The 276823-nt window shown below is 62.7% G+C and overlaps 4 protein-coding genes and 1 long non-coding RNA gene across 9 annotated transcripts; 2 read left to right on the top strand and 3 right to left on the bottom strand.

Moving 5' to 3' along the window:
• Positions 1-19328: 19328 nt before the first annotated feature.
• COXFA4L2 (cytochrome c oxidase hypoxia associated subunit FA4L2) lies at positions 19329-32166 on the top strand. 2 transcript variants are annotated; one of them, XM_075901810.2, is made up of 4 exons: positions 19329-19487; positions 27668-27756; positions 31533-31593; positions 31980-32166. In XM_075901810.2, exons 1-4 carry the CDS (start codon positions 19431-19433, stop codon positions 32034-32036), a joined length of 264 nt encoding a protein of 87 aa, XP_075757925.1. In that variant the 5' UTR covers positions 19329-19430; the 3' UTR covers positions 32037-32166. The 2 variants fall into 2 exon arrangements, with proteins under 2 accessions (XP_075757925.1, XP_075757926.1); XM_075901811.2 differs by lacking the exon at positions 19329-19487 and adding an exon at positions 20924-21054.
• A 1834-nt stretch (positions 32167-34000) lies between these two features.
• On the bottom strand, positions 34001-42195 carry SHMT2 (serine hydroxymethyltransferase 2). The gene is made up of 12 exons (XM_075901809.2): positions 42048-42195; positions 39055-39249; positions 38714-38793; positions 38011-38211; positions 37705-37786; positions 37182-37304; positions 36877-37016; positions 35842-36007; positions 35647-35746; positions 35121-35276; positions 34489-34596; positions 34001-34354 (listed from the first exon to the last, which is right to left on the bottom strand). The coding sequence occupies exons 1-12, from the start codon at positions 42075-42077 to the stop codon at positions 34227-34229; spliced, it is 1509 nt and encodes a 502-aa protein (XP_075757924.2). The 5' UTR covers positions 42078-42195; the 3' UTR covers positions 34001-34226.
• A 7108-nt stretch (positions 42196-49303) lies between these two features.
• Positions 49304-71007, bottom strand: NXPH4 (neurexophilin 4). The gene is made up of 2 exons (XM_075901812.2): positions 70795-71007; positions 49304-50197 (listed from the first exon to the last, which is right to left on the bottom strand). Exons 1-2 carry the CDS (start codon positions 70846-70848, stop codon positions 49445-49447), a joined length of 807 nt encoding a protein of 268 aa, XP_075757927.2. The 5' UTR covers positions 70849-71007; the 3' UTR covers positions 49304-49444.
• An 8059-nt stretch (positions 71008-79066) lies between these two features.
• On the bottom strand, positions 79067-250750 carry LRP1 (LDL receptor related protein 1). Of its 4 annotated transcripts, none has more exons than XM_089774574.1 (90): positions 250171-250750; positions 208318-208440; positions 194453-194590; positions 185877-185996; positions 184985-185113; positions 183868-184131; positions 159532-159694; positions 154893-155115; positions 153729-153918; positions 152195-152338; positions 150324-150560; positions 149389-149569; positions 147279-147501; positions 146496-146685; positions 144813-144938; positions 144325-144465; positions 143364-143489; positions 142932-143048; positions 141752-141832; positions 140432-140482; positions 138478-138645; positions 137733-137915; positions 135947-136147; positions 135593-135838; positions 134718-134915; positions 133725-133929; positions 133315-133479; positions 132859-133103; positions 131840-131971; positions 129971-130198; positions 129676-129850; positions 128148-128242; positions 127774-127923; positions 127241-127381; positions 126653-126778; positions 125719-125850; positions 125146-125280; positions 124931-125060; positions 124456-124582; positions 123888-124039; positions 122102-122226; positions 121014-121385; positions 116792-116981; positions 116098-116302; positions 115786-115978; positions 114980-115105; positions 114429-114554; positions 113441-113560; positions 112422-112535; positions 110890-111039; positions 110407-110529; positions 109795-109911; positions 108710-108838; positions 107642-107764; positions 106964-107104; positions 106688-106875; positions 106175-106358; positions 105891-105976; positions 105132-105251; positions 101195-101385; positions 100009-100214; positions 99511-99699; positions 98905-99053; positions 98569-98662; positions 97511-97627; positions 97283-97402; positions 95835-95957; positions 95556-95681; positions 95170-95286; positions 93512-93618; positions 93269-93401; positions 92793-92912; positions 92056-92178; positions 91577-91723; positions 90542-90676; positions 89846-89965; positions 89293-89564; positions 89036-89214; positions 87467-87573; positions 87055-87171; positions 86604-86780; positions 86135-86275; positions 84815-84988; positions 82734-82895; positions 82063-82237; positions 81634-81738; positions 81108-81172; positions 80803-80893; positions 79936-80083; positions 79067-79819 (listed from the first exon to the last, which is right to left on the bottom strand). In XM_089774574.1, the coding sequence occupies exons 1-90, from the start codon at positions 250268-250270 to the stop codon at positions 79679-79681; spliced, it is 13704 nt and encodes a 4567-aa protein (XP_089630700.1). In that variant the 5' UTR covers positions 250271-250750; the 3' UTR covers positions 79067-79678. The 4 variants fall into 4 exon arrangements, with proteins under 4 accessions (XP_089630700.1, XP_089630702.1, XP_089630703.1 ...); XM_089774576.1 differs by having other exon boundaries at positions 101195-101382; XM_089774577.1 differs by lacking the exon at positions 140432-140482 and having other exon boundaries at positions 250171-250749.
• Positions 250751-257180: 6430 nt separating this feature from the next.
• Positions 257181-258936, top strand: LOC142819064 (uncharacterized). The gene is made up of 3 exons (XR_012896763.2): positions 257181-257440; positions 257738-257861; positions 258811-258936. It is a non-coding gene; the product is annotated as an uncharacterized LOC142819064 (long non-coding RNA).
• The last annotated feature ends 17887 nt before the right edge of the window (positions 258937-276823 follow it).

Genomic DNA, 276823 nt, shown 5'->3' with positions numbered 1-276823 from the left:
GCTTGGCCACTGATTCCCTGTTATGAGGTTCAGCAAGGAAACTGACACGTTCTGGTTACGGGGTCGCGGCCCTGATCGGGCTGCATTCCCGTTGTCTCCCGGCTGGGATGGGAATTGGTTTTGCAACCGCTGGTCCCCGCATTAGTCTCCGGGAAGGGGGGGGCTCACTGGGGCGGGGGCAGAGGGCAGCGGGCCCTGCTGGCGGCTCCTTAATGGAGACCCGGCGTGACCCCTGGTGAAGCGAAGCTGCGTGCCAGGGGCTGTCCGGGGTTGGGGGAGCGGGGAGCGGCGGCAGGCTGGGAGCTGATGGCAGATCAGACAGGCAGCCGGCTTGGAGGGGGCGGGGGGACCCCGGAGGCGGACGCTGGCTGGGCTATAAATACCTGCGCTGCCCACACTGGGGCGGGCTGACGTGGCTTCACGCTAATGACAGCCCAGCCAGCGGCAGGGGAGATGTGAGGGGCTCCCTGGGCAGGGAGGACCCAGGGTGTGGGCGGAGCAGCCCTGACGGAGGAACCGTGGCCTGGATTTTGAGCCTCTCTTGGGGACGAGGGCCAGGTGGCGCTTGTGCCAAATCAGGGAACGTTATTGACTTATTCCCACCATAGAAGAACTAGGGGTCGCCCAATGAGATGAAGAGGCAGCTGGTTTAAAACAAACAGAAGGAAGTTTTCCTTCGCTCAGGGCAACCTGTGGAACTCCTCGCCAGAGGAGGTGGCGAAGGCTAGGACTTGAACAGGGTTCTAAAGAGAGCTGGAGAGAATCATAGAGGTTAGATCCATCCGTGGCTATTAGCCAGGCTGGGTAGGAATGGTGCCCTAGCCTGTGTGTGTCTGGAAATGGGCGACAGGGGAGGAATCTTGTGAGGATTCCCTGGTGTGTTCCTTCCCTCTGGGCCCCTCACATTGGCCGGTGTCGGCAGACTGGACACCGGGCAGGATGGACGGTTGGTCTGACCCAGTCTGGCCACTCTGATGACAGCTTGGAAGCAGCCTAGGGGCATAATTACTGACTGGGGGCTGTGGAAGGAGTTAACGAACATCCAGCTGCCCACACAGAGCCAGCCCCTTTCATCTCATGTCTGAGCCCCCTAACTTCTAATGTGGCTTTCCCCTACTAGGTAGGGGACCGGCTAAGTGACTTGCCAGAGGTCAAACAAGCAGCCTGGGGCAGAGCAAGGAGTTGAAGCCAGGTTTCTTAACCCCTAGGCTAGCATGCTGACCACTAGGCCAGCCTTCCCTTTTGCTGGAGGAGGGGCAGAGTTGTTGGGGGGGGGGCTTGATTGATTTCCTACCAAAGTTCCCATCCCCAGACCGCCCCCCCAGCACAGCCCATCCTGCGCACCAACACAGGGATGTCCAAAGGGTCCTATTTCTTGGCCCGGACCTGCGCGGGGGGGGGGGGGGGGCTAACTGCTACTCCCCAGGTCAGCAGAGAACAGCCCTTCTCGGGGCCGGCTCCGCACGGCTGAAGAGGGGGAGCCCGGGGAAGGCTGAACAAAAGGCAGAGCCGCCAAGAAATTCATAAACTTTTTCCCGCAAGGGGTGTCACACGGACTTCTAGTTCTGCTGGTTTTTTGTTTGTTCCCTCGCCTTTTGTTGCGTGACATATACAGCCTGTCAAAATAAGTAATTAACAGGCGGGAGAGGCTGAGATTTCCTTGCATGGCTGTAATTGCAGAGGCAAACGGCTCGGCTGTCAGCGCCGGGTCCCCGGGCCAGCGAAGAGGAGTTTCTTGTTTCGCCATAAGCATCTCTGGAAAATGCTTAATTGGCGGGGCCGCGGAAGGTCAGCTGAAGGGCGAGCTGTCATCCGCCCCCCCGGGGCCTTGGGCGAGGCCAGGAAGCGGTTTGTGACAAGTCCGGGTTTCGTGCGCACTCACCTGGAGAGCGATCCGGGTTTGTTGCGCCTGCCACCCGGCGCGCAAGGGTTCTTTGGGCTGCCTCGGGCCCCCGTGGCTCTCGGCTTTGTCCTGAGATGGGGAAACGGAGGCTTCAGAGACTGCACTCCCATGCAGGCGCCCAGCGAGGTGGCTGGCTGCTGTCGGAGGGCTTGTTTGCAAACCAGTCCTGGACACTCCCTGGGCCTCAGTTTCCCCAGCTGTGAAATGTGGCTAATTTGAGCCTACAGCAGTGCCCTGGAGGTAGCCGCCAGGAATGTGGGGGGCCAGTTGTTCTAGAGGACGCCTCAGCTCCATCCTTGCACCAGCTAGAGCTGGCTGACTTCCAAGCTGAGCTGGGCCTCTCCTTTACCAGGAATTTGGCTACCTCTATCTCTAGGCCGTTGTTTGGGGTCCTGGCTGCTAGGCCTGGTACTCAGCAACAGCCAGTGCTCTGCCACCAGCTCGTGAAACATGCAGCACATGGGGAAACTGAGGCACGTGTGCAGTATTCGTGCAAAGCACCGAGGAAATCGCCAACTTGGCACAGGGCAGGGCAGGGCAGGGTATGGTGCTGAATGTAACTGGATCCACCAGGGCTTTACACATGAATTGTATGCAGCCCTGCCGAGATGCAGCCCTCTCTGGGGTGGAGCGCAGCGGCTATGTATCTAGGAACCCTTCAGCACGCTGAGATGCCCCCGCTGCCAGCTGGGGGGAGAGACAGACAGATGCCAGCTGGGGGGACAGACAGACAGATGCCCGCTGGGGTACAGGGCTGTGTAATTTAATGCCAGCCGTGCTGCGAGGCCCATGCGATGTCAAGCAGAGCTGGGGCTTACAGCAGCCCCCTGCACCCCGCCCGGCGGGGGGAGGGGCTCTGGGGTAGGGACCCTCCCCCGCACTTTCCCGCCCGGCCGCTGTTCCCCCCTCCGGCTCGTGTCTGAGCCCGCCTGGCTCGCCACGCGCTCGCCACTAGAGGGCGCCGCGCACCTCCTGAAGCCAACTCGCAGCCCTGGCCGAGCCCAGCTGTGTGTGTGTGTGTGGGGGGGGAGCTCCTGGCACTGCCCCCCCCCCCCGGGCAGGGGCTGCAGGGGGAGCTCTGCTGACTGCTGCCCCAGTTGCCTTGTGGGTCGGGCTATTTCCCCATGGTCCCCGGGGCAGCAAGGGGCCCCGTAAGGAGACCCCCTCCGGGGGTCCCCCCCCACAAAGCCTTTCCCCTTGCCTGGCAAATCAGACCAGAGGGAACCCCCCCTGCCCTGGACCCCTCCGGCCCGGACACCCCCCCAAGCATGTGAGACTCCCCCTGCCCTGGACCCCCCTGGTGGGTGAGTCCCCCCCTGCACTGGACCCCCCCGATGTGTGAGTCCCCCCCCTGCCCTGGACCATCCCCTCCCGATAGATGAGACCCCTCCTGTCCTGCCCCCCGGCCTGGACACCCCCCCCAAGCGTGTGAGACTCCCCCTGCCCTGGATCCCCCTGGTGGGTGAGACCCCCCCGGACCCCCCGGGTCCCCCCGCCCTGGACCACCCCCCCGATGGATGAGACTCCCCCTGCCCTGGACCCTTCCCCCAGGCGTGTGAGACTGCCCTGCCCTGGACCCCCCCGTGGGTGAGACCCCCCTGCACTGGACCCCCCCGGTGTGTGAGGCCCCCCCTGCCCTGGACCACCCCCCCCGATGGATGTTACCCCCCCCTGGCCTGGACACACCCCCCCCAGGCGTGTGAGACTCCCCTTGCCCTGGACACCCTGCGGTGGGTGAGACCTCCCCCTGCAGAGTCTCCCCTCTTTGAGCGTGTGTGCACGTGTGGGTGTATGTTCACGAGGGCGTGCATGCACCCGCGCTGGCTGTGAATGCACAGGCACGCCCACAGAAGGGGGCACACGCTTGTGGCTGCACGTCGGGGAGCGCACCCCTGCAAATCTGAGTGTGAACAGCGAGGTCGAGACCCGGACGCCCCGGGACAAAGGCAGGAGCCTGCAAGCGAACGCGGCGCGTTGGGGACGGGGAGACGCTGCTGCTCTGCCGAGGGAAAGTAGCTGGGGCCTCTGCTCACGGCCCGTCCGAGGCCACACGCCATCCGAGGGCCATACTCACCCTCTCCAGCAAGAGTCGCCGCCCAGCGCACGCCAAGCTTCGGTAACAGATTTAATTAACACGGGATTAGGCCAGGAACCACAATCAATGCATGGAACTAAAGGCCGTGTCTGGTAATTGACTCCAAGGTACTAATTATTAATAATGGATTTCCAGTGGTAATAGAATTAACATTAGAATGTGACTTATTACCCAGGGATTGCCCCCGAACACGAGCGTGGGGCAGACGTGTGCGAAGATCTGCACCCGCCCGGTCTGCGCGCCTGGCCAGAGGTGGCCGAGCGGGCAGGGGGAATTTGCCTTCTGGTCATTTCGTCCCCGATCCAGCAAATGGCTTGAGCGTGTGCTTAGATCTCAGCACTGGCCTCACCCCCCATCTCCCCTGCACCCCAAAAGCCGGCGGTTTGTGGAGGGCCCTGGAGCAGGATTCTGCTGCTGCTAGTGCTAGTGCTGTGTGTGTGTGTGTCAGGGTTTGTCTACGTGTGTGTGTCTCTACCAGAGTGCATCTGTGTGTGTGTGCAAGTAAAGATGTCTCTATGTATATAGGTGTGTGCATGTGTGTTTGTGTGCTCATGGTGGGGATATCTGTGGCTGACGGGGTATCTGGCAGGGTGTCTGTGTGCGTGACAGGGGGTATCTGTGCATGTCAGGAGGTATCTGTGGGTGGGGGGGTATTTGTGCGTGACAGGAGGTATCTGTGGGTGGCAGGGGTATTTGTGCATGACGGGGGTATCTGTGGGTGGCAGGGGTTATCTGTGCGTGACAGGGGGTATCTGTGCGTGGCAGGGGGTATCTGTGGGTGGCAGAGCGTATCTGTGTGTGGCAGAGGGTATCTGTGCATGACAGGAGGTATCTGTGGGTGGCAGGGGGTATTTGTGCGTGACAGGGGGTATCTGTGGGTGGCAAGGGGTATTTGTGCATGACAGGGGGTATCTGTGCGTAACAGGAGGTATCTGTGGGTGGCAGGGGGTATCTGTGCGTAACAGGAGGTATCTGTGGGTGGCAGGGGGTATTTGTGCGTGACAGGGGGTATCTGTGGGTGGCAGGGGGTATCTGTGCGTGACAGGGGGTATCTGTGTGTGGCAGAGGGTATCTGTGGGTGGCAGGGGGTATCTGTGCGTGGCAGAGGGTATCTGTGGGTGGCAGGGGGTATCTGTGTGTGGCAGAGGGTATCTGTGGGTGGCAGGGGGTATCTGTGTGTGGCAGAGGGTATCTGTGGGTGGCAGGGGGTATCTGTGCGTGGCACGGCCTAGCAGCCGTCGGGCCTGCTCCCCTCCGCTCCGCGGCTCCCGGCCGCGTCTGTCGCAATGAGGGACGAGGCTGCTCCGCGTGGTTGGTCGGACAGCGGCTGCATTAAAGCAATTGGCAGCTGCTGACCCGGGTTATTTATAAAAGCGCTTTTCAAACCGCAGCTTCCAGGGCGGGGTTTGACTCCGGCGAAGACGCGGAGGGGGATCGATAGCACGGGACAGGGGCCAAGCCGGTGTTAATTGTACATTCAGTTACAGACAACACCTCCTCCCACGTCAGCCCGCTCGCAACAACCACCACGGGAAAAAGGAGCCAGCCCCTTCTCACCCAGCCTGCCCCCCACCCGCCTACCGAACAATCCCCCTGCTCTGCCGATGCCCCCGGCTCTCCCCGACTCCCAGTCCCTGCCAGCCCAGCCCTGCCCCCCTGCTCTGCCGGTGCCCCCAGCTCTCCCCGACCTGCAGCCCCTGCCAGCTCTGGGCTCCCCCTGCCCTGCCGGTGCCCCTCACTCCGGTCCTGCAGCTCCTGCCGGCTCTGGGCTCCCCCTGCCCTGCCGGTGCCCCTCACTCCGGTCCTGCAGCTCCTGCCGGCCCAGCCCTATTTTCCACCCCTGCTCCAGGCCCTCCAGGACTGGCAGGGTGAGAGGCACTGAGCAAGTTTGCAGAGCGTCAGGTGACACGATGCCCCCCCTCCGCCCTTGTGATCCTGGGGCGCAGCAGCTGGTGCTGGGGGGCCGGAGCCCTGGCTGTGCCCGGCCTCCCCTCCCCACGTTGCCCCCTCCGGTAGCAATTCCCAGGGTCCTGGGGCCGGAGGGGGGGACTCCCGGCTCTAGCCCTGCTGAGCCCCGTTGATGAATGGGCGGAATTACGTTGATAATAGGCTGTAAATGAAGGTGCTAGTTATAATTGATGTCTGCGCGCCCGGGGGGGATGATGGATGGGGCTGGGCACGTCCCCTTGGCGCCAGTGGCCGGGCGTGCTCGCCTGCGTATTTGCAGGGGGAGCACGCCACCCGGCGTGGGGGGACTCCAGGCCCCTGGCTCCTCTTTGGGCCCCGGGAGGGATGGGGTGGCTTGCAGGGATATGTAATTGACTGAGCTGTGACCTCACAGGGGTGTATTGTGACATCACTGCCTGTGGGGGTGATGTCAGCGGTGGGCGTGAGATAACCCCGGTGCGACCTCACGTGCGAGGCCCATGTGCTCCTCTGGGACACCGCTGACGCACGCGTGACGTCACGTGCGGGTGTGTGACGCAGCGGGGACCGCTCAGCCAGCCGGCCCCAGTGGAGTCCAGGGGACTCGTGAAACATGGACACGCCCGGTGGAGACGCTGTGGCCCTGATGCGGGGAGGGGACATTCCCCCTGCCTGTGACCCCCCCCTGTCAGTCCACAGACCCCCAAAAGCCAGATCCAGCTCTTGGGGGGGCCCATCTGCCCTCTCCCTCTGACACAGCAAAGGGCTCTGAGATACAGCCCCCCGTTTGCCCAGATGCGGGACCCACTGAAGGCAGGAGGGGGTGCAGTTGAACTGGCTTCCAGACCCACCCGGCAATTGATCCCAGCCCCCCGCTCTCAGACCCGGGGCCCCGTGTGCCCAGCCGAGCAGCAGGGGCGCAGCTCGCTGGGTTTGGAACCCTGCCCCCCTCCCCGCACGCCAGGGGAGAGCCGCGGCGAATCCAATTTGATGCGGTATCTCTCCTTCCACCCGACGTGTCACCGGCGATTGGAATAAAGAATCCATTAAAATAACAAAGCGGAGCGAGGGGGAAAAAAAACCCAGTGCAGCACAAACAAGAGGGAAATTGGATTTGAGATAGTGGCAGCCCCCGCGCGAACCCCGGTGCTGCCGCGCATGGGCACCAGGGCCGGGGGGGGGGGCAAGCTGCCCTGGGCGAGCGGCTTGGAAAGGAGACAAAGGCATCTTAGGGAGAGCAGTGTGGTGCAGTGGATAGAGCACAGGCAGAGGCTCGCCAAACCAGGGTTCCAGCCCCATCTCTGCCACATGCCCTCAGGCAAAGCCCCTCGCTGTGCCTCAGTTTCCCCTTCCACCCTCAGGCTGTTTAATGGGTGAGGTTCCTAGGGAGGAGAGGGACTGTGTGTAGTGCAATGGGGCTTTGCTCTCAAGCTGCTGCAACACAAATGGGGGGCGGAGAGACAGAGGGCCGTTAAATGAAAGCCTTGGCCATCTGGTGCGCCATTGTGCAAAGACTTGCTTGGCCTTTAGGCTGTGTAGAAATGGCTTCCTCTGGGCAGGCGGCCATTGTAGGCGGTGGCAGGGCTCTGGGTGGGAACTAGCGTGAGAGAAGGAGGCTCTGGTGTGAAAGAGAAGAGAGACCTGGATTTCCCGCCGGCTAGAGAAGGGCTTTCTGGTTCGCTGGCCTGGCGGAGAACGCGGGCAAGGAACAGGCTGGCCTGGGAGTAGAAGGTAGGCTGGCGCCTGGCGATTTTGCAGTGGAACTCCTTGCCAGCCGCAGAATCGAAACCTTTTTCCTTCCCTTTCCTCAGGTTCCTCCAGCAAACAGATTGTGCAAAACCAACCCCGCTTCACCATGACTCTGGGGGTCATCACCTCCGCTCCAAGGCCCCCAAAATTGTCCCCAGGCGCCTTCCACTTGCCCCGCTCCTAGTGCTGCCTGCAGAGGGCAGGACGAGAGGGGTTGTGAAGGGAAAGGAGGGGTGCAGGAGCCAGCGATGCTTGCACCCCACCGTGACCCAGGGAGATGGGCCGAGGGCGCTGGTGAGGTTTGCAGACGGACAGAGGTTTGCAGGAAATAAGCGAGTTTGCACCTCTCCCAAGCTCATTTTTCTCCCTAGGAGCTGGTGGCAGCTTGGGAATGAGGCACAATTGCTTGACGAGGCCGGGCTCATCAAACCGACTGGAGTACCGGGGGCGGGGGAATGGAAAAATATTATCCCCGTATAATAGCCAATACCTAACGTGAAATAGGAGCCGGGGAGGGCAGCTTTACGAGCTGCCGACTGCAGAAAAACAACTGGAGGCAGGTGCTCAGAGAGACGCTGCAACTCCATCTTCTGGATGAGACAGAAAACAGAGGCCTCATTATTGGAATTCATCAGAGATGCTGTAGTGCTGATTGCAAGTCAGTGCTGTTAACCCCGGCCTCCCAGCCGCCTCCCAGCCTCCCTGTGTCTCTGCGTTTCCCTGCATTTACAGTTAGTCGGGTGCTGTTGTGGAGGGCTGTTAACCACGGGCTGGGTGCGGCCCCAGAAGTGGCCGCCTTTTTGTATCAAGGAAAGATCCCAATGCATGGTTGTCACCCCGTTGTTCACCCGCTGCTCTGCCCCACCCCAGAAGCAGCTGCATTCCAGCCCTGGCTGAGGGATCTCTGAGCAGCCATCCTATGTCGCTGCTAAGCAGCTGTTCTGCTCCAGAAGTGGCTGCATTTTCAGCTTCAGGTGAAGCTCCCACCTCATGCATCCCGCTCCATCCTGTGTAGTGACAAACCACTGCTCTCTGCGCTCTCGTCTCGGAGCAGAACTCTGCAGAGAAATGAAATATCCCCCGTTAATTCCCCCATTTAATTATGGGCTGTTTGTTTATTGTTTGTTTGCTTTGGTTGGAATGAATTTTTTATGATTGCTAGATCCACACACACACACACAGAGGCTGGAAGATTTGTGGCACCGGGCTCCGATCCGGTACGAGACGACCCATATAACACCAAGAGACAATCGGAGATTCATTAAGCAGGAAAAGTATAAATAACAATGGAGCGAAATGTCCTGACAGCCCCAAATAAAACACAACGGTGGAGACGCGAAGATGCTGGGGCAGGGAGGCGGGGTTCGGCTTGGCTTCGCTCAGGTCAGTCCAGCGGCCCGTGGGTGTGGCCGGACGCTGGTATCCTTAGCTCAGGAGTAGAAATGGCAGCGCTTTGCTCCCCAGTGGTTAGGGGTGTGAGTGGCTGTCCTGTCACCCAGCTCCTTCCTGACCCTGAGAGCCCTGGGGCATGAGAATTGACAAACCAGGTCGTGCGGACGAGATGCTTGTTCTGGATTCAGTTACTAAGTTGGGGTGTGAGTGTGAGAGAGAGAGAAGGGCCCAGGGCTGGGCTGGCAGGGGGCTGCAGGTCAGGAGTGAGGGGCACCGGCAGGGCTGGGGGGAGACTCCATGGCTGGGCTGGCAGGGGGCTGCAGGTCGGGAGTGAGGGGCACCGGCAGGGCTGGGGGGAGACTCCATGGCTGGACTGTCAGGGGCTGCAGGTCGGGAGTGAGGGGCACCGGCAGAGCAGATAGTGGTCCAAAGGCTGTGTATTGGGACGTCCTTCATTCCTGGCCCTGCTCCCTCCGTTCTACAGAGAGAGAAACTGAGGCAGTGAGGTGACCCCTGGGGTGGGGGCAACATCAAGGCCCTATTCGGGGTTAGGTCTCAGGAGCTGCGCTGGGCCAGGCTGCCACGGCAGAAAGAGCCAAAGCTCCAGGCAGATGTCCCTGTGAAACATCTGCTGTGGCAGACTTGGGCCTTAAACACTGGGAGCCTAGAAAGCAAGGAGAGGAGCAGGGGTAGGAGGGCAGGAGCCGCGATGCCTGGGTTCTATTCTGGCACTCGGAGGGGAGTGGGGTCTAGTGGTTAGAGTGGGGAAGGGGCTGAGAGCCTGGACGCCTGGGCTGCGCAGTGAGGGATGGACTGTCCAGCTGTGATGGCGCGTTGGGGGTCCCCCACCTCCTGCACCCCCTGAAATGGCACGAACAGACTCCACCAGCCAGTAGAATAGAGGTGGTTTATTGCTTCTCCAAGATACAGCACAGCACAGATGTCATCAGGTTACAGGGCAGGCCTAGGATGCCTCAGCCCCCCTTGATATGGGGCAGGGGTCTCGGCTTCTAAATCCGCCAGCCTGTTGCTGAGGCTGCTTCCTCCATGCTCCCAGACAGAAACTAACTCACTCTCCTCCAGCCCTGCCCCCCAGCCAGGGTAGCATCCACCTCCCTTTGTTTCTCCCCATGGGGGGTGGCTGGTCAGACAGGATGAGACACCCTTTGCATAATGACTCATCCTGTTTTGCTGGGCCATGGTACCAACTGCAGCCAGTGGGGTTACCCCAGAACCAGCAGCATAGAAACCAGCCAGGTACCCCCACTACATCACACCATCCGTCTGGACCGTGAGGCAAGGGATGTCTGTGAGGTGAGGCAGGGGCTCTCTGTGGCAGGGACAGTCTGTATGTCTGTCTGTACGCTGAAGAAGGGGCTGTCTGGGCATCACCTTGCGCAGTGGCTCCTTACTGGGGCTGGCTGGTCCAGCGGATAGAGCATTTGCCTGGCACAGGGTAGCCCGGGATTCTGCTCCTTGCTCAGACACATCCCTGCTCTGTGCCTCAGTTTCCCCATATGGAAGCAAGGGCGGGCAATGCTGCTCGTGGCCTCCTGCGGGGAGCAAGAAGTGCGATGGTCGGTAGCAATTACCCGGGTCCAGCCTTGGGGGCGGCAGGGACCGGCGAGCATGGCCTATCTGGCTCTCCTCGGCTGGGCAGCTGAGCCGCCGCATCTCCCGTTAATGAAGCACTTCATCACCAGGAGGGGGAGAGGGAAAAAACCCACTTCGGGATGATCAATCCGCAGCGCCGACCCCTCGTGCCTCGGAGCTCGGCTCCTCCCTCCTCTTGACAAATATTTTTGGCGTGGTTGTAAAACACCCGGCGCGGCAGCTGGTACCTGAGGAGCGGTAATATACCAGGTGGTCTGGAGGCATCATCTAGACCAATGGTTCCCAAACTTTTCGGCATCACGCCCCCTTCTTGATTTTTGAGAAACCCTCCCGCCCTCCCTCCTCATAGCAGCAAAACATGTTGAGCCAAAAAAAAAGGAACTTACTGAGGCCGAAAACCAAAAATAGCAGCAAAACTTAGGGAGGAGGGGGCTGGGTCATCTCGTGGCCCCCCCCCCAGAATTTCTTCATGCCCCCCCAGAGGGGTACACCCCCCAGTTTGGGAACCCACGATCTAGAGGGCTACTTACTGGAGTCCTCCCCTCTAAGGCACCAAACCAGCCAGGCAGAGCTCAGCTGCCTCCCGCGCTGTACTCAGGGGAGAGGCTACACACCCCTCTCACCCACTCCAAACAGGCTCTCCCAGTCCCAAAGGACCAGCCGCGGTCCCCGGTCAATGTACACCTAGAATCATAGAACCATAGAGCTGGAAGAGATCTCAGAAGGTCAGCAAGTCCAGCCCTCTGCTCTAGGCAGGACCAATCCCAACTAAATCAACCCGGCCAGGGCTTTGTCAAGCCGAGACTTAGGGATGGAGACTCCACTACTTCCCTAGGGAACCCAGCCCAGCGCTTCACCACCCTCCTAGTGAAATAGTGTTTCCTAATATCCAACCTGGACCTCTCCCACCACAACTTGAGACCATTGCTCCTTATTCTGCATCTGTCACTACTGAGAACAGCCTCTCTCCAGCCTCTTTGGAACCTCCCTTCAGGAAGTTGAAGGCTGCTCTCAAATCCCCCCTCACTCTTCTCTGCTGCAGACTAAACAAACCCAAGTCCCTCAGCCTCTCCTCATAAGTCATATGCTCCAGCCCCCTAATCATTTTGGTCGCCCTCCACTGGACCCTCTCCAGTGCGTCCACATCCTTTTTGTAGTGGGGGGCCCAGAACTGGACACAATACTCCAGATGTGGCCTCACCAAAGCTGAATACAGGGGAGTTATGACATCTCTGGATCTGCTGGCCATGCTCCTCTTAATGCATCCTAATATGCCATTAGCCTTCTTGGCTACAAGGGCGCCCTGTTGACTCATATCCAGCTTCTCATCCACTGTAACCCCCAGGGCCTTTTCTGCAGAACTACTACTTAACTGGTTGGTCCCCAGCCTGTCACAATACTTGGGATCCTTCCGTCCCAAGGGCAGGACTCTGCACTTGTCCTTGTGCAACCTCATCAGAGCTTCCCCAAAAGCCTCAGCTGGGCCCGTCCTTTAGAAGCTAAACTCCAAAGGTTTAGTCGTACGCAGCAAGCCACGGCGGAGAGCGGGACGGTTCCCGAGAGCACCGTGCGCACGTCAGGCGGCGCATTCCTGGTGCAGGCCCTTAGCAGAGATGTAGCAAACCGTCAGCTGCCAAGTCTCTGCAGCACGACCTGGGGCAGGCCGGTGCAGCAAACCCTTCCCGGCTTTCTGGAGCAGAGAGCAGGAGTGACGGCCAAGAGGGAGGCACCCACAGGAGCCTTTTATAGCAGGGGTGAGGAAGGTCAGGGGGGGCCGGATGCGGCCCTCGGCTTGCCTGGATCCGGCCCCCGAGGCTCATGGTCCTCCCCCGCAGCACTGGGAAGCCCGCGCTGCATGCCAGCCTCCCTCGCTGCTCCATTGCGGGCCTGGATCACACAAAAACTATGAGGCTGGGTTCCCCTTCGCTCTGCTGTGTCAGGAGACTGGGGGGGTCTCTCTCTTCAGTGAGGGTTTGGGGTTGGGTATTTTTACTTTTTGGTTTTTTTTCTTCTCACCTGTGTGTGGCCCTCATCTGATCTTTCTGTGGGTCAGTGTCCCCCGACCCCAAAAAGATTCCCCACCTCTGGTTTATACCCTTGCCCATGTGAAGAGAAATCCATTGTTCCCTGGAGCAGTTTTCTATAAGCCGAGTGCTTGAGATTCGGGTGCGGCCTGGCCGATTGGCAGAGCACCTACCACCAGCCACCGCTGGCTGCCTGTTTCTATTGGTGGTGCACATCTGCACATGCTTTGGCGCACGTAACAAAATTGATTCCACACGTGGGCGGCAAAACTCAGCAGGAACATGGCGCCGCCCGAAACAGAGCTGCTGCCGTGATGGAGTGGCCTGTCCGTGTCCCCTCCGGCAAGGAGCCCTGGGGTTCCTGCTGGTCTGCAGGGCCGCAGGCCGAAAGCATTGACAATACAAGCACAAGCCCAGATCCAAATTCCCCACGCACAAACCACCCAGCACAGACACACTCAGCAAAGCCTCTGCTTTCCTTAGACCCCTCTGGAACCAACACGCCAGGATGGCTGGGGGGGAGGATGACACAGATCCCGCCCTGCCCGCTCAGAAGGCTCCATTAGGACTGCCAGCTTGCTTTCCTCTCCCCTCCCCGCGGCAGCAAGGGGGGGGGCCCAGCCAGTGCCCATCCCCAGAGCCCAGGGGCGCAGGGATGAAAAGTTAATTGTTGCACGGAGGCTGGGGGGAGGCTGGTGCTGCTGGGGGGTGACAAGGCCCCCCCAAAAAATTGCTGGGGGTTTCTCTTCTCCCTGCCCCGGGGCTGTTTGTTTAGAGCAGCTTCCCAACTCATTTGCAGGCGCTGTCGCCATGTGACTTGCTCTCTTCCCAGCTCAGATTTCTCGGCTGTCCAGAGTCGACTGGGGTGATTAATAACCCCCCCCTCCCCCAAGGGGCGCAACGAGCCGCAGGGCAGGCGGAGCTGCTCTCACCGTTCCACCGATGGGGAAACTGAGGTGCTGAAGGGACACGGGGGTGGGTGGGATGTGAGCTGGCTGCAAACAGAGCCCAGGGGTCCTGGCTGTTAGGCCCAGCCACTCCCCTCCCAGGAATAGGGAGCAAACCCGGGTGCCCTTTGCCGCCGCTGTCCTGGGTCCCCCAAAGCCTCACGCACATGTCACATCGCAGCCGCGCCGCAGCCAGAAATCCCCAGGGTGGGAGAGAGACTGCGGAATGTGGCGCATATGGGGGAGGTTGCCTGGGGCAGGGAGGGCTCCCCGGAGCCTGATTGTCTGGGAGCTGGCGGAGGGGGCAGCTTGTGTCCCTGTGGTGGCTCCGGGCCCCCACCCCCCGCACCCTCCGCTGGGGCCACATTCATGTCACGCCTGCACCTTCGCCCCACAGAGCCCCCGTTCTCCTAGCACCCACGTGTCCCCGTTGGGCTTCATGAGCCTGCCCCAAATTCCTGCTACACATCCTGGTCCCCGCCGCCCTACGGCTAGGAAGTATAGCCTAGTGGGTAGGGCCCTGAGCGGGCTCCTGGGTTCTATTCCTGGGTTTCCCTCCTGTGTGAGCATGAGCAAAGTGTCGCTCCCCCCGCCCCGCGGCTCCGTGCCTCAGTTTCCCCTCCTGCCCCCTGGCTTATCAATTTAGCCACACCGGCCTGTGGGTGCTTAGGCCAGCTGTGACGTCACAGCACCGCTCTGGCCATCGTCCGAGCAAAGCGAGCCCGGGAGGCTGGTCTGGGTCGCGGCTGGGTGAGCGGACACAGAGCTGGGAGCCGGCAACAGGCCACCTGCCTTCTCGGCTCCTCGGGTGGCTGTGAAAATCAGCCCAGGGTGGGTGTTTTTTCCTCTGAGTGTGCGCGTGTGGCTGGCGTGAGCGTGTGCGTCTGTATGCATAGTATGTGGGGGAGGGGCTGGTGTGTGCATCTGTGTGTTTGTGTGGCTGATGTGCGTGAGTGTGGATGGTGTGAGTATATGTGTGTGGCGGCTAGTGTGTGCATCTTTGTGTGTGTGTGGCTGGTGTGAGTGTGTGTTTCTGTGTGTGGATGGTGTGTGCATCTGTATGTATGTGTGGCTGACGTCTCTATGATGTGAGTGTGTGCACCTGTGGCTGGTGTGTGCATCTGTTGTGTGAATGGTGTGAGTGTGTGTGTCTGTGTGTGGCTGGTGTGTGCATCTGTGTGTGTGGATGGTGTATGTGTGTTTGTGTGTGGTTGGTGTGTGCATCTCTCTCTGTGTGTGGCTGGCATGTGTGTGTGTGTGTGTCTAGTGCGTGTGTGTGTTTTTGAGGTCAGGCGCTGAATTTCTTTTCGTCTCTAGGGAGAAGGAGTCTCAAGTTGCCTTGTTCTTCCCTGAAACCGCTGAGCCGTCAAACCTGCCAGGGAGTTCGGGGCCAGGCAGGGGGGTAGAAAGGAGCTGCAATTCATGCACCTCCCAGCCTGCTGGTGTTTCCTGCCATTCCCCTTCCCGGGCCAGTCTCCTTCCCTGCCGGGCTCACAGGCCAGCGGATGGGCGTTCGCGGAACAGAAGCAGCGCGCCAATCATCACCTTTAATTAACAAAGAGGAGGCAATGGCAAAGCGAAATTAAAACATATCTTCATTATAATAATTAACAGCCGAGGAGGCAGCTGGCAGAGGAGGCCGGCGGGTGTGCGGGAAATCAGGCTGAGGGGCTGGATGGAGGAAACGCAGGAGCAGACTGGTGCCCAGTGATGCGAAATGCCAGGGAGTAGGAAGCAGTCGATGGGGCCGCGCTCTGCCTGGCAAGGCCAATGCAGCCGAGCTGCCAGATGGACAAAGGTGGGAGGGGAAACTGAGGCATGGAGCAGGGCAGAGACTGGCCTGTGGCCACTGGCCAAGCCAAGAGAACCCAGGCCGGCTCAGCGCTCTTTCCACTAGGCCACACTGCCTCCAGCCTGCCTGCTGGATCTGGCAAGGGATTTCATCCTCTCCGAGCTGGCTGCAAGCTTTTTGGATGGGAAGCGGCGTTTTCTGACTCCATGAAATTGTTCCAGAGCCAGTGAGCTTCTACTACTCCAGTGCCTCCCTCCTGCAGAAAAATGAGGCTTTTAAAGGGGAAAAATGCCCAATTCCTGAAGCCCAGAATAACTTAGTTTGGAAATGCCACCATGGGGCGAGCTGGGAGTTGTATTTTCTAATGTCTCATAGACCTCATTTTCCTCTACAGGCTAGGCTCCCCAAGTGGACTACACCTCCCATGATGCACCAAAGAGCAGGCCTCCCAGGAGCCCTGCCTCCTGTTGAAAAGGAGGCAAGACCATGGTGCATCATGGGAGATGTAGTCGCGCCAGGAAGACCGGCCCATAGAGCAAAATGGGTATAAGATGAACCTGAACTACAGCTCCCAGGGAACACCACAATACATTGCCAAACTGCCAGGACAGGAGCTGGGTCACAAAAGCTGGTTCAGGCTGCTGGGCTCAGATTAATGACTTGGCCCCAATGGCACAGAGATCCCCCCCGAGTCCTGCTGGGTTATTTGGGGCCCATGGCACAGGGGCAAGTTTCCCTGGAGGTGGGAGCGGAGAGGATGGGGGGGGGTCCTAGAGAGATGCAGGGTGCAGGGTGCTCCCTGGTCACATGCAGCCCTTCCCTCTCCCTGCGAAGGGGACCTGTGCAGATAAGGGGGAAGCATGTGAAGAATTGGGGGAAGGAAGGGGTGTAGCTACAGGGCAGGGGCATGCCGAAGGAGGGGGGTGGGTGGGAGGAGATTCTGGGGGGTTGCCATGTCTGGGGGGGGCCAGAGGCTCCATCAGGCCAAACACTCCTTTCCCTAGAGGGGAAAGGCCCCGTGCCCCCTCCCCCCAAGTCAAAGACTCCCCCCAGCACCCCCTTCCCCACCCTGCTGACCCAAAGACTCTCCCCAGCGCCCCCTAGAGGGGAAAGGCCCCGTGCCCCATTTCATGCCCCCCAGCCCCCAGCGGTGTAATTCTCAGTGCTTTAGACACCGCACTGTTTATCCTCCTCCCCCCAATAAAAGGCAGTTCTCCCCCCCCCCCATCAGTTAAGAGGCTGGGCAGCCCGCGGGGAGGCGAGGCGGGCCGGCTGGGGCGCTCAGGAGACGCAATTTGTCTCGGGAGCGGCGCCTCGTCTCTTCCCTTTCGCCCCCTAATTCCTCCTGCCGAGGTCTCCCCTTTTCCTTCCGGGCTTCGCGGGAGGAACCGGCCGATCCGGGGCTCTGCGAGGGTGGGGGCTGCGGGGGTTGGGGACCGGGGGGCACCGGAGGGGCTTTGGGGCGCAGGGCGGCCAGGGCTCCGGGTGATGGCTGGGGAGTGGGGGTCGGGGGGGGGTGTCAGGGTGAAGAGCTGGTAGCGGGGAACCCAGGTCTGGATTAGTGGGGGGCAGTGGGGAGCAGGGAGGGGGCGCCTGCCCGGCCTGTGTTTGCCCGCCCCTCTGGCGCCCAGTTGTTAATAACCACTAGGCGCTATTGTCCGCCCGCTCGGCCGCGTATTAAAAAACTAATTAGCGCCAACTTCCAAGCGCGCCGCGGTCTGTGGCCGGCTCGTTCGCCCGGCTCCTGCGAGGGAGCCGCCGTGTCAATCTACCAGGCTTTTGTTCGGGGGGAATGGATACAAATGGCTCTTTTCCATAATGCGCGGCAGCATCTGCTCCTGCCGGGGACATTTGCATGGCGAAATGTAAATGGGGCACGATGCCATTCATCAAAGAAAGGGGGGCGGGGGGGGGGGGGGGCCCAGGCAGCCTGCCCCTGGCTAAGGGAGGGCGGGGTGGCGGGGAAACTGAGGCACGGGGGAGGCTGTTGGCTGGGAAGAGCGTCCCGGCGGCATGAGGCAAGGTGTGCTGCCCTAACCACTAGTCCGCACCGCCCTGGCGATGAAACCAGGAGTCCTGGCTCCCAGCTCACCCCCCCCCCCCCAGTCACCAATCTTGCTGCAGCTGGGTGAGCTGCAGGGAAGGGTCCCTCTCACCCGCGCGAGGCAGAACTGCCCCCCCCCCCCCCGCCGATTGCCCCGTTGGAGACTCCGGCCCGGCCGCCAGGTGGGAGCCCCCAGGTGAAGGTGCCAGCGCTTGTCCTTCAGGGGCTCTGTGCTGGGGGGTGAGGAGGGGGGGTCCCTGCGCCCAGGCCGAGAGCGAACCGCACGAGAACCCCTCCCCCCCAGCCAAAGGCCGGATTCTGTACGGCCCGGCCCCCCCCCCCCCGCACTCAGAGCCCGGGGCTGCCCTTCCTTGGCACAGGCTGCCTGGCCTGGGCAAAGCCCCCGGGAGGGGGCCGAGGGGGTCTCGCCTGCCCGGGTGGGATGGCCCGGGGGGGCCTTCAGCTCCAGCCTGGGATGGGGGGACTTACCCTTCCCCAGATGCTGCTGACGGGGGCCTGGGAGAGGAGAGGGAACAGCTGCCCCCCCCGGAAATCGGAGAGACCCCCCCTTCAATGCATCCTCCTGACCCCCCCAGGTCTGGTCCCCCCCTTCCCCAGTCACTCCTGCCCCTCCTCCCACCGCTCTCATTCCCCTGCTCCTCCCTCAGCCCCCTCTCCCTCCCCGCCTCTCACTCAGCCCCCCTCTCCTTCCCCCAGCCCCTGCCCCTCCCTCAGCCCCTCTCCTTCCTCCCAGCCCCCTGTCTCTCCCCTGCCCCTCCCTCAGCCCCTCTCCTTCCTCCCAGCCCCCTGTCTCTCCCCTGCCCCTCCCTCAGCCCCTCTCCTTCCTCCCAGCCCCTCCTCCCCTGCCCCTCCCTCAGCCCCTCTCCCCTCCCAGCCCCCTGTCTCTCCCCTGCCCCTCCCTCAGCCCCTCTCCTTCCTCCCAGCCCCTCCTCTCCCCTGCCCCTCCCTCAGCCCCTCCTCCTCCCTCCCCCTGTCTCTCCCCTGCCCCTCCCTCAGCCCCTCTCCTTCCTCCCAGCCCCTGCCCCTCCCCTGCCCCTCCCTCAGCCCCTCTCCTTCCTCCCAGCCCCCTGTCTCTCCCCTGCCCCTCCCTCAGCCCCTCTCCTTCCTCCCAGCCCCCTGTCTCTCCCCTGCCCCTCCCTCAGCCCCTCTCCTTCCTCCCAGCCCCGCCCTCCCCTGCCCCTCCCTCAGCCCCTCTCCTTCCCCCCAGCCCCTGCCCCCCCCTGCCCCTCCCTCAGCCCCTCTCCTTCCCCTTACCCCCCAGCCCCTGCCCCTCCCTTGCCCCTCCCTCAGCCCCCTCTCCCTCCCCGCCTCTCACTCAACCCCCCTCTCCTTCCCCCAGCCCCTCCCTGCCCCTCCCTTGCCCCTCCCTCAGCCCCCTCTCCCTCCCCCCTCTCAGCCCCCTCACCTTCCCCAGCCCCTGCCCCTCCCTCAGCCCCTCTCCTTCCTCCCACCCCCTGTCCTCCCCTGCCCCTCCCTCAGCCCCTCTCCTTCAGCCCCTGCTCCTGCCCCTCCCTCAGCCCCTCTCCCTTCCCCCCCCCCAACCCCTGCCCCTCCCTTGCCCCTCCCTCAGCCCCCTCTCCCTCCCCGCCTCTCACTCAACCCCCCTCTCCTTCCCCCAGCCCCTGCCCCTCCCCGTCCCTCCCTCAGCCCCCCTCTCCTCCCCCCCAGCCCCTCCCCTGCCCCTCCCTCAACCCCCTCTCGCTCCCCCCAGCCCCTCCCCTGCCCCTCCCTCAGCCCCTCTCCTTCTCCCCAGCCCCCTGTCCCGGGAAGCCGATCCCCGCCCTGGCCAGCTCCGCGGGAGGCGGGGGGGGAAGGAGCCGCCTCCCGCCCCAGTGACCCTCCGGCCCGGGCTGGGGGCGGAGGCAGCGGGACTCGGGAACCTGCCGCTGCTGCCGGCGGAGCGAGTCAGCCCCCGGCCGCAGCATGGAAGGGACCCGGCCCGGGTTCGCCTTCGCCCGCCAGCTCAGAAAGCATCCCGGAGTGAGTGACGGCCCGGCCCGGCCCCTTCTTGCCCTCCTGGTCCCTGCCTGCCCCTCCATCCCCTCCCCCTCCTCCCCCACCATCCCCTCCTGCCCCCTTCCTGCCCCTCCACCTCCTCCCCCACCCCTCCTCCTGCCCCCTCTCTGCCCCTCCACCTCCTCCCCCACCACCCCCTCCTTGCCCCTGCCTGCCCCCTCCATCCCTACCTGCCCCTCCAACCCTCCCCCTCCATCCCCTGCCCCCACCTGCCCCTCCATCCCCTGCCCCCACCATCCCTTCCTTCCCCCTCCATCCCCAGTCCCCATTATCCCCTCCATCCTCTGCCCTCTCAGTTCCCTTCTCTGCCCCCTCCACTTCTTCCCCTCTGCCCCTCCTCCATCTCCTGCCCCCCCCGTGCCTCCTCCTCTGTCCCTGGCCCCCATCTGCCCCCTCCTCCTCCCAGCCCAGCTCTGTGCCCCTTTCATCTCATCCCCCCAATTTTCTTCTATCCCCTTCCACCCTCTCTTCAAATTCTCCGCTGTCCCCCCACCAGTTTCCCTCCCACCCCCTCCCTCTCCTCCTTCCATCCTTCCTACCCCGTCTCCACAGCCCCCCCATCACGGTCCCCTCCCCAGAACTGCCCCCAGTCTCCTGCTGCCCTCTTCTGTCAACGAACCCCCCAGCTCCCCCCTGCTCCCCCACTGAGCCGTGCCTCCTGTCCCTGTCCCCAGCTTGCTCTCTGCTCCCACCCCATTTGTGTGGGGGGGGCTGCTCTGTAAAAAGGACCAAGGCCCCGTGGCTCACAGCTCCCCCCTTGCTGCTTATTTCACACGCTGGCGTTTGGCCCCTACCTGGGGGGGGTCACGCCCCTCCCTGCAGCTCCTTGCCTCGGTGGAGTTTGCTGCACGAGGGACTTACACCGAGATGCATCGGGGTTCCAGCCCCCCCACTCCTGGTTTGATCCTCTGCCACCCGCAACCCCCCCCATTCAGACCCCTTCCCTCGCCTGGCCCAAGGAGCCCCCCCCCGGGTCCCACCCCTCAGCTCCTCCCGCCATGAACAATTCAGGAGGAGGATTTTGTTGATAAATACGCAAAAACCCTGATGAGGTCAAGAAGCTGGGAGTCTGCCTGGAAACACAGGTTCCCCCCCAGCCGGCTAGGGGGGGGGCTGGAGGGAGGGGGGCTGCCCCCCCCCACTTGCCGCTGTACTAATTGTTCCCACGCCCCAGACACAAAGGAAGGGGGCTTTGGCCCCGGATCCAGCCCTTTCCATGAGGCGGCTGGTTGGGCCCATCGCTGGCTGCCCGCCAGCTGGCCAGGGCTAGCCAGGAGCGTTTCCCCAGGGAGCTGGCTTGCCTCTGGGGGTCTGGCCCTTTGCCCAGGTGACGCCAGGCGAGCCGCCGGCCCTGCGAGGACGGGGCTGGGGGCAGGGGAGGTGAAGCCCGGCGGTTTGGTTTTCGGGAAGGCTGGGCGAGGCGTTCAAGCAGGCACGTCCCCGCGCTGCTGCCTGGCGCTGGCTGGGCGCGGGGCCAGCGGGGGAGAGGCAGGCCCTGGGCAAAGCAGCGATGTTGGAAAGGCTGGAAATGGTGAGACACTGTGGTCTAGGGCTGGGCCCCGGGAGCCTGGGAAGGGAGTGAGGCCTAGGGGTTGGAGCAGGAGCGTGCCCACAGGCCTGCGGGCGGTGAGTCCCAGCTGAAAGGGGGATTAGTGGCTCCGGCAGGTGGGGGTTGGGAGCCAGGATTCCGGAGTTCTAGCCCTAACTCTAGGAGGGGATGGGGTGTCTAGTGGTTAGAGCAAAGGAGGCTGGGAGCCAGGACTCCTGCATTCCCTGGCTGTGGGCGAGGCAGGTGGGGAGATGGAATCCGGTTCCTTCCTGTGGGTGGTCCAGGGGCTACTGAAAGGTAGAACCGCCAGGCCCAGCTCCAGGCTATGGGGGATGAGGCTGCAAAACTTTCCCCTGCGTCCTTCACTCCTGTAAAGCACTGGGGGGGGGGAGGCCCCCCGGAGGCCCTGCAGCAAGCGGCACTGTGAGCCAGTCACGCCGCGGCCGGGCTCCCGCCGCGCCGTCCGCTCGCCGGGCATAGCGGGCACATCAGCAGTTTCACCTTGGCCCGGCGTCTCGCTTCCTGCAGGGCCCAGCTGCCGACTTGGCTGGGATTCATGCAGACTCGACAGCCAAGGCAAGGGGAACAGAACGGCTGGGTGGGGCAGGAACGGGGCCGCAGCATTGCCGCCTGCCGGCAGCCCCTGCAAGGCAGCGGAGGGGGCCAGCCCCTCCTAACCAACGCGCCCTAGAAGTTTTCCCGTCCCTGTGTGGAATACATGTTGTGCTGTGCGCCGAGGCACACGCAGGTGTGCACCACCCATACAAACGTACTGCTGCCGGCGGTGGGCGCTGTGCTGAGCCTTTGGGCAGCACCTGAATCTTTCCTGGGCAGCTGCCCAAGCGCTCAGCTTCCAGCCAACACGGCTCCCAACCCCCTGGCCAGGGATCACAGACCCCTTAGTGTTCAGAGGAACCTCCACCCGGCAGCCAGACACCGCCCCGCTCCGACCGCCGCACCCAGCGGAATTCCCGGCCCGCCTCGCTGTTTCCCTAGATCCCAGGGGAGTTAGGCACCCTAAATAGCCCTGCCATGCCTCCGACTCACCTCCTTCTCATTAGCCACTTGCTACCCAGCAACCCGCTGCCCGCCCTCTCCCGCTGGCCTCCCGCATCCCCTCCCCCTCCGCTCCCACCACCCCTGGTCCCGTGAGCTTGGGAGACCCACGGCACAGAAATCAAGCTGCCACCCCAGAAGCTTGGCTCTGACCCCAGACTGCGGGGTCCGGCGGAGCAGGCGCGCCCCGAACCCTGCTTTGCCCCCGCCGCCGAGCCCAGCTATGAAACGGGGTGACAGCGTCCCACCCCGAGCAGAATTCCAGCCGCCCCCCAGCCCCCGGAAATCTCGGCCGAGCTGCCGTTCGCCTCCAAGCCCCAGCGCCCGGATTCCTGGGAGGGCGAGCGAATCTCTCCTTCGGGAAGAACATTTCTAGCCAGTGGCAAAAGTAACTTCCAGTTTCCTGCAGGTCCTGGCCTATGGCAACCCGGGTCCTTGCCAGCTCTTTAAATAGCTCCCCGCTGGCTTGCCCCTGTGTCTAGCTCACAGGGCAGAGGCTAGATGGTGCAAACCGAGGCCTGCGAAGGCTCAGAACCGCAATGTGCCTCCCACAGTCGTTTACATCTCTTGCTTCTTGGGAAGGGGGGGACCAGGTGTTTTGAACCTTTGCGGCCAGTCACGCCGGCCCCCTCGCACCCGCTCCCCTGCCCTGCCTCAGCTCATGACGCGGCCCTGCGGGGCCCCCGAGCTGCGCGCGGCAGATGGCGAGGGGAAGGGCCGCTCTCCTGGCTCCTGGGGCGTCTTAGCGACCCGGCGTGGCCAGGCCACGGCGGCTGCCAGTGCTGAGTGGCACGCGGCATGAAAGAGCCTTCGCTGCTGATGCCTCCGACCTCAGGGATCAGGAGCAGCGTCTGCGGGGGGTTCGAGACTCCAAGCGAGGCGCGGGGAGGCGAGGAGGGAGGGGGCCTTGCGAGTCAGCTGTCACCGGGGAGGGGGAAGGAAAGCGGAGCTGATGGACGCTCGGTGGCGCCGGGGTCGGAGCAGTGCCGATACGCCTGCCAAACCCCGCGGCTCGGGGCAGCACAGCGGGGCCTGGAGCTATTGAGCCGGCAGGGGGAGGGGCTTTGGGCTGCTCCTCCGGACGCCTGGGTTCTCTGCCTGACTCGGTCATTCTGCCTCCGTTTTCTCGCCCATCCTGCCTCTGCTTAGATTGTCGGCTTTCCTGGGCGAGGACTGGCTCTCCCTTGGGGTAACAGGAGGGGGAGGGCCTAGGCCCTGGAATATAAGGTACCCTAGTGAGGCCACTTCGCGCCTCCAGAGCAGCCTTCATGTCTGGCTCTCCAAACGGGCTCCATGCACGAGCCCTCGGGAGAGAGGTCAGAATTCTTGTCCCACTGGGGAAACTGAGGCACAGGGCGATTGGCACATGGCAATTGGCACATGGCCCAGGAGCCAGACCCCCACCGGGGGAAACGGCTGCAGCGCCAGTGGAGTCGATAAGGATGGACTCCGTGTTGCAGCCCCAGTGTTGGCTGCACCAGCCCACAGACCGTCCCCTCTCCCCCTTCCCCAGCCGGCTGGGGGCCTACAAAGAGCTAGTTTGCTGCAGGGCCGGGGCTGGTGTCTTAGGCTCAGAGAGCTCTCCTGGGTGTGCGGGTTGTGGCAGTCGGGCAAAGCCAAGCATCCGCGGCTCGACGGGGAGAGAGGCCCTGGCCAAGTCTGCAGAGCAGGCGGCTCCGCAGGCAGGAAGGCAGAGGGGGAGGGGGACACCCCAGAGGGGCATTAACGGAGCCAGCATCTGGTCATTCCCTGTAGAATCCTGGAATCCCAGGGCGGGCAGAGACCTCAGGAGGTAGCACGTCCAGCCCCCTGCCCGAAGCCGGACCAACCCAACTCAATCACCCAGCCAGGGCTTTGTCCAGCCGGGACTTAAACACCCCTAGGGATAGAGACTCCACCCCCTCCCTAGGGAACCCAGCCCAGCGCTTCCCCACCCGCCTAGGGAAATCGTTTTTCCTGATCTCCAACCTAGACCTCCCCCACTGCAACTTGAGACCATGGCTCCTCGTTCTGCCCCCTGCCACCCCTGAGAACAGCCCCTCTCCGGAACCCCCCTTTCACATAGCTGAAGGCTGCTCTCAAATCCCCCCTCACGCTTCTCTTCTGCAGACCAAATGAGCCCAAATCCCTCAGCCTCCCCTACGAAAGGCTCCAGCCCCCAAATCATTTTGGACCCTCTTCAATGTGTCCACATCCTTTCTATAGTGGGGGGCCCAGAACTGGACCCAATACTCCAGATGTGGCCTCGCCAGAGCTGAATAAAGGGGAATAATCACTTCTCTGGATCTGCTGGCGATGCTCCTCCTAATGCACCTAATATGCCATTAGCCTTCTTGGCTACAAGGGCGCCCTGTTGGCTCCTATCCAGCTTCTCATCACTGGAATCCCCAGGGCCTTTTCTGCAGAACTGCTGCTTAGCTAGTTGGTCCCCAGCCTGTACCAATGTTTGGGATTCTTCCGTCCGAAGTGCAGGACTCTACACTTGTCCTTGTGCAACCTCAACAGATTTCTTTTGGCCCAACCCTCCACCTTGTCTAGGTCACTCGGGACCCTCTCCCTGCCCTCCCACATATCTACCTCTCCCCCGAGATTAGTGTCAGCCCTAGACTTGGGGCACTCTGCTAGAAACCGAGCGCCAACCTGACATGGAGCCGTTGCTCACTGCCCGCTGGGCCCGGCAGTCTAGCCAGCTTTCTATCCACCGTACAGTCCATTTCTCCAATCCATATTTCCTTAACTTGCTGGCAAGAATATTGTGGGAGACCGTATCAGAAATTTTGCTAAAGCCAAGGTATATCACATCCGCCGACTTCCCCATGTCCACAGAGCCAGTTACCTCGTCGCAGAAGCTAATCACATTGGTCAGGCACGACTTGCCCTTGGTGAAGCCATGCTGACTGTTCCTGATCACTTTCCCCTCTTCCAAGTGCCTCAAAAGGGATTCTTTGGGGATCCCCTCTTTGATTTTTCTGGGGACGGAGGTGAGGCTGTCTGGCCTGTAGTTCCCTGGATCGTCCTTCTTCCCTTTTTTAAAGATGGACCCTACGTTTGCCTTTTTCCAATCAGCCGGGATCTCTCCCGAGCTCCACGAGTTTTCAAAGGCTCCTCAATGACATTTGCCAACTCCCTCAGCACCCTCGGATGCACTAAGTCCGGCCCCATGGATGTGTGTGTGTCCAGCTGTTCTAAACAGTTCTTCCCCTGTTCCTTCTCCACCGAGGGCTGCCCCCCTCCTCCCCACACCGTGCTGCCTAGTGCAGGAGTCTGGGAGCTGCCCTGGTGCGTGAAGACAGAGGCAAAGAAAGAATTGAGTCCTTCAGCTTTTCCCACAACGTCTGCCACTGGGTTACCTGCCCCTCCAGGAAGCCCCCCCCCGCCCCATCCCCCTCTTATTGCTACAGGCCTGTAGATCCTTCCTTGTTCCCCTTCCCACGCCCTGACTAGCTGCAGTTCCAATTGCGTTTTGGCCTCTCTGAGTACAACCCGGCCTTCTCAGTCCAAGCCCCTCTTCTTGTGAGCCAGTTGTACCCCAGGGGAGTCCCAGGGACCTACACACCGAGCCCCCCCATTGCCGCAGGCAGGGCTTGGCCATGTAGCACCTTACAACTGGCTCAGCCCCTTGCCCCCAGCCCCACGCCCCAGCTCATCCCCACACCCCCAGCCCCACTCCCCTACTCAGCTCCATAGCGCCAGCCCCAGCCTAGCCCCACACTCCCAGCCCCACATCTCCAGACCTGCCCCACTCCCCAGCTCAGCCCCACAATGCCAGCCCCAGCCTAGCCCCACACCCCCAGCCCCACATCTCCAGACCTGCCCCACTCCCCAGTTCAGCCCCACAATGCCAGCCCCAGCCTAGCCCCACACTCCAAGCCCCACATCTCCAGCCCTGCCCCACTCGCCAGCTCAACCCCCGGCTCCATGCTCCAGCTCAGGCCCCCCCCCCCCAGTCAGGAGTGGGGGTGGGGGGATAGTGCAAAATGGGCCATGTGTTGCCTAAAACAGCCAAGGTCTCTAACTATCAGTGGCTGGTGTCCGAGTCACTCCGAGTCCCCGAGGTCTGCTGCCTCCTGCCACCTGCCTCCTGCTCCAGGGCTCCAGGGCCCTAGGGCACTTTTGAAAATGTTACTCGTTATGTTACAGGCAGTGAGGCTGCAGCCGCGCTGGTCCCATGGTGCGCCATGGTCTAACGCTTCGTGCTAGACACACGCAGAGAGACAGAGGGGTGTAGGGCTAGGTAGGTAGCTAGATAGCGGGGGTGTATGGGGACAGATAGACAGACAGACACAGAGGCACACAGATTAGATAGATAGATAGATAGATAGATAGATAGATAGATAGATAGATAGATAGATGGGGTGTTTGGGGATAGATAGATAGATAGATAGATAGATAGATAGATAGATAGATAGATAGAGGGGGTGTGTGGGGATAGATAGACAGACAGACGGGGTGCACGGGGCTGACTAGGTGTGTGGCATGAGGTCAAAAAGACGGTAGACGGCCCCATGTGTCGGGGTGTGTGGATGGATCGCAGGGTGGCAGTCAGGGTGGTGCGCATGGGGTAGATGAGCAGGAAGGTGGAAGGTTATGTACGTGGGTGGCTGGCTGGAGAGAATCGATAGACGTGTTCCTATGGCGCTGGCAGGATGCTGGTGGGCTGTGCATGGGGCCGGTGGCTGGGGGATCGGGAGGTAGATGGGGTGGCTGGGGGGATCGAGAGGTTGGCTGGAGGGATTGGGAGGTATGTGGGGGCGACTGGGGGATCAGGAGGTAGACAGGGCGACTGGGGGATCGGGGTGCCTAGGGACAGCTGGGGGGATTGGGAGATAGATGAGGTGGCTGGGGGGGATTGAGAGGTAGATAGGAATGGCTAGGAGGATAAGGAGGTAGATGGGGTGTCTGGGGGGATTGGGAGATTGGCTGGGGGATCAGGAGGTAGACGGGGGTGGCTGGGGGGATCAGGGTGGCTGGGGCAGCTGGGGGGATCAGGAGGTAAACGGGGCGGCTGGGGGCATGGGGAGGTAGACGGGGGGCAGCCGGGGGCAGCAATGCATGGAAAGGCGGGGTGGCCGGTTGCAAAGGGGGCGTACAGGATGGGTTGGCAGGAATAGCTGTAGGCAGCGGTGGGGGGGGGGAGTTTAACAGATGTTCAGTAACTGATGCTGGTCCCGTGAGCCCCCATTCCCGAGTGGACGGTTGCCGGTAACGTCCCTCTCCCCCCATAACGGCGCTAACGAGCGCCCCGGTGCTGTTCCCCCCCGCCTCTCCCAGCCCCGCTACCGCGGGTGGGGGAGGGGAGGGGGAGCCTGCGATTTCTCATTCCGCATCCAATTCCTCTCCAGCACGCGCCGATTTCTCTCCCCGCTCTGAGTTCAGTCACTCAAGCTGACAGCTACACTGTGTACGGGGGCCCGGGTACAGGATTGCTGCGCCGGTAAATCTCCCGGCGTGTCAGGCTCCCCTTCACTCTCCTGGCGGCCTGATAAATATTCATTTCATTGGGGCATTTTTCATCTCCGCTCTCTCCCTCTCTCCGCAGCTCATTCCCCTCGTCAGCTTCATCGGCCTCGGCCTCGGCAGCGCCGCGCTCTACCTGCTCCGCCTGGCCCTCTGTAGCCCCGACGTCAGGTATGAGGCTGGGGCCACGGGCAGCCGAGCGCACTGGCTCTGCGGTTGGACAGCGCCGTGCGCCGGGGTCCATGGCCCCCTCGGTGCTCCTGCGACACGCCGACTCCACAACCCCGCAGTCCCAGCTCAGTCACCACCTTGCCCCGTGCCTCAGTTTCCCCTCCCGTTCCCACCTCATGCAGCTCCCAGCCCAGTGGTGTGGCCCTAACCCAAATCAGGCCAGGCCGGGCAGCGCCCTCCCCCCTGATTTGTAGGGAAGGGCATGCACCGGGAGCCCCCCTGGCACAGAGAGGGCTGGAGACTCTGGCGATCGGAGACCTGGTCATACCCCTCTGCCCGAGGTCTCCTCCATCCCCCTGAGCAACCCCCACACTCCTGTCAGGATAGATGATAGATGGATAGCTAGATAGCTGGGTGGAAGGGGGTGGATAGATGGGTGGATGGATGTGCTTGAGCTAGATAGAGGGGTGTGGCCGAGACGGATGCATAGCTAGCCAGGTTTGTCTGAGATGGACAGACAGACGGATGGGTAGAGGATAGTTGGAGGGATGGATAGATGAGTGTGTCTGGGAGAGATCGATGGCTAGCGAGCTGGAGGGATGTGGCTGAGGTGGACGGATGGATAAAGGGGTGTGTCTGGGATGGGGTGAGTGATGGATAGAGGCGTGTGGGGGACGGATGCATGGGCCGCTAGAGGGGGTGTTGGAGTGGATAGGCAGCTGGGCAGCTAGCTGAGAATGTTGGGGTCAGACAGACGGACGGGCAGATTAAAGAGGGTGTCAGGGTGCACAGATGGACGGTCGGCTAGAAGAGGCTGTCAGGGCAGACAGATGGATGGGAAGCTAGAAGAGGGTGTCAAGGCGGACGGGCAGCTAGAAGAGGATGTTGGGGCAGACAGATGGATGGACCGCTAGAAGAGGGGTGTTGGGGTGGACAGATGGCCAGCGAGCTAGACAAGGGTGTTGGGGTGGCCAGACAGCCGGGCAGCTAGAAGAGGGGTGTTGGGACGGACAGACAGCTGGGCAGCTAGAAGAGGGGTGTTGGGACGGACAGACAGACGGGGAGCTAGAAGAGGGGTGTTGGGACGGACAGACAGCCGGGGAGCTAGAAGAGGGGTGTTGGGATGGACAGACAGACGGGCAGCTAGAAGGGGGTGTTGGGACGGACAGACAGCCGGGCAGCTAGAAGGGGGTGTTGGGACGGACAGACAGCCGGGCAGCTAGAAGAGGGGTGTTGGGACGGACAGACAGACGGGCAGCTAGCCGAGGGTGTCGGGGGCGGACAGGGGCTGTAGCTCTGTCTCGTGACAGATCCACCATGCTGCCCTGCCGCACACCCGCTGCCAAGATCTGAGACTGTCACTGATTTAATTTGCTCAGCTCGGCAATTAGCAGAGCTCAGGCCTGGTGCTTTGATCCAGGGGCAGGCGGGGAGGTGGCAGACACAGCAGCCCTGGGGACATTAGCCGGCTCCTGGAGCCCTGTGAGGCCAGTGCTGACTCCGTCCTTCCCGCCAGGCGGAGCCCAGGGTAGAGCCCACCGCTCTGATGGGGAGGGAGGGAAGGAAGGAAGTGAATGGGAATGTGTGGAAGGAGGGGTGTGAATGGGCAGGGATGGGGGGGGACATGTCAGTAGCTGGCTGGAGGGTGTGTTGGGGGTGGGTATGGGAGGCAAGGCATGTGGGGAGCTGGAGAGAAGGTGGCTGTCCATGGGGATTGGGGGTGTGTTGTGGGGGTGGGTATGGGAGGCAAGGCATGTGGGGAGCTGGAGGGAAGGCGGCTGGCCGTGGGGATGGGGGGGCTTGGGGGGGTTTGGGGGGGCAGGTATGGGCGGGTAGGGCGTGTGGGGAGCTGGAGGGAAGGCGGCTGTCCGTGGGGATGGGGGTTTTTGGGGTGTGTTGGAGGGGTGGGTATAGGAGGCAGGGCGTGTGGGGAGCTGGAGAGAAGGCGGCTGTCCGTGGGGATGGGGGTGTGTTGTGGGGGTGGGTATGGGAGGCAAGGCATGTGGGGAGCTGGAGGGAAGGTGGCTGTCCGTGGGGATGGGGGGTTTGGGGGGGCAGGTATGGGCGGGTAGGGCGTGTGGGGAGCTGGAGGGAAGGCGGCTGTCCGTAGGGATGGGAGGGGGGCGAGCCGGTAGCTGGAGGCGAGGCGCACAGACAGCCGGAGGGCCAGGCAGTAACTCCATTGCTTGGAACAGCAGCCTGGCGGTGACGACCAGCCAGCCTGCTCTGTATCTGGTGGCTGACCCAGTTTCCGTGGCCTGGAGCTGGCTAAGCTGGCGAGGGAGTGAGGCTGCAGAGCCAGAGGCCAGCCCGCGTCCATCCCGCTGTCACCGCCGGGGCTGACAGCAAACCAGGGTGCTGGGAAGCGAGACCGAGGGGCGGGAAAGGAATAGCAGGCATTGTGCCCTCTCGGCTTTTCCATCCATGTGCAGAATCAGTTTTGTCCTGTGCACCGAGGCAGGTGTGGAAGTGCACCACCTACAGACACATGCTGCAAAAGGGGGCAGCTGACACTGACCCGCTTTCCTCCAGCTGCCCGGGGTGGGTAGATTGGGGGCTCTGCGGGGCAGGGCCCAGCTCTGACCTGCTCTGTGCCGTGCTGGCCAAGGGACCCGGATCTCTGCGGGGCTGGCTGGCTGCTCTGTGCGGTGCAGGACCAGGGGTGTCGGCGCTGGCAGGTTCCTGGCCCCAACATCCCATCAGCGAGACAGATGCAGGGGCTCCTGGCAGCAGCCTCCGGGGAGACACGTTTCCCTTCCAGTTACATGGGAGGTTGCAGGTTATTCCCCCCCCCCCCCACCCCTGGAGCCTGAGCTGGTGTGAACTTAGCACCACGGCCGGCCGGGACCAGCTTCAGATTCGGCTGCCAAGCCGGCCTCGGCCTCAGCGCCTGCCCAGTAACTCAGCCAGCGGTGGGCAGAGCCCCGGCCAGAGGCCCAATAGCACCTCGCTGGCTCTGGAGGAGACGGGCCCCCGAGCCCCAGTTGTGCATCGGCCCTCGGCGCGGTGGGATGGTGCCCACGTGCAAGCCGACGAGCCAGGGAGCTGGTTGCACGGCCGAACACGGCTCTTCACACTCACATCGAGGAGTCCACCGCCCCCCCCCCCCTCCATCTCTCCTGCTGGCACGGCCACTTGGCACTGGTGTGGGGGACGGGCCCATGCAATTTCCCCTCCCCTCAGGTTTGGGGCTGAAATTGACCATCCTAGCTAAGGGGGTCGCCCAGACGCCTTCCTCAGGCCCTGGATCTTTCTGGCTTGGATTGGTAGCACCACTCACAGGGGGCCAGTCATGAGCCTGGGGCGTGTACGGCTTCCACGCTCTGTGCACATGGGCCGGCTGCTGCCCTTCACACACTGCCTGGGCCCACGGGTTAGAGCCGGCGAGTCCCTGCCTAGCCCCTGCCCCGTACCCGGCAGCAACCCCCATGGCACTGTGCGGGCAGTGCACAGGGGGCAGGACAGCGCTGCATGGGGGTGACAGGTGCTGGCCATTTGGGGAGGGAAATGGGACCTCCCCTGTGTCCCCCCCCCCCGGCGATCAACACAAACCCAAGCTCTGTAGCACCAGGGTGAACAGCCCACTTTGCACGGTGCTTTTTATCAAGGGAGCAGGTACCGAGCGCCGTAGGGAGGGGCCTGGCCACCGCTTGGAACTGCAGGGCGGGGTGTGTGTGTGGGGGGGGGACAGTCACACCTCTGTGCGGCAACCCCTTTGTCCTGCTAACTCCCCCCCCCCAGCACCTCCCCACCAACCCCTGCTTGGTTCCTTGCAGCTGGGACAAGAAAAACAACCCGGAGCCATGGAATAAACTGAGTCCAAACGACCAGTACAAGGTGAGCTGGGCGGGCGGCTTGGCATATGGGGCCCTCTAGGAGGCACCAGCTCCCAGACATGTGGGGGGGCAGGTGTCAGGGAATGGGGCACAGGGCCCTTCCCCTCTAGGGGGCACCCATTCCCAGAGAGGTGGGTGTCAGGGAATGGGGCGCAAAGCCTTTCCCGACTCACTCGGACTCCAGGCTGTTTGTGCCCCCACACTGAATGCAGTTTGAGGGTCCCTGTGGAATGAGTTTGGGGACTGGGGCGGGGCTCTCGGCTCAGCCCCCCGTGGCCCATCCCTGGTGCTAGGGATGGGGGGAGGGAGAGCAGCGTCCCGGAGCTGGGGGTGCTCCAAGAGGATGGCCCCTCTATCGCTCACGCCGGCTTCCTCCCCTTCCTGCAGTTCCTGGCAGTTTCCACCGACTACAAGAGCTTGAAGAAGGATCGCCCCGACTTCTGAGGGCCCATGGCAGAGCTGGGAGCCCCTCGCCAGGCGTCCCCTGCGGCTCCGTCGCCCTGCCCTGATGTCCCGGCACCTTTCCCCACCCCGCAATAAACGTCCCAGCACGCCCTGCTGCGGGAGCCGTCTTCATAGCCCAGGGTCCCACCGCAACACAGGGCTGGCGGCGTCCCCTTGGGGATGGAACAAACCAGTGGTTCCCAGCCTCCCCCCCATGGAAAATCCCTGCCCTCCCGACCCCCCCGTGCGGCGTTTCCTGTCTCCCATGCTGTGCGGGGCCAGGGGGAGCCGCCGCCTCACACCCCAGCACGGAGGCGATCGGACATCCTGTTCCCATGGCCCACAGCTGGGCTAGCGTGCGTGGGAGAGTGGTGTGTCCGTGCCCGAGCACACGCATGTGCATGGTTTGGGGTGTGCACGTGTGACAGGCCCTGGCTGGTACCCCCCCAGCCACAGGGTCTGCCCCCCCCAAAGATGGGGGGCTGAGCAGGAGGGAGGCTAGGGTGATGGGCTCGTGTGACTCCTGGCCAGTCACAATCCCCACCCCCGGGATAGACCCCGGTCAGGAAAGGGCCCCCGCCCACACGCACCCCCCTCGGCGTGGCTGCCACCACCACGGCCCTGCTGGCTGTTTGGTTTGGCGCTGGCAGCACACACACGGCAGCCGTTGTGCCAGGGGACGTGCCGCTGCGCAGGCAGCCGGCCCCTGCTGCCAAGGGACCTGGTGTCGCCTGTTGGCCCCAGGCAGAGCTTGGCCCCCGCTAGCCCCACAGCCTGGATCCATGGCGGGTGGGGAGCACATGGCCCTTCCAGCCAGGGAGGCGAGTGGCCAGAGGACTGAGCTACCCCCAGGGAGAGGGGCTTCGGGACAGTCCTACCCCCCCCTCTGCTGTGGGCACCCTGGCACACCAGCCCCTGGTCATACTGGGAACCCCCCTCCACACCCCAAAGCTCAGGGCCCCTCCAGCACATGGGGCTCTGCCCAGCCCCACAGAAGAGGCAAGGGTGGGATTAGGGTAAAGTGCTGCTGCTCACCCCCACGCCTGTGCCCGGCTCAGCTGAGCCCCCTCCCATCATCCAGGCTGGACTGCCTGCCTGAATTGGGGCGGGGGCATTCACACAAGGCCAAGGAAACAGATGTAACCTGTAGCTGACCCCCCCCCCCACCTCCCCCCGCACCCCCAGGCAAAATCCAATTGCACTTAACAAATCCAATTTGCTGCTGCTGCTAACAGCGTTTGGTGGGTTTAAGGGATGGAGCGAAGCGGCGGGGGGGGGGGGGGGGGGGGGGCTTTGCAGAAGTGCCCGCCGTGGGCATGGAGGGGAGGGGGGGGGTTAAATGATCCAGAGCTGCCCCCTGTGCCAGGCCCCACAGTGAGGGCTAGACCCATGGGGAGGGGGGGGGGGGGCCTGCGTGGGCTGGCTGGCAAACAGCTGAAGAAACAGCTGAAGCTGCTCGTTGACAAATAGGCTGGGGGGGGGGGAGTTGGACTCTCCGGGGGTGCTGGGCCCCCAGGGGCAGATGCTGCCCCCCAGGAGCCAGGTGAGAACCAGCCAGCCCTCAGCCACTGTGGCTTCCTAAGTCCACTGCCACCCCCCCCCCCACCCAACTCTGGTGCCTTGAAGGATGGCGGGGGGATGGGGGCAGGCGGGAGGGGCTAGCGGGCACAGGGAGGGGGCTAAGAGCCCCCTAGACACTCCCTCCCCACCAGACGCACAAACACCAGACCTCACACACGTTTCCAATGGTCCAGATTTCTTGGTTCAGCTAAAACTGGCAATGGGCTGATGGGCTGACAAGGTTCCCCCCCCCCCCCCCGCCCTGCTTGACCCTGACCCAGCCCCTCCGGCTCCCGCAGGCCCTGGGATCCAAAACTTGGCCCATGGGGTGTTTGCACAGGCTGGACGGGGCGGGGGGAGCCGGGCACTCACTATGGGAGACGGCTGCTGGTGACGGGCAAGGAGGGGAGGGGCTGGTGCCGCTGCGGTGTGGGAGCTGCAGCGTAGGAGACCCTACAATAACAAACAGGTCAGCCCTGGAGGCCAGATGCCGGCAGACGGGGGAGGGGAGGCCAACGCTCTCGCCGGGGCACAGCAGGATTGAAGGGGCCGTGCCATGGGGGAGCCTGGGGGTCCGAACGCCCCCCCCCCCCAGCATGGAGGTCAGTCTCTGCCCGGCGCCGCCCCCGCTCAGTGATCCTGGAAGCCGGGCATGGGGAAGGAGCGGGCAAAGGCCTCCACCCGCTGGCGCAGCTCGGCCAGCCGGCTCCGGGTCCCCGGGTCGCTCAGCAAGAAGGACTTGAACTCTTGCAGCTTGGCTGGGGAGAGAGGGGAGGGGGTGAGCGGGGAGGCTGCGGGAGGGGGGCAGCCAGGCATAGCCGGACTAACCCCCCCCCCCCGCCACACCCCCCTGCAGCACCGAGAGCAGCAAGGCCCCCGCCCCCGTCCTCACCGGTCTTGCTCTTGGCCTCCAGGCCGATGCGGATGCCCTCGTCGATGAAGGCCACAACCTCCTGGAAATCCGCCTCCCGGAAGCGGCGGGACGTCAGCGCCGGGGCCCCTGGGGAGAGCCGGTCCCCTGTCACCTCACGGGCCACGGCTCTCCCACGCCCCTCGCCACGGGGTCACCTCCAGCCCCACGGCTCCCTCATGGGCCCTCCACCAGTCACCCCCCGCCCCGTGGCCCCCTGCCACAGAGTCACCTCCTGCCCCACGGCTCCCTCGTGAGCCCTCCGCCAGTCACCCCCCGCCCCGTGCCCCCCCCGCCACAGAGTCACCTCCTGCCCCATGGCCCCCTCATGGGCCCTCCACCAGTCACCCCCCGCCCTGTGGCCCCCTGCCACAGAGTCACCTCCTGCCCCACGGCCCCCTCATGGGCCCTCCACCAGTCACCTCCCGCCCCGTGGCTCCCCCGCCACAGGGTCACCTCCTGCCCCACAGCTCTCTCGCCCCCCCCGACACAGGGTCACCTCTTGCCCCATGGCTCCCTCATGGCCCCCCCACCACAGAGTCATCTCACAGCCCACGGCCCCCCCCTCCCCACCACGGGGTCACCCCACGTGTCCATCCCTCGGTGCCCCATACCCAGCCGCAGGCCCCCTGGCGTCAGGGCGCTCTTGTCCCCAGGGCAGGTGTTCTTGTTGGCCGTGATGGACACCAGCTCCAGTACCCGCTCGGCCCGGGCCCCGTCAATTCCCTTCGGCCTCAGGTCCACCAGCACCAGGTGGGTATCGGTGCCACCTGGCTCCAGAGAGAGAGTCAGCGCCCCTCATCCGCAGCCCCGCACTACTCCCTACCCGGTGCCCCTCGCTCCCGCCCCCCAACCCTGCGCTCCTCCCCCCAGCCCTGCCGGTGCCCCTCACCCCCACCCCCCAGCCCCACGCTCCTCCCCCCAGCCCTGCCGGTGCCCCTCACCCCCAGCCCCTCACTCCTGCCCCCAAGCCCCGCGCTCCCCCCGCAGCCCTGCTGGTGCCCTTCACTCCTGCCCCGCAGCCCCTGACAGCCCAGCCCCCATCTGCCCCCCACTGGTGCCAACCTTGCACTGCTCCCTCCCCCCACGCTACCCACTATGCCATGCTGCTCCCCCCCATCCCCCCAGTGCCCGGCCTACCTGACACCAGGGTGTACCCCTTCTGCAGCAGCGCCTCCGCCATGGCTCTGGCGTTCTTCAGCACCTGCCGGCAGTACTCCCGGAAGGCGGGCTCGTTGGCCTGCAGGGGCGGGAGGGGAGGGGGAGGCTCAGCAGGGCCTGGACCCTCCCCCAGCCCTGAGTCACCCCGCCCCCCCCGCCCCCGCGGGCCCCCACCTGCTTGAGGGCCACGGCCACGGCGGCGATGGCGTGGTTGTGGGGCCCGCCCTGCAGCGAGGGGAACACGGCGAAGTTGATCGGCTCCTCCAGGCTGTAGTGGGTCTCCTGGCCGGTCTTCTTGTCCACCGAGCGCAGCCCCTTGCGGTAGAAGATCAGCCCGGACCTGCCGGGCCGGGGCCGGGTCAGGCGTGGCCAGAGCCCCCCGGGCCACGGGGCCACGCGCTGCAGCAGGTCGCCAGGGCAGCAGCTCGAAACAGGTGCCTACAGCCCCCCACTCCGGGCCTCTCTCTGGGGGGCAGGCCCATTGCGGTGTCTGGGGGGACGGTTCCCTTGTGTCTTCTCCCTCGCTGGGGAACAGGGCTCAGTTGGGAGAACATTAAAGCAGTGTAAAGTCACTCCCCCCCCCCCCATTTCACTCCTAGGCCCCCCAGCCCTGTCGGTGCCCCTCACTCCAGCCCTGCCCCCCACCCAGTCCCTCCAGCCCTGCCGGTGCCCCTCACTCCCGCTCTGCCCCCCACCCTGTCCCCCCAGCCCTGCCGGTGCCCCTCACTCCAGCCCTGCCCCCCACCCAGTCCCCCCAGCCCTGCCGGTGCCCCTCACTCCAGCCCTGCCAGTGCCCCTCACTCCTGCCCTACCCCCCCGCCCTGTCCCCACCCCTCACTCCAGCCCTGCCCCCCCCGCCCTGCCGGTGCCCCTCACTCCTGCCCTACCCCCCCCGCCCTGTCCTCGCCCCTCACTCCAGCCCTGCCCCACTGCCCTGTTCCCCCAGCCCTGCCGCTGCCCCTCACTCCTGCCCTGCCCCCCCTCGCCCTGTCCCCCCAGCCCTGCTGGTGCCCCTCACTCCCGACCCGCAGCCCTTTGCATTCTGGACCCACAATCACCAGGGTCTGTTCCCCTTTGGGGAGGGGGGGGCATGCTGGGGGAGGACGGTGGTCTGAGAGGCAACACGCAGAGGGTGGGGGATTTGACGGGGGCAGACAGCATGTGTGGGGGGGGGGGCAGAGGGGGAGAACCGAGCCCAACCACACTCACCTGGCCCCGCGCAGGGTCTTGTGCGTGGTGCTGGTCACCAGGTCGGCATAGTCGAAGGGGGAGGGCACCACCTTGGCAGCCACCAGCCCGCTGATGTGCGCCATGTCGGCCAGCAGGTAGGCCCTGACCTCCTTGCACACCTGGGCCGGAGGCGGGCACCGCGTCAGAGCAGCCCAGGCAGCACCAAGCTCCCCCCCCCCCCATCACCAGCTCATGCCCCAAGGAAGGGGTGGGGTCAGCATGGGAGGCTGCCAGGGATCCCTCCCCAGGCTCCTCCCCCTTTGCCGCAGGCCCCACCCCCGCACCTGCTTCATGCGGGCGTAGTCGATGAGGCGGGCGTAGGCGCTGGTGCCGGCGATGATGAGCCGCGGGCGGAAGAGCCGCGCCGTCACCTCCAGCTGGTCGTAGTCGATCAGCCCCGTGGCCGGCTGCAGGGGGAAGGGGGGGGGGGGGTCACAGCTGGAGAGTTATTCCCCGGGGTGGGGCACGCTGCTGGGGGGAGGTGAAGGCCAGACAGGATCAGGTGGAAGCTGGGGGGGGCTGTGTCCACCCTGCCCTAGGGCACAGGGATGGCAGGGAGCAGACCCTGGCTTGGCCCAGGCTAAGTGCGAGAGCTGGGGGGCTCCGAGAGGCCAGGGCAGGATGGGGGCAAGGGAGGGGAGACATGGGTGCTCCGGGCTCCCCACAAACACACCCCTGAGCCAAAGGCCCCGCCCCCGCCCACTTCACCCCTCCCCCAACCACGGCCGGACCCCTCGTGAGCGCACGTGACCCCTCCCCCGACGCCCCGTGCGAGCCGGCGCCGCCCCCCTCGGCCCCCCCACTCACGTTGAGTTTATAGGGCATGGACTCGAAGAAGATGGAGGTGGCCGAGATGCGCTTCACGTCCGACATGTACCCGTGCGTCAGGCTGCGGGACAGACAGACAGACAGACGGCGTCAGCCCGACCCACGGCCGGAGCCGAACTGCCCCCCCACCCCAGCAGGGCTCTGCCCAGGCTGTTCTACCCCCTGTGCACGAAGCCCCCTCCCCCGGCACGGCTCCCAACCCCCCCAGCCCCAGCGGTGCCCTCTCCCTCAGCCGGGCCCTGCCCCCCCATCCAACCTCTCCCCGCCCCCGCCGCGGGTACCTACTGGCCGCCATCGGGCAGGTCCAACCCCATGATGCGGTCGTGGGGCTTCAGCAGGGCCGTGTAGGCGGCGAAGTTGGCGGGCGACCCCGAGTAGGGCTGCACGTTCACCCCCCAGCGGGCGGGGTCCAGGTCGAAGGCCTCCAGCGCCCGCTGCTCACACAGCAGCTCGATCTGATCCACCACCTCAGCCCCCCCGTAGTACCTGGGGGAGGGTACCAGGGTTCAGCCCCCTGCAGGGAACCCAGGACCCATCGCCCCCTTAGGGCCTGCCTGCCCCCCCGCACCTGCAATGGGGGGGACCCCGAGCCCATCACCCCCTTTGGGGCCTGCCTGCCCCCCATATCTGTGATGGGGGAACCTGGAACCCATTCCCCCCCATACCTGCAATGGTGGGGGATCGCAAGGCCCATCACCCCCTTGGGGCCCCCCTGTTCCCAGGACCTGCGAGTGGGGGGACCCATGGCCCATCACCCCCACACTCCGGACTGCCAGAGGCGCTGGAGGGGGCTGAGAGTATCACTCCAGAAACAGCCCTCACCCCATGCCAGAAACCCTGCAAAGCTATTCCTGGGGGGCCACAATCCCCCCCCCAATGTTGCCAAGGAGATCTAGGATCCCCGGGGTTCGCGTGGGGCTTCCCCACATTCTGGTCTGGCCAGGCCCACCCAGAACGGCCCCCCCCCAGGTGCTGCCCCCCCCCATACCTCTTGCCAGGGTAGCCCTCCGAGTACTTGTTGTTCAAGCAGGAGCCCAGGGCCTCCAGCGCTGCTCGGCTGCAGAAATTCTGGGGGGCAGAGAGCAGGCAAGGGAGGGGTGAAAGGGCCTGGCAGGGGACGAGCGCTGGCTCCCCCCCAAGTTAAAGAGAAGCTGGGGAGCAGGACTCCAGCAGGTTGGGGGGGGGGATGATCAGCGGCTAGGGGGAGAGTCCTTGAGGCAACACCGTGCCACCTCCAGGCTCACTCCTAGCCCCCACAGCCCCCACTCTCCCCTTGAGCCCCCCCAACTCCCTGCTGCTCCCCCCGGCCGCCCCCGGCCCCGCACCCACCTCCGAAGCAATGAGCTCCAGCCCCCGGCACTGCCGATCCTTCTCCTTCTGCACCAGCGCCCACATCTCGGGGTCGCTCTCCGCCAGGCTCTCCTGCCCCGTCCAGCCGGGCACCTCCCCAGCAGAAGCCGCAGCCGCACGGCCGTGCTGGGCCCGCAGGCCGGGCGCACCCACCTGCCAGCCTCTCTGCAGGGGCTGGGGAGGGGAAAAGAGACAGTCACCCACCCCCGGGAGTAGGGGCAACGCCAGAGAGGGGTGCCCCCCCAACACCCGCCCCACACCATGCAGGGCATCCCAGAGGAGAACCCTCTTTTCTCTGGCCCAGAGCACCCAGATATCCTCATGGCACACATGGGGAGTCAGGAATAGAACCCAGGAGTCCTGGCTCGCTCCTCCCCCCCCCCCCCAAGCTGGGGAGAAAAGCCAGAGACCTGGGGTCCAGTCTGCCTGCGCTAATCACTGACCAGACGGGCTGTCCAGAGGGAATCCCACAATGAGCTGTAACTAGAGGGGTGGGGAAGGGAGGAAAAGGACCCCAACACCCAACCCCTGGGGGGTGCAGTCCTCCCCCTCCGACATGGTCTCGGTGTGGCCATGGGCACCTCTGGCCAGGGAGGGAAGACCGGGGGCTGGGAAGGCGGGAACAGCCCTGGGCCTGACCAACATGGCTGGGGGCAGGGGGGCGGAAACTAGGGAGCCACATGAGTCACATGACCGGGTGCGTGTGCGTTTCGTGTCCTTGCCACATCTGGAAAGTCAGTTTAAAGTGACGGAACCAGCCCTGAAATCCACAGGAGCTTTCTGCGGGAGGCGGAGAGTCTGCTGGCGTGCGAAAGAGTGCACACGAGCGTGCAAATCGTGGGGTGGAGTGGAGTGAGCTGCGTGTGCACGGGCTCAGGCATGGCAGGATGGGGAGCACGCCAGCGTGCACAGGATGCGGAGGAAGGGGGTGGGGCTAGAATCCATCCTCCCTCACACACCCACTTCCTGCCATGTTTCACACACGTGTCAGGGATCACTAAGTGCCAGGAGACAGACTTCTACCCCCCCAGCTTCCATCCAGGGTCCTCTCCCCACCACACACTGCCCCCCTGAGCACCCCTCCACAGTGCAGCCGTCTCCTCATTGACACACCAGGCTGGTTTGCACCCTGGGCTTGCTCCCCCGCCCCCCTTTTCCCCTGGGCACGTGTCTAAACTCCCCCTGAAACGGTGCTGGGAGACAGCACCCCTCGCTGCTGGTGCACACCCCAGCAGCGGATCCTCAGACTCCTACTGCAAGGGGCCAGCCAGGAGCTCTCTGGGGACAGAAGAGGCCTGTGCTGGGGCGTTGATCCCCATGGAACTGGGGTGGGGTGGGGAGGTGTGTAGACAGAGGTGCCCTGGAGAGCACACCGAGCCGTGCATGGCCGTGGCATGCAGAGACATGTCCGTGCCACTCTGCCACTCACCCGGCACTGTGCAAACCCTACCCTCTCCGCTCCCTTGTTTGGGGGACTCTACCTCACTCCCTCCTTGTGTGTATCTCCGCTACGGCCAAGTGGATCAGCTCTGCCAGAGTTTCCACTCTGTGTTTGTACGGGGTCCTGGGGCTGGAACCCAGACGCCCGCACAACAAAGCCCACGGCCGTGGCAGACCACGCAGCCAAGGAAAAGAGGACGTCTCTCTGAGCCCCAACGGGACAGACCCCACCAGGGAGCGGTTTGCTGCCGGGGTAGTCCCCATGCTGGAAAGACAAGCTCTGGTTTCCAAAATCTCCAGTTTGCTGCCTGGGCCCAGCGTGGCAGGAGACCAGAGTTTGGGGAAAGCCACGTTTGGGGCCCAGATTCGAAAGCAGTGGCGTGTCAGAGTTCCCAGCTCTCGGGTACCGGCCTGCGAGTGAACACTGACGTAAGCCAGCTTCCAAACTTCACTAGGCTAAAGAAAAATATTCCGTTTAGTCCCCTGCGTTCACATGAGCCAAGCCGGCTCCTTACCCTGCCCAATCTTAAAAACAAGCCACCTCTCTTTACTTTGTAGTAGTTTACATTCCACGCAATACGCCCTGCGTGGCGCCCTTCCCCTGTCGCTGTCTGATTGCTCCTGGTTCCCACACAGGTGTGGGGCTGCCCGGCCCGCTCTGAACGCAGCTGCATCCCTTGTGCCACAAAAGCCAGGCCTCCCGGCCAGGCTACCCATGATGCAAGGAGGACCCATCCTTGCATCAGCAGCAGTGAAAGTCCAGCCATGTGCCAAGTTTCTCCAAACAATAAGCCACAGTGAAAGAAACTTCTGAAAGTTTTAAGCCGGGAAAGGGGGGGGGGGCAGCTTCTGCCTCTGCGGGACCAGGGAGCTGGTACCAACTCCGTAGAACTAAGCTTCTGGCAAGGGTCGGGGGAGGGGGGAACCCATCACTTTCCCCCCTAGTCTCTCTCGTTCTCCTCCCCCCATCCTAGGCGGGGGAGGCCAGAGGTCCCTGGGCTGTTGACTCAGATCGAAGGGTGAGGGATGGGACAGAGACCAGCGGGACTCGTGCCAAGCACACACTGGTGCGGCGCCCAGGAGGGATAACGGGCCGCAGGGGGCATAGGTCTGAGAGCCAGGCAAGCCAGCAGGGCAGTCCGGGGGAGCAGGGTCCTGCCGGGCAGAGCGCTGCCCCCCATGCACACAGCTGGCAGTGCCGGGTGCACGCACACACCGTGCAGGAGAGCCAAGTAGGGGACCCACTTATCAGTGAGCTCCCCCCGACCCCCTCCAGGAACCAGCGATTCCCACAGAGCATCGGGACGCACAAGGCCATGAACCCCAAGGCCAGGACTCTGCGGGCAGAGGGAGTGGGGAGCACCCCCTTATTTGCAGGGGGCTTTGTATGGGACCCGACCAGGGCACGTGGTTTGAAATGGGGGGGCGCATGTGGGCCTGGGGGGGCAGTAAAGCTACTTTGCAAAACAAAAGTCACCCCCCCCCAAGCAGGATCCCCCCCCCACTTCCCCAGCACGAGCCCCCCCGCTCACCCCGGCCAGGCGGCCCCATCGCGGGAACATGCTGCAGGTGGCAGGTACAGCTGATCCCCGGCGCCGCTCGCCTGGAGAAGGGGCCCGCGCGCGCTGGGAAAGAAACACGTGACGCCGACGCCACTCCCGGTGCACGCTGGGGGATGTAGTTCCCTAGGCCCGGCGGCTGAGCTCCGCCCCCCTGATAGTTTATGCAAAGTGGTTAATAAGATGATATGCATGTTTGCAAACAACGGGAAACCCGCCGCAGCGTGACTGACGGGAACAGGGCGCAGGCCGGGGCTTTGCCTTCCAGCCTGACTTGCTCACCAGTGAGGCTTCCAGCCACCTCTGGGGATGAGCACAGCAGCAGATTAACAGCCTGGGGGGGGTCACTCACCAAGGGCTGAAATGCAGCCACCTCTGGGGATGAGCACAGCAGCAGATTAACAGCCTGGGCGGGGGGTCACTCACCAAGGGCTGAAATGCAGCCACCTCTGGGGTGGATTAACACTCACGCCTGCACCCAGTTGTTTTGATGATTGGTTATGAAGGGAGTGCACACAGGGAGGACAGGGGCTGCTGTGCACAGAGACACAGTGAGAGACAGGCCCTACCCTTAGAAGGGAGGTCTGAACCAGGACCAGAGGTTGGCAAGCCCAGGGATTCTGGGCCCAGATATCGCCGCAGCCTGGCCTCCAGTGATGCAGCATCCAAGGGACTGCCCCCCTCCATGCAGACTCCGACACACACCGCTCTTCCACTTGGATACCTGGCAGCTCATAGGGAGCTGGTGGGATCCACTAGCCACGGCAGCAGGGCTCTGGCAGCAAAGGGGGTGCAGAACCTGCAGCGGTGCTGCTGGGTGTTGGCAGAGGTTGGGCAGAGATGCTGCGGGCAGCCCATGGCACCCCTAGTCCACAGGGCTCAGTGAGGCAGCGTGCCCTAGTGAGCAGACAATGCCACCCTGACTGCTTGCAGCTATGACAGAGCTGAGAACACGTTCAGCAAGGAGGCTGCTTTCTGTTGCTCCGTGTTGTCCGCTCGGCGTGCTGTTCCTCTGCCTCAAAATCTTCCTAGAGCATTGCTGTGTGGCGTTAAACCGCTGCTGGGCTCCACCCCAGAGGGAGCTGCATTCTCCAACTGGGTGACCCATCCCACTGCGGTGAGACTGCTAACCAGCTACAGCGCCCATCCCCAGAGGTGGCTGCCTTTCAGGGCTGGGTGAAGGATCTCTGTGCAGCTCTGCTGGGTGGTTATTAACCAGCTGTCACAGCCCACTCCAGAGGTGGGCGGGGGGCGGGCTGATCACAGGATGTTGTCATATGTACAAAGCACGTCGAGGTGCAAAGGTGGGTAGGCCGGGGAAAGGCCGGTCTCTGTTAAAGGGTGTGTAGCTTATTTAGACACAAGAGACAGAGAATGCTGCCCTCCACCCCCACCAAATCCAGCACCCTAGTGCCCAAGGTCCAAGCCAAGACGATTCCCCCTTAAAAAATGCACCCGGCCCTCCAGAGCAGATCGGGGACTAGAACCCAGGAAATCTGTTGGCTGGTTCGCTGCTCTAACCACTGGACTCCACTCCCCCACTGTGCCAAGTGGGACACTTGCTGGGTTTTTCAAGGGTCGCACGCAGAGGGGCAGGACTCGGTGCCCCTGGGTAGTGAGTTGAGCTGGGACCCCGGCCAGTGGCTGCAGCATGGAGACTGTGGCTGGGAAACCCAGCTTGGAGGGCAGGGCTGGGTCTGGCCCGTGGAAGGCCAACGGGCCACAGGGAGAGGACGTTGGTGGGCTGCCCAGCTGGCTCCAGCTGGGGGGGGGGAAGCACAGGGTGGGGGAGGGAGGAGGCGGAGGAGAGAGGGGACCAGGAGACCCTATTACCTGGCCAGAAGACACAGGCTGGGGGAGGGGCTTCTGGGGAGGGATCTGGGGGCCGGGTGGGGAGGAGGGGGCTGCGGGATGGAGCAGGGGGAGCCCACCCGGCCGCAGGGGAGACTCAGACGTGCTAGGCTGGAGACCGGGGCTGCGCCATCCCCTCTGGGAGTGAGGGCCCCGGAGGCCCAAGAGGCGGAGGGGCTTCACCCCCAAGAAAGAGCGTCCCCCCCCAAAGGCTGTCACCCTGAAAGGAGCTCCCCCCGGGGAGCGTGTGGTACAGGCCAAGTGTGTCCTGGCTCCCAGGCCCCATGTGGAGACCATCCAACCCCCACTCCCTTCCCAGAGTCGTCCTCCCTCCCCCCCACCGGTCCCCGTCATCTGGCTCTGCTTTGCCTGGCACTCTGCAGAAAGGGCGCTTGGGAAGTGCTAATGGAATTAAATCTAATTAAAGCAGCAACCACCTTCGACATCTGGGCCTGGGAAATAAATGAGCGAAAGGCGGGGGGGGGGGGGGGTGTTGAATTTTGCCTGGCACCTCGGCGTCTGGTGTAGCTGGGGGTGGAAGTGCCTGGTGAATGGGGACACGTGTGTGTCTGTGTGTTGTGTGTGTCTGCCAGGGCTGCTGTCTGCGGCCCCCCCCCCCATTTTCCGTGTCTCACGAGGGGATTGAGTGGATCTAGTGCAGCCCCTAGGCTGCTCCAGCGAACGGTAGGGACTGGGCAGCGTGTGCAGCTGGAACACGGGGACACAAAGGTTACACAGGCGTGCACACACACACACGTGCACACACACACACACACACACACACACGTGCACACACACACTTGTGTACCCCCTGAGCCAAGCACAGACCCTGCCTGTCCGAGCCTGGGCCCCCAGCACCCCCGTCTGAGCCCCTCCCCCATGGACGGAGCCTGCCGAATGCTTTGCCGCCCCATTTTCCAGCAGCGCTCTCGAGGAAGGCTCCGGGAGGCAGACCGAGGCTGGACGCTGGGCCACACACCTGCAGAACGGCCTCTCTAGTCTAGCGCCGCCCAAAGCTGCCACCCCAGGCAACCGGAGCCGGATCCTACCTGGCACCTGAGTCCCAGCCAGCTGCTGCACAAAGGTGCTCAGAGACATTTAGGCACCTAACTCCCATTGGCTGAGCGAGGCGCTAGGAGCATCCGACACCAGGACAGGTAGGGTCCTCATGCTGTGTGCAGTGGGCTGAGGCGGGGGGAGGAGCCTCACCCCAGCCCTACCACTCGCTGGCTGTGTGACATTACACAAAGCCCAGCCTGACTCTGTGCCTCAGTTTCCCCTTTGTATTCACTGGGCAAACCAGCTAGATAAGGACTCACAACAGCCCCCCTAAATTCACCCAGAGACCCCAGGCAGCTTCATCGAGGCTCCCATGGAAGGGGAGGGGATCACCTCCCTTCTTAATCACTGTACCTCCCCTCAAATCCTAAGGCAGACTCAGCATCCCCTTCACAGCCCAGCCGGAGTTGAGCGGACTGCAGGGACACCCCCCCCAGCTGGGTCTTCCCAGGCACTAGTTGCAGCCGTTCAATGCTGAGTAGAAGACAGAAGCCACACGCCTCCCCCCCCCCCCCCCAGCTGCCGTTCTGCGCTGGGGAGCCAGGCGATGGAGCAGAGGACGGCTGAGCTAAGGAGAATCAATCACACTGGGATTTTGGGGGCGGGGAGATCCTGGGGCCCAGCGCGCCCATCAATCAGGCGCCGTACTGGCACGGTGCAGCCGGTTTGCTTGTCACAGCCTGCTCCCGACACCCCCTCCCTGCTCCGCAGCCCGGGCGGCAATTCATCAAACCTGGCACCCGGGAGGGGCGGCAGCGCCCCACGCTGGCACGGACGGGCGCCTCTTGGCAGCGGGGCTGGGCGCTGACTTTGCAAATCCAGCCGATCTGCCCTCAGGCTTCAGGGCCATGGGGCCCCAATTCTTCCCACAGCACCCCCTAAGTCTCCAGAAACACCCCCCCCCATATCCCCAAACACTGGCCCAGCCCTTTCCCCCTTCCTGTTGACCAGAAGCTGCCCAATGGGAGGGCTGGGGTTGTCAGTCACCTCTGATAAGGGGAGCTGTCAATCATACCCAATAGGCAGGACAAGGGTGTCAATCATACTCAACAGGTGGGGTAGAGCTGTCAATCAAATGGAACAGGCGGAGCTAAGATGTCAATCATACTCACTAGGCGGGGCTGGGGCTGCCAATCACTTTCAACAGGTGGCTGTCAATCTTACTGGGAGGGGCTGGGTCTGCCAATCACACTCCATTAGGGAAGGCCAGAAGTTGTCAATCAAATTTGATCGGGGAGCTGTCAATCATACTGAGAGGGGCTCGGATGCCAGTCATGCGGGAGGGGGGCTGGGATCTGCCAATCACATGGGGGGGGTCTGGGATCTACCAATTACATTCCCGGCCGGGAGGGGCGGGGCGGCTGAGACCACATCACTCGCCACAGCAGGAGTTTTTATTTCATTCATTTTTTAATCACATTTTTTCCTTCGAAGTCGTTTTGTTACAAAAATATGAGGAAGTCTCAGCCCAGAGTCTGGGGGGGGGGCGGGAGTTTGAGCTGGGGGGGGCTGACTGGGGCTACAGGGCCCTGCCCCTACCCAGTGTATGGCTCAGCCCGGGAGGGGGTGATCCGGGGGGCCGTGTGTGACCCCCCCCAGCTCGTTCTGTTTCCGTCCCGTCTCTCCCCAGCCCCGTGGCACCTACTTCTTCCCTCCAATGCACATTCTATAGGTCCAGGCAATGCAGCAAGGAGCCAGCGGCAGCCGGGGGAGGGGGGGGGCACCGCGCCAGTCGTGGGGCTGGGCAGGGTGGCACTGCCGGATTGCAGTGGGGCCACGCTCTAGCTGAGACTTGGGGGGTAACCAGGCATTGCCTGGAGATGTCTATCCACGCCCAGGCCTCAGAGCAAGCTGGACGGGGAGGACCAAGGACACCAGGGTGCGAGTCGTGGCTGGGCCCCTCACTCAGCATCCGGACTGCGTAACCAAGTCCCAGCAGCTTGTTCTGCACAGAGACATGCTGAGTGCGCGCGCACACACACACACACACACACACACACACACACACACACACACACCTGCAGCCCCTCAAGTGCACACATGTGCACAACTGCACCCCACACAACCCCCCCCAAGTGCACATGTGTACCCACCCACCCATGGAAACGCAAAGCCCCCAACCCGCCCGGACAGCCACACCTCCACGCACCAATGCGGGCAACCCACAACTGCACACTCAAAGGATGACAACACACACACATGTGCACAGCTGCAGCCCCTCACATGCACACACAAGCACACAGCTGCAGCCCTTCATGTGCACATACACACACGTGCACAGCTGCAGCCCCTCACATGCACACACACACACACGCGCGCACAGCTGCAGCCCTTCATGTGCACATACACACACGTGCACAGCTGCAGCCCCTCACATGCACACACACACACACGCGCGCACAGCTGCAGCCCTTCATGTGCACACACACGTGCACAGCTGCACCACCCTCACATGCACACGTGCACAACTGCACCTGCCCCACCCCCCCAAGTGCACAGCTGCACCCCCACATGTGCACCCACCCACCCATGGAAACACAAAGCCCCCAACCCGCCCGGACAGCCACACCTCCAAGCACCAATGCGGGCAACCCACAGCTGCACACTCACAAAGGACGCCAACACACAGTGCACCCCCCACGCAGTCCCATGCATGCCCATAAAGCAGCCTGGCAACACACCCAGCCATGGGGAGCCCCCTGCCTGCCTACACGCCCAACCCCCCCCCCCCGCCCTGCTCTCATTTCACACCCTCGCTGCCCGCCGGGCTCTCTGGCGTCCTCTGCGGGAGGCACCAATTTCAGGCCTGGGTCCGTTCCTTCCCAGGGGCAGAGGTAGATCCGGGGGGTCCCTGAGCAAGGAGGGGAGCCTGGGGCTGGGAAAGGGGAGCAGGTGGGATTCCCCTCCCCATGGCTTCCGATGGCCCAGGGCGGGGGGCCGGCAGCAGGCAGCTCCTGAGCTCCCCCCGCGACGAGGAGCCAGCAGGGCGGGGGGGCTTGGCCCTTGCGATGGCTGATAACGGTAACAGCACTGGACTCGGACCCATCAATCCATGTGTAGGCACATCCCTGCGCACGCCAATCACACCCTGCTCACACCCATCACGGATACATTTACACACGCACGCCAATCACACCCTGCTCACACCCATCACGGATACATTTACACACGCACGCCAATCACACCCTGCTCACACCCATCACGGATACATTTACACACGCACGCCAATCACACCCTGCTCACACCCATCACGGATACATTTACACACGCACGCCAGTCACACCCTGCTCACACCCCCTCACGGATACATTTACACACGCACGCCAATCACACCCTGCTCACACCCATCACGGATACATTTACACACGCACGCCAATCACACCCTGCTCACACCCATCACGGATACATTTACACACGCACGCCAGTCACACCCTGCTCACACCCCCTCACGGATACATTTACACACGCACGCCAATCACACCCTGCTCACACCCCTCACTGATATATTTACACACGCACGCCATTCACACCCTGCTCACACCCCCTCACCGATACATTTACACACGCATGCCATTCACACCCTGCTCACACCCCCTCACCAAAACATTTACACACGCACGCCAATCACACCCTGCTCACACCCCCTCACGGATACATTTACACACGCACGCCATTCACACCCTGCTCACACCCCCCACACCGATACATTTACACCCGCATGCCATTCACACCCTGCTCACACCCCCACACCGATACATTTACACACGCACGCCATTCACACCCTGCTCACACCCCTCACCGATACATTTACACCCACATGCCATTCACACCCTGCTCGCACCCCCTCACCGATACATTTACACCCACATGCCATTCACACCCTGCTCGCACCCCCTCACCGATACATTTACACACGCACACCAATCACACTCTGCCACACCCCCTCACCGATACATTTACACAGGCGCACCATTCACCATTCACACCCTGCCCACACGCACGCCATTCACACCCTGCTCACACCCCCTCACCGATACATTTACAGACGCACGCCATTCATGCTCTGCCCACATCCGTTACTGACACATTTACACACACCCACCATTCACACCCTGCCCACACCACCCACTGTCACGGATACATTTACACCCCCCCAACCATCGTTCAACCGGCATCTACAAATGCACACAGCCTGCGTGCACATACTCCCTGCTCCCCCTCGCTTTGCACCCCCCCGACACCCGTCGCTCGATGGCCCTGCGTGGCCCCTACCCCCATTTCCCGGTGGGGGTGGGGGCCATTGGCGCCAGCGTCCCAGCTCGCGCAACCTCCCGGGTGTGGCTGTGTCAGTCTCGGGCTGTTCCGCAGGCCCAGCGTCCGGCCCACCCGTCACCCAAGGAGCTGGCCGCTGGCGGGGGGGCCCCACAGCAGCCTCCTGCCCGCGGCGCCCGGGGGCCACGTCAGCCGAAGTAGGGGCGCTCCTGCTGGAAGTTGTAGTCGGGGCAGACCTTCTGCACCAGCTTGTAGTCGAAGCTGCAGAAGGAGACGAAGATGCAGATGACCTTGAAGGGCTTGGCGCACAGCCAGGCGGCCTGGCTCTGCGTGTGCTCCGTGAAGCACACCTTGGCCGGGTCGTAGAGGCAGGGCTTGTTCTTCCGGGCCCGGTCCGTCTTCTCGTACTCCACGTGGCAGTTGAAGGCCTTGGGGGCCTTGCCCTCGGCCAGCGTGGCCTGCCGGGGCTCGGGCGGCTGGGGGGCCGGCGGGGGCCCCAGCACGTCGAACTCCACCACCTTGCCGGGCGGGACGATGCTGACGGAGACGTTGCCCAGGCTGGAGGAGTTGTGCCGGAAGTAGACGCTGAAGGTGCCGTTGACGTGGTCCACGATCTTGCCCGTCACCAGCAGGCTGAACTTGAGGGTCTTGATGTTGAAGTAGAAGTCGCCCCAGCCGAAGATCTTCCGGGACCGGCCCGTCTTGAGCGAGGGCTTGCGCTGGGCCCGCTGCTCCGCCCCCGTCTGGTTCCCCGGCCAGACCCAGGGGCTCAGGGCGCCGGCCGAGCCCGCCTTGGCCTTGGAGGGCTCCCCGGAGAACAGCCGGGCTGGGGGCAGGGCCGCAGGCTTCAAGCCCCCGGAGGGGAGCGGCTTCAGGATGCCCGAGGTGCCCAGTTCCAGATAGCCCAGGGTTTTGGTCATGTGGCCCTCCACGCAGACCACCTGTGGGGCAGAGAGCAGGGCAGGGAGTCAGCACGGCCCTGGCCCCCAAAACCTGTGCTCCCAGCCTTGCCCTCCCGACCTCCTGCTCCCCAAATCCCTGCCCCCCCCCCGGCTCCCAGCCCTGCATTCCTAGCCCTGCCTCCCAGCTCCCTGACCCCCAGCTCTGCCCCCCTGGCCTCCTGCCTCCCCAAATCCCTGCCCCCCCCGGCTCCCAGCCCTGCATTCCCAGCCCTGCCCCCCAGCTCCCTGACCCCCAGCCCTGCCCCCCTGGCCTCCTGCCCCCCAATTCCCTGCCCCTCCGGCTCCCAGCCCTGCATTCCCAGCCCTGCCCCCCCGGCCTCCTGCCCCCCAAATCCCTGCCCCCCCGGCTCCCAGCCCTGCATTCCCAGCCCTGCCCCCCAGCCCTGTGCTCCCAGCCTCCTGCCCCATAATCCCTGCCCCCCAGATCCCTGGCTGCCGGCTCTGCTCCCCCCAGCCTCCGTGCTCCCCAAATCCCTGGCTCCACTCCTCAGCCCAGCCCTGCCGTATTTCCAGCCCCTGCCCCTCACATCCTGCCCTGCCTGGGGGCCAGGCCAGGCTGTGGGAAGCCGCAAGCCGCACGTTGCTTTGAAAACCAGACCCAGATCATCGGGAAACTCCAGCCCCCTGATCCCCAAGGGACCCCAGCCCAGCCTTGCTAAAGCACCGCCCGATGCCCCTGCAGGGTGTCTAGCCCCGGAAGCTTGTAACCCCTCCCCCTTTGGCACAGGGAGAAGGGCAGGGTGCTGGGGGAGCCTGGGGCAGGGAGGGGCCATGGGGCAGCACAGCAGAGCCACGCCTCTTCCCTGCTCCTGCCACGCCCACTTCATTGCCACGCCCCTTTCTGGCCACACCCTCCCATGCTCCTCCCCTTCGTGTCCCTCCCAAGGGATTACGTCAGGGAACTGCTGGAGAGAGGGGGCTGAGCTGTTTCCCAGGGCGTCTCTGCCCACAGCCCCAACGCCTGTAGGGTCACATGCAGCTGCCAGGCTCCCTGCCTCAGCCAGTCTCTGCGCCATCGGGGGACAGCCCCACAGCCATGTCCGCGGCACCCGAGCCCCGGGAAGGGGGCTTGGGCTGCACAGAGGCGCTGTTCTTTCGGGTTTGTGCTAGCACCTAAGCGTGGGCACCCCACCGCCCATAACGCTCACCTGAGCACATGCACACGCAGTCGTGTGAACACGCACATGTGAACATGCACATACACTCATGTGAACCCACACGTGAACATGCACTCGTGTGAACATGCATATGAGCATGCACACACAGCCACGTGTGAACATGCACACACACACACACACGAATGTGCAGACACGCATGCACATGTGGACACACATGCACACTCACTCACACGTGACCATGCGTGCACACTCGCAAACATAGGCATTCACCTTTGAGCACTCCCTTCTCTTGCATGGCAGCATGTTTCAGCCTCCCCCCAGCTGTGAACACGCACACACATGTACACGTGCACACACATGTGCACACACTCGCACACAAGGCTGAGCAGCAGGTGGGGCCGCGCTGGGGATAGGCATTTGCAGGTGTAATTCACAGGTACAAGGAGCAGGCGGGGAGCCTCATTAAACCGGGCCTGGCTCCGCCAAGGTGTTGACTGAAAGCCACAGGCAATTTTCCAGCCTGGGCCAACGTCTCGCCAGAGACTTCCAGGCCAAGCCTATCCCTGGGGCAAGGCCGTGGAGCCCTGCGCTGGCTCCACAACACGGACATTCTGCCCTGCTGGGCCCTGCCTCCCTGTGCCCGTCCTGCCCCGCCCTGCGCAGGGCACGGCCTCCGGCCAGCACCGGAGCCCCTCTGGGTTTGCACCACCAGAGGCAGAACTTACCCCACCGCGCTGGCGGCTGAGGCCTTGCCGCTGGGAAGCCAGGAGGCTCCAGGGTGGAAAATGCCCCCAGTGATCCAGAGCCTGTTGGCACCGGAGTGGGTAGTGGCCTGGGCAGCCGGGCCGGGGGCCGCCGAACACACCCCAGCCAGGGCAGCGTGGCTGCCGGACACCGCAGGCACTCGGTGACGCAGACACGGGCGTACCAGGGCTCCGGGTAGCGCGGACACGGGGCCCGTGCCCAGCTCAGGCCGACGCGGGGCCCGTCTCCGCAGGGACGTGGTCAGGGAGCGGGCAGCCAGCGTGGCGCGGGGGGAGGGGCAGACGAGCATCCTACGGAGCCTCTGATCTGCAGGGCCAAGCGCGGCGGCATCTTTCCCAGCCGCAGGGGGCCCGGGGAGCAGGCGGGGCTGGCGCGTGTTGGGAGACGTCTGGCCGCACCCCCAGCTTCTGCTGAGCTGGCAGAGTCTGGGCTGCAGCCTCCCCCCTCTGCTTAAGCTGGGGCCGTCGGGACAGTCTGGAGGGCACCCAGCAATGCGCCCCCCTTCCCTGGGCGGTGGCTCTTGTCCTCGGGTGTCCTGACACCCTGCAAACATTCACCCGCCTCCCCCCCGTCCCACTCCCTTGCATCGTCCCAGGGAAACTGAGGCACGCAGCCAGGGCGGGATTCCATCCAGGCACGGCATTGCTAGAGAACCCGGGAGTCCTGACACCCCGCGGCGGTCCTGAAATGGGGGTGGGTGAATAGGAGGGGGGCGACTGGAAGTCAGGACCCCTGGGTTCTGTTCCCCGGTGGCTCCCTCCACAGGATTCGCAGGCAGCTGTGACGTAGTGGCGGGGGCTGTTACATTCAGTCCTTGCTGTATTGTGTGGGGGGGTGCGTGTACCTCAGTCCCTCCCCCCCTTGCAGCACTCTGCATGAGGGAGGAGAGGCTGAGGATGGCTCACTCCAGATGTGTATTGGGCCAGACACAGGAGATTAGGGACAAAAGAAAAGGGGGGGGGGGGCTGTCATCCAGCTGGGAACTAGGCCTGGGAGTTGAGTCAGTCTAGGAGGAGTGAGGAGGCTGAGAGCAGGAAAGGGGGGTTCAGGGCCCAGGAGCAGAAGAAGGCGTCTGCTTTGGGTACCTGCGGTAACATCGCTCCTCCGCTACCCAGCGTCCCTGGGAACCAATAAACCTTCCACTCTCCTGGCCGGCGGAGAGTCACGTCTGGCTGCGGACGGGGTGCAGGGTCGGGGACCCCCCGCTGCACCGTCACGGCGGCACACCCCAAGCCAGCTCCCTGCCCGGATGTAGCCAGCCCTGAGGGGGAACCCAGCTGCCAGCTGAACCGCGGCTTGGGAGAGGCGCGAAGGGACTGTCAGCGCCCACGTTGCAGGACGGGGCCGTGCCCGGCCCAGACACGTCGCCCTGCCCCGAAAAACCGAAAGCGCAGCCCCCTCCCCAGAGCCCGGCTCCTCTCCCTTCGCACGGTCAGCTGGATTTACCCAGCCCCGTTCCCGCTCCCCCCCGTCCCATCCTGCGCGGGCTCCCGCATCCTGGCGCTGTCTCTCCCGTTTGTCACGCGGTGCCCGCTCCAAAGCCCTCCCCGGCAGCTGGTCTCCACCGGTCGGCGCTCAGCTGCGCTCCGATGGCTTTTGATCACGGCGCGGCCCGGCCTCGTCAATCACTGTCGCTCCCCGGCGCTGCCGCGGTGGCAGGTTTTTGTGCTTGGCTCCGGACGACCTGGTTTCCCAGGCAAACAATGTCGGGGGGGGGGAAAGGGGGTGTGTGAGGAGCAGGTGTGGTAAGATGGGGGGGCATGGGGGCGGGGGGGCCAGCCATACGGGGAAGCTAACGCACCCCCGAGCTGAGTAGAATCTGTCCGGGGGGGGATTAAGCGACGTCCGTGGGATGAATTTATCAGGTCTGGAGCCAGCCCCCAGGATCCGGGGCCGACCGCCCCCCCCCCCCCCCCGCGTCGGAAGCCCGGTAGCAGGGGCCAAGCAGCCCAGTTCTTGGACGCCCTATTCCTGCACCTGCTGTGGCTGGCGGGCGGGTGTGTTTCAAGCCACCTTTCCAGTCCCTGTGATCTAGGCCCTGACCGGCCCCCAGCGCCCATTGCAGCAGCCTCTGGGCTGCTCTAGCTTATGACAGCTCCCCCAGGCGCCCTGCAAGGCCGGGAGCAGGGAGGTGCAGGCCCTGCCAACAGCTGGCTGGGGGGCTTGGGGGTTGCCAGGGGAAGGTGGGGTGTTGCATGTTGGGCACCTTGCCTATGACCCCGGCTACGCAGCGCCCCAGACCCTCGCCCAGCAAGCCGGGGGCTGGGTGGGGATGCCCGGGATCGGCTCCAGTGGCCACAGCTCGGAGCTGCTGCGAAATCCCAGCCCCCCGCTGCGGGGTTCGCGGGCGGAGACGCCGGCTGGGTCGGGATTTGTCGCTTCATCCCCTCGTACGCCCTGTGCCGGGCCAGAGAGCTCGGCTCAACCATCCCCCCGCGTCTCGGCCGCACGGGCAGGGGGCAGGTGGAGACGGGCTCTGGTGCCAAGGGAGATGGAGAGTGCAACGCCAGCCTGCTGATGACACCTGGCAGCACAGGCGGGGTGTGTGTGTGTGTGTGTGTGTGACACCGGGCAGCACAGGCGGTGTGTGTGTGTGTGTGTGTGTGTGTGTGACACCGGGCAGCACAGGCGGTGTGTGTGTGTGTGTGTGTGTGTGTGTGACACCGGGTAGCACAGGCGGTGTGTGTGTGTGTGTGTGTGTGTGTGTGTGTGTGTGTGTGTGTGTGTGTGAGAGACACCGGGCAGCACAGGCAGCATGTGTGTGTATGTGTGTGTGTGAGAGAGAAACCAGGCAGTATGTGTGTGTGCATGTGTGTGTATGACACATCTGGTAGCACAGGCGGCGTGTGTGTGTGTGTGTGTGTGTGTGTGTGAGAGAGAGAGAGATACCTGGCAGCACAGGTGGTGTGTGTGTGTGTGTGTGTGTGTGTGTGTGTGTGTGTCTGAGAGAGAGAGACACCAGGCAGTATGTGTGTGTGCATGTGTGTGTATGACACACCTGGCAGCACAGGCGGCGTGTGTGTGTGGTACCCAGAACAGCCAGTAGCACAGCAGGGGCATCTTGCCTGGGGTTGTGGGTGCTGCCCGGCTGGTGTGGTATTGGGGGGCATGGACACAGGGCATGATGGGTCCACCCAGCCTGACGCACTCCCGGCCTAGCTAGCAGCCCCTGGCCCTGGCCCCGGGGAAGTGCCACACGGTGCCCAGCCCGGAGCTGCCCCTGCTTCCCGGCCTCGCCAGGAACCTCTCGCCCAGCCCTGCTGGCAGCCCCTCGATTTGCGGCTCTTCCCTCGCCTGGCTCCTGCCGGAATGAGCTGCACAGCGGGCGTGGGATCCAGGCCCCCTGACCCCCACCTGGGCCGGCCCTTCCACCCCCCAGCCGCCTGCCCCCACCTGGGCCGGCCCTTCCACCCCCCAGCCGCCTGCCCCCCACCTGGGCCGGCCCTTCCACCCCCCAGCCGCCTGCCCCCACCTGGGCCGGCCCTTCCACCCCCAGCCGCCTGCCCCCCACCTGGGCCGGCCCTTCCACCCCCAGCCGCCTGCCCCCACCTGGGCCGGCCCTTCCACCCCCAGCCGCCTGCCCCCACCTGGGCCGGCCCTTCCACCCCCAGCCGCCTGCCCCCACCTGGGCCGGCCCTTCCACCCCCCAGCCGCCTGCCCCCACCTGGGCCGGCCCTTCCACCCCCAGCCGCCTGCCCCCACCTGGGCCGGCCCTTCCACCCCCAGCCGCCTGCCCCCACCTGGGCCGGCCCTTCCACCCCCAGCCGCCTGCCCCCACCTGGGCCGGCCCTTCCACCCCCCAGCCGCCTGCCCCCACCTGGGCCGGCCCTTCCACCCCCAGCCGCCTGCCCCCACCTGGGCCGGCCCTTCCACCCCCAGCCGCCTGCCCCCACCTGGGCCGGCCCTTCCACCCCCAGCCGCCTGCCCCCACCTGGGCCGGCCCTTCCACCCCCAGCCGCCTGCCCCCCACCCCCCAGCCGCCTGCCCCCACCTGGGCCGGCCCTTCCACCCCCCAGCCGCCTGCCCCCACCTGGGCCGGCCCTTCCACCCCCAGCCGCCTGCCCCCACCTGGGCCGGCCCTTCCACCCCCCAGCCGCCTGCCCCCACCTGGGCCGGCCCTTCCACCCCCCAGCCGCCTGCCCCCCCTGGGCCGGCCCTTCCACCCCCAGCCGCCTGCCCCCACCTGGGCCGGCCCTTCCACCCCCCAGCTGCCTGTTCCCACCTGGGCCGGCCCTTCCACCCCCCAGCCGCCTGCCCCCCACCTGGGCCGGCCCTTCCACCCCCTAGCCGCCTGCCCCACACCTGGGCCGGCCCTTCCACCCCCAGCCGCCTGCCCCCATCTCCCTCGTGCTCCCTGAACAGAATCAGCCTTATCTATATTTCAAGGCAGCTTCAAAGCCGGGTGTCGGAGCCCCAGTGTGGGCGGGGGGTGGGGAGACAAGGGGCCCCCAGGAGAGAGGAGTCCTCGGGGGTGAGACCCAGACAGAGGGGGATGGGGGGAATCGCAGCAGCCACGTCAGCCCCCCCCCCCTTATCTCCCATCTGCTGCCCGGCCCCGCGCCTGCCCACGGTTATTAATCCTGCCGCTCATCCATATTTATTGGACCCCCCCGCCCCCCATTGAACCCTGCCGGGGGGAGGGGCAGCCTCCCGAGCGGCACAGGAAATTACCAGGAAATGAGCAGAGCCCAGACGCTGCCTGTGACCCCCCCCGGGGGCTGCGCCTTCGCGGGGCTGGATGGCCCCCCCCCACGCACTGCTGGGATTCACCACTGGGGGCGATGCACCTCGGGGGCGATTGACTGAGGGGTGGGAGGTGAGGGGCAAGGGAAAGACCTTCCCCCTCCCCTGCCCCAGGGGCTGTGGGGCGGGAGTGAGGAGCAGCGGCAGGGCTGGGGGGCAGGGCTGGGCTGGCAAGGGCTGTGGGGGAGGTGGGGCGCAGGGCTGGCAGGGGCTGTGGGGCAGGAGTGAGGGGCACCGGCAGGGCTGGGGGGGCTGGGGCTGCGGGGAGGGGGCTGGGCTGGTAAAGCTGTGGGGGGGGGCGCAGGGCTGGCAGGGGCTGTGGGGCGGGAGTGAGGGGCACCAGCAGGGCCCTGTCTGAGGCCTGCTGCCCCCTTTCCAGATATCTGCAGCCCCCTCAGCCCCTCTGAGCTGCCCCCCAGGGGTCTCTCCCTGCAGCTCCCACCGTTACCCGCCTCCCCCGTCCCTTCTCTGCCGGGGGTGCCGGGAGCCCCAAAACCGGGCAGGTTTGGCCGCTCGCCAGACAATCCATCGGGGCAGTGCGGGGGTGGGGGTCCCACTCTGCAAATACCTGGGGGAGGGGGGTTCCCTGGGGCTGCATCATGCCAAGGCCCGACGGGGGCTGGGGAGCTGCGTGGGGGCTCCGACCCGCCCCTTCCGAGGGGGATTTCAGGGCAGGCCCAGCCAGGCCAATGGGGCCCCATGGCGGGGGCTGGGCCCACTGGGCCCCCACCTCGCTGGCCCTGCCTTCGTTAGCAGGCAGAGATTAATTGGCACTTGTGAGCGATGCTCCCCAATGCCCCCCCCCCCCGCGGCGCAGCCCCGGCCAGTGCGGGGTTTCCAGAGGTTAGCAGCAAACAAAGGGGCCGCTGACAGCTCCCATTTATCTCGGCTGGGGGAGCGCAGCCCGTTCCGGCGCCATCGCTCCAAGGAGCCCAGGAGAAAGCGCCGAGCCAGGTGCATCTGTCAGGCCTGACAAGCCCAGGGATGAGATTGGGGAGGGAACGGGGGGGGGGGACACGGGTGAGTGACAGGCTGAGAGTGACAGGGCTGGAGGAGTCTGCTGGCAGGGGCTGCGGATCGGGGTTGGGGGGCACCGGCAGGGCTGGGCTGGCAGGGGCTATGGGGCAGGAGTGAGGGGCGCCGGGGGGGGCAGGGCTGGCAGGGGCTGTGGGTTGGGAGTGAGGGGCGCCGGCGGGGGGGGGCTGGGCTGGCAGGGGCTGTGGGTTGGGAGTGAGGGGCGCCGGCAGGGGGGGGCAGGGCTGGCAGGGGCTGTGGGTTGGGAGTGAGGGGCGCCGGCGGGGGGGCAGGGCTGGCAGGGGCTGTGGGTTGGGAGTGAGGGGCGCCGGCGGGGGGGGGCTGGGCTGGCAGGGGCTGTGGGTTGGGAGTGAGGGGCGCCGGCGGGGGGGGGCTGGGCTGGCAGGGGCTGTGGGTTGGGAGTGAGGGGCGCCGGCGGGGGGGGGCAGGGCTGGCAGGGGCTGTGGGTTGGGGGTGAGGGGTGCCGGCGGGGGGGGGGGGGGCTGGGCTGGCAGGGGCTGTGGGTTGGGAGTGAGGGGGGGGGGCGGGGGGGGGGGCAGGGCTGGCAGGGGCTGTGGGTTGGGAGTGAGGGGCGCTGGCAGGGGGGGGTCGGGGGGGGCGCTGGGCTGGCAGGGGCTGTGTGTCGGGAGTGAGGGGCGCCGGCGGGGGGGGGGGCTGGGCTGGCAGGGGCTGTGGGTGGCCGGGCAGGGGCCTGCTCTCTCTAGGGGGCTGGCGCAGGCGAGGGGGGGGCAGGGGCCTGGGGGGGGGGGAGACAGCGTCACCGGTCAGTCCAGGCCCCTACCCCTTTACCAAGCTGCCGTGGGTGGGGTCCAGGTGGCAGCCCCCCCCAGCCAGTGCCCCCTGCTCCGTGAGGAGCTGTCCCCGCTATGGAATGACACCCAAGTGATGCCCAGCTTCCCCCCCCCCCCCCACGGCCCCTGCTGCGCCGTCCTCCTCCGCTTGGCTGGAGGGGCGACTCCCTTGGCTGGCGGCAGTAGTAGAACTGTACTCTCCACCCCCCGACCCCAGCAGACCGCACGCTCCCAAGCACGGGGGTGGCCGGCGGAGTTTCTTACACTGCTGCCCCGTTCTCCTGCCCACCCTGTTTGTGCCCAGCTGAGGCAACGTCAGCGCCACCCCCGCCCTCAGCTCCCCGGGCACCGCCCAGCTCCCCCTCCCTGCCCAGCCGGGCCCCCCTGGCCACGCGGCCCGAGCAAACACCCACACGCAGCTGGTTTATTAACGCGCCCGGCACGCGCCCCGGCTAATAAATATTTCATTGCCTGGGGTTTCGTCTTCTCCTCTGGGTTCTTTCTCCCTGACATTCGTCTCCTGCCTTCACGTGGCTCGCGCTCGTCTGCGGGGCGACGCGCTTCGTGGCTCGGCGGGGGGCGGGGGGGGCAAAGCTCCGGGCCCGGGTGACTCATCGAGCCCCCGAACGAAGGCGAGGACGACGGCGCGGAGCCAAGCGGCGGCGGCGCCGGGGGGAGGTGGGGAAATAGCCCGACAAGGCCAGGGAGGAAATTGAGTCTGGCTTTCCGAGGCGACGCATTAAAACATCCCCTCCAGCAGCACGGGGGGGTGGGGGGGAAGGTGGGAGGCAGGTGGACAGCCCAGATCCGGGCCTAAACCAGCTGCTCGGCTTTTATTTCAAGGGAATTCAACAAATTGCCTAGGCCAGGCGGGGAGACCTGAGCACCCAGCCCCTTTAACAGGCAAAGGACAGGAGGGGAAACTGAGGCATGGGGGGGGGGGGGAGCTGGCAAAGGGCCGTGGCAGAGACAGGGAAAGACCCCAGGAGTCCTCACTCCCAGTCTAGCACCTGCCCTCTAGGCCCGGGGCCCAGATCTGGATTGCGAGTGGGAACCCGGAGGTAAAAGGACCCCCCAGACCCGGGACAGCAAACACTTCCCTGGGGCGGGGGGTGCTACCCAAATGGCTACTTGGTGCCACCTGGAAGAGGACTTGCCCAAGGGTCTATGGCTCCGCCCCTTCCTACTATGAGCTCACAGCCCCTCCCCTATGACATCACGGCCAGCAGGTATGATGTCACAGGTTCAGACGGCAGGAGAAGGGCGGGGACGCCCATGACAGCACAGCGCTGCCCTCCGCTGGCTGGATTCGACCTCTGGCAGGCCCGTGTCATGGCCCCGCCACTGCTAACGGTGGAGGGAGAGTCTCCTTTCGCTCAGGGTTGGCGCGGCTGGAGCAGCAGTGCTGAGTTCTAGCCAGAGCCCAGGGCTGGGCTGGCAGGGGTTGTGGGGCGGGAGTGAGGGGTGAGGGGCGCCGGCAGAGAATCCCCGGGTGCCAGGTTTCGGAGGAGCTGTAATTGCCCCTTTCCCTGGGACGGCCAGCAGCCTGGCAGGACACTAAGTCTTGTGATTGTCTCGCGCTCGAGGGCGGCTGAGTCTGGGCTGTGTCAGTCCCTCCCCAAGCCCCCGGCTGCCTCGCTGGGTGGGGGCTGAGAAGCCAGGACGCCTGGGGTCTCATTCCTGCTCCGGTTGGGGAGCGGAGTCTGTTCCTTCCCCTGTGACCTTGGGCCAGTGAATCCGCTGCCTCACCCCCATCCAGCCCCGCCTCAGTTTCCCCCATCTCCAAAGCAGGGAGAACACAATTTCTCAGGGTTGGACTCAAAGGGAGCAAGGGGTTTAACTGGGTGGGGGGCTGCCCCGCTCCCCTCCCCCCATGCCTGGGCACACACGAACGCTCCAGTCCGGCTTGTCCTGTGCATGTAAAGTTTCCCCCACAGCCAGAAACTGGGGAACAACCCAACCATTCCCCCCCCGCCCCCCATCCCTTCCCCTGTCAAAACCCCTTCTCTTCAGCTCCCCTCCCTCGCCCTCCTCTCCCACCCTGCCCCTTCTAAGGCCCCCTCCCCCGCCGGGCCCCCTTCTCCCACTGGGACCCCCTTCTCCAAGGCCCCCTCCCCCACCGGGACCCCCTTCTCCACGGCCTCCCTTCCCTGCCCTCCTAGCCGCCAGGCCCCCCTTCTCCAAAGCCTCCCTCCCCCTCCAGACCCCCCCCTTCAAGGTCCCATCCCCCACCGGACCCCTCTTCTCCAAGGCCCCCTCTCCCACTGAGACCCCTCCTCCACAGTCTCCCACCCCCAACAGGCCCCCCTTCTCCAAGGCCTCCCTCCCCCTCCGGGACCCCTCCTCAAGGCCCCCTCCCCCGCCAGGTCCCCCCCCACTCCCCTCCCCCGCCAGGCCCCCCTTCTCCACGGCCCACCATCTCACTTTATTATTGCAATAAATGTAGCCATAAAAGTGGCAAGTATCATACCGTGGCGCGGAGCAGTGCGGCTGAGCTATGGAAATGTAATTTTGAGTGTGGCCGGGAAATTTTATAAGATCTTATCAGGCAGGATCATAAATTGCATTTCAAAGTTCCCGTCCCTCCGCGCTCTGCACGGCCTGAGTGGTATTAAAAGGGATTCGGCGCAGCCCTTAAGGTCAGATGGCAGCATGAAAAATGGGGCGGAGGGGGTCACAGGGGAACTTCATCACCCCCCCCCGTCTCCCTTGGGAGGGGGCCGGTGGATAACCGCCCCCCATGCAAATCCAGTTCTCCCCTTTCCAAACGGAAGGTAAATCTGCCCTGGGCTCCCTGCAGCCCCTGCCAGCCCAGCCCTGCCCCCCATCCTGCCGGTGCCCCTCACTCCCGCCCTGAGCCCCTGCCAGCCCAGCCCTGCCCTGCCCCCCATCCTGCCGGTGCCCCTCACTCCTGCCCCGAGCCCCTGCCAGCCCAGCCCTGCCCCCCCATCCTGCCGGTGCCCCTCACTCCCGCCCTGAGCCCCTACCAGCCCAGCCCTGCCCCCCCATCCTGCCGGTGCCCCTCACTCCCACCCCGAGCCCCTGCCAGCCCAGCCCTGCCCCCCATCCTGCCGGTGCCCCTCACTCCTGCCCTGAGCCCCTGCCAGCCCAGCCCTGCCCCCCATCCTGCCGGTGCCCCTCACTCCTGCCCTGAGCCCCTACCAGCCCTGCCCTGCCCCCCATCCTGCCGGTGCCCCTCACTCCTGCCCCGAGCCCCTGCCAGCCCAGCCCTGCCCCCCATCCTGCCGGTGCCCCTCACTCCCGCCCCGCAGCCCCTGCCAGCCCAGCCCTGCCCCCCATCCTGCCGGTGCCCCTCACTCCCGCCCCGCAGCCCCTGCCAGCCCAGCCCTGCCCCCAGCCCTGCCAGTGCCCCTCACTCCTGCCCTGAGCCCCTACCAGCCCAGCCCTGCCCCTCCATCCTGCCAGTGGCCCTCACTCCTGCCCTGAGCCCCTGCCAGCCCAGCCCAGCCCCCCCATCCTGCCGGTGCCCCTCACTCCCACCCCGAACCCCTACCAGCCCAGCCCTGCCCCCCATCCTGCCAATGCCCCTCACTCCTGCCCTGAGCCCCTGCCAGCCCAGCCCTGCCCCCCATCCTGCCGGTGCCCCTCACTCCCGCCCCGCAGCCCCTGCCAGCCCGGCCCCCCATAGCCCTGCCCTGCCCCTCACTCCCACCCCGCAGTCCCTGCCAGCCCGGCCCTGTCCCCCCCCCCAGCCCTGTCGGTGCCCCTCACTCCCGACCAGCAGCCCCCTACCCTGCATTAAAACCACAGGCAAGCCCCTTTTCAACGCCCTCTGGGCAGGGAGGGCTTATTCACCCGGGGTGGGGCGGGGGCTGCGTGCCCCGGCCCCCCCGCTCTCCCCGGGGGAGGCCTAGGACAGAGGCTGGGATTAAAAGCCCAGCGTGAGGGATCGGCGCTGGCAGAGACAATCACGGCGCCGCGTCGGGGGGATAATTTGTTTCATGTGCAAGTGTCACCGGGTGAGGATTACCTGCCCCGCGCCGCGCGATTGATGGGCCACCAGCCCCGCGCCGCTCTCAGGGGAGCCCTCCCCCCACGCGGGCCAGGGGGCTGGGTGTCCCCTGGGGCGGGGGCACAGAGGAAGGGGCAGGGTCTCCATGCCCGCTGTGTTTCGGGGTGCAGAAGGCGGGGCAGGGATGGGGGGTAGGGCTCCTCTTGGCAGCCCCCAGGACAGGGGTGGAAGGGGCAGGGGTCAGCTAACGGCTCAAGCAGCAGTGGTAATAGGGGTGTCTCGCCTCCCTAGTGCCCCCCAAACCCCAGAGGGCCTGGCATATGGGAGGCGCAAAGGGAACGCCCAGGAGGGAAAACCCCCACCACCACCCGAACACGCGTGACGTTGACGTGTGCCCCGTGCCCAGTGGCACCAGGGTCAGGCCGGCCCGATCCTGCTCCGGCTGGAGGAGCAGGATGGTGCCGAGCGGTGCACATAAATCTCCCCCACCCTCCCGACAACCCGGCCCTGTGGCTCCTGGGACGCAGTGGGGGGGGGTGGACCCCCAGGGAGGGGCTGTCGCACTGCACCCACTCGACCCCACCGGGTGCACGGGGCTGCACAAAGCACGGCCAGCCCTGCTCAGACGTGTGGGGGTGGGGGACGGTGCACAAGGGCTTCCCCTGCTGGACTGAGCAGGGAGTACACAGGCCCTGAGCATGGGGGCAGGGGGGTGCTTGTGACGAGCCCCCCCCCCATGACTAATGCCGTTGGCTGTGGCTCGGGGCAGTGAACAATCAGAAATCCCCGAGGCCCCAGACAGAAGAGCCAGGCCGGAGGCCACTGTGCAAACTGGAGACGTGCCGAGGGCGAGGGAGGGTTCCATAAGGGGAGCGGGGGGCAGGCCTAGTGGCTACAGCAGGGAGCCTTCCCCTTCCCCGCAGAAGGGCAGCCGGGTGACTCCGGGCGTGAGTGGCAGAGCCGGGCGGGGAGAACCCAGGAGTCCTGGCTCCCCGCCCCCCTCTGCTCTGACCACTACACCCCGCTCCCCTCCAAGTCAGTCACCACAGCGGGCGCCAAGAGATTGAATCAGACCATCCCCCGCCCCGACAGAGTGACTCACCCGGGGGCGCCAGGGGCGGGGGGGGGGAGACATGGGGGCAGGAGCCAGTTGACCCCTTGGGCCTGTTCCCCCAGGCTGCCTGCCCACCCCCACTCTGGGGTGGATTAGTCCTGGCCCTTACGCTCCCGGCAGAGCTGGGGGGGGGAGGTTAAGCCAGGCCCAGCCGAGGTGGGGGGGCTCCCAAAGGCCAGCAGCATCTCTGAGAGGAAAGGCCTCCTGGAGGTCCCTCACAGGGTGACCCCAAGGGGGCAAATTAGGAAAGGGACCTGAGGGGGCATTTCCCGGCCAGCGCATCTCCTGGGCCCCAGCTGGGCGACCCGGAGCCTCCAGCTGCATTGCAGCCGGGGGCCTGGGAGGGGGCCCTGTGGGGGTCGCGGCACAGGCAGGCCGAGAAAAGGGGGTCACCGGGGCTCATGGACCCTGTCTTGGCCCCTGTCCCAGCCGGAGGCATCATGCCTGTGACCGGGCGAGGATGCCTGTCCTTCCCTCCATGCTGCCGGCTTTCACCCAGCACACGTCACAGGAGCCATTGTCTAGACCACAGCCGAGCCCCGAGCTACACCCGCGTTTACCCCAGCCCCGCAGACAGACAGACTACCGCCGGGTCCTCAGCTACACCCGCGTTTACCCCAGCCCCTCAGACAGACAGACTACCGCCAGGTCCTCAGCTACACCCGCGTTTACCCCAGCCCCTCAGACAGACTACCGCCGAGCCCCGAGCTACACCCGCGTTTACCCCAGCCCCGCAGACAGACAGACTACCGCCGGGTCCTCAGCTACACCCGCGTTTACCCCAGCCCCTCAGACAGACAGACTACCGCCAGGTCCTCAGCTACACCCGCGTTTACCCCAGCCCCTCAGACAGACAGACTACCGCCGGGTCCTCAGCTACACCCGCGTTTACCCCAGCCCCTCAGACAGACAGACTACCGCCGGGTCCTCAGCTACACCAGTGTTTACCCCAGCCCCTCAGACAGACAGACTACCGCCGGGTCCTCAGCTACACCCGCGTTTACCCCAGCCCCTCAGACAGACAGACTACCGCCGGGTCCTCAGCTACACCCACGTTTACCCCAGCCCCTCAGACAGACAGACTACCGCCGGGTCCTCAGCTACACCCGCGTTTACCCCAGCCCCTCAGACAGACTACCGCCGGGTCCTCAGCTACACCCGCGTTTACCCCAGCCCCTCAGACAGACAGACTACCGCCGGGTCCTCAGCTACACCCGCGTTTACCCCAGCCCCTCAGACAGACAGACTACCGCCGGGTCCTCAGCTACACCCGCGTTTACCCCAGCCCTTCAGACAGACAGACTACCGCCAGGTCCTCAGCTACACCCGCGTTTACCCCAGCCCCTCAGACAGACTACCGCCGAGCCCCGAGCTACACCCGCGTTTACCCCAGCCCCGCAGACAGACAGACTACCGCCGGGTCCTCAGCTACACCCGCGTTTACCCCAGCCCCTCAGACAGACAGACTACCGCCAGGTCCTCAGCTACACCCGCGTTTACCCCAGCCCCTCAGACAGACAGACTACCGCCGGGTCCTCAGCTACACCCGCGTTTACCCCAGCCCCTCAGACAGACAGACTACCGCCGGGTCCTCAGCTACACCCGTGTTTACCCCAGCCCCTCAGACAGACAGACTACCGCCGGGTCCTCAGCTACACCCGCGTTTACCCCAGCCCCTCAGACAGACAGACTACCGCCGGGTCCTCAGCTACACCCACGTTTACCCCAGCCCCTCAGACAGACAGACTACCGCCGGGTCCTCAGCTACACCCGCGTTTACCCCAGCCCCTCAGACAGACTACCGCCGGGTCCTCAGCTACACCCGCGTTTACCCCAGCCCCTCAGACAGACAGACTACCGCTGGGTCCTCAGCTACACCCGCGTTTACCCCAGCCCCTCAGACAGACAGACTACCGCCGGGTCCTCAGCTACACCCGCGTTTACCCCAGCCCCTCAGACAGGCAGACTACAGCCGGGTCCTAAGCTACACCCACGTTTACCCCAGCCCCTCAGACAGACAAACTGCAGCCGGGTCCTCAGCTACACCCGCATTTACCCCAGCCCCTCAGACAGAGACAGACTACAGCCGGGTCTTAAGCTACACCTGCGTTTACCCCAGCCTCTCACATAGACAAACTACAGCCAAGCCATGAGCTACACCCGCATTTACCCCAGCCCCTCAGTCAGAGACAAACTACAGCTGAGACGTGAGTTACACCCGCGTTTATCCAACCCTTCACACAAACTGCATCCGAGCTGTGAGCTACACCCGCATTTGTCGCAGCCCCTCGGAAAGAGACAAACTACAGGCCAGCCCTGAGCGACACCCATGTTTGCCCCGTCCCTCAGACAGAGACAATCTACAGCGAAGCCTTGAGCTACACCCGCATTTACCCCAGACCCTCACACAGACAAACTACAGCTGGGTCCTAAGCTACACTGTGGCCCCCAGGGCTTCCAAAGTGGATCTAGACGGGGCTTGATCCTGCCATGAAGGCAGGGGACTGGACTCCATGACCTTGCGAGGTCCCTTCCAGTCCTAGTGTTCTATGAGTCTATGAGTCTACACACGCCTTTACCCCAGCCCCTCACACAGAGACAAATTACAGACGAGCTCTGGGCTACACCTGCATTTACCCCAGCCCCTCACACATAGACAAACTACAGCCGGCCCCTAAGCTACACCCGCATTTATCCCAGCTCCTCACACAAACTGCATCCAAGCTGTGAGCTACACCCGCATTTGTCGCAGCCCCTCAGAAAGAGACAAACGACAGCCGGGCCCTGAGCGACACCCATGATTGCCCCAGCCCCTCAGACAGAGACAAATACTGACGGGGTGTCTCTCAAGTGCTCCTAGAACTACAACACCCACGGGGGAAGGGTCGAATCCGACTGACAGGGCCAGGAGGGGACCTAGGCCAGGCCCAAGGAAAACACCAGAACGCCCCTGGCCATCTCCTACAGCCCCAGCCAGATCCTCAAGGAGCAACAGCCCCAGGCAGACAGCCCCTCAGCCCGAGAGAGACTCCCCAGAACTACGCGCCCCACCCCAGAAACACTCATCCCGGCAACACCCCGCTCTGCCCGCACCTCTACCCTCGGGACGCCAGCCCGGGCCCCACCCGCGTCAGCCAGCCTGCCAGGCAGGGCCAGGTGGGAGCCAGGGGGCAAAGGGGGCACCTCCCCGGGGCCCGACAATTCCAAAGAGCCCCAGGCTCCAGCAGGGGCAGCGCCCGGAGCCCTGGGCCCATTTTACATCACTGCTGGCTCAGCACACGGCGCGCTCCGGGCGGATCTAAGGGCTGGGGGGCTCACGCTGCAGTGTGGGTGACATGGCCCCATAGCAACACAGAGCCAGGGCAAGGCCTGGTGAGCCCGGCGGGGCTTGTTCCCTGCCCATCTACGAATGCGGCATCTGCCAGCCCTGTGCCTCTGCCCCCCCCCCTCCCGCCACGGGCCAAACCGGGCGCAAAGGAAGAACGGGCACAAATCAGACTCCGAGACCCCCCCACAAGCCATAGGGGAGCCCTTCACCCCCTGGGACATGCAGGAGCCAGTTTGAAAGGCTGGGAAAGACAGACTGCGGCGTGGGACTGCCCGGCCGGGTTTCCCGTGCAAACCGGGCCCCATCCAAGCCGGGGAGCAGCCGGCTCCCGGCACAGAGTCGTTTCCCCCCTTCTCCGGCTCTCCCCTTCGTGGGCCACGTCCAGCCACACGGGTGCAGCCTCGTTAGCCTTGCCCCTCGGCGGGAGCTGCTCCCCTTCTGGCACGGGGCCACGCTGGCCCCCCACGGCACGGGGCCACGCTGGCCCCCCCACGGCACGGGGCCACGCTGGCCCCCCCACGGCACGGGGCCACGCTGGCCCCCCACGGCACGGGGCCACGCTGGCCCCCCACGGCACGGGGCCGACCACGAGGCTCCAGCCCACAAAAGCTGCTGCCCAAATACATTTGTTCATGCTGGAGAACAGCGCGCAGGGGCAAACAGCCCGGAGGCCAGGCAGTGGCTCATAACCCTCTGGGGTACCCGCCGGCTGCCAGTCCCTGCCAGCTGCAGGCTGGGCAAGGCCTGGAGGTGCCAGGGGGCCTCCCCTTTGCGTTGCCCCCTCTCTGGGCACCAGTGGCACCCCTGGGACCAGCTGCTCCCAGCCAGAACTGGACCCCTCACCCCGCCAGGGACTCTCTCTGCAGTGTAGGGGAACCCACCCAGAGACCAGGGGGTGAACGCAGACACGGGCAGCACCGAGGCCCAGCCCTGGTGAGAGGTGCCCTGAGGGGAGACACTGCCCAGAGTCCCAGCTGAGAGTGACAACCCCCCTTTTGTAGAGGGGAAACTGAGGCACAGATGGGGGCAGGGTTAGGGTCACCAGACCGCAGCAGAGACTAGGATACAGCCAGACTGCCTGGCTGCCAAACCACCCTCTGCTCTCACCCCCCCAGTACTCCCACTCCCCGGCCAGGAATAGAACCTCCCGGTGCCCCCTCCTCTGCCCTAGACACCCTGCCCCCCGCTCCATCTCTGGCCAGCTGCAGCGCAGGGCAGCGCGGACGAGGAGGGCGGGTGTGGGGTGCCCCGCTGGCTGGCGCGTCTGCCCAGTGGCAGCATGACCTAGCAAGGCCCCCCCACCCTGCCAATCCCTCCTTTATTTCAGGCCTAGCCCCAGGCCCGTTCGTTCCGGGGACCCAGACGACCGGGCGAGGTGGGGGGGGGGGATCTGCAGCCTGAAGCCGAGCAGGCATCTCACGTCTGTTCTACCCCCGCCCCCCACGAGCCTCCGCTTTGTGCTGCCCCCTCTCTGGGCACCAGGACCCTGGGGCCTCGGGCTTCCAGCCAAAACCGGCCCCTCTGCCTGCCAGACCAGCTCCAAGGGCCTGGGCTGGGGCAGGGTGGGGGCAGCAGGCAGCCCCCCCAATCCCACCGCCCCGCTCACATGCCAGCTGCGGCTTGGGGAGCCAGAAGCGCCCCATCGGCCCGGCACGGGGGAGCTGCCCAAACGGCCAGTGGGCCAGGAGCCGGGGCTATAGCCCCCCCAGGCCTGGTAGCCCCCTCCCCCCAATTCAGGCAGGCGGGGGCAGCGAGGACCCGGTCCCCAGCCCTGGACTTAGGGTTCAGCGGAGGCGGGGGCTGGTCCTGGGGGCGAAGCCCTGTCAGGCCGGTTCCAGGGCAGGGCGCGGGGAGGGGGACGTGGGGGGGGGGGTGCAGCGCTAGGAACCCCCCATCCTCCGCCGTGGGTCTCCCAGCAGAGGGGCTGGGGCAGAGCGTGGGGGGCAAACCCACTCGCCAGCCCGCCCATTGCGCACCCGGGAACCCGCCGCCGCACACGCCTGCTCCGGGGCGACTCTGCGCTCCGGAATCCGGCCGGCGGTTCACACGGAGCCGGGGCGCCAGGAGTCAAACCGGATCGCCAGGGCACCGGGCTCTCCCCGCCCTGCGGGGCCGAGAGCCGAGCGGGGCCGGCGGGGCTCAGCCTTTGGCGGACTCGCCGCTCGTGTGAACGCGCCGCGGGGCTTCGTGGGCACCAGGGCTCAGGGCGGCTGAGCGCGGGGTGAATTGGGCCCGACGCCTTCCCGCAACGGGCCTTTGCTTCCCGGGGTGGCGTCAATCCGGAGCGACAGGCTGGCATTGCGGAGTCGCTCCGGATTGAGCCCGGCCGCAGAACGGGCCCCGCAGCGCCCGGGCTTCTCCGGGGCCCCGCTCCGCTCCGCACCGCACTCCCGCCAGCCCCCCGCGTCACCCCGGGGCCCCGCTCGGCCCCAAAGGAACCGCGCCGGGAAGTCGGTCGGGCTCGGCAGGTCCGCGGGCAAACTCGGCACAGTCACGCCGAATTGGACAGTCCCGGGTCTGTCTACACGGCGAAACGCCCCGCCCCGGACTCCGGCCCCGCTCCTCACCGCAGACCCCCAGCCCGGTGGGGAGAGGGGGAGACGCCAGGGCCGGGCCAGGCAGCCGGGGCGGGGGGGGGGAGGCGGTGCCACCCGGCTCGTCTCTCAAGTCCTGTCCCCTTTGGCAGCTGCCAGACGGCGGCTTTGGCGGCTTCTCAGCCCCCGCCCCGGAGCCCGGTCGCGATTTCGTGCAAACATTTGCCAAGCTGAGAAGCGCCCCCCCCCCGCCGGAAACTCCCCACTTGCAGGTACCTTTCTCCACCCCCAACATCTGCAATTGCCAGCCCCCCTTTTTCCTCGCACCCAGCCCACGCCCCCTTAACTCTGCCCCACTGCCTGACCCCACCCTGACCCCCATTCTGCCAGCCCCCCTTTTCCCTCGCACCCAGCCCACGCCCCCTTAACTCTGCCCCACTGCCTGACCCCACCCTGACCCCCACCCAGCCCACGCCCCCTTAACTCTGCCCCACTGCCTGCCCCACTGCCTGCCCCCACCCTGCCCCCACGCCCCCTTAACTCTGCCCCACTGCCTGCCCCCACCCCGGCCCCCATTCTGCCAGCCCCCATCCCCTCTCCAACCAGCCCACACCCCCTTAACTCTGCCCCACTGCCTGCCCCCACCCTGGCCCCCATTCTGCCAGCCCCCATCCCCTCTCCAACCAGCCCACACCCCCTTAACTCTGCCCCACTGCCTGCCCCCACCCCGGCCCCCATTCTGCCAGTCCCCATCCCCTCTCCAACCAGCCCACACCCCCTTAACTCTGCCCCACTGCCTGCCCCCACCCCGGCCCCCATTCTGCCAGTCCCCATCCCCTCTCCAACCAGCCCACACCCCCTTAACTCTGCCCCACTGCCTGCCCCCACCCTGGCCCCCATTCCGCCGGTCCCCTCCCAGCCCGCACCTGCCTTCTGCACAGCACGATCTCAAAGTGTGTAGGGGGAGCCAGAGCGATCACCCCCCGCCCCCCAGCAGCAGCCCCCCACTTTTTAAAGCCCCCTGCAGGGGCAAATCCCCCTCCCCCAGCTCCACGAACTGGGCTGATCCATGAGAGTCCAGGCACCAACTTCACTCTCCCCGAGGGCATTTCCGCAGCTGCCCCCCCCAAAACCAGCCCCCCAACTAGCCCCCCAACTAGCCCCCTCGCCGGTACCTTCAGCAGCAGCCAGTGGCTGAAGATCGCGGACAGGCAGCTCAGCAGCTTCATCTCGGCGGGGAAAAACCCTCCCGCAGCATCGGGAGCGGGGCCGGGCGAGCGGGGCAGGGGGGCGGCCGGGGGGCGCGGGGCGCCGAGCCGGGAGCGGCGGGGAAAGTTGGCCGGCTCCGGACTTGCAGCGCAGGCTGGCGCGGGGCTCAGCGCCGCTTCCCCGCCGGGGGGGGAGGGCGTGCGGGGGGGGGGGAGACGTGGGGCCAGCCCCTTAATTCCCCAGCCCACCAATCCCAGCCTGCCTGCCCCCCCCCCTCCGCCGGGCTCTCTCGCGCTTGGAGATGCGGCTGGGAGGGGCCAGGAGAAAGTGACCCCCCAAAATACCTAGCTTCCCGGGATGGGGGAGGGGCCAGGAGAAAGTGACCCCCCAAAACACTTAGCTTCCCGGGATGGGGGAGGGGCCAGGAGAAAGTGACCCCAAAAAATATCCCAGACCTTCCAGGCAGGGTCAAGGGGAAACCGAGTCCCCAAAATACCCCAGTGCCACTGACATGGGGGAGGGGTAAGGTAACCCCCCAAATACCTCCGTGCCCCCCCTGAGTTGTGGGGAGAATCTTCCAAGAGGCAGGATTTTCTGTGCCCCTCCCTGAGAGCTGAAGGGGGGGGAGTTGAGAAGAGTTTCGGGGGGGGGGTCAGGAATTGGGTGAGGAGTGTGACCTAGAAATTGGGCAGCCACCCCTCTCCATATCCCCCCCTCCAGGCTTCTCCCCCCCCCCCCCCCAGTGCTGGGTAGCTGAGTCTAAGGCCCCACTGCACATAACAAAGGAGCAGTAGCCAAGGCCACCCCCTTAGCGCCCCTCCCCCGGGGCAAGGGACCGGGCGGTGGGAGGGGGGGGGGCGGCGGGAAGCAGTAACTCGGGTCAGACAGGAACCAACCCAGCCTGGGAAACCAGGGTGGGGGCAAATGCCCCCCCCCAGGATGTGGGCACAAAAGGGTTAAAAGAGCCAGAAAGCAGAGGGGGGGGGGTCAGTCACCCTGGCTCTACGCACCAGGGGCAAGTGGGGAGGAAGGGGCACCCCCCCGCTGCGCGTGCATGCCCCAGCCCCCCTCCCCGCTGCGTGTGCATGCCCCAGCCCCCCTCGGCGCAACCCCGCTCCGGCCTCCATTGCCCAGGGGAGAATACACGTGGGGCTGGGCTTGTCCGTCTGCCCAGGGGCTGGGGGGCGCGCAGGGCGCCAGCGGGGGAAGGGACACGCAGAGGACGGGAAGGAGGCTCCGGCAAGGAGAGGGAAGGGTAGGAAAAGGAGGGGACAGGAGGGGCACAGAAGGAGGAGGAGGGTGTCGGGGTGACCCCAACCCAGCCAGGAACCAGCTGCCCTGTGACGTGGTGGGGCGGGTGCTGGCCCTTAGCTGTGTTTGGGAGGGGAGGGGGGCCGCCAGGCCAGACTCTGCCCCAGAGCAAAGCAGCCCCGGCACTGGGCCGTGGGACATGCCACCCCCAAGCCGGGCACCCGGGGAGGCTGGCGAGTGACGGGCTGAAGGCAGCTGGTGTCAGCCCCCTCCCTGCTCCAGCGTCAGTGCTTCCCCCCCCCAGCCCTGTCAGGCCCTGCACAGCCATGTGGACACGCAGCAGCACCCGGCCTTGGGTTCAGGACTCCACCCCCGTGTGCAGGCACTGCCCTGCCCCCCCTCACATTGCACACCTCCCCCCCACCCGCCGAAGAGTTCTCCTGCTTTTCCAGAGGGGAAACTGAGGCACAAAGGGGTGGCGTGCTGGTCACACACTGAGTTAGGGGGAAGTAGAAGGCAGGAGTCCTGAGTCCAACCTCCATGGCCTTAACCATTAGCCTCCCCACCCTTCCCAGAGCTGGGGAGAGAACCCAGGAGTCCCGGCTCCCAGCCCCCCCTGCCAGTCCCACTCCCTCCCCAGGCTGTACCAGTGTCTAGTCCTGCAGGGTGTGTGTGTGGGGGGGGGCATTGCGTGAGTGGGGCAGGTCCCAGGGCAGCCGGTGGGTGGATCTTGGGGTACCGTTGTACTCAGCTCTGCACCCCCAACACTGCACAGCCAGCCCCACTGCAGGAGGCAAGCCTGGGTGAGGAGAGCTGGCTGGGGGGGGGGGGCAGGACTCCTGGGTTCCAGCCCCCCTCGCCCTGTCCTGTTCTGTTTGCAGACAGGAGCAAAGGCCACGGCTGGGCCGGCTGCTCCCTGAAACGCCTGCCCCAGGGTCCTGCCTGGGAGATGTGTGTGTGTGTGTGGTGGGGGGGGGGGGCTGGTGGGGCACGCAGGGGGGTTGGCGGGGCAGGGGAGCAAAACCCCTGGAGAACCAGCCCCTCCAGGTGCCACCTATGGCTGAACCCCACAGGGACTGGCTGGGTGGGAGCATGAAGGTGCAGCACAGGGGGTGGGGGGTAGGTGTGCAATGTGGAGGGGGGGGCAGGGCAGTGCCAATGGCTCGCAACGCCAAGGAGGCAGGGCATGGGGGGAGGGCCCCTTGGTACCCCCCACCCCTAACCCGGGGCCCATCTTGGCCGCTGCGCAGGGAGGAGACCACTCCCATCATGCACCTGGCTAGCAGCACATTACTTCCCATGAGGGGGTCACGCCTGTGCCCCTTCACACCAGCTGATCCCTCCCCCACCCACCTGCCGGGGGCTGGGCCAGGGGTGCGTGAAGGCCGCTGGGTCTCCGGCACAGCACCAGATGGGGGGGGGGCACCTCAAGGGTGCCACTGAGAGCCGAGCCTGATGCCCCCCCATCACTGCATCTCTCCTGCAGCTGCTGCAGACCCCACCCCCCTGCTGCCGTGGTTGCCGGAGCGGGTGGGTGGGGGGTCCTGGTCCCAGCTGTCCTGGGGGATCAGAAGGGGGGGGTGACATGAAGGGGCTGGGAATGGGCTGGGGAAATGGCTTGAAACGGGGGGCATGGGGAGGGGGCTGCACATGGCTGGGGGGGTTGCACATTGCATAGGGACTTGGGGGGGAATTAGGTCAGCTTGGCCCATCTAGGCAATAGGGACAGTGGGGGGGGGGCTAAGAGGAAACTCCCCAGTTATCAGATCTGGGGGGTGAGGACCCCTACTCCCCAGCCCTGGGCAGGAGCGGAGGGGACACCAGCTGGGCAGCATCAGGCATCTGGATCCAGGTTGCCCCCCCGCCCCCCCGAGCCTTGGTCATCACCAGGACACCTGGGTCCCTTTCCCATCAGTTACCCTCCGTGCCCCCTGCGCTCCCGGGCGCTCCCCTAGTCCCAGCTCCCCCACCCCAGGGCCGGTCCCAGCACGCGCTCAGATGCCAAGGTGCTGGGCACATGGGGGAGGAGCCGTGGGGAGGGATCGGAAGATGGGGACGTTCCCAAAGCTGCTGCCTGGACCCCCAGTGAGAAACAAGCCCTGCCCCAAAGAGCGCGCAGCCTGAATGGGCAGGGAGTGGGAGGGGAAACTGAGGCACACCCCGGCGCTGCGAAGGTCAGGAACAGACCCCTGGCTCTCCCCACGAGCGGCCGCGCCCTTCAGAAAGCCAGGCACCGAGCCCAGGCATCCTGGCGCCCCTTGCGGATGCCGTACCGACTAGGCCTCGCTGCGGCCTGCTTGCAGGGCGTTGCCAAGGGGCACGGGGCCGGCCGTCCTGCTCCGCGGCTCAGCCTGGGTGAGCCACGCGCCCGAGGGGCTGGGCTACTGGCGGCGCCGGCGAAGAAGGGTCCGAGAAACGAGTGACGCGTAAAAAAAAAAAATCTGGAAAGGGAAGAAAAGAAAAAACCCCTCAGCGGAGGAGATCTCGGTCCGATAAGTGAACAAAGCGCGGGGCTGGAAATAGATCTGAGGCGGGCGCGTCGCGCCGGCCGTTACGGAGCCTTTCATGTGCCTATTTGTTTCTTTTCAAAGACAACAGCAAAGTGGGCGCTGGGTATTGACGGGCTGGGGTGGGGGGTGGGCCCGGCGCGGGGACACCGGCGTCTCTGTAGACGGCTCAGAGCTGAGGGGCGTCTGGCAAGGAGCGAGGTGGCGGGGGTTGGGAGCCAGGATTCCCGGGGTCTCTCCCAGCTCCGGGAGGGGAGTGAGGTCTAGTGGGTAGAGTGGGGCCACCAGGACGTCTGGGTTCTGTGCCTGGCTTGCTGGCTGCCCTGCCCAAACGGCCCCTGCTCTGCCCCCCCGGCCCTGCTGCTGGGGGGTGGGGGAGCTGCCTGGTGCCAGCAGCCCCCCCCAGCGGGGTTGGGTGTGTTTGCGTGCACTTCTGGGGGGGGCTAAACCCAGCAACGCCCCCCCTTCCCAGGCCCAGCTGTGTGGCATTTCTGAGAGCGCTGGCGCCATCTGGTGGCCGATGGAGGGGCTCCCCCTCCTGCGCAGCCAGGCTCCCCCTCCAGACCCCCAGCAAGGTCATGGGCAGGGCGGGGCACAGGGGTGTCTCCGGGGAGGGAGCCGGGGTCCGCAGGGCCCAGCACAAAGGGAGAGGGGATGAGCCGGTGCACTTCAGCACCCCCCACAATGCGGGGAGAGTACGGGGCGGGGGAACCGTGTGGGGCTGCAAGGACCTGGCGAGCCCAGCCCCCCGTCACTGCAGAGCCGGCCTGGCCGGGGGGTTGTGCTCGCCTGGGCTAGCCGCCTTGGTGGGTGCGATTTTCTCTTCGTAGTTCGGATGTGAGCCTCACGACTTTGCAGGAATACGGTGCGTGCCTCAGTTTCCCTGGGGGTGGCACCAATGCCTCGGCGGAGGGAGCCGCGGTGTGTTTTGCAAGGGCTGCCCAGGACGGCCCTTCAGAAAACCAGCTGAGTCTTGGCCAGGGAAGCGAGCTAAAGGCCGGAGAAGCAACGGGGCACCGGGGGGCAGGCGGCTGGAAGTGAGACAGTGTCTTGCTGGGGGACTTGATTGAAGACTTCTGGTTTCCGGGCTCGCTGAGTCCGTTGGCCAGTAGCCCTTCTGTGTGCAGGCTGGCTGAGGCCCGGCTGGTGCGGATGTAACACAAGAACAGCCAGACGGGGTCAGACACAAGGTCCATTCAGCCGAGGGTCCTGTCTGCCCACAGTGGCCAGAGCCAGATGCCGCAGAGGGAGTGAACCGAACAGGGAATCTTCAAGCAACCCCACTCCCATCACCCCTTCCCGGCCTCTGATAGAGGCTAGGGACACCATGCCTGCCCAGCCTGGCTCACAGCCATTGACGGACCTAACCTCCATGAATGTACCTAGTTACATAAGAACATAAGTTCAGTGGTTCCCAAACTTTTAGGCCTCACGCCCCCCCCAAAGTAGCAGCAAAACTTGTTGAACAAAAAAAAGAAAAAAAGGAACTGAGCGGGGCAGCAAAACTTGATGGGGGGGGGCCTTGCACCCCCCCGGAATTTCTTCATGCCCTCCCAGTTTGGGATCCCATGATCTAGTTCTTCCTTGAACCCTGTGAAAATCCTGGTCTGCAAAACATCCTCCGGCAAGGAGTTCCACAGGTCGACTGTGCACTGTGTGAAAAAGAAGTCTTTTGGTTTGCTTTAAATCTTCTCCCTATTCATTTCATTCGGTGACCCCCTAGTTCTTGTGTTACAGCAACAAATAACGTTTCCGTAGTCACTTTTTCCACACCAGTCATGATTTTATAGACCTCTAGCCTATCCCCTTAGTCTCCTCCCAGAGAACTCTCCACAAAAGAGCTCTCTCTCTCTCTCTCTCTCTCGAGTAGTTATAGCTAAATTAGTCCCCATCGTTTTGGACTTAGGGTGCAGGGCCTGCCGGCCCCCCCAGGAGCCCCGCTCGGGGGTACTGGCTGCAGGGAGCGCCCAGAGCTGACGGCTCTCAGGTCAGACCCAGGAAGGCGGAGCCTCCCCCAGACTCCTGCTTAGCTTTTTACAGAGTAGTTCCAACAAGCTCCCCCCCCCCCGCCCGCACCCAGGACAACCTCCTGCCCCTGCGGGCTGCACCGCAACATCCTGCGACTCCAAGGTGGGAGCTGGAGCTCTGGGGTCTTTTTTAAGTGGGAATTTTTTTGAGCTCTTTTGTATGATAGCGGCCCGTGCCTCAGTTTCCCCTGTGCGCTGCATAGATAACGGGGGGAGGGGGAATGAGGTCTGTGTGACAGTCGCCTGGGTGGGCTCAGACAGAGGCCACCCCGGGCAGGAAGGCAGCAGGTCTGAGCAGTTAGAGGAGGGCTGCTGGATGCAGACTAGCTCCGGGTTCTCCACTGCTCCGGAAGGACCAGGCGGTAACATCTCTGCTAACCCAGGATGCCCTGCGTGGTCCCCATTGCTGTCACAGCGCTGGCTGGGTCGCTCCGGAGACTCCCCCGGGCACTCAATCACCAGAGACTGGCTGTGGGGGGCTGCTGGGGAGGCATGGGGGGCTGACAGCTCTCAGGTTCACCCCCAGGAGACAGGGAAGCTGAGGGGCTCCCCCGAGTCAGCGTGACCCTCCGGGGCTGCAGGAGTCCCCCTTCTTCTCTCATCTTCCACAAGCTCAGGAATTGCTGCAAAAAGCAGCTAGACTCCCCCCGTCCCCTGCAACAGTGGGGATCCCCACGTGGTACTAATAACAGTGACACTAATGCCTGGTGGAGGGGAGCTAGGGAAACAGCCCCTTCGTTTGGAAATGCCACGCTGGCCGGGCAGCCCTTCCCAGTGTGGCAGGAACGTACCCACCAGCATGGGGAGAACGCGGCTTCAGATCAAAGACTCAGGCTGTGCCACGCTCTGCCCTGTTTCACCAGGGCCCCGTGCGAGGCACGAGGGGCACACACCGACTACTAGCCAGGAGCAGGGGTGGGAAGAGCCAGTGGGTGGGAAGGCACCAGCCTGGGAGAGGGACAGACATGCGCACGGCAGACCTGGTGCACTGGTGGGGATGGTGGGCGTGCCCATTCAGAGAGCAGGCGGCTGGCACAGAGGGCAGAGTTAAGGTGACCAGAATGGGCCAAGAGGGTTGACACATAACCCAGCCCCTCTCTCCTTGGCACTAATTTCTTCTGGCTCAGGAGCTTGGCCCTGGGATGGGGGTGCAGTGCTGATGCCCTCTGAGAGGAGCTGGATGGGGGGGGATACAGCTGCCTCCTTGCAGTAGTATCACGAGGGCAGGCTGGTGTCTCAGAGCCCAGCTGCACCTAGACTGAATTGAGGGGCAGAGGGTGTCCCTCACCCTAGTCTGGCACGGCCGGGCTCCAGCCTGAGGGCACGGGGGCGCTCCCTGTGTCTACAGCCCCCGGCACCCCGTGGCCCAGTCCCAGCCGGGCCCGCTGGGCCGCAATCCGGCCACGCCGGCGGCTCCCGGCTGCCCACCCCCCGAAGCAGCAAGAGCCGGGCCCCTCAGTTTTTAAAAATTTTATTTATAACAATCTCTGTGTTTAGTTGTAAAGTAATCCAGCAAAAGTTATGAAAAGGCGCCCCCGGGCCGGAGGGCCCGCCCACAGGCGGCTCGCCCGTCCCCACTAGAAAAGCTAGGTCACTGACGGTTTAAAAAAAGGCCGGTGGCAGCCCGGAGCGGAGGCGAAGCTGCCCGTGGGGAAGGCGGGCGGCCCTAGGCTAGCGCGGGGCCCGGCCCCCTCGGCCGCAGGGGCATGCACGAAGCATGGCAATAGGCACCAAGGGGCCGGGCCCTGGCAGGGAGACCCGGGACGCCCCAGCTCCAGCTGCCGGCCAGGGACGCAGCCCCCCCACTCTGGAGTCACCCCTGGGACTCAGTGTGTGTGTGGGGGGGGGACCTGGAGAATGCTCTGGGGAAGCTGATTGGCGGGATGGGAGAAGGGGCTAGAGGGAAGCTGATTGGCGGGATGGGAGAAGGGGCTGGAGGGAAGCTGATTGGCGGGATGGGAGAAGTGGGGAGGGAAGCTGATTGGCAGGATGGGAGAAGGGGCTGGAGGGAAGCTGATTGGCGGGATGGGAGAAGTGGGGAGGGAAGCTGATTGGCAGGATGGGAGAAGGGGCGGGAGGGAAGCTGATTGGTGGGATGGGAGAAGGGGCAGGAGGGAAGCTGATTGGCAGGATGGGAGCCAGGGTGGGAAGGAAACTGATTGGCAGATGGGAAAAGGGGCGGGAGAGAAGCTGATTGGCAGGATGGAAGAAGGGGGGAGGGAAGATGATTGGCGGGAGGGAACCTGATTGGTAGATTGGCAGAAGGAGCGGCATGGGAGAAGGGGCGGGAGGGAAGCTGATTGGTAAGAGGGAAGCTGATTGGCAGATGGGAGAAGGGGCGGGAGGGAAGCTGATTGGTGGGATGGGAGCCAGGGTGGGAAGGGTGGGAAGGAAACTGATTGGCAGATGGGAAAAGGGGCGGGAGAGAAGCTGATTGGCAGGATGGAAGAAGGGGGGAGGGAAGATGATTGGCGGGAGGGAACCTGATTGGTAGATTGGCAGAAGGAGCGGCATGGGAGAAGGGGCGGGAGGGAAGCTGATTGGTAAGAGGGAAGCTGATTGGCAGATGGGAGAAGGGGCGGGAGGGAAGCTGATTGGCAGATGGGAGAAGGGGCGGGAGGGAAGCTGATTGGCAGATGGGAGAAGGGGCGGGAGGGAAGCTGATTGGTGGGATGGGAGCGGGGCGGGAGGACGACCGCAGGTGAACACTGCCACACATGCTCCCCCCAGCCTGGGACCCGGCTCCCAGCCCCATGGAGCCCAGCTGGGCTTGGCTCCTCCCCTTTGGCCCCTCGCTCTCTGCTCCGGCGCCCCCTGCTGCAGCCCTCGCTGTGCCCGCTCGGCGATGCCGGCTCGTCCCGCGGGGGCGCCGGAGGAGGAAGCGGCCAGTAATACTGCTCACATATAAAAGTAATAATCCTTCATTTGTACATTTATACAGTGTCGGTCGCCCCGGCCCCCGGCTTGTCTCTATTGGCTTCTTTCCCAAAGCGACGGCGCTGCAGCCCTCTCCCCCCGGCCCTGCCCCCCGTGCCAGGGGGTCGCCCAACCCCCTGTGCCTGCCCCTATGCCAGAGGGTCAGCCAGGTCGTCGTCCGCGCCCCGCGCCAGCAGCTCCCGCTTCTCGTCCGTGCTGGCCAGCGAGTTCCGGCTGTTGTGGGCTCCCATGTAGAGGGTGGCGTAGACGGGGTTGGTGAAATTGGTGGGCTGGGGGGAGAGAGCCAGGGGTGAGGAAGGGAAACGGAGGCGACAGAGGGTCCCCGCAGCCTCTGCCCCACTCCCCAGCCTCGCCCCCTGCCGCAGGCTCCGTGCCCCGCCCTCACCTTGTCCGGGTCCAGGGCGAAGTCGGCGTCTAGCAGCTCCCCCACGTCGTCCTCCGGCTCCGCCTCGTACATCTTGTAGGTGGGGTTCCCGATCTCCACGTTCATGGCACCGTTCGACGTCATCCGCTGGTGCTGGAAGCCCTTGGCCCTGCGGAGCACAGGGGCAGGCAGGCGTGAGCGGGGGGAGGAGGGGCAGGATGCATTATGTGGGGCAAAGGGCTTCGGGAGGCCCATACTGCAGGGGCAGGGCCCCACAGCCAAGTGACCCTAAGACTAGATCTCTGCCCCTGCCCAGTGCCAGGCCCGTCCCCCACAACCACCCCCTGGCCCGGTAACCCCTCCCCCGCCCAGTGTCAGACCCATACCCGCCCCCCCCCGGGAACCCCTCCCCCGCCCAGTGTCAGACCCATACCCGCCCCCCCCGGGAACCCCTCCCCCGCCCAGTGTCAGGCCCATACCCATACCCCCCCCCCCGGGAACCCCTCCCCCGCCCAGTGTCAGGCCCATACCCCCCCCCGGGAACCCCTCCCCCGCCCAGTGTCAGGCCCATACCTACCCCCCCCCCCCCCCGGGAACCCCTCCCCCGCCCAGTGTCAGGCCCATACCTACCCCCCCGGTAACCCCTCCCCCGCCCAGTGTCAGGCCCATCCCCCCTGGTAACCCCTCCCCCGCCCAGTGTCAGGCCCATACCCGCCCCCCCCAGGTAACCCCTCCCCCGCCCAGTGTCAGGCCCATACCCGCCCCCCCGGTAACCCCTCCCCCGCCCAGTGTCAGGCCCATCCCCCCCCCCGTAACCCCTCCCCCGCCCAGTGTCAGGCCCATCGCCTCGCCCCCCCCCCCCAGTGCCAGGTCTGCCCTGCGACTCACCCTTTAACCCGGCGCTTGTACCACAGGACGGCCAGGCCCAGCAGCAGGAGAAGCAGGAGCAGCAGGATGGGGATGAGGATGGAGGCAGTTCCTGGGGGGGGCAGGGACAGGCAGCACGTCAGGGGCCCCCCGGGACTAGCCGAGGTGCCAGAGGGCTCAGCCCCTCCCCCGCCAAAAAGAACTTGGGAGTTTCTGGGTGGGGGGCAGTGGGACAAGGCTGCTCTCCCCTAACCCGCTCTCTGCCTCCCGCCCTCCCCACTCCCTTCTGGGGAGTCCCAGGGGCAGGGACCCCCCCATATACATACGGCTGCTCTGCTGCTCGCTGACAACAAAGTCCTCGCACCGCAGCCCCGTCAGGTCCGTCGTGCACCTGGGGGCGGGAGGCAGCGAGTGGGCGAGGGGCCGCGGGGCTCAGAGGGGTGCAGGGCCGAGGGGGGCACGAGGCTGAGGGGGGCACAGGACTGAGGGGGGCACGGGACTGAGGGGGGTGCAGGGCTCAGAGGAGTGTGGGGCTGAGGGGGCAGCAGGGGGCATGGGGCTGACGGGCGTGGGGATGAGGGGGTGCAGGGCTGAAGGGAGCAGAGCTGAGGGGGACACGGGGGCACAGGGCTGAAGGGGCATGGGGCTGCAAGTGTCAGAGGGATGTGGGGCTCAGAGGGGTGCAGGGCTGAGGGGGGTGGCTGCAAGGCTGAGGAGGGCATGGGGCTGAGGGGGGTGTAGGGCTCAGAGGGGCGCGAGGCTGCGGGGGGCTCTGCGGGGCCTTCTGTGCAGCTGCCTTTGCCGTGGGCACGTGTCTCCCCCCTACCCATCCCGGGGCCGCGTGCTGCTTACTGGCACTCTGGCATCTGTGTCTTGCTGTTAAGGGTGCAGGTACCGCCGTGCATGCAGTAGCCAGCGCAGGTCAGGCAGCTCGGGGCCACCTTGCCATCTAGGCAGCTGCAGGGCAGAGATGGGGGAGGGGTCAGGGCATGCCTCCCCACTCCTCCCTCTTTCCCCCCTCACACTGCCACGTCCCCCAGTACAAGGCAGAGATGGGGGAGGGTCATCACATGCCCCCGATCCTTCCTCCTGCCCCCAGCACAGCTGCAGCCAGCACGCCGGGTACCAGGGCCCAGAGCCAGCACCCCCAGGAGGACCGTGGTGTCCTAGTGCTGCCCCATCCCAAGGCCTCCTGGAGCAGGCTCAGTGTCGGGCAGCTGCCCCCGGCACGGCTGACACCTCCCCCGCAGGCGGCAGTGCCCGGGGCCCACAGACACCTACGTGCAGGTGACCTCGCCGCTCTGCTTGTTGAGGTGGCACTGGCCCTCCTGGCAGCGGGCGCACTTTCTGACCTGGCAGCGGGGGCCCTCGTACTGCGGTAGGCAGCGGCACTGCTTGGCACCGCCGGCCGCCGCCTGGCACACGCCCCCGTTCTCGCAGTAGTCGAAGCACTGGCCTGCGGGGAGAGGGGAGGGCGGAGTGGAGGGAGCAGCAGGGCCCGTGCCAGCATCCCCGCTCTGACCACTGGGCCCCACTGCCCTCCAGCTGTGGGGAAAGATCCCAGGAGTCCTGCCTCCGAACCTCACCCTGCTCTGACCACTGGGCCCCACTGCCCTCCAGCTCTGGGGAAAGAACCCAGGAGTCCTGCCTCCGAAGCTCACCCTGCTCTGACCACTGGGCCCCACTGCCCTCCAGCTCTGGGGAAAGAACCCAGGAGTCCTGCCTCCGAAGCTCACCCTGCTCTGACCACTGGGCCCCACTGCCCCCCAGCTCTGGGAGAGAACCCAGGAGTCCAGGCTCCAAACCTCCCCTGCTCTACCCACTGGGCCCCACTGCCCCCCAACCCTGGGAGAGAACCCAGGCGTCCTGGATCCAACCGCCCCGTGCTCTGCCCACTGGACCCCACTGCCCCCCAGCTCTGGGGAGAGCAGCCCTGGCCCAGCCCCACTCACGGTACTGGCAGCGGTCGCCGAGGAAGCCGGCCGGGCAGCGGCAGTTGGGCTGGTTGCCCAGGTTGACGGTGCAGCTGCCATTGTTCAGGCAGTACTGGGCGCACACCCTCTGCTGGCACTGCGGGCCCGTGAAGCCGGTGGGGCAGCGGCACGTTGGCATCCCTGGCAGGGTGCAGGCGTCACATGGACCAGCCCAGCCCTGATCCCCCACCCCCCGCAGCCCCTAGTCACATGGACCGGCCCAGCCGTGATCCCCCACCCCCCGCAGCCCCTAGTCACACGGACCAGCCCAGCCCTGATCCCCCACCCCTCGCAGCCCCTAGTCACATGGACCGGCCCAGCCCTGATCCCCCACCCCTCGCAGCCCCTAGTCACATGGACCGGCCCAGCCCTGATCCCCCACCCCCCGCAGCCCCTAGTCACATGGACCAGCCCAGCCCCGATCCCCCCATCACATGGACTGGCCCAGCCCTGAACCCCCCCCACCTCGCAGCCCCTAGTCACATGGACCGGCCCAGCCCTGAACCCCCCCCCCTGCAGCCCCTAGTCACATGGACCAGCCCAGCCCCGATCCCCCCATCACATGGACCGGCCCAGCCCCGATCCCCCCCCCCCCCGCAGCCCCTAGTCACATGGACCGGCCCAGCTCTGATCCCCCATCTCCTGCAGCTCCTAGTCACATGGACCTGCCCAGCCCCAAATCCACAACCCCCAGTCACATGCACAGGCCCCGAACCCTCCTGCACCCGCAGTCCCCAGCCACATGGACCGGCCCAGCCCCGATCCCCCCATCACATGGACCGGCCCAGCTCTGAACCCCCCATGCACCCACACCCCACTCACATGGAGCGGCCCAGCTCTGAACCCCCCATGCACCCACACCCCACTCACATGGAGCGGCCCAGCTCTGAACCCCCCATGCACCCACACCCCACTCACATGGAGCGGCCCAGCTCTGAACCCCCCATGCACCCACACCCCACTCACATGGAGCGGCCCAGCTCTGAACCCCCCATGCACCCACACCCCACTCACATGGAGCGGCCCAGCTCTGAACCCCCCATGCACCCACACCCCACTCACATGGAGCGGCCCAGCTCTGAACCCCCCATGCACCCACACCCCACTCACATGGAGCGGCCCAGCTCTGAACCCCCCATGCACCCACACCCCACTCCCATGGACCGGCCCAGCTCTGAACCCCCCATGCACCCACACCCCACTCACATGGACCGGCCCAGCCCTGAACCCCCCATGCACCCACACCCCACTCACATGGACCGGCCCAGCTCTGAACCCCCCATGCACCCACACCCCACTCACATGGACCGGCCCAGCCCTGAACCCCCCATGCACCCACACCCCACTCACATGGACCGGCCCAGCTCTGAACCCCCCATGCACCCACACCCCACTCCCATGGAGCGGCCCAGCCCTGAACCCCCCATGCACCCACACCCCACTCACATGGACCGGCCCAGCCCTGAACCCCCCATGCACCCACACCCCACTCCCATGGAGCGGCCCAGCCCTGAACCCCCCATGCACCCACACCCCACTCACATGGAGCGGCCCAGCCCTGAACCCCCCATGCACCCACACCCCACTCACATGGACCGGCCCAGCCCTGAACCCCCCATGCACCCACACCCCACTCCCATGGAGCGGCCCAGCCCTGAACCCCCCATGCACCCACACCCCACTCACATGGAGCGGCCCAGCTCTGAACCCCCCATGCACCCACACCCCACTCACATGGACCGGCCCAGCTCTGAACCCCCCATGCACCCACACCCCACTCCCATGGAGCGGCCCAGCCCTGAACCCCCCATGCACCCACACCCCACTCACATGGAGCGGCCCAGCTCTGAACCCCCCATGCACCCACACCCCACTCACATGGACCGGCCCAGCCCTGAACCCCCCATGCACCCACACCCCACTCACATGGAGCGGCTTAGCCCTGATCTGAGCCACGGGGGTCAGAGCCTGGCACCCTCCCCCATTGCCCCCCGGCATTCCCCCACGGCTCCTGCTACCCCGGTGCCCCCGTCCTGGCCCCCCGCGGGCAGAGCCCTCACCGGAGGGGGAGGCGGCGCAGGTGCCCCCGTTCTGGCAGTAATCCCAGCACTGGTCCAGCTGGCACTTGTCGCCGTTGTAGCGCGGCTGGCAGCGGCACTTGGCCTGCTTGCGGGCGTTCAGGAAGCAGCTGCCCCCGTTGAGGCAGACGAGGTCACAGGTGTCGCCGGTGGGCACTGGGGAGGGCAGGAGACCTGTGAGCGGGGCAGGCACGGCGCCAGCGGGCGGCACACGGCTCTGCGGGCCCCCCGGTACCCAGCCTGGGCCTTACCCCTCACGGCGCCAGCGGGCGGCACACGGCTCTGCGGGGTCTGTCAGGAAGGGGGGAGTTTTGGGGGGTCATGGGGGGGCTGCAGGGGGGCACTCAGCGCCTGGGATGTTACTGGTTTAAGGGGCAAGGGGGGGGGAGTTTGTTGGTGCAGAGAACAGCCCAGACCTAGGCTCAGGGACTGGTGCCCTGGGGCCTGGCCGACCGGCTCAGGAGCAGGGCCGGGTCTGGCCAGACACTGGGCTGCAGGGGGGAGACCTCGGTGCCCTGCCCAGCTGGCCCCAGCCAGGAGAGAACAATGGACAGAGGAGGGGGGAGGGGAGAAGAGGGGCCCAGTTGACCCTGTTATCTGCAGAGAGACAATGGCCGGGGTGGGGCTGTTGCGGGAGGGGGGGGTAGTGGAGGCTCTGCTGGAAGATGGGGGGGGCTTCTGAGCTGGACAGGGAGCAGAGCAGGCCCACGGGCCGCAGGGGAGACTGACGCGTGGGCTGGGGGGACCAGGCCGACAGGCAGGAGGGATCCGTTGCTGTTCAAAGCTCCACAGACCCTGCTCTGCCTGGTGGCCGGGAGAGGCTCTGGGCTGGGGAGCAGAGCTGCCCTGTTCCCTCTGGAAGGGGACCCCCAGGGGCTCACGGCGCAGGCAGGCGGCTGGAGGCCCTGAGAGGCGCCGTCCAGAGGTGGAGAGCAGCCCCCCAGGTGAGAGGGGTCCCCCAAGAGAGGGTCGCCGCACTGGGGTGACCCCCCGAGGTGGCTGTCTCACTGCCGCTGGACTGGGGGGGGCTCCCCGACAAGGGGCTGCCGCACTGGAGGGGGGGGTCCTGCCTGGGGACTGACAGGCCAAGTGAGCACCCCCTGAGAGTCGTGACCGGGTCCCCCTATGCCCACCCAGGGCCGTAACCCTCACAGCGCCAGCGGGGATGGGAACGTGGTGACAACAGCCGTCCGTCCTCCAGCACCTGCTTGGGTAGCCTTGCCTGTTGGAGGGGGCGTGGCCTGCCGGAGAGGGCGTGGCCTGCCGAAGGGGGCGTGGCCTTGCTGTAGCTTCTCCACCTACCGGCGGGCGAGACGGTGGGCGAGACGATCACCACGCACGTGCCGTTGTCCAGCCGCCTCCCGTTGGGGCAGGTGCAGACGGGGCCGCTGGGGCTGAGCAGGCAGAGCCACTCGCATTTCTTCCTGTCGCAGGGGTTGGTCACTAACAGAGGAAGGAGGGGGGCTGGGTTTAAAGCAGCACGGGGGGTGGGGAGACATGGCTGGGGACCGCCACCCCTGGAGTTGGGGCAACCCCCTCCCTATCCCCAGGCTGCCCCGAGGGACAGAGTGGGGGCAGCCCGGCCTCCTGCCCTCGCTCAGCCGCCCATCTGTGGCACTGGATCAGAGCAGCGAGCCCGCATGACGTCGTGTCCCCATCTCGGACAGGACGGGCAGACCCCGTGGCTTTAGGGCTAGGCCAAAGGGGCGGCCAGAGCCGCTGCCCTAGAGGCAGAGCAGCCCGGGGGGGTGGGGCCGGCCCCAGGGCTCACCGTCCGGCTGCTTGTACTGGTGGTAGAGCACCACGTCGGTGGCGTGGTTCAGCCCGGACGTCAGGTTGGTGACGGGCCCGTGCCCGAACTTGTGGATCTTGAAGATGCGGTTGTTGATGTAGGTGACGCCGTAGATGTAATCCTCAAAGATGTCGATGTTGAAGGGATGGCTCAGCCCTGGGCAGGGGGGACAAGGAGTCAGAGGCCTAGCCCCGCAGGACGACAGGCCCCTCTACCCCGGTATCAGGCCTCCTGCTGGAACCAGGAGGGACACGCAGGCCGCAGCCAACTGGCTAAGGGAAGGGGGCGCTCCCACAGCTGCTCACTGGTGCCCCCTTGTGGGCAGGGAGAGAACAGCGCTGCGCTCTGGGGCAGTGTGTACGGCAGGCCGGGGAGCTAGGGGCTGCCCGCCCTAGACCTGCCCTGCCCGGGGTCTGCAGCAGCCTCTCACCCTTCTTGTTGTCGATCGCCACGACGGGGTCGGTGCCGTTCAGGCGGATGCTGCCGATGACGGAGAGCTTGGCGTCGGCCCAGTACAGCCGCTCGTTGTGGTAGTCGACGGCCAGGCCTGCGGGCAGATGCGTGCTGAGCTCACCAGGCTGCGGCTGTGCTCAGGCCTCCCACACCCCGGCCAGGCGGCTCCCACGCCAGCAGACCCCCCCTGGCACCGTCTCTCCAGATCCCCAAGCGCTTCCAGGGGGCGTTGGTTACCCATGAGGGAAACCGAGTCACGAGCGACCTGCCTGAGGACAGCGGCAGAGCAGGAAGAGAAGCCAGGAGTCCTGGCCAGGTGCCCTCCCTGGGCGGCAGGGCGTTCTGCTCGGCCCCCCGTGCTGGGCTGCCCCGCGCCCGGCCCCACTCACCCGTCGGCCACTGGATGTTGTCCTGCACCAGCGTCTCCCTCAGGGTCCCGTCCATCGCGGCCGTCTCGATCTTGGGGTGGTTGCCCCAGTCGGACCAGTACATGGTCCTGCGAAGCGAGGAAAGGCCGTGGGGAGTGGGTCCGGGGGGAGGGCTGGAGTGGCACGGCCCCTGGGGCACAGGCCGCTGGGGGGGGGGGTGCACTGTGCCCAGAGCCTGGGCCCACACACCTGCCGACCTCAATGGCCTGTTAATGCTGCAGACCCATAGAGCTGGGAGCCCGACAGGGGTTAGCTGTGCCAGCCCCGAGGGGGGGCCTTGGCACCTCCCCATGGCCGTTAAACCATCGCCCCAGGTGCCAGGGCCATGGGCACTCAGACTCTGCAGGGATACCCTGCCCACACAAACAGCCAGACACCGCCTGGGGCAGGACGGCTATGGGGGGCACATGCTGGGGGGCTGGATAGGAGACCAATGTGCGGGCGCCAAGTGGAGGGAAAGGGGTGGGAGAGGGGAGCTGGGTACAAGACTGGGGGTGACAAATGCGGGGGGACCCCTGCCCTGGGACAGGGCAGAACATGGGGGGGGGGTTACAGGGCAGGACACAGGTGGGATGCCGGATATGGGGGGTGATGGGCAGGGCACCAGAGGGAGTAGGGGGAGCGGGGGTGCCAGATACAGGGGATGATGGCAGGGCACAGGTGCCAGATATGGGGGTGATGGGGCAGGACATGGGGGGGGGGGGGGGGCGGGCATGGGTGCCGGAGACAGGGCGTGACAGTGCAGGACAGGATGTGGTGCAGATGCCGGATATGGCGGTGATGGGGCAGAACATGAGGGGCGCGGGTGGCTGATACGGAGGGGTGATGGGCAGGACACGGAGGGCGTGGGGGGCTGATACAGGAGTGACGTGGCAGGATACGAGGGGCGCGGGTGCCGGAGACAGGGGGTGACGGTGCAGGACGGTGCAGGGGGCCGTATACGGGGGTGACGGGCAGGACACGGGGGGCACGGGGGACTCATACGGGGGTGACGGGCAAGGCACGGGGGGCTGATACGGGGGTGATGGGCAGGACACGGGGTGTGGGGGGGCAGATACGGGGGTGATGGGCAGGACACGGGGCCATGGGGGGCAGATACGGGGGTGATGGGCAGGACACGGGGGACTCATATGGGGGTGACGGGCAGGACACGGGGGCATGGGGGGCAGATACGGGGGTGATGGGCAGGGTGCGGGGGGCTGACACGGAGGTGACGGGCAGGACACGGGGGTATGGAGGGCAGATACGGGGGTGATGGGCAGGACACGGGGGACTCATATGGGGGTGACGGGCAGGGCACGGGGGGCTGACACGGGGGTGACGGGCAAGGCACGGGGGGCAGATACGGGGGTGACAGGCAGGACACGGGGCCATAGGGGGCAGATACGGGGGTGACGGGCAGGGTGCGGGGGGCTGACACGGACGTGACGGGCAGGACACGGGGGGCACGGGGGACTCATACGGGGCTGATGAGCAGGGTGCGGGGGGCTGACACGGAGGTGACGGGCAGGACCGAGACGGGGCTCGTACCCACGCAGCGGGTCGACCACGATGGCGTGTGGCTCGTCGATCATGCCCGAGATCAGCGTCTTGCGGTTCTCGCCCTTCATCTGCGCCACCTCGATGACGTCGCGCCCGGAGTCCGTCCAGTAGATGTTCCCGGCCACCCAGTCCACGGCGATGCCCCGTGGCATCTTCAGCCCCGAGATCTGGAAGGCAGCAGGAGGCGGGATCAGCGCCCGGGCCCGGCTCCCCGGCCCTGCCCCCCGGCCCGGCCGCCCGCTCACATTGAGGTGGGTGACGCCGCCGTCCAGCTGCCGGCGGTTGCGGTTGGCGGCGGTGGAGGCGGCGGAGGAGGCGGGCAGCTCGCGGTAGGAGATGCGGCCCGTGTGCCAGTTGGTCCAGTAGATGGTGTTACCCTTGACGTGGACGTCCATGGCGTCGATGCGGACGCTCTCGTCGCCCTGGAAGGCCGGCTCGTAGGCCGAGTTGGGGTTGAAGGGGTACATGCTGCGGATCTTGTTGTCGTCGGCGATGTACAGGATCTGCTGCTCCGAGCCTGCGGGGCGGGGAGACCGGTCGGCTGGCACCCCAGCTGGGCACAGTGTGGTCGGGGCGCTGCCAGGAGGGTCTGGCCTGGCGTGGGCAGTGGGACCGAGCTGCGGCTCCGGTTCGGCCCGTGGGGAGCCCAGTGGCCTCCCACCATGGGGCACACGCCATGCGGGGCAGAAGCAGAGGGCGCCGGGTCAGGAGGGGTCCGCACGGCTGGGGAGAGGGGAGCCGGGGTCCCCGGGAGAGGCCCCCGCGGCCGCTCGCCCGCCCACGCGGCCCCCTCGGTACCTTCTGCTTTGCAGGTGTGATGGGTTTTCATGAAGTTCCGGGCGCAGCTGCAGACGTGGGAACCCTTGGTGTTGTTGCAGAGCTGGGAGCAAGTCCCGAAGGTCAAGCACTCGTTGATGTCTGGGTGGGGAGTGGAGGTCAGAGGCCGGGGGAGCTGCGACGGGCCCGGCCGTACAGCCCTCACCCCACCCCTGCTAAAGGACCAGCCCTGGCCGAGCAGTTGAGCTGTCGTGCCCTGCTGGTCTCCCTGGCGCTACCCGGGGCTTTCTCGGTGCCAGGGATCCTGCCTCTGCACCTGGGCCATGCCCCCAGCGGCTCAGCGGCGCAGCTGCCCCAAGGGGGGGATCTGGGCTCTGCAGAGGGCTCTGGGCAGGGGGCCGTATAACACATCGGAGGGCTCTGTGCGGTGCCCGTCAGCTGCTCCCCGCTGGGGGCTGGCACAGCGTATGTCTCCGAGGCAGCGCGGTCCAAGGGGCAGAGTCCTTGACTGGGACTCGGGAGGGCGGGATCCAATTCCTGGCACCCACCCTCTGGGAACCAGGCCCCTGTTCCTGAGTCCCTGGGCAGCCCAGGAAATCGTGGCTTTGTCTCCTTCCGGAGGACGTCCCCGGCAGCCTGTTACCCCCCGGCCCCCCCCTTGGCTGCTGACCCCCAGCAAGCAGACTCCGGGCCGGGCTCTGTCCCTGGCTGCGGTACCTTGACAGGTGTTTTTGTCGGGTGCTTTCTGGAAGCCGCTGCGGCAGGTGCAGTACACGGCCGTCTGGGACTGCACGCACTTGGCCTCGTCCCCGCACATGGTCACGTTGGTGTGGCAGCCGTACATCTTGGAGTCTGCAAGGGGGCAGAGCAGCCCGTCAGGGAGCGACCACCCGCTCTGAGGCCCGGGAGCCTGCACACCCACCGTGGGCAACGGTGGAACCGCAAGAGGAGAGCAGATTTCAGGCCTCCCCAGAACACGGTCCCAGCCCTGACAGAGAAAACTTTGGAGAGACAAAACTGCTAGGACAAACCTGACCCCCTGCTAGCCCAGTCCTGGGCTCCCCAAATGCAGCTCTGCCGGTGCCCCCCCCGACTCCAACCTGTTCCCCACTTCTCCAGGCCGGCCCTCTGTGATGGTCAGTGCTACAACGGCCGCCACGTTTACAAGATCGATCATTTTGGTACAAAATTTGCCTTGGTAGAGATCATTTGAAAACTCATAATCTGCTGAACATTATTGTCCCGGTACACTCCAAGCACCAATACCGTCTGAAATTACGCAGTTCTATTCTGGTCGGTTATTGTAACCCATTCCAAGGTTCAGACAAGCAGGTGCAAAGGCACCCCAGCGCCCCAGCCAAGGGTTAAGAGCTATCAGCGTTCGTCAGTGGATGCAAGAAATGAACACTGCCTCCCAGAGAAGGTCCAACTGTACGGTTGTATCTGCACCAGCATGTTTGGGTGAGCGCGGGTGGGAAACCCCGCCAGGGATAACAAGGCTAATACAGAGCTCGGCCTCCTTCCTCGATAAGCAAGTTTCTGAGGCCCAGGCTGCGACAGGGCAGGAGGGTGCTGCTCTGTGTGACTTCGAGGAGGGTTGCTCGTCGGGCTGGCTACTCCGTAGCCAAGAGCCCACTGGAGGCCGTGTGCGAACAGAACTCGGCAAGGCGGCTGGTCATCAGCAGCGCAGCCTCATGGGCAGCCCAGCCCAGCGCCCCCGGGGAAGGTCGCGCCCCCCGCCCGCCCACTCACCGCCCTGGGAACACTGCTCCTCGTCCGACCCGTCCCCGCAGTCGTCGAAGAAGTTGCAACGCAGCAGGGAGTTGATGCACTTCTTGTTCTTGCAGAGGAATTCGTTCTTCTCGTGGCTGCAGCTCGGGGGCCTGGCGGTGGGCGATTCTGGGGGAGGCCGGCAGGGCGGAGGGGTGAGACCAGAGCGGGGGGCACAGCGACACCCCCCAGCTCTCCCTCGCCCCGCAGACGGAGACCCACGCCCAGGGAAGGGGATCCGAGCAGGGGCCCCCGAGCCAGGACGCGGGGGTCTTACCCAGTGGGGGGAGTGGGGTCTAGTGGGAGAGACAGGGGGTTGGGGGGCAGGGCTCCGGGGGTCGCTGGCGGTTAGAGCAGAGGGCTGGGAGCTTGGCTCGAGGGAGGACTTGGCTAGGGCGGGGACCTGCCTCTGCCCACCCCGGCAGCGCCCCCCTCCCCCGCCCGGGGCGCCGGGTCCTCACCGCAGTCCCGCTCGTCCGTGCCGTCCCCGCAGTTGTCGATGCCGTCGCACTGGCGCCCGAGCCAGAGGCACACGCGGTCGTTCTTGCAACGGAAAGGCCGGCCGGGCGGGCACTGGAACCGCACTGCGCCGGCGGCAGGCAAGCGGAGACGTGAACGGAGAGGCCCTCCCTCAGCCCCCCCCGTCCCCTCCCCCTCCCTCAGCCCCCCCGTCCCCTCCCCCTCCCCCAGCATTCCCCCGCCCCTTCCTAGGCACTAGGCTCCGCCCCCTCCAGACTGTGCCCCTCTCGGGCGGGCCCCCGAAACCTCGGCTCCCTCAAGCTCAGCCCCCCCCCCGTTGAAATTCTGCCCCTTCCCCGGCTCGTCGGCTGGCCCCTTGGGGCTCTGGGAACGGCCACGAGCCCCGGGGTTCAGCCCATGGAGCCTGCCCCGCTGCAGCCCAGGTGTTACTGCCTCCCCGCCCGGGCCTGAGCCAAACAGCGCAGCCCGCCGGAGGGAACCTGCTGTCAGCGGAGGAGTCTGGGCCCCCGGGGGGGGCAACATGTGATCCACGCCTCGTGTGGCAGGGGAAGGCAAAAGGCTCCAGCCCCTGACTCAATTTGCTCCCCCCCCCGAACTGGGGTCATTCCTGGCTCCCCCTCCCCCCCCCCCCCCCGCCAATCAGACCAGGGCTCAAATTCCCATCTGGGCCCAGGCGGGACACTGGGCGGGGGGGTTCTCCGCGGGGGGGGCCACTCACAGCACTCCTCGGGGTTCTCGTCCGAGTTGTCCCCGCAGTCGTCCTCGCCGTCGCACTTCCAGGCCAGCGGCTTGCACAGCGTGTTGTTGCACTGGAAGTCGTCCAGCGGGCAGGTGCGCACTGCGGGGAGGGGGCGAGTCAGGGCTGGCGCTTGTGGGCAGGGGGCAGCGCTCCAGGCAGGCACCCAAAGCCCCCTGATCTGCACACCGGAAGGGAGCTCTGGAAACCGATCCCAGGCCAGGATCAGCGCCCGCCCCCCGGCCAGCCACAGCAAAGCTGGCCCTGACGTCACCCCCAGAGGGCACAGCGAGGGGGAACCCAGCTGCAGGAGCTAACCGCTCAGCATCCCTGCCTTTTATGTATTGGCAGCCATGACCCTGCAATTTAAGAGCCCCACTGCATGGGCAGGCTGGGTGCGGGGCCACCCCTCAGTAGGCTCCAGGGTGAACGGGGGCCCTTGGCAGTGCCGCGGTTACCGCCGGTGCCGCAGTTCTCCTCATCGCTGCCGTCCATGCAGTCGGCGTCGGCGTCACAGCGCCAGCGCATGGGGACGCAGTGCCCGTTCTTGCACTGGAACTGGTCGAAGTCGCAGCGCAGCGAGCAGTCCTTCTGCAGGGGGAGCGAGAGGGCGGGTGAGCCCGGCAGGCAAGGGGGGGCCCGAGCCCGCTTGCCCAGGCCGCCGGCTTAGCCCTCGCCCAGCCCCCCCCAGCGGCGCGTACCTCGTCGGAGCCGTCGGCGCAGTCGTGGTCCCCGTCGCACTTCCAGCGGCCGGCGATGCAGCGCCCGTTGGCGCAGGAGAACTCGCTCTCCGAGCAGGGCCGGGGTGCTGCAGGCAGACGGGAGAGGGGGGGGGCGCCCAGTGAGCGGCGCGAGCTTCCTGGCTCACTGGGAGGGTGGGAGCCGGCTCGGAAGCACATTCAGGGTGCCGGGGAGGGGGAGCACGCGGAGCTGGGTAAACGGCCAGAGGTGCATGGCTCACGTCGACTACAAATGCCCCCCCCAGCCTCCCTACCGGGACCAGGAGGGGGGGGAAGGAGGGACAGTCGCTCGTCGAGCTGCCCCATCTGGCTGCAGTCCCCCCCCATGGAAAGAGGGGGCCCTGGTGTGGGAGGGACCCACATGGAGCAGGAGGGCGACGGGCGCTGGCTGGGCGCGTCTGCGCCCCCTGGTGGCAGCGAGACCGGCTCGCCTTTCACCTGCACCTCGGACACCTGACTGCAGGCGGCTGGCTCCCCCAGCAGAACTCGGCTGGGCCGGCAGGTGTGAACGTGGCAGCCACCCCTGCCCGGAAAGGGGAGCTGCCCCTCCCCTCCCCCCAAGCCCAGGGACCTGCCGGACTCTCTCGCCCCATCTCCTGCTCCACCCGGGGCAGGTCATGCGCCACGTCCCCTCGGGAGGCGTCCAGACGGGGCCCAAGGCTGGGTCGATTGGCAGGAGCAGATGGGGTTGGGGGGCAGAACTTGGAGCTACATATGAGCCATGCACGGAGGAGCTGAGCGTCAGCCCTTTCTGCCTGCGCCTCGGGTCTGGGAGAGGCGGCCGATTGCCTGGGTTGGCCTCTCCTCCGCCCCCCCCCCCTCCCCGTGCTCCGGGGCGGCTGTTGGTTTCCTGAATGCTGGAAATGGAACGGAGACGGTTGCGGCAGGAACCTACCTCTGAGCACCCCGAAACGACAGTGTGAAAATGGAGAAAAACGGAAGATGAGGTGAAATGGCACAAACTCAACCACACGATGTGAGCGCGACAAAAAGGAAACCAAAGATGTGCGCCCTGCGGATTGGAAGGGGGGCGGCGGGGCCGGGCCCGAGGTGTGCGCCGCGCCGGGGGCCCCTTGGTGCAGGGGGCGAGGCCTCGTCTCGACGCCCGTTGGCACGGGAACCGTGAAATGGGGTTGGTTCGGCGGGCCACGCGGCTTCTACTGAACCACAAGCCACGGGGCTCCTCCTCCGCACGCCAGCCACGCGGGGCATCTGCACGGGCACTGGGTGGCTCCCAGCTCGGCCCCGGGCCCCCCGTGCCGGCTACAGACAGACCTTCCCTGATTTCGTGCCGAGTGGTGCCACCTTGCCACACAGACCCTCTCCCGCCGCGCTCGGGTTGGGGGCGGATGTAAGAGCTGCCTCCCCTCCGAAGTGGGCACAGCTCAGGGTGGGCATCACCCCCCTCCGCTTCCCTCCCCCAACAAACCGCGCCTGGCCGCCGCGCCGGGGAGCCGAGACGCCTGGAGACACGTTCCCAGGGCAGCCCCCTGCAGCTGGCAGGGAAACAGACCGGTGAGCGTGCCTTGCCTCTGCCCCAGCACAGCCCCTCCGGCCCTGGTCTTGCTCCCCCCGCAGCCACCCGCCGGCCCCTTCCCGCCCCGCCCGGCGGCACGTACTGCAGCTCTCCTCGTCCGAGTTGTCGCCGCAGTCGTTGTCGTAGTCGCACTGCCAGCGGCCCGGCACGCAGCGGTTGTTCTTGCAGCGGAACTGGTACGGCTCGCAGGTGCGCTCGTCTGCCAGGGAAAGCGCGGCCGGGGGGAAGGTCAGGGACAGGGGGTGCGAAGTGGGGAAAAAGACCAACGTCGATTTCACCTGACCACCCCCGGGACGGTGGGAGGGCCGAGTGCTGATTCCCGGCCCATGGGGCGTTGTGGGACGCGCCCGGGGCAGATCTAGCCCCCCTCAAAGCCCCCCACCCCCTGACGTGCAGACCCCATCCCCTGGAATAGAACTGGGCAGGCTCCCAGCCAGCCTGGCCCTGCCAACCACGCCGCCAGCTCACCGCACTCCTCCTTGGGCTCGTCCGAGCCATCGCCGCAGTCGTCCTCCCCGTCGCACTTCCAGCGAGCCGGGATGCAGCGGCCCGAGTCCTTGCACCGGAACTCGTCCACGCCGCACGTCATCTGAGCTGGGGGCAGGAGAAGAGCCAGAGAGGGGTTAGCGTCGGCCCCTCCTTCCCCCCAGCGCATCCCGGACGGGGGGTCCTCGGCCCACGTCCCAGCGGGCCCACCCAGCCGCCGGCCCTGCCAACCCCTTCGCCGCGGGGGGGGCGGCTCCTTACTGCAGTTGGCGGGCTCGTCCGATCCGTCCACGCAGTCGTTGTCCCGGTCGCACACCCAGACGCGGGGGATGCAGCGCTTGGTGACGGCGCACTGGAACTGGTTGGGGGCACAGGTCACCTCCGCTGTGCAGGGCGACAAGGGAAACGGGGAAAGTCGGGGGGGGGGGAGCCCGGCAGCAGAAACCCGGCGGGAGGGGTCGACGGCCGAGCCGCGGGGAGATCCGCACGGGGTGAGCTGCTGAGCACAGGCCCCGATGTGAAGAGACCCCGACGGCGCAGGGTCATGGCTGTTGCCCGAGGACACGAGTGAGACAGTCTCTGCTCGGGTGCATTCCGAATTCAGGCCCGCTCCGTGGCAGACCGAGCTGTGTGAGGCTCTTTGGTCATTTCTCTAGTCCCCGCGGCGCCCGTTCTGCCACGCAGTCCTGCCCGGAATTCTCTGTGGAACGGTTCCTGGGCGGGGGTGGCGGATGGGGGCAGAGTTAAGGGTAAGTTTGGAAGCCAGCGCAGTGTGGAGGGCCAGGGAGGAGTGAGGGAGCTGGAGACACCCAGAACCCCCTTTGTGCTCGACGCTCACCAAGCAAACAGCCTGCCCACCCCAATGCCTGGGGCCCCCCCTCGCAGGGAAGGGGAGCGATAAGGCCAAGCACGATGGCGGAAAATCCCCGGAATAAAACGCCACTTGAGACGGACGCTCACAGACTCTGCCAAATCCTCAGACTCACACGGGAACTATACAAACGGGGGGTGTGTGGAGGGGAGGGGGCTGCCATGGTACTTGGGGTTCGGCCCTGCAAAGCCTCTGAGCATCGAATCGCGATCACAGAGCCCAGCTCTTCACGCTGGTTCAATCGAACCGGCCGTGGGAGCGTCTGCAGGGCGCCTGCAGCTTTGCACGGTGAGGGGTCAACGGACGCGGCCTGTCGCCTGTTCCCTGAAAACCATCCCGTGTGCATCTCCTCACCCCCAGCTCAGACCGGCGTGGAGGCCTGGGGCGAGGGACCTAGCAACGCCCCTGGAAGTCATGGGCGGGAGAACCGCGGGCCGCTTTCCCCACAGCGACGAGGCAGGGAGCACAGGCACCCCGAGAACATGTTCCCTCTGGCCTCAAAAGCAGGGACCACCTCTTTCCAAGTAACACCGAGGCTAACAGAGCCCCTCAGTCAGGCCTGGGGGCGAGGGGAGGGGTAAGAGGCAGTGGCTTTCAAACGGGTGTTAGGGAACGCTGTTTGGCTACTTTGTAACCTGCGGAACTCCTTGCCACTAGATAGTAGGAGTAAGCCATTCTTGGAAGACCAGCTGCGGCTCCAGCCAGGATCCAGTGAGCAGGGTGCCCGTGCAGTGGACAGCAGAGCATGGGAGGAAGCAAGCAACTGATTCCGCACTCCCGCTGGCAGGAGAATGCCCCAGGGCCAGCGTCCCCCCCCGCATCGGGGAGGTTAACTTACGACAATCCTTCTCGTCCTCGCCATCGCCGCAGTTGTCCTGCCCGTTGCAGCGGAAGATGCCAGGGATGCAGCGGTTGGTGTTGGTGCATTTGAACTGGCTGGGCAAGCAGACGTGGATATCTGGGGGGCAGAGAAGGGGGCACGGTGAGGGGGGGATTTCGTGCCTCACTTGGACGTGCGCTGCTGCTACAGGGGCCCTGGGGGGACCCAGGCGTCCGGGGGCCGTACCGCAGTTGGCCTCGTCCGAGTTATCCTGGCAGTCGTTGTCTCCGTCGCAGATGAAGGCCGGGTTGGTGCAGATGCCGGTGGAGCATTGGAACTGGCCTGGGCGGCACTTGAACTCAGCTGGGGGAGAGAGAGGGGAGGTGTCACCTCGTGCCAGGCCACCCCTGGGATTTCCTGCCCCCAGGGGCCTCAGCAGGGACTAGACCCTGGACTGCCAGCACCACTATCCTAGGCCCTTCATTGCAGGAGGCAAAGGAGTAGCCCCCTCTGCGGAGAGCTGCAGTAGGTTGTTATCCCTCCCCACGGAGAAGTGTCACACTGGCCTCCTCCGCACGCTGGATTCAAGGGGGCCGCAGGGGTGGCTGGATGCTCGCCCCTAACACACCTACAACACTCACAAAGGGATCGTTTGCCTCATGGAAATGCAGCCACCTCTGGGGTGGAACCTAGCTGCAGTGTGACAGCGCACAGCAACGCTGCACAACCGAGGCGGAGAGGGAGCAGAGGTGCAAGGGGAGAGCCCCCCCGTGGAGTCACTTTGCACCCCCCAATGCTCAGCCCTGCTGGAGCCTGGGAACAGCAGAGTCAGTGAGGAGCGCCCTTACTGGATCACCAGCACCCTCCCCCCTGGCGCTCTGCACGGCTTCGGGACCCGCCCCCGGCCGGAGGGGCAGCGCTGCTCTCCCTGCTGTCGCAGGGCTGGTTTGGCTGCGGCTTCTGAAGCGCTGGCCCCGGTGGCCCACGGGAGGCCGTGAGGGGAGTGAGCTGGGACGGACTCCGCAGACACACAGGCCTCCGGGCCTCCCGTTGGCACCTCTGTCCCCACAAAGACCCGCGCTCAGCAGCCCTGCTACTGCCCCAAAGGACGCGCTGGGCGGGGTCCCGTCCCCAGCAAAGGATCCACCCTCCCAGCCCCGCAATTCTCCCCTGGCTGCTGTCGGGTCAGGGCACCCCGCCCGAGGTGCCAGTGTCCCGGGGGCAGGGCCTGGAGGGCTGTGCCACGCCACGCCACGCCACGGGAGGGCCCCCCCACGCCACGGGAGGGCCCCCCCGCCACTCACGGCAATCCTCCGGCTCGTCCGAGCGGTCCCCGCAGTCGTCCTCCGTGTCGCATTTCCACCAGAAGGGGATACACTTGTCGTTCTTGCAGACGAACTGCGGCAGAGAGACCCGGCGGTGAGGCTGGGGGCGGCCCATGGACCAGCTGGGCCCGGGAAGCTTTTCCCTCTGGGTCTGTCCCTGCTCTGCCCGAGCGCTGGGAGACCAGGCACCCCCAGGTGACACGGGGCTGAGGCTGACCCCCCCCGCCCCTCCCTACCGGAGCCACAGCTCCGGCATCTCCGGGGGCCGGGGAGCCGTGGCTGGGTCCGGTGGGGGCCCTGGCCGGGGCGGCTCACCTGGCTGGCCGTGCAGTTGGAGACGCAGGTTTTGCCGTCGCCGCCCAGGTAGAAGTTGGTGGGGCAGGCGCACTTGTGGCTGCCCCCCGGGGACAGGAGACACAGGTTGCTGCAGCCGCCGTTGTTGGTTTTGCAGGGATGGCCGGGGACTGGGGAGGAGGAGCGGCGGGGTAAGAGCCGCTGCCGGGAGCCCGTCTGGGGGCGCAGCTGGCTCCTCCCCCTAAGTCTGCAGGGACCCCCTGCTTGTGCGTCTCCCCTCAGCCCCTCCCACGCCCCTTCCTCCACCATCTCTTGCCTGGCTGGCGAGCCCCGCCCCACGGAACCCGGGGCGCCCCACAGAGCTCTGCCGATCCCAGCCAGCAGCGATGCTCTGCCCAGCCCCACGGACCCTGCTCCACTAGCTGGGTCCCCACTGGACACCAGGGGTGAGGGCGGGAGAGGGCCCGGCCAGCAAGTCGGACGCCGGGGGGCCAGGGTGGGGCTGGGGCGCAGCCCCGCTGACCACAGGGAGACCTGGCGACGGCGCACCAGGACGCTTCTCCGCCTCGAGCCGCTGGCAGGATCCCGCCCCCCCCCCTCCCCGCGCCAGCTGGCCCCCACCCTCACCGTCCGGCTGGCGGAAGGCGTGGTAGATGTGGATGTCCATGGGCCGGTGCAGCGTGCTGATCAGCATGGTCTTGTTGGCCCCGGTGGTCTTGTGGGCGCGGTTGATGGACTTGGTCTCCCAGTCGGTCCAGTAGATGTAGTCCTCGAAGAGGGTGAGCGCGAAGATGTGCGGGATGTCCTGGCTCAGCACTGCGGGGAGAGGGGGCGGCTCAGGCAGGGCAGCCGGGGTGGACCTGCCTGGCTGCAGCTGCCTGGCTCTCTGGGGGTCCCACGGTGGGGACAGTGCAGCCCCAGGGAAACCGAGGCAAGAAAGGGGGAGGGTCACTTGTACAAAGGCCCAGAGGGAGCGGGGGAGGAGCTGGGATTAGCCTATGCTCTACCCACTAGGCAGCACGCCCTCCTCCCCGCACCAGGAATAGAGCCCAGGAGCACGGGCTCCCGGTGCCAGGCTCAGACATCGGCGCCGGAGCGACCGCTGCAGCTCCCAGCCGGCCTCACCCACGTGCCGGTTGGAGCCGTCCAGGCTGGCGAACTCGATGTAGTCCTCCCGGGCGTCGGCCCAGTAGATGCGGCTGTTGACGTAGTCCAGCGTCAGGCCGTTGGGCCAGGTGATCTTGGTGTCCACGACCACGCTGCGGTTGGTGCCGTCCATGCCGATCTTGCCGATCAGGGAGTGGTCGCCCCAGTCCGTCCAGTACAGGTACCTGGGGCGCAAAGGGAGCGGTGCAGGGGAGGGTGAGTCGGCACCGGCCGCCTGGCTGGATTCACCTCGCTCCTGCCCCGACCCCTCCCCTGAGCGCTAGCTCCCACCCCCTCCCCGAGTGCTAGCTCCCTCCCCCTCCCCGAGCCGGGAACAGCCCCCTGGAGTCCTGCCCCTTCCCCTCCCCTGAGCGCTAGCTCCCTCCCCCTCCCCGAGCCGGGAACAGCCCCCTGGAGTCCTGCCCCTTCCCCTCCCCCGAGTGATAGCTCCCACCCCCTCCCCGAGCCGGGAACAGCCCCCTGGAGTCCTGCCCCTTCCCCTCCCCCGAGTGCTAGCTCCCACCCGCTCCCCGAGCCGGGAACAGGCCCCTGGAGTCCTGCCCCGACCCCTCCCCTGAGCGCTAGCTCCCACCCCCTCCCCTAGCCAGGAACAGCCCCCTGGAGTCCTGCCCCTTCCCCTCCCCCGAGTGCTAGCTCCCACCCCCTCCCCGAGCCGGGAACAGCCCCCTGGAGTCCTGCCCCGACCCCTCCCCTGAGCGCTAGCTCCCACCCCCTCCCCGAGCCGGGAACAGCCCCCTGGAGTCCTGCCCCTTCCCCTCCCCCGAGCGCTAGCTCCCACCCCCTCCCCGAGCCGGGAACAGGCCCCTGGAGTCCTGCCCCGACCCCTCCCCCGAGCGCTAGCTCCCACCCCCTCCCCGAGCCGGGAACAGCCCCCTGGAGTCCTGCCCCGACCCCTCCCCCGAGCGCTAGCTCCCCCCCCCCCCCCGAGCCGGGAACAGCCCCCTGGAGTCCTGCCCCTCCCCCTCCCCCGAGCGCTAGCTCCCCCCCCCCCTCCCCGAGCCGGGAACAACCCCCCGGAGTCCTGCCCCAGGCCCCCAGCTCAGAGCAGGAATTCTGGGGGTGCTGCAGGTGGGAGCAGACACGCCAGCCCCCGGACAGGAGCCCGGGAGGAAGGGAAAGGGGGGACCCGGCCGCGCCCCCTCACCCGTTCTGCACGTCCACCACCAGGGCCCGCGGCTCCCGCAGCCCCGAGTTGACCAGCACCGTGCGGTAGGCCCCGTTCAGCTTCGACACCTCGATGGTGTCCCGGCCCTTGTCGCACCAGTAGAGGTTCCCGCCCACCCAGTCCACGGCCAGCCCATCGGGATTACTCAGACCCGTGCGGTGAAGGACCTGCTGGGAGTAAACACCAGTCAGGGCCCGTGTGCCGAGCGGCCCGGCCCACCCAGAGCCCCTGTCCCGGGACCCCGTCCTGCTCCCCGGGGCCCCTGCCCGGAGGTTACTCACCGCTCTTCGCGGAGCGCCCCGTCCCGCCGCTCACTCGGAGTTTGCAGCAGCAGTACCCGGGTAGCGGTGCCCACGCGGTGCCACTGAGGGGTTACCCGGCACACGCCGCCCCCGCCCCCGCCTCCTCTGCCGGGGAGACCCAGTGAGTGACGCCAAACAAGGGAAGGAGGGACTGGTGGACAACGTTCCTTCCAATGTTTCCATCCCGGTGTGGAATAAATTTTGGTGTGAGCACAGCGGCCCCATGGGATGTGCACCACCCGCCGAAACAAATGCCAGGTGCTGAGACGGCGAAGAGCCGTGTCTGGCCACGGAGTCCGTCCTGCGCCCAGGGCGAAGAATGTGAGCACGGCGAAGGGGAGACCTGCCGCCATTCGAGCGAGGTACGTGGGGATCCGCCTCCCGGGCGGTGCAGGAAAAGCGTCTGCTCGGAGGGCCTGCGATCAGATCCTGCCGGCCTGGGAGGTAAGCTGCCGAAACGCCGACAGGATGCACTCCGGCCGCGGTCGGATGGCTGCCGGGTGATGTAGAACAGGCACGCCGGCATGTCGTCAGCACCTGGCTGTGTTGCAAAGCGCCTGCCAGCACGTCTGACTGCTCGGCCCTGGAGCGCGCTGACGGGGGCAGAGCCCCCCCACGGGGACCGGCGTGACGTTACTGGATTGTGAGATGAACCCCCCAATCACTAGTGTGTTTTCGCCCAAACCTTGCACAGCGTGGGCCAAGCGAGGGGCCTGCGAGGAGCGGACGCTTTGCTGATTCCGTCTGGGCCTGCATCCTAGCTGGATGTGGGGGCTCGGGACTTGTATCTGAAACGGTTGCTTCGGGGAGACACCAACAGCATGGCCAGCAGGTGGCAAAAGGGTGCCTAGTCAAGCGAACAGCAGCACTTGACTGACAATGCACATTTTTGGGGGGGGCACATCTGAGGGACTTGTTTAGAGCACTGAGTCCTGCCTGGACAGGAGACTTGCTCATGTGACAAACCCCACAGCCTGGACAATGGGATTCCCTCCACATGGGCCAGGGGATCAACAAGGCCCTGAGGGCTCCTCCATTTGGTCTTCAGTCCCGTGAATCCCCGCGGAAGGATCTCTGCTAGCAACTGACGCCTGGAAGAGCCGAGTCCCCTGCAAGCTGCGTGCTTGGGCAGCGCCCCCAGGAGAGATTCAAATGCTGCCCGGCTGGCCAGCAGCGCACACGCCGCTGCCTACAGCCAGCAGGGGTGTGTTTCCATGGGTGGTGCACATCTGCACATGAATTGGTGCGTCCAACAAAAGTTATTCCGCATACAAATGGAACACGGTAGAAGGAACTTTGCTGTTCCTGACTTCCTAACAGAGGATGTATTCCACAGACGTGTTTGAAGACGGCTGTTTATTCCAGCTCTGCTACAAGCCTTGACCAACCTTCCTCCCTCCCACCCTGACTGTATGCTCTTTTGGGGAAAAGCTGAGATATAAATTGATCTGGGACGTGGCCGGTCCTTTGGGCTTGGAAGAACCTGTTCAGATTCGGTGCTATTGGTTTTCAGGGGTCGTACGAGCAGTGCCGCAGGAGAACTGGAGTGCTGAAGGGGGCTGTGTGTGCCTTTCGGTTGTCAATCTGGATGCCCAGGGGGTGCTGCGAGGTGGGCACAAGGTAACACCTTTTGAAAGGATGGGACAGCTAGGAGGCCAGCATCTGGAGAGGGGAATAGCGCCCCCGATTCACAGAGGGCCAGAACATTTGGCTAGGTCCGCACGGGAGGTGAGGGGCTGCCGGATCGGTGCCGTGGCTGGCACGGGGGCAGTCTCGTCGGCGCCAGGCACACACAAGGCTGCACCCGTGGAACGGCCGGTACCGCTGCGGAGGTCGGCGCTGAGCTGACGGTTTAGCCTCAGCTCGTCAGGCGGAGGTCGGGCCCGGCCATGCGGGTGCCTGAGCGACCTGAGGCGGGTTTTGTCCCCGCAGACTGGTCCCCCGAGGGCCAGTCTCTGGGAGGGGAGCCCTGCCGCTTGTCTTCAGGCGCCTTGTGTGGGGCCAGGCCCTTCGGGCAGGCAGACGGGACCCTGGCTGTGAGGCCGTGGCCGGGGATCGCCGGCGAGCGAGACTCCGGAGCGGAGGGTGGGCGGAGCGATTTCTCCACGAGCCGCGCGCCCCTGGCCTCCAGGGGGGCCGCGTCTGCCCCAGATAAAGGAAGCGCTGGGCACGGCTGTTGGAGCCGGCAGGGAAGGCACCTTTGAAATGCAGGGAATCGGAGGGATGCGGAGAGAGGCCGGGTTGAAAGCAGCGGGAGGGGAGAGACAGGAACGCGAAGGGGCTGGGCTTTAGCCGAGGGGCGATCGGTGGAAGAGGCGAGGGGAGCAGCTGCTGCGGTCCGACCGGAGCCTAGGGCAGAGAAGGACCGGGGCGGGCGGGGCGAGGCTGGGTAACCGCTCGCAGGAGCACAGGCTGCATGTAGTGTCAGCACCTTGCTGGTCGTGCTTGGGCTGTGGGTGACCCCAACTGGCCGGTGGCCGGAGCACGGCCCAGCAGGGGGGCTGCCTAAGACCCAACCGGTCTGAGGGCAGCGAGGGAACCAGGAAGGGAGTGTTGGGGGAAGGGGCAGTGTGGGGCTGGAATCATGAAGGAACCGGACTAAGGAGGGGCTGGAATCGAGGGGCCCAGGGACCCATCTCAAGGGGGCTGAGGCTGCCTGGCCCTGACTCCGCTAGACACGTCCCGTCTGTGCCGGGCTGTATCCGGGAGAAGCACCAGGCCCCCTGTGCGACTGGCTGGCGGAGTCCGATCTCGCTGCTCCGGGGCTGCAGGATCGGAGGAACCCGACGCGCCGTCTCAGGGCAATACAGCGCGTGCGGTGCCACCTGGGCGCTGCGGCTGCAAATCTCCGGCTACAAGCGCAGGCCACCGAAGCGCCCACAGGGACTCGCCTCCAAGGACCCCCGGACTGTGGGTCTGCCCCACCCCACCTCCTGCCCCAGGGACCTTGGGGCCTACTCCATCCCGCTCCGCCCAGCTCAACCAGGAACGCAAGGCCCCGCACTGCTGTCCCGCCCTATTCCCAGGGAATGTGAGCCCCTCCCGCCTCGCCCTGCCCCACTGGGACTTTGATCCTGCCCCCTGGCTCCGCCCCACTGAGAATGTGAGCTCCCCAGCCACCCTGCCCCACTAGGAACGTGATCCTGACCCCTGGCTCCGCCCCACTGAGAATGTGAGCTCCCCAGCCACCCTGCCCCACTGGGAACGTGATCCCGCCCCCTGGCTCCGCCCCACTGAGAATGTGAGCTCCCCAGCCACCCTGCCCCACTGGGACTTTGATCCCGCCCCCTGGCTCCGCCCCACTGAGAATGTGAGCTCCCCAGCCACCCTGCCCCACTAGGAACGTGATCCCGCCCCCTGGCTCCGCCCCACTGAGAATGTGAGCTCCCCAGCCACTCTGCCCCACTAGGAACGTGATCCCAACCCCTGGCTCCGCCCCACTGAGAATGTGAGCTCCCCAGCCACCCTGTCCCACTGGGAACGTGATCCTGCCCCTGGTGGCCCAGCCCTGCTCCCCTGGGAACAAGACTGCTCCAGTGGCCTTGCTCCACTGGGAACGTGAGCCCCGTGACCCCACCCTGCTGGGAGCCCAGGAATAGGGAGCCAGCCTCCACCTGGACGTTGCTGCCGTTGATGTGCATGCGGCGGATCATGCTGCCCTGCGTGGTGACGTCCGTCCAGTAGATCATCTGCTCCCGGTAGTCGAAGTCCAGCGCCACGGCGTTGTTCAGCCCCTGCAGCAAGGCAGCCCGGAGGGAGAGACTCAGGCCTGGCGCTTGGGCCGCCGCGCCTGCTGGATGGGAGACCGGGGGGGCACCGCCGCGGGCACCGAATCCCTTCAATGCCCAGCGACCGCCTGCCCCTCCCCGCCTGCGATCCCCAGCCCCCATGCCCAAGGGGTTACAACAGACCTGCCCAACGCGCAGCCAGCTTCCGAGGAGCCGCCGTTTGCGTAGGACCTACCCAGCTACCAAGGAGCCCCTCTAGAAGCTGGCGGGCGCGAGTGCCCCGGGCAGGAGGCGAGACGGAGCCTTTCGCCCTCCTGGGAGGAGACGTCGCGGGCACTTCTGGGCACGGAGAGACATGGAGGCATCCGGAGGCTTCCAAGTGCCTGATCAGGGACACCCCCGTGGCTTCCAGAGAGCGGCGCTGATTGACGCTAGCCCAGCCCACTCCCCTTAAAGGAAGGGAGCCTTTTCCCCGAGCCCCTACCCCTGGGGGGGTCCGGTTGTCCCCAGTGACACCAGTACCACCCCAGCAGTCACCCTCCCCCCAGCCGGAACAGCCCAGCTCACGGCCAGGCCTGTGCCGCTGCCCGGGGGAGGGGCCCGCCCCCCCCCGCCCCCCCCCCCCCCGCCCCCCGCCCGCATCACCTGTTTGAGCAGCGTGTAGTTGGAGCCGTCCAGGTTGAGTTTCCGCAGGTAGTAGCGGTTGGCGAAGATGAGGAAGGGCTCTTCGTCTGCAGGGGGGAGCCAGGAGACGCGTCAGCACCGCCCTGCTCGGCGGGGGGCCCCTGCCCCCGCTGGCCCTGCCGCTCACGGGGCCAGCCCCTAGCAGAGCCGGCTTGCGGCACTGGAGAGCCCCCCCGTGCCAAAGACTCTCCCTACCAACCCGAGGCCCGAGATGCAGGCCGGGCGTGCCAGGCGGCTGCGCTCACCCGTGACGGCTTTGCAGCTGGTCGGGTGGTCGGGTTTCAGCCGGTAGCCCTCGGTGCACAGGCACTTGAAGCTGCCCAGGGTGTTGATGCATTTCTGGCTGCAAGGGTAGGTGGTGGTGCACTCGTCAATGTCGGTGCACGTTTTCCCGTCGTCCTTCAGGCGGTAGCCGGGGCGGCATCGACACTGCAGGAGGCAGCGGGAAAGAGTCAGGGGCGTCCCCAGAGCCCGGCGCGACGCAGGCGTCACGTACACGGGCCCCCCAGCGCCCCAGCACGAGCTCGCACGGGGTGAGCGTGCATCATTGCTGCGCACGTGCACTAGTACTCCCCGGTAAACAAAACCGGCAGGCACGCTCGCACGGGGACCACAAGCTGTGCACGTGCACGCTTCTGCCCAGTGAGCACACACCCTTCCGCAGATCACAAGCGGTGCACAATGCACACCCGGAGCAGGTGCCCAACCCCCCCCAGGGATGCGCAAAGCGGGGCGCCCCCCCCCGTCGGCGGCCCGACCTTGTAGCCGATCTTCAGGTCCTCGCACTCCTGGGAGCAGCCGCTCAGCTGCCGGTTGAGACACTCGTTGATGAAGCAGTTGAGTTCGTCGGAGCCGTCGCCGCAGTCGTCGTTGCGGTCGCACAGCAGGGCCTCGGGGACGCAGCGCCCGCTGGCGCACAGGAAGAACGAGGCGTTGCACTTGCTCTCTGCAACGGCGGGGCAGGGGGGTCACCGTGGGCCCTGCGGGCGGGGGGCGGGGTCAGGGGCGGGGCCAGGGGCGGGGGCGGGGCCTACCGGAGCTGGTGCAGCGCGGGTTCTTGGGCGCCTCGTCCGAGTGGTCGTGGCAGTCAAACTCCCCGTCGCACTGCCACTGGCTGTTGCTGAGGCACCGCCCGTTGGCGCAGCGGAACTCGTGGGGGCCGCAGGTCGGATACTCTGCGGGGAGAGGGGGCGCCAGGCCCGTGGGCGGGGTTAGGGGACCCGGCGCGGCGTGGGCAGGGCCCTTCTGCAGGCGCCGGCAGCTCACGCAGCCCCGAGAAACTCCCCAGCCCCCGCGTGCCCCGCGCCCCTCGCTCATCGTCAGGAGCCACGGCGCCGGGGCGATGGTGGGCGCGGCTCCCCCTTCCCCCCGCAGCTCCCCCCCACCGGGTCTCATGTAGCTCCCCCTCCCCCCGCCTCTCGTGGCTCCCCCTCCCCCCACCTCCCCCCCCCTTCCCCCCGCGGCTCCCCCCCCCCCCCCTCGCGGCTCCCCCCCCCCCGCAGCTCCCCCCCACCGTGCCTCTCACAATTCCCCTCCTCCCACACCTTTCACAGCTCCCGCCACCACGCCTCTTGTAGCCCCCCCACCGCGCCTCTCGCAGCTCCCCCTTCCCCCCGCCTCTCGCAGCTCCCCCCTCTCCCCATGCTTCTCGCAGCTCCCCCCTCCCCCTGCGCCTCTTGAAGCTCCTCCCCCCACGCCGCCCCGGCACCCACCGCACTCGGGGGACTCGTCGGAGCCGTCGCTGCAGTCGCGGTCGTGGTCGCAGACGAAGTGCTTGGGGATGCACTGACGGTTGGCGCACATGAACTCCCGCTCGTCGCACGTGTTGTTGTACACTGCAACCAGGAGCCGTGTCAGCGCCCCGAGCCAGGCCCTGCCGCCCAGAACCCTGCTCTAACCACCACAGCTCTAGGCACTGCCCAGGCGCCCTGGCTCCGGCTCTTTGCTAGACCTCACCCCCTTCTCCGGGACGGCACTGGAGCCCATGGGCCCTGACGGCTGGTGTGTGATGGCCACGAGGCCGGGCCCCCTTTTGCAGGGCCTGGGGAGACAGGGGCCTCCACCCCGAGGTGCCCCGTCTGCTACGGAGCGTTCGACAGACGGGTTATCGATAGGGGCATGCTGGAGTCACAGCCCCGCTGCAGGCAGGGCAGCCCCCGGCTGATAACCCCCGAATCTACTGATCCCCGGGGCCCAGGGGCTGCTGGCTCCCCCGGCCCAGGGGATCCCCTGTCTCACAGGCTCCTTGGCTTGCTGGCTCCCCCGGCCCAGGGGCTACTGTCCGGGCTTCCCAGTTTGCTGGCTCCCTGGCCCAGAGGCTGCCGGCTCCCCAGTGTCCTGGCTCCCTGGCCCAAGGGCTACTGGCCCGACTCCCCGGCTTGCTGGCTCCCTGGCCCAGGGGCTGCCGGCTCCCCAGTGTCCTGGCTCCCTGGCCCAGGGGCTACTGGCCTGACTCCCCGGCTTGCTGGCTCCCTGGCCCAGGGGCTGCCGGCTCCCCAGTGTCCTGGCTCCCTGGCCCGGGGGCTACTGGCCCGACTCCCCAGCTTGCTGGCTCCCTAGCCCAGGGGCTGCCGGCTCCCCAGTGTCCTGGCTCCCTGGCCTGGGGTCTACTGGCCCAACTCCCCAGCTTGCTGGCTCCCTGGCCCAGGGGCTGCCGGCTCCCCAGTGTCCTGGCTCCCTGGCCCGGGGTCTACTGGCCCGACTCCCCAGCTTGCTGGCTCCCTGGCCCAGGGGCTGTCCCCTTCCCCACCCCCACCCCGCGCAGCCGAAGGGCGACTCACAGCAGCCGGCGGCTAAGGACTCGTCAGCCCCGTCGGCGCAGTCCTTGTCTCCGTCGCAGAGCCAGCGCTCGGGCACACACGCGTACGTGCCGGGGCACTGGAAGGATCCCGAGCTGCAGGTGGTCATCCCTGGGGGGCAGAGGAGAGCTCAGAGGCCGGTGTGGAGGGGGAGGCAGCGAGCCCAGCGAGGGGCCTGGCGGGCGGATCGGGCCCCAGACGGTGTTTGGTTCCGGGGGGCTGAGTCACATGATCCCCAAAGAAGGTCAGAAGAGCTCCCCCGCCCCGCCATAGAGACACGCAGCCCGTCCACAGCCTCCACCCAATTCACCCCCTCACAGACAGGCGGCGCCACCGTCCCTCGCTGTCCAAATGGAGAAACTGAGGCACCACACGGTCACCTGGCAAATCAGTGTTAGAACCCAACCCCCGCACTCTGCAGCTCTCGCCATTAGACTCCCCTCCCAGGGAATCCTGACTCCCAGCCCCCCTCTAACCACTCAACCGTTTTTATCAAGTACCCCCCTTACAACCAAATTGTAAGTACCCTCAGTGCCTACAGTTTCCGGACTCACAATATTTTTTCTACCACTGCAACGCATTTGCTAAACAACTTAATCGTGGCCAGGCGGGCGACAGAACTTTCGGGTGTAAAAAGTACAGAAATAATAAAGTGCAGTAAAACAAAAACTCGGTTTTCTTCAAATTTCAGCCGTGTTGACGTCCCCCAGACGTCTCTTGAGTACCCCCCTAAGGGCACTGAGAAACACTGCACTAGACCGTCCTCCCTCCCCCAAACGTGGGGGCAGAATGCAGACCCATAAGCCCCCTTGCTCTAACCACTAGGCCTCCCTCCCTTTCCAAATGTGGGGGCAGAATGCAGAGCAATAGGCCCCCCCTTGCTCTAACCACTAGGCCTCCCTCTCCTACTTGAGCTGGGAACGCCACCCTCCTGCCCTAACCATTACTCCCCACTTCCCCGAGGGGAAGGTCTGGCTTCCTTGCTTTGCACTTCAGAGAGACAGTCTGCACCCGTCAGGCTCCCCCCGGGTACCCCCCCCACCGGCAGGGGTGGGCAGACGGCTTACGGCAGCGGCTGTCTTCGTCGGAGCCGTCCCCACAGTCGTCCGCCCCGTCGCACACCCAGAGCTTGGAGATGCAGCGGTGGTTGTTGCACTCGAACTGCACGGGGTAGCAGAATTTGTCTGGGCAGACAGAGAGGGGTGGTCAGGTCGGCAGGAGCCCGGGAATGGGGGGGGGACGATGCTCAGACGTGCCCTGGCTGCTGTTGCCGCATGTGCCCAGCGGGCAGCAGATGTGGGAGCTCAGAGCTGAGTGGATCCATGGGGCTAGAGCCAAGGGGATGGGCACAGTGGGGGCTCCGACAACCCCCCCTCCGAGCTGAAGGCCAGCCGGACCAGTCTGCCGCCACCCGGGTACGTCTGTCAGGGTGACTTCCCGAACTCGCACCGGCTGCCCAACGCGCGCAAAGCTCTCGCACGACCCGGTGTGCAAACGTGCAAGGGGCTGGCCACGGGACTGGGGCTCTGTTCTCCCGAGAAGGGAGGAGCTGGGGGGCTGGGCAGAGCGGGGATCCCTGCCCCCGCCCCAGAGGGGGACGCTCGCCTCCTAGGAACCGGGAAACCCGCCAGGTGCTGCAGCCTTCCCACAATGCTCTGCTCCCCGCCCCGGGCGCTTACTGCAGTGGCTCTCGTCTTCGCCGTTCTCGCAGTCGTCCTCCTTGTCGCACGTCCAGCTCATGGGGATGCACCTCCCGCTCGGACAGGCGAAGTAATTGGCCGGGCACTTGGGCTTTCGCACTCCTGGGGGGACAGGGGGGGTCACACGCACGTGCACAGGGGCCATGGCAGGCTCGGTGAGCCATGCAGCCAGGCCCGGCTCTGCAGCGGGACCCGGGCACAGCGCTGTCGGTCCCAGCGGAGGGGGCCCAGGGAAACTCCCCTCTCTGGGGGGCTGCCCCACCCCCCGCCGAGATGGGGGCCCCGGGCCCTGAAGAGCAAGTCTGAACTGAGGAGCCGGGAGGAGAGTTTTACAGAGGGGGAAACTGAGGCCCAGGGACACTGAGCCCCCGGTCAGCTGATTCCTGTCCCGTGCGCCCCCGCAGCCCTGGGGAGAGACGGTCACTAACTCCCCGCCCATCGGCCCCCTGCCCCTGCTCTCACCCGGGCAGTTCTGCTCATCCGAGTAGTCCCCGCAGTCGTTGGCGCCGTCGCACACCCAGGCGGGGGCGTAGCACAGCGACGTGTGCTCACACTTCTCGAACGTCAGGCCTTTCACCCCCAGCTTGAAGTAGCTGCTGCAGTTGGTGGCGCCTGCGGGAGCCAGGCCCAGGTCAAGGCTGCCCTGGGCATGCGGGCCAGGGCACCGCGCCAGCCGTGCACACAGCCTGGCCGCCGGGCAGGGCACACTCGCACGCACACCTATACACCGTGCACACGCACACGGCGCAGCCACGCACATGCTGGGTATACACACATACCTTGCACACGTACAGTCCACGCACACACACGCTGGGTATACACACATACACTGCACATGCACAGTGCACCCTCGCACACACTGTGTGTACACACATACACTGCACATGCACAGTGCACCCTTGCACACACTGTGTACACACATACACTGCACATGCACAGTGCACCCTTGCACACACTGTGCACACACACAGCGCCTGCATGCACAGTATTACTGACACCGCACACACGTGGTACGTCCACACACACACTGTGCACACGCACACACTGTGCACACACACAGCACCTGCATGCACAGTATTACTGACATTGCACACACGCGGTATGTCCACACACACACTGTGCACACGCACACACTGTGCACACACACAGCACCTGCATGCACAGTATTACTGACATTGCACACACGCGGTATGTCCACACACACACTGTGCACACGCACACACTGTGCACACACACAGGGCCTGCATGCACAGTATTACTGACCCCGCACACACGCAGTATGTCCACACACACACTATGCACACACACAGCACCTGCATGCACAGTATTACTGACCCCGCACACACGCGGTAGGTCCACACACACACTGTGCATACACACAGGGCCTGCATGCACAGTATTACTGACCCCGCACACACGCGGTAGGTCCACACACACACTGTGCACACGCACACACTGTGCACACACACAGCACCTGCATGCACAGTATTACTGACCCCGCACACACGCGGTATGTCCACACACACACTGTGCACACGCACACACGTGTCCTCGCCCTGGGCAGTGACAGAGCAGGACTCTGACGGGGGGAGGGCCCCTCGCTGCCCCGAAAGAGGCCAAGGCCCAGGCCTAGCAGTGCCCCTGCGGCAGCCTGCTGCTCCTCCCCCGCGCCGGCCGCGTGCGGCACCTCGCGAAGCGATTCCGGCGAGCTGCCGGCCAGCGGTACGGCCGGGCTGGAAGGGACCGGGCGGCCGGGCCTGCTCCCAGGACACGATCACCTGGCTCGGCCGGGATCAGTGTGTGTGTGTGTGGGGGGGGCAGAGCCCCCCGTTCCTCCATCCAACTCACGGCAGGACACAGGCAGGCAGAGGGGCCTGGCTCCCCTCCTTGCATGCAGGGGTGGTCCCTGGCCAATGGGGGGCCAGCGGGCCTGGGAAGAGCAGAGGCCCGGGGGGACCTCGGCGGGCTGGGGGGGCGGGGGGGGGGGCACTCACTGCAGTTCATCTCGTCTGAGGCGTCTTCGCAGTCGACGATCTGGTTACAGCGGCTCGAGTTCCCGATGCAGCTCCCGTCCCGGCAGCGGAACTCCGTCGCCGCGCAGCTGGTCTCTGCAAGACGGCACGGGCCGGAGCTGGGGGGTGCGGCGGGCAGCCGCCGGGCCATGGGGCAGCCCCTCGGGGTGCACTGCAATGGGACCCCCCCCCCTCGGCGCGCACTGAGATGGGACCCCCCCCCCTCGGCGCGCACTGCGATGGGACACCCCCCCCTCGGCGCGCACTGCGATGGGACCCCCCCCCTCGGGGCGCACTGCGATGGGACCCCCCCCCTCGGGGTGCACTGCGATAGGACCCCCCCCTCGGGGTGCACAGCGACTGGGACCCCCCCCCCCCCCTCGGCGCGCACTGCGATGGGACCCCCCCCCTCGGGGTGCACTGCGATGGGACCCCCCCCCTCGGGGCGCACTGCGATGGGACCCCCCCCCCCCCTCGGCGCGCACTGCGATGGGACCCCCCCCCCCGGGCGCACAGCACCCCCCCCTCGGCGCGCACTGCGATGGGACCCCCCCCTCGGGGCGCACTGCGATGGGACCCCCCCCTCGGGGCGCACTGCGATGGGACCCCCCCCCCTCGGGGCGCACTGCGATGGGACCCCCCCCCTCGGGGCGCACTGCGATGGGACCCCCCCCCCGGCGCGCACTGCGATGGGACCCCCCCCTCACCCCCCCCCCTCGGCGCGCACTGCGATGGGACCCCCCCCCCCCCTCGGCGCGCACTGCGATGGGACCCCCCCCCTCGGGCGCGCACTGCGATGGGACCCCCCCCCTCCGGCGCGCACTGTGATGGGACCCCCCCCTCGGCGCGCACTGCGATGGGACCCCCCCTCGGGGTGCACTGCGATAGGACCCCCCCCCTCCGGCCCGCACTGCGATGGGACATGTGCCCCAGATGGTGCCCTGTGTCTGGCCAACAGGCCTGGGGGGTCCCTGCCCGCAGAGGCCGGGGGCCTGACTTACTGTTGCAGGGCACTTCGTCCGAGTGGTCCCCGCAGTCGTCCCGCCCGTTGCACCAGAAGGCCTTGGCCACGCAGCGCCCGTTCATGCAGCGCCGGAAGCCCTGCTTGCACTTGCGGCTGCCTGCGGAGCAGAGCGAGAGGGGAGCTCAGCCGGCCCCCCCAGGGCCCTTCCTGGCTGGTGGCTGGGCAGAGAGCGGCACTGGCCTCGCGACGGGGGGGGCCGTCTGGGGAGGAAAGTGGGGCGCCAGATGGGGGCAGGAGGGAGGGGAAGGAAGGGGGGCGCCGGACGGGGGCAGGAGGGGGACGTGGGACAGGGGCGGAAGGGAGGGTGCCGGGAGGGGAAGGAAGGGGGGTGGGAGGGTGGAGGGAGGGGAAGGAAGGGGGGTGCCGGACGGGGGCAGGAGGGAGGGGAAGGAAGGGGGGCGCCGGACAGGGGCAGAAGGGAGGGGAAGGAAGGGGGGTGCCGGACGGGGGCAGGAGGGGGACGTGGGACAGGGGCGGAAGGGAGGGTGCCGGGAGGGGAAGGAAGGGGGGTGCCGGACGGAGGTAGGAGGGGGGTGCGGGACGGGGAGGCAGGAGGGAGGGGAAGGAAGGGGGGTGCCGGACGGGGGCAGGAGGGAGGGGAAGGAAGGGGGGCGCCGGACAGGGGCAGAAGGGAGGGGAAGGAAGGGGGGCACCGGACGGGGGCAGGAGGGGGACGTGGGACAGGGGCGGAAGGGAGGGTGCCGGGAGGGGAAGGAAGGGGGGTGCCGGACGGGGGGGGGGGGTGCCGGACGGGGGCAGGAGGGAGGGGAAGGAAGGGGGGTGCCGGACGGGGGCAGGAGGGAGGGGAAGGAAGGGGGGCGCCGGACAGGGGCAGAAGGGAGGGGAAGGAAGGGGGGTGCCGGACGGGGGCAGGAGGGGGACGTGGGACAGGGGCGGAAGGGAGGGTGCCGGGAGGGGAAGGAAGGGGGCCCCCAGACAGGGCGGGGGGGGCGCAGGGCCCTCACTGCAGTACGACGGCTTCTCATCCGACTTGTCCTTGCAGTGGGCGGTGCCGTCGCAGGTGCGGGTGTAATCCACGCACTCGCCGTTCCCGCACTCGAACTCGTGCACGTTGCAGGTGGAGTTGAGAGCTGGGGTAGGACAAAGCGCAGGGAAGAGCGTCCACGGGCAGCCTGTCCACGGCCCCCGCCCCATCCCCTCCTCTCCCCTCCCTCCCCGTCCACGGCCCCCGCCCCATCCCCTCCTCTCCCCTCCCTCCCCGTCCACGGCCCCCGCCCCATCCCCTCCTCTCCCCTCCCTCCCCGTCCACGGCCCCCGCCCCATCCCCTCCTCTCCCCTCCCTCCCTGTCCATGGCCCCCGCCCCCACCCCATCCCCCCTCCCCTCCCTCCCCGTCCACGGCCCCCGCCCCCATCCCCTCCTCTTCCCTCCCTCCCCATCCACGGCCCCTGCCCCCAGCCCCCCTCCCCAGCTCTCCCCTCCCTCCCCGTCCACAGGGCCCCCACTTCCTTAAGCACCTGCCCTCCCCGTTCCCCTGCGTCCCGCCTGGGACTCACCTGTGCAGGTGAAATCATCCTGCAGCACCCGCTCGCCCCGGCAGGAGCAGTTGACGTGGCCCCTGGGGGAGAGCAGGCACAGGTCCTGGCAGCCCCCGTTGTTCACCCTGCAGGGGGACAGCTCGCCTGGGGGCCAGGGAAGAGCAGAGTCACATGCAGGCCAGGGGAGACCTGGACAAGGGCCCCAAGGCAGGGCCAGGGCCGCCTCCCTCCCGCCTGGGACCCGCTCGCAGGCTCCCAGAGCCAAGGGAGGCAGGGCCAGGGCGCTGGCTCAGCAGCCAGCTGGGGATGAGCCAGGACAAGTGAGGGAAGGGGTATCCATGGGGCAAATGTCTCCCCCAGCCTGCCCGGGGAGGGGGCAGCACAGGGGGTGGGGGCGGAGTTCCGGGGATCCCCCCAGCCTGCCCGGGGAGGGGGGAGCACAAGGGGTGGGGGCGGAGTTCTGGGGATCCCCCTCAGCCTGCCCAGGGAGGGGGGAGCACAGGGGGTGGGGGCGGAGTTCCAGGGATCCCCCCAGCCTGCCCAGGGAGGGGGCAGCGCCCGGGGGGGAGGGGATTCCCGGGGTGGGGGCGGAGTTCTGGGGATCCCCCCAGCCTGCCCAGGGAGGGGGCAGCGCCCGGGGGGGAGGGGATTCCCGGGGTGGGGGTGGAGTTCCGGGGATCCCCCCAGCCTGCCCAGGGAGGGGGCAGCGCCCGGGGGGGAGGGGATTCCGGGGGTGGGGGTGGAGTTCCGGGGATCCCCCCAGCCTGCCCAGGGAGGGGGCAGCGCCCGGGGGGGAGGGGATTCTGGGGGCGGGGTTCCCTCACAGCTGTTGGTGTCGTTGGCGACGGCGATGATGCCCATGGGCTGCTGGGGGATGTCGACGCGCAGCAGCTTCATGTCGCTGCCCATGTGCTTGTTGGCGCGCTGCACGGCCCGGCGCACCCAGTCCGTCCAGAAGATGTAGTCGCCGTAGACGGCCAGGCCGAAGGGGTGCACGGGATCCGACTTCAGGATCACCTGCCGGGCGCCCTCGCACCGTCAGCAGGGGGGCCTGGCCCCACGGCGGCCGCCGCCCCTGCCCCCTCCCGCCCCGCCGCCCCTCGCTGGGGATCCCGCCAGGCAGCCCCCGCACTCACGTGGCGGTGGGAGCCGTCGTACTCGCAGCGCTCGATCTTGTCCAGCGTGGCGTCGGAGAAGTAGATCTTCTCGGCCTGGTGGTCGATGGCCAGCCCGTTGGGCGTCCGGATGTCCTGGTCGATGATGATGAGGACGTTGGCCCCGGCCAGGGTGGCTCGCATGATGCTGGGGTGCTGCTCGTTCCAGTTGGTCCAGAACATCAGGCTGAGGGGGGGGAGGCGGGAAGGGCCAGGCTGAGCCGGGAGACCCCCCCTGCGTGGCCGGCCCGAGCCCCCTGGGCCTCCCCAGCCAACTCCCCCTTGCTGTGCCCTGCTTGCAGGGGAACCCTGGCTCCAGGCGGCTGCTGGAAGGGGCAGTAACAGGGGCTAGCGAGTCCCCCAGTGAACCCACCAACCCAGCTCCGCTCGTGCAGCGCGTAACACTGAACCCCCGGTCAGAGCAGGGGGCCGGGGAGTGGGGCACCGGGTCTGATCCAGCACCAGGGCAGGGGACTGGGACAGGCCCTTCTCCTCCGGGGTCCCTGGGCTCTATGCAGCCCAGAATGCGTGTGAAACGAGCCCTGTGAGCCCAGCCCTTCCCAGGCCCCGTCACCAAGGACCTCGCCACCCCTGGGAGCAGGCAGAGCCGCAGCAGGCCCAGGGCGACCCCCCGGCCCCGGCAACGGCGCAGCGAGGCCCCGGCAACGGCGCTTACTTCTGACACTCGTCCAGCACGAAGGCCCGGGGGTGGTCGTCTCCTGACATGGTGATCACCGTCTCCCGCACGAAGGCCCCCAGGCGGCTCTGGTCCACCGTGTGCCGCATGATGGTGGACGTGGTGTAGCTGGTCCAGTAGAGCGTGTCCCAGCCCCGGTGGTACGCCAGCCCCTCCACCGAGCCCACGTCTGGGGGGCACACAGAGCGGGGCACCCATCACTAGCCAGGCCGTTCGGAATGGGACCGCTGCTCTCAGAAGCCCCTGCCCGAAGTGCGGGGGCCGGGAGGGCGGGGTGCACGGGGAGGGTGTATCCGTGTGGACGTGCGCTGGATTCACGCCGGTGCGAGGGCAGAAACTGGCCCCAACGGGGCCCGTTTCCTGGGGTGCTTTGGGGCCAGCGGCTCAGACCGCCACTCCCCGGAATTACACCAGCACTTTGCGGGACATCGTGCTTCGCTTGCACTAGTGCGAAACACCCCGCTGAGCAGGAGCGGCTCGCACGCCCCTGCACCGGTCTCCCCGGGGGACCAGGCTGGACAGCCGGGCTGAGCTTTGACACGGTCCCTGCTCCGCTGGCCGAGGACCGAGCCCGCCGACCCAGGCGGCTGAGTGACATGGCCGGGAGCCAATCGGATTCCTTCGGGAGCGTTCGGCGGGTGGCTCCTTTGCATTGACCGACTCCCGGGACGTGCCCCCGGGAACGGCTCTGCCCGGCCCCGGCGCCCTCAGTGCCACCGGGAGAGCTGGGCAGAGCTGGGCAGAGCCTCGCTCAGAGCTGGGGGCTCCCCGGGTCCCCGTCTGCATTCGGGTCACAGACACTCCCTCCTTCCCAGGAAGGCTGGAGTCCGGGCCCCTCTCCCCAGCACACAGGCCGTGCGGTGAGCAGGGATCGCCCGAGCCGGCCGCGCCAGCCTCCCCCCCGGGCACCCGGCGCGTTGAATTGACCAGCCAGGCTCGGCCGGGGTCGCGGATGCGAGCGTCTCCGAAGGGAGCCAGGCCCCCGGCAGCGTGTGAAGAGCGAACGGGGCACCCGGGACGCGGCCGGCTCTGCGGGGAGCGAAACGTCACCCGCTCGGCCCCGCGGTTTAATCATGTAAACGAGACGCACGCGGCAATTAGCACGATCCCAGCGCCGCTGGGCCTTTCCGTCCCATTGCGGCAGCTGCGGTAATTATTCCGGGCTGGCGAGGAACCAGGAAGGGGGGGAGGAGGCGTTTCATGTTCCTGCGGGGCTGGGGATTTGCAGGCAGCGTCTGCCCTTGGCTGCACCCCGCTGGCTGGCGCCTGGCCCGGCTCGGCTCAGCAGTCGGAAGGGCCGGCCGGCTGAAGCGGGCCTGGCAGGTGGGGGCAGGAGGGGCTTGCGTGGGACAAAGGAGCCGGGGGCGGAGTCCTGTGCACGGGGGCCGGGGGCGGAGTCCTGCGCACGGGGGCCGGGGGTGGAGTCCTGCGCACGGGGGCCGGGGGTGGAGTCCTGCGCACGGGGGCTGGGGGTGGAGTCCTGTGCACGGGGGCCGGGGGTGGAGTCCTGTGCACGGGGGCCGGGGGCAGAGTCCCACGCACGGGGGCCAGGGGCGGAGTCCCACGCACGGGGGCCGGGGGCGGAGTCCCGCGCACGGGGGCCGGGGCCGGAGTCCCACGCATGGGGGGCCAGGGGCGGAGTCCCACGCAGGGGGGCCAGGGGCAGAGTCCCACGCACGGGGGCCGGGGGCGGAGTCCCACGCATGGGGGGCCAGGGGCGGAGTCCCACGCACGGGGGCCGGGGGGGGAGTCCTGCGCACGGGGGCCGGGGGCGGAGTCCTGCGCACGGGGGCCGGGGCCGGAGTCCCACGCACGGGGGCCGGGGCCGGAGTCCCACGCACGGGGGCCGGGGGCGGAGTCCCACGCACGGGGGCCGGGGGCGGAGTCCCACGCACGGGGGCCAGGGGCGGAGTCCCACGCACGGGGGCAGAGTCCTGTGCATGGGGGCAGAGTCCTGTGCACGGGGGTCGGGGCCGGAGTCCCACGCACGGGGGCCGGGGGCGGAGTCCCACGCACGGGGGCCGGGGCCGGAGTCCCACGCACGGGGGCCAGGGGCGGAGTCCCACGCACGGTGGCCGGGGGCGGAGTCCCGCGCACGGGGGCCGGGGGCGGAGTCCCACGCATGGGGGGCCGGGGGTGGAGTCCCACGCACGGGGGCCGGGGGCGGAGTCCCACGCACGGGGGCCGGGGGTGGAGTCCCACGCATGGGGGCCAGGGGCGGAGTCCCACGCACGGGGGCCGGGGGCGCGTGCGCACACAGATCAGCAGACAGACGCTCACACAGCTCCTCAGCAGCTGCAAGGGCTCCCTTCCCGCCAAGGTGCCAGGCCAGCGACTCTGCCCCGGGCCAGCCCTGTCCCTGAATCTTACCGCCTGCCTCGCCCTCGCCCTACCTGCCGAGGCAGCCCGGGCAGTAGCTGCTCTGAGGGCTCTGCCCAGAGCGGGGGACAGGCCCGCTGCCAGGACACAGGGGCCCGGCCTCAGATCCCTCGGGGACCGACTGAGGCAGCACAAGGCCAGGCTGGGGAAGCCGGAGCTGGCAGGACGGGCTCTGTCTCCACGACCCGGTGCCCCCCCCGGCCGGATCCAGCCTGGGAGGCCCTGAGGCCGCAGGATGGAAAGGGAGGGAGGAGGCCTGCCCACTGGCAGGACAGACTAGGCAGGGGGTTTGCTGGGGCCACCCCCACCGGCTCCCATGGCACCTCCCACCCCGGCTTTGGGCTGCGCTGCAGGGACTGGGGAGCCGGGGCGCCCCTCCGAGGGATGTCACACGGCTAACTGGGAAGCCCGGTGAAGTCTGTGGGGCAGCCGGGCGGCAGGCCCTGAGTTCATATGGTTAACGGGCGAACTGGTTTCACCTCCCACATCCTTCCCCGCAGCCTGGAGCCACCTGCCGTCTCCACGTTCTAGAGCCCCCGGACGTGGGGGCCCCACCGCCGCCCCCTGCCGGCGCCTCCCCCCTCCCCTGCAGCTGCACGGTCCAGAGCCCCGTCATGCAGCCACCCCGCTCGAGAGCAAAGCCGCAGGGACACATCTGAGGGTCCACCCTCCCCCAGGGGGTTCTAGAGCCGCAGGCAGAAAACTTCTCGCCAAGTCCTGCCCCTGGACAAAATGCACTGGGATCATTCCATGGTGATAAGGGGATGGGGGACATGGGCGAGGAGGAGAAAGAAAAAAGGCAGAGGAAGGGGGCGAGGAGAAGGAGAGGCAGAGGGACGAAGAGGAGGAGGAAGAGGAGGAGGAAGGGGAGAGACAGAGGGAGGAGGAGGAGGAGGAGGATGAGGAAGAGGAGAGGCAGAGGGAGAAGGGGGACAAAGAGGAGGAAGAGGAGGAGGAAGGGGAAAGGCAGAGGGAGGAGGGAGACGAGGAAGAGGAGGAGGAAGGAAGGGGACGAGGAGGAGGATGAGGATGAGGAGGAGGAGGAAGGGGAGAGGCAGAGGGAGGAGGGGGACGAGGAGGATGATGAGGAGGAGGAAGGGGAGAGGCAGAGGGAGGAGGGAGATGAGGAGGAGGAGGAAGAGGAGGAGGAAGGGGAGAGGCAGAGGGTATGTCTACACTACCCCGCTAGTTCGAACTAGCGGGGTAATGTATGCATACCGCACTTGCTAATGAAGCCCGGGATTTGAATTTCCCGGGCTTCATTAGCATAAGCGGGGAGCCGCCATTTTTAAATCCCCGCTGCTTCGAACCCCGTGTAGCGCGGCTACATGGGGCTCAAACTAGGTAGTTCGGACTAGGGTGCCTATTCCGAACTACCGGTACACCTCGTTCACGAGGAGTAACGGTAGTTCGGAATAGGCACCTAGTCCGAACTACCTAGTTCGAGCCCCGTGTAGCCGCGCTACACGGGGTTCGAAGCAGCGGGGATTTAAAAATGGCGGCTCCCCGCTTATGCTAATGAAGCCCGGGAAATTCAAATCCCGGGCTTCATTAGCAAGTGCGGTATGCATACATTACCCTCCTAGTTCGACCTAGGAGGGTAGTGTAGACATACCCGGAGGGAGGAGGGGGACAAGGAGGATGAGGAAGAGGAGGAAGGGGAGAGGCAGAGGGAGGAGGGAGATGAGGAGGAGGGGGACGAGGAGGAGGAAGGGGAGGAAGGGGAGAGGCAGAGGGAGGAGGGAGATGAGGAGGAGGGGAACGAGGAGGAGGAAGGGGAGGGCCAGGAGAGGCAGAGGCCGAGGCGGCCCCGTGGACTCACTCTCCACGATGGTCCTGCGCCCGGAGCCGTCGTCGCTGATCTGCTGGATGTTGCCGAAGTGGATGTCGCTGTAGAAGATGCGGTTGCTGCCGGCGGGGCCGGGGCGGTAGTCGAAGGCCAGGGCGATGACGTTCTTCATGTGCTCGGCGTCCTCGAAGGGCTTGATGGGCGCGTTGAGGTTGCTCTCGTCCGACAGGTGGATGCTCTTGAGGATGGTGCGCTCGGAGTACAGCAGGTAGCCGTCGTAGTCCCGGCAGCTGGCCCCGTCCTCGGCCAGCATGCCGTGGGCACAGGCGCACGTCCGCCGCCCGCTGCCGCGGAACAGGCACAGCTGCTGGCAGCCGCCGTTGTTCTGGGCACAGACGTTGGTGCCTGGGGGAGGAGAACCCCGACTCACACCCAGCACTGAGGGGCAGCGGGGGGGGGGGCCCGGAGGGCTGGGCGAGGCCCTGCACGGAGGGCTGGGTGAGGCCCTGCATAGCAACACACGGCGGCCGAGACGGCGGCTCCGGCATCCCACCGGCGCCTCGTTCCCAGGGAGGGAAGGCGGCCCAGCCCCAGGGCCGGACTGGCGGGGCCAGGCTGCCGTGCTGGGCGGTCGCCGAGGGAAAGCCAGCGGAGTTGCAGCGCACGCGGGAGGGAGGCTGCCGTCTGTGCCGCGAGGGAGGCCGGGGCAGCGGCTCCGCCACGGGCAGGTGGTGCCGGAGCCGTGCCGGCATCACCATGCGGGTTCGGGGTCCGGAGCGCGGCCGCGGCCTGGGGCTACTCGTGGATGCGGGGCGAGTATGCGGCTCCCGGGGTGGTTCCGGGTTCCGTGGGACTCTGGGGAGCGCCTCTGGGCGCCTGATGCCCCAGGGGGGCCTTTGGCCCATTTTTCCAGCCATCCCTCCAGAAGTTTCCCCAGCCTGGGCCGAGTGAGGGAAAAAAATCCCTCTACGACTGGGTCCACCTCTCCCGGCGCCCTGGCCCGCAGGCACCTCCCGCCAGGAGCATTTAACTCCCTGCCTGCCCCAGAGCAAAGCCAGGGAAAGGCTGTTCAGCCCCAGGCTGGAGGGGGGGGGGCTGGACACACCCGCCTCCGGACGCACCCTTTTGCCTGGCTTGGTTGAACACTTTGATGTCCTTTAGCTGCACCCCGATCCCTGTCCGCAGAGACACCGACTCCGTGGCGTTGTCCTTGCTGCCTCTCTTGATGGAGCCGTTTGCGTGGGTCCTAGCCGGGAGAGAGGCCGTGAGCCGGAGCCGTCGCTGCGTCGGCGGGACCCCCACCGGCCCACTGTGCCCTGCCCTGATGCGCCAGCAGGCGGGCCCACCGACAGCTGGGATCGCACACGCCACAGCCGTGTTACACGCCCCCCCTCCGGGTGACACACTCCCTCCCCCTCCAGCCCGGCTCGCTCTGCCTCCCGCCCCCACACGGAGCCCAGGTCAGCGCCTCACAAGGGTCGCTTGCTCATGGGCAGCCCCGTGTCAGGCCTGGGCACCAGGGCGGAGCCTCCGTGGGGCTCAGCCCCCCACCCCCGAGCCGTGAAGTGCGCCGTGGGGCGGGCTTGGGGCCGTACAGTGGAGGGCCCCAGGCTCGGGCTGTAAGAAGCCCTGACTCTAAGCAATTCGCCCTGGTCTGACCCTCTCGGAGGTGCCCCCAGAACCCGTTCATAGCCCCCCCGGCCTGCAAATCACAGAGACCCCAGTTGCCCCCCCAGCCCCCAACCATAGAGCCTGGTGTCTAGAGCGTACACCCAGCCCTCCCGCAGCCACAGAGCCGCAGCAAGGGGCGGCCGCATGGCTAGAGGGGTCAACCTCGGCAGCCACTTTAGCCAGCTCTCTGGCTGCTGAGCCACGGGGACCAAGCTCCCAGTGAGTCCTCCAGGCCATCGAGCCCCTGCCTAGAGTGTAGCTCCCCCCACCATGCCCTGCCACCATAGAGCTCCAGCGCAGCGCAGGTAGAGAGGCACTGGACACTCTAGCCACGGCCCTGCCCAGCTCTATGTCTGTGGGTGGGTTGGGGGTACACTCTAGACAGTCTCTATGGTCCAGAGCGATGGAGGGGAGTCGACTCTAGACAGTCTCTATGGTCTAGAGCAATGGAGGGGGTTGGGGGTACACTCTAGACAGTCTCTATGGTCTAGAGCAATGGAGGGGGTTGGGGGTACACTCTAGACAGTCTCTATGGTCTAGAGCAATGGAGGGGGTTGGGGGTACACTCTAGACAGTCTCTATGGTCCAGAGCGATGGAGGGGGTTGGGGGTCGACTCTAGACAGTCTCTATGGTCCAGAGCGATGCAGGGGGTTGGGGGTCGACTCTAGACAGTCTCTATGGTCCAGAGCGATGCAGGGGGTTGGGGGTCGACTCTAGACAGTCTTTATGGTCCAGAGCGATGCAGGGGGTTGGGGGTCGACTCTAGACAGTCTCTATGGTCCAGAGCGATGCAGGGGGTTGGGGGTACACTCTAGACAGTCTCTATGGTCCAGAGCGATGCAGGGGGTTGGGGGTCGACTCTAGACAGTCTCTCTGGTCCAGAGCGATGCAGGGGGTTGGGGGTACACTCTAGACAGTCTTTATGGTCCAGAGCGATGGAGGGGGTTGGGGGTACACTCTAGACAGTCTCTATGGTCCAGAGCGATGGAGGGGGTCAGAAGCACACTCTAGACAGCAGGCTCTATGGTCCAGAGTGCTGGAGGACTGCCACAGGGCTCTTTGGTTTACAGCCAGAGCCGTCATCTCTTTGGCCACAAGGGCGAGAAGCAGCGTGTTGGGACTGATGGTCCTTTTGGCAAATGACATGCAAATGTAAAGAGGAGTCATTTGCATAACACCTCTAGCTCCCTGGCCCTGCAGCTCCCAGGCCCCGCTGCCCCGCACCCTGGCCTCACCTGTCGCTCCAGTAAATGTAATCCTCAAAGACCGACACCGAGAACATGTCCATGTTGTTGCTGGACAGGACGACCTCCCTGTTCTCGCCCGTCTCCAGGTCGATGCGCTCGATCTTGTCTGTCCGAGCGTCGCACCAGTAGAGCTTCCCGTCCTGGAGGGGGGGAGACGCCCGGCTGGTCAGAGCTCGGCAGGGAGGGGCAGGGGAAAGAAGCGGAGGGAGCAGGCGAGTCTCCCTGGGGGCTCAGTGCGGGGGACACGCAGCTGGAAGGGCAAAGCCCCAACGACGCTGTTTATGGCCGACCGTGGCACCAGGAGCCCAGATCACGGCCCAGGGCCCGGCTGCGGTAGGCACCTGCCCCCCAGAGCTTACAGCTGAGACCTGGGGGCTGACGGGGCAGCACCGGCGAATGATGGGACAGTGCCGGCCGCAGCAGGGCCTCCCACCGGCGTCTGCCCCCCGCCTTGCATCCCGCCCCTCCTGGGATGCGCCATCGTGGCTCCGGGCCGCCAGACCCAAGAGCAGCCCCTGCCTGCACCCGTTCCTGCGCCGCGCCGCGGCCGCCGTACCTGGTAGTCGACCGATATCCCGTTGGGCCAGCTGATGCTCATGTTGACGAGGACCATCCGTTCTGTCCCGTCCAGGCGGGAGCGTTCAATGCGGGGGTATTGGCCCCACTCCGTCCAGAACAGGTACCTGCAGGGCACCCAGCACGGCTCACATGGGACCCGGCAGGGCACCCCCAGCCCTCGGATCGGCCCCCCTCACAACCCTTGGGGCCCCAGAGGCAAAGCTGTTGCAGTCGAGGCGTGGGGGTGTCTGGCAGTCCGGGGGCTCCCCCCCATGTCTGACACTGGATCCCTCCCCCGCCCCGGGGAGTACAAGGGACCCCCAAGACCAGACCCAGGAGCCCCGATTTCTAATCCCCACCCCTGGCTCTCCCTGGCAAACCCCGCACTCCAGCCCCAGAGCTGAGAGCTGAGCCCAGGCTCCCAGCTCCAACCCGGGCTCCCCAGGGCGGCCAGCCCGCCGAGGGCGCCTCACCCTTTCTCCGGGTGCACGGTGATGGCCCGAGGCTTGTCCAGCCCCTGCGAGATGACCACGTAGCGGAACGACCCGTTCAGCCTGGCCACCTCGATGACGTCGAAGCCTTGGTCCGTCCAGTAGATGTTTCCTGGGGCGGGGGAGAGCGACGCCACGTTAGCCGGGCCGGCCCGTGGCTCCCCCGCCCAGAGCCCGGCCGGGCGGACGCGGCTCACCTGCTATCCAGTCCACGGCGATCCCTTCCACGCGCCCGATGCCGTTGGTGACCACGTCCTCCCGCCACGTCTGGTCGCGCTTGGCCCGGCTGATGGTGCTGAGCCCCATGTCCACCCAGTAGATGGTGTCGTTCTCTGGGGAGCAGCGTGGGCGTGAGGGCCGGGGAGCCGCCAGCAGGGAGGGGAGGGGACGGAGGGTGTTCTGCACAACTCTCACCAGCTGGGGGCGCTCTCGCAATGGGGATGAGCTACCAGTGGGAGGAGGGGAGGAGGGGGGGGGAGGCTTTGGATGGCAAAGGGGTGGGGGCTGGCTAAGGCCTCCCAGAGCTGAAAAACTGCTCCCTATCTCCAGCCCCTCCCTGCCTTTCCCCGGCCAGCTCAGCCACCCACAGCAGGTCCCGGGGGAAACCGAGGCACAGGGCAGCAAAGGGGCACCCGGCAGCGGGGAGGGGGAGTCGTCTCCCCTCCGATCTCCGGCAGGGGGCTGGCCCCACTCGGGGCGGGCGGCCGAAGCCGGGTCTACAAGGGGGCCGCGTCCCTGGCAGCCGAAGAGGCGCAGGCGGCGGCTCTCACCCGCGTGGAAGTCGATGCCCACGGCCAGCGAGGTCCCGGACACGGGCACCAGGGCGTCCGACTTGTCGCTGGGGTCCAGGGGGATGCCGCGGATTCCCTCGTGGACGGAGTAGAGCAGGAAGGAGCCCACCCCTGCAAGGACAAGGGGACGCGGGCGTCGGCCGGAGCAGAGCCAGGCAGAAGGGGCTCCTGGCAGCACGGAGGCTGGTCTGCGCTGCCTGGGGCACGTGGGCGTGTTTGGCCCCAGTGCGCTCCCAGAGCGGACGTGCTGCACTCGTGCGACAAGCACTTTGCACGAGAGCAGGGCCTCTCGGCTCGGGCGAGGCCCGCCCAGGGGTGACAGGTTCACGGGGCCGAGCGCCGCACGACCCGCCTGGCAAGTGAGAGGCAGCAGGAGGCACTGGGCTGGGGAAGGGAGGGGTGGGTGCTGTTGGCGGGCGAGGCCAGCGAGGGACAAGCCCAGGAAGCCGGGGGGGGGCGCTGCCTGCGAAGGTACCTACCAATGTTCCTGCTAATTTTTTAAATACATGTGCAGAATAAAGTTTGTTCTGTGCACCGAGGCACGGGTGGCTGTGCACCACCAGCAGAAACACGGCTAATCAGCTGGGCGGCCGCCCAAGCGCTCAGCACCTGCGCCCGCTCACCCCCCTCCTCCCGCTAAGGGGCAAGCCCCCGGCCTGCCCGCTCCAGACCTCGCGTGAAAGGGAAGGAGGCCCTCCCCCCCACCAGGCAGACGCCGCCGTCTCTCCTCCGCCCCCCGGCCATCGGCTGGGGCTGGCAGCAAGCGAGTGGGCACCAAGAGGAGGAGCCTCGCAGCATGCCCCCCCACTCCGGAGAGGTCGGAGGGCAAGACACGAGGCGCCCGAGGAGGGGTTGGGGGGCCAGCCCTAGAGCCCCGTGCCAGGGTCGGGGCCCCGGGGGCAGGCGGACTCACCTTCGCAGGACTGCTGCCCGCTCTTGAGGCTGTAGCCGGCCGTGCACATGCAGGAGCGGGTGGTGGGCGAGGTGGGCAGGCAGAGCTGGGAGCAGTCGCCGTTGTTGACGCTGCAGGGGTTGGTACCTGAGCAGGGAGCAGGGGAGGGTCAGGGGCAGCCGGGGAGGTGGGTTTGCTCCGCGGGCGCCCCCCTGCTGGGACCTGCGCGACCACCCGCCGCCAGCAGGGGGCGGGCACAGAGGGGCCACGCCGGAGCCGCAGGCCTGCAGCTGCTCAAGGGGCCAGGGCCGTGGCGCTGCCCTTCCAGAGCTCAGGCCGGCCGGAGAACCCCCAGATCCTGCCCTGCTGGGTGCTTCCGGGCAGCAACGGGGCTCAGGGACCCCGGCAGTGCCAGGCCCCGAACATCAACCCAAAGTGGGGCCGCCCCGGCATCGCCCACCCCTTCCTGGCGAGAAATCCTGAGCCAGCCCCCAGAATCGCCCGGGGCTCCCCCTCCAGGGGTGCTCCTGGGCCTGCTAGTTCCCCCCTTGGGCTCCCCCCCCGGTGTCCCTCCCCTCCCCGGGGGGCTGCTGCCCCGCCGGCTCTCACCGTGCTGCACGCTCTCGTCATAGACCTTCATGTGCATGACCAGCGTGGTGCTGTTGCGCAGAACGACCGCCCCCGTCCCGTCCTTCTTGGCGCAGGTCCCCATCTTCTCCGAGGCCTGGTCCGCCCACCACAGCTTGTCGCCTGCCGGGCAGGGGGCCGGGATGCAGCAGCCAACCCCAAACAGGGCCCAGGCATGCAGCACCCCGCCCACTGCCCCCCGGACACCCCGGGGCGCGCCTGTGGGGCCCAGCCTGGCAGCAGTGCCGGCCACCAGCGGGCAGCCAGGCTCCACGCCACGGCCTGCAACCCTCGGGGGGGCCTCCCCTGGCCCCCACATATCCCGATATCCCCCAAAATCTCCCCCTCATATCCCTATCCCCCCCCCAACCTCTGCCCCCTCATGCCCCAATAACCCCCGGGCCCCCCAGCTCCATTCTGCCCCATGGCTCCCCCCTTCAGCACGGCGTGGAGGTGCAGGGGGGCGAGGCCCTGGCTGACAGGGCCCCACGTCCCGCCCTGCCCCCAGCCCTCACCCATGATGGCCAGCGCGGTGGCCTTGCTCAGCTGGCTCTTCATGGCCTCCATGACCTCCAGGCTGGTGCCGTCCAAGTTGCAGCGGTTGATGGTGCCGTTGCCGGAGCTGATCCAGTAGAGCTTGCTCTCCGGGTAGTCGATGGCCAGGCCTGGGGGGACAGGGGGGGTCAGGGCGCAGCCCTGCCACAGGGGGAGCACGGCAGCATCCCCCCCCGACAGCCTGCGCCGGCCCGGCACAAAACGGGCGCCGGTGAAGGGCCACTGCAGGGGCCCAGGGAGGGCTGACAGGAAACTGGGTGTCAAGGGGGGCTGGGGGGGTGGTTCTGGCCCGAGCCCCTCCCTACAGGTAGCCATGGGCGGGGGGAGTCCGTACCCACAGGCCCTTTCTGGTTGGTGAAGAGGAAGCTGCGGTTGCTGCCGTCCATGTTGGCGACGCTGATGTTGTCCCCGTCTGTCCAGTAGAGCTTCCTGCGCAGGACGGACAGACAGACAGAGGGGGGGTCAGGGCCGCGTGCACCGCGAGGGGGGGTTGCTATGGCGCCGTTCGGCTGCGTCTGGTCCGAGAGGGGCCCAGCGCGGTGCCGGCGAGCTCGTCTCGCTGGGGGACCCAAAGGCAGCGCTGCTGGGCGGGGACACGCCGGGGGGGGGGGGGGGGACACCCCCAGCCAGCCGCCCGGCACAGCCACGGAGAAGCCAGGCGGGCCCCGCGGCAGAGACACGGAACCGGGTGGCCATGACCTGGCAAGGGCAGGTGACCAGGCCTCGGGATGTGACCAGCCCTCGTGCGGAAGCCAGGGGGGCCAGAGGCCTGGCAAAGGGGGGGTGCACCGATCCCGGCTGGGTGGGGAGCAGGGCAGGCCGGAGCTGGGGGATTCGCATGCAGGGGCTGGGTGAGAGCCTGTGCGGAAGCGGGTGCCCCTGCTGAGGGGACAAAAGGGGAGTGCGAGAGGGCGCCCAGGCTGGGGGGAGGGGGAGCTCAGCGGTACCCCAGTTCCAGGGGATACCCCTGGGGACCCCGTCACATGGCTCAGATCAACCCCCATATCCCATGCACAACCAGGATCCACAGCGCCTGCCGGCCCAGCCCTGCCCCCCAGCCCTGCCGGTGCCCCCAACTCCTGCCCCGCCGGTGCCCCCAACTCCCGCCCCGCAGCCCTGCCCCGCCGGTGCCCCTCACTCCCGCCCCGCAGCTCCTGCCCCCCAGTCCTGGGCTTCCCCAGCCCTGCTGGGCCCCTCACTCCCGCCCCACAGCCCCTGCCGGCCCAGCCCTGAGCTCCCCCAGCCCTTCCGGTGCCCCTCACTCCCGTCCCACAACCCCTGCCGGCCCAGCCCTGGGCTCCCCCAGCCCTGAGCTCCCCCAGCCCTGCCAGTGCCCCTCACTCCCGTCCCGCAGCCCCTGCCGGCCCAGCCCTGGGCTCCCCCAGCCCTGCCAGTGCCCCTCACTCCCGTCCCGCAGCCCCTGCCGGCCCAGCCCTGGGCTCCCCCAGCCCTGCCAGTGCCCCTCACTCCCGTCCCGCAGCCCCTGCCGGCCCAGCCCTGGGCTCCCCCAGCCCTGCCAGTGCCCCTCACTCCCGTCCCGCAGCCCCTGCCGGCCCAGCCCTGAGCTCCCCCTGCCCTGCCAGTGCCCCTCACTCCCGTCCCGCAGCCCCTGCCGGCCCAGCCCTGGGCTTGCTTCCGCCCGTTGCAGCTCCGGCCCCCACAGAGAAGCGCAAGCCAGCGTCTCAGGTCTCCTCCTTGTGGCTGAGACACGGGGGTCTAGCTGAGGGCCCCCTCGATTTACACCCCCCTGGGACCCACCATCCGAAAGAGCCAGTGTCCAGGCTACATCCACGCCCACCTCCCCTCCCCCCCCGGGGTGCAGTCGTGCCCTCTGCCCCGTGACACGGGCGCCGGCGGCTCACCCCTGCAGCGGGTGAACCACCAGGCAGTGCGGCTTGTCCAGCCCCTGGATGACGGCGTTCTTGAAGGAGCCGTCCAGCCGGGCCACGTTGATCTGCTTGCGGTTGGCGTCGTAGCTGGTCCAGAAGAGGTTTCTGGACACCCAGTCCACGGAGAGGCCGTGGGCGTTGGGCAGGTCTGCAAGGCAAGAGGCGCGGGGGAGCTGTTAGGGGCAGGACAGGGGCCCCGCGGCCTGGCACCGCCAAGACCCCCAGCTCAGCGCCACGGGGGCCCCGTGGCAGGTCCCACCCGGCCCACCTGCCGAGACCACGGTCTCCACGCCGGTGCCGTTGATGAAGGCTCGCTTGATGGTCTGGGTGCGGACGTCGGACCAGTAGATGCGCTGCTCCGGGGCGTCGTAGTCCACGGCCGTGACGTTGTCGATGTCGGGCACGGTGAAGGAGATGATGTAGTTGTAATAGGGGTTGTCGATGTCCACGCCCCGGATCTCCATCTGCCGCGCGTACAGCAAGAACTTCTTCAGCTCTGGGGGCGAGAGACGGGGTGAGGGGCGACCGGGGCAGCCTGTCAGAGCGGTGCCCCTGCCCTGCCCGCCCCAGCCACGCCCCCCCCCCACCGCAGCTGTCTCCCCCTGCCCCGCCCCAGCCGTCTGTGAGGTAGTGGGAGTGCTGTCTACTTCGTAACCTTGTGTTTCTGCCTGTGTTGTGTGGTGATAGAAATGGAGCCGTGTTAATCTGGTGCAGCTGGAACAAAAAGCAGGACTGTGTAGCACTTTAAAGACTAACAAGATGGTTTAATAGGTGATGAGCTTTCGTGGGCCAGACCCACTTCCTCAGATCAAATAGTGGAAGAAAATTGTCACAACCATATATACCGAAGGATACAATTAAAAAAATGAACACATATGAAAAGGACAAATCACATTTCAGAACAGGAGGAGGATGCGGGGGGGGCTAAAGTAAATGTTTGTGAGCTAACGATATTAGAGTAGTGATAGAGATGTAGCCGGGTTAGTCTGGTGTACCTGAAACAAAAGACAAGACTGTGTAGCACTTTAAAGACTAACAAGATGGTTTAGAGGTGCCAGTTGTGTGATGGGAGATGCCCAATGGCTCACTCCCAGGGTGTATTGGCCGTAGATGCCTAAGGGCCAGCCTGAGAAGATGATAACTGTGTTCCCGGAGGGAGAGACAGAGGGGTGTTGGCGGGGCTGCCTAGGGGCTGGAAGTGTGGGTTAGTTTTGGCGGGGGGAGAGGAGAGGGGGCCGAGAGCAGGAGAGGGGGGTTCAGGGCCCGTGCGCCCTTCCCCCGAGAGGAGGAAGGTGTCTGCTCTGGGTACCAGCGCTAACATCGGCCTACGCTACGCTGGAACCAATACGCCTTCCCCTCTGCCGGCCGGCGGAGAGTCCCGTCTGGCTGCGGACGGGGGCGCAGGGTCGGGGGCTCCCCGACGCGCCGTCACGCCCTCTGCCCTGCCCTCCCGCTCCCCCACCCCCAGCCGTCTCCCCCCGCCCCGCCACCAGCCCTCTGTCCCATCCCGCCTGCGGCGCAGGTCATACTCTGCTCCTCTCACAGCCACTCCACCAGCACCAATCCCTCGGCCACTCACCCCCCAGGGCCGACCCCCTGCCCATAACCTCCTGCCCCCGGCTGTTCCCCCGCCCAACTCCCACCACCCGGACATTTCCTCCTCCCACCCCATGGTCACGCCCTGGCTCCCCCCCACACCCCTTCACTGGAACTGAACCCCACAAGTTCAGTGGGGTTCAATTCTTAGAGCAGCGGCCTGGCTCTGGAAGGAGAGTGGGTGGGGCCTAGTGGTTAGGAGGGGGGGCGGAGAGAGACAGAGCCAGGACTCCTGTGTTCTCCCCTAGCTCTTCGGGGCTGGGGGGGGTCTAGTGGTTACAGCGGGGGGGGGGGGGAGACAGGATTCTTAGGTTCTACCCCAGCTCTGGGAAGGGAGTGGTTGGGGGGTCTAGTGGTCAGAGCAGGGGGTTGGGAGCCAGGGAGGGGAGTGGGGCCTAGTGGGTAGAACGGGGAGGAGGCCGGGAGCCAGGACTCCTGGGTTCTAGCCTGACTTGGCGCCGCGATGCAGGCCCAGCGGGGTCTCGCTCCCTGCACAGGCCCCCCCTGCCCCCCCCGTAGGGCCTCGGGGACCCCCGCCTACCGTAGCACGTGGTGTTGTCCTTGCCCAGCTTCATGAGGTGGGGGCAGGCGCAGGCGAAGGAGTTGTTGTAGTTGATCAAGCAGAGGTGGGAGCAGGGCCCTTTGCCGCCGTTGGCCTCGCAGGGGTTGGGAGCTGGGCGAGGGGAGAGGGGAGGCGGTCAGCGCCGGGCCGGGACAGGGATGCTGGCTCCAATGGGGACTCCAGCCCGCCTGGGCTGCAGCATCTTCTCCTGGCCCCCAATGCGAGCCCAGGGCCCCGTTCTCTAGGGTCACTCGCATCAACGCGCCGGCCACCAGGGCCCATAGGAGGCGCTCCCTCTGCATCAGCAGCATGACGGGCCAGAGCAATGGAGAGAGGAGCCGTGGGAGGAGACTACAGCTCCCAGCAGGCAATGCTTTCCCCGCCCCCCCCCCCCGGATGCAAGCCATGGAACTACAGCTCCCAGCATGCAATGCTTCCCAGGGATTAAAGCCACAGGACTACAGCTCCCAGCATGCAATGCTTCCCAGCCTGCACGTTGCAGGACTACTGCTCCCAGCATACACCTTGCAGGACTACTGCTCCCAGCATGCAATGCTTCCCAGGGATAAAGCCACAGAACTACAGCTCCCAGCATGCAATGATTCCCAGCCTGCACATTGCAGGACTACACCTCTCCCCATGCAATGCTTCCCCCTCCCTGGATGCAAGCCACGGGACTACCTCTCCCAGCATGCAATGCTTCCCAGCCTGCACATTGCAGGACTACAGCTCTTGCCATGCAATGCTTCCCCCTCCCCGGATGCAAGCCACGGGACTACTGCTCCCAGTATGCAATGCTTCCCAGCATGCACCTTGCAGGACTACTGCTCCCAGCATGCAATGCTTCCCAGCATATATGTTGCAGGACTGCAGCTCCCAGCATGCAATGCTCCCCAGGATGCAAGCCGGACACAGTCCTGCACCCCCCCCATTCCCTCTGGGCAGCCCCCCGCCCAGCCGTGAGGCCCCAGGGCTCCCAGGCCGCGGTGGCGTCTCACCCAGCGGCTGCCGAGACGGGTGATAGACCTGCAGGTCGAAGGGCTGCGTGTTGGTTCGCTGCACCACGGTGACGTTGTGACCCGTCCACTTGTTGGCCTTGGCCAGGGTGTTGGTGCGCCAGTCGGTCCAGTAGACCTCGCCCCCGTACAGGGTGACGGCGAAGGGGTGGGACAGGTACTCGTGGCCCCGCAGCACCTCCATGTGCCCCGAGCCGTCGTACAGAGCCGAGTAGATGGCGTCCGACCTGAGCAGCCGCAGGGCAAGGGCACAGCCCAAGGCCGGGGTCAGAGCCGGGCGGAACGAGGGGCGGAAGAGCGAGAGGCACAACCCACGGATCCCCCTTCCTGGGCACAGTGCACCCCAGAATCTCCCTCCCCCCAGAAACCCCCTCCCCCGTGACCTCTCCCTCCAGGATCCCCCTCCCCAGGTACTCCTCTCCCCCCCCACCGGGATACCTGGCATCAATCCAGAGGATGCGTTTCTCCAGGTAGTCCACGGTGAGGCCGTTGGGCCACCCCCCCGAGCCGGTCTCCTTGTGGATGGTTCGCCGGCCCTGGCCGCTCATGGAGGCCGCTTCGATGCGGGGCAGGCTGGCGTCCCAGTCGGTCCAGAACAGGATGCTGCGGGGAGGAGGAGTCAGAGGGCCCATCGCTGGGCGGGGGGAGAGGTTCTGGGGGGGAGCCCCTCACCCCTGCGTCTGGGCCAGAGGGGGGCGGGCAGATCCCTGTTCTCAGGGCAGCCAGGAGCCGCCCCACAGCGGCAGCACCAGCGGGGCGAGTCGTCTCCGTATTGTCACGGTCCCCGACCTCTCCAGGAGAGGCACAGGCCCCGCCCAAGGCCCCGCCCAGCCCCACGCCCCACCCACCCGTAGCGGGGGTCGAGGGCGATGGCGCGAGGGTGCTCGATGTCCCCGGCCAGCAGCGTGGTGCGCATGGTGCCGTCCAGCTTGGCCACCTCGATCTGGTCCAGGTTGCTCTCCACCCAGTAGATGTTGCCGGCGATCCAGTCCACGGCCAGGCCCTCCGGCGTGGCCAGCCCGTACTGGATCACCACCTCGAAGCTGGTGAGGGCTGCAGGACAGGGCAGGGAGCACGGCACTGTCAGGGGGACACCCGGCCCCTGCCCTCCCCCTGCCGGCACCCTCCAAAAGCAACGTCAATCCTCCTCTACGAAATCCCATCCTCGCCCCAGCCCCTGCCAGCCCAGGCTGGGTTCCCCACCTCCAGCTCTGCCGGTGCCCCTCTCTCCTGACCCACAGCCCCTGGCACCCTGGCCCTGGGCTCCCCCCAGCTCTGCCGGTGCCCCTCACTCCTGGCCCCAGGTTTCTTGCCCATGGAATCTCAGGCTTCCGAAAGCGCTAATCGGGTTAGGAAGAGCTTTCAGCGCTCAGCTGCCGGGCTGTAATTACCATTAGGGAATTGCTAGGAATGCTAATTAACTCCCACATAACGATCGGCACTTAAAGGCAGAAAGGTATCATTATCCGGAGCTGAATGCTCCAGCCATGGCACGGCCCCCGGGGCTAGGGGAGGGTGAGGACCCGGTCCAAGGGAGGAATCTCCCTCTGCACCTTCGCCTCCATTCACAGGCAGCGCCTCAGTCCCGCTGCTTTGGCTTGGCTTGGCTCCCAGAGGCTTCCACCGCCCAGGGACCAGAACCATCTGATGGAGGGCTGGAAGGGGGGCGGTGTGACAGAATGGTGGCAGCGGTGGGATACTCGCTCCCGGCTCAGGGAAGCGACAGATTTGGAATCAGAGTGGGAGCGTCCGTTCCATGCGTCCCTGCTCTACCCCAAACGCGTCTCTGCCCCGCGGCCGTCACGGGGTTTACGGCAGCGGCGTCCCCTCCCACCACTCACCCCCGTTCTCCAGCAGCTTGCCCCGGTAGATCTTGTCCTCCACCACGTCCGTCCAGTAGAGGGAGCTCTGGTTGAGGTGGAAGTCCAGGGCGATGGTGTTGCGCAGGCCGGGCACTAGGACGCTGTAGTCGCCCTTGTGCAGGTCGATGCGCCGGATCTCGTGGCGGTTCGAGAAGATGATGAAGGGCTTGAAGGGGTCTGCAAGTAAGAGGGAGTCAAGGGGCGCTCGGGGCCAAGAGGCTGCAGGCCGATGGCACTGCTGAGCAGGGGCCAGCTCTAGCAAAGGAACACACAGAGCTGGATCCCCACCTCCCCAGAGCAGCCGGCATCTGCATGCACGCACACGCACCCGCTGGCAAACATACCTGCATGCACATGTGTGCACACCCCCTTCCATGTCCACACAGGCATCCAAAGCACTCACATCTACACTCACGCACACGGGCACCCCCATGAGAATGCATGAACATGTGCATGCACCCACATGTGCATACGCACCGACACCCATGCACATATGCAGCCACAGTACACCCACACGTGCATGCACCCACATGTGAACACATACATGCACCCACGCTGCACCCCACATGCATGCACGCAGATGTGCATGCATGCACATGTACACGCGCACACACATGCACATACATGTACCCACGCACGTGTGCATCCAGTGCACCCCCACGTGCATGCACGCACATATGCACGTACCCACATGTGCACGTGCACCCACGCACACAATGCACCCACACATCCACGTGCAGGTCCCCACGCACAGGCAAGCGCCCTCTTGCTGGAGTGTGATGTCAGCTGCCGGAGAAGCAGGCTTGGCCCCAGCCCCACCAGTGCCCAGGGCCCAGCACCCAGCGCCGGCTCACCCAGGCTGCGGCAGCTCTCGCCGTCGGGCTCCAGCATCCAGCCCTCATAGCAGGAGCACTTGACGTTGTACTTGTCCTGCTCACACTTCTGGCTGCACTTGAGGTGCTTGGCGCAGTAGCTCTGGATCTGGCAGGTCCGGTTGTCGGCGCCCAGCTCCATGCCCAGCGGGCAGGAGCACACGATGCCTTCGCCCGGGGCCACCGTGCAGTTGTGGCTGCAGCCGCCGTTGTTCAGCGAGCACTGGTCTGCGGGCAGAGCGGCCGTGGTCACCCCCGGGCCTCTCGGGCAGCGAACCCAGGAGTCCTGGCCCTGCCCCCCCGCCCGCTCCGCCCCCGTCCCCCCCCTTGGCTCACCACAGAGCTCGCCCTCGTCGGAGCCGTCCCCGCAGTCGTCGGTGCCGTCGCACAGCTTCTCGGGCGGCAGGCACACGGAGGTGGTGTTGGCGCAGGTGTGCGAGGGCGGTTTGCACGCCAGCGCCTCGCAGTTCTCCTCGTCCGAGTTGTCCTCGCAGTCGCTGTCCCCGTCGCACACCCAGGCCTTGCTGATGCAGCGGGCTGGGGGCGGGAGGGGAGGGGGGGACGTGAGACATCGCGGGGTACCCCAGACCCACTGGCGCTGATGTCTTGTCTTCCGTGGGGGCGCTCCACCCCCTGGTCTGCTCAAGGTCCCGCCCTTGCTGTGTACCCTCTGAGGCCCCGCCTCTTCCAGTCCTTGCTCCACCCCCTCCCGAGGCCCCGCCTCTTCCTGCCCTTGCTCCACCCCCTCCCGAAGGCCTCTCCCCAATGCCCCGCCTCTTCCTGCCTTTGCCCCACATCTTCCTGCCCTTGCTCCACCCCCCTCCCAAGGCCCTGCCTCTTCCTGCCCTTGCTCCACCCCCCTCCCAAGGCCCTGCCTCTTCCTGCCCTTGCTCCACCCCCTCCCAGAGGCCCCTCTCCGATGCCTCGCCTCTTCCTGCCTTTGCCCCGCCTCTTCCTGACCTTGCTCAGTCCCTCCCTGAGGCCCCCGCTTTTTCCTGCCCTTGCTCCACCCTCTCCCTGAGGCCCCACCTCTTCCTGCCCTTGCTCCTCCCCCTTCCTGAGTCCCCGCCTTTTCCTGCCCTTGCTCCACCCCCTCCCTGAGGCCCCACCTCTTCCTGCCCTTGCTCCGCCCTCTTCCTGAGACCCCTCCCCACCCACTTTGTCCCAGCCTTGGACCTGCCGGCCCAAGGAGTTGTTATCCGACATGGGGGCTTCTTGCATCTAGCGTGTCTGTCCCCACATCCCAGTCAGAGCAGCGCGGTTCTCCCCAGGACTCAGTCCAGGCATGAAATAACCGTCAAGAATTGTTCTTTGCTAACGACTACTCGTGTCAATTACTGCTCAGTGCAGCCTTGTCGACTTTTGGACCCCACCCTACACTTCCCCTCCGATCAGTTTCTCTGGGCGCTGCTCCCGGGTTTATCACTAGGCTGCTAACAGGTCCCCTCCCACCCGCCTTTCTTTCTCTTTTCCAGACGTGATACTTGTCTTGGGGGGAGGGATTGCTCAGTGGTTTGAGGCTTGGCCTAACAAACCCCGGGTTGTGAGTTCAATCCCTGAGAAGGCCATTTGGAGCAAAAATCTGTCAGGGATGGTACTTGGCCCTGCTGTGAGAGCAGGGGATTGGACTCAATGACCTTTCAAGGTCCCTTCCAGTCCTAGGAGATAGGCATCTCCATTCATATCATATCTTGACTTGGCCTTTTTGGCCCCAACGGAGCCATCTGAATGTTTTCAAGCAAGAGAAAAGCTCCGTTTCCAGGGAGTTTATTTTTTGAAAACTGGGGGAAGGAAAAGAGTCAACGTTTGAGCTGCTGTGAGGGCGAGGAGAAGGGAAAAAAACGTTTTTGTTCGGCAAGCTTTTGGGGAGAAAAAGGAGAAACTGGAAACACGAATGAATGGCTTGAGAGTAAAGGAAAGAGTTTAAGTTTGGGATGGGGGAGGAGGTCAATGCAAAAAGGGCCACCAGTGCCACCTTGTGTCCCCCAGCTCTGTTCTTGGGGGCGCACGCCCCACGTGCCGTGGGGAACCCCAAGCAGCCAGCCACAGGCCCCCGCCCCCGCACGTGGGGTCCCTTCCCCCTCCCCCGGTCTGAAGCCTGGCTCCCCCGCCCGGCCGTTACCTGAGTCCTTGCAGCCAAACTTGACGTTGGGGTCGCAGACGTGGGTGACGCCCTCGCAGCTCTTCTCGTCGCTGGAGTCCATGCAGTCGGTGTCGCCGTCGCAGCGCCAGCGCATGGGGATGCACAGCCCGTCCAGCCGGCACTGGAACTCGTCCGTGTGGCAGCCCCCGGGCGGGCGCGTGGCTGGGAACGGAGCCCAGGCCACCGAGCGTCACCAGCCGGGCCCCAGGGCAGGGCGCGGGCGACTGGGGGTGGCAGGGGCCCGGGGCACTGGCTGGGAACTGAGGCCTGGGGGGCAGGCAGGATCCGATGCCCGGGGTGGGGGGGGTTCGCACCCAGGGCAGTACCGGGGGGGGGGGGGGGTCAGTGCCTGGGAGGGGGATCTGATACCCAAAAGAGGCTCTGTTGCCGGGGGGCAGGGAGAAGGGCGTGAGGGAGGGATCCTACAGGGGGGTTTCCAGGATCCAGTGAGCAGGGCCTCTGGGGTGCGATGCTCCAGGAGGGGAGGCAGGGTTAGGGGAGCAGATGCCCAAGGGGGTGGGGCACTCAGGAGGCGCTGGCGGGGGCGGGGTGCTCATGGGGTGCAGCTGGGGGCAGAGCACTCAGGGGGCACCAGCGGGGGCAGGGCGCATAGGGGGCGCTGGCAGGGGCGGGGTGCTCAGGGGGCAGAGGCGGGGCACTCAGGAGGCGTGGCCGGGGGCAGGGCGCGTCAGGGGTCCGGGGGGGCGGGGCCGCCCCAGCTCACCCTGGTTGGTGCAGTTGGCGTGGGTCTCGTCGCTGTAGTCGCCGCAGTCGTTGTCGCCGTCGCAGGTCCAGTGCACGGGGATGCAGCGGCCGCTGTTGCACTTGAACTGGTTGCTGGAGCAGGAGTGGCTGCAGCCGGCCTCGTCGCTGTTGTCCCCGCAGTCGTTGTCTGGGCGGGGGGGGGGGGCGTGAGCCGGGAGCCGGTGGCTGCGAGCCGGGCGGCAGGCCCGGCACCCCCTGCCCAGCAGGGCTGGGGGCTCCCGGGAGACACCTGAGCCAGCTCCACCCCCCCCGACCCGGCCCCTGCCGCAGCGCCCCCCCGCCCCACATGCTCCCCCCGCCAGGGCCGCGCCGCCAGCAGTGCAAACAGAAAGGGAAGCGCAGAAATTGCATAGATCACCTCATGTACCATGGGGGGAGGGCGGGGGCGGGGCGCATCCGCGGACCCCGTGCCAATGAGCGTCCCGGGGAAATTTGCATGGACCCAGCCAATTCCTGAGCGCTGCCACTTTGCGGAGGGGGCTCGGCCGGTTCCGTCCCTCGGGGGGTCCCCAATGCCATGGGCGTGGACCCCGGTCTGGAGATGAAAACGGCCCTTCCCAGAGCCTGGCTGGGGGCCACCTTCCCGCTGCCGAACTGGTACCTCTGCGGCCCTGCTCCGTGCCTCAGTTTCCCCTCTTTCGCTGCCGAGATGCTCGCCCTCTGTGTCTATGCATGAACACACTTGCCAGGACGTGTCCTGTCCCCCCTGCCATCGCACGCCGGCTCACCTATCGGCAGCTCTTGCACACGTCAGTCACGGGGACAGGCTGACGCCCGTGCGGGAAGGGGAGTGTGGCGGGAGCAAGGCCCAGTCGGAACAAAACGGGTCTATAAACCATCCAGCACCACCTCATGAGCACATCCCCGGAGTCACGCTAGGCGAGGGTTAGGGTGCTGGTTCCCGAAATGGGAGTTCAAATCCTCGCTCCACTTTGGGCTCCCTGCGTGACTGGGGGCCAGTCACTGAGCTGCCCTGTGCCTCAGTTTCCCCACTGTTAAGGGGGATAACTGAATGGTCCTGCCTTGCAGGGGGCAGATGCGGAGGGACTGGGCCCAGCATGGGCTGGTCTAATCTAGAACGTTAAATCAAGCCCGCTTTGGCGCACCGAGGTGGGACAGATTCCCCCTCGAGCTGCACAGTAAGGCCGGCCCGAGTCCCCACATGGCCAGCACTAGGCCCGTCTCTTGGGGACGGGGGGCTGCCTGCGCTCACAAGAGAACCTCTCCCGCCAGTTAGCTGGGGTCTGCGCCATCGCAGCTCCTGTGCAGACAAGCCCTCCGCTTGGCTGCGAGCATTCGATCTCATTCCCGCAGCTGAACGGGGATTGAACAGGGGTTTAAAAAACTCCTTTGCCTCTCACGAGGGAACTGGCCCCCTCTCCCCTCAAATCCATTTTTAGCCACATTCCCTTCTCCCTCCTGCAAAGCCAGCGACTCTGTTTCGCCACGAAAGCTCCTGCCTCCGCCTTCGCTAGTTCCAAGGGGACGGGGAGGAAACCCCACCCCACCGGGCTCCAAGGGGGCTGGTTTTCCACGCCCCCCCCCAGCCTCTTGGGCCATCATTTATAACTGTGCAAAACAGGCCTGGAACACCACCCAGCTGAGGTCTTGTTCGTGTCTGGACAGCCCCTAGCACGATGGGGCTCCGGTAACGCAGTGCAGTGTTGTACAGCAGCTGGCACTACAGGTCCTTAAAATCAGGACACCGGATTTGCACGGGTGTAAACGCCAGCACACGGGGTAGGCGGACGGCGCCACCACTTGGTCTGTCTGATCCCTGGAGTGGCCCCGTGCTGCTAGGAAGCTAAGGACCAGGGACTTTTCGGCCGGGACGGGCCCCCTTCCCCCGAGAAGTGGCAGGCTTCGGGGGTGCCGTGGCAGGGGTGCTGGTACATGTTGATCTATGCACTAACCGGTAGGTTTTGGACAGTTCTTTTCGTCAGAGCCATCCCCACAATCCTTCTCTGAAACACAGAAACCAACCAACAAAAAGACAGGAAAATGGGCACAGGGAAGGCACAGAACCAAACCACACAGCAACAGAAAACCACCGCTGCCAGGCAGACCAACAGACACTGAGCTGGACAGACGGACGCCGACGCCAGAGGAGTGTTGTGCGGGCACGGCGGAGAGAGATCAGAAGCAGGGGAGGGCGCCCGGACCCCTCCCCACGCGGCTCCCTACTGGGGATCCTCGGGCGGGGATAGGACACGAGTTGCTGGCTGGATGGGGAGAAATGCCAAGCCAGGCCCTAGTGCCCAGAGCCAGCCCCAGCCCCCTGGGTCGGTGCCCACGGGGAACACCTGAGAGGGCTGAGTGGGCACCGCGGAAGGGAGATGGGTGGTTAATTCTGGCCGTGGGGAAAGAGTCTGCCACACATCAGGGCCCCCCCAGCACACACAGCCCCATCTCCCCTGCCATCAGCTCCGGCCGCCGGCGCTGGCGCCGTGAATTAAAACGAACGCTGCTGAGTCGTTCCGGTGACCGACATAAACCGGGGGAGCCTGGCGCCTGCTGCAGATGCAGAACCCGCCCCACGCTGTGCCCAGGGGAACGGCTGCCCCCCGATCCCTGCGGCCACACGCTGTGTCGAGCCAGGCCCACGCCGGAGTCCCCTGGACCTGCTCCAGGCAGGGCTCGGCCCCCCACCTGCCTGCGCCTCGCAGCACGGCACAGCAGCGGTCCCTCTACTGCAGGGCGGGGTGGGGAGCAGACACCCCTCCCCCGATACGCCCACGCACACACTCGCCCGCATGCTCACCTACATGTGCACGCAGGCACGCCCCCACCCCGCTCTCTACAAGCCCATGCCTCGCTCATCCTGCACGCCCTCGGTCCAGCCCTGCTCACTGCGCCCCAGGACAGCACCCAGGGCTCCCAGGGGAGTAGGGGACATGCCCAGGGCTTGCCAGCAAGACAGTGGCAGGGACTGGCAGGAGGGCAGAATTCCAACCTTGCCATCCCGGATGCCCGCCCCAGCTTCAGCTCCCTGAGCCCAGCACGGGCAGCCTGGGTACCCGGCACGTCCACTTCCAGCCCTAGCTCAGCGCCTCCAGGGGGGCGCCCCGCTGGTGGATCAACGTGCCGGGGGACAGGGGGGTACCTGGGGCAGAAACAGCGCCTGCAAAAAGGCCTCCCCAAAGCCGCCGCCCACAGCCTCCCCGGGGCCGGGGCCTCCTGCTTCTGATCTCCGCGCCCAGCGCCGCCCGCGCCCAGCCGGGGAACCCACTCACCATTGTCGCAGCGCCAGTTGATGTTGATGCAGCGCCCGTTGTTGCAGGTGAACTGGGTCAAGGGGAAGCAGGTGGGGTAAGCTGGGGGGGAAGAAGGGAACAGGCCCCGTCAGCGCCACGAACACCGCCGGCCTTCCCCGTGGCAGGACATGGGGAGAGCCAGGCTGGGTCAGCCCAGGCTGCCGGGCGGGCCGGTCTCCGAGGCGGGTCAGCCCAGGCTGCCGGGCGGGCCGGTCTCCGAGGCGGGTCAGCCCAGGCTGCCGGGCGGGCCGGTCTCCGAGGCGGGTCAGCCCAGGCTGCCGGGCGGGCCGGTCTCCGAGGCGGGTCAGCCCAGGCTGCCGGGCGGGCCGGTCTCCGAGGCGGGTCAGCCCAGGCTGCCGGGCGGGCCGGTCTCCGAGGCGGGTCAGCCCAGGCTGCCGGGCGGGCCGGTCTCCGAGGCGGGTCAGCCCAGGCTGCCGGGCGGGCCGGTCTCCGAGGCGGGTCAGCCCAGGCTGCCGGGCGGGCCGGTCTCCGAGGCGGGTTAGCCCAGGCTGCCGGGCGGGCCGGTCTCCGAGGCGGGTCAGCCCAGGCTGCCGGGCGGGCCGGTCTCCGAGGCGGGTCAGCCCAGGCTGCCGGGCGGGCCGGTCTCCGAGGCGGGTCAGCCCAGGCTGCCGGGCGGGCCGGTCTCCGAGGCGGGTCAGCCCAGGCTGCCGGGCGGGCCGGTCTCCGAGGCGGGTGCCCAGGCTGCCGGGCGGGCCGGTCTCCGAGGCGGGTCAGCCCAGGCTGCCGGGCGGGCCGGCCCGCGGGCGCCGACCCTGCTCCACGGGAAAGCAGGTGACAGTGGGGAGATAACTGTGCAGTGTGGGGGGCTCCCTTGGCTCGGGGCGGCTTACCAGGCCCTGGGTCCCCTCGCAACCCACCCCGTGTCAGCCTGCCCACTCCCATCCCTAGCACTGCAGCTACAGCAGCCAGGTTTCTTGCTGCCTCACTGCAGCTGCTGGGCGCCTGCTGAAACTGACGGTGAGGACCCGGCAGGCAGGTTAACCCTAACCCCGCCCCCCGCCGGGATCAGAAAGGGCACCCCCTTGAGGGGACAGGCCCCACGTCCTACATCCTGCCCCGCTGAGGCAGCTGGTTCCCTGCCCTGGGATGGGACGGGAGGCAAAGGCCCCTGCCCCTGCGGCCCCCCACCCCCGCTCACCGCAGGAGGCTGACTCGTCGGAGCGGTCCCCACAGTCGTCATCCAGGTCGCAGGTCCAGGAGATGGGGATGCAGCGGCCGCTGGCGCAGGAGAACTGGTTGGGGGGGCAGGTCCGAGCTGGGCACGGGGCGAGAGAGACACGGGGCGTCAGTGACCCTGGCGGCAGCCCAGTAAAAGCCCAGGGGGGCAAATCAGCAGGGTGCGGGGAGAAGCTGAGGCTGCAGCAGGGGGCAACTAATTACCAGGGAGCCTGCTAACGAGATCAGGTCCTGCCCTAAGGCCTGCGGCACGGCCGAACACACCCAGAGCACTCAGCCCCTGGGCAGGCTCCCCGCTCAGCAGCACGGTGCCTTGCAGGGCTGTGTGCGCACCGTGCTCGCGTTCCAGCTGGGGCTCGCGCGGCGCCAGGGACCAGGCCAGCGGGCTCCTCACCCGAGCAGGTGGAGTTGGACTCGTCCTCATTGTTGCCGCAGTCGTTGTCGCCGTCGCAGAGCCAGCGGTTGGGGATGCAGCGGTTGTTCTCGCACTTGAAGCGGTCCGAGGGGCAGGTGTGCTCGTCTGCGCGGGGCCGGGGGAGAGGAAGGGGATTCAGGACCCCGGGGTGTGAACCTCCCTCCCTCCCCAGCCAACGCCATCTGAGCACTAGAGAGCCCGGCCGCATGCCCTCCCGGGAACCAGCTTGGCCCCCTTTGGGGAAACTGAGGCACGGGGGAGGGACTTGCCCAAGGTTACTCAGGGAGACAGTGGCAGAGCTGTAAACAGACTCCAAGAATCTTGACCCTCCCCCCCCACCAGCCTCCCCACTGTTGTAACCACTAGACCCCCCCACTCCTGGAGCTGGGGACAGAACCCAGGAGTCGAGCTCCTCCTGCTATAACCACTAGACCTCCCCCCTGCCCAGGAACCCAGGAGTCCTGCCCCCCAGCTCCCCCTGCTGTAACCACTAGACCTCCCCCCCAGGAACCCAGGAGTCCTGCCCCCCAGCTGCCCCTGCTGTAACCACTAGACCTCCCCCCCCAGGAACCCAGGAGTCCTGCCCCCCCAGCTCCCCCTGCTGTAACCACTAGACCTCCCCCCCAGGAACCCAGGAGTCCTGCCCCCCAGCTCCCCCTGCTGTAACCACTAGACCTCCCCCCCAGGAACCCAGGAGTCCTGCCCCCCCAGCTCCCCCTGCTGTAACCACTAGACCTCCCCCCCCAGGAACCCAGGAGTCCTGCCCCCCCAGCTCCCCCTGCTGTAACCACTAGACCTCCCCCCTGCCCTGGAACCCAGGAGTCCTGCCCCCCGGCTGTCTCTCCTCCCTCTGGCAGGCTATGACCCGGCGTGGTCTCTCTTGGGGCTGGGGCAGGGGGCGCGCAGGGAAGGTCTGACCCAGCCGGCCGCCCCTACGCACGGCAAAGCTCCGGCGCCTCATCGCTGTTGTCCAGGCAGTCGTTGTCCCCGTCGCATTTCCAGCGCTCCTGGATGCAGCGGCTGTTCTTGCAGGCGAACTCCCCAGGCTGGCACTGCGGAGGGGGGACGTAGGACGGGTTGGCTGCCGAGGAGAAAGCAGGAGGGGGGGAGGGGTTGATTGGCGTGTTCCTTCGCGGCCGGCAGCGCACGGGGGGGCGCTCCTGGTTTTCCCTCCGCTGCCCTGGGCCTCCCCGGCTCTGCACGGCCAAGACCGGCCCTCCAGTGTGCAAATGGGGAAACTGAGGCACCGCGTGAGACCGGGACTCCCCCAAGGTCACCCGGACCCCCGCTCCCCTGAGCGCTGGTGCACCCAGCTCCAGGTGAGAGGGGCGTGGGCGTGGCCAGGAGACGGGCTCCCTAGGGTGGGTGGGGGAGGCTCAGCCCATAGACCCTGCAGCATGGCCCGGAAGGGGAGCCGCGGCGACGTACCTCGGCAGGTGACGGAGTCGTTCCCCAGGATCTGGTCCTCGGCACAGGCGCAATGCCGGCCCCGGGGGATGGCCAGGCACAGGCTGCTGCAGCCCCCGTTGTTCACCCGGCAGTTGTTGGTGCCCACTGCGGGGGCAAGGCGGGCGTGAGGACAGCCGGGCAGGGGGGGTGAGTTCATGCAGCCCTGGGGTGCCGGGGGAAGGGCCTACCCAGGGCGGATGGGGCCAGACCCATGGCCGGGCCTGATACAGCAAGGCACCAAAGCCCTAGCAGGGCAACGTTAAGCGCCTGGCTGAGCCAAGTCCCTGGGTACGTGGGAGGGGGGCGGATGGATAGATGGGCAAACACAGGGCGGAGGGGGAGACAGGTGGACAGCTACACAGACAGAGGCGTATGGGGACAGACAGACACAGGGCGGAGGGGGAGACGGGTGGACAGCTAGACAGACAGAGGTGTATGGGGACAGACAGACACAGGGCGGAGGGGGAGACGGGTGGACAGCTAGACAGACAGAGGCGTATGGGGACAGACAGACACAGGGCGGAGAGGGAGACGGGGGGACAGCTAGACAGACAGAGGCGTATGGGGACAGACAGACGCGGGGCGGAGGGGGAGACGGGTGGACAGCTAGACAGACAGAGGCATATGGGGACAGACAGACACAGGGCGGAGGGGGAGACGGGTGGACAGCTAGACAGACAGAGGCGTATGGGGACAGACAGACACAGGGCGGAGGGGGAGACGGGGGGACAGCTAGACAGACAGAGGTGTATGGGGACAGACAGACACAGGGCGGAGGGGGAGACGGGTGGACAGCTAGACAGACAGAGGTGTATGGGGACAGACAGACGCGGGGCGGAGGGGGAGACGGGTGGACAGCTAGACAGACAGAGGCGTATGGGGACAGACAGACACAGGGCGGAGGGGGAGACGGGGGGACAGCTAGACAGACAGAGGCGTATGGGGACAGACAGACACAGGGCGGAGGGGGAGACGGGTGGACAGCTACACAGACAGAGGCGTATGGGGACAGACAGACACGGGGCGGAGGGGGAGACGGGTGGACAGCTAGACAGACAGAGGCGTATGGGGACAGACAGACGCGGGGCGGAGGGGGAGACGGGGGGACAGCTAGACAGACAGAGGCGTATGGGGACAGACAGACACAGGGCGGAGAGGGAGACGGGTGGACAGCTACACAGACAGAGGCGTATGGGGACAGACAGACACGGGGCGGAGGGGGAGACGGGTGGACAGCTAGACAGACAGAGGCGTATGGGGACAGACAGACGCGGGGCGGAGGGTCGCCAGGCAGGGGTGCCAGGGACGGGGGGAGGTGCCTGGGGACCGAGGGGGGCAGGAGGACTCCGCAGGGGCAGATGGATCAAGAGGGATGGGGAGATAAAGGGGGGGGGGCTATCCTGGCTGGGGACGGGCCCGTCTCTCTGCAGAGCTGGGTGCCCCTCCCCAGTCCTGGGTGTGGCCTGGACCAACAGGCGGAAAGGCCCGGAGGGCAGGGGCCGGCGGGCAGAACAGCCAGGGCTGAGCGCCGTGGGGCAGAGGGAGGGATCCAGGGGTCCCCAGCCCCCAGAGCGAGGCGCCCGAGGGATCCCGGCTCGCCCCGGCCCAGCGCCCGCTCCCGGGGCTCCGCGGGGCTGCCCGAGGGCCGGGCGCCGGCCGTACCTTGCTGCTGCTGGGCGTCGTACATGCGGATCTCGAAGATGGGCGGGCGCTCGTTGCGCAGCAGGGTGACGGCCTTGGACGACTGCTCCAGCCGGTAGATGCTGCCGCTCCGGTACTCGGTCCAGAAGAGGAAGCTGCTATAGTGGCAGAGCCCGAAGGCGTGGTTCAGCTCCGGGCCCTCGTAGACAATCTGCGGGGGGGCGGCAGAGAGACGGTGGCTCGTGCTGGTCCGGGGGTGGCGGGGGGAGCCGGCCTGGCCCCGCTGCCGGGGAGGAGCGGAGGAGCCGGACTCGGAGCCCCGGGAGGACGCGGGCATCCAGGCTCGGCGCCGGGGAGGGGCGATGGAGCGCGCGCCCCCTCTGAGCCGGGGGACGAAGCCCTGGGGGGGGGGGATCCCCTCCCAATGGGAGGCAGGCGAAAATCCCCCCACCCCAGCCCTTCTCGGCATCTTTGCCCCGAGGCTCAGCGACGGCCCCCCGGGGTGGGCAACCGAGCCAGGAACTCCAGCCTTTGCGCCGTCTGGGCCAGCTCCCCAGCCCTGGCAAGGGGCCCGGGGACCTGGGGGCCCGGGGGCCTGGACAGTGCCCAGCCCAAGGACTGGGGGTAGAATCAACCCTCCATGGCAAGGCTGCTGGGCTCCCTCCCGGCAAATGTGGTCTCCACCGGCAGCCCTATGAGCCCGGCCTGCGGGGACCCGACTCCGGAGGCAGCGGCTGGGCAGAGCCGGCAGGAGCCAGGGGATCCGCCGGCCCAGGGGGAGGCGGGGAGGGGGCGTCGGCTCGCCTTGCGCTCGGTGCCGTTGAGAAAGATCATCTCGATGCGGTCGTAGAAGGCGTCCACCCAGTAGAGGAGCTTGGCCGGGATGTCCAGGCTCAGCCCGTTGGGCCACAGCACCGTCTTGGAGGTGATGAAGACGTTGCGGTTGGAGCCGTCCATCCAGGCCCGCTCGATCTTGCCCCTCTTGCTGTCCTTGGGGTCCTCCTCCCAGTCAGTCCAGTACATCCAGCTGAGACAGCGGGAAGTGGGGGTCAGGCAGCGGGGCCTAGTGGGAGGCGCGCTGGCCCGAGACGCAGCAGCCCTGGATCCTATCCCAGCTCTGCCACTGGCTTGGCCCACGTCACGGCCTCGCTCCGTGCCTCAGTTTCCCCTCCTACTCTCAGTCTATTGAGGGCCGCGCCTGTTGCTCTCTGTGCAGCGCACTGGGGCCCTGCGGGTGCTGTGCCAGGTAAGCAGGGATTCTTACAGCCCGGCACCCAGTACCGCCCCGGTGGGTCCCCGGGAGCGGAGCCGCGTTTCCACCCAGCTAGGGGCTGGCCATGCCGGGCAGATATCACCCCGCCGCGCGCGAACAAGCGCAGACAGCCTCTGGCCCCCCCGGCCGGGTGCAGAACTGTGCTGGGCACGGCCCAGGCACGGGGAGCCGGACGGGTCGTTTCGCGCCCCTGGCCAGGCCCGGCTCACCCAGCGAGGGCTGGGACCCCGCGCCGGGGCTCTGGCTGGGTCTGCCCGGAGCGAGAGCAGGGTTACATGGGGAGACTCCTGCTGAGAGGACGGCAGCCGCAGGGGAGGGGAGGGGAGGGGCCGCCTTTGACGGGAGGAAGCGCGACAGCCATCCAGGCTGCTGGGGGTGACTGTGGGAGCCCCCCCCATTCCCCATGACAAGTGTGTGCACATGGCAATCCCCCGCCCCTCCCTCCCGGCTGAACCCCTCAGTAGGGTGAGCCAGGAGGCCTCCTCGCCGCAGCACGCGGGGGGGGGGGAGCGGCTGGCAAGGCCCCTCCCCTCTCCCTGCAGGAACTGCCGGGGGGACGTTTTTAGTCTGGGTCACGCGGGAGTTGCACTAGACAGTTGCAAGGACCCGGCTGGGATCCAGCCCCCCCGTGTGCCAGGCGCAGCACAGACCCCGGCTGGGATCCGGCCCCCCCATGTGCCAGGCACGGCACAGACCCCGGCTGGGATCCAGCCCCCCCCGTGTGCCAGGCACGGCACAGACCCCGGCTGGGATCCGGCCCCCCCGTGTGCCAGGCACGGCACAGACCCCGGCTGGGATCCGGCCCCCCCGTGTGCCAGGCACGGCACAGACCCCGGCTGGGATCCAGCCCCCCCCGTGTGCCAGGCACGGCACAGACCCCGGCTGGGATCCGGCCCCCCCGTGTGCCAGGCACGGCACAGACCCCGGCTGGGATCCGGCCCCCCCGTGTGCCAGGCACGGCACAGACCCCGGCTGGGATCCAGCCCCCCCGTGTGCCAGGCACGGCACAGACCCCGGCTGGGATCCAGCCCCCCCCGTGTGCCAGGCGCAGCACAGACCCCGGCTGGGATCCAGCCCCCCCGTGTGCCAGGCACGGCACAGACCCCGGCTGGGATCCAGCCCCCCCGTGTGCCAGGCACGGCAGAGACCCCGGCTGGGATCCAGCCCCCCCGTGTGCCAGGCACGGCACAGACCCCGGCTGGGATCCGGCCCCCCCGTGTGCCAGGCACGGCACAGACCCCGGCTGGGATCCGGCCCCCCCCGTGTGCCAGGCACGGCACAGACCCCGGCTGGGATCCAGCCCCCCCGTGTGCCAGGCGCGGCACAGACCCTGGCTGGGATCCAGCCCCCCGTGTGCCAGGCGCAGCACAGACCCCGGCTGGGATCCAGCCCCCCCGTGTGCCAGGCGCAGCACAGACCCCGGCTGGGATCCAGCCCCCCCCGTGTGCCAGGCACGGCACAGACCCCGGCTGGGATCCAGCCCCCCGTGTGCCAGGCGCAGCACAGACCCCGGCTGGGATCCAGCCCCCCGTGTGCCAGGCACGGCACAGACCCCGGCTGGGATCCAGCCCCCCGTGTGCCAGGCACGGCACAGACCCCGGCTGGGATCCACTCTGCCCGAAGCCATTAGTGGCCACCCACCCGTTCAGAGGATCCACCACGATGGCTCTGGGGTGCGTCATCTTCCCCTCGATTAACGTCTTCCTGGTCTGGGCAGCCTTCTCCAGCCGGGCCACGCTGATGGTCTTCTTGGGCCCGTCGTCGGTCCAGTACAGGTTGTTCCCCATCCAGTCCACGGCGATGCCCTCCACGTTGTGGATGGCTGCGCGGGAGAGAGGCCACGGCTCAGAACCACCCCCCGTCCGCCCGCCGGCCGAACGCAGAGGGGCCACGTGGACACCACCGGCATCCTGGCCCTCGGGATCGCCATGGAAACACCGGGGCAGGCCACGGCGGCCGGAGGAAGCAGCCGGGGGCCCAGGCCACGGACGGAGCGGGCAGGGCAGCAGCGGGTTCGCCACCAGACGCAGCACAAGGGAAAGAGCGCAGATCCAGGCCCCGCCGACAGCGCCCGGGCAGGCAGCCCGGCCTGGGGGGATCCTGGTGTCAGGCCGCCGGGGGGGGAGAGAGCCGGCACGCCAGCGTCCACAGCGACACCCTCCAGCGAGCTGGGCAGGAGCTGCAAGACCTACGTGGTGGCAGCCACTCGAAATCCGCTGCTTAGCAGGAGCCCGTTCACCAAGGAGGGGGGGGGGCAGGATTCCCTAATGGTCATGCTCCATGCCCAGCTAAATGCGGGGTCAGGAAGAAATGGCAGGTTGGGCCGTAAGCTGCAGGGTTGCAGCTCCCTCCCTCTGCGGCAGCAGGCGCTGGCCCTTGCAGGGTGGCAGGACGTACAAGACGGACCCCGGTCCGATCCGGTCCGGCACGTCCTGAGCTACTGGCGCACGCCCGGGGATGGAACAGCAGCCGCTCTCGGGCTCAGATCTGCCAGGGTCACCTCCCGGCGCGGTGCGGCACCATCCTCCTGGCCCCCCCGCCCGGCAGAGTCCTAGCCAGCCCCCCACCTCACCCACCGTCTTTCAGGATGGTCTCGCGCTCCGTCCCGTCGATCTTCTGGCGCCCGATCAGGTAGCTGGTGGTGTCGGCGAAGTAGATGAAGCCCGTCTCGGCGTGGAAATCCAGGGCCCGGGGATTCATGAGGTTCTCGATGGGGATCATGTGCTCGTCCGGCACCTTGGCCCCCATGTCCATGCCCCGGATGATGCCAGGGCGGCCCTTCCCGTACACCAGAAACAGCTCGTGCTCCGGTTCTGCAAGGCAAAGGGGGCGGGGGGTCAGTCCCTTGTGGCTCCCGCCTGCCGGCTCCGAGACGCGCCGAGCTCCCAGCGCTGGGCTTCCGGCGGCTTTGCCCTGCAAGGCTCCGGCTGGCCCACTCACCACCCGGACACACCAGGAGCCTGCGGCCGAGTGAGGCCAGCAATCCCAGGCCCTGATCACCTGCAGCCCCTGCCCGCCCGGCAGGCTCCGGCCCTCGGGGAAGGGGCAGACGGCTCGTGACCCCCGGCTCAGAGGGGGAAGGCGATCGGCGGCTACAGCTTTCTTACTTCAGTTGGCAGGGCGGCAAAGGAACCTCCGGGCCTGCCCCGGGAGACGCCATCTTGGGCAGGTTGAGGGCCTGCGCTCTGGCTGGCCGGCCCGGCGCTTTGGGGTGCGGGGGAAGGTGCGTGAAGGGGGGACGTTTCTGCCCGGTAACTGCTCGACCTCTGAACTGACACGAGGCTGGGCAGTCGCAGGCCCAAACGTTGGCCAGTGCTCGGCGCGGAACTGGCCGCGGCCACGGCGACGGGCTCCATTTACGAACACGCTGACCGATGGGGGCGAGGCAGCTGGACTGGCCGGGGCAGGCTGGGCACGGCAGCCCCCAGACCTCGGCGCGGTGGGGTCTTTGCCACCCGGCCCACCAAAATGGCTGAAAGCGGCCCCTGCTCTCAGCGCGAGGCCCTGGCTTGCGGCCGGAACCAGCCCTCGGTCGCCTGGCCCAGAGCCCTGCATCGCCCCGCTCGTTAGCTCCCAATTAACGGGGAACCGGTTAGACACAACCGCCACCACAGGCTGGGGCCAGCGCTCCGAGGGAGGATCCCAGGGAGAGGAGGGGCGTGGGGGAAGGTGTCGGAAGAGCTCTGTAACAGCCACGCTCCAGGGAAGGGAAGGGGTCTGGATTTCCCAGCAGGCGCAAGCTGGGAAAATTCCCACACAGCGGAGGCCTCCGCACGGACCCCGCTGGGTCACCGGGCGGCCGTTTGATCTGGAGCCGCTGACGTCACCGCGACGTGGCTCTGACCTGCCCCCGGAGCGACTCTTGGCCCCGTGACTCGCACGGCGCCCTCGCGACGAACGACCCGCAGGGAAACAAACCCAGCCCCCGCACGCCCCTCCGGCCCGTCAAGCGAGACCGCCCCGCCGCTCAGGGCGGGGAAAGGGGGAAATTCAGCAACACCCAGTGACTAATATAATCGTGTTTTTCGCTCGGCGGCTTCGCACAGCGGATCTCCGTGGCTGCCCCAGGGAAATTCGAGGTTGGACGCAGCGAGGCCGCCCAGAGTCCTGATTGAAAACGAACAGAAACCCGCCCCCCCCCGGAGGGATTAGCCTGCGTTTGCAGCGTCCCCGAGCAAAGGCCGAGCTCTGTCACTATTCTGTCGCACGACAGGGCTCCACGTGCACACGTGCCCCATTGCGCACGTAATGCCTGATTCGCACATACAAGCGCATGGGCTACAGGCAATTACTCCTGAATGCGCAAGTCCCCGATGGACCCTGCAACTGCCTGATTTGCACGTGCAAACGGGGCCTGAGTGCGTGCCGCTGTACCTGCCCCGGCTCCTCCCCAGAGCAGCTGCAGCTTGTTCACCCCCCGCCAACACCCTGCCTGGACTCGACTCACTTTTGCACGACTTCCCGTCGCTGCCCAGGCTGAATCCAGAGCGGCACCGGCAGGTCCGGGTCTTGTGGCTGTTCCCGAGCAGGCAGATGTCGGAGCAGCTGCCGGGTTTGCCGAACTGGTCCGGCTCACAGGCGTGGCTCCGCACTGGAACAGCAAGGGCCAAGCACGCTGCCTGAGTGTCAGGGCAACACCATCCACCCAGCCCCGCCAGGCACTTCTAGGGAACAGCTGCATGCCCCCAGCAACACCACACCCCAGGGAGGCAGCCCAGGGTGAGGCAGAACAGCCTTGTGGTTACAGAGCTGGACTGGGATTCAGGGGATCTGCCTCCAATTCTTGCCTCTGCCACCGACTCCCTGTGTAACCCTGGGACACTCCCATCACCACTGTGGTCTCAGGTCCCAAGGGGAAACACTGCTATGGTGCTGCCCAGCCAGATCACTCCCAGCATGCTGGGGCATGCTCCTTATGCTACAGAGAGGGAAACTGAGGCACAGCAAGAGACTGGGACTTGACCAAGGTTACCCAGGAATTCAGTGGCAGAGCTCTGGCCACCAGAGCCCCATCCACCAGGCAGCCCTCTCTCTTTCCTCTCCCCAGCCTGTCAGTTGGGATGGAGAGCCCTTTGGGGCAGGCTCGGTACCCGCAGGGACTGGGCCTCTTTTGCGACACTAACAAGCCGGCTTTTGCCAGTCCAGCTCCCCGACCTGCCCAGGCGTCACCCGCATTGCAGGGGAACTGGCTCTGGCCACGCCGCGCTCCCAGCGCCCGGATCCACGGCTCAGTTTTGTGTTTTGGAAACCGCCGAGCGGGCTGGAGAGGCTAAGAGGATTTTAAACTTGCAAATTGATTCACTACAAGGAGGGAGGAGGGAAAAATCCACCCGGCGCTGGAGCCTTCAACGGCTCTCAAGGCTCTCGCGCCGGCCGAGCGTCAGGCATGGCGAGGGGCGCGCCACAGAGGGGAGGGCGCCATTCATATTTCACGAAGCCTCATCTGGCTCCATCTGCCTCCTCTCCTTTCCGCGAGACGGTAATTAATCACACCGGCCCAGGCCCCATTCGGGAGAGCCACTAGGGACAGCTGTCACTTCTCGCTCCCGGAGGCAGGCAGCAGAGCACGGAGCTGCGCCGGATGGGCAGGACCGATTAAACCAGCCGCCCCCGGGAATGAGACACGCAGGAGTTGCTGCCGGGGGCGGGCAATGGGGGAGCCCACGGGAACCCGGGGTGCCTGAGCCCCTTCCCCAGACATCGGCTGGGAACCCAGGACAGCACAAGCTGCACGGGTGGAACACAGGGATGGACGGACCAGCGGGGCTGATCCCGTACGGGACACAGGATTGGATGGAACAGCAGGGCTGACCCCACATGTGACATGGGGTTGGACGAACACCGGGGTAATGGACGAGTCCTGCCCCATCCCCAGGCGCCTTGATTTCTTCCAAGCTCCTGTGCCCCGACGGAGAGGACAGGGTCTGTGCCCGCACGCCAGCCTCCCCTGTGCGCCCCCAGGCCACGACCTGGCCCCCTACCCGTGGGCTGCCGCCGCTGGTGGTAGATATGCAGGGCTCCGCCCTTGTCCACTCTGGTGACCACCTGGTACTCGGTGCTGTTGAAGCGGTTGACCCGGATGACACTGGTTTTCTGCTGGGCGTTGGCGTTGTCCGAGTTGGTGGCGTACAGGTAGTTCTCGAAGACGGTCAGCCCGTAGAGATGCTCGATCTGAAAAGCACCGTGCCAGGGTGAGCGTGAGCAACCCCCGGGAACAGAGCCCGGGTCCCTGCCTCTCCCAGTGCCCGGGGTGCTGCTTCACGGGGCAGCCTCCAGGGGGCGATGGGAAACCACACACACACCCCTGACCCGACTAGGGGGCAGAGGCTGGCGGAGCTGGCGCATGGTTGCACACACTGCTGGGCAGGGACACGCTTTTCCCGCCCCGCACGAGTATCCCAGATTTCAACAACACATTTCCCACCCGGAATCCGGATGAAAAAAAAATCCAAATCTCAGAACTTTTCCCAAACTAGCCATCTCCGCTGCTCCCCTTCCCCGACCGGGTCAATTTCAACCTTTAAACCAACCTCCCCTTGCTTCGCTGTAGGAAATCGCTCCGCTCTCGAAGCCTTTGTGTTGAAAATCTTTGGCCAATTTTGAATTCCTCCTCTTCCAACTGGGAGACTCCCTGAACCTGCCCCTTTCCACCAGCTCTTCTGGGCAGCGAACACAGACAAGGGCAGCCGCCGGGGGCTCCCAGAAAGAGCTGGGTAACGTCCACTAACCCAGCCAGCCCAGCGTGGCTCTAATGCTCCTTCGCCACGGCTAGCCTAGCGCGAGAGCAGGCCGATGTCGCCTCACACTGACCGACCTACCGACCTCAGCCACGTCGGACTTCAACCAGTCTCCCCCACCCGCTGTTTGCCCCAGGGGTTAAAAAGTGCCTTGTCCAATGAGGCCACAGTGCCGGCACACGACCCCTTGCGGCCGCAGCCAAGGGGCTTAGGAACCGGCGTGGCCCCGGCAGGAGCGCTGGCTCGCGGGTTGGTTCGGGAGATTCTAGCACCTGGCCCAGGCCTGCGGGGAAGAGCCAGGATGAGGCGTCTGGCCGGCCCCACAGTACCGCCCCTCGCAGCTGTACCGGGCTGGGCTCTGCTCCCCGGGGGCGCTGGCTCGGGGGCCGCGGGCGGGGCGGCGCTCACCAGGATGCCCTGGATGATGGTCTGCCGGTTCTTGCCTTCGTAGTCCACCACCTCGATGTAGTCCAGGTAGGCGTCGGCCCAGTACACCAGCCGGCTGACCAAGTCCAAGGTGATGCCGTGCGGGAAGACGATCTTGCTGTCCACCAGCTTGGTGCGGTTCTGCCCGTCCATGTCGCAGCGCTCCACCTTGGGGATCTGCCCGTAGTCAGTGAAGAAGACTTTTCTGGGGGAGGAGGGGGTCACGTGAGTGCTCGGAGGCTGGGGGTGGGGGAGGTCTTGCAAAGAGCTGGGGGGAGTGAGAATCTGGGTGTGCACACGCTTCAGGGCACACAGGTCCACTCCCACACCCTGGCCACCAATGCACGCATGCCCATGCACACCTGCCTGCCAACACAGGCACGCCCATGCACGCTCCCCCAGCGCATGCAGGCCCATGCACTCCTGCACACCCACGCACACAAGCCCATGCACACCTGCACACCAACACAGACACGCCCACGCATGCCCCCAAGGCACGCACGCCCATGCACACCTGCCTGCCAACACAGGCACGCCCATGCACACCTGCCTGTCAACAGAGGCACGCCCATGAATGCCCCCGATGCATACACGCCCACGCACACACACACACAAGCCCATGCACACCTGCACACCAACAGAGACGCCCATGCACACCTGCCTGCCAACACAGGCACACCCATGCATGCCCCCGACGCATACACGCCCACACACACCTACGTCCATGCATACCTGCATGCTAGCACAGGCACACCCATGCATGTGCCTCCATGTATGCACACTCACACATGCCTGCACAACCACATATGCACACCCATGCGCACCTGCCTGTCAGCACTGGCTCCCCCAGCACATGCAGGCCCATGCACGCCTGCATACCTGCGCATGCACGCCCACACACGCCTACACACCCACCCACATTCACCCATGCACGCCTGTGTGACGTAGCGTGGGTACCTTGCTGGTTGCTAGGCTTGGGTTGTGAGTGACCTCCCCTGGCTGCTGCCTGCAGCACAGCCCAGCAGGGCAGGGGATGAGTCATTATGCAAGGGGGCTTCGAACCCGTCTGACCAGTATCTCCCAGGGAGCAGAACGATGAGAAGAAGGGGAGTGGAGCCCTGGCTGGGGGCAGGGCTGGAAGTGAGGGAGTGAGGTTTCTGGCTGGTATCATGGAGGAAGCAGCCTAGGCAACGGGCTGGGATTTAGGGGCCCAGGCTCCCCCATCTCAAGGGGGGCTGAGGCATCCTAGGTCTGCCCTGTAACCAGATTCCATCTGTGCTGGGCTGCATCCTGGAGAAGCAATAAACCCCCTCTGTTCTACTGGCCGGTGGAGTCTGTCTGTGCCATTACGGGGGAACCCCAACGCGCCGTCACAGCCTGCCTATGCACGCCCGCACACACCTGCACACCCACACACATACACCCATGCACGCCTGCCTATGCACGCCCGCACACGCCTGCACACCCACACACATACACCCATGCACGCCTGCCTATGCACGCCCGCACACGCCTGCACACCCACACACATACACCCATGCACGCCTGCCTATGCACGCCCACACACGCCTGCACACCCACACACATACACCCATGCACGCCTGCCTATGCACGCCCGCACACGCCTGCACACCCACACATACACCCATGCACGCCTGCCTATGCACGCCCGCACACGCCTGCACACCCACACATACACCCATGCACGCCTGCCTATGCACGCCCGCACACCGACACGCATACGTCCCCTCATTCTCACGCCCATGCCGCAAATGCACGTGTTTATTTGCCTGCTCGCAGGAGGAAGGAAAACTCAGGACCTAGACACAGCTAAAGAGCCTCCGCACTGGGTTCCCTGTACCTGGACACGGCCGCGTGCACCCAGGAGCGCCGAGACACTAGCCTGCAGAGGCCGGCCAGCCCAGCCCCAAGCTGCTCCGTCACGGGGCAGCCACAGCCCTGGGGCCCGGTGGGACTCGGCGCCCCACGTGTGCTCCCTGCAGCACTGGCCAGCCCGGCCCAGCAGCAGAGGGCACCACCCATCACCCGCGTGTGCGAGGGCCCGATCCAAAGCCCACGGGCTCGCTCTCTGGGTTCAGAGACGTGGCGGGAGAGGGAATGTCTTTTACTGGGCCAACTTCTGCCACGAGAGAGACCAGCGTCCGTGCGACACGGAGCTCGTCAGCCACGTTCCCTGGAAGGGGCGCGGCCGCCGTCTGCCAAGGGAACCCAGCCCAACGGCCGTGGGGAGAAGCCCTAAGCCAGCCCCGGCCTGGATCTGCCACAGCCGGGGGAGGGAGGCGCGGATTAGGCCTCAGTTGGAGTGCTGTGTCCATTTCAGGTAAGAGGTGGAGAAATTGGAGACTGTCCAGAGAAGAGCAACAAGAATGATGCCAGGTCTGGAGTTCTGCCTGCTGGATTTTCCCTTTGATATTTTCATACCCTCTGCTCCTCGTTTCCCGTCTCCTTCCATTTTTTTCCCTTCCCCCCACGTCCTAAACTCCAAACTCCGGTCATCTGAAGAAGTGTTTTGTTAGTCTATAAAAAGCGACCAGACCATTTGTTGTTGAAGTTTATCTGTACAGACTCACTCGGCTACCCCCTGAAGGGTCTAGAGAACACGAGCCGCGAGGGGAGACTGAAAGAACTGGGCTGGTTTCGTTTAGAAAAGAGAAGACCGAGAGGGGACATGACACCAGCATTCAAGTCTCTAAAAGGGAGTCACAAAGAGGAGGGAGAAAAATTGTTCTCCTTGGCCGCTGAGGATAGAACAAGAAGCAATGGGCTTAAACTGCAGCAAGGGAGGTTGAGGCTGGACGTTAGGAAAAACTTCCTGCCTGGCAGGGTGGCCAAACACTGGGAGAAATTGCCTGGGGAGTTGGTGGAATCTCCCTCCCTGGATATTGAAGAGCAGGTTGGACAGACGCCTGTCAGCGATGGTCTCGATGGTGCCGGGAGGGCCGGGGACTGGACTCGAGGCCTCTTGGGGCCTGTTCCAGTGCTAGGATGCTGTGAGTCTCTTCTGGAAGGGCGGGCACCGGAGGGGCAGGATGCCGGCGGGGGTGCCGAAGAGAGGAGCACAAACCTCGGTATTCCTTCCTCGCACCCCCTGCTTGTGCGTCGCACGGTGGGGTTCCATCGTGGGGGGGCGCTTCTCTTCGGCTGATTGTCCCCCACCCCCGCCTCTTCCCCAGACTCACCGCGGCCCGCAGGCAAGGTCTGTCTGGGTTCCTAGCGCCCGGCCTTTGCCCGTCAAACGGAGGGTGACCTGCACCTCCGTGAGGACAAGTCTCCTGCCGCAGGCCAGGCTCGCTGCTTCGCATTCGCTGAGCCCTGCCGCGGCAGCTGCTCAGCGCAAGGCCGGACTGCGCGGGGCTGGAAAGGACGGCTCTCCTGGGCAGCCGGTATGCGCGTTGGTCGGGGAGACAAGATGCCCCTGGCGGGAGTTCCCACACCTGTGCGGCACGTGGTGGGCTCACACTCACGCTCGCTCGCATGCCACCCGGCCGGATTTCACGCCCCATTTCGTGGCCACCCACGGCAACGCCTTCCCCACCCCCGTTCTCTTGGCAGCTCCCAAACCAGCCGCCAGCCAGCTGATGACTCAGCGTCACCAGACTTGCCGCCCGGCAGCCGCGCGGAGAGCCGCGACCGCCCTTCCAACGGGACGGATGGCGGAGCAGCGGGAGAGGCGCTGGTCCCGCACGGGGGACATGACACATCTGAGCTCCTGAACACGGAGGGAGCCCGTGGCCAGCCGCAGCACCGCGCGGCTCACCTGGATGCCGTGGGGGAGACGGGGGGGGCAGACACTGAGATGCCAGCAGCGCAGGTGGGGCAGCCTCATGGATGGTGCATTTAACCCTTGCCAGGGGCAAAATCCACGCTCAGCCCCAAGCTGCCCCCCCAGGGCAGAGACTGGCGAAGGCCCATCCCCTCTGGTCATTCCCGTTTCGGAGCCCCCCCCCCCGGAGTCCCCACCCTTGCCAGTTACGGTTAACCAGCAGCCCCCGGTTCACTGATTAAAGGGGATTTTGCATCCAGCTGGGCCGCAGCAGGATGGTTTTCTGCAAACCTGGTGGGAGGCGGTTGCAAGCAGGGTGAATGCCTGGGGCCCCACGTCACCGGGGGGCCCACGAAGCCAAGTTGCCCGGGTGGTGGGACTCAGGGTTGGGCTGCAGTCTGGCGCTGCGGGACTCTGGCTTTCTGCCCCGGGCCCCAGCGAGTCTAACACTCACCAGGCACGGCAGCCCCCGTCTGTGCCCCGTCGCTGAGAGCCTGGGTACAGACACACTTTGGGGTTTGCTGCTATTCCCCAGCCTCGGGGGTGACCGCCCGTGTCTGAGACCAGGTCTGGATTCCCGGCTTCGCCGCAGACTCGCCAGCACCCTGGGGCCGGTCGCTTGTTCCCCCCAAGCCGGTTCCCCCCCGGCCTGTGACACGAGACCAAGCCCTCGCCTGCCGGGGCTCACACTTGGGGACGACTCACTCGGCTCGTCCGCAGGCCACTGGACCGGCCAAGTCAACGATGCCTGGGGCTCCTGCTCTGATGGGAAGGGGCAGACACGCAGGGGACTGGCGACTGAGCAAGGGGTTTCCTGCCCGGCCCCCTCCCCCTTACCCCATGGCTGGGTCCAGCGCGATGCCCTTGGGGTTGTACAGCTCCAGGTCGAGCAGCGTGACGCAGGTGTCCCCATTCCGGTTGCAGACAAAGATCCGGTCGTCGATGTCGTCCACGAAGTAGAAGTTGCCGGTGAGCCAGTCGATGGCCATTTGCTCCACGTCTGGAGGGGGACAGAGGCGGGTTAGGGGGGCCGGCGAGCGATGGGAGGTGGGCGTCAGAAAACCACCCTCACCGGGAGCCGTTCTGCAGAACCAGCTCTGACCTCACAGCCCCGGCGGGCCCCGACTGTGGGCACGGGGCCCTCGGAGGTCGGCGTCTGCGTGGAACATCACGGCCCAACGGGCCGCTTCGCAACCCACCCCCAGCCCCCGGCCGGCACTGCCTGGCCCCCTTCTGGACGAGCCCCGCAGAGGCCGGTGACGGACTGGCGCACGGAGGCCATCCCGCCCTCACCCCCCGCCCCGAGAGACAAACACCAGAGCCCTGCGCGGACACACACTGGGTAGCTGCCGCTGGAGCTGCAAAAATGAGCGGTGGAGACCCGCAGCCGGGGATGTGACGCGGACACCGGTGGATCTGCCGGGCTCTAACAAACCGCCCCGCAACCGGAGAGGGCTGGCAGGCGCGGCGGGAAAAGGGGGCAGGGGACAAGGCAGAGGAGGGGAAGCGGCCGAGAGAAGGAAGGTGCCCAGGGAAGCCCAGAGAGGAGTGAGGGTCGCCCCCGTTCCCATGGCTCCCACCCCACGAGACAGTCCAGCTGGGAATTTCTACGCCACTTCCATGGTTCCTAACCCCCCTAGGCCCCTCTGGAAACACCACCCTGCCCCCAGCGCTGTTTGAGCCTAGCCCCTCTGGGGGGATCGAGTCCGACAGCTGCCACGGCAAGGTTACGGGAGCCGGGTGTCCAACCGTGGCCCAGCGATGGGCGACACCTGCGCTTCCTGCTGGCGACACCCCCCCCCCCGCCGGCGAGAGGGGAGGGGGAGCAAAGAGCAGCTGCTCTGACCCCCGCCGTACGTCAGGAGGGACGCGGCTCCATGGCAGAGCCCAGCGCCCCAAAGGCGCCCCAAGGCCCAGAGCCCCGTAGCTGCGAGGGAAGGGTGGTGAAGTCACGCTGGGCTGGGCGAGGCTGACTGGGCCCAGCCTGCGCACGGGGGGGGGGGGGGGGGGGGGCGGGGGCTGGGCTGGTCCTTGCAGCCCTGTGGTTCAGGGGCGCTGGGCCTGCAAATGGGGTCCAGGGACAGGCAGGGCTGGCGAGGCAGAAGGTGGCAGGAGAGCCAAGGGGAGGCGGGAGCAATGGCCCTGTGCCGCTGTGGGCCAGGAGCCGCGGGGAGCGAAGGGCGAGGAAGGGGCGGCGGAGCTTGCGGAAGGCAGAGGGGTATCTCAGGGGAGCACCCTCCCGGCGAGGGCCGTGGTGGCCACAGCACCGCGAGGGAGCCTAGCGCAGCCGGCAGCCAGCCCAGGGGGAAGCAGGCGGCGTTAATCCGCCCGGGCAGCCGACACGCAGGTGAGAGGCAGAACCTGGCACGCGGGGCTTAAGGAGCGGATTAAAACCCACCAAAGTCCCTTAAATCGGATAAACCCAACGGGCCCACATTCCTGCCCTCTCAGCCGGTCGGCCGTCCCGGCACAGACACCGCCCCGGCGCCCTTTGTTTTCAGGAGGCAAATGTGATCCAGGGCCTAGGATACAGTCCCAGCTCTGAAGGGCCGATTCCCAGCCCCTCGCTGATCTAACCGCTAGACCCCGCTCCCATCCCAAAGCTGGGAACACAAACCAAGGCCAGGCGGCCCGGCTCCTCCGGGCTCCAACCACTAGACTCCGCTCCCCTCTGGGAGGGTGATAGAAAACCCAAGTGTCCTGAGCAAGGGAAGGGAATGAATGTGGCAACTTCGGGGAGGAGGGGGGTTGAGCCTTTCTCCGGGAGGGGGGAGAGCAGAAAGACCCCAGGAGTCCTGGATACCAGCCCCTTCCTCCCTCTCGTCCCTTGAGACTGCAAGGGGACTCCCCGCGGCTCTCTGCCCCTTCGACCTTCGGGACCCTGGTTTTGTTCTCTCGGCACTAGCCCCGTCCGAGGTGAGGAGTCGCTTAGCTCGACTCCCAGCAGCACGGAGGGAAGCCTGCGAGCCTCGCTCGACACCCCAGACGGATGCACAAGCCACATGTAGACACGGAAGCCAGAGATGGGCCCAGCGCGGGCCGAATCCATCAGTCCTCCCGGGGCTCTGCAACCCAAACCGAATCCCGCCCGGGGCGGTTAGCACAGCCCGCCGCGAGGAAGGAGGGGGAGGCCCTGGGAATACGTCTGGTGGCCGGTAGCAAGGTTTGCATGCCAGGCTCAAAGGCAGCACCAAGGCGGACACAAATCAGTCTGCCGGCGTCAGACCACTTCCTCTCCAGCCCCAGGCGCGGCGGCTGAGCGGACGCTCTCGCGAGTCTCCCAGATAAGGCCAGGCAGGCCGGCGGAGGAGAAAGCCGGCCCGGCCTGCAAAGGGCAAACTCTGCCAGTGAAACAGCTGCCTTGGGCAGCAATCCGGTCCCACCGCGCTCACACTGAGACAGAGCAGTCTCTCTCACCCTGGCCTCTGGGTAGGTCTGGACCCCAGCCAGCCGGAGGGCCACGCAGGAGCCGGCCTTCACCAGAGAGGCTGGGGCGCCCATAGAAACAAAGAGGGGAACATGCCAGATCGAAACAGCCGTGGCTGAAACCCAGGGACAAACGGGGTGATGCTTAGATTGACAGATAAGAGAGGGTGCCGAGAGAGAGAAGAAGAGAGGGACGGCGGGAGGGTGTTAGATAGATAGATAGATGGGGTGGATGGGGATAGATAGATAGATAGATAGATAGATAGATAGATAGATAGATAGATAGATAGATAGATAGATAGATAGATAGATAGATAGATGGGGTATGTGGGGATAGATAGATAGATAGATAGATAGATAGATAGATAGATAGATAGATAGATAGATAGATAGATGGGGTGTGTGGGGATAGATAGATAGATAGATAGATAGATAGATAGATAGATAGATAGATAGATAGATAGATAGATAGATAGAGGGGGTGGATGGGGATAGATAGATAGATAGATAGATAGATAGATAGATAGATAGATAGATAGATAGATAGATAGATAGAGGGGGTGGATGGGGATAGATAGATAGATAGATAGATAGATAGATAGATAGATAGATAGATAGATAGATAGATAGATAGATAGATAGATAGATAGATGGGGTATGTGGGGATGGATAGATAGATAGAGTGGGTATATTGGGGTATATATAGATAGAAGGTATGTATATGGATAGATGGATGGATAGACACACAGACAGACGGACAGGTATATGGATGGACAGACAGATTGACAGAAGAATATGGACAGGCGGACAGACAGGTCACAACCAATGGTCAGGTGTTGACCAGACAACACGCAATGGCACCGTCATCGGTTTTTCCCCCTTTGCAGCCTGCAGCGTATTCACAGAAGGGCTCTCGGCCCCACCGGGCTGCCACCCGCCCCCACTCACAGCAGGCGCCCGGGGCCAAGTGGACAGCGCTCCCGGCGACGCGGGCTGGGCCGGACAGGGGGCTCGGCAGTTATCCGTGGGTGCCACTGGTGTCGAGCGGGTAGAGACTGAGAAAAGCCCCAAGCTGCGGGTGGCTGGACAAGGGAGAGGGGTGTCAGCAGGGGTCTGTCTCCCGGGGGAGGGCTGTCTCACCCGGCGTGTCTGTGCAGCGCCCAGCCCATCGGGGCCCTGATCCCAGCCAGATGCCGGCCACCGCGCCGCAGGGCCCCAGGACGCTGCCCTTGCACCCAAGAAACCTCTCTGTGGCCGCGGGGCTGGCAGGAAACACAACCTGGCGCATCAGGCCAGACCCCGGCCGCCGTCACGCCACTGGCTTCAGCAGCCTCCTGCCCCGGCCAACAAAATGCCACATGGCTAAAGCCGGGCGCGGCCCCGTACTGCCGTGCCAGGAGGGGATGCCCGGGGGGGGGGGGCACACTTAGCCACCCCGGGGCACTCCTCTGCTAACAGCTGGCGTGGCTGGCTCTCGTGGTACAGGGAGGCAGACATACTGGGCTTTTACAATCTCTGCTCTGCTGAGTCATCTCATTTGACCCTGGCCTGCTCCTCTCCCTCGTCAGCTGCGACCCCGCCGGCCCCTCGCCGCATTCCTCCCGCATCTGCTGCTGCCTGACCCAGGCGGTCAGTTCTCCCGCCCGCCCGGCCCCCAAAGGAAGGGAGGAGAGACCCACCCGCCCAGCTGGGGGGGCACGCGCAGAGATGTAGGATGGAACCTGTGCTCCCCTCTGTGTTCCCCTCTGATGATCTCCCAGCCCTTGTCTAGTTAGACCAGTGACGAGTGGCCCGGGGGCTGTATGCGGCGCTGCGTGCGCAGCCTGAGATATTTTGTCCACCGCTGCCCATATACGGGGCCGCCAGACTCTGCTGCTTTCCCTCCAGGTAGGGTTTTTCCCACCGGTGCAACGTGCCGCAAAGCCAGGGCACGGGAGGTGAGGTGAGGTGCGGGTAGGCTGCCCGCACTGACCGGGAGCCGGGCGCTCCCTCTGCCTGCAATCCCAGCACTGCTACGGTTCCGTCAGCACCTCCCGCGAATTCCAGCGCCGCCAGCACAACCGCCCTGCCCCGGGAGACCGTCTTGCTTACGGCAATCTCACCGCCCACTGAGGCTACCTCTAGACTGCAGGCTTCTTTCGGAAGAACCGTTTTGCGGAAGAGATCTTCCGAAAAAACGTTTTCCGAAAGAGAGCATCCACACTGCAAAAGCTGAACGGACGCTCTCGCGCACGTAAGCTGCGATTGCTATGGACGGAGCGGCCACCAGGGCACCTGTGCTTTTTCCTCTTTCCTCTTCTTCCAAAAGAATTCTCTTCCCCGTCCACGCACGCCTTTTCCCAAAAGAGCTTTCGGAAAAAGGCTTCTTCCTCGTAGAAGGAGGATTACCAACCAACGCAGGAAAAACCCCTCTGCCCTTCCCATTTACTCTTGGAAGAACGCGATTGCACTGTGGACGTCAGTGACATTTTGTTGGAAAAACGGCTGGTTTTCCAAACAAACTCTGTCGTGTAGACAGACCCTGAGACAGAGGCCGCTTCTGTGGCCCACTTGCTAGCCCAGGCTGCCCATCACTGAGTAAGGCTGCCAGCAAATCTCTCTCGCTCTGGGCATATACAGCTCCTGGCGCCGTCACGGGGCTAGCTGGGGCATCTCTAGCCCCTCCAGGAATCTCTAAAAGCAACGGGGACTCGCACCCTGCAAAGGCCAGTGAGTCTGATCTCAAATGCAACTCGGGACAGAAGCGGCAGCCGCTGCCCCGGTCTCTCTGGGGCCGTGCCTCCGGTAGGAATTCCTGCGCGTTCTCAGCCTTCGCGGCTGGGAGAAGCTGAGGCGACGCAGCTCATCCAGCAGCTCTCGGGCTGTATTTTTGCAGCTGGAAAGCATTACACGTCCTCTACGGCTTTTGTTTTTCAAACGGCTCCTTTGCTGCCCTCCCCCCCACATTGCAGGAATCCGGATTTGGTGCCTTCTTATTTTTACTTCCCGCTCTTTCTTGTCGCCTCAGCTAAATCGAGATTTCCCAGGAGGGGCTTTCCTGGGGAGCTAATTTAGCCAGGTCTATTTTTAACCCCTAATGTTAGTGTAGAGGGAGCCCCCCTTCCTCCCCCCGCCCCGCAACCGCATTCACCCCTCGCGCCTTTGGGGAAAAAGACACAAAATGCTGGTTTTCCAACCCTTCTCTTCAGCTCCGCCAGGTCTGTCAGCAGCAGCGAGGCCCCAGTGTGGAGAATTTGGAAACCCTGAGGCCAGCGCCAACCCCTCCAGCCCAGTGGCCTCCCCTGGCCGTACGTGGAGTGGATGTCAGGGTTCAGCCGGAGCACACTGCTCTGGGGGGGTTTCTGGGACCCTCTGCTCCCTATGGCTCCTGGGAAAGCAAGAGCAGCCCTGGGGGAAGCAGGATCTGAATGGCCCAAGAATACAGGGAGCGCAGAGTTTGCTTAACACACCCTCCTCTCTCCCACGTATGCGCTAGGCCGCAAGGCGCCCCCCCCCCCATCCTGCCATGACAGGCCCAAAGCGCCATGTCTCCAGCCACCCCTGGACGCAGGAGCCTTCCTGACACGGTGCTGGCGGGGAGTGCTCTGTGGCCTAGAGGACACCGCTCTTATAGCTAGAAGGGTTCTGGGAAGCCAGGCTCTCTTCCCAGCTCTGCCGGTGACCCGAAGCATGATCCTGGGCACACCACTCCACCCCTTTGGGCCTCAGTTTCCCTCGGTGTAAACCAGGATCATGGAAGCATCTCAATCCGCCACCCCATACCGTGCTTTGAGACCTGCTGCTTAGAAAGCACCACTACCGAGCGAGGGAGCACTCGTTATTACTAATAGGCTTCCTTTTTTTTTTTAAAGCATCGGTGCCCTCGAAACCTGCCTTGAGGGCAGGGGGCTGGACTCGATGACCTCTTGAGGTCCCTTCCAGTCCTATTATTCTATGTTTCTATGATTCTATGAAACTGTGGAAACTGGGCTAGTTAATAACTTGCCGCCCTAAATAAACAAACGTAATCAACGCAGAGGCCCTACAAATAAACACAACCTTGGCTGGATAGATGTAGCAGACAAAGTCCAGGTTCTTTTCTTTTTTAATGCTACCTGGAAAATCAATAGACCTTTCCAAATCAAGCCATGTCCATACAGTCCTGCCCCCCACCCCCTTCCCGGGACTTTTCAACCTGCTAATTCTTCCACAAGTCACCGAGACCCCAGTGGCTTGAGGCTGGGGTAACCGCAGAGCAGCCGGACTGGTACAGAATTTGCCAAGTAGCTGGAGCCATTGCCCCGCATGAATCGGCCCCCACTCGTCCCTGAGCTAACCTGGCATGCTGCCCTCCACTGTCTCCTGATCCCTGCACACAGAATCCTAGGGTCACCCTCCCTTCGCATCTGCAAGGCAAGGAAGGAACAGGCCAGAAAGCCAGTCCCCTGGGCGCTCAAAGGAACAGGCTTGTCTCAGGCATCTTTCGTTTGATGGAGAAGGGCGGTGCCCATGGTACATCTGGCTGGGGGGAGCATACAAAAGGCTCCCCCCGAACGCCTCAGGATGAGGGCCTGGGTTCAAGAACACCAAATGTATGATGCTCCCACTCAGCATTCCCTCGTGCAGTCTCTCAGGAGAGATCCAAAGGCCACCCAGCTGCTTAGCAGAGCACTCACAGATAGGTTTTCTACGAGTGGTGCACATTCACCCATGTCTCGGCGCACATACAAAATTATTCCACACGTGGATGGAGAAGATTAGAGGGAACATTGGTCACCGTAGCTAGAACCCAGAACCTCACTCAGTTCTCCCAGGTGTTGCAGGCAGGCCTCGCTCCGAAGAGCTTGCAATTGAACCAGGAGGGGGACTGCCTGTTTGCCGGAGGGGAGCAAAGGTTTTTCGCCTTCCTCTGTAGCATGGGGCACGGATCACTTGCTGGAGAATTCTCTGCATCTTGGGTTCTTCAAACCCATCATTTGAGGACTTCAATATCTGAGATATAGGTGAGAGGATTATTCCAGGACTGGGTGGGTGAGATTCTGTGGCCTGCACTGTGCAGGGGGTCAGACTAGATGATCATAATGGTCCCTTCTGACCTTAAAGTCTATGAGTCTATGAGCATCTCGCAGAAACAGGAAGCGAATCCCATTTTCCAAGCCCACCCTTTGCTCTCAGGTTCTACCACAAGATGGGGGCTAATTACCAACTGGTAAATTTCCCCAGCTTTGGCCAAAAGACGCAGATTCAACTCCCTCACCTGGCTCGGTTATTTTGGGTCACACCAAACACATTTCAACACGCACATCCCAGTTCCAAAGAATGCTTCGTCAGAGCGCCGGCGGTTCGGTTTCTTGTTTTTTTAAACTAACTCATGGCACGGAAGGAAAGGGAGCTGGCAAAATTCAAGGCTATTCCTAGAAGCAAATGCAGCTGATCTCTGAACTCACCAAAGTTGTGTTGAAAGAGCTGCTTACAATGCACAAACGCGTGTCCATGACTAGCACTTTCCATAACTCAGATGTACCATGGGGATGTTGCAATTTTTTTTTTGTTTTTTTGGAGGGGGAAGGGGGGGAAACAGAAAAAAACAACAAACCCATCATATTGTGCAAGAGAACAAATTGCTCAATGCAAGCAGCCTGGCAGCTGATTTCCAAGTTTGGAGTCTGTTAAAATAATGCTGCCCAAACAATGGTTTCAAAAGTCTCTTCCTCAGAAGAGCTGCAGTCTCTTGAGTGCATTGCCCTGCGATCCAGGAAACCTTGGTAACTTCAGCTTGCGGCTCCCATTCAGCCGCACGCTGGGGGACGTGAACCTTTGCAGGATCGCGCTGAGCCCTGACCTAGCACTTTGCAGCCACCGATCTCAAAGCTCTTCCCTTCCACCCGCTTTTTCAGGGCTTCCCCAAAAGTGCCAGCAGGCTAGGAACAGAATGCAAGTTCCCGGAGTCCCAGACCACTAGGCCGTACTGCCTCTCCTTCAATACATCCCTGATGAGAGCAAACCCCTGCCGTTAGCCAGATATTTTTCAGCGCCACAGATTTCAGAGTAGAGAGAAAGAAACAGTAATCTCCATTACATCAACCAGCCTCTCTTCTTCTCAACAGACCACAAAGCGTTTTATAGTCAGCCTCTGCCAAGCTCCCGTCGTAACTCCCTCTGAAATGCAGCCCCCTCTGGGGTGGGCCAGGGCAGCTGTTTCACAGTGTACAACAGTTTGGGGGTAAGAATGCGAAGTCTCCGAGAGAGGGCATCTTGCAAGCAAGCACCCAAGTGTCAGAACTTTTTAGTCCCAACCAGGTCACCTTGGGTAACCCTAGGCTGATCACTTCATGTCTTTCTGCTTCCGTTTTTCCTCCTGTAAAATGGGGACCAGTAGCACTTCCTTCCTCCACCCTTCGTGTGTCTTGGTCTAAACTCTCTGGAGCAGAGGCTGCCTTTCTGTTCTGCATTGGAAAGCGCCTAAGGCACCAGGACCCCGATCTCCAGGAACACGAACTTGGGGGGGGAACGTCAGGGAAAAGAAACTCCTCTAGCTCCCGGCAGGGGCCGGCCAGCGGTTTAAGAGAACACGACAGCCAGATGCGCCGCAGCCTTGGATTAATCACGGTCTGGACTAGAAAGGAAGTGAGTCTCCTCTCCTAACAGGCAAGCAACGGATTTCCACATCGCTCTGGAACGGCTGTAGCAGGGTCTGTGGGATTCACAGCCCTGAGGCAGGGGACACGCCCCAGGGTGCCCGCCGGGGAGGGAAGTCCGTTCGCAGAGGCTAGCATGCCTAGAGGCCGGGGGCACACCCCGATATTCAGTCAGCGGGAAGGCGAGCTTGAGGGCAGGGGGGCAGGAAGGGCGTTGAGCGAGATGGGCATCGGGACTCAGGCAGGGGGTTTCAAACGACGGGGCGCCACCCGGGACTGGGTGGGGAGATGTCAGGTGCTGGGGCTCGGTGCTGCAGGGGGATCAGGTGAGCAGTGAGCTCCCTGCCCATCCAGGCACCGCAGGCTGCGCCCCAGAAGTGGCCAGCAGCAGGACCGGCTCCTAGGTGTTGCCGGAAGGGCACAGGGCTCCATACACGGCTCCTGCCCTGAGCACTAACTCCGCACTCCCACCGGTGAGGAACCTGCTTCTGGATGGGCAGGAAGCTGCCTTAGTCCTGCCCAGGGTCCGCTGGAGGGGAGCCCTTCCTGCCCCACTCCCACAGCCAGAGCCCCCTCCCACAGCTCTCCTCCTCAGCCTCACCCCACATTCTAGCCACATTCTGGCGGGTCGCGGCATCCTCCATTTTCTTCAGCGGGGCGCCGAGGGAAAAAAGTTGGAAGCGCCTGCTCCGGAGCACCTCTGCGGCTGTTCAGAGCCGGGCCTGGCTCGGGGAAGGAGCTGCTGTCAGAGCCCTGGCCCCGGGGAGGCGGGATGGAGCCGGGGGGCAGGGGCCAGTGGCGAGATGGAGCTGGAGGCTGGGTGGACGCTATGGTAGTTGGGTTGTGGGCTGTTCTATGTTAGCCATTCTCTGCCGCCGACAGCCCACCCAAGCGCCTTGTCTGAGGGCCCAACGCTGCCGGCTTCTCCGCAGCAGAAAGGGTGACTCTAGCTCCGGGCCCCGAAACCGGAGCCGTTCTGAAACTGGTCTGGCTTCTCGACCGAGCTCAACTAGTCCCTGTGCCGGCTGAACCGGAGTCACTGGCTCCCAGACGAAACCCAGGAGAAAGCCTCTAGCCTGGATTATACAGGGGTGGGGAAGAGAGGATGGGACGGTCTCTTTGGGCCTGACCTGAACTGGATTAGTTACACCTCGGGTGCACACCAGCCCTTCCCCGGGGAGAGACTTTGGGGTTCTAAGCCCACTGCTGGGGCACTTCTCACACGAGGGAGTCCCCCTTCCATGCAAAAAAGAGGGATTTTTTTAATGGAAAATGGGCGTTTTTCACCCAGGTGAACCTCTCCGGCATGGGCTGAAATGAGTTTGGCTTCTCCCCCGCCCCGCTCCAGCACCATGGCAGGAGGAGGCCCTCGCGCCGGGGTGAGACCCCAGCTCCGTCCATCCAGGCAGGCGGCTGCTGAGCAGAGGCCAGCAAGGAGGAGAAAAGCACCCAACTGCCCCGGCCTGCCAAGAGCGAGCAGAGGGGAGCTGACAATCCGCACCGGTCCTTCGACCCCCCCACAACCCCATCAGAAACTAACGGAGCTGGGTGAGGGGGTGGAAGGAGACGCCCAGAGCTGCTTTGTAGCAGCCACACGCCGCAGGGTCAAACGCAGCCATCGCAAACCTAAGCCCTCGCCAAGCGGTTTCTAGGGAATGAAAACTTGGAAGCCAGACCCGAGCGCAAATGTTTCGGTTCAAAAACGCCCCCGAAAGGGGAGCGAAAGCGGCTCAGGAATGCAGTCCCCGGGCGCTCTCAAATACATCGGCTTCCTATTTTTTTGATTTTTTAAGGAATGGTTCCTTGGATACACGCACCTAATACCATAATCTGAAGGAATTTCTCTCTCTCCCGCCCCCTGCGCCCTCCCCACGGAGAACAAGACATGCTCTGTCGCGGCAAAACACGCGATGGATAAACACGGCCCCCAGGGGACACATTTCCTTAATTAAAAAGAATGCTAACGGGGCGTGCGGGAGACAAACTGCAGGCGGGCTGCCCCTCAGAGGCTCACAGAAACGCGAGGCTAGAAGGGTCCTTCAGAGGGCAGCCAGGCCGGCCCCCGAGCCGGACTAAACGAACCGTGCTCTAGCTGCCGCAGCGTACGGGCCTCGCCGTCAGCCAGCTCCATCCCGTTCAGAGCGCCACGGCCGGATTAGGGCTGCTCACAAAGACGGGGGGAAGGGGGAAGATTCGGGGCAAGGCGCTGGCGTGCCGACCACGGAGAGAAATGCAGGTTTCTTCTCAGGCCGCTGCGGTGGGATTTGGGTGTCGAGCCACGAATGGCCGGCCACGGGAGACCTGCGATTTCTGCCTCCCGAACCCCGGGCCACGAGGGACAGGGAGGGGGGAGCCGTTTTAAAAATCCCGATGGCTGCCAATAGGAGTCACGGGGAACAGCTTTCCGAGTGCTCTGTAATCGAGCAGACAAGGCCCAGCGAGGCGGAAAGAGACGCCAGGAACATTCCACACGGGCACTAAAGGCACAAACGTTAAGGCGGGAAAGGTAATTAACCCCCGGGGCGTCCTCCAGACGCTTTCCGCCTCGAGCGGAGGGGTTTTCCCCCCCAAAAGAAACGCTCGCCTCTCGTCCAGCTCCTTGCACTGGTGGAAATGCCGGCCGGAAAGGGCCTACCTGCCACGCGCACAGTGTCACGATTCTCGTGGCGTTCACAATTCGGTCTCTTTTCACGGCCGGCTTGGGGGCCGCTCCCCCCCTGCGCGCCGCGAGAAAACTGGGCAGAGGCACTGCCCGCCCTGGGAGATGGGAGCGCATCCAAGCCTTGTTTCTCTCCTCTATGAGGAGGGAATTCAAAACAGGGCCCTGCAGAGAGAGAGGCGGCTTCCGCGTTCGATCGGGGCCTCGCAGGCAGGCCAGAAAGCCCGTGGCGGCGCACCCGTTTCCATCGCAGACTCACGCGGCGCTCTTTCGAGGAGCGTAGCACCCCGGACGCTGCGGGCGAGTGCAGGCACGCAACGGCCGGGCCGTGGGCCGGCATCGGTTCCCCGGATCACCCTGACGCAGCGCAGGAAGGCTACAAGTCAGGGCCTGGCACTAGAAAAGTTGAGGGCCTAGGCCTCCAATGACAGCTTATGAGAGGACACTAGGCTGCCGGCCACAGAGAGACAGCCTGGGAGCCCAGCAGGGCTGTGCCAGGCACTGGTTTGCAGCCAGAAGCCAGGTTAACTTCGCTGGGTCTGTGAGAAAGAAAAAGGACAGATGGACACGGACAGACATAGGGATGGATAGAGCGAGTGGTGCGGACAGACAGAGCCACAGGCAGGGGGATGGACAGACGGACGGAGATGGGGAAGAGACAGACTGAGGCGGGGGGGCAGGGATAAAAGATGGCCAAACGGACGCGTTATTTCCATTTCAAATACAAGAGGCAGAGCGCGCAGTCCCAGCCGGGAGAGGAATCCAATTACCAAGATAATTAGTTTCCCTCGTTTATTTCCATCACCTGTCAAGGCAGCCTGCCCCACCTGGCACACGCCCCCCCCCCACCCCCCACCCCTTCCCGCCCAGAGGGAGAGGATGTGTGGGAAATCGCGGCCAGCCACTGTGGAAGGGACGGTGCTGGAGAGATACACGCAGGCTCCCTCCTCCTGCCCTGCCGGGCGGCCGTCTCTCTCCAGGGCGAATGATCGCCGCGGCGAGGAAAGATGCGCCCGGGCTGCCGCAAAGGCCGTTTCGGACAGCTGTCTAACAAGCCCGCGGCCCCCGTGTGAAGCCAGCGCTCGGATGTAACCTGAAGCGCTGCTGCTCCCCCGCCCCCCCCCCGGTATGATAAAATCTTAATACGGCCCATTTAACCAGGCCTTGGCAGCTGGCGCCCTGCCAGGCTGCAGCGCCCGGAGGAGCTGCGCCTACGGCGGTGGAGCCTGAGGTGCACGGAACGGGGAAAAGGCACCGAAATCTCCCCCCCACACACTTTGGCGATGGCTGCTCCCCCCGCGCCGTGCTCGGGAAGCCGCGGCTCTGCAGGGCAGGGAATTCGGATATTACCTTGCAGAGGAAATCCAGATAAACCCTGCAAAGGGCTTTGCCTTAATAGAAAAATCTCTCCCGCATGGAAAATGTCCTGCCGCAGGTACAACGTGCCCCACCGCAGCCCGCCCGCGCGCCAGGCCAGGTTAGGCCGGCCACGCCGCGCAGGCGAATCGGACGCTCCGTTCCCACCGGTGTCTGGGGGCTTCCAACCCCCCCGAAAAAATCCCAGGGAGCCAGCTGGGAGAGCCGCCCCGTCACAGCACAGAACGCCAGGCAGGGTCTGTGTCCCCAGGCGTGGCATGGTTAGGTTCAGTCCACGGGCTGTGGAGCTTGTCGGCGACCCTCTCCACCCACAGGGGGTCACGATGGGACAACAGCCCCCGCCTCCGACTGCAGCGGGAAAGCGTGCGCCCCTAACAGGCGGGAGATAAGGGGGTCCTGCTTCTGGGATGAGCCCCGGGGGCTGAGCCGGTCGCTTCCCTGCCCTGAATCCCAGCCACCCCCGCGCTCTGCCGGCAGAGGTATTCCCTGAGGACGATGACTTAGGTGCTTCTGGGCAGTCGGGGCAATGGCACCGTATCACTGCAGGGCCTGCCTCAGGCTGGACGGCCCTGTCCGAAGGGGCAGCTCTTGGAGATTTCTTCTGAGCTCCTTCTTTAGGGGGTGGCCCCCAGCAGCAGCTGCTCCCAGAGGGAGAGTTTTCATCCCCGGTTCACACCCAGGCTACGGGTATGTCTACACTACCCTCCTAGTTTGAACTAGCGGGGTAGTGTAGACATACCCTCCGTCTACATTGGCATGACTTTGCGCAAATACTCTTTAACGCAAGAGTTCTTGAGTTAAAGTATTCGTCCAAGAGAGCGTCTACGCTGGCATGTGCCTTTGCGCAAGAGCATCCGTGCCAGTGTAGACTCTCTCTTGCACAAGAAAGCTCCCATGGCCATTTTAGCCATCGGGCTTGCTTGTGTAAGAAATTCATGTTGCCTGTCTACACTGGCCTCTTGTGCAAGAACAGGAGTCAGAGTAAAAAGTCCTCCAGCTCGATAGTATTTCGACATTATGTCGAAATAACTGCTTGCAGTGTAGACGCGGACTCTGTTATTTCAGAATCACACCAGTTATTCTGAAATTACACTGCTGGATAGACATACCCTTACAGCCCTGGCCTGCAGAACATCCTTTAGCAAGGAGTTCCACAGGTTGACTGCACGCTACACGAAGAGAACACTTCCTTTGCTTTGTTTTAAACCTGCTGCCTCTTCATCGCACTGGGAGACTCCTCGTCTTTGTGCTATGGGAAGCAGTAACACGTCTTTCTTTATTGTCTCCACCTGATTTTTTAGATCCCTTTCATCCCCCTTCCCTGTAGTTGTCTCTTTTCCAAGCTGAAAAGCCCCCGCCTTGTGAATCGGCAGTTCCTGGTACGAGAACAGTTCTTAAGCAGTTAAAGAGAAGAGTCATCAGATAAAGTTACCAATCGCTCCGCTCTCCTGCCAAGTATGCTCACATCCCTGCCTCTTTCTTGGCAGGGGGCAGGCCACGCAGCCAGCTTTCCACGTGAAGGGGGATGAGAGAAACACGTCTGGATTTCTACAGAGAACCCAAGTCTCCAGCCCTACGGCTTTCCCACTGATTGGCACCCCGACGGGTTACAGATTGTCATAGGGAGAACCGGAGTCTCCGAGACAGGCTTGTTGAAGTAGATGCTGTGCCCAGGAAAATATTTTAATAGCAGTCGGATGCCAGCGTTTTCGGAAGGATGTTTCACCCCCTTCCTCAGGCTTCGGGGGTCGGCGGGTTGGTTTTCATTGCAAAAAGAACGGAGGGAGGAAAAAAAAAGAAGACGACCTCTCAGCCATCTTTTAGTTGGAAATTTTGGAACGGTCCTATCAAAAGGCCGAGGGTCCCACGGACACAGCTGGTCCCCAGCCTATGGCCCCACCAACACAAATCCTCTATGAAACCATTTGTGTTTCTGTCCAACCTCAGTGGAACGTCTCCCGAAGCCCCTTTGAAATCAATCTCCTGAAAAGCAAAACTACACCCCCACGCCGGGCGGGGACGGTCTCTCTAGCAGGAACATCCACCGGGCTCCACGTACCCTGCTCCCAACGGGGCTTTGGCGCAGGCCAGAGCCCTCGCACGGCTGATCCCGAGAGTAAACCGTCACGCGTCAGGCTGGAAAATAATCACGAGACTGGCACAAAAAACCAGGAGATTAATTAAAACAACTTAAAAGCCATCCCGGGGACTGTGCAGTTCCCCTCTGGCGGCGGAGCTTCTCGGAGGCGTGTTTTCAACTCTTTCTGCAGAGTTGCGGAGGCAAGAAACGTGCCACCCCCTGGGAGCTTTGAACCCCACGTATCAGGGTGGCACTGCCTAGGTGCCAGTCTAGCTAGCCCCACTGAACCCAGCTGTGTTGCAAACAGCTGTTTACGGGTCTTACTGTGGAAGCACCTGCCTGCATGGATCTTTATCCACACCCCCCAGTGGGAAGTTCTACCCATTTTACAGTCGGAGAACTGAGGCCCGAGGCAGATTGAAGAAACCAAAGTGCTGAGCCGAGCCGACCTCAAGTCTCTCGAATCCCACATCCGCGCCCTACCCGCGCAAGCTCATACTTCCAGCCCCATGAGAAACCGGGGCCTAGCTGTGCTAGGTGCTGAACAGACACACAGCAAAAAGCCGGCCCGGTGTCCTATCCCTGTTAAGATGGGAGAGAACCGGTGACCGAAAGGGTATGTCTACACTGCCACCCTAGTTCAAACTAGGGTGGCTAATGTAGGCATTCTAACTTGCAAATGAAGCCCGGGATTTAAATTTCCCGGGCTTCATTTGAATGTTCCCAGGCACTGCCGTTTTCAAATGCTCCGTAGTTTGAACTACCTGCCCGCAGCTACACGCAGCATGGACTAGGTAGTTCGAATTAAAGCTCCTAATTCGAACTACCGTGACTTCTCCTTGTAGGTGCCAGTCTAGCTAGCCCCACTGAACCTTGCAGGAGGAGTCACGGTAGTTCGAATTAGGAGCTTTAATTCAAACTACCTAGTCTGTGCCGCGTGTAGCCACGGGCAGGGAGTTCGAACTACAGGGCATTTAAAAATGGCGGCGCATGGGAACATGCAAATGATATTTAAATCCCGGGCTTCATTTGCAAGTTCGAATGCCTACATTAGCCACCCTAGTTCGAATTAGGGTGGCAGTGTAAACATACCCTTTCGGTCACCGGTTCTCTCCCGTCTTAACAGGGATAGGACACCGGGCCGGCTTTTTGCTGTGTGTCTGTTCAGCACCTAGCACAGCGAGGGTGGCAGTGTAGACAGACCCTAGGAGAAGCACAAGGTAGCAATGTGGCACTGACAATCTGACAGCAGCTGAAACAGCCCCCAGCTGCCTAACGGCCACTGAACACTTTGCAGGGCGTCCCAGCGGTTTCGCGCATGGGCTACTCTGTCGCATAAGGGGCCAGAACCCCCCACGCGAACCAACATTAGATGCCGACACTCCCATCTCCGACTGGCCGGGGGAGGGAAGGCCACAAGGCTTCCGGGTTCGAACACCCACGTTCCTGAGAACAGTACCCGGGTCTCAGCGGACCAGGACGGCTTGTACCTGAGGTTCGAGGCCAGGGCAACGTGTGAATGGGAGCTGGCGGCACAGAGAGGGCATTAATTATTAAGTTTCCAAAGCCGGCCTGCTACTAAGCCGAGAGAATTCAGCAGCATCCAAACCTGAAAGCTTTTTTTTTTTTTTTTTTGGCTCTGAAATTCTCTGAAAAGTCCGTGGGGAATAAATGAGAGCATTGTCCCAGGAGCGGACGGCCCCGGCCTGCCCGCCAGCGCAATCTCTCCCCCGGTTCAGGGCCCAGCTTCCACCCGGGGCCCCGCTGAACGGTCCAGCCGCACAGTCCCCTGAGGTGGGGCTGACACCATCCTGCACAGAGAGCTCTAGGGTGCCCCAGGCCAGGTAACCGCCTCTGCTCGGCTCCCGGCTGGAAGGAGGTCGGCCCGGTGCAGAGCCTCGATGGGGCAGGGGCAGGGAAGGAACCACACGGGGGAGTTTGTGGGGGGAGTTTGCGGGGGCAGGCGCAGGCTGAAGGTCAGAGCTGAACGTCCTTCCTCCCCTGGGTCGTGCGCCTGCCGGTGCCACCAGCCAGTCCTAACACTGGTGCCAAAGCGTGCACCCTCGTCTGGGGCCACCTGGCTTATTTTCCCATTGGGTCGTGGAGCCAAACACGGGCTTTAAGCCAACATGCGCACGGGGCCTTTGCACAGGCGCCCAAGGGAGTTAGGCACCCACGCCCAGTTTGTTTCGATCGGGTCGGCACCTAAATCCTCTAGGCTGCTCAGCCGCAAGGTGAGACTTTTCAACAGCTCTGCTCCCCGCAAGGTCCCGGAGCATCTTTCACCCCCTCCAGCGTCCCCCTCGCTTCCTCGCCGGGTCAGAATCTTGCTGTTGTTCTGTGTAACAGAGGGGAGACCCCCCCCATCCTGATCCCCAAACTCCACTAGCCCCCACGTCAGTTACCGCAACCTCCCTCCCAGAGCCATTTCAATAGCAGCAGGCCCCCCGACTCCCACAGGTTCCCATAGGACCATCCCCACCCCAAAGATGGGCTTTGAGGCTGAATTACTGAGCTGATGCAGATTAAACAAATTTCATTCCCGGCTCTGCTGCGGGACTCTAAATGAAGCGTTTAAGGGCAGGTTTTTAAAGGGTGTTTAGGCTCCTAACTCCCATTGGTTTCCATCGGCTCGAAGTGACTGAATACCATGAAAATGTGGCTCCTGCCACAGTCGTGGGCATGCAGCCGTCGCTGTGTCCCCATAAGGATGCCGGAGGTGGACCACACGTGGGCTGGCCCCAGAGTTTTAACTCCGAAGGCCCTTTGCTGGCCTCCTGCCTGAATGTGGGTTTGCCCCAGGCCAGAGCTGCACGTCCCCCATCTGTAAAATGGGGGGAAGGCACCGAGGGACTTTGCAGTCACCGGCCTGTGAATTTGGTCAACAGCCCCCGGAAGGGGCCATTCCTAAGCCAAGGGGCGGCCGGGGCGGAGCAGAGGCGCTTAATCCCAGCTCGCTCCATTTTAGCGGCAACACTGGGTCGACTGTTCAGGGGAGGAAAACCGTTCCAAGCTGCCGAAAAACGACTCCTCCCCCCCCCCCCCCCGCCTTTTGTCCTTGAATGCGAGCAGACATTCAGCGCCTGCCAGGGATTGTACTGATTAGAAACAGAGCTGGAACTTTCGCACACCCTGCAAAGAGAGCGAGCAAAGGAAAAGGGACGAGAGAGGAAACTAAAGTTCCCCGCTTTGGAAATCCAAGTCCCCGAGGAAAACTGAGGGTCTCTTCTGCTCCGCAGCAGGCCAGGACTTACACCCCGGCCCGCTCTCTCCAGCCGGCCCATTCCCTGTGACAGCCCATCCGGAGCTTTAAGCAGAACCTGGTGGTCAGGATGCAAACTGCCCCGGGGTGGTGAGAGGCACCGAGCCGCAGCCCTGCACTCAGGTCACAGAAAACAGAGCCCCCGCCAGCTCTGGCCAACGCGGCCCCGGCTTGGAGAGGCTGGAACCCTGCTCAACAGCAGCGTGGAAATGAAAGCAGAGCCGACGCAGGGCGAGGGCTGAAAAAGCCCCTCTTCTGTAACTGCCCTGGTGCATCGGGGAGGGGGAGGAGAGACGCTGTCCCACGTGACCTGCCGTTTTTCCCAGAGGCGCCATCTCTCCAGCTCAAGCGTTCGCAAATCGAGGCAAGCCCTGCCCTGCCCTCCTCCCCCAGATGACACGCTCTCCTTTTTCAATCCTCTCCTTCGCTCGCAGCCTTTTTGCCCGAAGCCGGAGCTAATCTGCTTTCAGGAGGTCGGGTGCCTAACTCCCTTGGGCGCTTGTTAAACGTCTCCGTGCGAATGTGGGTTTAAAGCCCACGTGTGGCTACCCAGTTCAGTAGGAAAAAAAGGCCCGGGGCCCAAGGTGAGCGTGCAAGCTTTCGCACTAGTGCCAGGACTGGCTGTTGGCACTGGGGGAGGAAGGGAGCTCAGAACCGGCCACGTGCAAAGCCCTCGACCAGGAAGTGCCAGCCAGCCCAGCGCAACCAGCCCAGGAAGAGAACCGAGAGGCAAAGAGCGAAGGCTTCCAGGAACGGTGGCTGTGACGCTGGCAGGGGGCGGCAGCCCAGCTGGGACGGCCGCCTGGCTTCCAACCACCTGCCTGAAAGCTCCTGAAAGCAGGCTGGCTCCGGCTTTGGGCACAAACGCTGCAGCTGCAGGAGAGCGGTGAGAAACGAGAGCGCAGCTCGCCGAGACGTCGCCGAGCTGCGCATCAGCCGGGAGGAGCGCTGGGGAGAAGCACTCCCGTGGCAGGGAACCGAGGCTGCAGCTCTTGCAAACGGCAGGGTGGTCTCGCGGGGGCTTAGGAGATTGTGGCTCCTGTTTCCAGCGGTGCTGCTGGCTCCTCCGGTGACGTCACACAAGGACCAGTGCTCCCGGTTGCTGCACAACGTCTCTAGCCAAGACAGGCCCTCCAATGTACCCTTGGCGTGCTGGATTCCGAACTCAAGCACCAGGAATACTGGCCAGGCGATAGCGCTGCCCCCTCTTGCCATACGAGGAAGGTTGGGGGCTCTTTTTCAAACAAAACCCCAGCCTCAGCATCTCCTTGTTGCCATAGAAGCTCAGCCCTCTATCAGCATTAGGGAATAACACGTACGTTTCCAGCCCTAGAGATGAGGGCGAAAAACTCAACCCCCAAAGGGCACAGAGAAATAACTCCATGTACCAAATATACTTGTGATTTGGGGGAGTGGGGCAGGGCAGGGCCTGCCTGGATTAGAATCACAGACTCATAGCACACTAGAACTGGAAGAGTTATTAAGTCCAGTCCCCTGTCCAGACCCAGAACCGTCTACACCCTCCCTGACAGCTGTCTGTCCAACCTGCTCTGAAATATCTCCAGAGATGGCCATTCCACAACCTCCCTGGGCAATGTATTCCACTGTTTAACTACCCAGACAGGTAGAAAGTTTTTCCTAATGTCCAACCTAAACCTCCCTTGCTGCAGTTTAAGCCCCTTGCTTCCTGTCCTGTCCTCAGAGCTAAAGGAGAACAATTTTTCTCCCTCCTCCTTGACACACCCATTTTGGTACTTGAAAACTGCTCTCATGTCCCCTCTCGGTCTTCTCCTTTCCAAACTAAACAAGCCCAATTCTTTCAGCCTTCCCTCATAGCTCATGTTCTCTAGACTTTTCATCATTCTTGTTGCTCTTCTCTGGATCTTCTCCAATTTCTCCACACCTTTCCTGAAATGTGGTGCCCAGAACTGGACACAATACTCCAGTCGAGGCCCAATCAGCGCAGAGTAGAGCAGAAGTATGACTTCTCGTGTCTTGCTCACAACACTCCTGTTAATGCAGCCCATAGTCACGTTTGCTTTTTTTGCAACAGCATCACACTGTTGGCTCGTATTTAACTTGTGGTCCACTATGACCCCCGGATCCCTTTCTGCCGTACTCCTTCCTAGACAGCTTCCCGTTCTGTGTGAGTGAAACCGATTGTTCCTTCCTAAGTGGAGCACTTTACATAAGAACATAAGAACGGCTGTACTGGGTCAGACCAAAGGTCCATCTAGCCCAGTTGCCTGTCTGCCGACAGTGGCTAGTACCAGGTGCCCCAGAGAGGGTGGACAGAAGACAATGATCAAGCAATTTGTCTCCTGCCATCCCTCTCCAGCCTCTGACAAACAGAGGCCAGAGACACCATTTCTACCCCCTGGCTAATAGCCTTTTATGGACCTAACTTCCATGAAATTATCTAGCTTCTCTTTAAACTCTGTTATAGTCCTAGCCTTCACAGCCTCCTCTGGCAAGGAGTTCCACAGGTTGACTACACGCTGTGTGAAGAAGAACTTTCTTTTATTAGTTTTAAACCTGCTACCCATTAACTTCATTTGGTGTCCTCTAGTTCTTCTATTATGGAAACTAATGAATAACTTTTATAAATAACTAATAAATAACTTTGCATTTGTCCTTATTAAACTTCATCCTGTTTACCTCAGACCAGTGTGTCCAGATGAGTTTGAATTATGACCCATCCTCCAAAGCACTTGCCACCCCTCCCAGCTTGGTATCATCTGCAAACTTGATAAGCATCCTCTCTATGCCAACATTGAAATCGTTGATGGAGATATTGAACAGAACCGGTCCCAAAACAGACCTCTGCGGATCCCCACTTCTTATGCCTTTCCAACAGGATTGTAAACCGTTAATAACTACTCTCTGGGTGTGTCTAGGCTACAGGGTTTTGTTGACAAAAGTGGACTTTTGCCGACAAAACTCTACCTGCGTCTACGCTACCGCCGAGCTCTGTCGACAGTAAGTCAATAGAACGCGGCAGTTTTGTCGATGGCGGTAAACTTCATTCTACGAGGAATAACGCCTTTTGTCCACAGAGTCCTGTGGACATCCACACTCTGCTTTTTCAAAAGAGAACGTCTAGACTGTCTGTCGACAACGCGGCTTGCTTTGTCGACAGAACTGGCTGTAGTCTAGACGCTCTTTGTCGACAAAGCCTCTGTCAACAAAAGCCTGTAGTCTAGACATACCCTCTGAGAACGGTTCTCCAGCCAGTTATGCACCCACTTTACAGTCGCCCCATCTATGTTGTATTTGCCTAGCTCATGCGAAACCGTGTCAACTGCCTTACTGAAGTCTAGGCATACCCCATCCACTGCTTCTCCCTTAGCCACAAGACTCGTTAGCCTATCAAAAAAAGCTATCCGATTGGTTCGGCATGATCTGTTCTTTACAAACCCATGCTGGCTGCTACCTATCTCCCTATTATCGTCCAGGTGTTCGCAGATGAATTCCGTAGTTACCTTCTCCATTATCTTCCCTGGCACAGACGTTACACAGACTGGTTTGCGGTTTCCTGGGTTGTTCTTATTTGAGAACACTTGGGCTGCGCGGAGGACGCCCCTGGAAAAACCAGGGCCTAGAAGGGGACAGCTGATCGACAAGGGGCTTGCGTCTCATTCAGCCAGGATCATTCTGAATTTTTTGCAGCGCAGGGAGCAGGTTCCAGGAGCCATCCAAACCCAGAGGGACAATCTGCCAGGAACCCAGTGGTCAGGGAGTTTATTTTTCAAGGCAGATCGACACGGGGACAGGCTGAGACTTAACCGGTGTGAACCGTGTGCGGCTGGGGCCGCCACCCAGCAGATCCACAGACCAGCACACCTCCAAAGAGGCCGGTCCCAGCGGCGAACCCAAGCCCCAGATATTCCAGCCAGCTGTTCTTCCAGCCTACCACACAACTTTCACTTCCCTGCTACCGCGCGGCCAGTTCCTCCTTCGCGCTGCCTCGCCCCCGTATCCCAAGGAGCTGACAGGGCGAGACGTGTGTGACCCTCAACGGGAAAATGAGCCCCCTGGTCGTGCAGCGGCTGTAAAGAGGAAGGATTTGCAGGGAGTCCTTTGGGATGGCTGAGACCTGACGAAGCAGGTTCCTTTCAGAGGCGCCAGCAGCGTCGTTGTGCAGAAATGCATCAGGGCGCTTCGCAGAAGAAAAAGTGAGCAGCAAGAGGAAACCAGACAGACCCACGTGCATGGGACCCTGCCAGCCGCGGCTGCCAGCCCTAACTTACCCTATCTCCCGCCATGCCGGGCACGCTAATCTTCCTGCAGAAAAACCACGGATGCGCAGCGGCTATCAGCCCCAGACAGATGCCGCCCCTCCTGCCAGCACAGCACTGCCAGCTGGGGGACTAGTCCTTTTCAGCACGTTAGCATTGGCACGTCCCCCTTGGATGTTAAGGCCGCAGGCACCAGGGAACCCTGACTCCTGCTGTCAGTAGATAAGTGCCCCAAAGAAGCCGGTAAATAAAAGAGCCCCTAAGTGGATTTACAGCTCAGCGGCACGCTCCCGTGGGTAAGGACGGATCTCTCACACGTGTCCCCGCCTCGGCCCGCAAAGGAGCAGGAACACCAACAAAGCTTGGCATTAGATTTCAGCTTTGCATTTTTACAGGACCCAGGAGTCCTAGCATCCCAGGGCTGGAAGAGACCCCAGGAGTCACGGAGTCCAGCCCCCTGCCCAAAGCCGGACCCACCCCGACTCAATCCGCCCAGCCAGGGCTTGGTCAAGCGGGGACTTAAACACCTCTAGGGATGGAGATTCCACCCCGTCCCTAGGGAACCCAGCCCAGCGCTTCCCCGCCCGCCTAGGGAAATCCTTCGTCCTGATTTCCAACCTTGACTTCCCCCACAAGGTTGGAAACGGGGAGGACGAGGGGCAAAGAGCTCTCCTGGCCCATTCGGAAACTTTCGGCCTCCGGTTGAGTGCTGCTGCAGCCGCAGCCGCAAGACCTGCCCCCACCCCGCCTGACCCCAGCGCCCCCCAGCGTGGGTGTTCTCCCCACACTCCTTGATCCCTCTCCTCACCCCCAGACTGTCAGCCCCTAAACGCCGCTGCGGCCCCCCTCGGCACACCCCAGTCCACCCAAATAGCCGCGCCCAGTGGGGAAAGCAGCAGGAAACACACAGCAAGATTTGAGGCTGCAGCTGGCCCCCCGCCCCTTTCCCCGCTTGAGACCCCCCCCCCCCACGACGCCCCCAGCAACGACTCTCGTTACAGCTCGGGAGACGCAGTTTTAAATCCCAGCCTACCATCGGAGGCAGGTGAGGCAACCGACACCCGGGCCTCACGGACACCCCAACAGCGAGACCAGAGCCCGCTGCGTCAGGGACAGACCCCTCCCGGGCCGCAGCATTTGACCTATTCACTGGACACGGTAAACAGGCGGCAGGAGGGGATCAAAGCAAAGAGGAGGCGGACGGAGCTGCAGGCCCTCGGGAAAAGCCGTTTGAAATCAACAACGTATTTTTCTACCCCCCCCCCCCAAAAAGGTGGGGGCCAGTGTGAACTCGGGCCTCCGCTCCTGAGCATGAGTCCTTAAAGATCCTGCGACCCCCCCTCCCCCCCCAGCTGGCCTGCACCAGCCTTTAAAGAGGCACAGACGTTTCTGGGCGCTCTAGGCGTGGGCTCGCTGGAGCAGGGGAAGGAGAGCAGGGGGAGGGAAGAGGCCAGAGCCCTGCGCTGGGGGGGGAGGAGAGTCGGGGGAGCAGAGGGGCCGCGGCAGACACTCACGGTGCAGGCTGAGGGAGATGTTGATGGAGCGCTCCTCCACGAAGCCCTTCAGGTTGGGGATCTTGGCACACTTGAGGATGGTCTGGGAGGCGCTGTCGCCCACGTGGACCCAGCACACCGTGTCCTCGATGTAGTTGAAGTCCATGGCCGTGGTCTGCTTGGTGCTGGTGGGGGTGATGTTGGGCACCGGGCCCCCGCTCAGGTAGGTGGCCAGGATGTTCTGGGAGTTGGCGATGAGCAGCACGGCCGGCCGGTCCACGGGCTCTGGAAGCAGGAGGGGAGAGTGGCCATGGAGGGAGGGTGGAACCCGCAGCAGGTTTCTGTGCAATCTGCAGCCCCAGCAGGGAGCTCCCAGCCAGAGCCATGCAAGAGGGAACGCGAGGGGTCGGCCCAACACGGCAAGAGGGCTTCTAAAGCAGGGAGCCCAGGAACCCACACGGGACCAGGGACAGGAGACCGAGGCTTAAGACAGGGGAGTCCTGATTCCCAACACCACCTGTGAAATGTGCGTGCTCCAGGGGGCCACGTGGCTTGGCACACGCTCCAGGCCCGCACACGCAGGCAGGAATTCCTCGCACGTGTGCTGTGGCCACCGGGTCACTCTGCACCCAGACACACACCTGGGTCACGTGCGAACACGTACACACTCTGGGGCAGTGGGATGACTCTGCATGCACACGCACACCTGGTCACGTGCGAACACGGCAGGAGCACCGTACACGCTGTGGGGCAGCGGGGTGGCTCTGCGTGCACATGCATACCTGGTCACGTGCGAACACGCGGGAGCACCGTACACGCTGTGGGGCAGCGGGGTGGATCTGTGTGCACATGCACACCTGGTCACGTGTGAACACGGTGGAAGCACCATACACGCTGTGGGGCAGCGGGGTGGCTCTGCGTGCACACACACACCTGGTCACGTGTGAACACGGCAGGAGCACCGTACACGCTGTGGGGCAGCGGGGTGGCTCTGCGTGCACACACACACCTGGGTTATGTGCGAACACGGTGGAAGCACCATGCACACTCCAGGCAAGCCAGGTGGCTCTGCACACACCCCAGGTCCTAAGCGCTGGCGCCAGCCGCAAGCCACGCCTTGCTGCTCAATGCCACCTACCGTTCTTGGCTTTGCAGGACCGGTTGTCGGGCTGCAGGAGGTAGCCCTCCACGCAGCTGCACGTGTAGGAGCCCTCCGTGTTGCTGCACCTCTGGCTGCAGGTCCCATAGATGGTGCACTCATCGAAGTCTGCAGGAGGGGGCGAGAGAACAAGGCTGGTCCCACGGCTGCCTCTGTGAGCCAGAGCCCCCCCCGTGCCCCAGAATCTCCCCCAGCGAATCCCACCGCCCGCCTGCCCAGGGCCTCGGCTGAGCCAGGGCAGATCCAGCCAGCGGAGAACCCGCCCCAGACCCAGCCAGCAGAGAACCCACCTCAGACCCAGCCAGTGGAGAACCCACCTCAGACCCAGCCAGCGGAGAATCCACCCCAGACCCAGCCAGCGGAGAACCCGCCCCAGACCCAGCCAGCGGAGAACCCGCCCCAGACCCAGCCAGCGGAGAACCCGCCCCAGACCCAGCCAGCGGAGAACCCGCCCCAGGCCCAGCCAGCGGAGAACCCGCCCCAGACCCAGCCAGCAGAGAACCCACCCAGCCCCGGGCCAGCCGTTCCAATGGACAGGGTGAACAATCTGAATCGCTCTTGCGCCCGCTGGCTCCCGCTCTGCCCTCAGGGCCTTTACCCTGCACTCAGCCTGCTCTTGAGACACCGAAAGGAAACGCACGTCTCCCGGCTCCTGCGCCGAGGCAGCTTTGGCCGAGCAGGCGTCCTTCTTGCACTGGACCCTCACCCGCCCCCGCCCCCACCGGGGATGGTCCCATGCATGGTGCACGCCACTCCTGCCCCGCTGGTCTCCCCTGCCTGACACCCCTCGCTCAGCGCCCGCACTGGGGCAGGAGGGGGGCAGTGTAATCCACAGCGCTTGCCCATGCCGCCGTGCCCGGGTGCGACCCACCTTTGCAGCTCTTCCGGTCCTCGGCCAGCTGGAAGGAGCTGTTGCAGTAGCAGGTGGGGCCCACGAGCGTCGGGACGCAGTGGTGCTGGCAGCCCAGGGCCGAGCAGTTGGCCAGAAACTCTAAAGAAAGTAGGAGGGGGGAGTCAGTGGGCGCCCCAGACATCTGGGAACCACCGAGGGTCCTGCTGTCATTACCCCCCTCCCCTCAGTCCAAGCAACATCCCCATTCGCCCACCGTGGCCCTCAGCTCCCCACCGGCCAGAGGGGAATAAAGATCCGCTTATGGGCCTGCCAACCCTGCAGGCAATTCCAGCTCAGGCAGGCAGACCCGTGCGGCTTTTCCAGAGCACACCGGTGCAACGCAAGCAGCAAAATCCCTGCTGTGCCAGCTCCCCTTGGCGCCGCCCCCGTAGTCTCACCACTGCCTGGGGCCGTGCGAGGCGGATCCACCAATACGTGCAGCAGGGACTACCTGTGCCGCGCAGGCACAGCCTTACCCTGCAAGCTCACAGGTTTGGCATGTATTTTTCTGGGAGCTGGAGGAGAATACAGCTGGGCTTTTAAAGACAGCAGGGTCCAATCTCCTTCACCCTGCACCTTGGACAGGTGCTTGCACCGGCGCTAGCCAAGAGCAGGAGGCGACCAGCCGAGCTGGGGTTTGCACCTCGCTGGCTTGATCAGAGATGCAAGACCAATATTTTCCTTTTGGGTTTGTACAGCACCCAGCGCAATGGGGCCTCGTTTCACGACTGCAGCTCAGAGGATGCAGAAGCCCTGGGCACATATAGCACACTAGAATCGGAAGGGGCCTCGAGAGTCATTGAGTCCAGTCCCCTGCCTTCACGGCAGGACCCAGCACCATCTAGGTCTGTCCAACCTGCTCTTAAATATCTCCAGGGATGGAGAGTCCACAACCTCCCTTGCTGCAGTTTAAGCCCTTTGCTTCTTGTCCTGTCCTCAGAGCTAAAGGAGAACAATTTTTCTCCCTCCTCCTTGTGATACCCTTTTAGGTACCTGAAAACCGCTGTCACGTCCCCTCTCGATCTTCTCCTTTCTAAACTAAACAAGCCCAGTTCTCGCAGTCGTCTCTCACAGCTCATGTTCTCTAGACCTTCCTCCTAGAAGGGCAGGGATAGCTCAGTGGTTTGAGCATTGGCTTATTAAACACAGGGTTGTGAGTTCAATTCTCAAGGGGACCATGTAGGGCAAATCTATCAGAGATGGTACTTGGCTCTGCCATGAGGGCAGGGGGCTGGACTTGATAACCTCTCAATGTCCCTTCCACCTCTATGAGATCAGTGTGTATTAAGCAGAGGGACTAGCTGAGCAGCTGCCTGGGGTGCTGACAGAACTGATAAGGGGGGGCTGCACCCCTTGCCCCTTCAATCAGGGCTGGCTTTAGGCCAATTCCTCTGAATCTGGCCCCACACCTGGAAGTGTGCCGTGGGAGGGGGCATTGGCCCTGGAGAAGGAGCACAGAGGCTTTTGTGCGCAGTCTCTTTAAAGAGGCTGTGAGTTTTCTTTGTGTGCTGGGTTGTTTTTTTGTTTGTTTTTGCTCAACCAAAATTTGGTTTGATTTGGGCCCGGTACTTCCTAAAGCCGGCCCTGACTTTAATCAGGCGCCCCCTATAGTATGGCACAAGTATGGCTCGGTCCGGCACTGGGTGCCCAGAACTGGACACAATGCTCCAACTGGGGCCTGATCCGCGCAGAGCAGAGCGGAAGAACGACGTCTCGTGTCTTGCTCACAACACTCCTGTCCATGCAGCCCAGAATCTGGTTTGCTTTTTTTGCAACAGCATCACATTCTTGGCTCATCTTTAGCTTGTGGTCTACTATGACCTCTAGATCCCTTTCTGCCGGGCTCCTTCCTAGACAGCCGCTTCCCAGTCTGTATGTGACACAGACTGTTCCTTCCTCAGCGGAGCTCTCTGCATTTGTCCTTATTAAACTTCATCCTGTTTACCTCAGACCATTTCTCCAGTGTGTCCAGATCAGTTTGAATTATGACTCATCCTCCAAAGCACTTGCCACCCCTCCCAGCTTGGTATCGTCTGCAAACTTAATAAGCATCCTCTCTATGCCATTATCTAAATCGTTGATGAAGCTATTGAACAAAGCCGGTCCCAAAACAGACCCCTGCGGAACCCCACTTGTTATGCCTTTCCAGCAGGATTGTGAACTGTTAATAACTACTCTGAGAATTGTTATCCAGCCAGTTATGCACCCACCTTATAGTAGCCCCAACTAAGTTGTATTTGCCTAGTTTATTGATAAGAAGGTCATGCCAGATCGTAACAAATGCCTTACTAAAGTCTAGGTATCCCACGTCCACTGCTTCTCCCTTAGCCACAAGGTGCGTTATCCTATCAAAGAAAGCTAGCTGATTGGTTTGGCATGATTTGTGCTTTACAAATCTATGCTGGCTGTTCCCTATCACCTAATTTTCTTCCAGATTAATTCCTTAATTACTTTCTCCATTATCTTTCCTGGCACAGACGTTAAACTGACTGGTCTGTAGTTTCCTGGGTTGTTCTTATTCCCCTTTTTAGAGATGAGCACTAGATTTGCTCTTTTCCAGTCTTCTGGAATCTCTCCCATCTTCCAAGATTTTTCAAAGATGAGAGCTAAAGTCTCAGCTCCCTCCTCTACCAGCTCCTTGAGTATTCTAGGCTGCATTTCATCAGGCCCTGGTGACTTGCAGACATCTAACTTTTCTAAGTAATTTTTAACTTGTTCCTTTTTTATTTCCCTCTTCCCACTAGCATTCACGATGTTGGGCATTCCTACATCAGACTTCTTGGTGAAGACCAAAACAAAGACGTCATTAAGCACCTCTGCTGTTTCCAAGTTTCCTGTTATTGTTTCTCCCTCCTCACTGAGCAGTAGGCCTACCCTGTCCGTGGTCTTCCTCTTGCTTCTAATATATTTATAGAATGTCTTCTTATTACCCTTTATGTCTCCAGCTAGTTTGAGCTTGTTTTGTGCTTTTGCCTTTCTAATCTTGCCCCTGCACACCTGTGTTGTTTGCTTATATTCATCCTTTGTCATTTGACCAAGTTTCCACTTTTTATACGACTCCTTTTTAATTTCGAGATCATGCCAGATCTCCTGGTGAAGCCAGGGCGGTCTTTTGCCATACTTTCAAGCTTTCCTAAGCAGCGGAATAGCTTGCTTTTGGGCCCTTAATAATGTCCCTTTGAAAAACTGCCAACTCTTCAGTTGTTTTTCCTCTTAGTCTTGCTTCCCAAGGGACCTTACCTACCAGCTCTCTGATAATGCCAAATGTGTCCCAATGCCATGAGACCAGAATCAGCCCGGAGACTGAGCAGCACACAGGTAGAACACAGGGGCGAGCAGCCCTGCCTGTGAAGGGAAGCGGCGAGGGAAAGAGAGGGGAAGCCGTGCTGGAGGGAATTTGATCCTGAAATACGAGTCACATTGTCTCTACCCGCAGCTGCATGGCTCAGCGCTTCCTATTGAAAGGATCAGCCACAAGAGACAAGGAGCAGGAAACCTAACGGCTGCCACGCACACCCAGAGCACACTAGCATCTCTCCTCGACCAACGGTCGCTTCCCCAGCAGAGCTGCGCTGGGCAACACGCTCAGCCCCCCGGCATGCTGCAAACCAGCATGCAAGGATGAAAGCAGCGTGTGACAGGAGTGCATGGAAGGCAGGTGAAGAGAAGCCAGCGGCACTTGAAAGCAATGTTCCCTCTAATTTTTCCCATCCTGTGCAGAATAAATTTTGTGCTGTGCACCAAGGCATGTGCAGATGTGCACCACCCACAGAAACTGGGCACCAGGATGGCCACCCGAGCGCTCAGCTGGCAGGGCACACTGGTGGAGAGGCATCTGCACTGATCCTGAGGAAATCCAGGTTCTTGCTCTGGGCCTGGGCTCTTGCTGCCTGGCCCGCAGAGAAATGTCAGCCCTGCTGTGTGTGTTCACCTGCTCGCACATTCTCCACGCAAGCCAGGACTTCCTGCTGAGTGGGAGCAGGACACGCCCTGCCACATGGAGTGAAGAAGCTAAAGGGAGCGAGTCTCCTCTGCTCTTGGTTCCCCCTTATCCTTGGTCACCTCCACTGACAACCCAATGCACGCAGCTCGGCCATGGGGCATGCAGGGTGCTCCTGGGCAGACAGGCAACAGGGGAGCCTCCCATTGTTCTTCAGCAGGGGAGGCTCCATTGTTCTCAGAGGGGAAAGGGCAGGGGTGGGGCACGTAAGGCCTGGGGGCTGAATCCAGCCCTCCAGGCTCTACCTCCCCCACCAGCATTGAGGAACCAGAGCCGGCACTCCAGCCCTGCAGCCCCCCATGGGGCAGGAGATGGCAGAGGCGCCCCGAGGCTCATGGGCGAGCCCAGAGCCTCAGGTAAGCCTGGAGCTGGATCCGACCCGGGGATCTGCCTGGAAGGGGGAGGAAGCGATTCCATGCTCTGCTGCTCTCCCGCTCCCCCCACAGCTGGGGAAAACAGTGCAGATTTCACCCCCCAGGCACGTTGCTAAAGCGCCCACCTGCCTCCCACTCCCCAGGGCGCAGAGGAAGGCTGGGCTGGATGGAAGGAGCACGGTCCCGTCCTGACGGACCCCGTTAGGCTACCGAAGGGAGGGGGAATCTACAGACTTCCACGCAACCCCCAGCCCCTTTATCCATGCCCCATGTGGGCCAGAGCTCTGCCCCAGGCCCCCAGGGGGTCTGGAGGACTGCGAAATGCTTTGAGAGCGGCTGACTTCTCAAAGGGCAACTAAAATGATCAGGGTTTGGAACGGGTCCCATATGAGGAGAGGTTAAAGCGACTGGGACTTTTCAGTTGAGAAAAGAGGAGACTGAGGGGGGATATGATAGAGGTCTATAAAATCATGAGTGGGGTGGAGAGGAGGGATAAAGAAACGTTATTTATTAGTTCCCTAAATAGAAGAACTAGAGGACACCAAATGAAATTAATGGGGAGCAGGTTTAAAACTAATAAAAGAAAGTTCTTCTTCACACAGCGCGTAGTCAACCTGTGGAACTCCTTGCCAGAGGAGGCTGTGAAGGCTAGGACTATAATAGAGTTTAAAGAGAAGCTAGATAATTTCATGGAGGTTAGGTCCATAAAAGGCTATTAGCCAGAGGATAAAATGGTGTCCTTGGCCTCTGTTTGTCAGAGGCTGGAGAGGGATGGCAGGAGACAAAATTGCTTGATCATTGTCTTCGGTCCATCCTCTCTGGGGCACCTAGTGCTGGCCACTGTCGGCAGACAGGCTACTGGGCTAGATGGACCTTTGGTCTGACCCAGTACGGCCGTTCTTATGACCTCACATACCACACAGGAGCAAGGTGTGACTACTGCACACACCCAGTGCGAGTCTCTCTCATAATGTGGGCTAGAACGGGGGCTCCAGGTTAGCAACATTTGCCTGGATTGAGGCCGGGGCGGGAGGCCAGCTGCCGGCCTATTGATAGGGAATTGTGTCAGAGCATCTGGGTCTGTGACAAATTTGTCTTCAACCGTCTCTCTGTGGCAGGGCAGGACAACTGCCTGCGCCGAGAAAGAAAGCAACTTTTCCAGGAAACCTAGAACTCACCCTTCCCCTGCCAGACCTAGCTCACACCCCCACCTCTGGGCCATGCCCCCTAGCACAGGGGTGCCTTGTCTGGGTGCAAATTCACTGAGCTAGGCCAGGCCAAGCAGCCTTCGCCGTCCACCCCCGCGCTACACAGAGAGCTGCCGGGCCAAAGCAAAGCAGTGTCCCCAGCAAACCCGGCCCCGATAAGATAGGCTTCCGCGACCCAATTAACACACAAAAGGGCGGAGAGAGAGGCTTTGTGGCGGCATGGACGCTCCATTGTGGGAAGCCGAGGCGCTCTCCAGCCCACAAAGGTCTCTTTGTTTGGGGTTTTTTTCCCCTTCTCCTGCCCAGCGCGGTGGCTCGAGAGCGCAAGGCCCCGACGAACTCGGGTCTGTATCAAATCTGCCTGCAAAAAACTCGACCCGTGAACGTTGCCAAGCTGAGGAGATCTGGCTGGTTCCCCTTCCTGAGTCCTCATGACGAAACGCAGCCCACGCGCGGGCCAGCTAGCGCCAGGAGTCAAACAACAGGGCGGAACTTGCCCCCTCTAGGGGGCACTGGCTCCCGTTCTGCCCCGGGACAGGGGACTGGCTGGCACAGTGGGGGAGGGAATGGGGCACCGAGGGGGGGGGCAGTCCCCTCTAGGGAGCGCTGGCTCTGATCCAGCCCCAGGACAGGGTATGGGGCAGGATCTGTCCCCTCTAGGGGGCACTGGCTCCAATCCTGCCCCGGGACAGGGGACTGGCTGGCACAGTGGGGCAGGGAATGGGGCAGGGCCTGTCCCTTCTAGGGGGAACCGGCTCCCGTGCAGTCCCAGCGTGGGGGGCTAGCTGGCATAGCGTAGGGTGGGGAAGGGGGAGGCAAAGAGCCAGCCACTTCCAATCCCCGCAGGCTGTCAGGGACCAGAGCTACCATCCCTGACCCCAGCTCCCTAAGGACCCACCGACTAGCGCCCGTCTCAGCAGCGCAACCCCAAGCCCCAACACCGGGCGCCGGGCTGAGCTCCACAGCGGGGGTAGGACGCCGGGGGGGGGAGGGTTCGAGTCACAGGCAAGACAGTTAACTTGCAAGTCAATTCAGGGCTGAAGAAGAGCAGGGGGGAGAGAGCGCACAATTCCTCCCCTCCCCCACAGCTCCTACAATCCTCCCCCCCCCCGAACCCCCGAAAGCCACATCAAAGCCAGACAGGAAATTTGACAACCTCTGACACCAGGCCACTTGGCGGGGGCACCGGCTCAGAGCAGGGGAGCGAAGCGTCCGGATCTCCTCCGCTTTGTTACAGAAGGCTCAGAGGTCGGGGCCAGGAGGGGGGGGTGACTCTCACCCCCACATCGGGGGAACTTAACCCTCAGGGAAGGTCCCACCTGACGCGTGGTGAGGAGGCCGCCCTGGCCCAAGCACCCAGCTACAGCCCCAACTAAGCAGGTGGATTTAAACCCATGACTGGGAAGGAGAGTCCGGGGCGCCGGGGTGACTTTTTTTTGCAGGGAGTGAAATGGAAGTCAGTCTGGTGTACAGTGAGAACTTTTACCGGTGTCACGCTGCCAGCCCCTCGTCTGGGCACAGATCCACCAGACAAACGATGCTTCCCCCCGAAATCGCTCACGGCCCCATGTCCCTGCATAGCACCGGCCGGCCGAGGTTTGTGGCACCACGTTATGGGCCCTATCGGCGGCCGGAGGAGCCGCATTGCTGCGACCGTTTCTGATCTACCAACCACAGCGCAGGGCCGGCAAAGGAAAGCCATTTGCTGTCCTTGGCACGGCACATGCCTGGCGCTTGCATTTTGTGGCCGCATGGCGGGGGTCGCAGCCCGGCCGACGGCCCCCTGGCTGGCTCGCATGCAGCGGGAGAGGCGCCCTTTCCCCTGGCCAAAATGGCACGATCTGCTCGGGAGCCCCTTCTACACCTCCCGTGCTCTGTGGACGCACGTTTACTAAGCCGTGGGGGCAGCCGACTCGCCCACAGGCTGGCAGCCTGCTTGCTGATGGCAGATGATTTTCGGGATTTGCAGGTGGCCCATCTTTGCTACCTGCTGGACTCCTGGGCTGGGGCCTCGGCTTCTTTCCCAGCCCGTCTCTCTTCCCTTCCTCCGCGGACTTTGCCCCTCATGGGGTGGGGAGGGGAGGGTTGCTTGGGCACAGCCGGTTGGAGGAGAATGTTAGGCAGCTAGAGATCATCCCAAAAATCACCCCGGGGTTTAGGAGCGTGTGGGAATCGTGCATCTAAATCCCCTAGACAAAAGCATCAGCCCCTTAGCTTGTCATCTCAGGCCCAGGGGAAGAGGAATTATTGGAGCAGAGATCAGAAGTAGAGGCCCCGAGGGCTCCTGGTTCAGGCCTAGGAAACCCGATTCCTAGCCCCAGCTGTGCCTTCGACCAGCCCTGGGACCTCAAGCAAGGCCATCGCCTCACTGGCGTCAGTTTCCCCACCGTTCAGGCAGGGATAACAGGCCTCCCATGGCTGGGTGAGGATAAATACTCTAAAGAGGGTGAGGGGCTTAGGGGCTAGAAGAGGGCTCAAGAGGTGCAGAGTAGCTGGCTGCCGTGGATCCCGCCGGCCCGACGAGATTGACAGAGCCACCCGATAGGACCCCACCCTGCTGGGCCAGCCCTGGGCTCCCCCACCCCCAGCACAGCCCTGCTGGTGCCCTTCCATCCCAGCCCAGCGCCCCCCTGCTATTCCAGCTCTACCCCCCCCCGGCACAATTCCAGCCCTGCTGGTGCCCCGCCATCCCAGCCCAACACCCCACTGCTATCCCAGCGGTGTGCGTCTCCTGCCCAGGACCGTGCGAGGCATTTGCACAGGAGCACGACCAGGGACAGCTGCCGGTGAGCCCGGTGCCCACCCCGGGCGGGCGATAGAACCACGCCGGAGCAGCTGTCCCGGCCGCAAGCGGCAGCCCGACGCGCGGCAGCGGCTCTGGGGATGTCCGATCTGAGCCCTGCGTCCGTCATGGGCCCGGCCCGGGGGTGCCGAGAGCCGGCGCGGCCCTGCCCGAAGGTCTCCACTCCCTACCCCGGCAGTGCGGGCCCTCGTCCGAGCCGTCGAAGCAGTCGTGGGCGCCGTTGCACAGCTTGCTCATGGGGATGCACAGCTCCGCCCCCAGGCAGCTGTGCTCGTTGGGCTGGCACCGCGACACCTTGCTCTGCGGACCTGCAAAGAGCAGAACACAAGAGTCAGCCCGGGGGGTGGGGAGGGACCAGCACCAGGAGCTGCTGCAGGGACCGGGGGCCGCGGCCAGGCCCAGCCCATGCAGGCACCGAGAGCCCAGCCCCTGAGAGCCTTCCGGACCCCTCCCCGCCTCTAGGGGCCCAAGGCTCGCTCCCAGGGAAAGCAGCCACATGGGTGGCCCCAGCTGGGCTCCAGAGCGTGGGGACAGACCCGCTAGATTCCAGGATCCCATGCAGGGCCCCCCGGGCCCCGCTAAGGGGTGCAGACGCCCCCCTCCACTCCAGGCCCCACCCCACCCCTTTCCCCAAGCAACGCTGGGCGCCGACTGAGCGGAGTGGGCTGGGCCGGGGGGGTCCGGCTTCCTGCCGCCGCTGACGAGTGCAGGGGCGCGTCCGACCCCTGCTCCCAGCGCCAGGCCCCCCACCAACCCCTCAAGCTGTCCTTCGCCCACCCTCCTGCCCCCCCGCTGTGCAGGGCCTGAGCCGGCTGCCCCGAACCGTTCTACGGACGCCGGGCCCCTCGCTGCACGGGCGTCTAAGCCGATATTTCACCCCGGTAAGAAAACAACCCCCCGTTCCTACAGCGCAGCGCCCCTCCCGGACAGCCAGCCCTGCCTCCTAGACCCCCGTCCCACGACACGACCGGCCCAGCAGCCGGCTCCTGCCCAGAGTCCGGGACGCCGAAGCTGCCAGGCGCAGGGCGGGATGGGCCCATGCGCAGAGCTCCAGGTACGGCAGGCCCCGCCGCCCCCGCAGTGGAACTGGGCAGGAAAGGGGACCCCGGGGGGAGAGGCGGCACCCAGCCATGGGCGTCTTGCGTCGCTGCGGGGGTGGGGCAGCAATGCCAGGGGCTGGAGCCCCCCCCGGGCTGCACGGCCGTCAAATGGTTTAAGCCAAGCTGTGACGTAGTGGGGGGGGCTGTCTGCTCTGTCCCCCGGGGTCCCCCTGTGCTGTGATGCGTGATTCCCTCTGACTCACCCACCTGTGTATTGGCCCAGACACCAAGACCCAGCCCGACCCGATAACAAGGGGGAGAAACAAAGGGAGGGAGGCAGAGATGAACACCAGGTTTTGGGGGAAGGGGCAGTTGCTGGCTGGCAACCATGAAGGAAACAGCGGAAGCTGAGGGTTTGGGGGGGGCAAAGGACCCCCTAACCCAAGGGGTCTGAGGCATTCTGGCCCTGACTCCTGTAACCACATCACGTCTGTGCTGGGCTGTGTCCTGGAGGAGCAATAAACCCTCCATTCAACTGGCTGGCGGAGCCTGTTCTCGCCGCTACGGGGGCGCAGGATCGGGGGGACCCCGACCCGCCGTCACACAAGTGCCCAGCGTCTCCGGAGAGGGTCCCTCAGTAGCTGTCCCGCTGTGGTCACGCCCCCCCCCGTCCCTCCCCCAACAAGCTTTATGGAAATTGGCTAATGAATATGCATAACTCGGAGAGGCCCATGAGTCATGTGACAGATCATTCCTACAGTAGCCATCTGCCGCCTGGCTCTGCTCTCTTTCCACGCACGGATCCTTCTTGCACGTGACGCCGCAAAGGGGACGCGGGAGCCTGTTTGTGAGTCCAGGCGTGCGAACGAGGCCGTTAGTGGTGCTCCGGAAACGTAAGGGCTCAGGGCTCATGCCAACGAGCCAGGAATAGCTCTGGTTTTCCTGTAAGTCTGGAGCGTGGTTGGTCCCGCCAGGACATGCGGCCAGGCCCTGTGGCACTGGACCCATCTTGGATCGGGCACTTTTCCACTCAAGGGTGGAAAACAAAGCACAAACAATTCCTGCCTTGCCAGAGCTGCACCACACTCACCACCCAAGATGCTGCTGGCAACAAGGGATGTAAGAAAGCAGCCGAATATTTGACTAGACGGTAAGCCTAGGCTTGTTGGGCAGTCAAGTCCCCCATCCCCCCTCCCTCCCCCGCTGCTGCCTCTGATACAGAGGCAGCAGAGGGGGCGGGGAGCAGGAGCCAGTGCTACGGGAAGCCAGCTTAAAAGCTGGCGCCCCAAGACGGCATAAAAGTTGGCGTCCCCCAGCAACGTCTCCACAGTGCCACCTGCCCCCTCCACGGCAGCAGTGCGGGGGCAGAGGCGAGAGGCGGCGGCAAAGCAGCCGCTAGCGGTGAACATAGGCTGCTCTGGCAGCAGCCCCTGTCCGCAGGGGGTGGGGAGGGTGCCCCAGCTCCCCACTGGGACCCCCCGCGGACAGGGACGGCTGGTCCTGGCGCAAGCCAGGACTGAGCAAGCGCAGCTCAGTCCCGGCTCACACCGGGGCCGGGAGCTTCCCCTGCAGTTTCCACGTAGGAGTCGGGCTGCCTGCACGTGCAAATTGTATCGATTGCACAATTAGCCGGTTACCCGCCTCTTAACGTCCTTACTGGCAACATCTAAGCCTGAACAGGGCAAGGACCGGGCCCCAAAGAGGATGAGAACGACGGTCAGGGTAAGAACTTGCACGTAACCAGTTTCTCAGTGTTAGGAGCAGCTGGCGGGTTTTCTTTGTTATGGCGCGGGAACGCACTTCGATCGGTTTTCACTCCCAAGCACTTAAACCTGCTTTTTATATTGAATAAAACCACTTTTGCTTATTACCCAACCCAGCGTATGTGCCTGGTACCTGGGGGGAGTCGCAGACGAGCATTTCTCTCCGCCATCGAGACGAAGACAGCTCCTGAGATGTTCGCGCTCTGTGTACGACTTTTACGCAGAGTGAGACGGGCTGATCTGGGGGGCTGGCCCCCTTTTGGGGGTTGTATTCTTGGGGGTTGTCAAAGGCCGGATCCCTGAGCCCCTCGAGGGCGGAGCTGGTTCAAGGGGCATGTAGCTCTGTGGGGGAGCTGGTACCCCAATTCTGCACCTTGGCTGGGGGAGACCAGAGCTGCTGGCCCAGCAGGACAGGGTGGTGGGCGCCCCAGAGTGCCAGCTGGCAGGCTCCACGGTATGAGACAGCCCCTAGGGGACCCCTGGGATCCAACATGCATTCTTATCGGTTACTCGACTATTCTGTAGTCTGTGCACTCTGGCTCCACTCCCGCGGAGCCCCCTGCTGCGCTGGGCTGCTGGATCAGAGGCAGCAGCGTGGGGTGCCAGGCGAGAGCTGGTTTACGAGGGGAGCCAGTTTAAAAACCAGCTCCCCTTGTGGCCTGACTTCTTGTCACCCTCTGATACAGAGGCAGCAGCGTGGGGTGGCAGCAGCCCCTGTCCAGGGGGTCGGTCTGAGCTCCCTGACCCAGCACGAGCTGGACTGAACCAGGCTGCCTGCCTGGCTCATAATACGCTTAAAATGCAGAGCCGCAGCAGGGGTAGCCAGGACTGAGCCGCTAAACCTGCTAAAAAATTTACTGGCAATGGGGGGGGGGGGAGGAATGCATGTCGCCTATCGCATTCACCTCTAAGCTTTTGCTTATCGGTTCATTTGTTAATCGACTCCCCTGTTACGTCCCTAGTCTCCATTTTGCAGAGCAGCAGCTTGGTGCTTTGCCCCCACAGAGGCGGTCCCTGTCCCAAGCAGGCTGCGGTCTAGCCCAGGCAGAAAGGGTACGCGGGGGGACAGGATAGGGACAGCCGTCAAGTTCCAAGTTCAGAGGAAGAAGGGGTAACGTGGGAGGGAGATAGATGAAAGGGGACGTGACATCTCTCTGGGGTGAGACCCCAAGCACTGGCGTTTCCCCGCATCGGAGCATGACTTCTGCAAGCCACTCTGGCCCTCTACCCAATCTAGACGCGCTTTTCCACAAAAAGGCCCCGATCGCCATTTTCGCGATCGGGGCTTTTTTGTGGAATACAAATCTGAGCTGTCTACACTGGCCCTTTTGCGCCAAAGTTTTGCGCAAAAGGACTTTTGCCTAAACGGGAGCAGAATAGTATTTCCGCAAGAAGCACGGATTTCTTACAGTCGGAAGTCAGTGCTTTTGCGGAAATTGAAGCGGCCAGTTTCACAGCTGGCAAGTTTTTACAGAAAAGCGGCTGATTTTCCGGAAAAACTGGCCAGTCTAGACACAGCCGACCTGTTTAGCACAGTTCCTAGGCGGAGGCCTTCGCATATCTCCCTGCCCTCTCGGCTTGCTCGCACAGGCCCCGCAACAGCAATCAAATCGCTCAGCGACTTGGTAGGGAAGTTCAACCCCAATGTGAGAAGCTCCCAGCTAACAGCAATCCCCAGGTGCCCTCAGAAAAGCCCTAGGCTCAGCATAATTGCAAATTAAGGGTTAATTAGCCATGTTTCCAAACAGGCCAAGGAAAACACACAGTCCATCCGTCAAACCTGCTCCCCCCTGCCCATTACATCCCTGTGGAAAGAACAGATCAACTACTTATCGCAAACGGGGCAGGATTAATTTACAAGCCACTCCGGTTCCCTTTCAACCACATTCGCTCGTTAATAAACGAGCCAATTTATTACATGTGACAAGCTTGTGGTACACCCCAAAGGGCTGCGTTAGACATGAATTTTTAACCTCGAAAAAAACCACTTTAAAAGCAGCAATTCTTTCCCCCACCAGCGCAGCCTGTAATTGATTTGGCACCAGCCCAAAATCACACACAAACGGGGAAAAGCTACAAGTGAACAGATAAGAGGGCACCGAGTGAGAACCGGCGACTGACAAGCTGCATGGCTGGAGCGTCAGATACGGAAAGGACCATAAAGATAAAACCCACTTGTCTGATTCCTGCTAGTGCTGAGAAGATCCCAGGTTAAAGCCACAACCCCGATTCTTATTTAGCATTGGAGTGGTGGCCCCAGGCCGGGATCAGGCCCCCCAATGTGCCAAGTGCTGTACAAACACAGCAGAAAGAGACAGCCCAAGTCTCCAGGCGCTCCCAGCCTAAGGCCGGCACACAGGGTTCATACAACCGTGATGGCCGGGGGGCGGGGGTGGTTTCCATAAAAGAGCCCTCCTCCCCCATGCAACCCCAAGGGAAAGAGTTGGGACCAGGGATAGCAGGAGGCAGGACCCTGGGATGAGAACCCAGGCGTCCAGACTCTCCCTTTCTCATTCCCCACCCCACCCCCGCGCTGTACCCACTAGGTGGTGGGGCACTTCCCTCGGCTGAAGCCGATCTGCCACGCCCCACGGCGCTGCCCGCTTTACACCAGAGCTGGTCGCATCTCCTCCCCGAGCGTTAACAGGGCAAGCCTACACAGAGACTGGCTGGGAGCGAGGGTCTGCAGCAATCCCTTAGGGAGGTTTTATTAGCCTGGCTTCTCATTAGCGCGTTCCTTTTGGTGACCAGCACCGCTCTGCCATAGCACCTTTATCAGCGCCTCCCCGACTGCCTCACACAGGAGGTCAGCAGGCTGGGCCTCCGCGCTGGGGAAACTGAGGCATGGGGCGGGTCTGTGACGGCAAAGCCAGGATTTGAACCCAGCTGCCCCGGAACCAGTCCAGTGTTCTAGCCTCTAGGGCCGAGGTGGGAACTTTTCAACCCCCGCGAACCCACAGAAAAATCAATCGGGCAGAGGGCAGCAGGAGCTCCCCATTGAAGGGGGGAGGAGCCCTGAGCCCCGGGGGCTGGATCCAGGCAAGCCGGGGACCGCATCTGGCCCCTGGGTTTTAGGTTCCCCACCCCTGCACTAGGATCTAAGCCCCATTTCCCCCGTATTAGGGACATAAAATCCTGCTTAGTTAACTGGTTAAACATTAAGTTTAATCGATTAAACAGGGCCGGGGGGGGGGGGGGATTGCAGCGTATCCAGGCTGGAGCAGCCCCCCCATGCCCCCCCCCCACCGGTTAACTGTAACCATCCCTACCCCGAACCGAGCCAGGGAGAAGATGCACCAAAAAGGGATTTAGGCTCCTACGACCAATTGAACTTTTGAAAAAAATCGGACCCCTCCCCTACACAGGAGAGGTGGAATACTGTAGACAGCTCAGCTGCAAAGCCAGCCAGAATCCATATGCACATCCCTGGGTGTGCACGAGGGCAGCTGCGGCAGGGGCAGGCGGACAAGAGGCAAAAGCCACAGCCGCCTTACGTGCAAGGCGACTCACAAGGGCAAACGGGACGCCGCAGCCGGGCCAGGTCCTCCGCTGGGGTAAACCAGCCAGGAAAGTCACATAGGATTTGCCCCAGAGAAGTGGTGCGCACGCACACACGTGTGCGCGCCCCACGGAGGCGGTGTCTCGTGAAGAGTTTAACATCCCTAGCGACCACGGGTCTCACTTGGGGCCCACTCAGGGAAGTCTTCCCTGCAGGTCAGCTCAGGGTGTAACCTGATTTTTGCCCCTAACGCTCCACCCCCCGTGCACTCACAAACATCTCTCGCACAAGTTAGTGAAATGCCAGCTGGCCAGCGGGGAGGGTCTGAAGGTGACAGGCGGCTGCGGTGGAGCTGGGCTTTGCAGTGCAGCACGGCTGAGGATGCGTCTCCCCTGGAGGAGGGGTGGGTCTGTTCTCTACCTGCGGTAGCTGACTTAAAACAGCGATGAAGATGCAGTCTCGTGGGTGACCAACCCAGGTGCCCTGCAGGCGTGAACTTACCCCGCCCACCTCAGGGGTGGCTTTAACCCCAGCCCACGGGGCACCAAGAGGGCAGGCCCCCGCCACCGTGTCTGGGAGGCCACATCACAGAGCGCTAAGCTAAACCGCAGGAAGCGCCTACAAAAGGCTCCAGAGCAGAGGGCGTTTCCCCGCTTCCCAGGTCGTTCTATTTATTGACGTTGGGCTTTAAAAGGCTCCTGCTTATCTGCAGCCAATTCGTAAAATAAACGGAACAGGGCCAAGCCCAGCCAGCTCCCGGCCACGAGACGCAGTCAGCCAATCGCCCTTTTTTCTGAACTCCCCGCCGCGCCCCAGCAGGGCAGGAGAAGGGGAGGCCCATTATACGGCGCTGCACGGACGCAAGGGGGTCACTCCAGCGCATCTGGGAAAGGCGCTCTGTGCCGACAGCAGAGAACTCTCCGGCCGGCACCAAAAAACCCACCTCGGCAAGAGAAGCTTCCCCACCGGCACAGCACCGTGCACACGGAAGCTTACGCCGGCGGAATGCACCCCATGCAACGAAGAGGCAGCTGGTGTAAAACACACCAAAGGAAGTTCTGCATCATAGTCAACCTGTGGAACTCCTTGCCAGAGGATGTGCTGAAGGCTAGGACTTTAACAGGGTTCAAAAAAGAGCACAATAGATTCATGGAGGTTAGGTCCATGGATGGCTATTCGCCAGGAGGGGTAGGAATGCCGTACCTAGCCTCTGTTTGTCTGGAAATGGGTGACAGGAGGGATCATGTGAGGATTCCAGTTGTGTTCTCTGCCTCTGGGGTACCTGGCGTTGGCCACTGTCGGCAGACAGGACACTGGGCTAGATGGACCGTTGGTCAGACCCAGTCTGGGCGTTCTTATAAATTTAGTTCACTGGGGGAGGTGGATAATCACACCCCTGTGTGATGTATATTTTGCTGACAGATTGGAGGGTAGATAGAAGCTGAGTTTTCTCTGATGGACGGGTGTGAGGGGGGGATTAAGCTCATATCTACACTGTCTTTTGAAGGAGTAATGAGCTATTAAGTGCCAAAGATTCCCAGTTTGCGACCAGGGATCACATTCTTTCCTCACTGTCGTGGGAATATTAGAACAGCTAGCTTGGGGGTTCGTGCCACCAGCAAGTCACATGCTAGTCCACAGCATGACAGGCCCCGCCCTCCCCCACCGAGAGTGGGCGCTGTACAACGAGGAGATGTATGTAGGGCACGTGTCCATGACCTGTCAAGATCCTCACTGCTGAGCTGAACAAGGCATGTAAAATTGACGGGTGGCACCACACGGGGAGGGGCTGCGAGGACAGAGTCGGAAACCCAAAAGGACCCCGATGAACTGGAGACTGGGTCTGAAATCGACATGGTGACACGTAATACGGACAAACGCGCACTCAAAAGCACAGGCACCAACAGGGGACTGACTCGCCAGGCAGTCGTACGGCTGACACGGACCAGCGCTGACAGCGGACCGTGTGCTGAACCAGAGATGTGACACACTTGTGAAATAAGACAATGGCCTTCCGGGGTGTTGACACAGGGGTGCTGTACGTGAGACAGGGTGGAAGATGCCTCGCTCTACTATGCACGGGTGAGGCCTGGCGGGAGCTGCCCTTTAAGAAAGATGTGGACAAATTGGAGAGAGTCCAGAGAAAAGCAACAAAAACGATCCAAGGCTGAGAAAGCCGGACCTGCGAGGAGAGGCTGGAAAAACGGCACGTTTAAGTCTTGACAAACGAAGACTTGGGGGAGGACCCAGGATCTGTCTTCAGCTCTGCTAAGGGTGACCGAGCGTTCTCCATGTGGAACGAAGACAGGACGAGCCGCGAGGGGCTTCGTCGGCAGCGAGACAGAGCCAGGTTAGAACTTTGGAAAACTTACAAACTCTCGGGGGAGTGAGGCTCTGGCTTTGAGCCATTGGAGGCGTTTGGCTGGACAAAGCCAAGTCAGGGCTGGTCCAGGTAACCTGGCCCTGCCTTCACAGGGGGCTGCATGAGCCGGCCTCTGAAGATCTCTTCCAGCCCGACAGTGCTTGGATTCTAGGACACCGAAAACACTGAGAAGGGGGGGCAGGAAATGGAGGCACAGAGAGGGGAAGAAACTTGCCCAAGTTCAGTGCCGGAGCTGGGAATGGGACTCAGGTGTTGTAAATGTCACTTCACCGCTCTACCCGCTAGACCGCCCTGCCCCACGTGCTGTGGAATTGTTTATACTGACAGACGGGCAGCCGAGAAGCCGCGAGAGGAAGGCTGGAATGCTCATTTATCTCATGGCTTTGCCCCAGGCGACCCAGCAACTCAAGGGCAGACTGGGAACCCTGGTGTTGTGTGTCCCAGCCCACACACGACACAACTCACCCCTGTTCCCCCCAGCCAGTTCAAGCCCTCCACCCCGGCTGCCTGCCCGAGAGCGAAGGGCAGTTCACTCGTCGTAATTCTGAGAAAAATCAAGCTCTTTTCCTAGAAGAAGGAAGCCGCCAAGGAAGAGCTGGTTCCTGATCTTTCTTCCTCCAAGAAGTCGCCCGGCCAGCTGCACAAAGTCTAACCAGTCAAGCGAATACACGCAAGGGCGTCTGGCTATGCGCAGAGAAGGGGTCTCCGGCAGGTCTCTGCAGAGGATTCTCCGCCGGCAGCCACAGTTGTATCCCGGAAGCGACGACTCAGTGAACGGGGCTGGAAGAGCGAGGCTGTGCGTGTGCTCACAAACGCACCGACGGGTGCAAAAAAGGCCTGGAAGGGGAGCGCCACGAGCCTGACGCCACTTAGTGTCTTTGCCCTGACAGGCACCTCTGCGCCTGAGCTCACCGCAAGCACCGCGCCGGGCGGTGGCTCGCAACCACTTCCTGCTACCAACCCCAGGGAGAGGGGGGACGAGTCTCAGGTCTGAGCACGGAGGGGGAGGGAGGGGGTGACGCAGCGGCACCAGGCTGTGGCAGGGGAGCGAAGCTTTTCACCCCCCCCTCGCCAGAGCCTGGCTTGTGCCAGATGTGCGGCATGGGGAGGGTCGGGCTGCCGGGTACCCCTCGCGGCTCTGCCCTGTGGCATCTCTAGGGGAACCTGCCATGGCCCCCTCCTCTTCCAGCAGCCGCGGCGCAAATGAGCAGCCTTGGCGTTTGTAACGGCGACGCTCTGCTGAGCACGGTTTAGACCTCCTCCCCCTCCACGTCTCAGGACTCTGGCCAGTGGTTCCGGCCGCTCTCCTGGGGCTGCAGTCACGCCCGGGACCGGCAGAGCACCCCCACCTAGACCCTCACATCTCAGCTAGCCCATTCCTAGCCTTGGGGACGGGCTGTCAGCCAACTCGGCGCCCCCCAGGGTAAGCGAGGGCAGCTCCACGGCTGCTCTAACAGGTTACAAAGGGTTTCCCCCGCGGCTGAGCATACCCATGCACCAGGGCGCTCCAGCCACATCCCTGATCTCCCTCCACGCGGGGGGCAGAGCTGTTGCAGAATTAGCACATCAGCCATGGAGAGGCACTCAGGAGCCTAGAAACAGGCCCAGAAGTTCTAGCTCGGGGAGGGATTGCTCAGTGGTTTGATCATTGGCCTGCTAAACCCAGGGTTGTGAGTTCAATTCTTGAGGCAACCACTTGGGGCAAATCAGTCAGGGATGGTACTTGGTCCTGCCGTGAGACTTGATGACCGCTCAAGGTCTCACCCATTTCTATGAGAAACATAAATCTCCAGATACATATTTAAAAAAAACCAAACAGCCCAGTGACACCCTAGCTGGGTTATACAGGAGTCTAGGGTAGGTCACAAAGATCCCTGCCTGACCTCCCCAGACTTTCTGGCCTGGCCTGTTACTGGGCCGAAAGGCCAGACCCCAGAGGTGGCAGCATCTGTCAAACTTTTGCGGATCCTACAGGACGGAAACGGAAAAGGTCTCGAGAACAAAAGTCACAAAGCGTTCGCTTCCCCCGCGGGGCGCTCCCAGGAGCGTGGAGGGCTACGGATTCCTGGCATTTCTTCTCAGGGGGTACGATCCCCCACTGGCAAAAGGCAACGTGGGAGAAAGTTGGAGAAAGTTTCTGGGAGCACACAAGGTTCCGATGCATCAGTCCGGCTGCATAAAAAGGGGAGGGCGACAAGCGCACACACACGAGGCCTTCCAGCAGAAAAAGAGCCTCCGAGTGCTAGCACAGTAATTTTCCAGGGCTGCCAGCCATCTTGAGCCACGGCCCAGCCCTTTCGTCCTTTCTCTCTGCCACCGGGAGAGGGTTGCATCACTTTGCCTTAATGAATAACCCAGTTGCCAGGCCTTTATTTCAGACGGCGCAGCCGGGAACCAGCTTCAATGCTGGGAGGATGAAGAGCCCAACGGGCGTTCCGCAGCTGAACCTGAAGTGAAAGGGATTTAGGCACCTAACGCCCCAGCCCTATACTTGAGGCTACTTTAAAAAGTTCACCTGGAGGCCGTACAAAGCCATGGAGACTTACTGGCCTGGCAAGTTACACACTCACTAGCAGAATGTCGGGGGGGAGACGGACCGGTCTGGGTGGGGCATACAATCCCTCGAGATGGGGTCTCCCCCTGGGTTTGTGCTTCGAAACCCTTTATCATTTAAAGTCTATTCATAGCGTAGTGCTAGGGAACAACACCTGGCTCCCTGCTAGCTCTCCCCGCTGGTAGATCTCAAAGCGCTCTAGCTCCGCTTTCGATCTACCGCCTCCATTTTACTGATGGGGAAACTGAGGCAGGGGGTGGGGCAGTGACTTGCCCAAGGTCTCCCAGCAAGCCAGTGGCAGAGTTGGGAACAGAATCTAGGTCTCCTGGGTCCCCACCCGTCTGCTATGCACTAGCCACAGTGTCTCCCTCCTGCTATGGGGCAGGATCACTGTCTCTCTCTATGAAAAGGCACCACAAAGCTGTGTGTGGTGGTACACAGGCGTGTGCACGCACGTACACGCGTGCGCACACACGTATCACATCACCACCACCAGGTCCCCTCCTAGGCCCACCCACACGCCCCGTCTTCCTGACCCATCGGAATCTTCCCGTTTCTTTTTGTCTCCTTAAGATGCAGCCTCGGCTGGACCAGCAATGTGACCCTTCCCATAACGCCACGGCAGCTCCTCACAGCTGCTCTGCAGCAAGGGGCCCGCCCAGCCTTTGCGGACCCAAACACAAACACACACATCTGGGAAAGGCTATTTTGATTGCCCACAGGCTGTTCCCAGCTCCAGGAAAATCGGGCCCTCTCCCCTCCCGCCCCAGCCCTTCCCACACACCCAGGAGGCGTGGATTCCAGCAAACTCTTCCCAGCCACAAACCCTCCATCCCCAGGTCCAGCCTCACCGCTTTTTGCTCCAGAGTAATGGAGGCCTAAAGAGGATTCCTCACTGCAGCCCCCAAAAAGCTTCCCCTCCCCCCCCCCCCCGAGTCATGCATTTCTGCAACTGAGCTAAGATCTGTGGGGTTTCTGTCCACATGCACCCACCTCTAGTGGCTGCCCCTTCCCCATGCACCCCTTTTCCTCCCCCACTGTAAAGTAATCTACCAATCATTTCCCACTGCACTTTCTTTGCAAGCACCCCCTCCACTTCGGAGTTGAAGGGAGAGGCCCCTCCGGGGCCTTTTTGGGAAGGGGGTGTGACTTGCCCACTCTTGTAGCCCTGTGTTCACTCTGTTGTTACATTCCCTGTTGGCTTTGTTGTGCGATTCCTACTGTCTTATGCTGCTCTGCAGTGACTCCGTGTGCAAGTGTGGGCGTGCCTCAGTTTCCCCGAGCACTGCAGCACTATCTGCATGGAGAGGGGGAGGCGGGGCATGACTCGCTGTGGAAGTATGTTCAGTCTCTCTCTCACCTCCTGAGGACCAGGTGACTCACACCTTGGGCCTGGAAGCAGAACAAGGCAGGAGGTGGGGCTGCCTAGTTTTCAGCTGGCTGGGGGGGAAGGGAGCCTAGCTGGGGTGGGGAGCTGGGGCTCTGGGCCCCGCCTTTCCCCGAGACGGATTGTACTGACGGCTCCTGGTTCCTGTAACAAGAAGTCTGAACTACGCTGTGAACCAATCAACCTTCTGTTCCACCTGCCGCCTGAGAGTCACGCCTGGCCAGGGATGGGCGTGCAGGGCTGGGAGCGTCCAGCGCTGACACAGCAGACTGTCACCCACTCCTACGTAGCGGAAACCCGAGGGGAGCACCTGCTGAGCCCAGCACCATAATCCGCACGGCCAAGGGGGCCAAATTTCAGGAGCCAAGCCCCTGCTAAGAGAGAGAGCCACGTTTACACCCGGTGCAGCGCTGCAACCAAACATACCAGGTGGGCACCCGGTTCCTTCATCTCCAGCACCAGCCAGCATTATTTCTGCAAGGCAAATGACCGGCACGCCGAAGCCGGCGGTCCCACGAACCGCCAATAATTAAGGCCCCAGACAAATGATTCAGGCAGGCAGCCCACAGTGCCGTGGGGATCTTGTCTTTCAGTACAAACGGCATTCGCTGAATCCTCCATTTTCGTTTCTTTTATTTCCCAATATCAGGGCTATCTCTAGGGGAGCATAGGGCGACCCTCCCCTCAAGTGCCCCTGGCCCCATCCCCGCCTTGCCTCTGCTCCGCCCCCTCCCATCCCTTCTCCCAAGCCCCACCCCTTCCCGCCCCATTGCCAGAAGCCCCTCCCCCAAGCAAAGGAGCCAGGGATTACAGAGGGGGCTGGTGCGGAGGGGCAGCAGGAGTCGGGCCCCCCCCACTCACAGAGACTGGGGGGATCCTGCTGCCTGCGACTGCGGTGACAGGCACAGAAGGCTGGGCGATGGGTGGTGGGGCAGAGGGGAGCAGACAGCTGGGCGGGGGGGGCCCTGCTGCCATTCTGTGCCAGCCTCCCCCAGGCCCATCATGTCCCGTCCATGGGACAGTTGGGGCCACAGCCACAGGACCCCCGAAAGTGCGGGGGCTGGAGCGGCCTATAGACTCTGCCCAATGTACAGCAATCCCCACACTAAAAGTGTGATTGGGGCGTTCATAGGTCTCCGTGACCTCAAAACACTGGGCCCTGGAGAAGCGTGCTATTGGGGTGCACCAAAGCACTAGTGCTCCGATAGAATGGACGGTTTATACTTCGGTTCACTTCCTGAGAGCCCCCTCACATCTGCCACAGATGCGGGGAGCGAACGGTTCTAGGGAAAGAAAAGGGATGAGGTAGAAACCGTGCAGGGTGACGCCAGCTCGGGACCTAGACAGAACATGCAGTAGAAAAATACAAATACGGACACACAGTGAGCAGGAAACAAAGGGATACATACATATATCGGGGGATTCATCCGATCCGTCGGGACAGTCTTTTTCTCCATCACATCTCCAGCCCTTGGAGATGCATGTGATCTGATCTTTGCATGCAAACTGTTTAGGGCTACATGTCTTCGGTGCTACATAAGAGAAGAAATAAAACAAATAATAATAATGAACATGGTGAGTCGCACGTTATTACCAAAAACAAATTCAAGCTGGATTTGACTGAATGTGACGTTTTGTGTTAGCAAAAACGTTGCACCTAGCATCGGTGTGCAGCTATCTCGCCCCTAAGGAAGGAAGAGGATGTAAGCGGTGGCATTAATTACAGGAGCTGGGATCCATCATGGCTTAGCAGATTTTAAAGATCGTTTACCTTGGATACATTAGTGCTTGGGCACCAAAGGCGGTTTATTTTTGACGCTCGATAATGAAAACAAAGTTTAAAGCCCCCAGAGGAGAACAAACAGCAAGTAACTTTTTTTTTTAAAAATCGCAAGGATAACATGACGCTGCCTTGCACGAGTAGGCATTAAAACACACTTCCCCTTCCAAGAAGTCCTTGCACTTACACACACACTCCCCAGGCTCCAGCGCTGACCCTTGCCTCAGTTACCCCCGTGTAAAAGGGCTAGTTTGACCTGCAGGAGCACCTCAAGGCCTTGGCTGAGACCATGGCTTATTCTACTAGGCCCTGAACAGTCATTGAGCAAGACAAGTGAAAAGATGTGTGGGGAAACCGAGGCATGGAGCCGGGAAGAGCCGCGCTCAGCATCACAGACCTGGCGGGGCTGGGGTATGGCACCCCCCCCACCAGATCAGACGGTCCTTGCCATTTTCCTTCCTGAGGAGTGCGTCGCCATGGTGACAGTAGCCACAGGAGAGCTTAGACAGGACTCAAACTCCATCCTTGAGCAGATGGGCCGAGCTGGGGGAGTGGGGGGGGGGGGAGCTTAGACCCAACTGGAGATCGGAGGGGGGAAGCTCTACTTCCCCCCACACCTTACCCCAGAAGGCCCAAAAGCAAACGAGCCCAGGCCCCACACAGAGACTGAAGCTGGACCTTTTCCGCCCTCCCTCCACACACAGAGCACCGAGTCACTCTCAGCCCCCCAACCAACGCACGGCCCCCTTGCTCAACAAGACAGGCACATGAGCAGATCCTCCAGCACCCAACTGTCTTTGGGGTCAGAGCCGCATCCCTCAAGGGTACTTTTGGGTCCCCCCTTATCCCAGCATCTGAGCCTCAGTCTTCCACACACAAGCTCCCCCAAGCAGAGAAACTCCATCACCCCCGTTTTACTGAGGGGGACCTAAGGCGCAAACCCACCATGGCCCACATCCTCCAGGTAAGGCACCTCCCTGAAGGGGCGTCTGGTGCCTAAAGATCTAAGCGACTTAAGGCCTCGGAGGAAGAGCAGAGACCCGAACCAAGGCTCAGCTGGACCCCGGTGACAGCCAGCAAATGCCCCAGCTGGCCAGAGGGGAATCCTTCCACCCCACCTTTAGCAGACAAGCAACCACTGCACAGCAGTGTGACCCGCGCAAGGAGCAGGGAGAGGAGCAGCTGGACCGGAATCAATATATGGGAGCGACTTGTGAGGTTTCACGTGGATGTGCCAGGAGATTTCCGGGCGTCTCCGGGGCTGTGTGTTTCTTCGGGATGCTGGATGAGCTCCGCCCGGGAGCGGTTGTTGGTATTTTCAAACCATTTAAAGACACAAGGGACTGTTCGGGTCTGCAAGTCAGATCTCTATTGGGAAGCAGCTGTGGGAGGCGGAGGGGGTGTTAAGCGTAGGCACTACAGTGCCGAAAGAACTCAAACTCGTCAGGTTGCTGGGGTCTCTCCACAGCGAGCCAGCAGCTCTCCGCTAATTGTCGCCCGGAGACCGCAGCTCGGAGCTTTGTTTAAAAATAAATAGATGGCAAAAAGAGGCAGGCAATTAAAACCCCATTAAAATAAATAAAAAAGGGCGGGGGGGGGGAGAACACACACACACACACACACACACGCACTCAGAGCAATAAGGAAGGGTGACGGTTTTAAAACCTTCATGGTGCTCAGCCTGGCTGCTGTGCTAGGAAAAGCACACGGGAGGCCCAGCCCAGCAGGCTGAAACACAGAGGTGGGACGTGGCCACCAGCAGGGTGGCCGAGTCTCGCCACGTTACGGGCGGGGTGGCGATGGGTGCTGGTTTCCTGGGGGTGCCAGCGCCGTCTTGGCTTTCCCAAAACAAAACAGGCTCAAGCGGCTTCCAGAACCAGAAATGGGACCCGACGGGGCGGCAGGGGTTATGACTGGGGTTGTTATTTTGGCAAACGTGAACGCGCTGAAATTGCCAGTGAATGCACGTTTACACGCGGGGGAGGGAGGCGGCCACGTGGGAGCCGGTACATGCGGGGAGCCAGCTTTTACAGAGGCAGCGAGCACAGAGGGAGAAGGAAGGGGCGGGTTGTAACCACAAAGGATAAACAATGAACCCAGGTTTACACGATCCCCCCTTCCTATGCACGACAGGGAGCTTCCCAGCCTCGGGAAACTGGTCCGAACAGAGGGATTTAAGTGACCGTGCAAACCGCAGCAGCATGGACTCGGGATGTGAACGGAGAACCAGTTACACCAGGGGTGGGCAATAATTTTTGATGGGGGGGGGGCCCAAATCAATTTGCACCTTCTCGATCAGCTTCAGTTTCGTGTAGCATGAACACGCTAATTGATACTTTCCCCCTTTTTCCTTCTCCCCTCCCCCACCCCCTATTTATTTTGGATCTGGACCGTTAATAACGCCATTCATCTGAAGAAGTGGGCCGTGCCCACCGAGGCTCACGATGCCATCTACAGCTGTGTCTAGACTGGCCAGTTTTTCCGGAAAATCAGCCGCTTTTCCGGACAAACTTGCCAGCTGTCTACACTGGCCGCTTGAATTTCTGCAAAAGCACTGACTTCCTACTGTAAGAAATCAGTGCTTCTTGCGGAAATACTATTCTGCTCCCGTTCAGGCAAAAGCCCCTTTTGCGCAAAAGGGCCAGTGACAACAGCTCAGATTTGTTTTCCGCAAAAAAGCCCCGATCACGAAAATGGCGATCGGGGCTTTTTTGCGGAAAAGCGCGTCTAGATTGGCACGGACACTTTTCCGCAAAAAGTGGCTTTTGCGGAAAAGCGTCCGTGCCAATCTAGACGCAGCCCCAATGTTTTGTGAGGATTTATGGCGCCGTGAGACTATTCCTTGTTTCTTACGGTTTTCCAGTTACAGACTCTCTCGGCTCCCCACTGACACTTTTGTCCAAGGTTTTGGTAAGTGGCGAAGGGCCGCACTCGTCCATGGAGGAGGTACGGAGGCTGGGACACAGGTTGGGGGCAGAATGGAGCTCAGGACAGGGTACTGGGATGCAGGAGAGGGTACGGCGTGTGGGAGGGGGTTTGGGTGAAAGAAGGGGTTGTGACCTGGAGGCAGGAGGTTTGGGTTGTGACTTGGAGGTGGGGTGCAGGGTCCAGGAGAGGATTCTGGCCTGGGGGAGGGATGTAGGAGGGGTGCAGGGTCTGGAAGGGAGTTATGATCCGGTGCAGGGGGTTTGGGTGGTAACCTGGGAGCAGGGGGTTGGGATGCAGGAGGGGGTGCGGTGCCAGGGGCAGCCTCTGGCCAGGAGGCACTTACTCAGGCAGCTCCAGGCCAGCAGCCCAATGGGACCCACTACCAGGCCCCCTACCTGCTGCTGCCCCAGAGCTCAGAGCAGCTTCTCCACATGCCTCTCTGCGCTGTGCACTGCCCTGTCCCCCAGCACAACTTCTCAGCTGCCATTGGCTGGTTGCAGCCAAAGGGAGCTCAGAGATCGTGCCGGGGGTTGGGGCAACTAATGGGCCCCAGCCACTGGGGGTGGGGCAGTGCACAAAGTTTTCCCCTCCCGCTGTGCAGAGTGGCTTGGCTCCCTGCCGGAGGGTCCCGGCAGAGTGGCTGCAGGCCAGACAAAGGCTGGGAGGGCTTATCGGATGATGCTTACTGGTAACCAGTTACCCTGCAGCCTCGTGGGGCCACCACCAGCAGTCGGCAGCCTCGTGCGGGGGCCGGCCCCGCCCATGGGGGGGGGGGAGGTGCTCCAGCCTGCGGGAATCCCGCTTAATTAGTTAATTGGTTTAAACATCACGTTGAACCCGCTAACTGATTCATCGGGATTTTAGATCCCCAGTGCGGATGTTGCGGCTCAAGCCAGAACTTGAGTTCCTAAGTCTAGGGCAGAAGGGGCCAACCTGCAGCGCTTCACCCTGAATGTGCGGCTCACGAAGCCCTCCCATGCGCCCTTACAAACAGCCCCCGGCTCCCTGTGCTCAGGGGGTGCAGGGGAGCTGCCCAGCGCAGCAAAACGGGGTCGGCAAGATGGTGGTGGCCAGCGGCAGCCTGATGTGGCCAAAAAGCCTAACCCGCATATTTTAAAGGGGCAGCGTCTTTTTTTTTTTTTTTTCCCCCTCAACAATTCTGGTGCGGCTCTTCGCAATTCTTCCTGCCGCTGTTTCGGCTCTCTTCGTTTAATGGGTTGGCCACCCCGGTCTAGGGACTGGGTGGGCTTAAGACCCCCACTCACAGCTCCTTGTAGCCCACTGGCTCCAGCCCCCGTCGGGCAGGGCGGTTCACGCAGGCTAGGATGCTGCAGAGCTGCCAGGCCCCGTAAGGACAGGCGAAAGAGCCCTGCATCTTCTCTTTTTAAAAACAAACCCAAACGCTTGTGGGTTTTTAACAGGCTCGGGGGGAGGGGGGGCCGTGTGGAGACTAACTTTAAAAAAAATGCGCAGTCCCCTGGCACCTTCGAGACTAACCCCACGCCGTCTGGAGTCCCCTAAGCGCCTGTGGGCAAAACCCGCATCTTCAGAGGAGAGGCGCTCGAGGGAGGACCTGGACCAGAAATGCCGAGTGCCCTGGCAGCGCCCGGCAATAGGCCGCCCGCGAGGCTAGCCACAGCGAGGCAGGATCATTGCTCTCACCGGTTGGAAGGGAGGGAGATGAGAGGCAGAGGCACCCGGGGAAATCCCCTGCTCTCGTGGATGTGGTTTCCGGGGCTTCCTTCACGGCTCGGCCCCAGGCCAGCAGGGACTTGGCTCTCCAGTGCCCCTCTCCCACAAGAGCAGCGCAAGTGACGCGCAAGACCCACCCCCAACACTCGAACTTTCTCCCCGTCCGGAGCCTCCTGCTCCAAGCCCCGGGGGACAAGTGCCCGAAAACAAAGCAAGACGGGGTGGATGCCAAGCGAGGGTTATTCCCATGCACAGGCCATATTAACGGCTATATCCCTGGCCCTGCTGGAGCAGGGAAGGGTTTTTAAGCAACTAACACCACAGGGCATGTGGAAGACACGCGGCTCGTTCGACTAACGTGATCCAGAGACCCGCCCGCCGCAGGGTGAATTTCACCCTCCCAGCCCCCACTACATCCTCCCATGTGCCCGTCTCCATGCCAATGCCATCCGGGGAGCAACCGCGAGGTGGTTGCCGGGGAAATGTGATTCATCGGCTGCCATTTAACGGCCAAGCCATCACCTCGGCGGTCCTGACAGACGGGGGAAAAGCCCAGTGCATCCGTTTTCCACCAGCCCCTGCTGCAAAAAGACCCCTCCGCTTTCCCCACTTAGCTCTGTGCAAAGAGATCCCAGGAGAAATACCGGAGGGGGGAGGGGAGGAGATGGGATGTAAATCTGTCATTGCTGCAAAACCGTGAAATTGAAAAGTCAATTGGCCAAGGATAACAGGAAATGCTTCCCCACCCACCGTACAACGCTTAATCAGCACTCCTCTCCGCTCGCGGCTGGTCCGGCCGAGCTCCTCCCCATTAACCCTGCCCCAGGCACACCAGATGGGGAACGCTTCTGCTCCGAACTCAATTAACCACTTTGGACAGGGATTAAACTAATTCGGAATAAAGCGCTCTCACTCTGGAATAAGAGCATCCACTCATGGAGTTAACAGAAAAAGTCAATGGCGGCAAAGGGTCCATCTAGCCCCCCCCCCCCCAACCCTGTTTTACTGCAGCGGCCAATGCCAGGTGCTTCACAGGGAGTGAACAGAACAGGGAATCTTCAAGTGACCCCTCCCGTCCTCCAGTCCCTGGTTTGTGGCAGCTGGAGGTTTAGGGACAGCCAGAGCATGGGGGGAGGGAAAGCCCCCTTTGGACTTATCTCTATGAATTGATCCCCGTCTTTTATGAACCCGGTTATATTTTTGACCTCCACAACATTCCCTAGCACTGAAGCTGACTGCACGGGGTGCGAAGAAATCCTTCCTTTTGTTTCCAAACCTGCTGCCTATTCATTTCGTCAACTGACCCTCAGTTTCCTTATTTCACCTTCTTCCAGATTAGCTCCCGTGTGCAGACAAATCAAACTCAGCCTGCGGAACTCACTGCTGCAGGATTTTGGTAAAGCACCACAGTTCCCAATGTTCAATGAGGGAGCACACTCCCTGCCTCAGGACTGATAGTGAAAAGTCAATAAATTGCCAAGATCATGTTACCTCATCAAACCATCCCCTTCATAAACCCATCGAGCTTTATCTTGAAGCCAGATAGGTCTTTTGCCCCCAGTCGATGCAAGCTTTAAGAACATAAGAACGGCCGTACTGGGTCAGACCAAAGGTCCATCTAGCCCAGTATCCTGTCTGCCAACAGTGGCCAGCACCAGGTGCCCCAGAGAGGGTGGACCGAAGACAATAATCAAGCCATTTGTCTCCTGCCATCCCTCTCCAGCCTCTGACAAACAGAGGCCAAGGACACCATTTTATCCCCTGGCTAATAGCCTTTTATGGACCTAACCTCCATGAATTTATCCAGCTTCTCTTTAAACTCTATTATAGTTCTAGACTTCACAGCCTCCTCTGGCAAGGAGTTCCACAGGTTGACTACACGCTGTGTGAAGAAGTACTTTCTTTTATTCGTTTTAAACCTGCTACCCATTAATTTCATTTGGTGTCCTCTAGTTCTTCTATTTAGGGAACTAATAAATAACTTTTCTTTATCGGCCCTCTCCACACCACTCATGATTTTATAGACCTCTATCATATCCCCCCTCTTTGGATAAGAAGTTGCATTTTTTCCCCCCTTCTCGCCGGCCGTACTTGGCGGGTTAATGGAGCCCCAGAAATAAGCATGTCAAGGTGCCAGGCAGACAATTGGAGAAGGTATCCAAGGACGGGGCGTTTGTGAAGAGCCAAGCTTTTCATTGAAATGCGAGCAGCAGCAGCGCTGGAAGGGGAGAGGGGAGCTCCGACTCTGGGAGGAGTATAAAGAGCCCTTCATGCAGGATATAATGCCCAGCTCATTCCGCAGGGACGGTACAGCTACAGAAGCCGTCCACGGAAACCATTTGCCTCGTTAGCCGTCAGCAGGTCATTCTGCTACAAATCAAAGGCAAGCGCCTATTCCGGCAAGAGAGAAAGCCCCTTTCTCTCTAAAGGCATGACGCGGCCAGCATCGCCGTTCCCACCGGTGACTGATCAACAGAGAGATGAAGAGCCTCCAGGGAGGAAACAGAGGGGTAGTGTGGTCTAAAGGGTGGAGCACTAGACTGGCACACAGGAGACCTGGGTTCCAAGCAGTGTTCCCTGTCAGCTAAGCGCTTGGGCAGCCACCTACAAGAGAGATTCAGGTGCCGCTCAGCTGATTAACAGAGCTCCTACCGCCAGCAGCATGTGTTTCTACTGGTGGTGCACATGCATGCATGAATTGGCGCACAGAACAAAAATTATTCCACATGTGAATGGAGTAAATCAGAGGGAACGCTGGTTCCGAGTCCCACTCTGATGCTGGCTTTGGACAAGTTGTTTCCTCCTTCTGTGCCTCAGTTCCCCACCGGCGTCTGCTCTGTTGGCTCTGTAGAGCACGAGCCGTCTCAAAACGAGGGGCCCTGATTACAGCTCGAGCATGTTAGTGTGACCTACACAACGACCCACCAGTGCACGCAATAGACGGGCGCTCACATCTAAGTTAGATTGGATGCTCTTCTGGAGCAGAGACCGCCTGTTTGTTCCCTGTTCGTATGCTGCCTGGCATCACGGGGTCGTGGTCCGTGATGCTGCCGTTCCGTCCCCCTTCCACCGCAGGAAAGACGGGCCAAGGGGGAGGTAGCTGGCTTTAACTTTGCAAAGGAAACAGCCTTGGCAATAAATATCGACTGGAATGAGCATGATTTGCAAAACAGATGTTCTTAGGGGGAGGAAAGAAAACGAAATGAATCGACTCCACATTCCTTATGGGCTTTGGTTTGGGGTTTTGGTGTTTTTCTTTTTCCCCCTTCCCTTTTTGCACTAGTGCACGTGATCTCGCACTTTGGAAGACTGTCAAAACCCACTTATCTGCACCGCATGCTCAGGGACAAGCAGCTGGCTCTGCATTCACTCCTGGGGCGGGCGGGTAGCTGGAGATACTCGGGTCAATCAGGGTGGAAATTCTCTGTACAGATTTACCCCCGGTCAGGGGAGGGGCGGAGGCTGAAGGGGAAGGCAGACATCCGAGAATCCCAGAAAGCTGCCGACGGGCGTATAAAATAGCCACGCGCTAATCTTTACCCCCCAAACCAGTGGTATGAGTACCCATAGGTGTACTCGAGAGAAGTCTAGGGGGTATGTCAACACAACTGAAATTTGGCGAAAACTGAACTTTTGTTTTAAGTCTTACAGCATTTTATTATTTTTGTACTTTTTACACCCAAAAATTGCATCACCCACCCGGCTACGTGTGCAAATGTGTTGCAATGGTAGAAAAAAAATTGTGTGTGTCTGAAAACTGGAGGTACTGGGGGTACTTTTTTTTTTTTTAAAGGGAGTACTTTATAAAAAAAAAAGGTTGAGAAACACTACCCCAAGCCACTTGCATTTTGAAACAACACCAGAGCTACTGGGACAGATGCACTTTTCCCTCATCTCTCACTCTATTTTCCACCCTGATCATTTCAATTTATCCAGGGTTTCTGCCAACTACGGGAGAGAAATGGCAAGTTTCTCTGGTTCAGCCATCCGTCAGCACAAACCATCCGCCTTCCTGCATTAATATTTAAGATCCTAAAATGTAAGGCTTTCACGCGTCGGCGCAGTTAAAGAGGAAGTATTTAAGGTTGCTTGGAAAAGGGAGCGGGGGTGGGGAAAGGAGGAGGAAAGGTTCCGTGTGATATTTACATATCACAGAGGAAGTGGAAAGGCAGAGTCAAGCCATTTTGGCTTTTTTTTGTTTCTTTTTAAACATAACCCCATCGGTGCTTTCACAGGGAGCAGGATGCGCCCAACATGTTCAAGGCAAAGCACGGTATTTTGGTCACGTTGCAGCGGCTGCATTAACAAAACGCCAAAGCTCAGAGGAAGTCGCAGATCAATGGAGAACGGACCAAACCGTATCTATTCGGGTTTGGATGGATGGCTCTCTCTCCCTCCCTCCCTTCCCCCACGCTCAACAGCCAATCTCCAATTCCGTTCAGACGTTTCAGAGAAAAAATGTTGGGTTTTTTATGTTTGCAGCATGACATGGTAGTCCTGGGATAGAGACACAAAGTGGGCGAATTGCTCTCTTTTTTATTGGACCAACTTCTTTTGGTGAAAGAGACAAGCGTCTACTCTACGGGCTGTTTGGAAATCGAACGCCGGGGGCCCTTTGGGGAAAGATTCAAAGAATTCTCTCACCGTTTAGAACAAAACTCCAGAAAAATCAAGCTTTTCGCCTTGCCAACAAACAAAAGCCCGGATTTACCACCAGGTTGTTTTGGTAGGGTTGTTCGTGCGCATTTCCGGGGGACCGCAGGTTTGTCCCACTGACTTCAACAGTGCTGCTCCGTGCGTTTGCAGTACCAAGTCCTACCAGCTCCACCGGGCATTTTTAAGGCACCTTTCAAATGTTTCCAGGTTGAAAGAGCCTTTGCATTCCTAACCGGATTCAAGCCTCTCTCTCAATCTAAAACGTCACCCAACAAAATCACCGTGCACGCCTGAAATTCAACATGCTTCAATCTCAGGACAGGGGAGGCTTCTGTAGGCAAGATTCAGAGTTTTCCATCCAACCCTGGTTTTAAACGATGGAGCTTAGCTTTCCAGAGACCTGCCGCTGCCAATCCCAAGCATTCAAAAAGTATGAGTCAAGCCACACCCGCAAATAAATGCCTTCAAGTCAGGACACTGGGTTGTTTTTCTCCCTTGTAGAAATGAAAGGGTGTTTTTTGGGAGAGTGGAGAGAGGCGCATGGGAAATAATTCACCTTCTGGGTTAGGATTCGGATTTGCAAGCTGTTCTGTGCAATACTGAAGACTAGAACTTTACTTTTTGTTTATTAAAAAAAAAAAACCACCAGGCTGAGAGTGAATCCAATGACTCCAGGAGCTGAGACTTTTCAGGGAAGAAAAACGAGGCCTTCAACAAAAATGGTAAAAGTTGGCAAAGTTGGGGGAGGATCGAGTCCAGGGCTGGCCTTACCATTCGGAGAACTGAGGCACGCCTGAAATTCACATGCCAGACTGGGAGGGGAGCGAGGTGGGGAGCGTCACTAGGACCCAGAGAATTGAGACCTTTCAAAGTTTTGGCCCAAGCGAGGGGACAGGGGGGCGTCATTTGAGCTCCCCGCCTCAGCTGCCAGCATGTTGTGGGCCGGCCCTGCTGACGTCCGTAAAACCCGCACAGAACTGACTAACCACTCGCCAACCTAAACTTGTCAAAGGGTTTGCTTTGGAAAACAAGGGGATTTTAAATCTTGTAGGCTACTTTCTGGACTCACCGCTCGCAAGGTTTGTTTTGGTTGGGTGGGGTTTTTTTTTTTTTTTAAATACAAGATTTCGACACATTCCACGTGCAACATTTTTGCAATTCTTGCATCTGGATTAGAATATTTAGGCCAGCTCTGCAGAGCCTCCATTTCCATGAATGAGGCGCTGTTAACACTCCGAATTATTCCCATTTGCAAAAGCCACAGGCATTTTTGCTGTTTGTAACTTATTTCAGTTGAGGGGGAAGGGCAGTTTCAATTACAAAGTCAATATTGACTTTAAAAATACATACTTTTTTTCCCTTTCCCTTCTTTCAAGTCAGCCTACTGCCAATAAACCACAGGGCATAAACTCATAAAAAAAAAAGAACTAAATACTGGAAAAAAGAAAAAGCTGCCATTGCTTTGCAGGGGGGAAAAATATTCCAACGGAAGCAACGCTCCATTCCTGAGACACACGCGTGTCTCTGCTGCTAGCAGGAGGCGGCTGAAATTGCCAGACGAGAAACGAAAAACAGGAAAGACGATCTGAACGCCTTTTGCGGGGCCCCACCCAATTTTTATTTATTTTCTTTTTTACCACGATGGAGAACCACAAGGCGACTGGTAGAGCCTCTTCCAAGGACTTAAAAACATTTCTTTTGGCACCCTCCCCACCCCCCACTTAGCTTTACCCTTCGCCCTGCCACGAATTGGGGACGGCAGCCACTTGGACTAACGGACGAGAGGTCGGACATCTCTGGGTCTTACACCTCCCTCGGCTTCAACACATCAGCAATGAGCGAATCCCCCATCCACTGTTGCCACCCGCGCTGTGCTCGGAAGTGGCCTTCCTATCTGCCCCTCCCCAAATGCTCCGGACTACCCCGGTCGCTCGGCAGCCAGCATGGGACAGACCAATACTTCCCACCCTGAGCCCAAGTGGACAAAACGTGAGGTAGGCAGGTGGATTTGGGCTTAAACTACAGTTAGGCTGGACATTAGAAAAAATTCCTACCTGTCAGGGTGGTCAAACACTGGAATAAATTGCCTAGGGGTGTGTGGAATCCCCATCTCTGGAGATATTTAAGAGCAAGTTAGATAATTGTCTATCAGGGATGTTCTAGATGGTACTGGGTCCTGCCATGAGGGCAGGAGACTGGACTCGATAACCTCTCGAGGGCCCTTCCAGTCCTAGTATTCTATGTTTCTATTATTTAAATCGCGGTGATTTCAATCCTTGATTGAAATCACGATTTAAAAATCACATACCTCAAAAAAATGACTGATTTTAAATCAAGTGCCCAAAAAAGCTGAGACGGTCCGTGCTTCGAGCGCACTTCGTTTTGGAGTAAGCCCCACTGAACTCCCGGGCATGTCTGGTTTTGGAAGGAAACGAAGATAGAATGGGAAAAGCGGAGTTCGGCTGGAGTCAAACCGGGAACAGACTTACGGCGTCGCCATTATGGCCTGTGGCCACGATGTTCCAAATGGTGGCGTTGTGTGGCATAAAATAAGAAAATGGCAGCAGCAGCTGGATTTCTCTTTCGGCAGCTTTCTATGCTGTAGGCTTGAGTGACAGTCTAAACCTAGTTAACTAATTCAACAAGCCAGAAGGATTTGCAAAGCTAAACTTTTTTTTTTCCCCCTCTAGCAACATCCAACCCAGCAACCAGCGTGGGAATGTCCCTGTCAAATCCCACTTCTACTAACAGGCGTCGAGAGCGCCTTGGAAGAGTGACGCGTTGCCCAGTGAACGACTGAAGGTACTAACCAGCTGATCTACTCGGCCATATCCACACCTTCAGCCAAGCTATGCGCTCCCAATCAGTTTTCCTTCTGATGTTTCATTCTTGCGGCGAGACCCTGTCTACGCTTGACACGTTTTCCTTTTCTACCCGGGGGACAGAGTTCTTCAAAATACCCCCCGAGAGGGCGTCTCTTGCCAGGACAGCTTTTCTGTGGCAAAAATGCGGGGGAATACAGGAGGCGGATTGTGTGCTGAATAAAGTCTTCTCTTCTCCTTTCCAATTCACTCTACTGTTCTTCCTACGCCGCCTCCGGCTTTTCCTAAATATTGTGTGTCTGTCTTCGAGACAACGTGTTAACTAACTCCTCTGCCGCGCTTGGCCAAAGTCCACCACCACATAAGCATAGCGCAAAAACAACTCTATCCAGTCTGTGTCTTTCCTTGCTTGTCTTACTTTTTTCAGTCTGCGGAGAAACAAGAAATTGGACGCGCAGGACTTGCGGGAAGCACGAGGAGTTGGTCATTAGGCTGGACAGACGAGAGCCACGAATTCATTGTCAGGAGACTGTCCGTGTGGGTGTCGCATGTGTGTGATGAGCTTGAAGTGTAACAGCTATTTTAAAATTTTTAAAAAACAACCCGATTTCAATTTAAAAACACCCAATTTTTTTTAAAAATCGTCTATTTTGATCCGCTCTGCGTGGGCCAGAAACGCTGCGGGGCAGGTCGGTCGGTCAAGCTGCACACTGCTTGGTGCAAAGGGGCCCTGGTCTCACCTGGAGGGTGTCACACTGCCGTGCATCACTATGGAAGGAGGCAGCCCCCTGTCTAAATCCAGAGTAAGCAGCGGCAGCATCGCTGCCTTAGCAGGATCTAAATGGATCAACGTGCCAGTTTCCCAGCTGCGTAGCTCCGGCATCCCACCTCCTGCCCGCCCCCTCCCCGAGCCAGCATTCTGCAGCGTGGCCTGCAGCAGGAGGGCCACAAGACGCAGTCCCCCGAACACTGCACGCCTGGGGCTTGCTGCATGTCAATTTTGAAAGCAGACACTTACGGAGGAGCCGCTGGCAGGCAACTCTGAAAGGCAGCAGGACCGAGGGCTTGGCAGGCAGGGATTCGCTCACCAGCTCTGACACCAGCCTGCTGGGTGACTTGGCTCGCCATTCCGTGACTCAGTTTCCCCTCCCCCCTGCAAGCTGTGTAGGGGGAGGGGCTGGCACACAGAGTGGACATTGCCAACCAAAAGGCCCATCCAGCCCAGTGTCCTGTCTGCCCATAGTGGCCAATATCAGGTGCCCTACGGGGAGTGAACAGAACAGGGAATCATTACGTGATCCCACCGGTCACCCATTCCCAGCCTCTGACAAACAGAGGCTAGAGACACCATCCCTGTCCAATTGGCTAATAGCCACTGATGGACCTAACCTCCATGAATTTATCTAGTTCTTTTTGGAATCCTGTTAAAGTCCTGGTCTGTATAACTTCCTCTGTATGCAAGGAGTTCCGCAGGTTAATTGGAAATGGGGGGTGGAGGGGAGAGAAACAACCCTTCCTTTGGTTTGTTTTAAACTTGTTGCAGATTCATTTCATTCGGAGACCCCTCATTCTCATAGGATGGGAAGAGTAAATAACACTTCCTTATTTATTTTCGCCAGACCCGTCACGAGTTTATAGAGGAACACAACCAACGGAGACACACAAAGGGGCCTGGAGATAAGGGGAGAGAGAAAGCCGAGGGATCGTTCCCGAGTCAAGAGGAGGGAGGCTGGGATCTGATTGCCATGAGGGATCCCCTCTGGGCACAACACAGCCCTGGCCAGCTGGACTCAAACCAGAGATGTAAACAGGGCCGGAGAGCTGGGCCTCATCTGGGAGGAAGGTTCCCATGTCCCCACCTCCTGCCGCCCCGGCCCCGCCTCCGAGCTCAGCCCCTCGGCAGCCGTAGAACAGTCCGCCTGGCCTCTGAAAACCAGACGCCCGAGGCTGGGCGGAAGTTTCCTCTCTCGCCGAGTCTCTCCCCACCCACCGGCAGAGGCCTGGGATGAATGAACGGGACCGCGCCAGGCATGGAAACAGACTAAACAAATCACTTCAAGCTACAAACGCGGGGACCAAGGGGGCGGCCCGAGGGTGTTTCGAGACGAGATCGTGTTTTGTTTTTTCCAACTCAGATTTTTAAAAAAGTTCACTGCCTTTTTTTTTTTTTTTAAATGTAAGGAGCTCAGTGATTTAGCTGCAGCTGGCCTGGATTGCTGGCTACCAGAAGAGGATACAAGGATATCCGCTCAGCTCTCTAGCTACCCTTTCCCCTCCCATGAGGACACAGAGAAGGAGGGAAAGTGCAGGGTCGCAGGTTCGAGTCCCAGCAAGGGGAGCAGAGTCACACCCAAGGGGGACTGCGAACCAGGACGCCTGGGTCCCACTTTGAGATCCCTGCTTGAAAAGCACTAAGGCAGCCCCAGGGCGGGAGTCCTACATCACGGGGGCCTGCAGTAGGGATGTTAAATCTCAGTTAACTGAATCGTTGAGTCACCTCGTTATTATCGGTTACTCGACTATTCGATAGTCCCCAGGGGCGGGGCTGGCAGGCAGTACGCTCCTGATGACATTCCGTGCTGCTGCCTCTGGATCCGAGGCAGCAGCGCAGGATGCCAGGTGGGAGCTGGCCCACAAGGGGAGCCGGTTTAAAAACCAGCTCCCCTCGCTGCTGCCTCTGTTACAGCGATGGCAGCAGCCCTGTCGGGGGAGAGGCGGGGGTCTGAGCCGGGCTGCCTACCTCCCAATAACACTTTAAATGCAGAGCTCAGCATTTAGGTCCTGGACCCGGTGCTGCTAGAAAATTAACAAGCAGGGGGAAGGGAAATGCTGTAGCATTAACCGATAAGCCTGTGCTTATCGGTTAATCGCCTGCACTGCTCCATTCCTAGCCTCCCAGGGACCCGCAAAGATGTTCTCAACACAACCGGCTTCACCACTTGTCTACGGGCAAACGATCTTTAGCATCACGTTAGGGCAGGGGTCTCCAACCTTTGCAAGCATGAGATCACTTTTTGAATTGAAGTGCCATCCAGGATCTACCTCAAACCCAAACACCCTGGCCCCGCCTCCTTCCCCGAAGCCCCGCCCTGCTCACTCCATCCTCCCTCCCCCATCCTCACTCACTTTTATTAGGCTGGGGGCAGGCGAGGTTCAGGACTGGAGCCAGGGTTCGGAATGCAGGCTCCAGCTGGGCACCGCTTACCACAGGTGGCTTCTGGGCGGTGGTGCTGCAGGGGGCTAAGGCAGGCTCACCCCTCCCTCTCTTCCTCTTCTTCCCATGCCTTGCATAGCAAGCAGGAGGCTCGCATGGGTGGGGAGCAACTCCAAGGCAGAGGGCAGAAGTTGCACAGCAGCGCTTTAGAGGGGCAGATGAAGTGCCTGCGCTTAACAGCCTCCCAGCCAAACCTCTCAGGATCACCCGTCCAAGGCTCCATATCCCGATCTACTGGTTGGTGACCACTGCGTTAGGGAAACCCAAACCCGCCTGCCAGGGCAGCCTCAAGCAAGGTATATGGGGAGCTACCATAAAACACAATAACATCCGGGCAGGAAAATATAACAGACCTGTAGTAACCGAGTGGCCAGGAGGGACGACTTATTCTAAACTGGCTCACAAGCGTCAGGTTACAGAGGCCAGGGGCTGGAAAACAGGCAGGCACGGGCTTCGCTTTCTGCATGTGCTTTCCTGGATTTGCCCCGGGATAATGCTGCATTCAGAAGAACTCGCTACAACTGGCTCCCTTTCATGCAGGAAAAAAAAAAAAATGTCTCGGTGCAGCGTGAGCCCTCATTGGCATGCCTGGCAGAGGGGCCGGAAAACACTCTTTGCAAACAAGAGCGGGGCCTTTGCAGCAAGACCAATTCCCGTGGACAGTTCCCCCTCGCAGCCCGCCTCGCCCAGCCCACCCCCGGCCGGTGTGGATGGCCACATGAGCTGGCAGAAGAAAAATGGGGTCCGAGAGCGCACGGAGGTTTGATTGCAGGAGATTTAGCGTGTCTGTTCAGAGCGGGACGCTGACCAAGCTGTAACTTTTTGAATTGCAATCTCCACGCGCCCCTAAAGAATTGCTGTCTGACTTGACCCACGTTCCCATGGGGCTGGAGCATCACAAGGCTTGGTAGGGCTCCTGTTTCCCCTAGGGTAGGGGGGGAGCTTTGGGGGGCTGACCCACGGAAAAATCAATCGGAGGCCGTGCACAAGTGAGAAGCAAAAGAAAAAAAAAACCCACCCCCACCCCAAAAAACCCTCTCACTGAGGCAGCCCCCGACTGAAAAGGAGACAGACACTCCCCACATATCCCTCGCACACCAGCACCTTAGGGGGCCCAGGCTAGTCGACCGTGTGCGCTCCAGCCCTGCAGGGGCACTGGAGCACCAGCGTGGGCTTCCCAACACTGGGAGGGTCCCCTGAGCCATTGGAGGCTGGATCCAGGCAAGCCGGGGGGGCCGCCAGGAAGTTTTACCAGGTTTCTTTCTGAGTTCATAATCCAAGCAGGAAAGGGGAGGGGAAACTGAGGCACGGTGCAGTGATGAAAGTTGTCCAACACACCAATGGTGCGGGAAGGGGAGCACTGAAGTAGGAAATCACCACGCTGCTTTCGGCACCATTTCTCCCATGCCAGCTCCCCGGCACTGAATCCTGACGGTCCCACTGTGTCCCCTTAACTCTGCCCCCTACTGCTGCTCTAAAATAGCAGCCGTGCACAGAGACCCTGGGGAAGCCGGGCAGGGCGGCACGGCTTGTCTCAGCCCTGATCTGCCAGGCCTGCGGGGCTCTTTATTGCTGCCTTTATAACATCAGCAGCTAACGCTCTGCCCGGCCATGCCGGGCTGCTGTTATTTACGGCTCACGGCTGAAGAGGAGAGACCGAGGCCCCTCCAGAGACCTGCCTGCGCTGCGTAACAAAGCGATTTTACATTCGGGATTAATAGGCATTTCATCTGGCGGTCTGAATCACTGAGCAGGCCTGACAGAGGAGCGATCCATGCTCCGTGCTGGCAGGGCCAGCGGGAGAAGCACTGAGTCCGGGGTGTGGATGCAAAATTGCTCTGCGCAGGATGGCCGCTGATAAACCCAACAGCTTAGAGGCCTGGCCCGCGGCCAGCGCCGCCGCTGGAATTCGTTACTCCGCTTGCGTGTGGATCAGGTTTGTCTACATGGGGAAACAGACAGACTAGCAACACCCGGCCTGGAAACCGGGAGTCATTCGAAGGATTATCCCGGAAAAGCATCTCCCCCCAGCGCAGACAAGTTCCTCCATGGAGCCGCACTGCTGGCGCTCAATGGGAACCAGGCTCCCATCGGGCCAAACCGTCAGACCGACGGAGCGTCCAGAGCAAGCAAGGGGGCTGGAGCATATGACCTACGAGGAGAGGCTGAGGGAGTTGGGTCTGTTGAGTCTGCAGAAGAGAAGAGAGAGGGGGGATTTGAGAGCAGCCTGCAACCTCCTGGAGGGGGGTTCCAAAGAGGCTGGAGAGAGGCTGTTCTCAGTAGTGACAGATGGCAGAACAAGGAGCAATGGGCTCAAGTTGCAGTGGGAGAGGTCCAGGTTGGATATTAGGGAAAACTATTTCACTAGGAGAGTGGTGAAGCGCTGGGCTGGGTTCCCTAGGGAAGTTGTGGAGTCTCCATCCCTAGGGGTTTTTAAGTCTCGGCTTGACGAAGCCCTGGCTGGGTTGATTGAGTTGGGATTGGTCCTGCCTAGAGCAGGGGGCTGGACTTGATGACCTCCTGAGGTCTCTTCCAACTTTATGATTCTATGATTCAGCAAGCAAAGAGCCGGGTGTCCAAGGAGTCGATCCATGACGGCCTGGGCCAGCGATCGGCTTTTCTTGGCACCTGAACAGGGGCAGAACTCGCCGGGAAGGGTTCTGCTCCGTAATTCAGCCTCTGGATCCCGTGTGGGGCAGGAGCCTCTGACCTCCCCCCAGCTCCCAATGGGGGATCCAGATTTCCAGGTGCGAAGAGGCAGCCGGCCGGGAAGTTCTCTGCGCTCCCCACCTCGTGACCTGCCCGGGATGCTGCAATGAAGGGACGGAAGGGGGGTTTTCTGGAGGGGGCTGACCGAATCCGCCACCCAGCTGGGACTTCGCCGACTTCTTATTCTCAAAGGAACAGAGGCAGCGTGTCCGGTGGGGCACTGGAGAACTGGGATGTATCGTCCGCTCTGCCGACGGGCTGGCAGCGGGCCAGACGCCTCCCCGGTCTGTGCCTCGGTTTCCCTCTCTCTACAAAAAGGGGTGAACACTACAGGCCTCCTTGGTCAAGCCTCAGACAAGGGCTCATCATGCAGGCAAACGTGAGAACAGGACATTCACGGACACACGCCCTGAGCCAAAAAAGCTAGACGTGACCGGCATCGAGACAGGCCACGTGCCAGGCAGCCAAATAAGTTTAGCTTCCAGCAGGAGAAAAACGGTAAAGCCGGTAAATGTCGCAGCTGCTGCCCTCCCCCATCACATCCTCGTCCCTGCACCCAGGGCAGTGTAGGATGGTCAGACCAAGGGGGGAGCAACAGCTTCCTGGCTAGTCCGAGGCTGCCTCTGCCCTGCCTGGGTCCTTGAGGAGCAGGTGTGGCTCCTGGGATTTCGGGGATCTGAAGCCGAGCCAGCACCCCTCCAAGCGCCTCCTGCAGTCCCTCGCCCAATAGGGACGGGAAATGAATTGAAAGACTTAACCGCTTCAATATGAACTTGACCCACTTAGCCAGGTGCCAGGCCAGGTTGAAGCAGCGTCCCCCACCCCCACCCCACAACAGGCAGGGAGCTGCTCCAGCGCCAGGAATTAATGGGAACCAGTAAGCTTCATCCGTGAACTGGTTCACGTCCCTGCTGCTCGAGCAAGCTGGAAACTTGGCCACTGGGAGGAACAACCGGGACAGGCTCAGAGCCCCAAAAACATCCAACACCGGGCCCTGGATTCGCCGGAAAGCAAAACACCAGCTGCTCCAATTCCCTGGGGGGCTCTCTGGTCCCTGCTGCAGCTACCCCCCTCACACACACACGGCTGGGCTGCTACAACCAGTATGTGCGGGTGTAGGTCCGCCTGTGCGCGCGCACACACTATGCCTGTCCCCCGTGTGACAAAAGCGTAGCAGCCCCCCTCCGCGTTGGCACACTGGAGAGGATGTGTGTACACACGCCCTGGAAACCAGCCCGTGGCTTGAGGCTGGCTGGATTCCAGCTCCGGCGACCACAGCCCCCGCTGGGGCCACATTTGGCCCTGGACATGCACACAGGAGCTAACCAGAAGCCACGCACAAGGGCGCCAGGGGAAACTGAGGCACCGGGCGGGGGAGCGACTTGCCCAGCAGCAGTCAGTGGCCGAGCCTAGACTACAAAGCGTGTCTCCAGAGTCGATCCCGGAGCCCCCCTCACGGCCTCCGAGTCCCCCCCATTGGAAATCAAAGGGGCGCAGGGGAGCGCTGATTGCTCACAGCCAGCGGCAAAACGATTTCTTTGCGAGTGGGCCAGTTTCCAATTTTCTTCCTCGGCCAGGCACCTCCCGCCCCGTCCATCTGCCCTCCACCCACACGGCCCCCCTGGGAACGGTTCCCCCCCCCCCCCCCGGGGGAGCTCCCCGGCCTTTTTTCAACCATCAGACACACGGGTTTGTTTCCTGCTCCGAGGGAACAGCACACTGTGTTCCTTCTGCCCCCGCCCCGCCAGCACATCCGCCCCCTACGCCCCCGCGGGCCCTGACCCCGCTCAAGGCCTCCAGCTGCTGCTATGGGGGAAAACTGGCTCAAGAGATCTGGTGCAGCGACCGCAGGGATTGCCAGACCCCTGGGCCCCGCTCCACCTCCAGGAAGATCCGGGGAGGCCTCTGCGTGCGGCTAAGCTGCCTTCCATCAGCTCTCCTTCACTGGCTTATGCCCTCCACAGCCCTTCCCAACGCCGCTTGGAGGCATGGAGAGGGCGGGGGGCGCCACCCTGCTGCCCTGCCCAGAGGCCTGCCTTCGACCCCATTTCCAACCCTGTGTGCCAGATCCAGAGGGGACGCGTGGGGCAGTCACAAGCCCCGTCCCACCAAAAAAAACCCTTTAAATTGGACACACTCCCCCCAATCAACTGTGATGCATCACCTCTGGCACCAACTAGAAGAGCTGCAGATGTTCTTGTATCCACGGAAACATCCAACTGCATTCCGGCTACGGAGTGTGTCAGGAACCTCCCCGGCACCTTTCACTATCCACAAGCCCATCGCTGAAATGCAGCCAGCTCTGGGGGGCAGGCCCAAACGGCAAATGACGCATGGCATAAAGAAGGGAGATGAGGCATTCTGGCAAAGCCTAGACAACCAAAACCAGGTGTCCCCAGAGGGGATGAACAGAACTGGGAATCGTCAAGCGACCCCTCCCCTGTTCCCCATTCCCAGCCGCTGGCAAACAGAGGCTAGACACCCCTTCCCTATCCATTCTGACTAATACCCATTGATAGACCCGACCTCCATAAACGTATCTAGTTTTTTGCTGAACCCGGTTGAAATCCTGGTCTGCACAACCTCCTCCGGCGAGGAGTTCCACAGGTTGTCTGTGGATGGTGTGAAAAAAATACTTTGTTTTAAACCTGCTGCCGATTAGTTCCATCTGGTGATCCTTCGTTATGGGAACAGGTCATTAACTTTTTTCTTATTCACTGTCTCCACCCCGGCCATGATTTTATAGACCTCAATCATATTCCACCCCCAAGTCATCTTTTCCACCCTAAAAAGTCCCCGTCTCATTGATCTTTCATACAGCAGCCGTTCCACATCCCCAGCATCTTGGTTGCCCTTTTCTGAACTTGTTCCAACACCAAGATCTCTTTCTGGAGATAAGATAACTGCATCCTGTTTCTTACGGGAGAGGCAGGGCAAGGTGACTCACTTCACATAGGCAGCTGGGACGGGCCACTAACTGTGAGCAAAGCCGGGTGCTGGGCAGACTCAGTATTAGCCTGGGCCAGTCTGGGCACCGGGGACGGCAAAGCCGAAGCTCAACAAGATCAGGACACTGGTCGTGGCAGTTGCTGCTAGCCAAGTGGGAAGAGGGGAGGTTGGAGGTGCCGGGGGCAGCGGGAACGAGTTAAAATGTTTAAAAAACCAGAGTCACATTGGGAGGAAAAACCGAGGCCGAAAGGAACCTCACGTCTCTGCGCCCAGCAGCAAGAGCAAGGGAGAAATAAAGAAAATAAGAAAGGGGTGGGTGGATTACAAGGGGTAGGAGGGGAAACTGAGGCACAGGGCAGGGCCTCACCCAGGGTCACTGGCAGAGCTGGGAATCGAACCCAGGCATCCTGACTCCCTGCCCTGATGAGCTGGACTGACGAACCCTCCTCATCCGCCCACGTGCGAAACATCCCCCTCCTCAGGCTGCGTCTAAGCGTCTCCAGACAAACAGTGAGCGAGGCTGGAGCCTCCTTGCCCAGGGCGAGAAACAAGTAACGCTGCTCTCCTGGCCTGCCCTTGGCCCAGCCCCATCCAACCACGAGCGCACCTGCCCCGTACAAACCCTTGGGGGAGAGCCCAGAGCGACGGCCCAGCGGAACTCCTTGCTGGAAGAAAATCCAAGCTGTCACTAGAGAGTCAGAGCCTGCCACACACCACAGCTCGTCCTCCAGCAGCATCCATGCCCACAGGGCCGGGCGAGCGTCTGAAATGCCCCCCGTTCACCAGGATTCATGGAGCGCGTCCACTCCTGGGTTCAAAGTGGTGTGGACAATCCGCTTCAGACTCACCGGTGACTGAATCTGGATTAGACGTGGCACGTCCCCACCTAGAGGAGCCGGGCGCGCCGGATAAGGCACAAAGCTTATTCCTGCTTCCCGGAGCCAATCTCTGAACGCCGCATCAGCCGGCGACTGCAGAAGGAACTTTAAGATCTGATGGGTCTGAGGTCTATAAAATCATGGCCGGTGTGGACCTGGTACCTGACCAACTCGGCACAGAATGGCACTAAGCAAGAGCCACCCGGAGCAGCCCCAACCACGAACCCTGAAAAGGGAGTCAAACCAACAGCCATTCTCTGTCCCAGGGCTGCCTGGACTCACAGCTAAGACTCTGGGCCTAAGATCTGGGCTCTGTCCTGTGTTTCCTCTGGAAGTCACTTCTCTGTGCCTCAGTTTCCCCTCTGTCTATTGCAAAGTTAGCCCCAGAGACTGGTACCTAGGTGTGACCCCCATGCTATGGACCCCTGCCCAGGTTACCGTGGTCACCCAAGAACTAGGGAATCACCAAATGAAATCAGTAGGCGGCAGATTTCAAACAAACCAAAGACAGGACTTCACACAACGCAGTCAACCTGTGGAACTCCTCGCCAAAGGATGTTGTGAAAGCCAAGACTGTAACAGGGCTCAAAAAAAGAGCTAGATAAATGCCAGGAGGACGAGCAGGGATGGTGTTTGTCAAAAGCTGGGAACGGGCAACGGGGAACCGATCGTCGGATGACTCTATTCTGTTCATTCCCTCTGGGGCACCTCTGTGGGCAGACAGGGCACTGGGCTGGGTGGACCTTGGGTCTGACCCCGTCTGGCCCTAAGCCACCCGCAGCCTGGGCAGCTAGCCAGGGCGGAGAGCACGGGGCAAGAAGCAGAGAGGAGGGTAGGAGGCTAAACTCCCTCTGCTTCTCTTCGCCGGCTCAGAGTGTAAGGCCTTCGGGGCAGGGACCTGCTCTCCCAAGGCAGCGGTGCGTGGCAGAGCCGGATGTGCAACAGGGTGCGGAGAGAAATCCGCTCACCCGGGCGAGGAGCCAGCCCCCAAAGCCGGAGGAGAGACGGCGGGAGGGTCTGTGTCGTTTTCCCGTTTTAAATCCGCTGGAAGTTCTACGGCTCCATCCGCCTGCCTCCCCCGCTCCGGGAGGGGAAGGGAAACCACACGCAGGCCTCAGAACAAGCGTCCCATTTACGAACGACCTAAGCTCAGAGGCTCCTTCTCCGAAGCAGAGTCACGGTGCTTCCCCCCGCGCCCCTGCCCGTCCGGCGGCAGCCAAGGTACCACAAGCAAACAGGGCCGCTGTCTGATCAGTGACACGCTCCCAGTGTCTGCGCGCCCCAGACCACACCAAAAAACGTCTCCCAGCCTCGCGGGTGCAATTTGAACTCAAGAGTCCTCGCCTGCAGGGCGCTCTCCCCACCCACCAGGCGGGTGCCCCGTTCCCAGCCCCCACACTTCAACGCGTTGGCGCCCACTGGCCGAGGGCCCTGCCTGTCTGCGAGGGGCGCCCCCCGGACCCAGCTCCCCCCGCCCCGGCTCTTTAAACCAGTGTTTCCCAATTTCATTTGGCCATGGAACCCTTTCCATCTTAAAAGAATTTTAAGGATGCCAGGGAAAAAGTTGAGAAAAAAAAAAAAGCAAAGGTGCAAAACAGACTGTCTCTTTAAGAGGGGTTGGGGGAGCAAGGCGTTCACGCGGAACCCCAGGTTCCACGGAGCTCCAATCGGGAACCCCTGCTTTAAACCCTTCGCAGCCCGTTCCCAGACGGAAGCCGCTTGGAAAAGCACCATCCAAACCAGTGATTTTCCCCCTCGAGGGCGAAGCCGAGACAAAAGTTTGCCCGTTCACGTTCTGGTCGGACAAACCCATTTTAAAAAGTGTTTTTTAAAAAAAGAAAGGGAAAAAAAAAACCTGGCAGGAGGGAAGGTCCCATCTGTTTGTAACTGGCAGAAGTGATTACAGAGCAATCCGGTACAGTTATGTCTGGTCTGGAACTCAAAAGTCAGACATTACCCGACCCGTCTTGGCACTGGTACCGCTTCTGCTAACCGACCAACTCGCCGCCTGTCTGAAAGAGCCGACCGGGGCTTTTCCAGGTAGCTCGGGAGCGGGGGCCTTGCCCAGTTCAGAGAAGGGCGTTTCGGCAGACGCAAGGCCGAGCCGAAAGCTGAAAACAGGACAGTCTCCGTCCCTGACGGCATCGGAACAGCTGCCGAGCAGAAAGCCAAGAATTTGGACTCCTGGCCCAGTCTCCTGAATCTGCTCCGAGAAAACACGTGGAAGCTGAAAGGAGACGCGCGAGTGAACCCACCGAGAGAGGCCAGAAGCGGCCTGGGTGGACTCCTTAGGCCGCTCTGCTCCTCGCCCTGCACCACGTCTGGATTGCAGCAGAAATAAAACCGAGGCCTCTGCCCGGCTGCAGAGAGGGGGACAGCCCGTCTCGGGCAATGGGGGACAGGCGGAAGGAGGCGCATTCTGCCTGTTTTGCGGGGCGGGGGGATGGGGACGGAGATATTGAGTTTGGGTTTTTTAAAGGGAAAGTTTTCCAAAGTGCACAAGGGACGGCGGTGCCTAAGTCTCATTGTCAAGAGGCTTCAGAGCCTAAATCCCATGGGTCCTAGAGCAAACTTTCCGCCACGTGACATGCCCAAGGTCTGTAGCAAGCGTTGCAACAGACCCACCTCTCCCAAAGGCATTGCTGTAACAAGGACAGAAACTAACTAGGCCCTAACTCCCCGTTCCACCTGGCGATTCCTGCCTCAAGCGCATTCTCATGAGGGGATCTCTGCCCTGTCATCTCGTGTGCTCTCATCCGGCCCCCATCACCATGGATTGGAGCTCTTCCATCTTTCACCTGTCTATCCCCACGCCCCCTGGGGAGGCAGGGGAGCGCGCTCATCCCCACAGAGCAGATGGGGGGGGAGGGGTTGCACCATGGAAAGACTAGAGAACTTGCCCAAGGTCATGTAGGAAGTCGGTGGCAGGGTGAGGACCGGAATCTGGACTTCCTATATCCTGGGCTGGTGCTCTACCGAGTGGCTCATACAAGAAGTCCTTAAAACACCCAGGAACCTGTTCAATGTTAAGACCGTGACAAAGAAAACCCAAGTTCAGACAACTCAGAAGGGTCAGAGAGGCGGCGATGGGAAAAAGCGCATTAGGAAAAGCTACTGGCTGCACTCCCCTTTCCTGCCCTGCATGGGACGGGAAGCCATTCACGCCTGGGGCATCCGGGGGCCAGTGCCCGGGCCCGTTGGGAAAGCCGGCGCTTTAGGAAGTATTCAAAATTGACCACTTCCTTTTGCAAACAATACGCAGCCTGGAAACAAAAGGTGAGCGTGCGGGGAAGACTCAATAGGCCCCGGAGGAAGCGATACGGGAGCGAGGGAGACCATGCACCGCACAGACAAGAACCAGGAAACGCTGAGATCAAGCGAAACTCATGTCCGGGGCAGCGAGGGTCAGTCTGAGCTGCAATGAAACCCCCGCGGCTGGCCCGTGTCAGCGATCGGGATGCCAAATCCCCAGCCTTCCACACATACACCCCCGTGGGCAAGTCACTTACAGCTCCGCCTGCCCCATAAAACCCCATAAATAACCCGGCGGAAGTGAGGCTTTGAGCCCTGGGTTGCCAGACTTGGCCTCGCGCTCTGGCGCTAAAATTAGCCACAGAGCTGCTCCTGATCAACCCCTGCCAGCTCTCGCAGCCCGAGCTCGCCCTGCGCGGGAACGTGGCCGCGGGTATTTTTAGCGTCGTCGCACCCGGCCGAGGCTGCAGACCCGGGGCTCCGCGCCCGGCTGCCTCTGGGGTTTTATTGTGTTTGCTCAGCGCGCGAGCCTTCAGCCCCCATGGCCGCGTCATTTACGCCGGACTGCAGGTCCCAGAGCCGTGCGTGAGAACGGGACCCCGTCTGCCCCGGAAAGCCATCTCCCGGACCCGGCGAGGGACTCAGCTGAGAGGCACATCCGAGCGCTTCCATGTAAACGCAGGAAGGGCGGGGCGCTGGACGACAAAGGAGCCTGCCTCCTTCAGAAAGACGCCGCGCCGTGTTCCTCACCAGCTCTGTCGCTCCAGTGTAGCCAAAAGTTCACAAAGTTGGACTGAGTGCTGCACAGGGGGCATACGGTCGCCAGGTCGCACTGCGCAGGGGCAGATGTCACAAAACCAGAGCGGTATGGAGGGGGACGTGAAAAACCACTTGCGCATGCCCGGGGTGACCCTAAACCTCTGCCCCCCAGAGGGCAGGAAGGGGAGTTATTTCATACCTGCTCTATTCAGCCCGTTCCCCTAACTCTGCTACAGCCCACAGCTACGGGACAGGGTTTTGGGTGGACCTCCGGCCCGTCTTGTGTCTACACTGCCCACTAAACTTGGGGTTCAGAGTCCACACTCCTCTTCCGCCCACGCACAGATGAGCCGGATGCGGGGGCAGCGAGCACACAGAAGCCACGGCCCTGCTGAGCGGTGGCCCACAGCTCACGAGGGCCTGAACCCTCGTGTGCCCTTGTTCAGCGTTCGTGTAACATCCAGACTCGGTCGCACCATGCTGCCGTTCCCTAACCGTGCAGCACCGGTGCCCAAACTGCCCCACTCCGGGCGTGCAAAGAGAAATACAGGAAGGCGTGCGAGGTCCTCGAGCCACAAAAAGTACAGCCCACACCCAGCCTAGTTTCCAACACAAGCGCAGAGCCGTGCGCACCAGCCCAGACGGGGCACGAGAGCGCAGCAAGCGGAACCCTTAGTATCACCAACCAGACACACCCGCTCCATTGTGCTGGGTGCTGTACACACACAAGTGAAGTTTCACTTTCATGCAGAGACTTGGGGCGAAGCAAGTTCCGTGCCGTGGGGCCCAGCCATTTGGAAAGGGCGCGAACCCCTGAGCAACACAAAAACCGAAGCCCCTCGGAACCACGCGTCGCTTAGGAAAAAACTTGCCCAAGCTAGCTACGGATCAGCTGGGCGTGCCACCTCGTTAGTGGCAGCTTACTGGGCACAGGGAGGAGCCGGCGAGGGCTCGTTAGAACGGGTCTTGGCACAGCCCAGCTTGCCACCCCATGAGAAAAGCAAAGAAAGAAAGAAAAAAAAAGACACGCTCAATTGTTCATCAGCTCCTACAAACAACCCCTCGAATCTGTTATTCCGTGAGCATCCGGCTCTCAGACGTCTCACACAGCCCCCGATTAAGCGAGTGCGTCGCTGCACTAAATCCATGGATGAGATTGAGCGCTGGCTCCATTAAGGCCCCTTCCCTGCCAATCCACCGCAAACAAAACCACCCTAGAATTCAGCGCGGGCCTGCGGAAAAGCAGCAGCTCCCATGCCATCCGCTCCCCCGGCTGCAAAGCCGCCCCTTTGCAAACGGCGGAAGTTACAGCGTCGAACAAAGCCGCATGTGACAAAGGAAACCCGTTTCCCTAAGCAAATGGATGATTTTTTAATTTCAAATTAACGATGGGTGCACGTTTAACGGATTGAGGACAACTTCCCCCCCGGCTGCCCCGTCCAGCAGGCGCTCTGCGGACAGTAAATATCCCTTTCAAATGGTTTTAACTGCCCTCGTGCCACGCTGCTATGGACAAGGGGCATCTTTTAACAAGCTAGTTAGTTAATCCAATGAAAGATGCAACTTGAACAGCTGGTAGGTTCCCCTCTAGTCACATTTCCAGCCTTGGCACCTGATTTGAAATTGACAAAAACAAAAACTTACCCCGTGTCCTTCCCCCCGACTCCATGAAGCAGGGACTAGCTTTGTTCTACCGCGCCCGGCACAACAGGGCCCTACTCCGACACCAGGGCTCCTAGCCTCTCACCTAGCAGAGTATCCGAGGGGTCGCCGTGTTAGTGTGAATCTGCAAAAGCGGCGAGGAGTCCTGTGGCACCTTATAGACCCGTGGTCCCCAACACGGTGCCCGCGGGCGACATGGCGCCCGCGGGGGCATTTGCATGCGCCCGCCAGGTGCTCGGGACTGGCCTGGCCCCAGGCACATCGTGCACGGGCGCTTGGCGGGGGGAGTGCCGGTTTGGGCGCGCAAGTGTCCCCGCCCCCTGGCGCCCGGCAGGCGAACGGCCACGCCCCCTGGCGCCCGACAACCTCAAAAGGTTAGGGACCACTGTTATAGACTAACCAAAGTGTTGGAGCATAAGCTTTTGTGGGCAAAGACCCGCTTCGTCAGACATCTATAAGGTGCCACAGGACTCCTCGCCGCTTTCACCTAGCAGAATTCATGAGAATAATAAGGCCCCCTACCCGCTAAGCCAGGGTTTCATTTTAAACTCGCGAGTAGCGGCATTCATAAACCTAGCGGCCCGCTCAGGTTCTCTGGCACAGAAGTGCGCTGTCGTTTATATTTCGCCCACGAAACGGCCAAGCGCGTTGCAGAAGGAATCCTTAGGTGACAGAATATCATCCGAGCCAGCACCAAGAGCCAACCCAGGTGTGCGGGTTTGGTTTTAAAGAAGAGGCACAGAACAAAAACGAAAAAAAATCCCACCCGTTTTAGCTGACTGGCCGCGGCACGGAGCCAGCTGCCAAAAAGTGACTGAAAAGTTAAGCCTAGAGCAACAACGGGGATGTATGTAAATAGCTCTGGCCCCTCCCCAAGAAGAATACTGTCTTACGTTGCAGAGTGATCATTTCAATGCACTTCTTTGGAGGAAACTTACGACACACAATTCAGCAGGTAAATTAACCTCGCTCCTTGATCTTCTCAAATCATGACTGGTGTGGGAAAAGGGAATAAGGAAACGTTATTTACTTCTTCCCACAATAGAGGATGGAGGGGTCCCCAAATGAAATGAAGAGGCAGCAGGTTTAAAACAAACAAAAGGACGTTTTTCTTCACTCGGTGCACAGCCAACCTGTGGAACTCCTCGCCAGAGGATGCGGTGAAGGCCAGGACTTTAACAGGGTTCAAAAAAGAGCTAGATAGGTTCACGGAGGTTAGGTCCATCAATGGCTACTAGCCAGGATGGGTAGGAATGGTGTCCCTAGCGTCTGTTTCTCTGCAGGCAGGTGACGGGAGGGATCACCTGAGGATTTCCTGTTGTGTCCCCTCCCTTTGGGGCATCTGGTGTTGGCCACTGTTGGCAGACGGATACTGGGCTAGATGGACCTTTGGTCTGACCCACGTAGCCACGTACGGACTAGGCCCCAGATCTCTTCAATCCTAGCCAACCCGCTGCCCTGCTGCCACGCCCTAGACCCACAATGCACTCGCCCGTAGGACTGAACCTTTTTTACCCAGCCTTGTCACAGCCACATGCCACGTGCCACTTCCTCACACGCCCTTCTCCTGGAGAGGAAAACGGTCAGAACTCGCCCAGCTCTGGGGAGCCGCGGGCCTGGAGACCCTCAACCACGCACGCTCCTGATCCACCGAGTCAAACAGGGAATCTCCGGCAACCAGATGGATTTCACCGCCACGCCCAACTCTGCCAGCCCCGCTGAGAGTACCGGGTGTGACGCCAGTGCTGGCAGGCGGCGCACACCTGACTGCCTCGTCCTGGGAAGAATCAGAACTGCCAATCTGTGTGTCATAGGCCCCGCGCTGCTCACAGGGATTCTCCTTGCGCAATTAGTGCGGGGACCCAAGTGCCGCACCCATCGCCACAAGACTCGGCAAAGCGACAACCGGGAAGCGCTAGGAGGCCCTGGCCGTACTTTGCCCGTCCGTAAAGCAAGATCAGCAATGAGTATCTGAATACAGCCTCATTCTTCCTGCACGCTGACTCATCCCCATGGGCCCCAAAACGACACCCCCTGCCCTAGCCACCCTCACAGTCTCCTCCGACACCGATTACTAAGCACGCAGCATGGTACCGTGCAGACCTTGGTATTTCTACATCTCCATCCTGCTGGTACGGGACAAGCCGCTGGCCTGCTCCGTGCCTCGGTTTTCCCCCCTCACTCCCTCTCTGTGGGGCAAGGCCTGTCTCTTGCTCCGTGTCCATGCCGCATCCTGCAGGACAGATCCCCATTTGCAACAGGGGCTATCGCAATACAGTTTAATAACAATACTACCCAGACACCCCTTCCCTGGCTAGTGCTCAGGCCATGGTGAATGAAGTGGGAAGGCTCCTTGGGGGGTCGGGAGCGCCAGGCCCTGGGAAAGGGGGCGCACTGAAACAGGAGCCGTTGGTGGGGTCACTGCTGGCTGAGCCAGGCCCCAAATCCTCTCTCAGGCTCACAGCCCCCCGCAGCAAGCCCAGCAGTAGGATGACAGCCCAGCGGCTGTCTGGGAATGCGGAAGTTTGTGGCCCGAGCTGCAGAGACTCCCTGGTTCACGAGTCGGGTTTGGAAGACCCAGGCTAGAACCTCCAAACTAGGGCTGCTGATGGATCTCTCCAAACTAGGGCTGCCGGCTCCCTGCAGTTCGCCCTCCTCCTGCGTCAGTGAAACTTCAGCCCTCGTGCAACGGATGGTGCAAGCCCAGCGCACGAGAGGTCAAGTGCAGTCCTCAACTTCACGCTTTTTGCCAGCCGAGCACCCACAAACGGGAGATGCCCTCTGGGGAGATTCTTGCACAGATGGAGGAAGGATTCGGCAGAACCTGTGTCCTCCCCCGGCTCCTCGTGTGGCCCTGAGGCTCAGCTCTCTGCCAACGGGACCGGAGGGGGGAGGCCGGGGGGAGGCCCTCTCCAGCATGCGAGCTGCCTGGTAGTGGGGACCTGGCCGTGGTTTTCAAAAGGCTCCGCAGCCCCACTTGAAATTGTGCAGGGGGCTGCAGATGGCAAAGCCAGGCAGGGCTCTGCTGACAGGAGGTGCCAGGTGCTGTTAACCCGGAGCCATGGGAGCCAGGACGCACCGAACCCAGGGAGAGCGCAGGCAGGGTCCCCTGCAGAGACCTCGCCCAGCCGCCCTTTGGGAAAGGGATCTCGCCGACAAGACGCCCGCTAGCTCTTTCCACCAGCGGAGCTCCGAGCATTCTTGTCTGGCGCGCAGACGGGGAAACTGAGGCACGACGCATGGAGGGGGGAGCAATTTGCCCACGGTCACCTGGCAGAGCCGCGAATAGAACTCGGCATTTCTGGGCTCCACCCCAGGGCTGGCTCCCCAAGAATCCTTCTGGCTGCCCGAGGGATTTATACCGCGCTCCCGACGAGGGAAGGAAAGGGATACACCGGTTAGCCGGCAGCCCAGGCCTGGCTGGCGCAACCTGCGGCACAGCGGGCCCGGCCTGGCGGGAGCAGCCCCCTGCCCGCATCACAGCAGGTGGGGCTGCCTCATGGTTAACCAGTTAGCGTGTAACCGGTTTACTTCTTAAACCAGCTGGCATCCCCCCTCCAGATAGATCCCTGGACAACGGTCACTCCACCGAATCGCCGGAGAGGGGAACCCAGCGCGTGCGAGGGTCTCCCCTGATCCGCAGCGCCCCTGGCAGCTTCCGACGGTCACCGCGACCACAGCGCTCCCGAGTGAGCCCAACGCGGCAGCCGTCTGCTCCCCGGCTTCCCAGGCCGCTCGGTGCAGAGTCTCCCTGCACCCACACAAAGCGGGGAGCACTCAACCCGCCAGCCGGCGGCCGGGGCCTTAGGCTGCAAGCGCAGGCCCAGGGCAAGCGGCGAGGCGCGGATTCGGGGATCCCCGCGACGCCAGAATCGGAGAGAGGGGCAGTCAGGTCGGTCGGCTGCCAGCGGGGGGCTGTTCCCGGGGTGTTTTGCCCTGCCTGGTTTGCAACCTCCCCAAAGGAGGAGGAATCCCTCCGGAGACAACCCAGAGGGCAAGACGGCCGCCCTGACACCCTGCCTGCGCTCTCCCTGGGTTCGGTGCGTCCTGGCTCCCATGGCTCTGGGTTAACAGCACCTGGCACCTCCTGTCAGCAGAGCCCTTGGTAAAAATTCAGCCTCGCAGCCCCGGGGAGGCATTTACAGGCTTCCGCTCGTGAATCAAGCGAGGCGTGGAAAAAAGGTGAGGAGACTGCTCCCAGGCAGCAGTGAATCAGCGTAGTACACCGAGGGAACCCGCCGGCCGGGATCCTAGCCCCGAGAGCAGATTCTGAGATTTTTCTTCATCCGGTACCACCGTGAACCCCACGAGCTCAGGGCACGATACTGACAGGGCTAATGAAAGCCCCACACAATTAAGAGGGCAAGTGGCTGACCATGGGGCGGGAAGGGGGCGGGGAGGATATGAAACTGACTACATACAAAAGGGCACTGCATGATGCAACCAGTAAGTGATCTAGAAAGTACCCTCTGATCCCCACCTTACCTCACAGGCAAGCAAAAAGGTGCCTTGAAAAGTGTTACTTCTAATATGGATCTTTCTATTACAATAGTACCTAACCCCCCGACCAAGGCCGGGGAGGAGGGAGAAGCGGCTCTACACACAGGCCGCCAGAGATACTTACAGGGTAAAGAGACACGGCAGAGATATGGGGGGAGGGGAAACTGAGGCACGGGGCGGGCACGGCCACACAGCCCAGGGCAGACCCCAGCCCGCTTTAACTCATAAAGACGCCTGTCCCATGTGAGCAGATCACAACAGCCGATTTCCAGCTCTCCAGTTGGCTCAAGTCTCTTAGCCCGCCACCCCCTTCTTGACAGTCTGCAAGTTTGCCTCCCAGCAGCCTGCAAGACCAGCCCTGGGCGCGTGTGAACCCGTGAACCGGAATTCCCGCACGCTCCTTCGTCTGTCGCCAGCAGGCGGCGAGGGCAGGTTCTAGGCGTTCGGACGCTTTGCGCGTCACTTCTCTGGGGGCAGGGGGGGAATCAAACCAAGCCAGGCGGCAGAAATGTTTTGTTTTAAATAGCACAAAGTTGCAAAATGTGACAGGAGCCCGGCCGGGGGCGGATTTAAGGAGCGGATCAGCATTTTGCAACTCTCTCCTGCCACTCAGGCATTTTCGCTCTTGCGCAAGGGCTGACTAGCCTCTGCAGCCCCCGAAAAGCTGCCGGTCCATGAAAGGCTCCGGGAAGGTTTTGCAACGAGGCCTCCTGGGGCCCCCATCTCCCCTTGCACAATTAATTCTGCGGATCGGCAAACAAGCCCCCGCAGCTAAGGGGGATGCTGCTACCTGGAACCTCCTAGCGGCACGGCAAGGCGGATTCCCACAACTCAAGCCATCCTTCCAGCTCCCCGGGTCCTCCCCGAGGCAGGCAACAGAGGCCCAGCTGTCTCAGACGCTCCAGCGTCGGGGATCTGGGGCCGCGAGCAGTAAGGTGGGAGACAAAGGAAGCGCTGTCTGTATTACAAGGCGCTCCTGGCTGCGACCGTCTCTCGCACCGCATCCGCCCAGCCCCACGGGGCCGGGATTCAGCCTGAAACTGCGTTACCGTTTCTTCGGCCCTGCCTGCCTCGCGTCCAAACCCAGAAGCTATTGCCTCTCCCGGAGTAATCAGCCGCCTGGTCCTGTTGTAATTAATCCGCTTGGTTGCAGGAGCAGTGACATCACTTTCAGGGCTGCGTGGACGGAACTGTCTTGATTCAGTCCTCCCAGTGCTATCCCACAATGCACCTTTCTGGAGAACACCTGGGCAGTGGTTCTTCACTAAGAAAGCCAGTGCCAGGAGAAATGGGCCCCGGGGTCCATCCACTCTAGCGCCCTGCCACTGGCACCAGATTCTGATCACGCAGCTAAGTCCAGTCCTAAGTTCTTTGGCTCGAAGACATCCTGTGGCGAGGAGTTCCGCAGGCTAAGTACACCCCACTTGAAAAATCAAAACATATTTCCTTGTAGGATATTACAGAAGCCCCACATGTTCTTCTCCTGAAGGGGAGGGGGATAACGGAACGCCCTCCCCGCCATCTCAAAACCTTGGCAAAAGGCTGACAGCTCAACAGGACCAATACACCAAACCTGCTCTCTTCACAGTTCCTCGAGGCTTCTGCAAACGCTCCCTACTGTTATCAGTGTGACAGCCTAGGGTGAGTGGCCCCCCCCCCCCCGAGCGCCTGGCTCCCCTGGGCTGGCACAGAGAGCCCCTGAATTTATAACCGACACAAATGTTATCAGCTAAAATGGGGGTTGGGGGGCCATGAAATGGGGAAACTGAGGCACAGAGCTGGGAAGGTGACTTGCCAAGATCACAGGGGAGAGGGGTGTCCTGTGGCAGAATCAGGAACAGAAGGCAAGCCTCTCCATGTCTCGGTTTGTCGTCTTAAGACCTGTGCGCCCCACTCAATTAAAAATCATTCGGGGCCCTCCCCCCACCAGGTTCCAGGGGCACCAAGTGACAGGTAAGCGGCTGGCTAATCTCGGCCCCTGCCCCTTGCTCCCCAGGCAGGGTCTCTCAGTGAAAACATTCGTCCTAGCCCAGCAGCCGACGATCCCGCCTCCTGGCCCAAGTCAAAGCCGATTCTGCTCCCCCCCCACCTGTGTTCTGCGAGAAAACCCAGAGGCACGGTTCACCGCGCCCAGCCTGACTCGGAGGGGCTGTGAAGGGCCCACGGAACAGAACAGAAACGGGACTCCTGGGTCCTATCCCCAACTCCACAGGACCCTGGAAATAACAATACAGGTGGAACCTCTCTGGTCCGGCAACATCCCTGGTCCGGCGTGATTCTAGTTCACCGGGTGTTCACTTCTCACGGGTGGGGCCAAGTTTCCCGCAGTCCCATAAAGTTTGACGACAGCCGTGGTTTGGCACGTTCTAGAGTTGGCACCGGTGAGGCCCAGAGGGCGTTGGACCAGAGAGGTTTGACCTGTCCTGCCGATTGCTTTCTGGCTGCTTCGAACGAGCCGATCTCCGCGCCCGATTCCCCTGCCAACCGAGGAACAGCGGCGCGGAGCAAATTGCTCAAGATCACCCAAGGAGCCCCGGAGTGGAACAGGGAACTGAATCTGGGTCTTTCGTTTCCGAAGTTAACGAGCTAAGCGGTAACCCTGCAGCCTGCCACAGCCCCAAAGCCAGCCCAGATGCCACCCGGCCGCAGCTGGGAACCGAGGTTCCCTCTTCGCCAAGCAAAAAGCCTGAGGAGCCGGGGGGAGGGCGTGGGGGGGGGTTGAAACCTAGACAGGGCAGGTGGCAAACATTTCCCTCTTGATCCCACCACGGAACGATCAGGACGCAGAGCCGGGGCCAGCTCCTCTCGCAGAGAGCGCTCGGTCTCAAGAGACACGGGCTGGGAAGGGAAACTGAGGCACGAAGGGAAAGGACGTTGCCCCAAGGTCCCGCGGCAGGGAAGCAGCTGAGCTGGGAGGAGAACACACTCTACCGAGACACGCCATGCTCACAGGCTGGAGGGGGGCAAGAAATCCCCCTCCCACACTCACGCTGCTGGGACTTGGGGCGTGCACTGCCGGACACCCCGAATCACCCCGCCATTGGCTGCAATCAGGGGGAAATCCCCCACAGAGGAGGCAGCCAGGAGCAGCCCCAGAACCGCTCCAGCTGGCTTGAGGGAGGAACCCCATCTAGATCTCAGAGCTGAATGTCAGAATCCCAGGGCAGGCAGAAACCCAGCCCCCTGCCCAAAGCAGGACCAGCCCAACTCAGTCTGCCAGACTGAGCCCCCGGCCCCGTGCAAAGGAGAATCCAGGCTAAGGAACGCGGGAGGGCCCGATCGTCCTTTTGTGTCCTGATTCGTGAACTCAGGCAGAGCCTAGAAAAGGCCAAGAAAAAAAAAGGAAGTAAAAGTCTTTGTTTAAGTCTCGGCTTGACAAAGCCCTGGCCGGGTTGATTTAGATGGGATTGGTCCTGCCTAGAGCGGGGGGCTGGACTTGACGACCTTCTGAGGTATCTTCCAGTTCTATGATTCTATGATAAGGGGATGGTTGGATGAAATAACATGATCTTGGTAACTAATTGACCATTCATTATCAGTTGGAAATAGGTCAATGGAGGGATGATAGGAGTTGCTATAGGGAACTTTCTGGGTGTCTGGCTGGTGAGTCTTGCCCACATGCTCAGGGTTTAGCTGATCGCCATATTTGGGGTCAGGAAGGAATTTTCCTCCAGGGTAGATTGGCAGAGGCCCTGGAGGTTTTTCGCCTTCCTCTGTAGCATGGGGCACAGATCACAGCTGAAGGACTCTCTGCATGTTGGGGCCTTCAAAGTATTTGAAGGCTTCAATATCTGAGACATAGGTGAGAGGATTATTCTAAGAGGGGTGGGCGAGATTCTGTGGCCTGCACTGTGCAGGGGGTCAGACTAGATGATCATAATGGTCCCTTCTGACCTTAAAGTCTATGAGTCTATGAAAAGAAATCGCTAGGCATGGGAAAAGGGGCGGCGGGGGATAGGGCAGGACAACACGAAGTGAAATAGCAAGGCAGCAGAAAGGAAGGGAGAAGAGGAAAGAAACCACATGTTCTTCGCCGGGAAACTTCCTTCCCCCTCACCTCTGCCCTAAATCATTGCAAGAAAAAAAAGGCAAAATACAAAACTCTTCCCGAAAGCAGAATTTTCACCCCCACGCACACACAGACCCCTCGGCCTTCCCTAGGGACATAGCTCCTGGCAGGAGACTAAACCCACAGCAGGCGGACCCGCTGCTCCTTCCGGAACGGCCTTGGAGCTACGCGCCCAGACCCCGTTGGGCACGTGCCTAGAAACCGGGCCGGGGTCAGGGTCTCCGTGGGATGGGGCTGCCTCCCTTTTGTGCCCCCAGCCCTGGCACGCAGGGGGACCCCAGTCACAGGCTGTACAGGACACGGTCCTCTTGCAACCCGCCTCGTCAGCAGCAGAACGATCCCCGGCCACCGCGGGATGGAAAAGCTACAACTCAGGCACTACAGGAGGGGAGACTCAGCCACTCAGGCCCGAGCGCGTCTTGAGAGGGATAGGCTGGCAGAGGACTGGAAAGAAGGCACCCGTGGCTAGGAGGTCCGGGCGGAAGATGGCTTGACTCCCCCATGCGCACGGCCGGTCGGGGCACGTGACGTGGAGCCAGGCTGGGCCGCAAACGTGCCCAGAGCCAAGCACGGGGTTCCCCACGAGGCAGAGCTGCCTTTCAGAGCAGACCTCCCAGGCGAATTCGGCTGGAAATTCCTGCCCTGGAGAGGGCACCTCCGCCCTGCCCGAAAACCTCCAGCTGGGAGCGGGGAGGAGGAGAAACAGGGCAGTGCATTGCACCTGTGAGCCTAATCCAATAACCCGAGAGGCTCCGGCACCCCGTCCCCTGTGAGTCAGAGCCCCCAGGGAAACCAGCGTCTTGGAACAAACAGAATCCGCCTGCAGCCCCACCCATGCGCTAGCAACGCAACCACCGGAGAGGGGATGAGCCACTCACTCACCCGCCAGTCGGCAGGAGCCAGGGGCTACCTGGATCTGTGCTTCTGGCTGCCGCCAGCCATACAGGAGACATTCTGGGCAGCTCAGCTGAGCCCCGTCCTGTCCCCTGGTTTCCAGAGTGGGCCGGGAACCCGGGACATGAGACCCTAGTGAGGAGTCTCCAGCAGGGGCCGGCCCCAGGACTGCGGCACCCCGAAACCCATCAGCCACTCTGCAGGAAAAGTCTGGGTCTCCACCTCCCTCTGCCCAGCTCCATCTCGGTGCTTATAATTGCTCCTTTTCTCCCCGGTTCAGCCTGCCAGCGCCTCGGGGCAAGGCCCTGCTCCCTGCGCTCGGTGCTGCACGTGCACAACGGTGCCGGGGCCCAGCTGGGTCCCCTCCAGAGCTGTTCCCCGAGTCGCGGCAGCTGGAACTCTCCTCCCCAAACCCCGTTCCGGATGCCAGGGCGTTACCTCCGCTGACCCTGCGGTTTACAGCCGGGCGTGCGCGCACACGTCCTGGGAGATGCACAGCCCCAGCGGAGCGTGCACGCACCACCCTGCAGGGACGGGCGGGACGCACCGGACCATCAACGCGGCAGGGCCAGGGACACGCAGGGGACACCAGCCACTTCTGACCACAGCTATTCCCAAGCCCTGCCCCCTAAGTGTTACACAAGCAGCTGAGATCTCAGCCTGGCGATCTACGTGGACCATGTCAGACTCTTCAGGACTGGGAATGGGGGGGGGGGCAGAATTCCAATGTCAAACTAAGAGAGGAGGGGTTTGGAACAGCTGGAAAAAATCCATTCCCCCAGCACATCCATCGGGCTTCCTCCCTCTCCTGCGCCCGCGAGCAAACGTCCAGTCCAAGACAGGGGCTCAGCCGCCAAACTGAGCCGTTAGCCAGTCAAACTCGAGGCAAGAGAGAAAACAGGAGCCGCTCTCTTGATTAAACAAAAAGACAGGCCCGTTGGGTAAACCACAGGGGTGGGTTCTGGTCACAGCCCCAGCAGAGGAGCCAGGGCTAGAGGGAAGACTGGGAGGCAGCGCTGTGAGAGTGGGGTCTAGTGGTTAGGGTAGGGGGCTGTGGGAATCAGGACTCCTGGGTTCTCGTCACAGCCCTGGAAAGGCTCTGAGAGGGGAAGGGGGCCTAGTGGTTAGCGCAGCTGCATGCCCAAGCAGGACTCCTGGGTTCTATTCCCAACTCTAGGTCCCCCCCGTCCCGGGGCGCTGTTCTGCACAGGAGCAAAGTGTCCAGCCCCATTTACGAAACACACTGAAGCCCCGATCCTCGGCCCCGTGAGCAGCTCCCAAGGTCACAACATGTCCCCTCCAGGGGAGTTTGCTCAGGTCTGGCTCGCTAGAGCCAGCTCTTTTCACGGGGCAGGCCAGACCACTCCCCAAAGCGACCCACGATCCCACACTACATGCACCCCACCCAGATTACAGAGGCAGGCACTGTGACTACAGGAGAGACTGTGACCCGGAACTCCACGGAGCCGGGTCCTCTCTCCAGCTCACCTTCCTGTGCGTGCCTCTTTGCCGCCTGGTGCCTCAGTTTCCCCATCCGTAAAACGGGCAGTAAGGACTCTTTTCTAAGTCCCATTGGGATTCCTAGGAGAAGAGCAGCCGGCAAAGAGCTAGTTGTTGCTAGTAACAGAAGGGCCAGAACATTATCGCCCCTTCATTCCCTTTCCCACACCCCAGCCAGCTGCATGCCCCCTCCTCTGCAGTACTCTGCCTCTGGTGGCCAGCTGGGGTACCTGAGGCCGAGCCTGCATCAAAGCAGCCCAGCTCCCTAACACACCCCTTTCCTGCAAGGTTCATGGCAGCCATGGCTGCCGGCTGGGCTGCCCAAAGAAACTGACGCACCGTCCTATTGCTGGTCAGTTTCAGTCAGGATCCTGCCATTGAAAACAGGGCTGGCCCCAATATTCATTGAGCACCCAACTCCGCCCTGGTCCCCCCACCCAGCACTAGCCGGTTCACTGCCCCAGGGCTGCAGAGGGGAAAACAGCCTCCACCCAGCGTGTGTTTTCACACCCTCCATTCTGAAGGGAGATCTGGGATTCAGGGGTTGATTCCCCCAGCTCCGTCACTCGCTCCCTAGATGACCCCGAACATGCCGCTGCCTGGCCCTGTGCCTCAGTGTCCTCCTGCAAAGTAGAGGGGGGAGAAAGCTTCTTTGGGCCGTCTTGCCTAGCAAACTTTCCCGGGCAGGGACAGTGCAAAACAAGGATCAATATGCCCCACCACCAGGCTGGGAGAGCAGAGAGCAGCAAAACGTACCCCCCCGTGTGTGTTTTCCGAAGCCAGCCCTCAAAACAGAGCTAATCTTTCCTTTCCACAGCGGCAACGAGCAATATTGTTTTGGGAGGGGGCCGCTCCAGAAGGCCACTGGAAAGTTAGCAGGGAACTGTGGTTTTAAAGCCCCAAAAAAAGGACAAAATCGAATTGCACGCATGCAAGTTAGTGGTTCTGGGCAGCTTCTCCCTGCTGTTAGCTCTCCATTTGGTAAGCCTCCAGTTCCAGAGTCTCTTTCCCAGTTTTCCACCATCCGCTGCATGGTCCGCAGGGCCAAAGGCCGCGTCCCCAGCGTGCAGTTGGGATACAGCAAAAAACAACAGCAAAAGAGAAATGCCCTACTTAAAACCAAACCAGAAGGCTAGCCTAGAAGGAAAGGACGGATGATCTGTTCAGGAAATACTTTCTCTCTGCAGGATCCCTACCCTCACTCGGTCAGGGCAAACACAGGCCACAAAATGGCAATTTTGGCACTGCAGAATCCAAGCGAGCAAGACCCGATGCCATGAATCACGCAGCTCGAAAGGAAACCCTTGATTTGACGGAGCAAGGAGTCTACCTGGCGGCTAACCTTCATGCTCTTGATCACTGCAACTTTGCTGCCAGACAAAAAAATATGGGTGATGTCAAGACGTTGCCCAAAGAAAAATGAAAAGTGGCCCAAAAAAAAATTCTTTCCAAGCAGCGATCTTCCAAGAGACAAGGCTGGAGGGAAACTGGGAGGAACATCTCCCTGGAGATCTCGCTGTTTTTTCGTCTGCCACTCAAGCAAAATATGACAAGCGCACGCTTCCCCAATTCTACGCTCCGTCACGCCCGAGCGCCGCGTCAGCCGAGCAAATAAACCGACCCCTGCGCCCTTCCAGGGCTGCAGCTGGTTTTCTCGGCGGGTTCTGCATTCGCCCCCCAACCCCCAGCCCTAAGACAAGTCCTGCTCTTTTCAAAGCCCCTAACAAACTAGCACCATTCATCTCTACCTCGCTGCCTCTGGTAATATGCCATGTCACGTTCCAGCAACGCACTGCAGCCTCTGTCGCTTGGGGTGGGGGGGTAAAATAGCATCGATTTTGCAGATGCCGTTTGGAATGGAGATCCCTGCTCTCCTCAGTCGCTCTCTTGTGATCCACACACCGGAGTCGGCCCAGAGCAGCAGATCTTTGAAATGCATCTTTAGGAGAGCCAATTAACTATTGAGATCTGACCCCCTTTTATTTTTCATTGCTCCGAGTGGTGGCGGCTACCCTGTGCTACCCGGTTCGCCGCTCAGGGCCAAAAGGAACGAGCCACATTTTCCACCACCTGCAAAGCAACTCGGTTCGGGATCGAGCCACCAGGGCGATGATGCAACTAGCCCGGGCGCCAAGCGGACTTGGCCAGCCAGAAGAAGCACAAGAACGAAGCGCAGGCAGCCCGGGCGCCACGGCCCAGATTTATGGAAACCAGAAAGGAAGTCGCGACAGCGCTGGGGTAGGAAACACACAGCCACCATTTCCATGAAATACCAGCGCTTAACCACAACTGATCCACCAAGGAGCCACACGCCGACGCCGTGCCCCTGCACTTTTCCACGCGCGGCCCCACGCCCCGCATGCACACTGGGAAGCATCGTCATGTTTTCGCCAGGTAGCAGCGGCGTTTCTTCCCGCATGTCGGTCTTCTGCTGTAAGAGCAAGCACCTACAAGACACAGAGGGGCGTGGGGAGGGGGGGGGGGTGCGTGTGCAAAGCAAGATGTCCACTCCAGGTGTGATTCCTTCCATCTCCCCTCCTGAAGAGATGGAAATGGGCCAGGATTCCTGGCAGGAGTTGCCTGGGAGTTGAGCGGAGAAAAAAGTCGGCCCCTACCCAAGTGGAAGGTATAGGACCCACAAGCAGCCAAAGCAACAGACAAGGAGGAGGGGGGGGTTCAATATTTGCGTGCCAGATGGAATCTCAGCCTGCCTGGGGAATGCACACATGCAAACACCCCTCGCTCCCCCCCCAGCCAGCCCCCAAGGGGCGATCCAGGACCGGATGAAGTGAAGCGCTTTGTTCCAAAGGGGGGCAGGATGCAAAGGGCAGAACCACCGAGCCCACCCCCTTCTGGGCCAGGGGGAGCGCCCCCACAGCAATGCAGGCGGGGGGGGGGCGCAGAGGGGCGCGAGCCCCCCTCGGTGGAAACCAACCACAAGGCATGAAGATGGAGGGGGGGGTTACGGATGCAAAGAGGGACAGAGACTTCCACTCACCTTCCAGTGCAGAAATGGGCCCGATCCCGTCCAGCGTGTGCAAGAATCCCAGCGAGAGGAAGAAGGAGGCCAGCAGGACCCCTGCCCCGGGGGCCAGCATGGCTGTGGCAAAGGCAGCGCGGGGCTCTCTCTAGACAGCGCCTGGGCGGCGGGCGGCTCCTCTTCCAGCTCCCTCCTTCACCTCTGCTCCTCCGCCCCGTCCCCCCTGCCTCCGGGGGGGGGGGGGCTCCGCCACCCTCCAACACCAGCGGGGGGAGGAAGAACGCGCCCCCCTGCCAGCCCGGGCGGGGAGCGCGGCCAGCAGCAGCAGCAGCGAGGGGAGGGGAGCGTGCGTGTGAGAGGGGGGGTCTCAGCGCAGCTTTGCAGGGCGAGGGGGTTGCATTTGCAGCGGGACCCAGCAGCCCCCCGGTGCAATGGGTTCCGGGCGAGGCAGGCCAGTGGCAGCGACCCCTGCAGCTTCCCGGGGAGGGGGGGGAGCAAGGAGAGAAGTGGGCGGGAGGGGGTCGGCTCCGGAGAGAGGCAGCGGCTCCAGCCCCTCCCGGCTGGTGCAGCAATGGGGGGGACGCTGCTGCTGCTGCTGCTGCTGCTGCAGCCGCCGCCTGATGGAGCTCGCGCCGCCTCTGCCTGCCTGACGTCATGGGCTCCCAGGGCATGAGGGGGGGGGGGCTACGCCTACAGCGCATGCGCCTCCTGTTTCCCTCACTGGGCTCCCCTCTGGAAGGGGGCAGCCCGTGCAAAGCCTGGGCCGAGTGGGAGGGGCGCTGGCCGAGCAGCGCCGCCTGCCTGCGGGGGAGGGGAAGTGCACGTGCATGCAAACCAGCTCCCCCCCCCCCCCCGCTCCCAGAGCAGCCCCCTTTGCAAAAGGAGGGGGCACGTGCATGCAACAGGAGGGGCCGTTCCCCGGCAGGCTCCCCCCACTTCTTGCAAGCGCACCCGTCCCCGGCAAGAGGAGGGCCGCGCGCATGCAAAGCAGCCGCTCCTCCTTGCTAGAGCACCCCCCCCCCGACAAAGGAAGGGGGAGGACCAAACCCCCCAGACTCCTCCTTGCAATGCCCCCCCTTTTCCATTGCCCGAGGAGGCGCCTGGCTGCGGGGGGGGGGGGGGGGGGGCTAGTGAGATATAGTCCCACTGCAAGGGAGGGTGCATCCGCATTCCAAGCGGGGGGGGGGGGGGGAGGGGTGACCCTCCTGCAAAAAGAGGGTGCACCCAGGACTCCATCGGCACCCTAAAGGGGACCTTGAGTCCAGGGACCTCCCTTATTACAAACTAAGCTGCGGGTGCATGGGTCTGAAAGTCACCCCCTTATTGCAACAGCAGCATCATAGAGCACTGGCACTAGAAGGGACCTGGGGAGGTGGTCAGGTCAGTCCCGGGCCCTCCCGGCAGGACCAAGCGCCCTCTAGACCAGGTGTTTCTCAACTTTTTTTTATAAAGTACCCCTTTTTCCAAAACAAAAATTATAAGTATCCCCAGGACCTACAGTTTTCAGACACACCTGACATTTTTGGGTGTAAAAAGTAGAAAAATAAGAAAGCGCTGCAAAACTTAAAACAAAAATTCGGAGTTCTTCACATTTCAGTTGTGTTGACTTTGCTCGAGTACCCCTAAGGATACTCGTACCCCTGGTGGAGATACCCTGGTCTAGATCATCCCTGATAGATGTCTCCTAACTTGCTCTTAAATATCTCCAGTGATGGAGATTCCACAACCTCCCTGGGCAACGTATTCCAGTCTTTAACCACTCAGACGGGAAGTTTTTCCTCATGTCTGATCTAAACCTTCCTTGTTGCAATTTAAGCCCATTTTTAAGCAATTTAAGCCCATTTTCCCACAGCCAGAGCAATTAAAAGGCTTCTCACCCACTGGGTTCTGTGATGTTCCAAAACCTACCAGCTCTGATAGGAGCTTTTCCCTCAGTCCGAGCAGTTATAAGGTTGTTCTCCTTCCCCTGAGGGCAACAGAACCCTCTGCTCTGCACACAGACCAATTAATCCACCTTTGGACTAGCACCCTTCCCTTTCAAGAAGGAGCTGCGTGTGCAGGCGCACCAGCTCCCCTGCTCCAGGGAGCGACACGTGCATGCTTGTGCCCCATGCAAGAGCATGCCCACCCTTGTCAGCCGGAGATGCTTGTGTTTGCAAAGCATGCACAAGTAAGTGCGCGCGCAGAGCGGCATGAGAGACGTATGGCCCTGCAAATCAGCCCCACCTCTTCCCCCATTGCAACAGGGAGATGCAAGTTCACGCAAACCAACGCCCCACACCGCCCGTCCCTGCCCTTCCCAGATTGCAGGAAGGCAATCAGAATCCCAGCGCATGCGGCGATGGCATTGGAACGGCTCTGTAATAATGCATCACGTCAGCGTGTGAAAAAAATACCTCCCCATCTTGGGAAGTGAGGAAACAGACCGACCAAGCCAGACAAGCACCCAGAAGTCAACTACTTCAAGACAGACCCAATAAGGAAAACAACAGAACACCCTTGGTCACCACCTCCAGTTTACTCCCACCTCCCCCCAGCACATCAATGACAATCTGATAGAGGTCTATAAAATCATGAGAGGTGTGGAGAGGGTGAATAAAGAAAAGTTATTTATTAGTTCCCATAATAGAAGAACTAGAGGACACCAAATGAAATTAATGCGTAACAGGTTGAAAACTAATAAAAGAAAGTTCTTCTTCACACAGCGTGTAGTCAACCTGTGGAACTCCTTGCCAGAGGAGGCTGTGAAGGCTAGGACTATAATAGAGTTTAAAGAGAAGCTAGATAATTTAATGGAGGTGAGATCCATAAAAGGCTATTAGCCAGGGGATGGAAATGGTGTCCTTGGCCTCTGTTTGTCAGAGGCTGGAGAGAGCTGGCAGGAGACAAATCGCTTGATCATTGTCTTCGGTCCACCCTCTCTGGGGCACCTGGTGTTGGCCACTGTCGGCAGACAGGATACTGGGCTAGATGGACCTTTGGTCTGACCCAGTATGGCCGTTCTTATGTTATGTTCTTAATCTACAAACGCTCCCTCCCTCTCACAGGACTTGGGAGACAGGCCAGTAGGGTTGTCGGGTGCTTGGTTTTTGCCCGGACAGTCCAGTATTTCCAGCCCCTGTCCGGTAAAAACAAAAACCCCAGAAAATACCGGACATGTAATAATGTAACACCCATATTTTGTTTGGTTTTTTTGCTCAACAACTTTGGCTCCCCATTTTTGCTCCAACAATTTTTTTCCTCCCATGTTCGGGATTCTTTGTGAAAGTGACCCTACAGGCCGGTTCTTCCCTACAGACACCTCCCAACCTGAAGCAAATCCCTTCCAGCAGCCCCACACCCCACCTTAAACATGCACCCAGGAACCTACACCAGCTACAAACCCCGGGCCCACACATCTACACAAGCGACACCTTCACAGGACCTAACCCCCTAAGCCACCATCCCACACCTGAACCCCCTAATGTGATCTATGCCAGCAAGCGCCAGCAAGCCCCTCTCCGGTGGATATCAGCCAAACCCGGCAGTCTCTGCACCATAGGATAAATGGGCACAAACCCGACATCAGAAATGCTAACACACATAAACCTGGAGGGGAATATTTTAATCTACCTGGTCACTCAGAGTATGTCTACACAGCAACATTATTTCGAAATAACTACACGCGGCAGTGAAACGGGATTCCGGAATGAAGCCCCTAAATCGAATTAGGTGGTAAACCTCATTCCACGAGGAATACCACCTATTTCGATTTAGGGCTTTATTCCGGAATCCCATTTCACTGCCGCGTGTAGACACAGACAGTTACTTCGGGCTAGTCAATTTCTAAAACGGCGACCAGCTGGGAACATGCAAATCAAGCGCAGGATATTTAAATCCTGGGCTTGATTTGCAATTCTGGTCATCCTCGTTAGCCTCCCTAGATCGATCCAGGGGGCTAGTGTAGACGTACCCTACCTAACTGGTTAACACACTACAAAGTCAATTTCCCCTGACTTTGACATCCAGATTTTTACATCAAAAGCTATGAATGGGACACATCTGGCCCACTTAATTAGCCTCATTAACATGGGTCCTACAATTGACAGGTACTTCTTTTGCTGTTATACAGATCTTGGATTCTGTTATTTCCACTCCAACTCATCCGATGAAGTAGATCTTACCCACAAAGGCGCCTGACTCTGTATATTAGTGTTAGTCTCGAAGGTGCAACAGGACCGCTTGTTGCTAAAAACATAACCCAGCTCCCCTGCCCATCCCTAGCAGGTGTGTGGGACCAGTGGGTTTTGGCCTCTTCTCCCAAATTGATTGGGTCAGGCACTTTTGGCTTTTGCTGCAACATTACACTGCTTGATCACTGAGCATTCAGGGTGTGTCTACGCTAGCTCGTTAGTTCGAGCTAGGTAGGCAAATGAGGGCAACCGGAGTTGCAAATGAAGCCTGGGATTTAAATATCCCGGGCTTCATTTGCATGTTCCTGGGCACCGCCATTTTTAAATCCCCCTTAGTCCGAACTCCGTGCCCACGGCTACACGGGGCATGGATAGGTAGTTCAAATGAGAGATCCTAATTTGAACTACCGTTACTCCTCATTCCACGAGGTAGTGTAAACATACCCTCAGAGTGGAGACCTTTAAATCGGGGTGAGGAAACTTTTTGGGGTTGGGGGCCACTGACCCACAGAAAAATCAGGTGGGGGACACACAGGTGAGAAGCAAAAAAAACCACCCCAAACCCTCACTGATGTAGCCCCCCACCAAGGAGAAAGACCCTCCCCCCCCCCGTTCCCCTGACACATCAGAGCGGAGGGGGACCCAGCCTTGTAGATTTTGAGTGTTCCAGGTCCACAGGGGAGCAGCGGGGGGGCTGGCAGGAATGGTGTCTCCAGCCTCTGTTTGACAGTAATTCCCTGTTCTGTTCCCTCCGTCTGGGGCACCTGGCATTGGCTGCTGTCAGAGGACAGGCCTGGGCTGTTCTTACGTTCTTAACATTTTGGTTGTCAAGACTTGGCCGGGGAGGGGACCCATTTTGGAGCGTCTGGGAGTTTTGACTGACAACCTGGATATTTTACTCAACAAATATTTGTCCCTTTGAAACTAGGTTTGGACAGTTTTTCAGAGCGACGCCGCTGGCCGGTTTCCGTTGGCTGCCGCCTCCCTGTAGCGATTGGTGTGCACCGTGGCAAGCGTGGCAGCACTGTGACCGCGATGCCGCCAGGACCCCGAGCCGACGGCTGGCTGGCTAGCTTCAGACACGGGCTGGGAGGGACGCTACCGCGGGTGCTGAGAGAAGTGACCCCCAGAGCCGGGTTTAATGGCGTAACTGTTTGCAGACCCCTGGGGAACCAGGGACCTGGGGGATGCCCCAGCCTGCCAGCCCTGGCTGCAGGACACCCCGTTCCCGATGTCCTCGGCGCATGTCTGGGGAGAGAAACAGTCCCAGCGGGGTGGAGGGGTGGGCTTGGGGCTCCCCTCCGGACAGCAGGAGAGGTGATGCACACTGACACCGGAGAAAACTCAGCTCGTGCCCGACATCGCAGGCCGGAGCAGGGGACCAGCTCAGCTAGCCAAGCAGCGGGCAGTCCGCTGAGACCAGCCCTGCAGCAAGGTGGGCAGGACAGGCCTCGCTGCTCCTGGGGGCAGCCTGTTTTCTCGCTCTGGTTTGGGGGGTTATGCAGGAAGGTTCTGGATTGTACGAAACAAAGGAGGCGGGTGGGGGGCAGCGTGGCAGCCTTCCCTGGAAAAAGTTTGAAGTTTTAACCTAAGGGCGACATGCATTTGTGTGTGCGTGCATGATCATGTGTGCCTGTGCTTATGTGGCACGTGTTCATGTGTGCATGAGCCTGTGCACGTGTGTGTGCGTGTGTGCATGTGCGCGTGTGTGGGTGTGCACGCACGTGTGTGTGCACGTGAGTGTGGGCATGTATGTGTGCATGCATGTGTGCGCACAGGTGTGTGCCTGTGCACTCGCGTGTGCACATGCATGCGTGTGTGCATGTACGTGTGTATGTGCACTAGTGTGAGTGTGCATGTGCGCGCGCGTGTGTGTCCACATACGTGTGCGCGTGTGTGCACGTGCAGGCATGTGTGTGCATGTACGTGTGTGCGTGCATTTGTGTGTGCATGTGTGTGCACTTGTGTGCATGTGTGTGCGTGCGTGTGTTTGCACTCATGCATGTGTGTGCGGGTAGGCGGGCGCCATGGAATATAACACTCCTGGGGTGGAGGGGATGGAAGCAAATCTCCCGAGCGGTGCCAGCCGCGCGGCTGTCGAAAACGGACGCTCTGCTGCCTTCAAATCCCAGCACGAATATTTGGAGGCGAGAGGCTTGTCGCGAGCACACACGCCCGCGGGAGCCTCCCGAACGGGCTCAGATGCCAAGCAGCATCCTGGCCCCACCGGCGGTGGTCGCAGGAGCTGGGAGTGGCCCTGAGACGGGAAACCCGCCCAGGCCCTGCAGGGCATGAGCCAAGGGCCCGCTTACCCCGGAGGCATGGGCACACAGACCGTCCAGGGCCCCAGGGGGCTGAGCCGGGCTGGGCGGACCCTGGGCCGGGGTGGATCTTAGGGTAGATCCGCTGAGGGCCCCTGCCAGGCCCCAGGGGGACAATGGAAAACCTCCACCCGATTTCGCCAGGCTCTGGCTGGGCTCTGGGGGCGTTGAGGCAGCTCTGGCGGTACCGGTCAGCGTTCACCGGGCCTGAGCAAGGACCCAGATCCGCCCGCCCCGCTGGGACCCCTGGGGACGAGGGCAAAGCCAGCCTGGGAGACACGGGACGAAGGGGCTGGCCCCCCGCGCGGGAACGGGTCGGCGGGTGGAGCCCGAGCGCGGGGGCGCAGCGCCCCGTCTGTGGGAGCAACGGCTAGGGAGACAGACAAGGCCGGGATGGTCATTAGGCAGCCAGCTGCCTCCCCCGGCCACAAGAAAACGCCGGTTCATCTCCGCGGCCACCGCGCGTGATGTCACGCTGTCAGAACGATGACGTGGCGATGACATCACAAGGGGAAAGCCGGGCGCCGCGGGGGGCGGAGGGTGACAGAAAATTGGCTTCGCGCCGCCATACACACGGAGCCGGGGCTGCTTGGGAGGGGGAGCAGCGTGCAGGGAGAGTTCCCTGGGGGGGCGGCCGGCTGGGAACACGCCCCATTGCTCAAGAGTGGGCCGGGGGCCCCAGGGCGAGGGATTTGGAGCTGCCAGGGGCTGGTCAGCCAATGAACGTCCTTCCTCCAGCACCGCCCCGGCCCCGTTCCCAGCCCCTTCCTGGGGCCGGTGGCCAACCCCCGCACGGTGAGCGCAAGGACGTTCACCCCTCGCCCCCGCTGCCAGCCCACCAGGCCCTCCTAGCGTGGCCCCTGCCTTCTGCCTGGGTGCAATTCCCATTGATTGCAACGAGCTGGCCTGAAACGCCCCCTCCGGCGATAATGAAGAGCTGGCAGGTTATCGATCTCTGGTCTAGTTCCTGCCTTCCCCATATGCCGCAAGGCCCTGCTCCGGAACATTACTGGGTCAGGGCCCGGTGGCATCGTTCCACCCCAGAGGTGGCTGCATTTTTGTGGTCGGGAAACTGTTGCCTTTCTCCTGCAGAGCTGGGAAGGGGGCCTGTGACCCCCTCAAGGGACACGATTGGACCCTGCTGGTGTAGGCATCGCGGCTGGAGCATGGTCAACGGCCGGAAGGCGGGTGAGCCGGGAGACGGAGCTGGCTGGAGGTGCTGTCCCAGCACAGCCCCAGGCGCCCGTCTCCCCCCCGCGGGGCGCGTCACCGCAGCTCCTGGCACCTGGGCCATCGCCCTCTGGCGCCAGCTTAATCAGCGTCAGGCTCTTCCCGCCAGGCAAAGTCACTGTCTGCTCTGGGGGTGCAAGCTACGTACCAGCCCCGGAGCCCCCGCCCGCTGCCGCATGGGGCTGCAGATCAACGACCCCACCGGGAATACTTGGCCCTGGGCAAAAAAACAGCCAGCAGGCAGCGTGAGGGCAAGGTCCAAATATCACACACAGGCCTTTGCTCCTCCCTCTCTTCTCTCCCCCATGCTGCCGAGCGCTGTGTCTAGGGTCTGAGGCCATCCAGTGGGGAGCCTGGGTGCCACAACCGGCGGGATCTACTCTGCACTAGTTAGGCCTCAGCTGGAGTACTGTGTCCAGTTCTGGGCGCCACATTTCAAGAAAGATGTGGAGAAATTGGAAAGGGTCCAGAGAAGAGCGACAAGAATGATGAAGGGTCTAGAGAACATGACCTATGAAGCCAGGCTTCGTGAACTGGGCTTGTTTAGTTTGGAAAAAAGAAGATTAAGGGGGGACATGATAGTGGTTTTCAAATATCTAAAAGGGTGTCACAAGGAGGAAGGAGAAAATTTGTTCCTCTTGGTTTCAGAGGACAGGACAAGGAGTAATGGGCTTAAAGTGCAGCAGGGGAGGTTTAGATTGGACATTAGGAAAAAATTCCTAACTGTCAGGGTGGTCAAATATTGGAATAAATTGCCAAGGGAGGTGGTGGAATCTCCCTCTCTGGAGATATTTAAGAGCAGGTTAGATAGACATCTGTCAGGGATGGTGTAGACGGAGCTTGGTCCTGCCTTGAGGGCGGGGGGCTGGACTCGATGACCTCTCGAGGTCCCTTCCAGTCCTATGATTCTATGATTCTATGATTCTCCCCTCCAGCTGGAAGAAGCCGGGACAGCCTATACACCTATCAAAGAAAGGGTCTGGAGATCATTCGGGAGCGTGCATTCTTCCAGCCTCATAGCACAGGGCCCATGATATTAAAAGGAGGTCCATTCAAAATGGCTAGAAAGAGAGGTTTTCTGCACAGCGGGTGTAATTCACCAGCGGAACTCACTGCCACAGGATCTTGTCTGGACCAAGAATTTAGCAAGAGCCAAAGAGGGGATGGGACGTTTCTGTCGGTCACTGGACGAGCCAGAGGATCAAATGTGACTCTTCACAGTGATAGCTGGCATTTTACTATTAGGGAGGATCGGAAAAAACCTTCGTGATCATGCCCACTGCTGCAGGGTTCTTACAGCTTCCCCTGGAGCATTGGGGCTTTGCCTGCTGTCAGAGATGGGATGTGGGGCTAGACGGGCCTTGGGTCTGGTCCTGTGCAGTCTCCCCCTTTGCAGAGGGGTTCCCCAATGCTGAGGGCCGTCTTTAGACAGGCGCAGCGTCCGCAGCTAAGAAGGGCGCCCCCTGCCTCAAAGTTAGCGGTGCCCTGCACAGCTGTGTATGCCTACGGTGGGCTCTGTAATGCCTATGCTGGACCCCCCGGCACTGAAATGAATTTCATCCGGCTCGCAGAAGGGAAAAGTCTCCTTCCTGACCACCATGGCCAGGGAGCCCTGAAGCATGAGGATTCCCGGCTCAGCGCTCAAAAAACTCCACCGGCCCGAAGAGGCTCCAGTCTTTTTCTGCACCCCCTCCCAGCTCTGCCGTCGGAGTTCACCCCCTCCCTGGCATTAGCCCGTCAGAAGACTCCCCTGGCGTTTTTCTCCTTCTTCCCGCCCGTGCAAGTTCCCTGGGCAAGTTAAAAGCCCCAGTTTCCAGCTCCTGTCCCAGCTTTCACATTCAGCCATGTCGCCATCGGATCCCTTGGAATTGCTCCTCTCCGGAGCTCAGACCCACCCGCCTCTGACTTTCTGGGTCCTCCGTCCCTGCTTCCTTAAAGGTCTAAGGGGAGGGGGGCTTCTACCAGCCTCTTACAATGGTCCTGCGCTCTTAAAGTCACCCCCCCCCCCCGGGTCTTTACAGATACCACCCTCCCAAACGAGTCCCTCTGGCCTGCGCCGTTTGCTCCCTCGCGGCTTTCACCGCTGCACCAGACGCTGCTGCCCCCGGTTTGGGGAGTGCACGCCAGCCCCCCGTCGCCCAGCCCCCCCTTCTCAGCACCCCCGGGTCTGCCCCCACCTTCTCGCCCCCCCCATGGGGAAGTCCCTGCTGTTCCCTGTGCCAACGTGCCACCTCGTAGGATGGGAACAGGGCTGACAGCGAACCCTCACGCCAGGTCCATGCTGGGGGGGGATTTCACCAAGGGGGGGATGTCTCCAGAGCTGGTGCCACCTGCTTTAAGGCTCCCTTAGGCCACTGGAGGTGCATGGCGGGGGGGGGTCCCAAAACGGATTCAGAATCAGGACCAGAAGAGCTCCCCTGCCCTGGGCTCTGGGGGCAGGAAAATACCCAGGGGGCTATCGCACTGGGTGGACACCACAACTGGGGTTGCCCTGCCAGCGCCCCCCATCCCTCTTTGGCCCCTCACCCCCAGCCCCACACCCCTTCCCGTCCCAGAGCCCTGCCTGGCACCTGGCTCAGAGACAAAGGGGGGCCCATGGTTACCCAGCTGGGGGGCTGCGGCGTCCCAGGGCGGGGCCCCCGCCTTGCGCCCGGCTTGGAGCCGTGCTGCCCTATGCGTGTCTGGGCCAGGCCTCTCCGAGCTGCTCTCACTGCCCCCCACCGGCTCCTGGGTGGGTCTCCGGCGTCCAGCCTGCCACAGCCCCCAGCGTGGCTTCGTGGGGGGCGGGTTGCCTCCTGGCTCGCTGGGCCTGGGGGGCCTCGGCCCTGGGTTCGAGAGAAGGCAACGGGGCGACACAGGAGAAGGCCTGCTCCGTCCGGCTGGGCCTGGGGGAAGCTGCAGCGGGAAGGGCGGAGCCGCCGGCCACATCTGCTTCTCATAAAGGCCCCGAGCCAGGGACTCAGCCCCCGCCGCCCAGAGCAATGACTGGAATGTGGAGAAATACAGCCCGGCCGTTCACCCCCCAACCCGCGCCTCCGGCCCCCACCCGCGCGCTGGCGGGGGCAGGGGGTGAACGGCCGGGCTGCTGGGACCCCAACCCGACCGCCGAGCCTTGGGTCGCGGCTGGGCCTGGGGGCTGGAGCTGGGGTTTGAACAGGCTGCGTTCGCCTGCGTGAAACTCCTGCCAGGCCCTGCTCCGGGAAGGGGCGGGGGGAGAGACGGACACTGCACACGGGGGCTCCGGCTCACGGGGAGCCCCAGGGACAGCTAGCGTCAGGGCCCTGTTCTGCTAGGCGCTCCCCAGCGAGACAAGGGGCTGGAGGGGAAACTGAGGCGTGGCGAGGGGGGAAATGATGTGACCACGGTCATCCAGTGGTGGCAGAGCTGAGAATAGAGGTGGCCCCATCCCCCATGCCCCAGTCTTGGGCTCTACCCATTAGACCCCACTGCCTCCAGCTAGCCTTGCTCCTCCAGCATGGAGCGTGGGGAATGAGGGGTGCAGGGCGAGACAGGCCCATTGGGCTAATCTGACAGAGCTCAGGGGGGACCCTCTGCCCAGTCGTGCCCCACAGCCCCCTACTACTCGAGCCCTAGATCCCCCCTCCTCCCAGCTCTCCCACGGCCCCCCACTCCCACCCCGCAGCCCCTGCCAGCCCAGCCCTGCCCCCCCAGCTCTGTCAGGACCCCCCACTCCCACCCCGCAGCCCCTGCCAGCTCAGCCCTTCCCCCCAGCCCAGCCCTGCCCCCCCAGCTCTGCCATGACCCCCCCCACTCCCAACCCGCATTGTGCACCCCTGCTCTCCACTGACGCAGAAGGACGCTCTGTTTCCCCAAGAAACAATCCAGGGCATCTCAGAGGGAGTGCGGGGGGGGGGTGTAATCCTGGGGGCTGGGGAGGCACGCTGCTTAGGGGGTTTCCACTACAACAGCACCCCTCCTGCCCCTGCGACTGCTGCCGGGGGTGGGTAGCTGCGGGGTGCCCCCTCTCCCTCCAGCCTGAGTGCCCGGACCCCTCGGAGGCGGCTGTCAGGACAGAGTCAGCGACACAGAGACGAGGGGCCTGGCAGAGGCCGGTCCAAGGGGAGCCCCTCGGTTTTCCTCCCCGGCAGAGGCTCGGCTGGGGGAGCTGGCGGTGCACACGCCCCCCCTGGTGGCACCGAGATGGATAGCACGGCGGTTGCAAGGATGAAGGGGAACAAGTGGGGGGGGGGGGGTCCTTCCGGAGAGGCATCACGAACCTCGCGCCCCCGGGGCCGGGAGCAGGCCGCTCGGCCCAGGACACACACAGGCCGCGCGGGGAGACAAGCACCGGGCACCCGCCCGGCTTCAGCATGGCAGCTCGGGCGGCTCCCGCCGCGGGCAAAGGGAGCAGCTCCCGCCGGCAGCAGTAGCGAGCTGTTCGCCTCCGCGAGGGCTGGCCGCCAGGACGAGTCGGGGGCTTGTGCTTTGCAACCCCGCACGGCTCCGGCAGCCAGAACCTCAGGCCTTCCCGGGCTCGGCTGGCCGGCCGCGGCTCTCGAAGCCCCCCTCTCCTGCCGCCCACGCAGCCTGCACTGGCCCAGCGGGGGGCTGGGTTTCGCCCGCATCGTTTACGCTCGGTGCAGTAAACTCGATCCGCAAAAGCCCCGTTGGGCTGGCGACGCTGCCGAGGCCTCGGGGCTTTTCTCACGGCGGAACGGTCGCCCCAAACCCCCTCCCTGCGCCGGACGAGGCTGCAGCCGCAAAAGGGTCCCGAGACCGTAACTGACGAGGGGCTGCAAAGCAGGGGGGCTGTTTTATTATTTGATCTTTACTGGAGGGGGGGGGCAATTCACTGCTTCTCCCCCCTGGAATGAAGAGCTGAGTGTGGGGGGGACTGGGGGGGGCACGCCCGTGCCTGAAGAGAAGCCATTGTATTCACATTCCTAAAACTCCCACCCCTGGCCTGGGCAGGCATGGAAGGCGGACTGGCTGCTTCGAGGTTTGCAAGAACCCCTCTAGGTGTCAGCAGGGAGCTGATCGCAGGCCTGGAACCGAGGCATGTTCACCAGGCTGCAGGGGCGGCCGGTGGGTGTGATTTCCCACCTCCTGGCTGCCTGTGCAGCCCCCATTGCAGGGAGGCGCTTGGCAGGGGATGTCCCGGCAGTGGGCCGGGGGTTAGCGAGGTTCTTCTCGTGGAAGCGGGAGATCTGTGGGGTTTGCATGGGCCGTGCCCCTGGGGGTCTGTTCAGGGAGTTGGAGCCGGAGGGGCCGCGAGAGGAACCCACCCAGGGCAGTGAATCCACCCACGGAGCGGTGAAACCAGGGAGCTCACGCCTGCGGCTGTTTCACCGTCTGGGAGGAGAGGGCTGAAAGGGAGCCAGGACCAGACCCTGGCCTGGACATAGGTGAGGATTGAATGGGGAAACTTCCGCGAGAGACACCCGCCTGCCATGGGGAGGCACACAGGAGCAGGTCAGGGTGTTCCTTGGTGGGATAATACACACAGCTGGAGTATTGGCATAGAAGGGTGCCGCTTGCTCTGGAATGTGGGCAGGGAAACAGGGATGAGGCATGGCCTTAAATATTAAAAATGTATCCACTTGGACTACGATGGAACTGACGTAGGAGACAGACGTGTTGAGAGTCTCTGGGGGTACGTCTACACTACAACGTTAATTCGAACTAACTTAGTTCGAATTAGTTCATTCGAACTAAGCTAATTCGAACTAACGCGTCTAGAACTAAAAACTAGTTCGAATTAGCGTTTTGCTAATTCGAACTAGCGTGTCCACATTAAGTGGACCCTGAACCAGGCTTAAGGATGGCCGGAAGCAGTGCCGGCAGGGCATCAGAGGAGGACTTAGAGCGTGGAGATGCTGTCTCAGGCTAGCCGAGGGCTGCGCTTAAAGGGTCCCGACCCCCACCCCGGACAGACAGTTCTAAGGGGTGCCCCGCTTGAAAACCAGTCCTGGCTTGGATTGCCCGGAGTACCCACACTGGGCACATCACACCACTCGGCCATCAGACCAGCTGCACTTGCCGCAGGCTGCCATCTGGGGAGAGAGGGTAATTGGGGGGCTGCAGGAGAGCTTCCACCCCCAGAAGCCCGCAGAGCCAGCCCAGTCCTCCCCATCAGGGGCGCGTACCCCATTCCTCCCTCACCTCCTTCCACTTACCCTTCCCTAGCCCCTCTTCTTGATGTACAAAATAAAGATAACGTGTCTTCCAAAATGGAATCTGTCTTTATTGAACAAAACTGGGGGAGACTGGGAAAAGGAGGTGGGAGAGGGGAAGAGAGAGGCTGGGAGAGGGGAGGGCAACTAAAATGATCAGGGGTTGGGAACAGGTCCCATATGAAGAGAGGCTAAAGAGACTGGGACTTTTCAGCTTAGAAAAGAGGAGACGGAGGGGGGACAGGATAGAGGTCTCTAAAAGCAGGAGTTGGGTGGAGAGGGTGCATACAGAAAAGTTCTTCATTAGTTCCCATAATAGAAGGACTAGAGGACACCAAAGGAAAGGAATGGGTAGCAGGCTTCAAACTAGTAACAGAAAGTTGTTCTTCACAAAGCAAAGAGTCAACCTGTGGAACTGCTTGCTGCAGGAGGCTGTGAAGGCTAGAACTAGAACAGAGTTTAAAGGGACGTGAGATCAAGTCATGGAGGTTGGGTCCATGGAGTGGTATTAGCCAGGGGGTAGGAGTGGTGTCCCTGCCCAAGGTTTGTGGAAGGCTGGAGAGGGATGGCACGAGACAAATGGCTTGGTCACTGTCTTCGGTCCATCCCCTCCAGGGTCCCTAGGGTTGGCCGCTGTCGGCAGACAGGCTACTGGGCTAGATGGACCTTTGGTCTGACCCAGGACGGCCATTGTAAGCTCAGGGCTCAGGGTCGGGGGTCTCAGTGGACCACCTTGATTTTCATGCACTCCTGCTCCTGGGTGGCCAGGCTGGCAGCTCTCCTGCCCAAGCCGGCCACTTTCCTGTGCCTAGTGCGGAGATCATGGACGAGGTCCACGATGTCCGCACTAGCCCAGGAAGGTGCCCGCCTCTTGCGGTCCCAGGCAAGCTCCCGGGAGCCGCCAGCCTGGTCCCAGGAAGAGGGGGAGGGCTGGGGGGCATCGGGTGGGTGGCTCGATCCGTGACAGGTGCAGGGTCTGCTGGCTGGGTGCTGGCAGGCTTGCACCTGGCACGGGCACCGTAGCCAGCCCGTGCCCCTTTAAGGAGTCCGGGGCCGGGAGGGGGGCAGACGAGTTTCCCTGGTGTTGGCCAGAGTGGCCACCAGGGAAACCTGGGGAGGGCTAGCCTCCCACTAGTTCGAATTAAGAGGCTACACACCCCTTAATTCGAACTAGTAAGTTCGAACTAGGCTTAATCCTCGTGGAATGAGGATTACCTAGTTCGAACTAAGCGCTCCGTTAGTTCGAATTAAATTTGAACTAGCGGAGCGCTAGTGTAGCGCCTATGAAAGTTAGTTTGAACTAACGTCCGTTAGTTCGAACTAACTCTGTAGTGTAGACATACCCTGGGTTAGGTTAAAAGGAATAAAAAAAGGGGGATGTCACGTTAGGGGTCGACTACAGACCACCTACCCCGGCAGAAGAGGCAGATGAGGCTTTTTTACAACTCACAAAATCCTCCAAAGCGCAGGATTTGGTGGTGATGGGGGACTTCAACTATCCAGACATCTGTTGGGCAGCTAACCCGGTATCCAAAAAGTCCTTGGGCTGCTTTGGAGACAATTATTTATTTCAGGAGGTCGAGAAAGCTACTGAGGGGGAGCTGGTCTGGATTTGATTTTAACAAATAGGGAGGAACGGGTTGAGAATTTGAAAGTGGAAGGCAGCTTGGGTGAAAGTCACCATGAAATCAGCGAGTTCGGGATTCTAAGGAATGGGAGAAGGGAGAACAGCAAGAGAGAGACAATGGATTTCAGGAAGGCAAATTTTAGTAAACTCAGGCTACGTCTACACTATACGTTTTTGTGCAAAAACCCGCAGAGAGTCCACGCCTCAAGCGCATTTTTGCACAAGAAAATGTACAGTAGAACAGCAGAACAGAGGGCGTTTTGTGGTGTAGGTACACCTCTTTCTAGGAGGAATAACTCCTTTTTGCGCAAGAGTTCTTGCACAAAAAAGTGTGAGTGGACGCTCAACAGAGGTTTCTTGCGCAAAAAGAGCCTATCAGAAAAAGCACAGTAGACTCTCTCCTGCACAAAAGCACGTTGATTTTGCCATGCGCTTTTGCAGTGTGGACACGCTCTTGCGCAAGAAGCTTTTTGCGGAAGATGTCTTCCGCAAAAAGCTTCTTGAGCAAAAAGCCTGCTGTCTAGACGTAGCCTCAGAGAGCCGGTCGGTAAGGTCCCATGGGAAGCAAGACAAAGAGGAAAAACAACGGAAGAGAGTTGGCAGTTTTTCAAAGGGACATTATTAAGGAATGAAAAGCAAGCTACTTGGCTGTGTAGGAAAGATCGAAAGTATGGCAAAAGACTGCCTTAGCTTTACCTGGAGATCTGGTGTGATCTCAAAATCAAAAAGGAGTCGTATAAAAAGTGGAAACTAGGTCAAATGACAGTTTAAATGCCGTTTATATTCAGACTTGCGGACGCCCTGAGCTATTGGGGCAGAGTCAAACCTGGGTCCTCTGGAGGTTAGCGGGGGAAGCTACTACATTTACAGCATGAGTTATAGAGCCAGCTGGCTCCTAGCTCCCTTGTTCTTAGCTCTCGCCGTAAGTGGGTTACATGCCACTCCATGGGGTGTAGGCTACAGAATGTCAAGCTGAAGAGGCCCCCGGAGAATTACCCCCACAATGTGCATTATTCTCACAGAAAGGACAATGAGCATAGAAATGATCAAATTTGATATTTGCATCTGTCCCCGCACAGAGGGGAGGATGCAACAAAAAACGAGTCGTCGTTTTTGTGTTTGAAGACCCTTTGTAATCATAGAAACATAGAACACCAGAACTGGAAGGTCCCTCGTGGCAGGACCCAGTACCATCTAGATCAGTGGTCTCCAAACTTTTTTGATCACACACCCCTATCAGTAAAAACTTTTTGAGCATGCACCCCCAATATATGTATATTTATTTACATAATAAGCATGCGCTTACCGGCTTGTAATCTACTCTCCATGGGCGAGTCGATTACACGAATTGTCGAGCCCTGTTAATACTCATATTTTTTAGTGAGAGCGATGTGATTGAATATGCTCCATTATTTTTGAAAATCTTGGTTTAACACGTTGTGAGGCAGCAATTCGAAGGTCTGGTTCTAAGTCCAGTTTATTTCGCTAATTAGTTTTAATGACTGTCATAGCGGAAAAAGACACCTCACAAAGATACGTAGGTCCAAATGGAAGAAATGCATCGTTGCCTGCGCTCACTCAATCATGATACTCGTTTTTCAATCCCGTCCACCAATTATGCAAAGGTTTTTGTTGAAATTCGACTAGTAAATTTCCATCTTCCCTGATGTCAATCAGTCGTTCTTGCAAACGAATCGGAAGGTGTTGCGTTTTTATATTTTTAACAAATGGGTTCAAAACCCACTGAAACGCTTCGTTTGGAAGATTTTTAAACAGGTTAGAAAATTCTGCTTCCAAGTTTTTTCAGGGTGCAGATAGGTGACACACTTACATCGTTTTCGGCAATAAAATCACACAACGATGGAAACCCTTCCAAACACCCTCCCTCCACCAGCCCTTCTCTCCCCCTTGGGCCCCCAATGCCCTTCCCCCTCCTCTCCCAGCATCACCCTGTCCCCCCCGCCCCCCTCCCGACCCCTCCCCTCCTGCCCTTTTCCTCATTGTCTCCACTTGGCCCACTGGCATTTGTCTCTCCTCCACCCTGTCCCTTGGGGCCTTCCCCTTTCTTCTCCTGACCTGCCCCCCTCCCCCTGCCCTCAGCACAAGCCCCTTCCTCCCCCACCTCTTCCCCCTATTTTTCCTCCTTCCCCTCCCCCACCTTCTGCCTTCCAATTTGTGGGGCTGCAGTCTGTGATTGGGCCCCAGAAGTCCCCGTAGTCCTGGCCCCAGCTGCTTCCAGGGCTCCAGTCCACGTGCTGAGCCTTGTGGTGCAATGCTGGGCCGGGCGGTTTTAAAGCCCCAGGCCTTGATGTCGCGCCACGCCCGGGTGTCTCCCCTCTCAGCTGTTGAGCACACCACTCATACACTCCCTCAGCCCCACCCCTCTCGGCCCCACTGTGCCCCGTACATGGCCGGCGCCGGGGAATTTTCTTCCCGCACCCCGATGGATCGTCTTGCGCCCCCTCTGGAGTGAGCGCCCCCCACGTGGGAGACCACTGGTCTAGATCATCCCTCGTCGATGTCTAGCCAACCTGCTCTTCCATATCACCAGTGATTCCCCAACCTCTGTAGGCAATTTATTCCGGTGTTTAACCCCCCTGACAGGACATTTCTCCTAGGCTGTGTCTACACTGGCCACTTATTCCGGAAAATCATGCCAGTGTAGGCATAGCCCTAATGTCCAGCCTGAACCTCCCTTGCTGCAGTTTAAGCCCATTGCTTCTTGTCCTGTCCTCAGCGGCCAAGGAGAACAATTCCCCCCCCTCCTCCCTGTGACTCCCTTTTAGATCCCTGCAAACGGCTCTCATGTCCCCTCTCAGTCTTCTCTTTCCCAAACTAAACCCGCCCAATTCTTTCAGTCGTCCCTCCCAGCTCGCGTCCTCTAGAGCTTTCCTCATTCTCGTTGCTCTTCTCTGGACCCTCTCCAACGTCTCTGGAATGTGGTGCCCAGAACTGGCCACAACGCTCCAGATGAGGCTGGAAAACGCCGGTTTGGAGGGAGAGAGATGCTGGTGTCTGGCCCCGAGATGGAGCTTGGCCCTGGCTGGACCAGGCAAGGGGAATACAGGCGGGGCTGCTGCGATGCCCGGCTTCGCTTCGGATCCGGTCTGGCCCCGGCGAGCGGGTCCCAGCTGACAAAGTCCAGCTCAAGGCTTCAGGAGCAAAGAGCGGCTTGACTACCCAAAAAGTCCGTCGTATCCAGAACACAGCTGGGGTTGGGCTGTTTTGGCAGGAGCCTTTGCCAGTCTGCGGGTGGGGGGGGGGGGGGCGTTGCTAATCAACTTCCTGCTTTACCAGCCTGGTCAGCCACACCCACCCAGGGCAAGAGGCTGGAAATACTGGTTCAGACTGGATACCTCAGGGCGCAGCAGGGCCGACTCAGCAAAGGGAGGGAGACGCGCCGTGTGACAGAAGGGGAAACTGAGGCACCGAGCTGGGGTGGGAGGAAGCTCCTGGCATCCAGCTAGAGAGCGAAGGGCACAGATGGGACCCAGGCATCCTGGCTTCCCGTTCCTTGGCTTTATCCCCCCACGGACCAGTAAGCCGGGGGAGCACGGTTGTAGGGGGGAGTTCTGGGGCGTGGAAAACCCTGCTATGTTCCATCTGGTGGGGCCCATTATTAGGTGCATTACAATCGTACGGAGCAGCCTTGCTCCCAGACACAGACACCTCCCCCGGCGCTAGGAGCTGTATTTCCACAGCGCAGTCCTCATGCTAAGCCTTGGCCACCGGCAGGTTTTGGGAGGGGCTGGCATCTCCCATCGAAAGCCACCATGAAACCAAAGGCCCACACGCCCTTCCCACCCTCTTGGCGAGACTTATTCTGGGCTGGATCGCTGGGCGCTGTCTGGGACGGCGCAGAGGCGTGGGACACCTGCGACGGCCGCCGCCTTAGCCCCTGGCTCATCCCGCACGCAGCTCTCCGACAGGTTTGTGCTAAGAGGGTCTCTCCACCGGCCAGAGGCGAGCCCCCGCAGGCAGCAGGGGAAACAGCCCGGCACGGCGTCTGCAGGACGCCTTCCCTCCTGCCCAGGTGGACATCCAGGGTGTTTTGATCCTGCCAGGAGCTGACTCCACTTGGCTCCGAGCTGCAGGGAGCTGCAGGGAAGATGGGTGAGCCCTCGGGAAGTCAGCCAGCACAACCCAAATCCAGCCAGCTTGTCTGGAGGCACGGCTCCTTCCCCAACAGAAGCTGATCCGACAACAAATATTGCCTCTGCCACCTCGTCCTCCCTCAGATCCCAGAAACAACACAGCAACAACCGCACGGCCAGCTCCTGGCCTGCACTCAGCTGTGTCCCTGTGGGCACGGGAGAGCTAGCTCATTCCTGGCCTTCCTGAGGCCCCCTTTCCGTTTCCGAGTGCCCACGAATAACCCATTATCTCTTAGCCCCATGCGGGGCTTGGGCCACTTACGCTTAAGAAGAGAAGGTTAAAGAGACTGCGACTTTTCAGTTTAGAAAAGAGGAGACTGAGGGGGGATAGGATAGAGGTCTATAAAAGCATGAGTGGTGTGGAGAGGGCCAATAAAGAAAAGTTATTTATTAGTTCCCATAATAGAAGAACTAGAGGACACCAAATGAAATTAATGGGTAGTAGGTTTAAAACGAATAAAAGAAAGTTCTTCTTCCCACAGCGTGTCATCAACCTGTGGAACTCCTTGCCAGAGGAGGCTGTGAAGGCTAGGACTATAACAGAGTTTAAAGAGAAGCTAGATAATTTCATGGAGGTTAGGTCCATAAAAGGCTATTAGCCAGGGGATAAAATGGTGTCCTTGGCCTCTGTTTGTCAGAGGCTGGAGAGGGATGGCAGGAGACAAATCGCTTGATCATTGTCTTCGGTCCACTCTCTCTGGAGCACCTGGTGCTGGCCACTGTCGGCAGACAGGATACTGGGCTAGATGGACCTTTGTTCTGACCCAGTACGGCCGTTCTTATGTTCTTATGTAGAAGAAATCAACACGTGCAGAGTCTAGATCGGTCTTAAATTAAGCTCCTCCACCAGTCGTGAGATGGAAATGGCCGTGAAGCACATAGAGGAAATCAGCTGGTTCTAAGTCCAACCACCACAGCCTAGTTCTCAGGCGAGGAAGCAGGGAAACTCTCCCTGGTTAATATCTCTGAGGCACAGAACATCGCTTGCCGCGTGCAGCGGGTCCCTCAAAACGAATTGGCCTCACAAAACTGCCAAGCTGACCCTGCCTCTGTCCTCCAGGGAACAATGGACCTCTGGAGGCAAAGACACACCTGGCCACTGGCCACCTGACTCTCCAGCTTGGAAGAAGCCAGGAGGGGATATAAAGATGCCATGTGGCCGACTCCATCCTGGTGCTCAGCTCAGCTCTTCATCCCAGAGGCAAGAGGGCAGGGAGCAAGGAGCCAGAAAGAACTGTGGACCCATTCTGACATAGGATGTGCCCCAAAGACTTTTAGCCAGCAGTTATAACATCTCTGCTGCGAGCCTGAATCGAGAACTGGAAGATTCGCTGCATGTAATGAAGGATACTTTAACAACCTCACTCGCAGGCTTTTCTTTCTTTCAGTAATAAACCTTTAGGCTACGTCTACACTGGCCCCTCTTCCGGAAGGGGCATGTAAATTTCACCAGTCGTCGTAGGGAAATCCGCGGGGGATTTAAATATCCCCCGCGGCATTTAAATAAAAATGTCCGCCGCTTTTTTCCGGCTTTTAAAAAAGCCGGAAAAGAGCGTCTACACTGGCCCCGATCCTCCGGAAAAAGCGCCCTTTTCCGGAGGTTCTTATTCTTACTTCAAAGGGCGCTTTTTCCGGAGGATCGGGGCCAGTGTAGACGCTCTTTTCCGGCTTTTAAAAAAGCCGGAAAAAAGCGGCGGACATTTTTATTTAAATGCCGCGGGGGATATTTAAATCCCCCGCGGATTTCCCTACGACGACTGGTGAAATTTACATGCCCCTTCCGGAAAAGGGGCCAGTGTAGACGTAGCCTTTAGACTTTAGATTCGAAAGGATTGGCTCAGCGGGATCTTGTGGGTAAGGTCCAGAGTGTAAATCGACCTGGGATCTGTGGCTGGTTTCTTGGAACTGGACAGAACTTGTTCAGGGTAGGTGGGATTGGGTTTTAAAACCCCTCACCTGTGTATGAGGCCCGGGGCCATCTGGAGCATGGATATTGCTGGGGTTTCGGAGGGGTTTTGCTCGGGAGGCTTCAGGCTGGCCAGGCAGGCAGCTGGAGCGCTCTGGGACTGGTTTGTGGCCTAAATGGGAAGGTCTACAGTCTGGGGGCTATAGAGAGCCCCAAATTTGAGCAATTTGCCCTGAGCAGATACCCTCAGCTGTGCCCAGACCCGGTCCCGTCTGTCACACCCCTACCCCCCACCCCGTGCCATTTCTCCCAAAGACTGAACACTTGCTCGCACAATGTGGAAATTAAAAAAAAAAGACCTTGAAAGGTAACCAGGCCTCCTGGTGACCCCAACCACCACAATGTTACTGCAGTGCCAGTCCAAGCCATTGCGTGAGTTGCTGTGCGGACACAAAACAAAGAACTCAGTCCCTGTCGCAAAGACTTTAGGTCAGCGAAGAGGACATAAGCCAGCTCCAAGGTGCTGGCCTCTCTGCTCAGCCCACAAAGAACTCCATGCCGTGCTGGAAGGTCTTTCCAGCCCATCTGCCACGCCACTGTTTCATTCGCACCAACAAAAAGTACAGAGTCACACGCCACTCACGATTAAGTTAGGACCCAGCTGCCTTTCACGCCTGGGCTAGTCAGATTCCATCCTCTTGCCTGCAGCTTCCTTCTATCTAGCCTTGATTGAAAACCCAACCTCTGGTTCTCAGCTGCGAGGGATTGTCTCACACGGCCGGCCGGCCTTGGCTCCTCAGGCCAGGCCAGGTTTGAGCGGATGTAAAGTGTGTCCACATGGACTCACTGAACTCACACCCGTTTCACACACAACTGTGATCACGGCTGGGGCAATGCGCCAGGGAGCCAGGGAATTCACGAGCCTCACGGTGCCAGGTGTGGACATGCCTGGACTTGCGGGAGCCCTGTCTCCCTGCTGGGGCATCTGTTTGTGTCTGCGCATATGTTCGTCTATGGCGGGGTGCACGTGTGCATGTGTCCCTCTGGATGGGCGCACAAGGACGTAGGTGTGCATACACAGACGCTGTTCTTGAGAGAGTTTGTCTCTCTGCCCATCTACCTGTGAGTTCAAAAACTCCTCCTAAACGGTCAGAGCTAGGACTGCCACCTTCGCTAGCCAGCTTCCTCGTCTCCTAACGTAAAGCAAGGGCAGGGCTTGGTTCTGCCGGGACAATGGGATGTGCCTGGAATGGGATTGTTTCTCATCCAGTGGAAAAGGGAGGGGTCTGGTAAGAGGGACAGTTATACCATGGAATGACCACGGTGGGGAGGAGGGGTAGCAAGGGCCCCGAAACTGGGACCAGGACCATCAGGCCAGTACAGGGCAAGGGTGGAGAAAGAGACAGCTATCCACTATGTATTTCAGGGAGTTTGTGTGTCTGTCTGTCTGTCCCCATGCCAGGTGACATGCGCCCCTTCCCCGGCTCTGCCCACCATGGACGGACGTGTCTCCCTTGGCCCCAAGCTGCTGCAGTGACAGAGGGCTGGGGCTGTCCTCTCTCCCCAGGGCACCTGTGTCCCCAGCCCCACCTCGTTGCAATGCCTGAAATGAAGGAAAACAAAACTTATTGGAGTTAAGGACCCGAGCAATGGGGAGTCAATCAATGGGGAGTCAGTCTAGTGCATGTGTGGCTACCCATGTGCATGGAGGGTGTGTGTGCACATGTTGGTAGGTATATGCACGGCTGGGTATGGGCACAGGGGCATGTGTGCATACATGTGCCCCTGTGCATGTTCCTGTATGGCTACATGGGTGCACGGATGTACGGGTGCACACGTGTCTGTACATGCACGGCTACATGTGTGTATGGATTAATTGGTACTCACCCGTGTCTCCAACATGCATGACTCCATGCGTGCATGTCACATGTGGCTACATGTGGGTGCAGGTCGGTGTGCATGTGCACACGTGTCTTGGTACATGTGCACAAGGTGGAGCCAGGAGGGGGCTTGCTGGTCAGCACCTCCAAGCCCCCTGCAGCCCAGCACACCCACCCTGCGGGCTCCCCCTCGGCTCCAGTCCAGCGGGCTGCTCCGTTTCCCGGCCCAGCCAGCGAGGGGCGTGGGGCAGCAGGCAGGCCAAGCCCAGCTGTCCATGCGGCCCGGCCAGTTATCCCCATACCCGCCAGCCTGGGCGCACGTGGGGGTTCGCTGGGAGATCATTCTGCCCCCACGATACTTCTGGGGCCACTCGGGGGGGTCCCGGGGCCAGACGTGGGAGGCCGGGCAACCTGAGGGCTGCTGGGACAGAAGGGTTTGAGGCTCCCAGCCACGGCCCCCGCCAGCTGCAGTCACTGCCCCTGGCTGTTGGCTCCCTCCGGAGCCGAGAGCTGGGATCAGATGGCAGCTGCTGGCAGGGCCCTTTGGCACCCGTCCTGCCGTCTCCTGGGCGGCTGCTGGAAGTGAAAGGAACTTTCTTCAAGATGCTGCCCTGCCTGAGATGCGGGGGGGGGGGGGGCGGGAGATTCTCTGGGATGCAGGATCCAGGGGGAGCTGCAGTGTGAGGGCATCACCAGCCTTGGGCATCACCAGGGCTGGGCTGGCAGGGGCTGCGGGTCAGGAGTGAGGAGCCCCAGCAGAACCGGGGGGCAGGGCTGGGCTGGCAGAGGCTGCGGGGTGGGAATGAGGAGCAGGGCAGGGCTATGGTGGGGAGGTTGGGCTGGCAGGGGCTGCGGGGCGGGAGCGAGGGGCACCGGCCGGGGTGGGGGCAGGGGCTGCGGGGCGGGAGAGAGGGGCACCGGCCGGGGTGGGGGCAGGGGCTGCGGGGCGGGAGCGAGGGGCACTGGCCGGGGTGGGGGGAGGGGCTGCGGGGCGGGAGCGAGGGGCACCGGCCGGGGTGGGGGGAGGGGCTGCGGGGCGGGAGCGAGGGGCACCGGCCGGGGTGGGGGGAGGAGCGAGGGGCACTGGCCGGAGTGGGGGCAGGGGCTGCGGGGCGGGAGCGAGGGGCACCGGCCGGGGTGGGGGCAGGGGCTGCGGGGCGGGAGCGAGGGGCACCGGCCGGGGTGGGGGCAGGGGCTGCGGGGCGGGAGCGAGGGGCACTGGCCGGGGTGGGGGGAGGGGCTGCAGGGCGGGAGCGAGGGGCACTGGCCGGGGTGGGGGCAGGGGCTGCGGGGTGGGAGCGAGGGGCACTGTCCGGGGTGGGGGCAGGGGCTGCGGGGCGGGAGCGAGGGGCACCGGCCGGGGTGAGGGCAGGGGCTGCAGGGCGGGAGCGAGGGGCACCGGCCGGGGTGGGGGCAGGGGCTGCGGGGCGGGAGCGAGGGGCACCAGCCGGGGTGAGGGGCAGGGGCTGCGGGGCGGGAGCGAGGGGCACTGGCCGGGGTGGGGGCAGGGGCTGCGGGGCGGGAGCGAGGGGCACCGGCCGGGGAGGGGGGAATGGCTGCGGGGCGGGAGCGAGGGGCACCGGCCGGGCTGGGGGGAGGGGCTGCGGGGCGGGAGCGAGGGGCACTGGCCGGGGTGGGGGCAGGGGCTGCGGGGCGGGAGCGAGGGGCACCGGCCGGGGTGGGGGGAATGGCTGCGGGGCGGGAGCGAGGGGCACCGGCCGGGCTGGGGGGAGGGGCTGCGGGGCGGGAGCGAGGGGCACCGGCCGGGCTGGGGGGAGGGGCTGCGGGGCGGGAGCGAGGGGCACCGGCCGGGGTGGGGGCAGGGGCTGCGGGGCGGGAGCGAGGGGCACTGGCCGGGGTGGGGGGAGGGGCTGCAGGGCGGGAGCGAGGGGCACCGGCCGGGGTGGGGGGAGGGGCTGCAGGGCGGGAGCGAGGGGCACCGGCCGGGGTGGGGGCAGAGGCTGCGGGGTGGGAGCGAGGGGCACCGGCCGGGGTGGGGGCAGGGGCTGCGGGGCGGGAGCGAGGGGCACCGACCGGGGTGGGGGCAGGGGCTGCGGGGCGGGAGCGAGGGGCACCGGCCGGGGTGGGGGCAGGGGCTGCGGGGCGGGAGCGAGGGGCACCGGCCGGGGTGGGGGCAGGGGCTGCGGGGCGGGAGCGAGGGGCACTGGCCGGGGTGGGGGGAATGGCTGCGGGGCGGGAGCGAGGGGCACCGGCCGGGCTGGGGGGAGGGGCTGCGGGGCGGGAGCGAGGGGCACCGGCCATGCTGGGGGGAGGGGCTGCGGGGCGGGAGCGAGGGGCACCGGCCGGGCTGGGGGGAGGGGCTGCGGGGCGGGAGCGAGGGGCACCAGCCGGGCTGGGGGGAGGGGCTGCGGGGCGGGAGCGAGGGGCACCGGCCGGGGTGGGGGCAGGGGCTGCGGGGCGGGAGCGAGGGGCACCGGCTGGGGTGGGGGCAGGGGCTGCGGGGCGGGAGCGAGGGGCACCGGCCGGGGGGCAGGGGCTGCGGGGCAGGAGCGAGGGGCACTGGCCGGGGTGCGGGGAGGGGCTGCGGGGTGGGAGCGAGGGGCACTGGCCGGGGTGGGGGCAGGGGCTGCGGGGCGGGAGCGAGGGTCCCCAGCCGGGGTGGGGGGAGGGGCTGCGGGGCGGGAGCGAGGGGCACAGGCCGGGGTGGGGGCAGGGGCTGCGGGGCGGGAGCGAGGGGCACTGGCCGGGGTGGGGGCAGGGGCTGCGGGGCGGGAGCGAGGGTCCCCGGCAGGGCTGGGGGCAGGGGCTGCGGGGCGGGAGTGAGGGGCACTGGCCGGGGAGGGGGCAGGGGCTGCGGGGCGGGAGCGAGGGGCACTGGCCGGGGTGCGGGGAGGGGCTGCGGGGTGGGAGCGAGGGGCACTGGCCGGGGTGGGGGCAGGGGCTGCGGGGCGGGAGCGAGGGGCCCCAGCCGGGGTGGGGGGAGGGGCTGCGGGGCGGGAGCGAGGGGCACAGGCCGGGGTGGGGGCAGGGGCTGCGGGGCGGGAGCGAGGGGCACTGGCCGGGGTGGGGGCAGGGGCTGCGGGGCGGGAGCGAGGGTCCCCGGCAGGGCTGGGGGCAGGGGCTGCGGGGCGGGAGGAGGGGGCACTGGCCGGGGAGGGGGCAGGGGCTGCGGGGCGGGAGCGAGGGGCACAGGCCGGGGTGGGGGCAGGGGCTGCGGGGCGGGAGCGAGGGGCACCGGCCGGGGTGGGGGGAGGGGCTGCGGGGCGGGAGCGAGGGTCCCCGGCCG

This window comes from Pelodiscus sinensis, chromosome 31 (genome assembly GCF_052426305.1).
Source record: "Pelodiscus sinensis isolate ZL-2025 chromosome 31, ASM5242630v1, whole genome shotgun sequence".
Lineage (NCBI taxonomy): Eukaryota > Metazoa > Chordata > Testudines > Trionychidae > Pelodiscus > Pelodiscus sinensis.
This window is presented reverse-complemented; position numbering and strand designations above follow the sequence as displayed.

Coding starts and splice junctions, on each gene's coding strand:
- LRP1 (XM_089774574.1), bottom strand. CDS start 250,270: ATGCTGGCCCCCGGGGCAGGGGTCCTGCTGGCCTCCTTCTTCCTCTCG. Junction 128,243..129,675: donor GTGGTTCACCCGCTGCAGGG/GTGAGCCGCCGG, acceptor CGTCCTGCGCAG/GAAGCTCTACTGGACAGACG. Junction 89,565..89,845: donor TCACACCTGCAAAGCAGAAG/GTACCGAGGGGG, acceptor CCCGCCCCGCAG/GCTCGGAGCAGCAGATCCTG.
- COXFA4L2 (XM_075901810.2), top strand. CDS start 19,431: ATGGAAGGGACCCGGCCCGGGTTCGCCTTCGCCCGCCAGCTCAGAAAG. Junction 27,757..31,532: donor CTCTGTAGCCCCGACGTCAG/GTATGAGGCTGG, acceptor GGTTCCTTGCAG/CTGGGACAAGAAAAACAACC. Junction 31,594..31,979: donor GTCCAAACGACCAGTACAAG/GTGAGCTGGGCG, acceptor CCCTTCCTGCAG/TTCCTGGCAGTTTCCACCGA.
- SHMT2 (XM_075901809.2), bottom strand. CDS start 42,077: ATGTTCCCGCGATGGGGCCGCCTGGCCGGG. Junction 36,008..36,876: donor AAGACCCTGCGCGGGGCCAG/GTGAGTGTGGTT, acceptor CCGGCCCGGCAG/GTCCGGGCTGATCTTCTACC. Junction 34,597..35,120: donor GCCAGGGGGCCTGCGGCTGG/GTATGGGGCACC, acceptor GGCTCTCCCCAG/GGGCCCCGGCGCTGACGTCC.
- NXPH4 (XM_075901812.2), bottom strand. CDS start 70,848: ATGAAGCTGCTGAGCTGCCTGTCCGCGATCTTCAGCCACTGGCTGCTG. Junction 50,198..70,794: donor GCCACTGGCTGCTGCTGAAG/GTACCGGCGAGG, acceptor TCTGCCCCACAG/GTGGTCTGCGTGGAGGGCCA.